Source organism: Salmo salar, chromosome 18 (genome assembly GCF_965601325.2).
Source record: "Salmo salar chromosome 18, fSalSal1, whole genome shotgun sequence".
Classification (NCBI taxonomy): domain Eukaryota; kingdom Metazoa; phylum Chordata; class Actinopteri; order Salmoniformes; family Salmonidae; genus Salmo; species Salmo salar.
The window spans coordinates 62,094,283-62,378,660 of record NC_138308.1 but is presented as its reverse complement, the minus strand read 5'-3'; the positions used below and the strand labels follow the sequence as shown (position 1 = coordinate 62,378,660).

General features: G+C 43.4%; 5 protein-coding genes across 7 annotated transcripts in view; 2 read left to right on the top strand and 3 right to left on the bottom strand.

Moving 5' to 3' along the window:
• Positions 1–30,691, bottom strand: part of LOC106577471 (uncharacterized) — a gene marked incomplete at its 3' end in the record, with an annotated part of 369,416 nt that extends 338,725 nt beyond the window's left edge. The window contains exons 1-7 of the mRNA XM_082964554.1: positions 30,515–30,691; positions 26,759–26,939; positions 18,833–19,009; positions 18,580–18,753; positions 3,159–3,286; positions 1,373–1,507; positions 791–1,009 (exon numbers count right to left, since the gene is read on the bottom strand). Of these exons, the coding sequence (XP_082820680.1) occupies positions 791–1,009; positions 1,373–1,507; positions 3,159–3,286; positions 18,580–18,753; positions 18,833–19,009; positions 26,759–26,939; positions 30,515–30,691 (1,191 nt within the window). The remainder of the gene's footprint in view (positions 1–790; positions 1,010–1,372; positions 1,508–3,158; positions 3,287–18,579; positions 18,754–18,832; positions 19,010–26,758; positions 26,940–30,514) is intronic.
• A 27,005-nt stretch (positions 30,692–57,696) lies between these two features.
• chac2 (ChaC, cation transport regulator homolog 2 (E. coli)) lies at positions 57,697–70,668 on the bottom strand. The gene is made up of 3 exons (XM_045701249.2): positions 70,151–70,668; positions 69,899–69,934; positions 57,697–63,069 (listed from the first exon to the last, which is right to left on the bottom strand). The coding sequence occupies exons 1-3, from the start codon at positions 70,283–70,285 to the stop codon at positions 62,590–62,592; spliced, it is 651 nt and encodes a 216-aa protein (XP_045557205.1). The 5' UTR covers positions 70,286–70,668; the 3' UTR covers positions 57,697–62,589.
• A 6,596-nt stretch (positions 70,669–77,264) lies between these two features.
• On the top strand, positions 77,265–82,805 carry ube2d1b (ubiquitin-conjugating enzyme E2D 1b). The gene is made up of 7 exons (XM_014186507.3): positions 77,265–77,470; positions 78,064–78,127; positions 79,553–79,584; positions 79,729–79,806; positions 79,911–80,016; positions 80,799–80,892; positions 81,987–82,805. The coding sequence occupies exons 1-7, from the start codon at positions 77,447–77,449 to the stop codon at positions 82,030–82,032; spliced, it is 444 nt and encodes a 147-aa protein (XP_014041982.1). The 5' UTR covers positions 77,265–77,446; the 3' UTR covers positions 82,033–82,805.
• Positions 82,806–85,467: 2,662 nt separating this feature from the next.
• tfam (transcription factor A, mitochondrial) lies at positions 85,468–201,909 on the top strand. 3 transcript variants are annotated; one of them, XM_045701246.2, is made up of 8 exons: positions 85,468–85,750; positions 91,255–91,382; positions 91,474–91,544; positions 92,095–92,244; positions 92,429–92,524; positions 92,989–93,045; positions 114,015–114,274; positions 201,607–201,909. In XM_045701246.2, exons 1-7 carry the CDS (start codon positions 85,671–85,673, stop codon positions 114,234–114,236), a joined length of 804 nt encoding a protein of 267 aa, XP_045557202.1. In that variant the 5' UTR covers positions 85,468–85,670; the 3' UTR covers positions 114,237–114,274; positions 201,607–201,909. The 3 variants fall into 3 exon arrangements, with proteins under 3 accessions (XP_045557202.1, XP_045557203.1, XP_045557204.1); XM_045701247.2 differs by lacking the exon at positions 201,607–201,909 and having other exon boundaries at positions 114,015–114,867; XM_045701248.2 differs by lacking the exon at positions 201,607–201,909 and having other exon boundaries at positions 85,497–85,575; positions 114,015–114,867.
• On the bottom strand, positions 114,310–204,339 carry LOC106577402 (DNA-directed RNA polymerase III subunit RPC4). Its single transcript, XM_014155369.3, is given in 8 exon segments — positions 114,310–115,163; positions 119,246–119,395; positions 119,868–120,226; positions 126,391–126,493; positions 201,345–201,466; positions 201,583–201,740; positions 201,838–201,884; positions 204,169–204,339. Coding segments are annotated over 8 exon segments (1,272 nt in total). The 3' UTR covers positions 114,310–115,001.
• Between the last annotated feature and the right edge of the window lie 80,039 nt (positions 204,340–284,378).

Here is a 284,378-nt window from a genome sequence, read left to right as displayed (position 1 = left end):
GAGACAGCTAACTGTGGATCAGGGATAGCTAGGAGACAGCTAACCACAGTCCAGGGATAGCTAGGAGACAGCTAACCATGGTCCAGGGATAGCTAGGAGACAGCTAACCATGGTCCAGGGATAGCTAGGAGACAGCTAACCACAGCCCAGGGATAGCTAGGAGACAGCTAACCGTGGTCCAGGGATAGCTAGGAGACAGCTAACCATGGTTCAGAGATAGCTAGGAGACAGCTAACCACGGTCCAGGGATAGCTAGGCCAGCCCAATAATAATAATAATAATAATAATAATAATAATAATAATAATAATAATAATAGTAATAATAATAATAATAATAATAGTAATAATAATAATAATTATTATAATAATAATAATAATAATTCATACATACAAAAGCCAATCCCAATCTCTCACACCTGTGACCAATTACTGACTGTCACTCTCAGCACCTGGCCTAGTGTATGCTGCTCCCTAGTGGTGGGACGTGGAAGTGTTCTGTCTAACTGTTCGCACATCCGCCATCCCTGTCCACAACGGCCCAGTAAACTCCAAGCCTACTGGATGGTAATAGTGCTCACCGTTGCCCCTAGTGGCAGGTTTTAAAGGCATCTCCCGACAGATGTCCTATTTCGAAGTGAATCTTAAGCGTATACAGTTGTGTGTGTTATGTGTGTGCCTGGGTGTGTGTGTGTGTTAGTGTGTACCTGTAGACAGTGGTAGGTTGTGTTGTGTGTGTGTGTGTGTGTGTGTGTGTGTGTGTGTGTGTGTGTGTGTGTGTGTTAGTGTGTACCTGTAGACAGTGGTAGGTTGTGTTGTGGTGGCAGGGAAGGATATGATTGGGCCAGCCATCTAGGTCAGAATCTTCAGTACACAGGAAGCCGTCCCCAGCGAAGCCAACGCCACACACACACCGATACACAGTCTCCGACGCCACGCCCAGGTACACACACTCTGCATGCTGACTGCAACGGTGTGTATTATCTCTACAGGGGTTGTGGGGCTCACAGACCTAAACACACACACACACTTATAATTACAACACACACACTTACAGTCAAAACACACCCATAGCCCACACCACACACACACACACACACACACACACACACACACACACACACACACACACACACACACACACACACACACACACACACACACACACACACACACACACACACACACACATACACATACACATACACACACACACACACACACTTATAATTACAACACACACTTACAGTCAAAACACACCCACACCACACACACACACACACACACACACACACACACACACACACACACACACACACACACACACACACACACACGCCACACACCACACACACACACACACACACACACTGGCCTGTTTGGTGTTGTTGGCGTCTTCCAGTCCGAGACCGTAGGGTTGGTTGCCGTGGTATCGGGGGGGGCAGGGGAGACAGTGGAACCCTGGGTCTGTATTCACACACTCGGTCACACACACACCCTGCGAAACACACTACAGGAGAGACAGGTTACACACACCCTGAAACACACACTGCAGGAGAGAGAGGTTACACACACACCCTGCAACACACACTGCAGGAGAGAGAGGTTACACACACCCTGCAACACACACTACAGGAGAGAGAGGTTACACACACACCCTGCAACACACACTGCAGGAGAGAGGTTACACACACACCCTGCAACACACACTGCAGGAGAGAGAGGTTACACACACCCTGCAACAAACACTGTAGGAGAGAGGTTACACACACACCCTGCAACACACACTGTAGGAGAGAGGTTACACACACACCCTGCAACACACACTGCAGGAGAGAGCTTACACACACCCTGCAACACACACTGCAGGAGAGAGGTTACACACACCCTGCAACACACACTGCAGGAGAGAGAGGTTACACACACCCTGCAACAAACACTGTAGGAGAGAGGTTACACACACACCCTGCAACACAAACTGCAGGAGAGAGCTTACACACACCCTGCAACACACACTGCAGGAGAGAGGTTACACACACCCTGCAACACACACTGCAGGAGAGAGAGGTTACACACACCCTGCAACATACACTGTAGGAGAGAGATTACACACTTACCCTGCAACACACACTGCAGGAGAGAGAGGTTACACACACACCCTGCAACACACACTGCAGGAGAGAGAGGTTACACACACACCCTGCAACACACACTGCAGGAGAGAGGTTACACACACACCCTGCAACACACACTGCAGGAGAGAGGTTACACACACACCCTGCAACACACACTGCAGGAGAAAGGTTACACACACACCCTGCAACACACACTGCAGGAGAGAGAGGTTACACACACACCCTGCAACACACACTACAGGAGAGAGAGGTTACACACACACCCTGCAACACACACTGCAGGAGAGAGAGGTTACACACACACCCTGCAACACACACTGCAGGAGAGAGGTTACACACACACCCTGCAACACACACTACAGGAGAGAGAGGTTACACACACACCCTGCAACACACACTGCAGGAGAGAGGTTACACACACACCCTGCAACACACACTACAGGAGAGAGAGGTTACACACACACCCTGCAACACACACTGCAGGAGAGAGAGGTTACACACACACCCTGCAACACACACTGCAGGAGAGAGGTTACACACACACACCCTGCAACACACACTACAGGAGAGAGAGGTTACACACACACCCTGCAACACACACTGCAGGAGAGAGAGGTTACACACACCCTGCAACACACACTGCAGGAGAGAGGTTACACACACACCCTGCAACACACACTGCAGGAGAGAGGTTACAGACACACCCTGCAACACACACTGCAGGAGAGAGGTTACACACATACACCCTGCAACACACACTGCAGGAGAGAAGTTACACACACACCCTGCAACACACACTGCAGGAGAGAGAGGTTACACACACACCCTGCAACACACACTGCAGGAGAGAGAGGTTACACACACCCTGCAACACACATTACTCACACAGAGATAGAGGTTGTGTGTGTGTGTGTGTGTGTGTGTGTGTGTGTGTGTGTGTGTGTGTGTGTGTGTGTGTGTGTGTGTGTGTGTGTGTGTGTGTGTGTGTGTGTGTGTGTGTGTGTGTGTGTGTGTGTGTGTGTTTACTTCATCCTGGTCTTCACAGACAGAGCCATTTCCATGGTAACCCAGTGGACAGGGCCCACATTCCCATGAGCCATCAGTCCCAGAGTGGCAGGAGACCCCAGGGAAGCAGGGCCCAGAAAGACAGCTGTCTACACAGAGAGAGAGAGGAAGGCCATAGAGTTTGATTGGTAGAATTGACTATAAAATGTTAAAACAGACATACGAGCACTCCAGTGGTAGAGGACGCAAACAATGACAGAAATATAATTCAGTTCCATAATAACCACCTCTGGACAGGTACATCACCCTTGTCTTATTCAGCCCTACTATATTCAACAATCAATCCCTAATATTTACAGGGCAATATCTTCTACACAATAGAAAACCCAGTAGGCAGCCAGTAGTCCTTTTCTCCCACATACTGTAGGCATACTGCTCTCTCTTCTCCCACATACTGTAGGCATACTGCTCTCTCTTCTCCCACATACTGTAGGCATACTGCTCTGTCTTCTCCCACATACTGTAGGCATACTGCTCTCTCTTCTTCTACATACTGTAGGCATACTGCTCTCTCTTCTCCCACATACTGTAGGCATACTGCTCTCTCTTCTCCCACATACTGTAGGCATACTGCTCTCTCTTCTCCCACATACTGTAGGCATACTGCTCTCTCTTCTCCCACATACTGTAGGCATACTGCTCTCTCTTCTCCCATATACTGTAGGCATACTGCTCTCTATTCTCCCACATACTGTAGGCATACTGCTCTGTCTTCTCCCACATACTGTAGGCATACTGCTCTCTATTCTCCCACATACTGTAGGCATACTGCCCTCTATTCTCCCACATACTGTAGGCATACTGCTCTCTCTTCTCCCACATACTGTAGGCATACTGCTCTCTCTTCTCCCACATACTGTAGGCATACTGCTCTCTCTTCTCCCACATACTGTAGGCATACTGCTCTCTTTTCAGACATGCTGCTACTTAGAGATTTTTTTCATTGAGAACTTGAAACCGACCATGGAGGTTATGAATTTCTAGTTATTTTTGAAGACTATTCCAAAGAATGTCAGGCGAGTACAAAAAGCTATCTTTTCACATACCACTCTTAAATCTAAAAGGAACAGTGTTGGTTTCATTCCTTGTAGTGGAATAGTTATTGTTATCCCTGACCAAGTTAAAGTTGTTTTAAGGTGCTTGGGGACCATACTGTGGACAATCTGATGAACAAGACAAAACTTGATCTGACAGAGACTCCTCCACTTTGAGGAGGAGAGAGACTGACAGAGACTCCTCCACTTTGAGGAGAAGAGAGACTGACAGAGACTCCTCCACTTTGAGGAGAGAGACTGACAGAGACTCCTCCACTTTGAGCCATCTGTGGCTTTCAAAGTGCGAATGGTCAAGATCAGTATGTGCTGGAAGTCTAAGAATAATACTAACAAATTAGTTTTGAGGTGTCCGCAGTTTGTTTTTAATGATCTTGGGGGCACTATTGTACCAGGAAGAGCATGCATAAAGTGGCAGTGAACAAGAGCCCCTGCCAATGCCACCATTGAGATGTACCTGTATTGTTTGTTTTAGCTCCATGGATAAATTATTACCCTGGATTAGTGATTTAACCTGTTGGGGCTAGGGGGCAGTATTTGCACAGCCGGATAAAAAAACGTACCCGATTTAAACTGGTTACTACTCTTGCCCAGAAACGAGAATATGCATATAATTAGTAGATTTGGATAGAAAACACTCTAAAGTTTCTAAAACTGTTTGAATGGTGTCTGTGAGTATAACAGAACTCATATGGCAGGCCAAAACCTGAGAAGATTCCATACAGGAAGTGGCCCTGTCTGACAATTTGTTCTCCTTCTGTGGCATTTCTAGCGAAAATACAGCATCTCTGCTGTAACGTGACATTTTCTAAGGCTTCCATTGGCTCTCAGAAGGCGCCAGAAAGTGGAATGACGTCTTTCCTGTCTCTGGGCGAAAAACAGCAGGAGATTTTGTGAGTGGTCAGGCTGAGAACAGTGACACTGGAGATGCGTGTTCATGTGAATTCTCCATTTTTTTCTTTCAGCCTTTGAATGAATAAAACGTCGCCCGGTTGGAATATTAGCGCTATTTTACGAGAAAAATTGCATAAAAATGTATTTTAAACACCGTTTGACATGCTTCGAAGTACGGTAATGGAATATTTTTAAATCTTTTGTCACGAAATGCGCTCGCGCGTCACCCTTCAGATACTGACCTGAACGCACAAACAAAATGGTATTTGAATATAACTATGGATTATTTGGAACCAAAACAACATTTGTTGTTGAAGTAGAAGTCCTGGGAGTGCATTCTGATGAAGAACAGCAAAGGTAATCCAATTTTTCTTATAGTAAATCTGAGTTTGGTGAGGGCCAAACTTGGTGGGTGTCAAATTAGCTAGCCGTGATGGCCGGGCTATGTACTCAGAATATTGCAAAATGTGCTTTCACCGAAAAGCTATTTTAAAATCTGACACTGCGATTGCATAAAGGAGTTCTGTATCTATAATTCTTAAAATAATTGTTATGTATTTTGTGAACGTTAATCGTGAGTAATTTAGTAAATTCACCGGAAGTTTGCGGTGGGTATGCTAGTTCTGAACATCACATGCTAATGTAAAATGCTGGTTTTTGATATAAATATGAACTTGATTGAACAAAACACCCATGCATTGTATAACATAATGTCCTAGGAGTGTCATCTGATGAAGATCATCAAAGGTTAGTGCTGCATTTAGCTGTGGTTTTGGTTTTTGTGACATATATGCTTGCTTTGAAAATGGCTGTGGGATTATTTTTGGCAGGGTACTCTCCTGACATAATCTAATGGTTTGCTTTCGCTGTAAAGCCTTTTTGAAATCGGACAATGTGGTTAGATTAACGAGAGTCTTGTCTTTAAAATGGTGTAAAATAGTCATATGTTTGAGAAATTGAAGTTATAGCATTTTTGAGGTATTTGTATTTCGCGCCATATAGATGTACTATTGTGAAGTGGTTGTTCCACTGGATATCATAAGGTGAATGCACCAACTTGTAAGTCGCTCTGGATAAAAGCGTCTGCTAAATGACGTAAATGTAAATGTCAATCTCAAGGCCATCAGACTGTTAAATAGCAATCCCTAGCCGGCCTCCACCTTAGAGGCTAATGCCCTACATACATAGACTTGAAATCACTTTAATAATGGAACCCTAGTCACTTTAATTATGTTTAAATAATGTTTACATACAATCAATCAATCAAATGTATTAATAAAGCCCTTCTTACATCTTACATACAGCTTTACACATGAATTGTTAGATACTACTGCTCTGTTGGAGCTAGGAACACAAGCATTTTGCCGCACCCACAATAACATCTGCTAAATATGTGTATGTGACCAATAACATTTGATTTGATTTGATTTTAGCAGAAAGGCCAAAATCAATGTTTCATCAAATTATTTTTTACAATTGTTTTTTTACTAAAGGAGTCCTAAAATTCCAAATCAAATAGCTAAATTATCCTTGGTATGACCATCTTAAAACAATTCCACATGTTAGCTTAGACAATAGCTAAATTATCATTGGTATGACCATCTTAAGCTTAGACAATAGCTAAATTATCCTTGGTATGACAATCTTAAAACAATTCCATATGTTAGTTTAGACTGTTATGGAATAAATTATCTGTACTGTATCCTAACTGCTTCAAAAACTTCCATAGTTTACTTGGATTGTTCCTGTTCGCAAATATGTTGTCAGTGGAATAATGGTTCTTGGCCCTCTCTTTTCATCCTGTTAACCTCATTCTTGGCCCTCTCTATCATCCTGTTAACCTCATTCTTGGCCCTCTCTATCATCCTGTTAACCTCATTCTTGGCCCTCTCTATCATCGTATTAACCTCATTCTTGGCACTCTCTTTTCATCCTGTTAACCTCATTCTTGGCCCTCTCTATCATCGTATTAACCTCATTCTTGGCCCTCTCTATCATCCTGTTAACCTCATTCTTGGCCCTCTCTTTTCATCCTGTTAACCTCATTCTTGGCCCTCTCTATCATCATATTAACCTCATTCTTGGCCCTCTCTTTTCATCCTGTTAACCTCATTCTTGGCCCTCTCTTTTCATCCTGTTAACCTCCTTCTTGGCCCTCTCTATCATCCTGTTATCCTCATTCTTGGCCCTCTCTATCATCCTGTTAACCTCATTCTTGGCCCTCTCTGTCATCCTGTTAACCTCATTCTTGGTCCTCTCTTTTCATCCTGTTAACCTCATTCTTGGCCCTCTCTGTCATCCTGTTAACCTCATTCTTGGCCCTCTCTGTCATCCTGTTAACCTCATTTTCGGCCCTCTCTTTTCATCCTGTTAACCTCATTCTTGGCCCTCTCTATCATCCTACTAACCTCATTCTTGGCCCTCTCTGTCATCCTGTTAACCTCATTCTTGGCCCTCTCTTTTCATCCTGTTAACCGCATTCTTGGCCCTCTCTGTCATCCTGTTAACCTCATTCTTGGCCCTCTCTTTTCATCCTGTTAACCTCATTCTTGGCCCTCTCTATCATCCTGTTAACCTCATTCTTGGCCCTCTCTATCATCCTGTTAACCTCATTCTTGGCCCTAACTTTTCATCCTGTTAACCTCATTCTTGGCCCTCTCTGTCATCCTGTTAACCTCATTTTCGGCCCTCTCTTTTCATCCTGTTAACCTCATTCTTGGCCCTCTCTATCATCCTGCTAACCTCATTCTTGGCCCTCTCTGTCATCCTGTTAACCTCATTCTTGGCCCTCTCTTTTCATCCTGTTAACCGCATTCTTGGCCCTCTCTGTCATCCTGTTAAACTCATTCTTGGCCCTCTCTTTTCATCCTGTTAACCTCATTCTTGGCCCTCTCAATCATCCTGTTAACCTCATTCTTGGCCCTCTCTATCATCCTGTTAACCTCATTCTTGGCCCTGTCTTTTCATCCTGTTAACCTCATTCTTGGCCCTCTCTATCATCCTGTTAACCTCATTCTTGGCCCTCTCTTTTCATCATATTAACCTCCTTCTTGACCCTCTCTATCATCCTCTTAACCTCATTCTTGGCCCTCTCTATCATCCTGTTAACCTCATTCTTGGCCCTCTCTTTTCATCCTGTTAACCTCATTCTTGGCCCTCTTTATCATCCTGTTAACCTCATTCTTGGCCCTCTCTTTTCATCCTCTTGACCGCATTCTTGGCCCTCTCTTATCATCCTGTTAACCTCATTCTTGGCCCTCTCTATCATCCTGTTAACCTCATTCTTGGCCCTGTCTTTTCATCCTGTTAACCTCTTTCTTGGCCCTCTCTATCATCCTGTTAACCTCATTCTTGGCCCTGACTTTTCATCCTGTTAACCTCATTCTTGGCCCTCTCTGTCATCCTGTTAACCTCATTTTCGGCCCTCTCTTTTCATCCTGTTAACCTCATTCTTGGCCCTCTCTATCATCCTGCTAACCTCATTCTTGGCCCTCTCTGTCATCCTGTTAACCTCATTCTTGGCCCTCTCTTTTCATCCTGTTAACCGCATTCTTGGCCCTCTCTGTCATCCTGTTAAACTCATTCTTGGCCCTCTCTTTTCATCCTGTTAACCTCATTCTTGGCCCTCTCAATCATCCTGTTAACCTCATTCTTGGCCCTCTCTATCATCCTGTTAACCTCATTCTTGGCCCTGTCTTTTCATCCTGTTAACCTCATTCTTGGCCCTCTCTATCATCCTGTTAACCTCATTCTTGGCCCTCTCTTTTCATCATATTAACCTCCTTCTTGACCCTCTCTATCATCCTCTTAACCTCATTCTTGGCCCTCTCTATCATCCTGTTAACCTCATTCTTGGCCCTCTCTTTTCATCCTCTTAACCGCATTCTTGGCCCTCTCTTATCATCCTGTTAACCTCATTCTTGGCCCTCTCTATCATCCTGTTAACCTCATTCTTGGCCCTGTCTTTTCATCCTGTTAACCTCATTCTTGGCCCTCTCTATCATCCTGTTAACCTCATTCTTGGCCCTCTCTTTTCATCATATTAACCTCCTTCTTGACCCTCTCTATCATCCTCTTAACCTCATTCTTGGCCCTCTCTATCATACTGTTAACCTCATTCTTGGCCCTCTCTTTTCATCCTGTTAACCGCATTCTTGGCCCTCTTTATCATCCTGTTACCCTCATTCTTGGCCCTCTCTTTTCATCCTCTTAACCGCATTCTTGGCCATCTCTTTTCATCCTGTTAACCTCATTCTTGGCCCTCCCTATCATCGTATTAACCTCATTCTTGGCCCTCTCTATCATCCTGTTAACCTCATTCTTGGCCCTCTCTTTTCATCCTGTTAACCTTATTCTTGGCCCTCTCTTTTCATCCTGTTAACCTCCTTCTTGGCCCTCTCTATCATCCTGTTATCCTCATTCTTGGCCCTCTCTATCATCCTGTTAACCTCATTCTTGGCCCTCTCTGTCATCCTGTTAACCTCATTCTTGGCCCTCTCTTTTCATCCTGTTAACCTCATTCTTGGCCCTCTCTGTCATCCTGTTAACCTCATTCTTGGCCCTCTCTGTCATCCTGTTAACCTCATTTTCGGCCCTCTCTTTTCATCCTGTTAACCTCATTCTTGGCCCTCTCTATCATCCTACTAACCTCATTCTTGGCCCTCTCTGTCATCCTGTTAACGTCATTCTTGGCCATCTCTTTTCATCCTGTTAACCGCATTCTTGGCCCTCTCTGTCATCCTGTTAACCTCATTCTTGGCCCTCTCTTTTCATCCTGTTAACCTCATTCTTGGCCCTCTCTATCATCCTGTTAACCTCATTCTTGGCCCTCTCTATCATCCTGTTAACCTCATTCTTGGCCCTGACTTTTCATCCTGTTAACCTCATTCTTGGCCCTCTCTGTCATCCTGTTAACCTCATTTTCGGCCCTCTCTTTTCATCCTGTTAACCTCATTCTTGGCCCTCTCTATCATCCTGCTAACCTCATTCTTGGCCCTCTCTGTCATCCTGTTAACCTCATTCTTGGCCCTCTCTTTTCATCCTGTTAACCGCATTCTTGGCCCTCTCTGTCATCCTGTTAAACTCATTCTTGGCCCTCTCTTTTCATCCTGTTAACCTCATTCTTGGCCCTCTCAATCATCCTGTTAACCTCATTCTTGGCCCTCTCTATCATCCTGTTAACCTCATTCTTGGCCCTGTCTTTTCATCCTGTTAACCTCATTCTTGGCCCTCTCTATCATCCTGTTAACCTCATTCTTGGCCCTCTCTTTTCATCATATTAACCTCCTTCTTGACCCTCTCTATCATCCTCTTAACCTCATTCTTGGCCCTCTCTATCATCCTGTTAACCTCATTCTTGGCCCTCTCTTTTCATCCTCTTAACCGCATTCTTGGCCCTCTCTTATCATCCTGTTAACCTCATTCTTGGCCCTCTCTATCATCCTGTTAACCTCATTCTTGGCCCTGTCTTTTCATCCTGTTAACCTCATTCTTGGCCCTCTCTATCATCCTGTTAACCTCATTCTTGGCCCTCTCTTTTCATCATATTAACCTCCTTCTTGACCCTCTCTATCATCCTCTTAACCTCATTCTTGGCCCTCTCTATCATCCTGTTAACCTCATTCTTGGCCCTCTCTTTTCATCCTGTTAACCGCATTCTTGGCCCTCTTTATCATCCTGTTACCCTCATTCTTGGCCCTCTCTTTTCATCCTCTTAACCGCATTCTTGGCCATCTCTTTTCATCCTGTTAACCTCATTCTTGGCCCTCCCTATCATCGTATTAACCTCATTCTTGGCCCTCTCTATCATCCTGTTAACCTCATTCTTGGCCCTCTCTTTTCATCCTGTTAACCTCATTCTTGGCCCTCTCTATCATCCTGTTAACCTCATTCTTGGCCCTCTCTATCACCCTGTTAACCTCATTCTTGGCCCTCTCTTATCATCCTGTTAACCTCATTCTTGGCCCTCTCTATCATCATATTAACCTCATTCTTGGCCCTCTCTTTTCATCCTGTTAACCTCATTCTTGGCCCTCTCTATCATCCTGTTAACCTCATTCTTGGCCCTTTCTGTCATCCTGTTAACCTCATTCTTGGCCCTCTCTATCATCGTATTAACCTCATTCTTGGCCCTCTCTTTTCATCCTGTTAACCGCATTCTTGGCCCTCTCTATCATCCTGTTAACCTCATTCTTGGCCCTCTCTATCATCCTGTTAACCTCATTCTTGGCCCTCTCTGTCATCCTGTTAACCTCATTCTTGGCCCTCTCTTTTCATCCTGTTAACCTCATTCTTGGCCCTTTCTTTTCATGCTGTTAACCTCATTCTTGGCCTTCTCTGTCATCCTGTTAACCTCATTCTTGGCCCTCTCTTTTCACCCTGTTAACCTCATTCTTGGCCCTCTCTATCATCGTATTAACCTCATTCTTGGCCCTCTCTATCATCCTGTTAACCTCATTCTTGGCCCTCTCTATCATCGTATTAACCTCATTCTTGGCCCTCTCTATCATCCTATTAACCTCATTCTTGGCCCTCTCTATCATCCTGTTAACCTCATTCTTGGCCCTCTCTTTTCATCCTGTTAACCTCATTCTTGGCCCTCTCTTTTCATCCTGTTAACCTCATTCTTGGCCCTCTCTTTTCATCCTGTTAACCTCATTCTTGGCCCTCTCTATCATTCTGTTAACCTCATTCTTGGCCCTCTCTACCATCCTGTTAAACTCATTCTTGGCCTTCTCTGTCATCCTGTTAACCTCATTCTTGGCCCTCTCTTTTCACCCTGTTAACCTCATTCTTGGCCCTCTCTATCATCGTATTAACCTCATTCTTGGCCCTCTCTATCATCCTGTTAACCTCATTCTTGGCCCTCTCTATCATCGTATTAACCTCATTCTTGGCCCACTCTATCATCCTATTAACCTCATTCTTGGCCCTCTCTATCATCCTGTTAACCTCATTCTTGGCCCTCTCTTTTCATCCTGTTAACCTCATTCTTGGCCCTCTCTTTTCATCCTGTTAACCTCATTCTTGGCCCTCTCTATCATCCTCTTAACCTCATTCTTGGCCCTCTCTATCATCCTGTTAACCTCATTCTTGGCCCTCACTTTTCATCCTGTTAACCGCATTCTTGGCCCTCTTTATCATCCTGTTAACCTCATTCTTGGCTCTCTCTTTTCATCCTCTTAACCGCATTCTTGGCCCTCTCTTATCATCCTGTTAACCTCATTCTTGGCCCTCTCTATCATCCTGTTAACCTCATTCTTGGCCCTGTCTTTTCATCCTGTTAACCTCATTCTTGGCCCTCTCTATCATCCTGTTAACCTCATTCTTGGCCCTCTCTTTTCATCATATTAACCTCCTTCTTGACCCTCTCTATCATCCTCTTAACCTCATTCTTGGCCCTCTCTATCATCCTGTTAACCTCATTCTTGGCCCTCTCTTTTCATCCTGTTAACCGCATTCTTGGCCCTCTTTATCATCCTGTTACCCTCATTCTTGGCCCTCTCTTTTCATCCTCTTAACCGCATTCTTGGCCTTCTCTTTTCATCCTGTTAACCTCATTCTTGGCCCTCCCTATCATCGTATTAACCTCATTCTTGGCCCTCTCTATCATCCTGTTAACCTCATTCTTGGCCCTCTCTTTTCATCCTGTTAACCTCATTCTTGGCCCTCTCTATCATCCTGTTAACCTCATTCTTTGCCCTCTCTATCATCCTGTTAACCTCATTCTTGGCCCTCTCTTATCATCCTGTTAACCTCATTCTTGGCCCTCTCTATCATCATATTAACCTCATTCTTGGCCCTCTCTTTTCATCCTGTTAACCTCATTCTTGGCCCTCTCTATCATCCTGTTAACCTCATTCTTGGCCCTATCTATCATCCTGTTAACCTCATTCTTGGCCCTCTCTATCATCGTATTAACCTCATTCTTGGCCCTCTCTATCATCCTATTAACCTCATTCTTGGCCCTCTCTATCATCGTATTAACCTCATTCTTGGCCCTCTCTTTTCATCCTGTTAACCTCATTCTTGGCCCTCTCTATCATCCTGTTAACCTCATTCTTGGCCCTCTCTATCATCCTGTTAACCTCATTCTTGGCCCTCTCTGTCATCCTGTTAACCTCATTCTTGGCCCTCTCTTTTCATCCTGTTAACCTCATTCTTGGCCCTTTCTTTTCATGCTGTTAACCTCATTCTTGGCCTTCTCTGTCATCCTGTTAACCTCATTCTTGGCCCTCTCTTTTCACCCTGTTAACCTCATTCTTGGCCCTCTCTATCATCGTATTAACCTCATTCTTGGCCCTCTCTATCATCCTGTTAACCTCATTCTTGGCCCTCTCTATCATCGTATTAACCTCATTCTTGGCCCTCTCTATCATCCTATTAACCTCATTCTTGGCCCTCTCTTTTCATCCTGTTAACCTCATTCTTGGCCCTCTCTTTTCATCCTGTTAACCTCATTCTTGGCCCTCTCTTTTCATCCTGTTAACCTCATTCTTGGCCCTCTCTTTTCATCCTGTTAACCTCATTCTTGGCCCTCTCTATCATTCTGTTAACCTCATTCTTGGCCCTCTCTACCATCCTGTTAACCTCATTCTTGGCCTTCTCTATCATCCTGTTAACCTCATTCTTGGCCCTCTCTTTTCATCCTGTTAACCTCATTCTTGGCCCTCTCTATCATCGTATTAACCTCATTTTTGGCCCTCTCTATCATCCTGTTAACCTCATTCTTGGCCCTCTCTTTTCATCCTGTTAACATCATTCCTTCATTTCTTATAGCTAACCCTAATATTACATGTAACTCCATGTCCGGGTTTGGAGCGAGTAGTTGTGCTGCACTTCGCTCCGCAGGTAATATTACATTTCATTACATTACAACGGTTTGATTTGTTTGATCTGAGCAATTTTTAGCTAGCTACATAGCTGTCTTTGTATCAAAGATAATTGTGTCGTTTAGAGTAATTATCGAGGTTAGCTAGCCAGCTATTTTCGTCCTCCGCGACGCCGTTCTCCAAACTTTGTCAACACTGCTAGCTAGCCAACTTCTACCGACTAGCAGCACTGTAGAAACTAATACATTACAACGGAACGATTTGATTAGTGTAGTGTTAGCTAGCTACATAGTTGTCTTTGCTGTCTTTGTATCTAAGATAATTGTGTAGTTTAGAGTAATCATCGAGGTTAGCTAGCCAGCTATTTTCGTCCGACGCGACGCCTTTCTCCAGATTTAGTCAACACACCTAGTCAACATCAAACCCACTGCTAGCTAGCCAACCTTTACCGACTAGCAGCACTGTAGAAACTAATACATTACAACAGAACGATTTGACTAGGGTAGTGTTAGCTAGCTACATAGTTGTCTTTGTCATAGTTTGATAATTGTGTAGTTTAGAGTAATTATCGAGGTAAGCTAGCCAGCTATTTTCGTCCCCCGCGTCGCCATCTTCCAAACCTAGCCAACTATTACTGACGAGCAGCATTGTAGAAACTAAATACATTACAAAGGAACGTCTTGATTAGTGTTATGTTAGCTAGCTACATAGTTGCCTTTGTATCATGATAAAGGTGTAGTACTGAAACTATCGAGGTTACCTAGCCAGCTACACTTTCAAACAAAGTCAACAACGCAGCCACTGCTAGCTAGCCTACTTCACCAGCCAGCAGTACTGTATCATTTTAGTCTTTTTAGTCAATAAGATTTTTGCAACGTAAGCTTAACTTTCTGAACATTCGAGACGTGTAGTCCACTTGTCATTCCAATCTCCTTTGCATTAGCGTAGCCTCTTCTGTATCTTGTCAACTATGTGTCTGTCTATCCCTGTTCTCTCCCCTCTGCACAGGCCATACAAACGCTTCACACAGCGTGGCCTCTGCCACTCTAACCTGGTGGTCCCAGCACGCACGACCCATGTGGAGTTCCAGGTCTCCGGCAGCCTCTGGAACTGCCGGTCTGCGGCCAACAAGGCAGAGTTCATCTCAGCCTATGCTACCCTCCAGTCCCTCGACTTCTTGGCGCTGACGGAAACATGGATTACCACAGATAACACTGCTACTCCTCCTGCTCTCTCCTCGTCTGCCCACGTGTTCTCGCATACCCCGAGAGCATCTGGCCAGCGGGGTGGTGGCACTGGAATCCTCATCTCTCCCAAGTGGACATTCTCTCTTTCTCCCCTGACCCATCTGTCTATCGCCTCCTTTGAATTCCATGCTGTCACAGTTACCAGCCCTTTCAAGCTTAACATCCTTATCATTTATCGCCCTCCAGGTTCCCTTGGAGAGTTCATCAATGAGCTTGACGCCTTGATAAGTTCCTTTCCTGAGGATGGCTCACCTCTCACAGTTCTGGGTGACTTTAACCTCCCCACGTCTACCTTTGACTCATTCCTCTCTGCCTCCTTCTTTCCATTCCTCTCCTCTTTTGACCTCACCCTCTCACCTTCCCCCCCTACTCACAAGGCAGGCAATACGCTTGACCTCATCTTTACTAGATGCTGTTCTTCCACTAATCTCATTGCAACTCCCCTCCAAGTCGCCGACCACTACCTTGTATCCTTTTCCCTCTCGCTCTCCTCCAACACTTCTCACTCTGCCCCTACTCGGATGGTATTGCGCCGTCGCAACCTTCGCTCTCTCTCTCCCGCTACTCTCTCCTCTTCCATCCTATCATCTCTTCCCTCTGCTCAAACCTTCTCCAACCTATCTCCTGATTCTGCCTCCTCAACCCTCCTCTCCTCCCTTTCTGCATTCTTTGACTCTCTATGTCCCCTATCCTCCAGGCCGGCTCGGTCCTCCCCTCCTGCTCCGTGGCTCGACGACTCATTGCGAGCTCACAGAACAGGGCTCCGGGCAGCCGAGCGGAAATGGAGGAAAACTCGCCTCCCTGCGGACCTGGCATCCTTTCACTCCCTCCTCTCTACATTTTCCTCTTCTGTTTCTGCTGCTAAAGCCACTTTCTACCACTCTAAATTCCAAGCATCTGCCTCTAACCCTAGGAAGCTCTTTGCCACCTTCTCCTCCCTCCTGAATCTTCCTCCCCCTCCCCCCCTCCTCCCTCTATGCGGATGACTTCGTCAACCATTTTGAAAAGAAGGTCGACGACATCCGATCCTCATTTGTTAAGTCAAACGACACCGCTGGTCCTGCTCACACTGCCCTACCCTGTGCTTTGACCTCTTTCTCCCCTCTCTCTCCAGATGAAATCTCGCGTCTTGTGACGGCCGGCCGCCCAACAACCTGCCTGCTTGACCCTATCCCCTCCTCTCTTCTCCAGACCATTTCCGGAGACCTTCTCCCTTACCTCACCTCGCTCATCAACTCATCCTTGACCGCTGGCTACATCCCTTCCGTCTTCAAGAGAGCGAGAGTTGCACCCCTTCTGAAAAAACCTACACTCGATCCCTCCGATGTCAACAACTACAGACCAGTATCCCTTCTTTCTTTTCTCTCCAAAACTCTTGAACGTGCCGTCCTTGGCCAGCTCTCTTGCTATCTCTCTCAGAATGATCTTCTTGATCCAAATCAGTCAGGTTTCAAGACTGGTCATTCAACTGAGACTGCTCTTCTTTGTGTCACGGAGGCTCTCCGCACTGCTAAAGCTAACTCTCTCTCCTCTGCTCTCATCCTTCTAGACCTATCTGCTGCCTTTGATACTGTGAACCATCAGATCCTCCTCTCCACCCTCTCCGAGTTGGGCATCTCCGGCGCGGCCCACGCTTGGATTGCGTCCTACCTGACAGGTCGCTCCTACCAGGTGGCGTGGCTAGAATCTGTCTCCACACCACGTGCTCTCACCACTGTTGTCCCCCAGGGCTCTGTTCTAGGCCCTCTCCTATTCTTGCTATACACCAAGTCACTTGGCTCTGTCATATCCTCACATGGTCTCTCCTATCATTGCTATGCAGATGACACTCAATTAATCTTCTCCTTTCCCCCTTCTGATAACCAGGTGGCTAATCACATCTCTGCATGTCTGGCAGACATATCAGTGTGGATGAAGGATCACCACCTCAAGCTGAACCTCGGCAAGACGGAGCTGCTTTTCCTCCCGGGGAAGGACTGCCCGTTCCATGATCTCGCCATCACGGTTGACAACTCCATTGTGTCCTCCTCCCAGAGTGCTAAGAACCTTGGCGTGACCCTAGACAACACCCTGTTGTTCTCCACTAACATCAAGGCGGTGACCCGATCCTGTAGGTTCATGCTCTACAACATTCGCAGAGTACGACACTGCCTCACACAGGAAGCGGCGCAGGTCCTAATCCAGGCACTTGTCATCTCCCGTCTGGATTACTGCAACTCGCTGTTGGCTGGGCTCCCTGCCTGTGCCATTAAACCCCTACAACTCATCCAGAACGCCGCAGCCCGTCTGGTGTTCAACCTTCCCAAGTTCTCTCACGTCACCCCGCTCCTCCGCTCTCTCCACTGGCTTCCAGTCGAAGCTCGCATCCGCTACAAGACCATGGTGCTTGCCTACGGAGCCGTGAGGGGAACGGCACCTCCGTACCTTCAGGCTCTGATCAGTCCCTACACCCAAACGAGGGCACTGCGCTCATCCACCTCTGGCCTGCTGGCCCCCCTACCTCTGAGGAAGCACAGTTCCCGCTCAGCCCATTCAAAACTGTTCGCTGCTCTGGCACCCCTATGGTGGCACAAGCTCCCTCACGACGCCAGGACAGCGGAGTCAATCACCACCTTCCGGAGACACCTGAAACCCCACCTCTTTAAGGAATACCTAGGATAGGATAAAGTAATCCTTCTAACCCCCCCCCCCCCCCCCCCTAAAAGATTTAGATGCACTATTGTAAAGTGGTTGTTCCACTGGATATCATAAGGTGAATGCACCAATTTGTAAGTCGCTCTGGATAAATGCTAAATGACTTAAATGTAAATGTAAATGATAGCTTATAAAAAACATAATCTGCCCTGGATCTCCAGATAGAATTTATTTCTTCACTTCATTGCTTTTAAAATGTAATCGTTAATCTGTGGTTCAGTTTTTTGCTTAATTCAACAACATCCATCTAGTGCCAGCTTGTCTACAGCCTCTACAGATGGTCTCAGGCATTATCACCTCATTGCATTTCAATACAGGAGACCAGTACAATTATCTCAATGAAGTAACCAAAACATCTGCACTATAGTTCTCCATAGTTTTCTGAACCTTCCTACTACAGAAAACGATGTAATGATCACTGAACCCATAGTTTACAACCCCACATCCTCGATCTATCAGACACCAAAACAAGGTCAGTGATGGTTTGGGTAGAAGGACAGACCCTGGTGGGCTCATTAGTCAGCTGGTGTAAAGCAAACGGATGACAAAATCTGAAATGCTTTAGAAGAAGCCAACCTGTTTGTAGTGCTATATGAATCCCCAGACTACTATAAATAAACCAGGCTGTGTTGTGGGGTTAGAGCTGTGTGTCTATGTATGCTACCTATTGTACAGGGCTGTGTATCGCAGGCTGCGTAGTCGGCCGTCTCTCCCACACACTTCCTGCCTCCATGCCGGGGGGCGGGGTTACAACACTCTCGCTGACGAATCATCAGCCCACTGCCACACGACACACTGCATGGTAACCAGGAAGACCACGGTCCCCAGCCCCCAACAACTACAATCACACAGACAGTGTGTCAGTCGATCCAACATCAACAATAGCAGTCATGTGGTTTGTTTGTTTGTGTTCTCACCTGGACAGGGTGTAGCGTCACAGGGACGTGTCTCTGTGGTGTTGCCACGGCAGCCGCTGCCCCCGCGGTGACAGATGGGGAAGATGCAGAGTCGAACACGCACGACGAGACCTGAACCACACGACACAGAACATGCAGACCACGGAGACCAAAGGCCCCAGCCGCCGTTCCCATGCACTAAACACACACACACACACACACACACACACCACACACACACACACACACACACACACACACACACACACACACACACACACACACACACACACACACACACACACACACACACACACACACACATTTTTATAAAAGGGAAATGATTGCTCAAACACAACACCCAAACCTGAGCGTTCCATTCTGCCACCTCTGGTCTCTGGTCTCTGGGTTAGGGTTAGGTTAGCTAACCCTCTGGGTTAAGGTTAGGGTTAGGTTAGCTAACCCTAACCCTCTGGTCTCTGGGTTAGGGTTAGGGTTAGGTTAGCTAACCCTCTGGTCTCTGGGTTAGGGTTAGGGTTAGGTTAGCTAACCCTAACCCTCTGGTCTCTGGTCTCTGGGTTAAGGTTAGGGTAGCTAACCCTAACCCTCTGGTCTCTGGTCTCTGGGTTAGGTTAGGGTTAGGTTAGCTAACCCTAACCCTCTGGTCTCTGGGTTAGGGTTAGGGTTAGGTTAGCTAACCCTAACCCTCTGGTCTCTGGGTTAGGGTTAGGTTAGCTAACTTTCTGGTCTCTGGTCTCTGGGTTAGGTTAGCTAACCCTCTGGTCTCTGGGTTAGGGTTAGGTTAGCTAACACTCTGGTCTCTGGGTTAGGGTTAGGTTAGCTAACCCTAACCCTCTGGTCTCTGGGTTAGGGTTAGGTTAGCTAACCCTCTGGTCTCTGGTCTCTGGGTTAGGTTAGCTAACCCTAACCCTCTGGTCTCTGGGTTAGGGTTAGGTTAGCTAACCCTCTGGTCTCTGGGTTAGGGTTAGGGTTAGGTTAGCTAACCCTCTGTTCTCTGGGTTAGGGTTAGGGTTAGGTTAGCTAACCCTAAGGGTTAGGTTAGCTAACCCTAACCCTCTGGTCTCTGGGTTAGGGTTAGGTTAGCTAACCCTCTGGTCTGTTGGCCCTCCCACCCATATGAGGGTCAGCTCCCCCCAGCCCAGACACAGATCTTCTCTGTTCTGACACCACAACGGTGGAATGAGCTTCAGCCAAACGTCAGCAGAGTCCCAACCTTCCTAACATGTCTGAAACAGACATCTTCAAAGAGTATCTTCAATAAATACAACAACGTAGCTAGCCGTAATGTCTATTACAGGAGCCAGATAGATTACAGGAGCTAGATGGATTACAGGAGCTAGATGGATTACAGGAGCTAGATGGATTACAGGAGCTAGTTGGATTACAGGAGCTAGTTGGATTACAGGAGTTAGATGGATTACAGGAGCTAGATGGATTATAGGAGCTAGTTGGATTACAGGAGCTAGATGGATTACAGGAGTTAGATGGATTACACAAGATAGTTGTTTTACAGGAGCTAGTTGTATTACAGGATATAGTTGTAATACAGGAGCTAGATGAATTACAGGAGATAGTTGTATTACAGGAGCTAGTTGTAATACTGGAGCCAGTTGTATTACAGGAGCTAGTTGTATTACAGGAGCTAGTTGTATTACAGGAGCTAGATGTATTACAGGATATAGTTGTATTACAGGAGCTAGTTGTATTACAGGATATAGTTGTATTACAGGATATAGTTGTATTACAGGAGCTAGCTGTATTACAGGAGCTAGTTATATTACAGGAGCTAGTTGTATTACAGGAGATAGTTGTATTACAGAAGATAGTTGTATTACAGGACATAGTTGTATTACAGGAGCCAGTTGTATTACAGGAGCCAGATGTATTACAGGAGCCAGTTGTATTACAGGAGCCAGATGTATTACAGGAGCCAGTTGTATTACAGGAGCTAGTTGTATTACAGGAGCTAGTTGTATTACAGGATAGAGTTGTATTACAGGAGCCAGTTGTATTACAGGAGCTAGTTGTATTACAGGAGCTAGTTGTTATACAGGAGCTAGTTGTATTACAGGAGCTAGTTGTATTACAGGAGCTAGTTGTAATACAGGATATAGTTGTATTACAGGATATAGTTGTATTACAGGCTATAGTTGTATTACAGGAGCTAGTTGTATTACAGGAGCTAGTTGTATTACAGGAGCTAGTTGTATTACAGGATATAGTTGTATTACAGGAGCTAGTTGTATTACAGGAGCTAGTTGTATTACAGAAGATAGTTGTATTACAGGAGCCAGTTGTATTACAGGAGCTTGTTGTATTACAGGATATAGTTGTATTACAGGAGCCAGTTGTATTACAGGAGCTAGTTGTATTACAGGAGCTAGTTGTATTACAGGATATAGTTGTATTACAGGAGCCAGTTGTATTACAGGAGCCAGTTGTATTACAGGAGCTAGTTGTATTACAGGAGCCAGATGAATTACAGGATATAGTTGTATTACAGGAGATAGTTGTATTACAGTATATAGTTGTATTACAGGAGCCAGTTGTATTACAGGATATAGTTGTATTACAGGAGCTAGTTGTATTACAGGTTATAGTTGTATTACAGGATATAGTTGTACTACAGAAGCCAGTTGTATTACAGGAGCCAGTTGTATTACAGGAGCTAGTTGTATTACAGGAGATAGTTGTATTACAGGAGCTAGTTGTATTACAGGATATAGTTGTTAGCTAACCCTAACCCTCTGGTCTCTGGTCTCTGGGTTAAGGTTAGGGTAGCTAACCCTAACCCTCTGGTCTCTGGTCTCTGGGTTAGGTTAGGGTTAGGTTAGCTAACCCTAACCCTCTGGTCTCTGGGTTAGGGTTAGGTTAGCTAACCCTAACCCTCTGGTCTCTGGGTTAGGGTTAGGTTAGCTAACTTTCTGGTCTCTGGTCTCTGGGTTAGGTTAGCTAACCCTCTGGTCTCTGGGTTAGGGTTAGGTTAGCTAACACTCTGGTCTCTGGGTTAGGGTTAGGTTAGCTAACCCTAACCCTCTGGTCTCTGGGTTAGGGTTAGGTTAGCTAACCCTCTGTCTCTGGTCTCTGGGTTAGGTTAGCTAACCCTAACCCTCTGGTTTCTGGGTTAGGGTTAGGTTAGCTAACCCTCTGGTCTCTGGGTTAGGGTTAGGGTTAGGTTAGCTAACCCTCTGTTCTCTGGGTTAGGGTTAGGGTTAGGTTAGCTAACCCTAACCCTCTGGTCTCTGGGTTAGGGTTAGGTTAGCTAACCCTCTGGTCTGTTGGCCCTCCCACCCATATGAGGGTCAGCTCCCCCCAGCCCAGACACAGATCTTCTCTGTTCTGACACCACAACGGTGGAATGAGCTTCAGCCAAACGTCAGCAGAGTCCCAACCTTCCTAACATGTCTGAAACAGACATCTTCAAAGAGTATCTTCAATAAATACAACAACGTAGCTAGCCGTAATGTCTATTACAGGAGCCAGATAGATTACAGGAGCTAGATGGATTACAGGAGCTAGATGGATTACAGGAGCTAGATGGATTACAGGAGCTAGATGGATTACAGGAGCTAGTCGGATTACAGGAGTTAGATGGATTACAGGAGCTAGATGGATTATAGGAGCTAGTTGGATTACAGGAGCTAGATGGATTACAGGAGTTAGATGGATTACACGAGATAGTTGTTTTACAGGAGCTAGTTGTATTACAGGATATAGTTGTAATACAGGAGCTAGATGAATTACAGGAGATAGTTGTATTACAGGAGCTAGTTGTAATACTGGAGCCAGTTGTATTACAGGAGCTAGTTGTATTACAGGAGCTAGTTGTATTACAGGATATAGTTGTATTACAGGAGCTAGTTGTATTACAGGATATAGTTGTATTACAGGATATAGTTGTATTACAGGAGCTAGCTGTATTACAGGAGCTAGTTATATTACAGGAGCAATTTGTATTACAGGAGATAGTTGTATTACAGAAGATAGTTGTATTACAGGACATAGTTGTATTACAGGAGCCAGTTGTATTACAGGAGCCAGATGTATTACAGGAGCCAGTTGTATTACAGGAGCCAGATGTATTACAGGAGCCAGTTGTATTACAGGAGCTAGTTGTATTACAGGAGCTAGTTGTATTACAGGATAGAGTTGTATTACAGGAGCCAGTTGTATTACAGGAGCTAGTTGTATTACAGGAGCTAGTTGTTATACAGGAGCTAGTTGTATTACAGGAGCTAGTTGTATTACAGGAGCTAGTTGTAATACAGGATATAGTTGTATTACAGGATATAGTTGTATTACAGGCTATAGTTGTATTACAGGAGCTAGTTGTATTACAGGAGCTAGTTGTATTACAGGAGCTAGTTGTATTACAGGATATAGTTGTATTACAGGATAAACTTATATTACAGGAGCTAGTTGTATTACAGTAGCTAGTTGTATTACAGGAGCTAGTTGTATTACAGGAGCTAGATATATTACAGGATATAGTTGTATTACAGGAGCTAGTTGTATTACAGGAGCTAGTTGTATTACAGAAGATAGTTGTATTACAGGAGCCAGTTGTATTACAGGAGCTTGTTGTATTACAGGATATAGTTGTATTACAGGAGCCAGTTGTATTACAGGAGCTAGTTGTATTACAGGAGCTAGTTGTATTACAGGATATAGTTGTATTACAGGAGCCAGTTGTATTACAGGAGCCAGTTGTATTACAGGAGCTAGTTGTATTACAGGAGCCAGATGAATTACAGGATATAGTTGTATTACAGGAGATAGTTGTATTACAGTATATAGTTGTATTACAGGAGCCAGTTGTATTACAGGATATAGTTGTATTACAGGAGCTAGTTGTATTACAGGTTATAGTTGTATTACAGGATATAGTTGTACTACAGAAGCCAGTTGTATTACAGGAGCCAGTTGTATTACAGGAGCTAGTTGTATTACAGGAGATAGTTGTATTACAGGAGCTAGTTGTATTACAGGATATAGTTGTTAGCTAACCCTAACCCTCTGGTCTCTGGTCTCTGGGTTAAGGTTAGGGTAGCTAACCCTAACCCTCTGGTCTCTGGTCTCTGGGTTAGGTTAGGGTTAGGTTAGCTAACCCTAACCCTCTGGTCTCTGGGTTAGGGTTAGGGTTAGGTTAGCTAACCCTAACCCTCTGGTCTCTGGGTTAGGGTTAGGTTAGCTAACTTTCTGGTCTCTGGTCTCTGGGTTAGGTTAGCTAACCCTCTGGTCTCTGGGTTAGGGTTAGGTTAGCTAACACTCTGGTCTCTGGGTTAGGGTTAGGTTAGCTAACCCTAACCCTCTGGTCTCTGGGTTAGGGTTAGGTTAGCTAACCCTCTGGTCTCTGGTCTCTGGGTTAGGTTAGCTAACCCTAACCCTCTGGTCTCTGGGTTAGGGTTAGGTTAGCTAACCCTCTGGTCTCTGGGTTAGGGTTAGGGTTAGGTTAGCTAACCCTAACCCTCTGGTCTCTGGGTTAGGGTTAGGTTAGCTAACCCTCTGGTCTGTTGGCCCTCCCACCCATATGAGGGTCAGCTCCCCCCAGCCCAAACACAGATCTTCTCTGTTCTGACACCACAACGGTGGAATGAGCTTCAGCCAAACGTCAGCAGAGTCCCAACCTTCCTAACATGTCTGAAACAGACATCTTCAAAGAGTATCTTCAATAAATACAACAACGTAGCTAGCCGTAATGTCTATTACAGGAGCCAGATAGATTACAGGAGCTAGATGGATTACAGGAGCTAGATGGATTACAGGAGCTAGATGGATTACAGGAGCTAGATGGATTACAGGAGCTAGTTGGATTACAGGAGTTAGATGGATTACAGGAGCTAGATGGATTATAGGAGCTAGTTGGATTACAGGAGCTAGATGGATTACAGGAGTTAGATGGATTACACGAGATAGTTGTTTTACAGGAGCTAGTTGTATTACAGGATATAGTTGTAATACAGGAGCTAGATGAATTACAGGAGATAGTTGTATTACAGGAGCTAGTTGTAATACTGGAGCCAGTTGTATTACAGGAGCTAGTTGTATTACAGGAGCTAGTTGTATTACAGGATATAGTTGTATTACAGGAGCTAGTTGTATTACAGGATATAGTTGTATTACAGGATATAGTTGTATTACAGGAGCTAGCTGTATTACAGGAGCTAGTTATATTACAGGAGCTAGTTGTATTACAGGAGATAGTTGTATTACAGAAGATAGTTGTATTACAGGACATAGTTGTATTACAGGAGCCAGTTGTATTACAGGAGCCAGATGTATTACAGGAGCCAGTTGTATTACAGGAGCCAGATGTATTACAGGAGCCAGTTGTATTACAGGAGCTAGTTGTATTACAGGAGCTAGTTGTATTACAGGATAGAGTTGTATTACAGGAGCCAGTTGTATTACAGGAGCTAGTTGTATTACAGGAGCTAGTTGTTATACAGGAGCTAGTTGTATTACAGGAGCTAGTTGTATTACAGGAGCTAGTTGTAATACAGGAGCTAGTTGTAATACAGGAGCTAGTTGTATTACAGGAGCCAGTTGTATTACAAGAGCTAGTTGTATTACAGGATATAGTTGTATTAGAGGAGATAGTTGTATTACAGGATATAGTTGTATTACAGGAGCTATGTGGATTACAGGAGCTAGTTGTATTACAGGATATAGTTGTATTACAGGATATAGTTGTATTACAGGCTATAGTTGTATTACAGGAGCTAGTTGTATTACAGGAGCTAGTTGTATTACAGGAGCTAGTTGTATTACAGGATATAGTTGTATTACAGGATAAACTTATATTACAGGAGCTAGTTGTATTACAGTAGCTAGTTGTATTACAGGAGCTAGTTGTATTACAGGAGCTAGATATATTACAGGATATAGTTGTATTACAGGAGCTAGTTGTATTACAGGAGCTAGTTGTATTACAGAAGATAGTTGTATTACAGGAGCCAGTTGTATTACAGGAGCTTGTTGTATTACAGGATATAGTTGTATTACAGGAGCCAGTTGTATTACAGGAGCTAGTTGTATTACAGGAGCTAGTTGTATTACAGGATATAGTTGTATTACAGGAGCCAGTTGTATTACAGGAGCCAGTTGTATTACAGGAGCTAGTTGTATTACAGGAGCCAGATGAATTACAGGATATAGTTGTATTACAGGAGATAGTTGTATTACAGTATATAGTTGTATTACAGGAGCCAGTTGTATTACAGGATATAGTTGTATTACAGGAGCTAGTTGTATTACAGGTTATAGTTGTATTACAGGATATAGTTGTACTACAGAAGCCAGTTGTATTACAGGAGCCAGTTGTATTACAGGAGCTAGTTGTATTACAGGAGATAGTTGTATTACAGGAGCTAGTTGTATTACAGGATATAGTTGTAATACAGGAGCTAGTTGTATTACAGGATCTAGCTGTATTACAGGAGCTACTTGTGTTACAGGAGCTAGTTGTATTACAGGAGCTAGTTGTATTACAGGAGCCAGTTGTATTACAGGATATAGTTGTATTACAGGATATAGTTGTATTACAGGAGCTAGTTGTATTACAGGAGCCAGATGTATTACAGGATATAGTTGTATTACAGGAGCTAGTTGTATTACAGGAGCTAGTTGTATTACAGAAGATAGTTGTATTACAGGAGCTAGTTGTATTACAGGAGCTAGTTGTATTACAGGAGATAGTTGTATTACAGGAGCTAGTTGTATTACAGGCGCTAGTTGTATTACAGGATATAGTTGTAATACAGGTGCTAGTTGTATTACAGGAGATAGTTGTATTACAGGAGCTAGTTGCATTACAGGAGCTAGTTGTATTACAGGAGCTAGTTGTATTACAGGAGCTAGTTGTATTACAGGATATAGTTGTATTACAGGATATAGTTGTATTACAGGAGTTATTGGTGATCTCACCTCGGCTTTCACAACTTCCCAGGGTGCACCTGCGGGTTTGGAGGGAGGAGTCAGAACAGGACGTGAAGACATCATCACAAGATCGCCCTCTCCGCTGGAAGCCACTCCCACAGGTGACCGAACATTCCGTCCACTCCGACCATGGGGACCATCTATCTTCACTTCCCAACCCTATACACACACACACACACACACACACACACACACACACACACACACACACACACACACACACACACACACACACACACACACACACACACACACACACACACACACACACACACCAGCACGCACACAAACACTCAAACAAATACACACAACACACACACAAACACACACACACACAAATACACACACACACACACGCACACACACACACATACACACATATGCATACACACACATATGTATACATATGGCACGACTCCAACACCATCATTAAGTTTGCTGATGACACATCACCGACAACGATGAGACGGCCTATAGAGAGGAGGTCAGAGACCTGGCTGGTGCCAGGATATAAACCTCTCCCTCAACGTGATCAAGACAAAGGAGATGATTGTGAACTACAGGAAAAGGAGGACCCAGCACGCCCCCATTCTCATCGACGGGGCTGTAGTGGAGCAGGTTGAGCGCTTCAAGTTCCTTGGTGTCCACATCAACAACAAACTAGAATGGTCCAAACACACCAAGACAGTCGTGAAGACGGCACGACAAAACCTATTCCCCCTCAGGAGACAAAAAATTTGGCATGGGTCCTCAGATCTTCAAAAGGTTCTACAGCTGCACCATCGAGAGCATCCTGACTGGTTCCCTCACTGCCTGGTATGGCAACTGCTCGGCCTCTGACCGCAAGGCACTACAGAGGGTAGTGCGTATGGCCCAGTACATCACTGGGGCTAAACTGCCTGCCATCCAGGACCTCTACACCAGGCGGTGTCAGAGGAAGGCCCTAAAAATTGTCAAAGACTCCAGCCACCCTAGTCATAGACTGTTGTCTCTGCTAACGCACGGGAGTGCCAAGTCTAGGTCCAAGAGGCTTCTAAACAGCTTCTACCCCCAAGCCATAAGACTCCTGAACATCTAATCAAATGGCTTCCCAGATTATTTGCATTGCCCCCCCTCCCCTCTTTTACACCGCTGCTACTCTCTGTTATTATCTATGCACAGTCACTTTAACTCTACCTACATGTACATATTACCTCGACTAACCAGTGCCCCTGCACATTGACTCTGTACCGGGACCCCCTGTATATAGCCTCCACATTGACTCTGTACCGGTACCCCCTGTATATAGTCTCCACATTGACTCTGTACCGGTACCCCCTGTATATAGCCTCCACATTGACTCTGTACTGGTATCCCCTGTATATAGCCTCCACATTGACTCTGTACCGGTACCCCCTGTATATAGCCTCCACATTGACTCTGTACCGGTACCCTCTGTATATAGCCTCCACATTGACTCTGTACTGGTACCCCCTGTATATAGCCTCCACATTGACTCTGTACCGGTACCCCCTGTATATAGCCTCCACATTGACTCTGTACCGGTACCCTCTGTATATAGCCTCCACATTGACTCTGTACCGGTACCCCCTGTATATAGCCTCCGCATTGACTCTGTACCGGTACCCCCTGTATATAGTCTCCACATTGACTCTGTACCGGTACCCCCTGTATATAGCCTCCACATTGTTATTTTACTGCTGCTCTTTAACTATTTGTTACTTTTATTTCTTATTCATATTTTTTAAACTGCATTGTCCGTTAAGGGCTTGTAAGTAAGAATTTCACTGTAAGGTCTACACCTGTTGTATTCAGCATTTCACTGTAAAGTCTACACCTGTTGTATTCAGCATTTCACTGTAAGGTCTACTACACCTGTTGTATTCAGCATTTCACTGTAAGGTCTACTACACCTGTTGTATTCAGCATTTCACTGTGAGGTCTACTACACCTGTTGTATTCAGCATTTCACTGTAAGGTCTACCACACCTGTTGTATTCAGCATTTCACTATGAGGTCTACTACACCTGTTGTATTCAGCATTTCACTGTGAGGTCTACTACACCTGTTGTATTCAGCATTTCACTGTGAGGTCTACTACACCTGTTGTATTCAGCATTTCACTGTGAGGTCTACTACACCTGTAGTATTCAGCATTTCACTGTAAGGTCTACTACACCTGTTGTATTCAGAATTTCACTGTAAGGTCTACTACACCTGTTGTATTCAGCATTTCACTGCAAGGTCTACTACACCTGTTGTATTCAGCATTTCACTGCAAGGTCTACTACACCTGTTGTATTCAGCATTTCACTGCAAGGTCTACACCTGTTGTATTCAGGGCATGTGATGAATAAAATTTCATTTGATTTGATTTATACGTGACAAATATGACTTGTGAAATAATGATGAGAAATAGAGTAGACGAAGTGAATGTGTTTTCTCACCCAGACACACAGGGCAGCATTCCCCTTCAGTGAAGGAAGGACTGGAACATATTACTGGAGGACAGGTGACCTGCCGACACACTGCCTTCCCCTCCTACACACACGCACGCACGCACGCACACACACACACACACACACACACACACACACACACACACACACACACACACACACACACACACACACACACACATAGACATACACATACATACACACATACACAAACACACACACAACCCACACAGACAGACACACACACACACATACACACACACACACAACACACACAAAACACACACACACATAGTAGTAAAGCAAAAGGGCCTAGAGATATCTTGACTCGAGTTTGTGTGTGTGTGTGTGTGTGTGTGTGTGTGTGTGTATGTGTGTGTGTGTGTGTGTGTGTGTGTGTGTGTGTGTGTGTGTGTGTGTGTGTGTGTGTGTGTGTGTGTGTGTGTGTGTGTGTGTGTGTGTGTGTGTGTGTGTGTGTGTGTGTGTTTACCTGGCAGGTACAGGATGTGCAGCTGTCTGAAACCCAGTCCTCTTCCCACTGATACACATGTCCGTCCTGCACACACACTTTCTCCTCTTCATCATCTACTCCTCTTCCTCCTCCTCCTCTTCCTCCTCCCTCTCTGTCCAAATTGCTGCCCAACTCAGAGAGAGCTTCACGCAATGCCTCATTCTCCTCTGTCTGAACACACACACAGATGAAGACGGCAGGAGGCTTGTGGATCTGGTTACGGTTAGCACTGACGCTCTGTGTGTGTGTGTGTGTGTGTGTGTGTGTGTGTGTGTGTGTGTGTGTGTGTGTGTGTGTGTGTGTGTGTGTGTCACACTCCATGAGAACCCAAAATATAAGCTTTTTTTCTCCAGCGTTTGTAAACATTGGAAATGTAAACAAACACTGTACAACCTCAAAACATGGTTAAAACAATAATGTTGATATCATGGAGGGTCAGTCCTTGTATCCACAGCTCTGTCTATTAGTCTGAGAGTGGTTACATTTCTCCAGGCCCATCCCTCAGCTTTTTACCAAAACAGAGGCAGGGCGACCGTTTTGTTATTGTTTCATCTGTGGATTTTCCCTTTAAACAGCTGGATATTATCAAGATATCAGAGTGTCACCAGCAGAAAGGTCAACAACAGGCCGATAGCAAACGCAGCATATTGCAGTCATTTATCACATGTAAACAGCACTTTCAGTAGTGCTCAAATCACATCAAGCCATTCCATCAGTGAGGCATTTATTAATCACCTGGAATCAATGAGCCCAATCAGTTCTCAATGACAACACAATCAATAACAACAGAGTAGGGCTGGCTGTGCTCAGGTGGGTCATGCTCAGGTGGGTCATGCTCAGGTGGGTCATGCTCATGCTCAGGTGGGTCATGCTCATGCTCAGGTGGGTCATGCTCAGGTGGGTCATGCTCAGGTGGGTCATGCTCAGGTGGGTCATGCTCAGGTGGGTCATGCTCAGGTAAAACTATTTGGCTAATCTATACTTCCAGATTTCTAAGTCCTATTCTTGAAGATCAAGGGGTATAACATTTATTGGAATGACTAGAATTCTGATGGCCTTTGGTTTTTAATGTAAAGATATAATTGTATCATATTATTATATGTAGTAGAAAGCGATGGGTTAGAAGAAGCCTACATAACCAACCCATTAAGTAAAATGTAACATCCATAAATGGCCAGCTATGTAAGCTTTAACATTGATTTATCCTGCAATAGATGTGGTTCAGTTGGTAACATACGTTCTTCTAATGCCTCTTAAGGGGAAATTAATCTAAAAGTAACAGAATGTAATCAGATTACTGAGTTTGGGTAAACCAATAGTTACATTACTGATTACAAGTCTGGACAGGTAACCAGTAACTGTAATGGATTACATTTAGGAAGTAACCATGGCAACCCTGTCTGTATGTGTCTGTGTGTCTTACAGCTCTCTGAAGGTCACGCAGCAGACTAGTGGTAACGATGTGGAGGCCATGCAGCTCTGATAACAGATCATTCAGCTCCTCACAGGACCGACGACACATCACCTCAGCACGCTCCAGCCCTACACACACACACACACACACACACACAGACACACACACACACACACACACATAGAATCAGAGCTAACCCAAACCAGATCCACAAGCCTCCTGCTGTCTTTATCTGTGTGTTCAGACAGAGTTTTTTTAACATTGTTTTTGATAAAGGTGTTATGGATATTTAAGGTGTTATGGATAGTAAAGGTGTTATGGATAGTGAAGGTGTTATGGATAGTGAAGATATTATAGTGAAGGTGTTATGGATAGTAAAGGTGTTATGGATAGTAAAGGTATTATAGTGAAGGTATTATAGTGAAGGTGTTATGGATAGTGAAGGTGTTATGGATATTTAAGGTGTTATGATAGTGAAGGTATTATAGTGAAGTTGTTATGGATATTTAAGGTGTTATGGATAGTGAAGGCGTTATGGATAGTGAAGGCGTTATGGATAGTGAAGGTGTTATGGATAGTGAAGATGTCATGGATAGTGAAGGTGTTATGGATATTTAAGGTGTTATGGATAGTGAAGGTGTAATGGATAGTGAAGATGTCATGGATAGTGAAGGTGTTATGGATATTTAAGGTGTTATGGATATTTAAGGTGTTATGGATAGTGAAGGTGTTATGGATAGTGAAGATGTCATGGATAGTGAAGGTGTTATGGATATTTAAGGAGTTATGGATATTTAAGGTGTTATGGATAATGAATGTGTTTAGGATAGTGAAGGTGTTATGGATAGTGAAGGTGTTATGGATAGTAAAGGTGTTATAGTGAAGGTGTTATGGATAGTAAAGGTGTTATAGTGAAGGTGTTATGGATAGTAAAGGTGTTATAGTGAAGGTGTTATGGATAGTAAAGGTGTTATGGATAGTGAAGGTGTTATGGATGGTAAAGGTGTTATGGATAGTGAAGGTGTTATGGATAGTGAAGGTGTTATGGATAGTGAAGGTGTTATAGTGAAGGTGTTATGGGAGTGGGAGAGGCTGGGAAAATGCTACATACGGGACCAGAGCTACGGGACCGGAGCTGCGGGACCTGAGCTACGGGACCGGAGCTGTGGGACCAGAGCTACAGAACCGGAGCTGCGGGACCAGAGCTACGGGACCGGCGCTACGAGACCAAAGCTACGGGACCAGAGCTGCGGGACCAGAGCTACAGGACCAGAGCTACAGGACCAGAGCTACTGGACCGGAGCTACGGGACCGGAGCTATGGGACCGGAGCTACGGACCAGAGCTACGGGACCAGAGCTACTGGACCAGAGATACAGGACCGGAGCTATGCCACAGCACACAGATTGGTGTATAGGGTGCAGAATTACCTGCTGTCAGATCACAGAGAAACACCATCAGCCAGGCAATCAGTGGTGTCATCCCTACACACACACACACACACACACACACACACACACACACACACACACACACACACACACACACACACACACACACACACACACACACACACACACACACAATTATACAGTGCATTTGGAAAGTATTCAGACTCCCTGACTTTTTTGACATTTTGTTAAGTTACAGCTTTATTCTAAATGGATGAAATAAATAAAACGTCCTCATCAATCTATACACACCCTACCCCATATAGACAAAGACTATTCTAATTGGATGAAATAAATAAAACATCCTCATCAATCTATACACACCCTGCCCCATATAGACAAAGATTATTCTAAATGGATTAAATAAATAAAACATCCTCATCAATCTATACACACCCTGCCCCATATAGACAAAGACTATTCTAAATGGATTAAATTAATAAAACATCCTCATCAATCTATACACACCCTGCCCCATATAGACAAAGACTATTCTAAATGGATGAAATAAATAAAACATCCTCATCAATCTATACACACCCTGCCCCATATAGATAACGCAAAAACAGGTATTTAGACATTTTTGAAATTTTTGAAAAAATGTAAAACAGAAATACCTTATTTACATAAGTATTCAAACCCTTTGCTATGAGACTCAAAATGTAGCTCAGGTGCATCCTGTTTCCAATGATCATCCTTGAAATGTTTCCACAACTTGATTGGAGTCCACCTGTGGGAAATTCTACTGATTGGACATGATTTGGAAAGGCACAAACCTGTCTATATAAGGCCCCCCAGTTAACAGTGCAAGATCATGTCGAGGCACAGATCTGGGGAAGGGACCAAAAAATGTACGCAGCACTGAAGGTCCCCAAGATCACAGTGACCTCCATCATTCTTAAATGGAAGAAGTTTGGAACCACCAAACTGGTGGTCACTCTGATAGAGCTCCTAAGAAGTTCCTCTGTGGAGATGGGAGAACCTTCCAGAAGGACAACCATCTCTGCAGCACTCCACCAATCAGGCCTTTATGGTAGAGTGGCCAAACGAAGCCACTCCTCAGTAAAAGGCACATGACAGCCCACTTGGAGTTTGCCAAAAGGAACCTAATGGACTCAGACCATGAGAATCAAGATTCTTTGGTCTGATGAAACCAAGATTGAACTATTTGGCCTGAATGCCAAGCGTCAAATCTGGAGGAAACCTGGCACCATCCCTACGGTGAAGCATGGTGGTGGCAGCATCATGCTGTGGGGATGTTTTCAGCGGCAGGGACTGGGAGACTAGTCAGCATGAAGGGAAAGATGAACAGAGCAAAGTACAGAGAGAACCTTGATGAAAACCTGCTCCAGAGTGCTCAGGACCTCAGACTGGGGTGAAGGATCACCTTCCAACAGGACAATGTCCCTAAGCACACAGCCAAGACAACGCAGAAGTGGCTTCTGGACAAGCTAGCTTCCGTCCTCCTCTGGGTACATTGATTCAATACAAAACCTAGGAGGCTCATGGTTCTCAACCCCTTCCATAGACTTACACAGTGGCTGCGGTCCAAACACTTAAAAGACACACCCTCATCCACTTACCCTTGCCTTATGCCCTTGGGGGAATCCCCGTCGCCATCTTGGAGGGTGGTCCAAATGATTAGCCAAGCAAGGGAAGTTTGCACGTAAGGACCTTAGCCCTCGTTTTTAGTCGGCTTTGCGAGTGTATAATTATGTTCACTCCGGGGCCTGAAACTCCCCATAATTCAATTTGTGACGATTGTACATCCTCTAAGAAAAGTGCCAAAACGTAAAAATAACATCAATGGAGAAGTCAACATACAAGTGGAAGTAAAAACGAATGTAAATAAGTTAGGAATTGTGCTACTAACGCACATGACGGCACAAACACGTTTTTGTTTGGTTATCTTTTGGAAATTGTAGAAATAAAACATTTTCCTTCTTCAGAAGTTCCTGCTAGGCAGGCTAACGTTAGTCAGCTAATTAATTTGCTAGCTATCATACAGTAGGCGTATATTAATAATTATATAGTTAATATAAGTAGACATGTAATCATAATTGACTGTAGCGCATATAAAGCACCCACAAGTTACCGGTGGCTGAAAACACAATCATCGCGGGATGAACGAGTGACGAATTTCCGGCCAATGGTGGTCCATTTAAAAATCATTCCTGCCTCCTTCGCCCCCTCGCCCTGTAAGTGTACACTCATCACACATCATGATACGGCATCAGAAGTGTCCACTTAATTTGAGGGCTGAGTGGACAGGGTGTGTCTTTTAAGTGTTTGGACTGCAAGCAGAAATTATGACAACTTTATGTTGAATATGACATTACTTTAGCTAATATGATGACAATGATGTAGGCTGTGTGTAGCGGTTATGATATCGTTTGACTGGAAAGGTTTTTTCGACTGGTCACATACAGCTGATGTGTTGTGCATTGAAGTCCATAAGCGAAGGGAAAAGGTGAGAGGAGGAGAGCGCATAGGAATAAAACGTGGCTGCTATGAAAGTGAACTGTATTTACGCGTGATCAGGAGTGTATTCATTCTGCCGATTCTGTTGAAAAACGTTTCTTAAACAGAAGCAAACGGAACGAAATGGGGATAAACATACCTGAATTTGTCCAATAGAAACTCTTGTTTGCAACTGTTGGACAAATGATAACACCCTAGATAAGCTAGATGCAGATCTCTTGACCTGTGTGTTCCTATGCTGTAAACCTTTTTTCATGGACCCTCTCTTTCTAAAATGAACCCACAAAATTGTTGCAACCCCTATTACTAGCCTGTTCAACCTCTCTTTTGTGTCGTCTGAGATCCCCAAAGATTGGAAAGCTGCCGCGGTCATCCGCCTCTTCAAAGGGGGAGACAATCTAGACCCAAACTGCTACAGACCTATATCTATCCTACCCTGCATTTCTAAGGTCTTCGAAGGTCAAGATAACAAACAGATCACCGACCATTTCGAATCCCACCGTACCTTCTCCATTATGCAATCTGGTTTCCGAGCTGGTCACGGGTGCACCTCAGCCACACTCAAGGTCCAGAAACTATATCATAATCGCGATCGATAAGAGACAATACTGTGCAGCTGTATTCATCGACCTGGCCAAGGCTTTCGACTCTGTCAATCACCACATTCTTATCGGCAGACTCAACAGCCTTGATTTCTCAATTGACTGCCTCGCCTGGTTCACCAACTACTTCTCAGACAGAGTTCGGTGTGTAAAATCGGAGGGCCTGTTTTCCGGACCTCTGGCAGTCTCTATGGGGGTGCCACAGGGTTAAATTCTCGGGCCGACTCTTTTCTCTGTATACATCAATGATGTCGCTCTCGCTGCTGGTGATTTTCGGATCCACCTCTACTCAGACGACACCATTCTGTATATATCTGGCCCTTCTTTGGACACTGTGTTAACTACCCTCCAGACGCGCTTCAGTGCCATACAACTCTCCTTCCGTGGCCCCCAACTGCTCTTAAACACTAGTAAAACCAAATGCATGCTTTTCAACCGTTCGCTGCCCACACTCGCCCGTCTGACTAGCATCACTACTCTGGATGGTTCTGACCTAGAATATGTGGACAACTAGAAATACCTAGGTGTCTGGCTAGACTGTAAACTTTCCTTCCAGACTCATATTAAACATCTCCAATCCAAAATCAAATCTAGAATCGGCTTTCTATTCGCAACAAAGCCTCCTTCACTCACGTCGCCAAACATACCCTCGTAAAACTGACTATCCTACCGATCCTCGACTTCGGCAATGTCATCTACAAAATAGCTTCCAATACTCTACCCAGCAAACTGGATGCAGTCTATCACAGTGCCATCCGTTTTGTCACCAAAGCCCCATATACCAACCACCACTGCGACCTGTATGCTCTTGTCGGCTGGCCCTCGCTACATATTCGTTGCCAAACCCACTGGCTCCAGGTCATCTATAAGTCTATGCTAAGTAAGGCTCCGCCTTATCTCAGCTCACTGGTCACGATAACAACACCCACCTGTAGCACGCGCTCCAGCAGGTATATCTCACTGGTCATCCCCAAAGCCAACACCTGCTTAGGCCGTTTTTCCTTCCAGTTCTCTGCTGCCAGTGACTGGAATGAATTACAAAAACCGCTGAAGCTGGAGACTTACATTTCCCTCACTAAATTTAAACATCAGCTATCTGAGCAGCTAACCGATCGCTGCAGCTGTACATAGGCCATCTGTAAATAGCCCACCCAATCTACCTACCTCATCCACATATTGATTTTAGTTACTTTTCTGATCTTTTGCACACCAGTATCACTACTTGAACATCATCATCTGCTCATCTATCACTCCAGTGTTAATCTGCTAAATTGCAATTACTTTGCTACTATGGCCTATTTATTGCCGTACCTCCTCACGGCATTTGCACACACTGTCTATAGACTTTCTATTGTTTCTATTGTGTTATTAACTGTACGCTTGTTTATTCCATGCGTAACTCTGTGTTGTTGTTTGTGTCGCACTGCTTTGCTTTATGTTGGCCAGGTCGCAGTTGTAAATGAGAACTTGTTCTCAACTAGCCTACATGGTTAAATAATGGTGAAATAAATACAAAAATAGGCCAGGGTGTAGAAACTTCATAATGGGTATAGGGGACATTTAAGTATCATGTCGTTGCCTAAGCCTATCGCTGTTACATTGAGTTGGATTATGAATGACAGTCACCCAATATGTTGTAACAGAAATAAGCCCATGCTAATGAAAAAAATAATTGTCCTCCCTCATCTTAAACGACACCGACCGCCACTGATCTACAGAGAAGAATGGGAGAAACTCCCCAAATACGTGTGCCAAGCTTGTACCGTCATACCCAAGAAGACTCGAGGCTGTAATCGCTGCCAAGCTTGCAGCGTCATACCCAAGAAGACTCGAGGCTGTAATCGCTGCCAAGCTTGTAGCGTCATACTCGAGTCAGAAGACTCGAGGTTGTAATCGCTGCCAAGCTTGTAGCGTCATACCCAAGAAGACTCGAAGCTGTAATCGCTGCCAAGCTTGTAGCGTCATACCCAAGAAGACTCGAGGCTGTAATCGCTGCCAAGCTTGCAGCGTCATACCCAAGAAGACTCGAGGCTGTAATCGCTGCCAAGCTTGCAGCGTCATACCCAAGAAGACTCGAGGCTGTAATAGTTTCCAAGCTTGTAGCATCATACCCAAGAAGAGTCGAGGCTGTAATCGCTGCCAAGCTTGCAGCGTCATACCCAAGAAGACTCGAGGCTGTAATCGCTGCCAAGCTTGTAGCATCATACCCAAGAAGACTCAAAGCTGTAATCTCTGCCAAGCTTGCAGCGTCATACCCAAGAAGACTCGAGGCTGTAATCGCTGCCAAGCTTGCAGCGTCATACCCAAGAAGACTCGAGGCTGTAATAGCTGCCAAGCTTGTAGCATCATACCCAAGAAGAGTCGAGGCTGTAATCGCTGCCAAGCTTGCAGCGTCATACCCAAGAAGACTCGAGGCTGTAATCGCTGCCAAGCTTGTAGCATCATACCCAAGAAGACTCGAGGCTGTAATCGCTGCCAAAGTTGCTTTAACAAAGTACTAAGTAAAGGGTCTAAATATTTATGTAAATGTGATATTGCATTTTTTTTATTTTATACATTTGCAAAAATGTCTAAAAACCAGTTTTTGCTATGTCATTATGGGGTATTGTGTGTAGATTGATGAGGGGGAAAATGATTTCATACTTTTTAGAATAAGGCAGTAACGTACAAAATATGGAAAAAGTCAAGGGGACTGAATACTTTCCGAATGCACTGTAGACTGATTAATAACATTGGTAATGGTCTCTGTTGCTTATAGAAACAGTGACACGAACAGCAGAGAAATGTTACAAACTAACAAACTAACATTGGACCTACCTGCTCCTCAGTGTCCTGTTTTAACGTCCCAACTCCTCCTCAGTGTCCTGTTTTAACGTCCCAACTCCTCCTCAGTGTCCTGTTTTAACGTCCCAACTCCTCCTCAGTGTCCTGTTTAAACGTCCCAACTCCTCCTCAGGGTCCTGTTTTAACGTCCCAACTCCTCCTCAGTGTCCTGTTTTAACGTCCCAACTCCACCTCAGTGTCCTGTTTAAACGTCCCAACTCCTCCTCAGTGTCCTGTTTAAACGTCCCAACTCCTCCTCAGTGTCCTGTTTTAACGTCCCAACTCCTCCTCAGTGTCCTGTTTTAACATCCCAACTCCTCCTCAACTCCTCCTCAGTGTCCTGTTTTAACGTCCCAACTCCTCCTCAGACTCCTTGTCAGATAGATTCACAGTAACATCCCACGTCAGTTAAGCGTTATAATGCAAGAGAGAGAGAGAGAGAGAGAGAAATGTGTGTGTGTGTGTGTGTGTGTGTGTGTGTGTGTGTGTGTGTGTGTGTGTGTGTGTGTGTGTGTGTGTGTGTGTGTGTGTGTGTGTGTGTGTGTGGGTGTGAGAGACAGGAACAGGGACCATATTTTACCTGTCTGGCGTTAAGCAGAGCTGCATATATCCCAGAGAGAGACCCTACTGGAGATAGGGAACAAGTGTGTGTGTGTGTGTGTGTGTGTGTGTGTGTGTGTGTGTGCAACCCTCCATGCTCAGATGATTATGGAGGAGACTCCTGGGTAAAACTAAATCTCATCTCCCAGAACACACTGGGGCTCCTCTTTCTCTCTCTCACTAGGTTGTAGCAACCTCATGATGGGTAGAGGGAACATTAGAGTATCATGTAGTAACCTAAACCCATCGCTGTTACATTGAACTGGGTGAATATGAAGGACAGTATCCTAAACCCATCACTGTTACATTGAACTGGGTGAATATGAAGGACAGTATCCTAAACCCATCACTGTTACATTGAACTGGGTGAATATGAAGGACAGTATCCTAAACCCATCACTGTTACATTGAACTGGGTGAATATGAATGACAGTATCCTAAACCCATCACTGTTACATTGAACTGGGTGAATATGAATGACAGTATCCTAAACCCATCGCTGTTACATTGAACTGGGTGAATATGAATGACAGTCTCCTAAACCCATCACTGTTACATTGAACTGGGTGAATATGAATGACAGTCTCCTAAACCCATCACTGTTACATTGAACTGGGTGAATATGAAGGACAGTACCCTAGACCCATCACTGTTACATTGAACTGGGTGAATATGAATGACAGTATCCTAAACCCATCACTGTTACATTGAACTGGGTGAATATGAAGGACAGTATCCTAAACCCATCACTGTTACATTGAACTGGGTGAATGTGAATGACAGTCATCCAACACGTTGTAATGGAAATAAGGCCGTGCTCATGAAAACATAAACTGTCCTCCCTCATCTTTATTTTTCATAAATTTGTCTAAAAACCTGTTTTTGCTTTGTCATTATGGGGTAGTGTGTGTAGATTGATGAGGGGAAAAAAATATTTAATACATTTTAGAATAAGGCTGTAACAAACAAAATCTGGAAAAAGTCAAGGGTTCTGAATACTTTTCGAATGCACTGTAAGTAATTGTAGTGAGTACAGTACTCTATATATTTTGTACCAATTCTCTCTCTCTCTCAGTGCAATTCAATGAAAAGGGCATTATTGGCATGGGAAACATATGTTAACCTGTTTAGGATAGGGGGCAGTATTTTCACGGCCGGATAGAAAACGTACCCGATTTAATCTGGTTATTACTCCTGCCCAGAAACTAGAATATGCATATAATTATTTGATTTGGATAGAAAACACCCTAAAGTTTCTCAAAATGTTTGAATGGTGTCTGTGAGTATAACAGAACTCATATGGCAGGCCAAAACCTGAGAAGATTCTATATGGGAAGTGCCCTGTCTGACCATTTCTTGGCCTTCTGTAGGCTCTTTATCGAAAATACAGGATCTCTGCTGTAGCGTGACATTTTCTAAGGCTCCCATAGGCTCTCAGAAGGCGCCAGAATGTGGAATGATAACTCTGCAGTCCCTGGGCGAAAAACAGTAGGGGTTTTGGAAAGTGGTCGTTCTGAGAACAATAACACTGGCGCACGCGTGCATGGGACGACTCCATTTTCTACTTTCAGTGTTTGAACGGATACAACGTCTCCCGGTTGGAATATTATCGCTATTTTACGAGAAAAATCGCATAAAAATTGATTTTAAACAGCGTTTGACATGCTTCGAAGTAGGGTAATGGAATATTTTGACAATTTTTGTCACGATATGCGCTGGCGCGTCACCCTTCGGATAGTGTCTTGAACACAAGAACAAAACGCAGCTATTTGGATATAACTATGGATTATTTGGATCCAAAACAACATTGGGTGTTGAAGTAGAAGTCCTGGGAGTGCATTCTGACGAAGAACAGCAAAGGTAATCCAATTTTTCTTATAGTAAATCTGAGTTTGGTGAGTGCCAAACTTGTTGGGTGTCAAAATAGCTAGCCATGATGGCCGGGCTATCTACTCAGAATATTGCAAAATGTGCTTTCACCGAAAAGTTATTTTAAAATCGGACACCGCGATTGCATAAAAGAGTTCTGTATCTATAATTCTTAAAATAATTGTTATGTTTTTTGTGAACGTTTATCGTGAGTAATTTAGTAAATTCACTGGAAGTTTTCGGTGGGTATGCTAGTTCTGAATGTCACATGCTAATGTGAAAAGCTGGTTTTTGATATGAATATGAACCTGATTGAACAAAACATGCATGTATTGTATAACATAATGTCCTAGGAGTGTCATCTGATGAAGATCATCAAAGGTTAGTGCTGCATTTAGCTGTGGTTTTGGTTTTTGTGACATATATGCTAGCTTGAAAAATGGGTGTGTGATTATTTCTGGCTGGGTACTCTCCTGACATAATCTAATGTTTTGCTTTCGTTGTAAAGCCTTTTTGAAATCGGACAATGTGGTTAGATAAAGGAGAGTCTTGTCTTTAAAATGGTGTAAAATAGTCATATGTTTGAAAAATGAAGTTTTTGCATTTTTGAGGTATTTGTATTTCGCGCCACGCTATACCATTGGATATTGGTGAGGCGTTCCGCTAGCGGAACATCTAGATGTAGGAGGTTTTAACATTGCTAAAGCAAGTGAAATAGATAATAAACAACAGTTAAATGATCAATCAAAAACGTTTCAAAGGAAAAGACATTTCAAATGTGCAAATAGTTAAAGTACAAAAGGGAAAATAAATAAAAATAAATATGGGTTGTATTTACAATGGTGTTTGTTCTTCACTGGTTGACCTTTTCTTGTGGCAACAGGTCACACATCTTGCTGCTGTGATGTCACACTGTGGTATTTCACCCAGTAGATATGGGAGTTTATCAAAACGAATTGGCAGTAATCAGCAGTAATCAGCAGTCATCAGCAGTCATCAGCAGTAATCAGCAGTAATCAGCAGTCACGACCATCATGGGACTTTTATTAATTGTGTTATTCTGCGTTGTTAAAGCATTCAACCCACATAATCGAAAACCGTGATACATTTTTTTCACAATCGAACCAAAACACCCCCCCCTCTCTCACTCCCCCCCCTCTCAATCCCCCTCTCTCTCACCCCCCTCCCTATTTCTCTCCCCCCTCTCATCTCTCCACAGTGTTTGGGGTATAGACATGTTTCCATAACTGAGGCCAGATGGCCCTACTCTGTTCAACGTGTTCGCTCTCTTCCCCCCCCCCTCTCTCCCCCCCCCCTCCAGTGTTTGGGGTATAGACATGTTTCCATAGCTGAGGCCCAACGTGTTCGTTAATTATTACCATCCAGTAACCCAGTTGTATTATTACACCACCGCCATGTTAGTTATAAGTGTGTGTGTGTGTGTGTGTGTGTGTGTGTGTGTGTGTGTGTGTGTGTGTGTGTGTGTGTGTGTGTGTGTGTGTGTGTGTGTGTGTGTGTGCGTGTGTGTGTGTGTGTGTGTGTGCGTGCGTGTATATGTCTGTGTGTGCGTGCGTGTATATGTGTGTGTGTGTATATGTGTGTGTGTGCGTGCGTGTGTGTGGTTCTGTCCTGCTGAGTCACAGATTAATCTCTCCAATCACCTTTCCATCTGCTGGTTCCACTGTGAGCGGTAATGAGTTCTACATATGTTGACGCTTGTGCCAAAACATTCAAACAGTTCGGACACATTTACTCATTCCAAGGTTTTTCTTTATTTTTATTATTTTCTACATTGTAGAATATTAGTGAAGACATCAACACTTTTTTGATTACTACATGATTCAAAATGTGTTATTTCATTGTTTTGATGTCTTCATTATTATTCTACAATGTAGAAAATAGGAAAAATAAAGAAAAACCCTAGAATGAGTATGTACAAACTTTTGACTGGTGCTGTACATTTACAGTATTGCTGTCAAAGGCAGCTAGAGGAAGCACTGTTTAGTCTGTCCTCATATAGCGGTATCATCATGATGACTTGACCAGGGAGTTCTAGTGTTCTAGTTCTAGTGTTGTAGTTCTAGTGTTCTATTTCTGCAGTTGTAGTTCTACTGTTGTAGTTCTACAGTTGTAGTTCTACTGTTGTAGCTCTAGTGTTCTAGGTCCACTGTTCTAGTTCCACTGTTATAGATCTACTGTTCTAGATCTACTGTTCTAATAATTATAATATTTTAGTTCAATAGTTGTAGTTCTAGTGTTGTAGTTCTAGTGTTGTAGTTCTAGTGTTCTAGTGTTGTTGTTCTAGTGTTGTAGTTCTACTGTTGTAGTTCTACAGTTCCAGACTACTGTTCTATATTTACTGTTCTAATTGTAGTTCTAGTGTTGCAGTTCTAGTGTTGTAGTTCTACTGTTGTAGTTCTACAGTTGAAGTTCTACAGTTCCAGATCTACTGTTCTATATTTACTGTTCTAATTGTAGTTCTAGTGTTGCAGTTTTAGTGTTGCAGTTCTAGTGTTGTAGTTCTACTGTTGTAGTTCTACAGTTCAAGTTCTACTGTTCTAGTTCTACTGTTCTAATACTTATACTAATTTAGTTCAATTGCTGTAGTTCTAGTGTTGTAGTCATTTCCGGTCAGAACTTCTAGACTTGTTTACGTGCTGCTGTGCGGTTTGTTGCTAACCTTACTTTGCTACCTGCCAACTTTACGTTTTTTACTTTTTAATTTAAAAAAATTCCCTCGCTCGACTTTATTCATTCAATTTTTTCACTTCGGACGCTTTATCTGGACGTGGTTCATCAGGACCTCCACCAGCCGAAGCTAAGTAGTAACATTAACATGATGCCTTCTAATGGCAGTCGCTGTACTCATAATATCTGGACCCTCTCTTTCTAAAATTAGCCGCCGCCATTGTTGCAACACCTATTACCAGTCTGTTCAACCTCTCTTTCGTATCGTCCGAGATTCCTAAAGATTGGAAAGCTGCCGCGGTCATCCCCCTCTACAAAGGGGGTGACACTAGACCCAAACTGTTAGAGACGTATATCCATCCTGCTCTGCATTTCTAAAGCCAAGTTAACAAACAGATCACTGACCATTTCGAATCCCACCGTACCTTCTCCGCTGTGCAATCCAGTTTCTGAGCTGGTCACGGGTGCACCTCAGCTACGCTCAAGGTACTAAACGATATCATAACCACCATCGATAAAAGACAGTACTGTGCAGCTGTCACGTCCTGGCCAGTAAAAGGGGTTATTTGTTATTGTAGTTTGGTCAGGGCGTGGCAGGGGGTGTTTGTTTTGTGTGTTTCTGGGTTTTTGATTTATGTTCTATATTTTCTATCTCTATGTTTATTCTAGTTTTCTATTTCTATGTTGCGTTTTTCAATGATCTCCAATTAGAGGCACCTGGTTGTCGTTGTTTCTAATTGGAGGCCATATTTAAGTGTGTTCGTTTTCACTTGTGTTTGTGGGCGGTTGTTTCCAGTATAGTCTGTGCACCTTATTGGACTGTTTTCGTCGTTTGTTTTGTTTAAGTGTTTTTTCCTTTAATAAATTTAGAAGATGAGCACTTTACCCGCTGCATTTCGGTCCACTCCTTACGACGCCCGTTTAAGAACCACCCACCAAAAGAGGACCAAGCAGCGGAAGAAGGAGCAGCAGGATAAATATTTGGAGTCGTTGACACGGGAGGAAATATTAGATGGAAAGGGACCCTGGAGGCAGGCTGGGGAGTACCGGCAACCGAAGGAGGAACTGGAGGCAGCAAAGGAAGAACGACGGCGGTATGAGGCATTATATCCACCATTTTTGGGGAGGTGAGGAGGCACCCCCCCCAAAAAAATTAGGGGGGCACACGGGGAGTTGGGCAGACTCAGGATGGAGACCTGAGCCAACTCCCCGTGCTTATTATGGGGAGCAAGCAAGAGCCTTGTTATGCGGAGATACGCACTGTGTCGCCCTTACGCGTACACAGTCCGGTGTGGTCGATACCAGCCCCCCGCAAGTGCCGTGCTAGAGTGGGCATCCAGCCAGGAAGGAGTATGCCTGCTCAGCACATCTGGCCACCAGTGTGTCTCCTAGACCCAGGCTACCCTGCGCCTGCTCTACGCACGGCAGCCATCATTACTCAGCACAGCCCAGTTCGCCCTTTGCCAGCACTCTGCCCGTGCCGGGCTACAGTAACAACTCAGCCAGGACGGGTTGTGCAGGCCGTGCGCTCCAGACCTCCAGTGCGTCTCCAAGACCCAGTGTATCCTGTTCCTGCTCCTCGCACTAGCCCTGTGGTGCGTGTTACTGTTCTGGCACCTCCAATGCTAGCCCCACGCATCAGGCCTCTAGTGCGCCTGTCCAGTCCAGTACGTCCTGTTCCTGCTCCTCGCACTAGCCCTGAGGTGCGTGTAAATAGTCTGGCGCCTCCTAAGCCAGCCCCACGCATCAGGCCTTCAGTGCGCAGTCCCAGTCCAGAGCAGCCGGCGACAGTTCCAGAGACGGCCCACAGTCCGGAGCCTGCAGAGACGGCCCACAGTCCGGAGCCTGCAGAGACGGCCCACAGTCCGGAGCCTGCAGAGACGGCCCACAGTCCGGAGCCTGCAGAGACGGCCCACAGTCCGAGATCTCCGGCGACGCACCTCAGCTTGAGGTCTCCCGCGACGCACCTCAGCCCAAGGTCTCCGGCGACGCACCTCAGCCCGAGGTCTCCGGCGACGCACCTCAGCCCGAGGTCTCCGTCGACGCACCTCAGCCCGAGCTCTCCGGCGACGCACCTCAGCCCGAGGTCTCCGGCGACACACCTCAGCCCAGAGCCTTCAGCAGTGGTCTACAGCCCTGAGCCTTCAGCGGGGGTGGGCAGGTTAGAATGGGGACTAAGCCCGGAGCCAGAGCCACCTCCATAGTTGAAGGATTGGGGGGGTGTGTCACCCTCCCTTCCCTCCCTTTAAATTTGGGGTTATTTTTTGTGGGGTTTTTTGTTTTGAGGTGCATTCGGGGTCTGCACCTTTGGGGGGGGTACTGTCACGTCCTGACCAGTAAAATGGGTTATTTGTTATTGTAGTTTGGTCAGGGCGTGGCAGGGGGTGTTTGTTTTGTGTTTCGGGTTTTTGATTTATGTTCTCAATTTTCTATTTCTATGTTTATTCTAGTTTTTCAATGACCTCCAATTAGAGGCAGCTGGTTGTCGTTGTCTCTAATTGGAGTCCATATTTAAGTGTGTTCGTTTTCACTTGTGTTTGTGGGTGGTTGTTTCCAGTATAGTCTGTGCACATTATTGGACTGTTTTCGTCATTTGTTTTGTTTAAGTGTTTTTTCCTTTAATAAATATAGAAGATGAGCACTTTACCCACTGCATTTTGGTTACAGCAGCTGTCTTCATCGACCTGGCCAAGGCTCTCGACTCTGTCAATCACCGCATTCTTATCGGCAGTCTCAACAGCCTTGGTTTCTCAAATGACTGCCTCGCCTGGTTCACCAACTACTTCTCAGACAGAGTTCAGTGTGTAAAATCGGAGGGCCTGTTGTCCGGACCTCTGACAGTCTCTATGGGGGTACCACAGGGTTCAATTCTCAGGCCGACTCTTTTCTCTGTATACATCAATGATGTTGCTCTTGCTGCTGGTGATTCTCTGATCCACCTCAATGCCATACAACTCTCCTTCCGTGGCCTCCAACTGCTCTTAAATGCAAATAAAACTAAATGCATGCTCTTCAACCGATCGCTGCCCACACCCGCCCGCCTGACTAGCATCACTACTCTGGACGGTTCTAACTTAGAATATGTGGACAACTACAAATACCTAGGTGTCTGGCTAGACTGTAAACTTTCCTTCCAGACTCATATTAAACATTTCCAATCCAAAATTAAATCTAGAATCGTCTTCCTATTTCACATCAAAGCCTCCTTCACTCACGCTTCCAAACATAGTCAGTTTTACGAGGGTATCCTATCGATCCTCGACTTCGGCGATGTCATTTACAAAATTGCCTCCAACACCCTACTCAGAAAACTGGATGCAGTCTATCACAGTGCCATCCGTTTCGTCACCAAAGCCCCATATATCACCCACCACTGCGACCTGTATGCTCTCGTCGGCTGGCCCTCGCTACATATTTGTCGCCAGACCCACTGGCTCCAGGTCATCTATAAGTCTTTGCTAGGTAAAGCTCCACCTTATCTCAGCTCACTGGTCACCATAACAACACCCACCCGTAGCACTCGCTCCAGCAGGTATATCTCACTGGTCATCCCCAAAGCCCCCCTTTGGCCGCCTTTCCTTCCAGTTATCTGCTGTCAATGACTGGAACGAATTCCAAAAATCGCTGAAGTTGTAGACTTATATCTCCCTCACTAACTTTAAGTATCAGCTATCTGAGCAGCTTACCGATCGCTGCTGCTGTACACAGCCCATCTGTAAATTGCCCATCCAACTACCTCACCTTATATTGTTTTTATTAACTTTTTTGCTCCTTTGCACACTAGTATTTCAACTTGCACATCATCATCTGCACATCTATCACTCCAGTGTTAATTTGCTAAATTGTAATTACTTCGCAACTATGGCCTAATTATTGCCTTACCTCCTTACGCCATTTGCACACACTGAATATAGACTTTTTCTATTGTGTTATTGACTGAACGTTTGTTTATTCCATGTGTAACTCTGTGTTGTTGTTTGTGTCGCACTGCTTTGCTTTATCTTGGCCAGGTCGTAGGTGTAAATGAGAACTTGTTCTCAACTGGCCTACCTGGTTAAATAAAGGTGAAATAAAACATTAATAAAAATATACAGGAGATTCGTCCTGCGCTGCAAGCCCAGCTTCAGACGCAATCGTAAGGCAAGGGTAATTTAAGTGTTGGCTTCTGGAAGGAAATGCTGTAGGAATGCTCAACCGGTGTCGCTCATTCAGCCGCCAGAAACTTTCAACCGGTTCTCCCCATTAAGCAGTGAGTGGGAGTCAAAGCCTTGTCTGGTCACTACTCCTCCCGTTACGGGGTCTGAGACGCCGAAGCCTCCCACCATTAGCTCTGACAAATTGAAAACCCTAGTCATTGGCGACTCCATTACCCGCAGTATTAGACTTAAAACGAATCATCCAGCGATCATACACTGTTTACCAGGGGGCAGGGCTACCGACGTTAAGTCTAATCTGAAGATGGTGCTGGCTAAAGCTAAAACTGGCGAGTGTAGAGAGTATAGGGATATTGCTATCCACGTCGGCACCAACGATGTTAGGATGAAACAGTCAGAGGTCACCAAGCGCAACATAGCTTCAGCGTGTAAAAAAGCTGATAATGTGTTGGCATCGAGTAATTGTCTCTGGCCCCCTCCCAGTTAGGGGGAGTGATGAGCTCTACAGCGGAGTCTCACAACTCAATCGCTGGTTGAAAACTGTTTTCTGCCCCTCCAAAAAGGTAGAATTTGTAGATAATTGGCCCTCTTTCTGGGACTCACCCACAAACAGGACCAAGCCTGGCCTGTTGAGGAGTGACGGACTCCATCCTAGCTGGAGGGGTGCTCTCATCTTATCTACGAACATAGACAGGGCTCTAACTCCCCTAGCTCCACAGGCCAGACAGCAGACTGTTAGCAAAACTAAACATGGTGGTGTTCGCCTTAGCAATCTCACTGGAATAAAGACCTCCTCCATTCCTGTCATTATTGAAAGAGAGTGTGATACCTCACATCTCAAAATAGGGCTACTTAATGTTAGATCCCTCACTTCCAAGGCAGTTATAGTCAATTAACTAATCACTGATCATAATCTTGATGTGATTGGCCTGACTGAAACATGGCTTAAGCCTGATAAATTTACTGTGTTAAATGAGTCCTAACCTCCTGGTTACACTAGTGACCATATCCCCCGCACATCCCGCAAAGGCAGAGGTGTTGCTAACATTTATGATTGCAAATGTCAATTTACAAAAAAAACGCAGTTTTCGTCTTTTGAGCTTCTAGTCATGAAATCTATTCAGCCTACTCAATCACTTTTATTAGCTACTGTTTACAGGCCTCCTGGGCCATATACAGCGTTCCTCACTGAGTTCTCTGAATTCCTATCGGACCTTGTAGTCATGGCAGATAATATTCTAATTTTTGGTGACTTTAATATTCACATGGAAAAGTCTACAGTCCCACTCCAAAAGGCTTTCGGAGCCATCATTGACTCAGTGGGTTTTGTCCAACATGTCTCCGGACCTACTCACTGCCAGTCATACTCTGGACTTAGTTTTGTCCTATGGAATAAATGTTGTGGATCTTAATGTTTTTCCTCATAATCCTGGACTATCGGACCACCATTTTGTTACATTTGCAATCGCAACAAATAATCTGCTCAGACCCCAACCAAGGATCATCAAAAGCTGTGCTATAAATTCTCAGACAACCCAAAGATTCCTAGATGCCCTTTCAGAATCCCTCCAACTACCCAAGGACGTCAGAGTACAAAAATCAGTTAACCACCTAACTGAGGAAATCAATTTAACCTTGCATAATACCTTATATGCAGTCACAACCCTAAAAACAAAAAACATTTGTCATAAGACACTAGCTCCATGGTATACAGAAAATACCCGAGCCCTGAAGCAAACTTCCAGAAAATTAGAACGGAAATGGCGCCACACCAAACTGGAAGTCATCCGACTAGCTTGGAAAGACAGTACCGTGCAATATCGAAGAGCCCTCACTGCTGCTCGATCATCCTATTTTTCCAACTTAATTGAAGAAAATAAGAACAATCCAACATTTATTTTTGATACTGTCGCAAAGCTAACTAAAAAGCAGCATTCCCCAAGAGTGGATGGCTTTCACTTCAGCAGTGATAAATTCATGTGCTTCTTTTGAGGAAAAGATCATGATCATTAGAAAGCAAATTACGGACTCCTCTTTAATAAATCTGCGTATTCCTCCAAAGCTTAGTTGTCCTGAGTCTGCACAACTCTGCCAGGACCTAGGATCAACGGAGACACTCAAGGTTTTTAGTACTATATCTCTTGACACATTGATGAAAATAATCATGGCCTCTAAACCTTCAAGTTGCGTACTGGACCCAATTCCAACTAAACTACTGAAAGAGCTGCTTCCTGGGCTTGGCCCTCCAATGTTGAACATAATAAACGGCTCCCTATCCACCGGATGTGTACCAAACTCACTAAAAGTGGCAGTAATAAAGCCTCTCTTAACCCAGAAAATATGAAAAAACTATTGGCCTAAATGGAATCTCCCATTCCTCTCAAAATGTTTTGAAAAAGCTGTTGCACAGCAACTCACTGCCTTCCTGAAGATAAACAATGTATACGAAACGCTTCAGTCTGGTTTTAGACCCCATCATATCACTGAGACTGCACTTGTGAAGGTGGTAAATGACCTTTAAATGGCGTCAGACCGAGGCTCTGCATCTGTCCTCGTGCTCCTAGACCTCATGCTGCTTTTGATACCAATCGATCACCACATTCTTTTGGAGAGATTGGAAACCCAAACTGGTCTACACGGACAAGTTCTGGCATGGTTTAGATCTTATCTGTCGATGGTTTGTCCTCTGACAAATCAACTGTAAATTTCGGTGTTCCTCAAGGCTCCGTTTTAGGACCACTATTGTTTTCACTATATATTTAACCTCTTGGTGATGCCATTCGGGAACATGTTAACTTTCACTGCTATGCGGATGACACACAGCTGTACATTTCGATGAAACATGGTGAAGCCCCAAAATTGCCCTCCCTAGAAGCCTGTGTTTCAGACATAAGGAAGTGGATGGTGGCAAATGTTCTACTTTTAAACTCAGACAAAACAGAGATGCTTGTTCTAGGTCCCAAGAAAAAAAGAGATCTTCTGTTGAATCTGACAATTAATCTTGATGGTTGTACAGTCATCTCAAATAAAACTGTGAAGGACCTCGGCATTACTCTGGACACTGATCTCTCTTTTGAAGAACATATCAAGACTGTTTCAAGGACAGCTTTTTTCCATCTACGTAACATTGCAAAAATCTGAACCTTTCTGTCCAAAAATGATGCAGAAAAATGGATCCATGCTTTTTCCACTTCTAGGTTAGACTACTGCAATGCTCTACGTTCCGGCTACCCAGATAAAGCACTAAATAAACTTCAGTTAGTGCTAAATACGGCTGCTAGAATCCTGACTAGAACCAAAAAATGTGATCATATTACTCCAGTGCTAGCCTCTCTACACTGGCTTCCGGTTAAGGCAAGGGCTGATTTCAAGGTTTTACTGCTAACCTACAAAGCATTACATGGGCTTGCTCCTACCTATCTTTCTGATTTGGTACTGCTGTACATACCTACACAAACGCTACGGTCACAAGACGCAGGCCTCCTTATTGTCCCTAGAATTTCTAAGCAAACAGCTGGAGGCAGGGCTTTATCCTATAGAGCTCCATTATAATGGAATGGTCTGCCTACCCATGTGAGAGATGCAGACTCGATCTCAACCTTTAAGCCTTTACTGAAGACACATCTCTTCAGTAGGTCCTATGATTGAGTGTAGTCTGGCCCAGGAGTGTGAAGGTGAACGGAAAGGCACGGGAGCAACGAACCGCCCTTGCTGTCTCTGCCTGGCCGATTCCCCTCTCTCCACTGGGATTCTCTGCCTCTAACCCTATTACAGGGGCTGAGTCACTGGCTTATTGATGTTCTTCCATGCTGTCCCTAGGAGGGGTGCATCACTTGAGTGGGTTGAGTCACAGACGTGATCTTCCTGTCCGGTTTTGCACCCCCTCGGGCTCGTGCGGTGGAGGAGATCTTTGTGGGCTATACTCGGCCTTGTCTCAGGGTAGTAAGTTGGTGGTCTGTTGATATCCCTCTAGTGGTGTGGGGGCTGTACTCAGCCTTGTCTCTGGGTAGTAAGTTGGTGGTCTGTTGATATCCCTCTAGTGGTGTGGGGGCTGTACTCACTCAGCCTTGTAGCAGGGTAGTAGGTTGGTGGTCTGTTGATATCCCTCTAGTGGTGTGGGGGATGTGCTTTGGCATAGTGTGTGGGTTTATATCCTGCCTGGTTGGCCCTGTCCAGGGGTATTGTCGGACGGGGTCACAGTGTCCCCCGATCCCCCCTTCTCAGCCTCCAGTATCTATGCTGCAATAGTCCATGTGCTGGGGGACTAGGGTCAGTCTGTTATATCTGGTGTGATTCTCCTGTCTTATCTGGTGTCGTGTGAATTTAAGTATGCTCCCTCTAATTCTCTCTCTTTCCCTCTACAGTGCCTTCGGAAAGTATTCAGACCCCTTGACTTTTTCCACATTTTGTTACTTTACAGCCTTATTGTAAAATGTATTAAATTGTATTTTTTTCCCTCATCAAGCTACACACAATACCCCATATTGACAAAGCAAAAACAGGTTTTTAGAAAAGTTTGCAAAAAACCCCGAAATATTACATTTACATAAGAATTCAGACCCTTTACTTAGTACTTTGTTAAAGCACCTTTGGCAGTGATTACAGCCTCGAGTCTTCTTGGGTATGACGCTACAAGCTTGGCACACCTGTATTTGGGGAGTTTCTCCCATTCCTCTCTGCAGATCCTCTCAAGTTCTGGCACGTTGGATGAGGTCCTGAGTGCTTTGGAGCAGGTTTCATCAACGATCTCTCTGTACTTTGATCCGTTCATCTTTCATTTGATCCCAACTAGTCTCCAAGTCCCTACCACTGAAAAACATCCCCACAGCATGATGTTGCCACCACCATGCTTCACCATAGGGATGGTGCCAGGTTTCCTCCGCTTCGCATTCAGGCCAAAGAGTTCAATCTTTGGCCTGAGAATCTTGCTTCTCATGGTCTGAAATTCTTCAGGTGGCTTTTGGCAAACTCCAAGCGGGCTGTCATGTGCCTTTTACTGAGGAGTGGCTTCCGTCTGACCACTCTACCATGAAGGCCTAATTGGTGGAGTGTTGCAGAGATGGTTGTCCTTCTTGAAGGTTCTCCCATCTCCACTGAGGAACTCTGTCAGAGTGACCATCGGGTTCTTGGTCACCTCCCTGACCAAGGCCCTTTCCCGACTGCTCAGTTTGGCCAGGCGGCCGGCTCTAGGAAGAGTCTTGGTGGTTCCAAACTTATTCCATTAAGAATGATGGAGGCCACTGTGTTCTTGGGGACGTTCAATGCTGCAGACATTTTTTAGTACCCTTCCCCAGATCTGTGCCTCGACATAATCTTGTCTCGGAGCTCTACGGACAATTCCTTCAACCTCATGGCTTGGTTTTTGTTCTGACATGCACTGTCAACTGTGGGACCTTATATAGACAGGTGTGTTCCTTTACAATCATGTCAAATCAATTGAATTAACCACAGGTGGACTCCAATCAAGTTGTAGAAACATCAATGGTGATCAATGGAAACAGGATGCACCTGAGCAAAATTGAGTGTCAGAGCAAAGGGTCTGAATACTTTAATACATTTATCCAAGAATTATGGGGAATTGTGTGTAGATTGATTGACATTTTTTTATTTAATACATTTTAGAATAAGGCCGTAACTTAACAAAATGTGGATAAAGTCAAGGGGTCTGAATACTTTTTGAATACACTGTGTGTGTATATATATATATATATATATATATATATATATATATATATATATATATATATATATATATATATATACACACACATACAGTTGAAGTTGTAAGTTTACATACACCTTAGCCAAATACATTTAAACTCAGTTTCACAATTCCTGACATTTAATCCTAGTAAAAAATCAGTTTTAGGTCAGTTAGGATCACCACTTTATTTTAAGAATGTGAAATGTCAGAATAATAGTAGAGAGAAGGATTTATTTCAGCATGTATTTCTTTCATCACATTCCCGGTGGGTCAGAAATTTACATACACTCAATTAGTATTTGGTAGCGTTGCCTTTAAATTGTTTAACTTGGGTGAAACGTTTCGGGTAGCCTTCCACAAGCTTCTCACAATAAGTTGGGTGAATTTTGGCCCATTCCTCCTGACAGAGCTGGTGTAACTGAGTCAGGTTTGTAGGCCTCCTTGCTCGCACACGCTTTTTCAGTTCTGCCCACAAATTCTCTATAGGATTGAGGTCAGGGCTTTGTTATGGCCACACCAATACCTTGACTTTGTTGTCCTTAAGCCATTTTGCCACAACTTTGGAAGTATGCTTGGAGTCATTGTCCATTTGGAAGACCCATTTGCGACCAAGCTTTAACTTCCTGACTGATGCCTTGAGATGTTGCTTCAATATATCCACATAATTTTCCTCCTCATGATGCCATCTATTTTGTTAAGTGCACCAGTCCCTCCTGCAGCAAAGCAAACCCACAACATGATGCTGCCACCCCCATGCTTCACAGCTGGGATAGAGTTATTCGGCTTGCAAGCCTCCCCCTTTTTCCTCCAAACATAACGATGGACATTATGGCCAAACAGTTCTATTTTTGTTTCATCAGACCAGAGGACATTTCTCCAAAAAGTACGATCTTTGTCCCCATGTGCAGTTGCAAACCGTAGTCTGGCTTTTTTATAGCGGTTTTGGAGCAGTGGCTTCTTCCTTGCTGAGCGGACTTTCAGTTTATGTCGATATAGGACTAGTTTTACTGTGGAAATAGATAATTTTGTAAGTGTTCCCTCCATCTTCACAAGGTCCTTTGCTGTTGTTCTGGGATTGATTTGCACTTTTCGCACCAAAGTACATTGATCTCTAGGAGACAGAACGCGTCTCCTTTCTGAGCGGTATGATGGCTGCGTGGTCCCATGGTGTTTATACTTGCGTACTATTGTTTGTACAGATGAACATGGTCCCTTCAGGCGTTTGGAAATTGCTCCCAAGGATGAACCAGACTTGTGGAGTTCTACAAATTGTTTTCTGAGGTCTTGGCTGATTTCTTTTGATTTTCCCATGATGTCAAGCAGAGGGACTGAGTTTAAAGGTAGGCCTTGAAATACATAAACAGGTACACCTCCAATTGACTCAAATGATGTCAATTAGCCTATCAGAAGCTTCTAAAGCCATGACATCATTTTCTGGAATTTTCCAAGCTGTTTAAAGGCACAGTCAACTTAGTGTATGTAAACTTCTGACCCACTGGAATTGTGATACATAAGTGAAATAATCTGTCTGTAAACAATTGTTGGAAAAGTTACTTGTGTCATGCACAAAGTAGATGTCCTTACCGACTTGCCAAAACTATAGTTTGTTAACAAGAAATTTGTGGAGTGGTTGAAAAACGAGTTTTAATGACTACAACCTAAGTGTATGTAAACTTTGACTTCAACTGTACATACTACCTCAATTTGCCCGACTAAACGGTGCCTGTATATAGCCTCTCTACTGTATATAGCCTCTCTACTGTATATAGCCTCTACACTGTTTATAGCCTCTACACTGTTTATAGCCTCTCTACTGTATATAGCCTCTCAAGCCTTGCTACTGTATATAGCCTCTACTGTATATAGCCTCTCCTGCATATAGCCTCTCTACTGTATATAGCCTCTCTACTGTATATAACCTCTACTGTATATAGCCTCGCTACTGTATATAGCCTCGCTAATGTTATAGCCTCTCTACTGTATATCGCCTCTACTGTATATAGCCTCGCTACTGTATATAGCCTGGCTACTGTATATAGCCTCCCTATTGTATATAGCCTGGCTACTTTATATAGCCTCTCTACTGTATATAGCCTCACTACTGTATATAGCCTCGCTACTGTATATAGCCTCGCTACTGTATATAGCCTCTCTACTGTATATAGTCTCACTACTGTATATAGCCTCTCTACTGTATATAGCCTCGCTACTGTATATAGCCTCGCTACTGTTATTTTTCACTGTCTTTTTACTGTTGTTTTTATTTAATTTATTATCTATTGTTCACCTAATACCCATTTTGTTTCTTAAATCGACTGTAGGCCGTCATTGTAAATAAGAAAAAAAAAATTTAAATGCGCGCGTCCCTCTCAAACATACCATTTTTTAAATTCCTCATCAATCCACAGAGATTTAACCGTTTTTATTGTATGACCTCTTATACACTATATTAGGCCCAGCCTTTGGAACTTTGGTTTTCCTAGATATGGCTACTATATTATGATTGCAATCTAATATAGCTTATTTGCTGAGATATAAATGTAAAATCGAACAATTAGCCATGTAACAAGGTAATAGGTATGATGCATCAGCTTGTATAATCACAACTAAATTTCATATGAAGGATTTGGGATAAAAACATTTATTGTCCGCTTGAAGTTTCAGGCTTTGTAAAATGTAGTGTACACTGGGATCAAGCTAAGCTAACTGCAAGCTAGTTAACTACAGCCACACTAAATGTACGGGTTGCAACGATTTCCAAATAGACTTACCACAGTGTTACATCCTACATGTAAGGCTGTGTTCTACCTTGCACCATTGCTGGGCTAACATTACAGTACATTTTCTGATTTAGTAGCCATGTGGTCAGTTTTCTAACAACAATGACCAGAAACTGCCATGTGGTGAATCATAAGTGGTTCGGCTTGTTCGTGACTTCATGTCTTGTTTTGAGGTGTTTTGGTTGATGTCACGTGACTAAAATTGGCTAGCTAGTGCAAGCTAACCAACAACTGTTACTATGGATGAGAGACAAGTGCTCATTGTGCCTTATTTTATGTTTTCAAAAAAACATTGGAGACTAAATATAGTTGCCATGTTATCAACAATCTAAGCACATCCCAGTCCGTACTGCCCAAAGTTACGCAGGTGTCCACATCCCAGTCCGTACTTCCCAAAGTTACGCATGCGTCCACATCCCAGTCCGTCCTGCCCAAAGTTACGCATGCGTCCACATCCCAGTCCGTCTTGCCCAAAGTTATACATGCGTCCACATCCCAGTCCGTACTGCCCAAAGTTACGCATGCGTCCACATCCCAGTCCGTACTGCCCAAAGTTACGCATGCGTCCACATCCCAGTCCGTACTGCCCAAAGTTACGCATGCGTCCACATCCCAGTCCGTACTGCCCAAAGTTATGCAAGCGTCCACATCCCAGTCCGTACTGCCCAAAGATACGCATGCGTCCACATCCCAGTCTGTACTGCCCAAAGTTACGCATGCGTCCACATCCCAGTCCGTCCTGCCCAAAGTTACGCATGCGTCCACATCCCAGTCCGTCCTGCCCAAAGTTACGCATGCGTCCACATCCCAGTCCGTCTTGCCCAAAGTTATACATGCGTCCACATCCCAGTCCGTACTGCCCAAAGTTACGCATGCGTCCACATCCCAGTCCGTACTGCCCAAAGTTACGCATGCGTCCACATCCCAGTCCGTACTGCCCAAAGTTACGCATGCGTCCACATCCCAGTCCGTACTGCCCAAAGTTATGCAAGCGTCCACATCCCAGTCCGTACTGCCCAAAGATACGCATGCGTCCACATCCCAGTCTGTACTGCCCAAAGTTACGCATGCGTCCACATCCCAGTCCGTCCTGCCCAAAGTTACGCATGCGTCCACATCCCAGTCCGTACTGCCCAAAGTTACGCATGCGTCCACATCCCAGTCCGTCCTGCCCAAAGTTACGCATGCGTCCACATCCCAGTCCGTCCTGCCCAAAGTTACGCATGCGTCCACATCCCAGTCCGTACTGCCCAGTTACGCATGCGTCCACATCCCAGTCCGTACTGCCCAAAGTTACGCATGTGTCAGTTTTGTAGCTAAACAACCAACCCGTCTATATGACTGAAGAGTGAGACAGACAGCTGTTTAAATGACATCACTGGAGACTGAGACAGGTTTAAATGACATCACTGGAGAGTGAGACAGGTTTAAATGACATCACTGGAGAGTGAGACAGGTTTAAAATGTCATCACTGGAGAGTGAGACATGTTTAAATGACATCACTGGAGAGTGAGACAGGTTTAAATGACATCATTGGAGAGTGAGACAGGTTTAAAATGACATCACTGGAGAGTGAGACAGGTTTAAAATGACATCACTGGAGAGTGAGACAGGTTTAAATGACATCACTGGAGAGTGATAGGACTAATGCCGCGTTCAAAACTACTGGGAATTCGTAACAATACGAGGTCAAACCATAACGTCAGTGATCTTCAGGTCGGAAAGTCGGAGCTCTAGAAAGAGGCCCGAGTTGGATGACCGTTCAAATCGATTTCTCCCCAGTCAGATCTGGTTTATCGAATTCCCAGTTGTTTTGAACGCAGCAAAAGTAACATTGACCTGGCAGGGTTGGTACATATTCTACTAACCCTGACCCAGCTTTGAAAAACCCTAACCCTCGCCCATTTCTGAACAGTCCTAACCCTAACCCTGACCCAGCTCTGAACGGTCCCAACCCTAACCCAGCTCTGAACGGTCTTAACCCTAACCCTGACCCAGCTCTGAACGGTCCCAACCCTAACCCTAACCCAGCTCTGAACGGTCCCGACCCTAACCCAGCTCTGAATGGTCCTAACCCTAACCCAGCTCTGAACGGTCCCGACACTAACCCTAACCCAGCTCTGAACGGTCCCAACCATAACCCAGCTCTGAACGGTCCCAACCCTAACCCTGACCCAGCTCTGAACGGTCTCAACCCTAACCCTAACCCAGCTCTGAACGGTCCCAACCCTGACCCAGCTCTGAACGGTCCCGACCCTGACCATGAACCCAGCTCTGAACGGTCCCGACCCTAACCCTGACCCAGCTCTGAACGGTCCCGACCCTAACCCTGACCCAGCTCTGAACGGTCCCAACCCTAACCCAGCTCTGAACGGTCCCAACCCTAACCCTAAGCCAGCTCTGAATGTTCTTAATCCTAACCCAGCTCTGAACGGTCCCAACCCTAACCCTAAGCCAGCTCTGAACGGTCCTAACCCTAACCCAGCTCTGAACGGTCCCAACCCTAACCCAGCTCTGAACGGTCCCAACCCTAACCCAGCTCTGAACGGTCCCAACCCTAACCCAGTTTTGAACGGTCCCAACCCTAACCCTGACCCAGCTCTGAACGGTCCCAACCCTAACCCTAACCCAGCTCTGAACGGTCCCGACCCTAACCCAGCTCTGAATGGTCCTAACCCTAACCCAGCTCTGAACGGTCCCGACCCTAACCCTAACCAGAGCTCTGAACGGTTCTAACCCTAACCCAGCTCTGAACGGTCCCAACCCTAACCCAGCTCTGAATGGTCCCAACCCTAACCCAGCTCTGAACGGTCCCAACCCTGACCCAGCTCTGAACGGTCCCAACCCTAACCCTGACCCAGCTCTGAACGGTCCCAACCCTTACCCTAACCCAGCTCTGAACGGTCCCAACCCTAACCCAGCTCTGAACGGTCCCAACCCTGACCATGAACCCAGCTCTGAACGGTCCCAACCCTAACCCAGCTCTGAACGGTCCCAACCCTGACCCAGCTCTGAACGGTACCAACCCTGACCCAGCTCTGAACGGTCCCAACCCTGACCATGAACCCAGCTCTGAACGGTCCCAACCCTAACCCAGCTCTGAACGGTCCCAACCCTAACCCTGACCCAGCTCTGAACGGTCCCAACCCTAACCCAGCTCTGAACAGTCCCAACCCTGACCCAGCTCTGAACGGTCCCAACCCTAACCCTAACCCAGCTCTGAACGGTCCCAACCCTAACCCAGCTCTGAACGGTCTTAACCCTAACCCTGACCCAGCTCTGAACGGTCCCAACCCTAACCCTAACCCAGCTCTGAACGGTCCCGACCCTAACCCAGCTCTGAATGGTCCTAACCCTAACCCAGCTCTGAACGGTCCCGACACTAACCCTAACCCAGCTCTGAACGGTCCCAACCATAACCCAGCTCTGAACGGTCCCAACCCTAACCCTGACCCAGCTCTGAACGGTCTCAACCCTAACCCTAACCCAGCTCTGAACGGTCCCAACCCTGACCCAGCTCTGAACGGTCCCGACCCTGACCATGAACCCAGCTCTGAACGGTCCCGACCCTAACCCTGACCCAGCTCTGAACGGTCCCGACCCTAACCCTGACCCAGCTCTGAACGGTCCCAACCCTAACCCAGCTCTGAACGGTCCCAACCCTAACCCTAAGCCAGCTCTGAATGGTCTTAATCCTAACCCAGCTCTGAACGGTCCCAACCCTAACCCTAAGCCAGCTCTGAACGGTCCTAACCCTAACCCAGCTCTGAACGGTCCCAACCCTAACCCAGCTCTGAACGGTCCCAACCCTAACCCAGCTCTGAACGGTCCCAACCCTAACCCAGTTTTGAACGGTCCCAACCCTAACCCTGACCCAGCTCTGAACGGTCCCAACCCTAACCCTAACCCAGCTCTGAACGGTCCCGACCCTAACCCAGCTCTGAATGGTCCTAACCCTAACCCAGCTCTGAACGGTCCCGACCCTAACCCTAACCAGAGCTCTGAACGGTTCTAACCCTAACCCAGCTCTGAACGGTCCCAACCCTAACCCAGCTCTGAATGGTCCCAACCCTAACCCAGCTCTGAACGGTCCCAACCCTGACCCAGCTCTGAACGGTCCCAACCCTAACCCTGACCCAGCTCTGAACGGTCCCAACCCTTACCCTAACCCAGCTCTGAACGGTCCCAACCCTAACCCAGCTCTGAACGGTCCCAACCCTGACCATGAACCCAGCTCTGAACGGTCCCAACCCTAACCCAGCTCTGAACGGTCCCAACCCTGACCCAGCTCTGAACGGTACCAACCCTGACCCAGCTCTGAACGGTCCCAACCCTGACCATGAACCCAGCTCTGAACGGTCCCAACCCTAACCCAGCTCTGAACGGTCCCAACCCTAACCCTGACCCAGCTCTGAACGGTCCCAACCCTAACCCAGCTCTGAACAGTCCCAACCCTGACCCAGCTCTGAACGGTCCCAACCCTAACCCTAACCCAGCTCTGAACGGTCCCAACCCTAACCCAGCTCTGAACGGTCCCGACCCTGACCATGAACCCAGCTCTGAACGGTCCCGACCCTGACCATGAACCCATCTCTGAACGGTCCCGACCCTAACCCTGACCCAGCTCTGAACGGTCCCGACCCTAACCCTAACCCAGCTCTGAATGGTCTTAACCCTAACCCAGCTCTGAACGGTCCCAACCCTAACCCAGCTCTGAACGGTCCTAACCCTGACCCTGACCCAGCTCTGAACGGTCCCAACCCTAACCCAACTCTGAACGGTCCCAACCCTAACCCAGCTCTGAACGGTCCCAACCCTGACCCTGACCCAGCTCTGAACGGTCCCAACCCTAACCCAGCTCTGAACGGTCCCAACCCTAAACCTGACCCAGCTCTGAACGGTCCCAACCCTGACCCAGCTCTGAACGGTCCCAACCCTGACCCAGCTCTGAACAGTCCTAACCCTTACCCAGCTCTGAACGGTCCCAACCCTGACCCAGCTCTGAACGGTCCCAACCCTAACCATGAACCCAGCTCTGAACGGTCCCAACCCTAACCCAGCTCTGAACGGTCCCAACCCTAACCCTAACCCAGCTCTGAACGGTCCCGACCCTAACCCTAACCAGAGCTCTGAACGGTTCTAACCCTAACCCAGCTCTGAACGGTCCCAACCCTAACCCAGCTCTGAATGGTCCCAACCCTAACCCAGCTCTGAACGGTCCCAACCCTAACCCAGCTCTGAACGGTCCCAACCCTAACCCTGACCCAGCTCTGAACGGTCCCAACCCTTACCCTAACCCAGCTCTGAACGGTCCCAACCCTAACCCAGCTCTGAACGGTCCCAACCCTGACCATGAACCCAGCTCTGAACGGTCCCAACCCTAACCCAGCTCTGAACGGTCCCAACCCTGACCCAGCTCTGAACGGTACCAACCCTGACCCAGCTCTGAACGGTCCCAACCCTGACCATGAACCCAGCTCTGAACGGTCCCAACCCTAACCCTGACCCAGCTCTGAACGGTCCCAACCCTAACCCAGCTCTGAACAGTCCCAACCCTGACCCAGCTCTGAACGGTCCCAACCCTAACCCTAACCCAGCTCTGAACGGTCCCAACCCTAACCCAGCTCTGAACGGTCCCGACCCTGACCATGAACCCAGCTCTGAACGGTCCCGACCCTAACCCTAACCCAGCTCTGAATGGTCTTAACCCTAACCCAGCTCTGAACGGTCCCAACCCTAACCCAGCTCTGAACGGTCCTAACCCTGACCCTGACCCAGCTCTGAACGGTCCCAACCCTAACCCAGCTCTGAACGGTCCCAACCCTAACCCAGCTCTGAACGGTCCCAACCCTGACCCTGACCCAGCTCTGAACGGTCCCAACCCTAACCCAGCTCTGAACGGTCCCAACCCTAAACCTGACCCAGCTCTGAACGGTCCCAACCCTGACCCAGCTCTGAACGGTCCCAACCCTGACCCAGCTCTGAACAGTCCTAACCCTTACCCAGCTCTGAACGGTCCCAACCCTGACCCAGCTCTGAACGGTCCCAACCCTAACCATGAACCCAGCTCTGAACGGTCCCAACCCTAACCCAGCTCTGAACGGTCCCAACCCTAACCCTAACCCAGCTCTGAACGGTCCCAACCCTAACCCTGACCCAGCTCTGAACGGTCCCAACCCTAACCCTTACCCAGCTCTGAACGGTCCCAACCCTAACCCTGACCCAGCTCTGAACGGTCCCAACCCTAACCCTGACCCAGCTCTGAACGGTCCCAACCCTAACCCTAACCCAGCTCTGAATGGTCCTGGAGACAATCACATGACTGACAATCAACAGCATCCCTGCGATGGTTTACTGACACACATTTAGTAAGTGTGTGTGTTAGTCTCTCTCTAACCAGGTCTTCGAGAGAGAAGAGGTGTGTGTCTGAGTCTTCAGGGAGGAGGGTCCTCAGCGCCTCAGCCAATGAAAACAGGTATTCAGTGTTCCGTCCGCTCGGTCCGACTGCATCTACAATCTGATTGGCTATCAGCTCCAGGGGGGCGGGACCCAGGTAGTCAGGGTTGTCATTAGAACCGATGTAGAGCAGAGCCTGGCTGGGTGCAGGGGGAGTGTCAGCGTGTCGTGTGGGGGTCACGGAGGGTCGGGGGTGAAAGTTCACTGCGATGACGCGATAACCGCCCTTCTCCCGGTGGTCAAGGTAACACTTCACTTCCTGCTCTCGGCCAGATGGCAGCTTATATGCCACGCCCCAGACACAACCCTGAGAGAGAGGAGAGAGAGAGAGAAGCCAAGTTATACCAGCCACGACCTTTACCAATAAAACTACCAGAGACCAATCACTGCCAATAGCAGGAGACACAGGGAGACATTCAGTGACGATTGGCGGCGAAGAGCTCGGAAAGTCCCAAATTTATCGAAATTATCAGCGGCGCAACTGTGCGATAACTAAATCAGAGGGAGGGTCTTGCTAGCTAGCTTTGACACTGCACTGGATAGGCTAGCAGCCAATGAGACGCTGTGCTGAATAGGCTAGCAGCCAATGAGACGCTGCGCTGAATAGGCTAGCAGCCAATGTGACGCTGCGCTGGATAGGCTAGCAGCCAATGAGACGCTGCGCTGGATAGGCTAGCAGCCAATGAGACGCTGCGCTGGATAGGCTAGCAGCCAATGAGACGCTGCGTTGAATAGGCTAGCCGCCAATGAGACGCTGTGCTGAATAGGCTAGCAGCCAATGAGACGCTGTACTGAATAGGCTAGCAGCCAATGAGACGCTGCGCTGGATAGGCTAGCAGCCAATGAGACGCTGTGCATGCTGTTTGGAAGCTACACTGACAAAGGGAGAACTGGCCAGCGGAGAGAAGGACAGAAGACAAATCTGAGGACATCTATATTAGAGGTCTGAGGGCCAGCATCTGGAATCAAAAATAATTGTATTAGTCACATGCGCCGAATACAACAGGTGTAGACCTCACAGTGAAATGCCGAATACAACAGGTGTAGACCTCACAGTGAAATCCTTCTTACAAGCCCTTAACTAACAATGCAGTTTAAAAAATACGAATAAGAAACAAAAGGGAACAAGTAATTAAAGAGCAGCAGTAAAATAACAATAGCGAGGCTATATACAGGGGGTACCAGTACAGAGTCAATGTGCGGGGGCACCAGTTAGTCGAGGTAAAATGGACAGTTGAAGTCGGAAGTTTACATACACCTTAGCCAAATACATTTAAACTCAGTTTTTCACAATTCCTGACATTTAATCGTAGTAAAAATGATTCCCTGTCTTAGGTCAGTTACATTTACATTTACATTTAAGTCATTTAGCAGACGCTCTTATCCAGAGCGACTTACAAATTGGTGCATTCACCTTATAATATCCAGTGGAACAACCACTTTACAATAGTGCGTCTAAATCTTTTAAGGGGGGGTTAGAAGGATTACTTTATCCTATCCCAGGTATTCCTTAAAGAGGTGGGGTTTCAGGTGTCTCCGGAAGGTGGTGATTGACTCCGCTGTCCTGGCGTCGTGAGGGAGCTTGTTCCACCATTGGGGTGCCAGAGCAGCGAACAGTTTTGACTGGGCTGAGCGGGAACTGTGCTTCCTCAGAGGTAGGGAGGCGAGCAGGCCAGAGGTGGATGAACGCAGTGCCCTTGTTTGGGTGTAGGGCCTGATCAGAGCCTGAAGGTACGGAGGTGCCGTTCCCCTCACAGCTCCGTAGGCAAGCACCATGGTCTTGTAGCGGATGCGAGCTTCGACTGGAAGCCAGTGGAGAGAGCGGAGGAGCGGGGTGACGTGAGAGAACTTGGGAAGGTTGAACACCAGACGGGCTGCGGCGTTCTGGATGAGTTGTAGGGGTTTAATGGCACAGGCAGGGAGCCCAGCCAACAACGAGTTGCAGTAATCCAGACGGGAGATGACAAGTGCCTGGATTAGGACCTGCGCCGCTTCCTGTGTGAGGCAGGGTCGTACTCTGCGAATGTTGTAGAGCATGAACCTACAGGATCGGGTCACCGCCTTGATGTTAGTGGAGAACGACAGGGTGTTGTCCAGGGTCACGCCGAGGCTCTTAGCACTCTGGGAGGAGGACACAAGGGAGTTGTCAACCGTGATGGCGAGATCATGGAACGGGCAGTCCTTCCCCGGGAGGAAGAGCAGCTCCGTCTTGCCGAGGTTCAGCTTGAGGTGGTGATCCGTCATCCACACTGATATGTCTGCCAGACATGCAGAGATGCGATTCGCCACCTGGTTGTCAGAAGGGGGAAAGGAGAAGATTAATTGTGTGTCATCTGCATAGCAATGATATGAGAGACCATGTGAGGATATGACAGAGCCAAGTGACTTGGTGTATAGCGAGAATAGGAGTGGGCCTAGAACAGAGCCCTGGGGGACACCAGTGGTGAGAGCACGTGGTGCGGAGACAGATTCTCGCCACGCCACCTGGTAGGAGCGACCTGTCAGGTAGGACGCAATCCAAGCGTGTGCCGTGCCGGAGATGCCCAGCTCAGAGAGGGTGGAGAGGAGGATCTGATGGTTCACGGTATCAAAGGCAGCAGATAGGTCTAGAAGGATGAGAGCTGAGGAGAGAGAGTTAGCTTTAGCAGTGCGGAGAGCCTCCGTGACACAGAGAAGAGCAGTCTCAGTTGAATGCCCAGTCTTGAAACCTGACTGATTAGGATCAAGAAGGTCATTCTGAGAGAGATAGCAAGAGAGCTGGCCAAGGACGGCACGTTCAAGAGTTTTGGAGAGAAAGGAGAGAAGGGATACTGGTCTGTAGTTGTTGACATCGGAGGGATCGAGTGTAGGTTTTTTCAGAAGGGGTGCAACTCTCGCTCTCTTGAAGACGGAAGGGACGTAGCCAGCGGTCAAGGATGAGTTGATGAGCGAGGTGAGGTAGGGGAGAAGGTCTCCGGAAATGGTCTGGAGAAGAGAGGAGGGGATAGGGTCAAGTGGGCAGGTTGTTGGGCGGCCGGCCGTCACAAGACGCGAGATTTCATCTGGAGAGAGAGGGGAGAAAGAGGTCAAAGCACAGGGTAGGGCAGTGTGAGCAGGACCAGCGGTGTCGTTTGACTTAGCAAACGAGGATCGGATGTCGTCAAGGTAGCAAAGGTAGCAAAGAGGTAGCAAAGAGCTTCCTAGTGTTAGAGGCAGATGCTTGGAGTTTAGAGTGGTAGAAAGTGGCTTTAGCAGCAGAGACAGAAGAGGAAAATGTAGAGAGGAGGGAGTGAAAGGATGCCAGGTCCGCAGGGAGGCGAGTTTTCCTCCATTTCCGCTCGGCTGCCCGGAGCCCTGTTCTGTGAGCTCGCAGTGAGTCGTCGAGCCACGGAGCAGGAGGGGAGGACCGAGCCGGCCTGGAGGATAGGGGACAGAGGAAATCAAAGGATGCAGAAAGGGAGGAGAGGAGGGTTGAGGAGGCAGAATCAGGAGATAGGTTGGAGAAGGTTTGAGCAGAGGGAAGAGATGATAGGATGGAAGAGGAGAGAGTAGCGGGAGAGAGAGAGCGAAGGTTGGGACGGCGCAATACCATCCGAGTAGGGGCAGAGTGAGAAGTGTTGGATGAGAGCGAGAGGGAAAAGGATACAAGGTAGTGGTCGGAGACTTGGAGGGGAGTTGCAATGAGATTAGTGGAAGAACAGCATCTAGTAAAGATGAGGTCAAGCGTATTGCCTGCCTTGTGAGTAGGGGGGGAAGGTGAGAGGGTGAGGTCGAAAGAGGAGAGGAGTAGAAAGAAGGAGGCAGAGAGGAATGAGTCAAAGGTAGACGTGGGGAGGTTAAAGTCACCCAGAACTGTGAGAGGTGAGCCATCCTCAGGAAAGGAACTTATCAAGGCGTCAAGCTCATTGATGAACTCTCCAAGGGAACCTGGAGGGCGATAAATGATAAGGATGTTAAGCTTGAAAGGGCTGGTAACTGTGACAGCATGGAATTCAAATGAGGAGATAGACAGATGGGTCAGGGGAGAAAGAGAGAATGTCCACTTGGGAGAGATGAGGATTCCAGTGCCACCACCCCGCTGGCTCGATGCTCTAGGGGTATGCGAGAACACGTAGTCAGACGAGGAGAGAGCAGTAGGAGTAGCAGTGTTATCTGTGGTAATCCATGTTTCCGTCAGCGCCAGGAAGTCTAGGGACTGGAGGGTAGCATAGGCTGAGATGAACTCAGCCTTGTTGGCCGCAGACCGGCAGTTCCAGAGGCTGCCGGAGACCTGGAACTCCACGTGGGTCGTGCGCGCTGGGACCACCAGGATAGAGTGGCAGCGGCCACGCGGTGTGGAGCGTTTGTATGGCCTGTGCAGAGGGGAGAGAACAGGGATAGACAGACACATAGTAGACAAGCTACAGAAGAGGCTATGCTAATGCAAAGGAGATTGGAATGACAAGTGGACTACACGTCTCGAATGTTCAGAAAGTTAAGCTTACGTTGCAAAAATCTTATTGACTAAAATGATACAGTACTGCTGGCTGGTGGAGTAGGCTAGCTAGCAGTGGCTGCGTTGTTGACTTTGAACGTGTAGCTGGCTAGGTAACCTCGATAGTTTCAGTACTACACCTTGTCATGATACAAAGCAACTTTGTAGCTAGCCAGTTAGGATCACCACTTTATTTTAAGAATATGAAATGTCAGAATAATAGTAGAGAGAATGATTTATTTCAGCTTCTATTTCTTTCATCACATTCCCAGTGGGTCAGAAGTTTACATACACTCAATTAGTATTTGGTAGCATTGCCTTTAAATTGTTTAACTTGGGTCAAACATTTCAGGTAGCCTTTCACAAGCTTCCCACAATAAGTTGGATGAATTTTGGCCCATTCCTCCTGACAGAGCTGGTGTAACTGAGTCAGGTTTATAGGCCTCCTTGCTCGCACACGCTTTTTCAGTGGCCACCATTTTTCAGTGATGTCCACTCCAATACCTTGACTTTGTTGTCCTTAAGCCATTTTGCCACAACTTTGGAAGCATGCTTCTTCCTGACAGATGTCTTGAGATGTTGCTTCAATATATCCACATAATTTTCCTCCTCATGATTCCATCTATTTTGTGCAGTGCACCAGTCCCTCCTGCAGTAAAGCACCCCCACAACATGATGCTGCCACCCCCGTGCTTCACGGTTGGGATGGTGTTCTTCGGCATGCAAGACTCCCCCTTTTTCCTCCAAACATAACGATGGTCATTATGGCCAAACAGTTCTATTTCATCAGACCAGAGGACGTTTCTCCAAAAAGTACAATCTTTGTCCCCATGTGCAGTTGCAAACCGTAGTCTGGCTTTTTTATGGCGGTTTTGGAGCAGTGGCTTCTTCCTTGCTGAGCGGACTTTCAGTTTATGTCGATATAGGACTAGTTTTACTGTGGATATAGATACTTTTGTACCTGTTTCCTCCAGCATCTTCACAAGGTCCTTTGCTGTTGTTCTGGGATTGATTTGCACTTTTCGCACCAAAGTACGTTCATCTCTAGGAGACAGAACGTGTCTCCTTCCTGAGCGGTATGACGGCTGCATGGTCCCATGGTGTTTATACTTGCGTACTATTGTTTGTACAGATGAACGTGGTACCTTCAGGCATTTGGAAATTGCTCCCAAGGATGAACCAGACTTGTGGAGGTCTACCATTTATTTTTCTGAGGTCTTGGCTGATTTCTTTTGATTTTCCCATAATGTCAAGCAAAGAGGCACTGAGTTTGAAGGTAGGCCTTGAAATACATCCACAGGTACACCTCCGATTGACTCAAATGATGTCAATTAGCCTATCAGAATCTTCTAAAGCCATGACATCATTTTCTGGAATTTTCCAAGCTGTTTAAAGCCACAGTCAACTTAGTGTATGTAAACTTCTGACCCACTGGAATTGTGATACAGTGAAGTATAAGTGAAATAATCTGTAAACAATTGTTGGAAAAATTACTTGTGTCATGCACAAAGTAGATGTCCTAACCGACTTGCCAAAACTATAGTTTGTTAACAAGAAATTTGTGGAGTGGTTGAAAAACGAGTTTTAATGACTCCAACCTAAGTGTATGTAAACTTTCCAAAATCAACTGTACATGTAGGTTATTAAAGTGACTATACATTGATAATAACAGAGAGTAGCAGCGGCGTAAGAGGAGGTGGGGGGGCAATCCAAATAGTCTGGGTAGCCATTTGATTAGATGTTCAGGAGTCATATGGCTTGGGGGTAGAAGCTGTTTAGATCCTTGGACCTAGACTGTAACAGCGTTGCTTCTATCCCTCTTACCTACCACTCCACAAAAGACGCGGTCCTTGCAGAGCAAGTGAAACAATTACTTCATAATGCTGACAAGGAGGGGATGGCTGCCGTTTTACAGGCTCCTAACCAACTGTGCCATTTTGTTTATTTTTTTCCGCATTGTTTGTAACTCATTTTGACAACACCTTTTCCCTCTCAGAGGGGACTGAAAAGATTTGGCATGGGTCCCCAGAACCTCACGGCCCAGTACATCCCTGGGGCCAAGCTTCCTGACATCCGGGACCTATATACCAGGCGGTGTCAGAGGAAGGCCCTAAAAATGGTCAAAGACTTGTCACCCAAGCCATAGACTGTTCTCTATGCTACCGCACGGCAAGCGGTACCAGAGCGCCAAGTCTAGGTCCAAATGGCTCCTTAACAGCTTCTACCCCCAAGCCATCAGACTGCTACACAATTAATCAAATGGCTACCCAGACTATTTACATTGTCCCCCCCCTTCCCTTTGTTTTTACACTGCTGCTACTCGCTGTTTATTATGTATGCATAGTCACTTTACAAATTACCTCGACTAACCTGTACCCCCGCACATTGACTCGGTACCGGTGCCCCCTGTATATAGCCTCGTTATTGTTATGTCATTTTCTCGTGTTACTTTTCGATTTAATTTTTGTACTTTACTTTATTTAGTAAATATTTTCTTAACTTTATTTCTTGAACTGCATTGTTGGTTAATAAAGGCTTGTAAGTAAGCATTTCACTGTAAGGTTGTATTCGGCACATGGGGCGGCTGGTAGCCTAGTGGTTAGAGCGTTGGACTAGTTGCCATTTCACACCTGGTACATTACCACACAAACACACAGGTGTAAGTAACTAGGTGGCAGCTCACCTCTGGGTCCTCCACCAGAGTCACGACTCGGCCAGGCTGAAAAGAGAGGACATGGAGGAGCAGATTGAGCTTTAATAAATACAACATTTTAAAAAGATCAACAACACTGAGCCTTCAGTCACCATATTACAGTTCTGATGCTGTAGAGCAGTTATGTAGCTAGCTGGATATCACCACTAGTCAACATAGACTATTACTGAATAATAAACTCACACTACCTTCACTTGTCACCAATAGAGACTGATACGTCACCTTGCCTGGCACTCCCCTGTGGTCCGTGCTGCCTTGCCAGAAGCGCCGGCTGAAGCCTATAATGTAGCCCATCCGCTTCTCCTCATAGGGAAAATCCACCTTCCAGATCAGAGAGCCATAACCGAACACCCACATAGCTACTGTACCTGTCTGGCTAACTGGCACACCTCACGTAGCGTGTACTGTCAAACGTTTACTTTTTAGCACTATACACCACCATCTTCGCTGTTTGTCACAGCTGTTACAGTACTGCATTCACAACGGAGCTCAATGTCGTGACCAGCTACTACTGTACTGCATTCACAACGGAACTCAATGTCGTGACCAGCTACTACTGTACTGCATTCACAACGGAGCTCAATGTCGTGACCAGCTACTACTGTACTGCATTCACAACGGAGCTCAATGTCGTGACCAGCTACTACTGTACTGCATTCACAACGGAGCTCAATGTCGTGACCTGCTACTTCTGTCTCAAGCAACCAGAAATTCGACACGTGATAGTCAGACACAACTTGCTCGCCCAGACTTTGCTTGCCAGGCATTAGTAATCAACCATCACCAAATTCAATCTGCACTCAAAATCAAGTCAAAGTTGAATCGTCACGTTTACAGGATACAGCAGGGGTGTAATCATGATGCCGATTCTGTTGCAAAACGTTTCTGTTTCTGTGACATGGGCAGCGCCAATGAGAAAGGTTACATGCATATAATAATCCGATTATTGTGGATAGTCGGATTAATATAATAGTTGATCTAAACGTTTACATGCGTTGCCTAATAATCATGTTTACATGGACACATCTGAAATCAGGCTACATAATGGTACAATGATAAATGCAGAAAATCGCCAATCAAAATACATTTTCTACCACAGCGACAACGTTATTCCTGGGAAGTATATTTGATTCTCAGTTCGGACATGTAACGTTTGTTTATCATAACTATTTCTAAGACGCAAACTTTCAGTTGTTCCGAACTCACTTCACTCGCGCTAGAGCACCTTACTCTGTTTATCTCAATCACCTGTTTTTCTGAGCAATCTTTCAAATTATTAGGACATGTAAACACCTTACTCTGTTTATCTCAATCACCTGTTTTTCTGAGCTATCTTTCAAATTATTAGGACATGTAAACGCCTTACTCTGCTTATCTCAATCACCTGTTTTTCTGAGCAATCTTTCAAATTATTAGCACATGTAAACACCTTAAATACACTGACGAAACGCCAATTAAGGTGTTTACATGTCCTAATAATTTGAAAGATTGCTCAGAAAACCATGTGTTTTAACCAGTGTATACTTCGATTTTGTCCTTATGCCGATTAAGATAAACAGAGTAAGGTGTTTACATGACTATTGCATAATCTGCCTACAGCCATAATCAGTTTAATATTAAATTATTCCTGCGCATGTAAACAAACTCATTGAGGCTATCTCCATTTTGAAGTAGTCCATGTTCTTCTTCATGACAGGCTGATCCCTCCTGATGACCCGGTTGGACATGACTCCAGAAGGGTCACCAGAAGGGTTCAGCCAATGAAGCCGGAAGTCCCACCAGTTAACTACATTAAAATGGTGAAAGCCCTCAATGGCGACGCCCATGCTAGTATGGCCCTTTCCCCACTGAAGAGGCCTTTATCATTCTCTATGGTCCGTTGCAGTTTTGGTTCCATTTTCTCTGTTTGCTTCGGTTTGGTAAACGGTTTCCGTAATGAAAACACCCAGGGTGGAAATGGGGCAGTGAAAGGCTTACTTGCAAGCTCTCCTCAACAGTGCAGTCCCCAATACAAATATCAATAATACAAAATATGACAAGTATTACAAAGTTGTATAGCCTACATAGTAATAAAACTGGTTGTGGTAGAATATATACAAATCAAGTGTTATTTGTCACATGCGCCGAATACAACAGGGGTAGACCTTACAGTGAAATGCTTACTTACAAGCCCTTAACCAACAATGCAGTTAAGAAAAATACCTTAAAAATTAAAGTAACAAAGAATTAAATAGCAGCAGTAACTTAAGAATAGCGAGGCTATATACAGGGGGTACTGGTACAGAGTCAATGTGGAGGCTATATACAGGGGGTACCGGTACAGAGTCAATGTGGAGGCTATATACAGGGGGTACCGGTACAGAGTCAATGTGGAGGCTATATACAGGGGGTACCGGTACAGAGTCAATGTGGAGGCTGTCATGTCTTCCCTGTAGCTCAGTTGGTAGAGCATGGTGTTTGCAACACCAGGGTTGTGGGTTTGATTCCCACGGGGGGCCAGCACAGAAAAAAAAAAAAAAAAATGTATGAAATTGTATGAAATGTATGCATTCACTACTGTTAGTCGCTCTGGATTAGAGCGTCTGCTAAATGATGTAAATGTTAAGTGATATGACATGCTAACCTATAAAATCCTTTCTCTGTAATTAATATTACCTGATTAAGCTAATCATGTAAATGTAATTAACTAGAAAGTCGGGGCACCACGGAAGAATGTTTATAGAGCCGTTATCTTCCGAATAAACTCTTAAAATACTTAGTCATATTTTACATCGATAGCAGTCAATATTAACCCTTATCTTATTTTCAGTCTCATAATGAAAGTTGTAAATTCTTGGCTATCTTCACGAACCCTGGCTAACAAGTTGAATCAGCAATACAAAATTGGGTTTAATTATTTATTTACTAAATACCTAAACTAATCACACAGAATTACAAATACACCGAATACAAATGATGTCATACATGATGGCTGGTTACACAAAGGAAAGGGGGTTGGGCTTGAATGAAAGAGCGGGAAGACTTAGGAACAAAGAAACAGCAGCTATGCTATCGTAAATACATTATCTTATGCATTCTAAATTACCGCCCATTTAGAAAAGGAAAATGCAATAAATATTTACTCTGAGCTGCGCTTCGGTAGATTGATCGTAGATGCTGGCCGGGTTGGCCAACAGATCTTCCTGTCCTCGGAAGAATGTCTCTGGTGGTAAATTGGATACGTGGTGGTATCTTTGTCTGTCTGTTAGACTGGATCCGTTGTCCGTCCTTTCCTAGCCCCCGTCTACAGCGGCCGCTGCTAACTCAACGGCTAGGAAGTATCACTTCTGTAGTGAATAAGCTCAAAGTTCATACCATTCGCCACCAAAGCTCACGCCGAGGTTGGCTTAGTTCTGTACTTGACGTGTGTCCTTCTAATGTAGAGGCTGCAGACCTCACGTACTGGAACAATGGTTATCTTTTCGTCAAAGGCTTATATAGTGGAGAGGGGGAAGGATGTGTTTCATCGTTTATAACCCCTGTCTCTTCACAGGGGTGGGCCACTGATCAAGCAGGGCACTTTCCTTATGAAAACCCAATTAAAATTACATTTAATCTCCTAACAAACAATTTCAATATCAAACATTTCAATTGCATAACAATTCCATGTTACTCTGATAACTAGAGGGTGTATACTTTCTCAGGTACAGTTTATGTCATCCTGTCATCAGTCATAATGTCTCAGATGACAACCGAACTGACATCCATACTCATTACGTTCCCAAGCATATTTCCAACTGGTTTTATTACCAAAATATGGTTCCTTTTCCCCATTTGTTTGATGTTCCCAGACTCTCTATATTTAACACAGGCTATTCAAGTCCTTCAGTAGGGTCAGAAAGAGAGGGGAAGGGAGAAAGGTATTTATGGGGGGGTCATAAACCTTACCCACAGGCCAACGTCATGACAAGGCTATATACAGGGGGTACCGGTACAGAGTCAATGTGGAGGCTATATACAGGGGGTACCGGTACAGAGACAATGTGGAGGCTATATACAGGGGGTACCGGTACAGAGTCAATGTGGAGGCTATATACAGGGGGTACCGGTACAGAGTCAATGTGGAGGCCATATACAGGGGATACTGGTACAGAGTCAATGTGGAGGCTATATACAGGGGGTACCGGTACAGAGTCAATGTGGAGGCTATATACAGGATATACCGGTACAGAGTCAATGTGGAGGCTATATACAGGGGGTACCGGTACAGAGTCAATGTGGAGGCTATATACAGGGGGTACTGGTACAGAGTCAATGTGGAGGCTATATACAGGGGGTACCGGTACAGAGTCAATGTGGAGGCTATATACAGGGGGTACCGGTACAGAGTCAATGTGGAGGCTATATACAGGGGATACTGGTACAGAGTCAATGTGGAGGCTATATACAGGGGGTACCGGTACAGAGTCAATGTGGAGGCTATATACAGGGGATACCGGTACAGAGTCAATGTGGAGGCTATATACAGGGGGTACCAGTACAGAGTCAATGTGGAGGCTATATACAGGGGATACCAGTACAGAGTCAATGTGGAGGCTATATACAGGGGGTACCGGTACAGAGTCAATGTGGAGGCTATATACAGGGGGTACCGGTACCGAGTCAATGTGGAGGCTATATACAGGGGATACCAGCCTATGTATGACTCTCAATCAGCAACAACAATCTACACCTGTTCCTGATTGAGAGCCATACACAGCCGAAACAAAGAAAACCACCAACATAGAAAAAGAAACCTAGAACGCCCACCCATGTCACACCCTGGCCTAACCAATAATAGAGAACAAAAAACCCTCTCTATGGCCAGGGCGTTACAAGTTGAAGTCGGAAGTTTACATACACCGAAGCCAAATACATTTAAACTCAGTTTTTCACAACTCCTGACATTTAATCCTAGTAAAAATGCCCTGTCTCAGGTCAGTGGCTTCTCTCTTGCTGAGCGGCCTTTCAGGTTATGTCGATATATGTCTTGTTTTACTGTGGATATAGATACTTTTGTGCGGGCTATAAAACAAGACATATATCGACATAACCTGAAAGGCTGCTCAGCAAGGAAGAAGCCACTGCTCCAAAACCGCCATAAAAAAAGCCAGACTACGGTTTGCAACTGCACATGGGGACAAAGATTGTACTTTTTGGAGAAATGTCCTCTGCTCTGATGAAACAAAAATAGAACTGATTCCTCCAGCATCTTCACAAGGTCCTTTGCTGTTATTCTGGGATTGATTTGCACTTTTCGCACCAAAGTACGTACATCTCTAGGAGACAGAACGCGTCTCCTTCCTGAGCGGTATGACGGCTGCGTGGTCCCATGGTGTTTATACTTGCGTACTATTGTTTGTACAGATGAACATGGTACCTTCAGGGTTTTGGAAATTGCTTCCAATGATGAACCAGACTTGTGAAGGCCTACAATTGTTTTTCTGAAGTCTTGGCTGATTTCTTTTGATTTTCCCAATACATCCACAGGTACACCTCTAATTGACTCAAATTATGTCAATTAGCCTATCAGAAGCTTCTAAAGCCATGACATCATTTTCTGGAATTTTCCAAGCTATTTAAAGGCACAGTCAAGTTAGTGTATGTAAACTTCTGACCCACTGGAATTGTGATACAGTGAATTATAAGTGAAATAATCTGTCTGTAAACGATTGTTGGAAAAATGACTTGTGTCATGCACAAAGTAGATGTCCTAACCGACTTGCCAAAACTATACTTTGTTAACAAGAAATTTGTGAAGTGGTTGAAAAACGAGTTTTAATGACTCCAACCTAAGTGTATGTAAACTTCCAACTTCAACTGTATGTACATGTAGGTAGAGTTATTAAAGTGACTATGCATAAATAATTACAGAGAGTATCATCAGCATAAAAGAGGGGGTGGGGCAATGCAAAAAGTCTGGGTAGCCATTTGATTAGATGTTCAGGAGTCTTATGGCTTGGGGGTAGAAGCTGTTTAGAAGCCTCTTGGACCTAGACTTGGCACTCCGGTACCGCTTGCCGTGCGGTAGCAGAGAGAACAGTTCATTACTAGGGTGGCTGGAGTCTTTGACATTTTTAGGGCCTTCCTCTGACACCGCCTAGTATATAGGTCCCGGATGTCAGGAAGGTTGGTCCCAGGGATGTACTGGGCCGTACGCACTACCCTCTGTACCAGGCAGTGATGCAACCAGTCAGGATGCTCTCGATGGTGCAGCTGTAGAACCTTTTGAGGATCTGAGGACCCATGCCAAATCTTTTCAGTCTCCTGAGGGGGAATTGGTTTTGTCGTGCCCTCTTCACGACTGTCTATGTGTGCTTGGACCATGTTAGTTGGTGATGTGGACACCAATGAACTTGAAGCTCTCAACACAATAGGATATAGAGTATAAAATTATGAAATGTGTTTTGTCAAGTAGGTTTATTCTTATTTAAAAGTAATAAACACACACGCACTCAGTTGAGCAAACTATTTAAAAAATACAATAATCATTGAATTGATAGTGGGAAATAAATATATTATTTCAATAATCCAATCATTGTTGAAAGGTAGAAATGCATGATTCGAAAAAATTACTCCTTTATGTTCCAATAGCTTGTTCTTGTGAGCGCGTCTGAAGGCTGCTCCAAAACTTCAGTCGTGAGCGGGACAGCTCTTTCGAGAAAATGCATTTTTTTTCATTTAGGTTCGTTCAAACATGTCAAACGTTGTATAACATAAATCTTTAGGGCCTTTTTCAACCAGAGCTCCAATAAGATTCAAGGGGGATGATTGCATTGTCTTTCAAAACGTTTCGAAAGGGGAGGGTAGCCAGGGGCGCCAGCGTCATAATGGTGATGGCCCTCCTCATGTGACCAATTTCAACAGCGTCTCATTCATTCAGTTTTCACAGTAGGAGACTCAAACCACTTTGTAAAGACTGGGGACATCTAGTGGAAGCAATAGGAAGTGCTCAGTGAACCATTGCTCACTGTGTGAATTACAGGCAAAGTGGTGAAGTTGAGTCCACAATTCAGAATTCCACATCCTGTTAAGATCGGTCTCGGGGTTTTGACTGCCATATGAGTTCTGTTATACTCACAGACACCATTCAAACAGTTTTAGAAACTTTAGGGTGTTTTCTATCCACAAGTATTAATTATATGCATATCCTAGCTTCTGAGTTTGAGTAGGAGGCCGTTTAAAATGGGCACGATTTTTTTTCAAAAATCGCTGTAGCGCCCCCTATCCTAGGCGACCGTCAAGAGGTTAATGCTATTGGGAGCTGTGGAAAAAAACTATATTTTCCAAAGAGGAACTACAATCCCCAAACCCCCTTGTTCAAAGCCGACCGAAAACAGAAAGCGGAAACAACAGAGAACCACAAACACACACCCTTGTCTTGGCGATCTACTCAGGGAAATAAAATACCTTTACCTTTTAAGCAATACTATTAAAGTAGACATCTAAGAAAATACCAAGTCGACAAGTACTTAGTGGCATTTGACTAAGTTGGTCACCATGGCGCTGAAAAGAATACAGAAGGTAAGATGGTTAGTTAGCGTTGTGGCTAGCGGTGCCAGGCTAGCTAGCTAACTAACGTTAGCATCAGTCATCTATCGGAAGTTATTGTTTGTTAATGTTACGCTAACTAGATAATTGGTTCATTTCAAAACTAATCCTAACCACGTAGCTAGCTATCGAGCTGGACTGCACACATACGAGGAGACTAGTTAACAATTAATTAACACGGCCCACCATCTTAATGTTTAGCATGACATGGTATCGTGGTATGGCACCACGTCTGAACTAGATTGTAATTTTCTTTGTCAGCCATTCAACCCCTCTCCAGGACACAGTTATTCATGCTAAATACACTTATTTAGGTGCAGCACCTGTTCATAATGATAACTAGCTAGTCTAATTTGACTTGAGGTTGTAGCTAAGGCAGGGCATTATGAAGTAGGCCCATCATTATTACAGTCAAATGTATCTACGAATAAAGCTATGACCAAGGACATGTTAAGAAACCCAGCTTTTTCGTGGATGTAAAATGTGTCTGACCTAGTCCTCAAAGACAACTTTCAGTTTCATGTGTAACCCTTAGCACTACTTGTCTGACTTGTTTTGGCCCCTAGGAGCTTCATGACCTGCAGAGGGACCCGCCAGCACAGTGCTCTGCTGGACCCGTGGGAGAGGACTGTAAGTTTAGGACTCTGAGGGTAATGTAGTCTATATCCGCTGAAGGGGAGAGGGACTAGGGCTGGTTGTATAGGCCCTACCTAGAGGGACTAGGGCTGGTTGTATAGGCCCTACCTAGAGGGACTAGGGCTGGTTGTATAGGCCCTACCTAGAGGGACTAGGGCTGGTTGTATAGGCCCTACCTAGAGGGACGAGGGCTGGTTGTATAGGCCCTACCCGGAGGGACGAGGGCTGGTTGTATAGGCCCTACCCGGAGGGACGAGGGCTGGTTGTATAGGCCCTACCCGGAGGGACGAGGGCTGGTTGTATAGGCCCTACCCGGAGGGACGAGGGCTGGTTGTATAGGCCCTACCCGGAGGGACGAGGGCTGGTTGTATAGGCCCTACCCGGAGGGACGAGGGCTGGTTGTATAGGCCCTACCCGGAGGGACGAGGGCTGGTTGTATAGGCCCTACCCGGAGGGACAAGGGCTGGTTGTATAGGCCCTACCCGGAGGGACGAGGGCTGGTTGTATAGGCCCTACCCGGAGGGACGAGGGCTGGTTGTATAGGCCCTACCCGGAGGGACGAGGGCTGGTTGTATAGGCCCTACCCGGAGGGACGAGGGCTGGTTGTATAGGCCCTACCTAGAGGGACTAGGGCTGGTTGTATAGGCCCTACCTAGAGGGACTAGGGCTGGTTGTATAGGCCCTACCTGGAGGGACGAGGGCTGGTTGTATAGGCCCTACCCGGAGGGACGAGGGCTGGTTGTATAGGCCCTACCCGGAGGGACGAGGGCTGGTTGTATAGGCCCTACCCGGAGGGACGAGGGCTGGTTGTATAGGCCCTACCCGGAGGGACGAGGGCTGGTTGTATAGGCCCTACCCGGAGGGACGAGGGCTGGTTGTATAGGCCCTACCCGGAGGGACGAGGGCTGGTTGTATAGGCCCTACCCGGAGGGACGAGGGCTGGTTGTATAGGCCCTACCCGGAGGGACGAGGGCTGGTTGTATAGGCCCTACCCGGAGGGACGAGGGCTGGTTGTATAGGCCCTACCCGGAGGGACGAGGGCTGGTTGTATAGGCCCTACCCGGAGGGACGAGGGCTGGTTGTATAGGCCCTACCCGGAGGGACGAGGGCTGGTTGTATAGGCCCTACCCGGAGGGACGAGGGCTGGTTGTATAGGCCCTACCCGGAGGGACGAGGGCTGGTTGTATAGGCCCTACCCGGAGGGACGAGGGCTGGTTGTATAGGCCCTACCCGGAGGGACGAGGGCTGGTTGTATAGGCCCTACCCGGAGGGACGAGGGCTGGTTGTATAGGCCCTACCCGGAGGGACTAGGGCTGGTTGTATAGGCCCTACCCGGAGGGACTAGGGCTGGTTGTATAGGCCTTACCTGGTGAAGTGATGCTCTATAGGCCTAATACATGTTCTCTTTCTATATTCCAGTGTTCCATTGGCAAGCAACAATAATGGGGCCAGTGAGTATGACTTCAAAAGGATGTGTGTGGTTTAATGATTGCAACATGGGTCATCTGAACAATAAGTATGAATGGGTATTGAAATAATTTTATTGTACATTTTTATAATTTATAACAATGTATATCTGTTCCTGTTATTCCTAGGGTGATAGTCCATACCAAAGTGGGGTCTTCTTTCTCACAATCCACTTCCCCACCGACTATCCCTTCAAGCCACCAAAGGTAAGAATTGATTTGTTATGGAAGTCATTACATCGTTAAACTGTTGCTAAAGAACGGTCCTTCGTGGATAAACTGAACATAAACACATGTCCATCTTTCTACAGGTAGCGTTCACAACGAAGATTTATCATCCGAACATCAACAGTAACGGCAGCATTTGCTTGGACATCTTGCGATCCCAGTGGTCTCCAGCATTGACTGTATCAAAAGGTGAGAGAACTGGGTTGGTACTTTACTACACATGCTGCCACAATGTAGCTGGCTAACTGGGTTTGGTACTTTACTACACGTGCTGCCACAATGTAGCTGGCTAACTGGGTTTGGTACTTTACTACACATGCTGCCACAATGTAGCTGGCTAACTGGGTTGGTACTTTACTACACATGCTGCCACAGTGTAGCTGGCTAACTGGGTTGGTACTTTACTACACATTCTGCCACAATGTAGCTGGCTAACTGGTAGAAATGACACACCTGGTTCCATTACATTTACATTTAAGTCATTTTAGCAGATGCTCTTATCCAGAGCAACTTACAGTAGTGAATGCATACATTTCACACATATATTTGTTTTTGTTTTTTTGTGCTGGCCCCCTGTGGGAATCGAACCCACAACCCTGGTGTTGCAAACACCATGCTCTACAAACTGAGCTACAGGGAAGGCTGTAGCTCAGCCCTAGTCCCTTCCATGTTAAAACATTGTTCTATCCATTTCCTTCCAACACTTGTAGAATGTTCTATTACAACCCTCCTATAACTTTAACCTGATCATTAAATCACAATATTACAACCCTCCTATAACTTTAACCTGATCGTTAAAATCACAATATTACAACCCTCCTATAACTTTAACCTGATCGTTAAAATCACAATATTACAACCCTCCTATAACGTTAACCTGGTAGTTAAATCTGAATGAACAATCTCACTGAATGTGAAATGTCGATGACCATTTAAGATGAACTTCATCTGTTGCTTCATCTGTTTCCCAGTTCTGTTGTCCATATGTTCGTTGCTCTGTGACCCGAACCCAGACGACCCCCTAGTTCCAGACATAGCACAGATCTACAAACTAGACAAAGAGAAGTGAGTATATTGTTACTGTGTGAAGGGCCTATTTCTCCAATGAGCTATTGGAACCAAATGCTTTGAATATCAAATTCAAATCAAATGTATTTATATAGCCCTTCTTACATCAGCTGATATCTCAAAGTGCTCTACAGAAACCCAGCCTAAAACCCCAAACAGCAAGTAATGCAGGTGTAGAAGCACAGTGGCTAGGAAAAACTCCCTAGAAAGGCAGGAACCTAGTAAGACACCTAGAGAGGAACCAGGCTATGAGGGGTGGCCAGTCCTCTTCTGGCTGTGCCGGGTGGAGATTACAACAGAACATGGCCAAAATGTTCATAAATGACCAGCATGGTCAAATAATAATAATAATAATAATAATAATAATAATAATAATAATCACAGTAGTTGTCGAGGGTGCAACTCGTCAGCACCTTTTCATAGCCGATCATTCAGAGTATCTCTACCGCTCCTGCTGTCTCTAGAGAGTTGAAAACAGCAGGTCTGGGACAGGTAGCACGTCCGGTGGACAGGTCAGGGTTCCACAGCCGCAGGCAGAACAGTTAAAACTGGAGCAGCAGCACGGCCAGGTGGACTGGGGACAGCAAGGAGTCATCATGCCAGGTAGTCCTGAGGCATGGTCCTAGGGCTCAGGTCCTCCGAGAGAGAGAGAAAAAGAGAGAATTAGAGAGAGCATACTTAAATTCACACAGGACACCTGATAAGACAGGAGAAATACTCCAGATATAACAGACTGACCCTAGCCCCCCGACACATAAACTACTGCAGCATACATACTGGAGGCTGAGACAGGAGGGGTCAGGAGACACTGTGGCCCCATCCGATGATACCCCCGGACAGGGCAAAACAAGCAGGATATAACCCCACCCACTTTGCCAAAGCATAGCCCTCACACCACTAGAGGGATAACTTCAACCACCAACTTACCATCCTGAGACAAGGCCAAGTATAGCCCACAAAGAGGACTTATTTAGATGGTTGCAGTATATTTGAACATTCTATAGCAAATCAACAGAGATGACACTTAAACTTTGTTTCATGTTATTTCTGTCTTTGTTATTGTGAGATAACCGTATTTATTTTGTTTCCAGATACAACAGACTAGCAAGAGATTGGACCCAGAAGTATGCAATGTAAAGGCCCTCCTGAAGATTTTTTTTTAAAGTCACAAAACACTGTACATTCTGGTAATAGAAAGTAAACTTAGGTGATATGGAACACATTGTACTGTCAACATTTATCATGTGAACCCATGAACTATAGATGATTTTGTGTTTACAGGGGGTATACACTGCACATATGTACATTAAGGGTGATATAGGGTGACAGATATGGGGAACAACAACTGTACATTGTTGTTATCCCTACTTCCTGGTTTTGGGAACATTTGTTTCTCGTCTCATGAATGGAAGAGGAAGTCATTAGAATACTGTAGCCCACGGTTACATTCAGAATACTGTAGCCTGCTGTTCCAGTCATCAGAATACTGTAGCCTGCTGTTCCAGTCATCGGAATACTGTGGCCTGCTGTTCCAGTCATCGGAATACTGTGGCCTGCTGTTCCAGTCATCGGAATACTGTGGCCTGCTGTTCCAGTCATCAGAATACTGTGGCCTGCTGTTCCAGTCATCAGAATACTGTGGCCTGCTGTTCCAGTCATCAGAATACTGTAGCCTGCTGTTCCAGTACAACATACTCATGGCTCTGTTGACTGTCACCCATAAAGAGGGAAATTGAGGAATTGTATCAAACTTCTGGAACTACTTTAGTTGTTTTAGCATTAAGTCAGTAGTTGTATCATTAAAACATTGAAATACATACTCTGCAAATAACAGTGATTTAGGGTCTTCAATTATGGCTATGGCTAATGCTGTTTAGCACTTTTGTATAATTAAAGAATGGTACACTTTTTATTAATGTTCATGTGTTCTAATTCACTGCAGTTGAAAGCATGGAAAATTGTCCTGAGGTAAGCATGAGTTAGTTTTATTATGGGTTAAATATTCCACTGGTTTAAAGGCTCAACATGTTCAGTGGAGTGAATGATGCTCACAGTGAGTTGAGTTGTAAATGCTGACTGCTTAAAGACACTCCCAGGGAAACGAGTGCAGGCCGCTGGATGGAGATTCAGATGGTTACTCTTCTGATCCAACAAAGTGTGATGGGGACATGCCCCTGTTATTTGGTATGGCCAAGGGGCATCAGGCTGTCTTACAGAAAGTGTAATGGGGGCATGCCTGCCCCTGTTATTTGGTATGGCCAAGGGGCATCAGGCTGTCTTACAGAAAGTGTGATGGGGTCATGCCTGCCCCTGTTATTTGGTATGGCCAAGGGGCATCAGGCTGTCTTACAGAAAGTGTAATGGGGACATGCCCCTGTTATTTGGTATGGCCAAGGGGCATCAGGCTGTCTTACAGAAAGTGTAATGGGGGCATGCCTGCCCCTGTTATTTGGTATGGCCAAGGGGCTTCGGGCTGTCTTACAGAAAGTGTAATGGGGACATGCCTGCCCCTGTTATTTGGTATGGCCAAGGGGCATCAGGCTGTCTTACACCAATAGCTGATTGTTTACACCTCCATTGATTAAAGACAGTACTGTGCAGCCGTCTTCATCGACCTGGCCAAGGCTTTTGACTCTTGTCAATCACCGTATTCTTATCGGCAGACTCAACAGCCTTGGTTTCTCTAATGACTGCCTCGCCTGGTTCACTAACTACTTCTCAGAGTTCAGTGTGTCAAATCGGAGGGCCTGTTGTCCGGACCTTTGGCAGTCTATGTGGGTGCCATAGGGTTCAATTCTCGGGCCGACTCTTTTCTCTGTATACATCAATGATGTCGCTCTTGCTGCGGGTGATTGTTTGATCAACCTCTACGCAGACGACACCATTTTGTATACTTCCGGCCCTTCTTTGGACACTGTTAACAAACCTCCAGACGAGCTTCAACGCCATACAACACTCCTTCCGTGACCTCCAACTGCTCTTAAATGCAAGTAAAACGAAATGCATGCTCTTCAACCGATCGCTGCTCGCACCCGCCCTCACATCCAGCATCACTACTCTGGATGGTTCTGACTTAGAATTTGATTTATTTCACCTTTATTTAACCAGGTAGGCTAGTTGAGAACATGTTCTCATTTACAACTGCGACCTACAACTGCGAATATGTGGACAACTACAAATACCTAGGTGTCTGGCTAGACTGTAAACTCTCCTTCCAGACTCACATTCAGCATCTCCAATCCAAAATTAAATCTAGAATCGGCTTCCTATTTCGCAACAAAGCATCCTTCACTCATGCTGCCAAACATACCCTCGTAAAACTGACCATCCTACCGATCCTTGACTTCGGCGATGTCATTTACAAAATAGCCTCCGACACTCTACTCAGCAAACTGGATGCAGTCTATCACAGTGCCACCCGTTTTGTCACCAAAGCCCCATATACCACCCACCACTGCGACCTGTATGCTCTAGTCGGCTGGCCCTCGCTACATATTTGTCGCCAGACCCACTGGCTCCAGGTCATCTATAAGTCTTTGCTAGGTAAAGCTCCGCCTTATCTCAGCTCACTGGTCGCCATAGCAACACCCACCCGTAGCACGCGCTCCAGCAGGTATATCTCGCTGGTCATCCCCAAAGCCAACACTTCCTTTGGCTGCCTTTCCTTCCAGTTCTCTGCTGTCAATGACTGGAACGAATTGCAAAAATCACTGAAGTTGGAGACATATCTTTAAGCGTCAGCTGTCAGAGCAGCTTACGATCACTGCAGCTGTACACAGCCCATCTTTAAATAGCCTAACCAACTACCTACCTCATCCCCATATTTGTTTTTGTTTTTCTGCTCTTTTGCACACCAGTATTTCTACTTGCACATCCTCATCTGCACATATATCACTCCAGTGTAAATTGCTAAATTGTAATTACTTCGCCACTATTGACCTATTTATTGCCTTACCTCCTTACTTCATTTCCACACACTGTATACAGATTTGTGTTATTGACTGTAAGTTTGTTTATGTGTAACTCTGTGTTGTTGTTTTTGTCGCACTGCTTTGCTTTATCTTGGCCAGGTCACAGTTGTAAATGAGAACTTGTTCTCAACTGGCCTACCTGGTTAAATAAAGGTTAAATAAAATAAAATAGAAAAATTGTTTGTACAACTAATGCAATGAAACCCATGAGTCAAGAACGCAGCAAGGGCCTTCCCTGTAGGGCCTTCCCTGTAGCTCAGTTGGTAGAGCATGGTGTTTGCAACACCAGGGTTGTGGGTTCGATTCCCACGGGGGGCCAGCACAGAAAAAAAAAATGTATGAAATGTATGCATTCACTACTGTAATTCCCTCTGGATAAGAGCGTCTGCTAAATGACTAAAATGTAAAAGAAAAAAATTCATCATTTTTATAAATGAAAGCCACGGGTCAAGAACGCAAAAAAATATAATTTATATAAATGTGTCATGTGTCAAGAACACGGCAATTTATTGGAGTAATTCTAAAGTCACTTGATTATTTATTGGTCACATGTTTTTATTCAATTGGTTGACGCTCCCATTTGTGGTGAATGTGCTGCGGTGAATGTTAAACTACGTCAACACCGCCATGACCTTATCCCACAATGCAGCGGGATGGTGAAGGAGCGTTATCCGTGCATGGCGGGGGCAAACGGACAGGACTGAATTCGGTAGCTAATAACTAATAATCACCGAGGAGGTTGTGAGTCAGTCAGTCCCGTTGTTGTCTCTGTCAGCTCTGACCGTCTAGTGTTTTCAACCAGAAATGGCGCCTTTCGGTCTGTTGTTTTCTGGCCTTTTGAAAAAGTCATTCAGTCTTTTCTCCGACGCTTCCTGTCTGACAAGGTAACATAAGGAGCAACACTTCCCGTTGTCTAGATAGATAGTTTTAGCTATGTTAGGTAGGTAGTTAGTAAGACTGTTTGGACATCCATAAAGCCAGTTCTGCAAAGGAATTGCTGCATGTCCAGCTATCACAGCAGTATTAGTCTAATTAGAGCCGAGCTAGCTAGCTAGTTAGGGTTAGCTAACGTTAGCTTGACTGGCACTGACTGGTGGCCAAGGACATGTTTTATTTAGTAAAATGTTTTTAACCTTTATTAAAAATGGGTAAGTCAGTTAAGAACACGTGTATTATTTACAATGACGGCAAAAGGCATCCTGTTTGGACGGGGGCTGGGATTTAAAATAAAAAATCTAGGACAAAACACAACATAACAAGAGATACCACAACACTACATAAAGAGAGACCTAAGACAACAACATGGTAGTAGAACAAAACATGGTACAAACATTACTGGGCTCAGACAACAGCACAAAGGGCAAGAAGGTAGAGACAACAACACATCACACAAAGCAGCCACAACTGTCAGTAAGAGTGTCCATGACTGAGTGTTTGAATGAAGAGATGGAGATAAAACTGTCCAGTTTGAGTGTTTGTTGCAGCTCTTTCCAGTCGGTAGTTGCAGAGAACTGAAAAGAGGAGCGACCCAGGGATGTGTGTGCTTTGGGGACCTTTAACAGAATGTGACTGGCAGAACTGGTGTTGTATGTGGAGGATGAGGGCTGCAATAGATATCTCAGATAGGGGGAGTGAACGGGTGCTGTATGTGGAGGATGAGGGCTGCAGTAGATATCTCAGATGGGGTGAGTGAACGGGTCTTGTATGGGGAGGATGAGGGCTGCAGTAGGTATCTCAGATCGGAGGGAGTGAACGGGTGTTGTATGGGGAGGATGAGGGCTGCAGTAGATATCTCAGATAAGGGGGAGTGAACGGGTGCTGTATGTGGAGGATGAGGGCTGCAGTAGATATCTCAGATAGGGGGGAGTGAACGGGTGTTGTATGTGGAGGATGAGGTCTGCAGTAGGTGTCTGTGTGTGACTGACCACATTGCTTAGATTTGGGTAAACTAGCCATCTAGGAACGATAAAACATGTTGACCTTCTGAATGTAGTGTTGGATTATTGTAGAGATTAGTCATATAAAAGAACTACCAGCTGGTCAATAGCTTCTACCCCCCCAGACCATCAGGCTGTTGAATAGCCACCACTCGTCATGCCACAGTTGTTAGTATCTATATAGTATTATTCAGTTTTATAAGTATAATTTTGTGTTGTTTTGCTTTGTCCTGCATCGTTGGATTTTGGTGCTCAAGAATTTCACTCTACCCTGTAATTATGTCTACAACTCTGTACATGTGACTATTAAACTCTCAAATCTAACTATGTATTGATGTGGTTGATTATCTATCTAGATATAGCCTATATTGGTCATATTAACATATTCAAATTGCATAGGACGAGCTTTATGGTGATATGAGGTGGATGAATGATGTGTGTACGGTTAGGGCTACCCCATTGATAGTTGTGTGTACGGTTAGGGCTACCCCATTCATAGTGGTGTGTTGGAGGGTTAGGGCTACCCCATTCATAGTGGTGTGTTGGAGGGTTAGGGCTACCCCATTCATAGTGGTGTGTTGGAGGGTTAGGGCTACCCCATTCATAGTGGTGTGTTGGAGGGTTAGGGCTACCCCATTCATAGTGGTGTGTTGGAGGGTTAGGGCTACCCCGTTCATAGTGGTGTGTTGAAGGGTTAGGGCTACCCCATTCATAGTGGTGTGTTGGAGGGTTAGGGCTACCCCATTCATAGTGGTGTGTTGGAGGGTTAGGGCTACTCCATTCATAGTGGAGGGTTAGGGATACCCTGTTCATAGTGGTGTGTTGAAGGGTTAGGGCTACCCTGTTCATAGTGGTGTGTTGGAGGGTTCGGGCTACCACATTCATAGTGGTGTGTTGGAGGGTAAGTTAGGGCTACCCCATTCATAGTGGTGTGTTGAAGGGTTAGGGCTACCCTGTTCATAGTGGTGTGTTGGAGGGTTAGGGCTACCCCATTCATAGTGCTGTGTTGAAGGGTTAGGGCTACCCTGTTCATAGTGGAGGGTTAGGTCTACCCTGTTAATAGTGGTGTGTTGAAGGGTTAGGGCTACCCTGTTCATAGTGGTGTGTTGAATGGTTAGGGCTACCCTGTTCATAGTGGTGTGTTGAAGGGTAAGTTAGGGCTACCCTGTTAATAGTGATGTGTTGGAGGGTAAGTTAGGGCTACCCTGTTAATAGTGATGTGTTGGAGGGTTAGGGCTACTCCATTCATAGTGGAGGGTTAGGGATACCCTGTTCATAGTGGTGTGTTGAAGGGTTAGGGCTACCCTGTTCATAGTGGTGTGTTGGAGGGTTCGGGCTACCACATTCATAGTGGTGTGTTGGAGGGTAAGTTAGGGCTACCCCATTCATAGTGGTGTGTTGAAGGGTTAGGGCTACCCTGTTCATAGTGCTGTGTTGAAGGGTTAGAGCTACCCCATTCATAGTGGTGTGTTGAAGGGTTAGGGCTACCCCATTCATAGTGGTGTGTTGAAGGGTTAGGGCTACCCCATTCATAGTGGTGTGTTGAAGGGTTAGGGCTACCCTGTTCATAGTGGTGTGTTGGAGGGTAAGTTAGGGCTACCCCATTCATAGTGGTGTGTTGGAGGGTAAGTTAGGGCTACCCCATTCATAGTGGTGTGTTGAAGGGTTAGGGCTACCCTGTTAATAGTGGTGTGTTGGAGGGTTAGGGCTACCCCATTCATAGTGGTGTGTTGAAGGGTAAGTTAGGGCTACCCTTTTAATAGTGATGTGTTGGAGGGCTAGGGCTACCCTGTTCATAGTGGAGGGTTAGGGCTACCCCATTCATAGTGGTGTGTTGGAGGGTTAGGGCTACCCCATTTATAGTGGTGTGTTGAAGGGTAAGTTAGGGCTACCCTGTTCATAGTGGTGTGTTGAAGGGTAAGTTAGGGCTACCCTGTTAATAGTGGTGTGTTGAATGGTAAGTTAGGGCTACCCTGTTCATAGTGGTGTGTTGAAGGGTTAGGGCTACCCCATTCATAGTGGTGTGTTGAAGGGTTAGGGCTACCCTGTTCATACTGGTCTGTTGGAGGGTAAGTTAGGGCTACCTCCTTCATAGTGGTGTGTTGAAGGGTAAGTTAGGGCTACCCTGTTCATAGTGGTGTTGAAGGGTAAGTTAGGGCTAGCCCATTAATAGTGGTATGTTGGAGGGGTAGGGCTACCCCATTCATAGTGGTGTGTTGAAGGGTAGGTTAGGGCTACCCTGTTCATAGTGGTGTGTTGAAGAGTTAGGGCTACCCCATTCATAGTGGAGGGTTAGGGCTACCCCGTTCATAGTGGAGGGTTAGGGCTACCCTGTTCATGGTGGTGTGTTGAAGGGTTAGGGCTACCCCATTAATAGTGGTGTGTTGGAGGGTTAGGGCTACCCTGTTCATAGTGGTGTGTTGAAGGGTTAGGGCTACCCTGTTCATAGTGGTGTGTTGAAGGGTTAGGGCTACCCCGTTCATAGTGGTGTGTTGAAGGGTTATGGCTACCCTGTTCATAGTGGTGTGTTGAAGGGTTAGGGCTACCCCGTTCATAGTGGTGTGTTGGAGGGTTAGGGCTACCCCATTCATGGTGGTGTGTTGGACGGTTAGGGCTACCCCATTCATAGTGGTGTGTTGAAGGGAAAATGTGGTGTGTTGTAGGGATAATGTATTGTGTTGTAGGGATAATGTATTGTGTTGTAGGGATATTGTATTGTGTTGTAGGGATATTGTATTGTGTTGTAGGGATATTGTGTTGTAGGGATATTGTGTTGCAGGGATAATGTATTGTGTTGCAGGGATAATGTATTGTGTTGCAGGGATAATGTATTGTGTTGTAGGGATAATGTATTGTGTTGTAGGGATAATGTGTTGTAGGGATAATGTATTGCGGCGTGCAGTGGGGATAATGTATTGCGGCGTGCAGTGGGGATAATGTATTGCGGCGTGCAGTGGGGATAATGTAGTGTGTCGTGCAGTGGGGATAATGTAGTGTGTCGTGCAGTGGGGATAATGTAGTGTGGCGTGTTGTAGGGCTAATGTATTGTGGCGTGTTGTAGGGCTAATGTATTGTGGTGTGTTGTAGGGCTAATGTATTGTGGTGTGTTGTAGGGCTAATGTATTGTGGTGTGTTGTAGGGATAATGTATTGTGGTGTGTTGTAGGGATAATGTATTGTGGTGTGCTGTAGGGATAATGTGTTGTGGTGTGTTTTAGGGATAATGTGTTGTGGTGTGTTTTAGGGATAATGTGTTGTGGTGTGTTTTAGGGATAATGTGTTGTGGTGTGTTGTAGGGCTAATGTGTTGTGGTGTGTTGTAGGGCTAATGTATTGTGGTGTGTTGTAGGGCTAATGTATTGTGGTGTGTTGTAGGGCCAATGTATTGTGGTGTGTTGTAGGGCCAATGTATTGTGGTGTGTTGTAGGGCCAATGTATTGTGGTGTGTTGTAGGGATAATGTGTTGTGTTGTAGGGATAATGTATTGCGGTGTGTTGTATGGGCTAATGTATTGTGGTGTGTTGTAGGGATAATGTCTTGTGGTGTGGTAGCTCTTTTCTCTACTATCAAATGAGGAGAGACAAACTTATCACACAAGTCAGAGTTATACTTAAACTAAATCTTTAATAATGAGAGCTTTGCAAAAGCAATGACTTGTCAATGATTCACCATTTTCTAATGATCCATTGAGAGTGGCGAGACAGAAGAACAAAGGTATTTTATAGCCAAGATACCCCCCTTTCAACCTACATGATGAACAACAGATGGATAGAATGGGTCACCAGGTGAAGATCTGGATGACAAGATACCTGTAATACATAGCGGACAGCATCTGCTGTGTCAACAGTTTTCATTGAATAGACCAGTGTCTGGCCCTCTGACTCCAAACTGCAACCATCTCTCCCTGGTACCATATAGAACAGAAACATTAAATCATGCTCTGGAATGTTCTTTAGGTTTTATCACCCAAAGACATCGTAAATCTCCTGTCAGTGTTATCTCCCAGAGGCCCTCCTCAGTAGAACACACACACAATAGTTAACAAAATACTCTATTCTGTTGCATAACACAACCATGATGCGATAAAAGCATTATAACATAATCTTAACATTTTTCCATGACAAGGGATAATGTGGTGTGTAGTAGGGATAATGTATTGTGGTGTGTTGTAGGGATAATGTATTGTGGTGTGTAGTAGGGATAATGTGGTGTGTTGTAGGGATAATGTATTGTGGTGTGTAGTAGGGATAATGTATTGTGGTGTGTTGTAGGGATAATGTATTGTGGTGTGTAGTAGGGATAATGTATTGTGGCGTGTTGTAGGGATAATGTATTGTGGCGCGTAGTAGGGATAATGTATTGTGGCGCGTAGTAGGGATAATGTATTGTGGCGCGTAGTAGGGATAATGTATTGTGGTGTGTAGTAGGGATAATGTATTGTGGTGTGTTGTAGGCTCGTCAATGTGATCCCAGCTGTAAAGAGTTTCACAACCAGTGCCGGCGCTCCCCCTAAGAGGCCCCTGAACGGATACATGAGATTTGTGAAACAGCAACAACCTCTCGTTGTCAGGGAGTATCCAGGTGACTGGTGTTAGAATGTATTGTATCTCTACAGTTTCACTCATTCCTTTATCTTCACACATCACTGAGTTCATGTTGATGTGAGTTTCAGACGTCAAAGCTGTCGATGTGATAAGGAAGATTGCACACCAGTGGAGAACTCTGACAGCAGACCAGAAACAAGTAGGTTGTGTCTTGATTCAGTAGGGACACCTTGGCCCCCCCCAGACCCTGACACCTTGGACAGCAAGGCCCCCCCCCCAGACCCTGACACCTTGGACAGCAAGGCCCCCCCCCCACACCCTGACACCTTGGACAGCAAGGCTCCCATACCCTGACATATTGGACAGCAAGGCCCCCCCCCCAGACCCTGACACCTTGGACAGCAAGGCCCCCCCCCCCAGACCCTGACACCTTGGACAGCAAGGCCCCCCCCCCCCCCCAGACCCCGACACCTTGGACAGCAAGGCCCCAGATATCTTCTGTCTCCTTGGGTGACAGAGAATACATTTGACCCTTCTGTGGTCCATGTTTGCACCTTCCATCAGAGAAGACTACACAGACTGTCATGCGTCTACTTCCTACCAACATGGATCTACTTGGCGGTGTATTTAAATAACTGAAAATAGGCTGTTTGACTTATAGTCCACCTGAAAAGACATATCAATGTTGTTGTAATGTGGACAGACTTGTGTGGTTAATTAGCTAAATACACGTTGACTTTCCCCCACAGCCTTTTCAACAGGCGTCAGTGGATGCCAGGGAACAGTTTAAGGTGGACATGCAGAGGTACCAGTCCCAGCTCACACCTGCACAGGCTGCTGCTCTGAAACAGGAGAGGAGACGGAGGCTGGCCAAGAGGAAAGCCATCAGGAGGAAGAGGGTGAGTGTAGCTCATTGATCTTCATAGTGATGTGCTGTGGACACTATTTGGCATGACAGGCCCCTCCTAGTGAAAGTAATGGCATACTACTAAGGCCTTGTGTTAGTAGTGGTGTGTTCTGATGTTGTGCCACTGAAATGATCCTGGTGACTCATCTGACTTGACCACCGTCTTCCACTTTTAGGAGTTGAACAGTCTGGGCAAACCCAAACGTCCCCGGTCGTCCTTTAACATCTTTATGGCAGAACACTTTGAGGAGTCCAAAGGGACGACCACACAGGTTAGTACTGAGGAGTCCAGGGGGACGACCACGCGGGTTAGTACTGAGGAGTCCAGGGGGACGACCACGCGGGTTAGTACTGAGGAGTCCAGGGGGACGACCACGCGGGTTAGTACTGAGGAGTCCAGGGGGACGACCACGCGGGTTAGTACTGAGGAGTCCAGGGGGACGACCACGCGGGTTAGTACTGAGGAGTCCAGGGGGACGACCACGCGGGTTAGTACTGAGGAGTCCAGGGGGACGACCACGCGGGTTAGTACTGAGGAGTCCAGGGGGACGACCACGCAGGTTAGTATTGAGGACAACATGTTTAAAAAGTGAAAGGGTCGGAATACTTTCCGAAGGCGCTGGATAACACTTACCTGTTATAATGCTGCTATAACACTGTTACCTGTTATAATGCTGCTATAACACTGTTACCTGTTATAATGCTGCTATAACACTGTCACCTTTTTTCCCCTCAGGGCAAGATGAAGATGCTGCGGGAGGACTGGACCAAACTGTCAACCTCACAGCAACAAGTAGGTGGAATGAAGTGTTTGATATATAGTGCATTCGTAACGTTTTCATCAAGGATCTCTCTGTACTTTCCTCCGTTCATCTTTGCCTCGATCCTGACTGCTGCCACCACCATGCTTCACCGTAGTGATGGTGCCAGGTTTCCTCCAGATGTGACGCTTGGCATTTAGGCAAAATAGTTCAATCATGGTTTCATCAGACTGGAGAATCTTGTTTCTCATGGTCTGAGAGTCCTTTAGGTGCCTTTTGGCAAACTCCAAGCGGGCTGTCATGTGCCTTTTACTGAGGAGTGGCTTCCGTCTGGCCACTCTACCATAAAAGCCTGATTGGTGGAGTGCTGCAGAGATGGTTGTCCTTCTGGAAGGTTCTCCCATCTCCAGAGAGGAACTCTAGAGCTCTGTCAGAGAGACCATCATCTGACCAAGGCCATTCTCCCCCGATTGCTCAGTTTAGATGTAGTTATATACATATGGTGGTGGTGGTGGTGGTTTTAGATGTAGTTATATACATATGGTGGTGGTGGTGGTCGTATAGATGTAGTTATATACATATGGTGGTGGTGGTGGTGGTATAGATGTAGTTATATACATATGGTGGTGGTGGTGGTGGTATAGATGTAGTTATATACATATGGTGGTGGTGGTGGTGGTATAGATTTAGTTATATACATGTGGTGGTGGTGGTGGTATAGATGTAGTTATATACATGTGGTGGTGGTGGTGGTGGTATAGACGTAGTTATATACATGTGGTGGTATAGATGTAGTTATATATATATATGGTGGTGGTGGTGGTGGTATAGATGTAGTTATATACATATGGTGGTGGTGGTGGTATAGATGTAGTTATATACATATGGTGGCGGTGGTGGTATAGATGTAGTTATATACATGGTGGTGGTGGTGGTGGTGGTGGTGGTATAGATGTAGTTATATACATATGGTGGTGGTGGTATAGATGTAGTTATATACATATGGTGGTGGTGGTATAGATGTAGTTATATACATGGTGGTGGTATAGAAGTAGTTATATACATATGGTGGTGGTGGTATAGATGTAGTTATATACATATGGTGGTGGTGGTGGTGGTGGTGGTGGTATAGATGTAGTTATATACATATGGTGTTGTTGGTGGTGGTATAGATTTAGTTATATACATATGGTGGTGGTGGTGGTGGTATAGATGTAGTTATATACATATGGTGGTGGTGGTGGTATAGATGTAGTTATATACATATGGTGTTGTTGGTGGTGGTATAGATTTAGTTATATACATATGGTGGTGGTGGTGGTGGTATAGATGTAGTTATATACATATGGTGGTGGTGGTGGTATAGATGTAGTTATATACATATGGTGGTGGTGGTGGTGGTGGTATAGATGTAGTTATATACATAGGTGGTGGTGGTGGTATAGATGTTGTTATATACATATGGTGGTGGTGGTGGTATAGATGTAGTTATATACAATGGTGGTGGTGGTGGTATAGAAGTAGTTATATACATATGGTGGTGGTGGTGGTATAGATGTAGTTATATACATATGGTGGTGGTGGTGGTGGTATAGATGTAGTTATATACATATGGTGGCGGTGGTGGTATAGATGTAGTTATATACATATGGTGGCGGTGGTGGTATAGATGTTGTTATATACGTGGTGGTGGTGGTGGTGGTGGTATAGATGTACTTATATACATGTGGTGGCGGGTGGTGGTATAGATGTAGTTATATACGTGGTGGTGGTGGTGGTGGTGGTATAGATGTACTTATATACATGTGGTGGTGGTGGTGGTGGTATAGATATATCAATATGGTGGTGGTGGTGGTGGTATAGATGTAGTTATATACATATGGTGGTGGTGGTGGTATAGATGTAGTTATATACATGGTGGTGGTGGTGGTATAGATGTAGTTATATACGTGGTGGTGGTATAGATGTAGTTATATACCTATGGTGGTGGTGGTATAGATGTAGTTATATACTATGGTGGTGGTGGTGGTATAGATGTAGTTATATATATATGGTGGTGGTGGTGGTGGTATAGATGTAGTTATATACATATGGTGGTGGTGATGGTGGTGGTATAGATGTAGTTATATACATATGGTGGCGGTGGTGGTATAGATGTAGTTATATACATGGTGGTGGTGGTGGTATAGATGTAGTTATATACATATGGTGGTGGTATAGATGTAGTTATATACATATGGTGGTGGTGGTGGTATAGATGTAGTTATATACGTATGGTGGTGGTGGTGGTGGTGGTGGTATAGATGTAGTTATATACATATGTTGGTGGTGGTATAGACGTAGTTATATACATATGTTGGTGGTGGTATAGATGTAGTTATATTCATATGGTGGTGGTGGTGGTATAGATGTAGTTATATATATATGGTGGTGGTGGTGGTGGTATAGATGTAGTTATATATATATGGTGGTGGTGGTGGTGGTATAGATGTAGTTATATACATATGGTGGTGGTGGTGGTGGTGGTGCTATAGATGTAGTTATATACATATGGTGGTGGTGGTGGTGGTGGTATAGATGTAGTTATATACATATGGTGGCGGTGGTGGTATAGATGTAGTTATATACATGGTGGTGGTGGTATAGATGTAGTTATATACATATGGTGGTGGTGGTATAGATGTAGTTATATACATATGGTGGTGGTGGTATAGATGTAGTTATATACATATGGTGGTGGTGGTATAGATGTAGTTATATAAATATATATGGTGGTGGTGGTATAGATGTAGTTATATACATATGGTGGTGGTGGTGGTGGTATAGATGTAGTTATATACATATGGTGGCGGTGGTGGTATAGATGTAGTTATATACGTGGTGGTGGTGGTGGTGGTGGTGGTATAGATGTAGTTATATATATATGGTGGTGGTGGTGGTATAGTTGTAGTTATATACATATGGTGGTGGTGGTATAGATGTAGTTATATACATATGGTGGTGGTGGTGGTATAGTTGTAGTTATATACATATGGTGGTGGTGGTGGTATAGATGTAGTTATATACATATGGTGGTGGTGGTATAGATATTGTTATATACATATGGTGGTGGTGGTGGTATAGATGTAGTTATATACATGGTGGTGGTGGTGGTATAGAAGTAGTTATATACATATGGTGGTGGTGGTGGTATAGATGTAGTTATATACATATGGTGGTGGTGGTATAGATGTAGTTATATACATATGGTGGTGGTGGTGGTGGTGGCATAGATGTAGTTATATACATATGGTGGCGGTGGTGGTATAGATGTTGTTATATACGTGGTGGTGGTGGTGGTGGTGGTATAGATGTAGTTATATACATATGGTGGTGGTGGTGGTGGTGGTATAGATATATCAATATGGTGGTGGTGGTGGTGGTATAGATGTAGTTATATACATATGGTGGTGGTGGTGGTATAGATGTAGTTATATATATATGGTGGTGGTGGTGGTGGTATAGATGTAGTTATATACATATGGTGGTGGTGATGGTGGTGGTATAGATGTAGTTATATACATATGGTGGCGGTGGTGGTATAGATGTAGTTATATACATGGTGGTGGTGGTGGTATAGATGTAGTTATATACATATGGTGGTGGTATAGATGTAGTTATATACATATGGTGGTGGTGGTGGTATAGATGTAGTTATATACGTATGGTGGTGGTGGTGGTGGTGGTGGTATAGATGTAGTTATATACATATGTTGGTGGTGGTATAGACGTAGTTATATACATATGGTGGTGCTAGTGGTATAGATGTAGTTATATTCATATGGTGGTGGTGGTGGTATAGATGTAGTTATATACATATGGTGGTGGTGGTATAGATGTAGTTATATACATATGGTGGTGGTGGTATAGATGTAGTTATATAAATATATATGGTGGTGGTGGTATAGATGTAGTTATATACATATGGTGGTGGTGGTGGTGGTATAGATGTAGTTATATACATATGGTGGCGGTGGTGGTATAGATGTAGTTATATACGTGGTGGTGGTGGTGGTGGTGGTATAGATGTAGTTATATATATATGGTGGTGGTGGTGGTATAGTTGTAGTTATATACATATGGTGGTGGTGGTATAGATGTAGTTATATACATATGGTGGTGGTGGTGGTATAGTTGTAGTTATATACATATGGTGGTGGTGGTGGTATAGATGTAGTTATATACATATGGTGGTGGTGGTATAGATATTGTTATATACATATGGTGGTGGTGGTATAGATGTAGTTATATACATGGTGGTGGTGGTGGTATAGAAGTAGTTATATACATATGGTGGTGGTGGTGGTATAGATGTAGTTATATACATATGGTGGTGGTGGTGGTATAGATGTAGTTATATACATGTGGTGGTGGTGGTGGTGGTATAGATGTAGTTATATACATATGGTGGCGGTGGTGGTATAGATGTTGTTATATACGTGGTGGTGTTGGTGGTGGTGGTATAGATGTAGTTATATACATATGGTGGTGGTGGTGGTGGTGGTATAGATATATCAATATGGTGGTGGTGGTGGTGGTATAGATGTAGTTATATACATATGGTGGTGGTGGTGGTATAGATGTAGTTATATATATATGGTGGTGGTGTTGGTGGTATAGATGTAGTTATATACATATGGTGGTGGTGATGGTGGTGGTATAGATGTAGTTATATACATATGGTGGCGGTGGTGGTATAGATGTAGTTATATACATGGTGGTGGTGGTGGTATAGATGTAGTTATATACATATGGTGGTGGTATAGATGTAGTTATATACATATGGTGGTGGTGGTGGTATAGATGTAGTTATATACGTATGGTGGTGGTGGTGGTGGTATAGATGTAGTTATATACATATGTTGGTGGTGGTATAGACGTAGTTATATACATATGGTGGTGCTAGTGGTATAGATGTAGTTATATTCATATGGTGGTGGTGGTGGTATAGATGTAGTTATATATATATGGTGGTGGTGGTGGTGGTATAGATGTAGTTATATACATATGGTGGTGGTGGTGGTGGTGCTATAGATGTAGTTATATACATATGGTGGTGGTGGTGGTGGTATAGATGTAGTTATATACATATGGTGGCGGTGGTGGTATAGATGTAGTTATATACATGGTGGTGGTGGTATAGATGTAGTTATATACATATGGTGGTGGTGGTATAGATGTAGTTATATACATATGGTGGTGGTGGTATAGATGTAGTTATATACATATGGTGGTGGTGGTATAGATGTAGTTATATAAATATATATGGTGGTGGTGGTATAGATGTAGTTATATACATATGGTGGTGGTGGTATAGATGTAGTTATATACGTGGTGGCGGTGGTGGTATAGATGTAGTTATATATATATGGTGGTGGTGGTGGTATAGTTGTAGTTATATACATATGGTGGTGGTGGTATAGATGTAGTTATATACATATGGTGGTGGTGGTGGTATAGTTGTAGTTATATACATATGGTGGTGGTGGTGGTGGTATAGATGTAGTTATATACATGTGGTGGTGGTGGTGGTATAGATGTAGTTATATACATATGGTGGTGGTGGTGGTATAGATATTGTTATATACATATGGTGGTGGTGGTATAGATGTAGTTATATACATGGTGGTGGTGGTGGTATATAAGTAGTTATATACATATGTTGGTGGTGGTATAGATGTAGTTTTATACATATGGTGGTGGTGGTATAGATGTAGTTATATACATATGGTGGTGGTGGTATAGATGTAGTTATATATATATGGTGGTGGTGGTGGTGGTATAATGTAGTTATATACATATGGTGGTGGTGGTGGTGGTATAGATGTAGTTATATACATATGGTGGTGGTGGTGGTGGTATAGATGTAGTTATATACATATGGTGGCGGTGGTGGTATAGATGTAGTTATATACATGGTGGTGGTATAGATGTAGTTATATACATGGTGGTGGTATAGATGTAGTTATATACATATGGTGGTGGTGGTATAGATGTAGTTATATACATATGGTGGTGGTGGTGGTGGTATAGATGTAGTTATATACATATGGTGGTGGTGGTATAGATGTTATATACATATGGTGGTGGTGGTATAGATGTAGTTATATACATGGTGGTGGTGGTGGTATAGATGTAGTTATATATATATATATGGTGGTGGTGGTGGTATAGATGTAGTTATATACATATGGTGGTGGTGGTATAGATGTAGTTATATACATATGGTGGTGCTGGTGGTATAGATGTAGTTATATACATGTGGTGGTGGTATAGATGTAGTTATATACATATGGTGGCGGTGGTGGTATAGATGTAGTTATATACATGGTGGTGGTGGTATAGATGTAGTTATATACATATGGTGGCGGTGGTGGTATAGATTTAGTTATATACGTGGTGGTGGTGGTGGTGGTATAGATGTAGTTATATACATATGGGGGTGGTGGTGGTATAGATGTAGTTATATACATATGGTGGTATAGATGTAGTTATATATATATATGGTGGTGGTGATGGTGGTATAGATGTAGTTATATACATATGGTGGTGGTATAGATGTAGTTATATACATATGGTGGTGGTGGTGGTATAGATGTAGTTATATATAGATGGTGGTGGTGGTATAGATGTAGTTATATACATATGGTGGTGGTGGTATAGATGTAGTTATATACATGGTGGTGGTGGTGGTATAGAAGTAGTTATATACATGTGGTGGTATAGATGTAGTTATATACATATGGTGGTGGTATAGATGTAGTTATATACATATGGTGGTGGTGGTATAGATGTAGTTATATACATATGGTGGTGGGGGTGGTGGTATAGATTTAGTTATATACATATGGTGGTGTTGGTTGTATAGATGTAGTTATATACATATGGTGGAGGTGGTGGTGGTATAGATGTAGTTATATACCTATGGTGGTTGTGGTGGTATAGATGTAGTTATATACATGGTGGTGTTGGTGGTATAGATGTAGTTATATACATATGGTGGTGGTGGTATAGATGTAGTTATATTCATATGGTGGTGGTGGTATAGATGTAGTTATATACATATGTTGGTGGTGGTGGTATAGATGTAGTTGTATACATATGTTGGTGGTGGTGGTATAGATGTAGTTGTATACATATGGTGATGGTGGTGGTATAGATGTATTTATATACATATGGTGGTGGTGGTATAGATGTAGTAATATACATATGGTGGTGGTGGTGGTATAGATGTAGTTATATATATATGGTGGTGGTGGTATAGATGTAGTTATATACATATGGTGGTGGTGGTGGTATAGATGTAGTTATATACATATGGTGGTGGTGGTATAGATGTTGTTATATACATATGGTGGTGGTGGTATAGATGTAGTTATATACATGGTGGTGGTGGTGGTATAGAAGTAGTTATATACATATGGTGGTGGTGGTATAGATGTAGTTATATACATATGGTGGTGGTGGTATAGATGTAGTTATATACGTATGGTGGTGGTTTTGGTGGTGGTATAGATGTAGTTATATACATATGGTGGCGGTGGTAGTATAGATGTTGTTATATACGTGGTGGTGGTGGTGGTGGTATAGATATATCAATATGGTGGTGGTATAGATGTAGTTATATACATGTGGTGGTGGTGGTGGTATAGATGTAGTTATATTTATATATGGTGGTGTTGGTGGTGGTATAGATGTAGTTATATACATATGGTGGTGGTGGTGGTGGTATAGATGTAGTTATATACATATGGTGGTGGTGGTGGTATAGATGTAGTTATATACATATGGTGGTGGTGGTGGTATAGATGTAGTTATATATATATGGTGGTGGTGGTATAGATGTAGTTATATACATGTGGTGGTGGTGGTATAGATGTAGTTATATACATATGGTGGTGGTGGTGGTATAGATGTAGTTATATATAGATGGTGGTGGTGGTATAGATGTAGTTATATACAGATGGTGGTGGTGGTATAGATGTAGTTATATACATGGTGGTGGTGGTGGTGGTATAGAAGTAGTTATATACATGTGGTGGTGGTGGTATAGATGTAGTTATATACATATGGTGGTGGTATAGATGTAGTTATATACATATGGTGGTGGTGGTATAGATGTAGTTATATACATATGGTTGTGGGGGTGGTGGTATAGATTTAGTTATATACATATGGTGGTGTTGGTTGTATAGATGTAGTTATATACATATGGTGGTGGTGGTGGTATAGATGTAGTTATATACCTATGGTGGTTGTGGTGGTATAGATGTAGTTATATACATGGTGGTGTTGGTGGTATAGATGTAGTTATATACATATGGTGGTGGTGGAATAGATGTAGTTATATACATATGATGGTGGTGTTGGTGGTGGTGGTGGTATAGATGTAGTTATATACATATGGTGGTGGTGGTATAGATGTAGTTATATTCATATGGTGGTGGTGGTATAGATGTAGTTATATATATATGGTGGTGGTGGTGGTGGTATAGATGTAGTTATATACATATGGTGGTGGTGATGGTGGTGGTATAGATGTAGTTATATACATATGGTGGCGGTGGTGGTATAGATGTAGTTATATACATGGTGGTGGTGGTGGTATAGATGTAGTTATATACATATGGTGGTGGTATAGATGTAGTTATATACATATGGTGGTGGTGGTGGTATAGATGTAGTTATATACGTATGGTGGTGGTGGTGGTGGTGGTGGTATAGATGTAGTTATATACATATGTTGGTGGTGGTATAGACGTAGTTATATACATATGGTGGTGCTAGTGGTATAGATGTAGTTATATTCATATGGTGGTGGTGGTGGTATAGATGTAGTTATATACATATGGTGGTGGTGGTATAGATGTAGTTATATACATATGGTGGTGGTGGTATAGATGTAGTTATATAAATATATATGGTGGTGGTGGTATAGATGTAGTTATATACATATGGTGGTGGTGGTGGTGGTATAGATGTAGTTATATACATATGGTGGCGGTGGTGGTATAGATGTAGTTATATACGTGGTGGTGGTGGTGGTGGTGGTATAGATGTAGTTATATATATATGGTGGTGGTGGTGGTATAGTTGTAGTTATATACATATGGTGGTGGTGGTATAGATGTAGTTATATACATATGGTGGTGGTGGTGGTATAGTTGTAGTTATATACATATGGTGGTGGTGGTGGTATAGATGTAGTTATATACATATGGTGGTGGTGGTATAGATATTGTTATATACATATGGTGGTGGTGGTATAGATGTAGTTATATACATGGTGGTGGTGGTGGTATAGAAGTAGTTATATACATATGGTGGTGGTGGTGGTATAGATGTAGTTATATACATATGGTGGTGGTGGTGGTATAGATGTAGTTATATACATGTGGTGGTGGTGGTGGTGGTATAGATGTAGTTATATACATATGGTGGCGGTGGTGGTATAGATGTTGTTATATACGTGGTGGTGTTGGTGGTGGTGGTATAGATGTAGTTATATACATATGGTGGTGGTGGTGGTGGTGGTATAGATATATCAATATGGTGGTGGTGGTGGTGGTATAGATGTAGTTATATACATATGGTGGTGGTGGTGGTATAGATGTAGTTATATATATATGGTGGTGGTGTTGGTGGTATAGATGTAGTTATATACATATGGTGGTGGTGATGGTGGTGGTATAGATGTAGTTATATACATATGGTGGCGGTGGTGGTATAGATGTAGTTATATACATGGTGGTGGTGGTGGTATAGATGTAGTTATATACATATGGTGGTGGTGGTGGTATAGATGTAGTTATATACGTATGGTGGTGGTGGTGGTGGTATAGATGTAGTTATATACATATGTTGGTGGTGGTATAGACGTAGTTATATACATATGGTGGTGCTAGTGGTATAGATGTAGTTATATTCATATGGTGGTGGTGGTGGTATAGATGTAGTTATATATATATGGTGGTGGTGGTGGTGGTATAGATGTAGTTATATACATATGGTGGTGGTGGTGGTGGTGCTATAGATGTAGTTATATACATATGGTGGTGGTGGTGGTGGTATAGATGTAGTTATATACATATGGTGGCGGTGGTGGTATAGATGTAGTTATATACATGGTGGTGGTGGTATAGATGTAGTTATATACATATGGTGGTGGTGGTATAGATGTAGTTATATACATATGGTGGTGGTGGTATAGATGTAGTTATATACATATGGTGGTGGTGGTATAGATGTAGTTATATAAATATATATGGTGGTGGTGGTATAGATGTAGTTATATACATATGGTGGTGGTGGTATAGATGTAGTTATATACGTGGTGGCGGTGGTGGTATAGATGTAGTTATATATATATGGTGGTGGTGGTGGTATAGTTGTAGTTATATACATATGGTGGTGGTGGTATAGATGTAGTTATATACATATGGTGGTGGTGGTGGTATAGTTGTAGTTATATACATATGGTGGTGGTGGTGGTGGTATAGATGTAGTTATATACATGTGGTGGTGGTGGTGGTATAGATGTAGTTATATACATATGGTGGTGGTGGTGGTATAGATATTGTTATATACATATGGTGGTGGTGGTATAGATGTAGTTATATACATGGTGGTGGTGGTGGTATATAAGTAGTTATATACATATGTTGGTGGTGGTATAGATGTAGTTTTATACATATGGTGGTGGTGGTATAGATGTAGTTATATACATATGGTGGTGGTGGTATAGATGTAGTTATATATATATGGTGGTGGTGGTGGTGGTATAATGTAGTTATATACATATGGTGGTGGTGGTGGTGGTATAGATGTAGTTATATACATATGGTGGTGGTGGTGGTGGTATAGATGTAGTTATATACATATGGTGGCGGTGGTGGTATAGATGTAGTTATATACATGGTGGTGGTATAGATGTAGTTATATACATGGTGGTGGTATAGATGTAGTTATATACATATGGTGGTGGTGGTATAGATGTAGTTATATACATATGGTGGTGGTGGTGGTGGTATAGATGTAGTTATATACATATGGTGGTGGTGGTATAGATGTTATATACATATGGTGGTGGTGGTATAGATGTAGTTATATACATGGTGGTGGTGGTGGTATAGATGTAGTTATATATATATATATGGTGGTGGTGGTGGTATAGATGTAGTTATATACATATGGTGGTGGTGGTATAGATGTAGTTATATACATATGGTGGTGCTGGTGGTATAGATGTAGTTATATACATGTGGTGGTGGTATAGATGTAGTTATATACATATGGTGGCGGTGGTGGTATAGATGTAGTTATATACATGGTGGTGGTGGTATAGATGTAGTTATATACATATGGTGGCGGTGGTGGTATAGATTTAGTTATATACGTGGTGGTGGTGGTGGTGGTATAGATGTAGTTATATACATATGGGGGTGGTGGTGGTATAGATGTAGTTATATACATATGGTGGTATAGATGTAGTTATATATATATATGGTGGTGGTGATGGTGGTATAGATGTAGTTATATACATATGGTGGTGGTATAGATGTAGTTATATACATATGGTGGTGGTGGTGGTATAGATGTAGTTATATATAGATGGTGGTGGTGGTATAGATGTAGTTATATACATATGGTGGTGGTGGTATAGATGTAGTTATATACATGGTGGTGGTGGTGGTATAGAAGTAGTTATATACATGTGGTGGTATAGATGTAGTTATATACATATGGTGGTGGTATAGATGTAGTTATATACATATGGTGGTGGTGGTATAGATGTAGTTATATACATATGGTGGTGGGGGTGGTGGTATAGATTTAGTTATATACATATGGTGGTGTTGGTTGTATAGATGTAGTTATATACATATGGTGGAGGTGGTGGTGGTATAGATGTAGTTATATACCTATGGTGGTTGTGGTGGTATAGATGTAGTTATATACATGGTGGTGTTGGTGGTATAGATGTAGTTATATACATATGGTGGTGGTGGTATAGATGTAGTTATATTCATATGGTGGTGGTGGTATAGATGTAGTTATATACATATGTTGGTGGTGGTGGTATAGATGTAGTTGTATACATATGTTGGTGGTGGTGGTATAGATGTAGTTGTATACATATGGTGATGGTGGTGGTATAGATGTATTTATATACATATGGTGGTGGTGGTATAGATGTAGTAATATACATATGGTGGTGGTGGTGGTATAGATGTAGTTATATATATATGGTGGTGGTGGTATAGATGTAGTTATATACATATGGTGGTGGTGGTGGTGGTATAGATGTAGTTATATACATATGGTGGTGGTGGTATAGATGTTGTTATATACATATGGTGGTGGTGGTATAGATGTAGTTATATACATGGTGGTGGTGGTGGTATAGAAGTAGTTATATACATATGGTGGTGGTGGTATAGATGTAGTTATATACATATGGTGGTGGTGGTATAGATGTAGTTATATACGTATGGTGGTGGTTTTGGTGGTGGTATAGATGTAGTTATATACATATGGTGGCGGTGGTAGTATAGATGTTGTTATATACGTGGTGGTGGTGGTGGTGGTATAGATATATCAATATGGTGGTGGTATAGATGTAGTTATATACATGTGGTGGTGGTGGTGGTATAGATGTAGTTATATTTATATATGGTGGTGTTGGTGGTGGTATAGATGTAGTTATATACATATGGTGGTGGTGGTGGTGGTATAGATGTAGTTATATACATATGGTGGTGGTGGTGGTATAGATGTAGTTATATACATATGGTGGTGGTGGTGGTATAGATGTAGTTATATATATATGGTGGTGGTGGTATAGATGTAGTTATATACATGTGGTGGTGGTGGTATAGATGTAGTTATATACATATGGTGGTGGTGGTGGTATAGATGTAGTTATATATAGATGGTGGTGGTGGTATAGATGTAGTTATATACAGATGGTGGTGGTGGTATAGATGTAGTTATATACATGGTGGTGGTGGTGGTGGTATAGAAGTAGTTATATACATGTGGTGGTGGTGGTATAGATGTAGTTATATACATATGGTGGTGGTATAGATGTAGTTATATACATATGGTGGTGGTGGTATAGATGTAGTTATATACATATGGTTGTGGGGGTGGTGGTATAGATTTAGTTATATACATATGGTGGTGTTGGTTGTATAGATGTAGTTATATACATATGGTGGTGGTGGTGGTATAGATGTAGTTATATACCTATGGTGGTTGTGGTGGTATAGATGTAGTTATATACATGGTGGTGTTGGTGGTATAGATGTAGTTATATACATATGGTGGTGGTGGAATAGATGTAGTTATATACATATGATGGTGGTGTTGGTGGTGGTGGTGGTATAGATGTAGTTATATACATATGGTGGTGGTGGTATAGATGTAGTTATATTCATATGGTGGTGGTGGTATAGATGTAGTTATATATATATGGTGGTGGTGGTGGTGGTATAGATGTAGTTATATACATATGGTGGTGGTGATGGTGGTGGTATAGATGTAGTTATATACATATGGTGGCGGTGGTGGTATAGATGTAGTTATATACATGGTGGTGGTGGTGGTATAGATGTAGTTATATACATATGGTGGTGGTATAGATGTAGTTATATACATATGGTGGTGGTGGTGGTATAGATGTAGTTATATACGTATGGTGGTGGTGGTGGTGGTGGTGGTATAGATGTAGTTATATACATATGTTGGTGGTGGTATAGACGTAGTTATATACATATGGTGGTGCTAGTGGTATAGATGTAGTTATATTCATATGGTGGTGGTGGTGGTATAGATGTAGTTATATACATATGGTGGTGGTGGTATAGATGTAGTTATATACATATGGTGGTGGTGGTATAGATGTAGTTATATAAATATATATGGTGGTGGTGGTATAGATGTAGTTATATACATATGGTGGTGGTGGTGGTGGTATAGATGTAGTTATATACATATGGTGGCGGTGGTGGTATAGATGTAGTTATATACGTGGTGGTGGTGGTGGTGGTGGTATAGATGTAGTTATATATATATGGTGGTGGTGGTGGTATAGTTGTAGTTATATACATATGGTGGTGGTGGTATAGATGTAGTTATATACATATGGTGGTGGTGGTGGTATAGTTGTAGTTATATACATATGGTGGTGGTGGTGGTATAGATGTAGTTATATACATATGGTGGTGGTGGTATAGATATTGTTATATACATATGGTGGTGGTGGTATAGATGTAGTTATATACATGGTGGTGGTGGTGGTATAGAAGTAGTTATATACATATGGTGGTGGTGGTGGTATAGATGTAGTTATATACATATGGTGGTGGTGGTGGTATAGATGTAGTTATATACATGTGGTGGTGGTGGTGGTGGTATAGATGTAGTTATATACATATGGTGGCGGTGGTGGTATAGATGTTGTTATATACGTGGTGGTGTTGGTGGTGGTGGTATAGATGTAGTTATATACATATGGTGGTGGTGGTGGTGGTGGTATAGATATATCAATATGGTGGTGGTGGTGGTGGTATAGATGTAGTTATATACATATGGTGGTGGTGGTGGTATAGATGTAGTTATATATATATGGTGGTGGTGTTGGTGGTATAGATGTAGTTATATACATATGGTGGTGGTGATGGTGGTGGTATAGATGTAGTTATATACATATGGTGGCGGTGGTGGTATAGATGTAGTTATATACATGGTGGTGGTGGTGGTATAGATGTAGTTATATACATATGGTGGTGGTATAGATGTAGTTATATACATATGGTGGTGGTGGTGGTATAGATGTAGTTATATACGTATGGTGGTGGTGGTGGTGGTATAGATGTAGTTATATACATATGTTGGTGGTGGTATAGACGTAGTTATATACATATGGTGGTGCTAGTGGTATAGATGTAGTTATATTCATATGGTGGTGGTGGTGGTATAGATGTAGTTATATATATATGGTGGTGGTGGTGGTGGTATAGATGTAGTTATATACATATGGTGGTGGTGGTGGTGGTGCTATAGATGTAGTTATATACATATGGTGGTGGTGGTGGTGGTATAGATGTAGTTATATACATATGGTGGCGGTGGTGGTATAGATGTAGTTATATACATGGTGGTGGTGGTATAGATGTAGTTATATACATATGGTGGTGGTGGTATAGATGTAGTTATATACATATGGTGGTGGTGGTATAGATGTAGTTATATACATATGGTGGTGGTGGTATAGATGTAGTTATATAAATATATATGGTGGTGGTGGTATAGATGTAGTTATATACATATGGTGGTGGTGGTATAGATGTAGTTATATACGTGGTGGCGGTGGTGGTATAGATGTAGTTATATATATATGGTGGTGGTGGTGGTATAGTTGTAGTTATATACATATGGTGGTGGTGGTATAGATGTAGTTATATACATATGGTGGTGGTGGTGGTATAGTTGTAGTTATATACATATGGTGGTGGTGGTGGTGGTATAGATGTAGTTATATACATGTGGTGGTGGTGGTGGTATAGATGTAGTTATATACATATGGTGGTGGTGGTGGTATAGATATTGTTATATACATATGGTGGTGGTGGTATAGATGTAGTTATATACATGGTGGTGGTGGTGGTATATAAGTAGTTATATACATATGTTGGTGGTGGTATAGATGTAGTTTTATACATATGGTGGTGGTGGTATAGATGTAGTTATATACATATGGTGGTGGTGGTATAGATGTAGTTATATATATATGGTGGTGGTGGTGGTGGTATAATGTAGTTATATACATATGGTGGTGGTGGTGGTGGTATAGATGTAGTTATATACATATGGTGGTGGTGGTGGTGGTATAGATGTAGTTATATACATATGGTGGCGGTGGTGGTATAGATGTAGTTATATACATGGTGGTGGTATAGATGTAGTTATATACATGGTGGTGGTATAGATGTAGTTATATACATATGGTGGTGGTGGTATAGATGTAGTTATATACATATGGTGGTGGTGGTGGTGGTATAGATGTAGTTATATACATATGGTGGTGGTGGTATAGATGTTATATACATATGGTGGTGGTGGTATAGATGTAGTTATATACATGGTGGTGGTGGTGGTATAGATGTAGTTATATATATATATATGGTGGTGGTGGTGGTATAGATGTAGTTATATACATATGGTGGTGGTGGTATAGATGTAGTTATATACATATGGTGGTGCTGGTGGTATAGATGTAGTTATATACATGTGGTGGTGGTATAGATGTAGTTATATACATATGGTGGCGGTGGTGGTATAGATGTAGTTATATACATGGTGGTGGTGGTATAGATGTAGTTATATACATATGGTGGCGGTGGTGGTATAGATTTAGTTATATACGTGGTGGTGGTGGTGGTGGTATAGATGTAGTTATATACATATGGGGGTGGTGGTGGTATAGATGTAGTTATATACATATGGTGGTATAGATGTAGTTATATATATATATGGTGGTGGTGATGGTGGTATAGATGTAGTTATATACATATGGTGGTGGTATAGATGTAGTTATATACATATGGTGGTGGTGGTGGTATAGATGTAGTTATATATAGATGGTGGTGGTGGTATAGATGTAGTTATATACATATGGTGGTGGTGGTATAGATGTAGTTATATACATGGTGGTGGTGGTGGTATAGAAGTAGTTATATACATGTGGTGGTATAGATGTAGTTATATACATATGGTGGTGGTATAGATGTAGTTATATACATATGGTGGTGGTGGTATAGATGTAGTTATATACATATGGTGGTGGGGGTGGTGGTATAGATTTAGTTATATACATATGGTGGTGTTGGTTGTATAGATGTAGTTATATACATATGGTGGAGGTGGTGGTGGTATAGATGTAGTTATATACCTATGGTGGTTGTGGTGGTATAGATGTAGTTATATACATGGTGGTGTTGGTGGTATAGATGTAGTTATATACATATGGTGGTGGTGGTATAGATGTAGTTATATTCATATGGTGGTGGTGGTATAGATGTAGTTATATACATATGTTGGTGGTGGTGGTATAGATGTAGTTGTATACATATGTTGGTGGTGGTGGTATAGATGTAGTTGTATACATATGGTGATGGTGGTGGTATAGATGTATTTATATACATATGGTGGTGGTGGTATAGATGTAGTAATATACATATGGTGGTGGTGGTGGTATAGATGTAGTTATATATATATGGTGGTGGTGGTATAGATGTAGTTATATACATATGGTGGTGGTGGTGGTGGTATAGATGTAGTTATATACATATGGTGGTGGTGGTATAGATGTTGTTATATACATATGGTGGTGGTGGTATAGATGTAGTTATATACATGGTGGTGGTGGTGGTATAGAAGTAGTTATATACATATGGTGGTGGTGGTATAGATGTAGTTATATACATATGGTGGTGGTGGTATAGATGTAGTTATATACGTATGGTGGTGGTTTTGGTGGTGGTATAGATGTAGTTATATACATATGGTGGCGGTGGTAGTATAGATGTTGTTATATACGTGGTGGTGGTGGTGGTGGTATAGATATATCAATATGGTGGTGGTATAGATGTAGTTATATACATGTGGTGGTGGTGGTGGTATAGATGTAGTTATATTTATATATGGTGGTGTTGGTGGTGGTATAGATGTAGTTATATACATATGGTGGTGGTGGTGGTGGTATAGATGTAGTTATATACATATGGTGGTGGTGGTGGTATAGATGTAGTTATATACATATGGTGGTGGTGGTGGTATAGATGTAGTTATATATATATGGTGGTGGTGGTATAGATGTAGTTATATACATGTGGTGGTGGTGGTATAGATGTAGTTATATACATATGGTGGTGGTGGTGGTATAGATGTAGTTATATATAGATGGTGGTGGTGGTATAGATGTAGTTATATACAGATGGTGGTGGTGGTATAGATGTAGTTATATACATGGTGGTGGTGGTGGTGGTATAGAAGTAGTTATATACATGTGGTGGTGGTGGTATAGATGTAGTTATATACATATGGTGGTGGTATAGATGTAGTTATATACATATGGTGGTGGTGGTATAGATGTAGTTATATACATATGGTTGTGGGGGTGGTGGTATAGATTTAGTTATATACATATGGTGGTGTTGGTTGTATAGATGTAGTTATATACATATGGTGGTGGTGGTGGTATAGATGTAGTTATATACCTATGGTGGTTGTGGTGGTATAGATGTAGTTATATACATGGTGGTGTTGGTGGTATAGATGTAGTTATATACATATGGTGGTGGTGGAATAGATGTAGTTATATACATATGATGGTGGTGTTGGTGGTGGTGGTGGTATAGATGTAGTTATATACATATGGTGGTGGTGGTATAGATGTAGTTATATTCATATGGTGATGGTGGTATAGATGTAGTTATACATATGGTGGTGGTGGTGGTATAGATGTAGTTATATACATATGTTGGTGGTGGTGGTGGTATAGATGTAGTTGTATACATATGGTGATGGTGGTGGTATAGATGTAGTTGTATACATATGGTGGTGGTGGTATAGATGTAGTTATATATAGATGGTGGTGGTGGTATAGATGTAGTTATATACATATGGTGGTGGTGGTATAGATGTAGTTATATACATGGTGGTGGTGGTGGTATAGATGTAGTTATGTATAGATGGTGGTGGTGGTGGTATAGATGTAGTTATATACATATGGTGGTGGTGGTATAGATGTAGTTATATACATGGTGGTGGTGGTGGTATAGATGTAGTTATATACATGGTGGTGGTGGTGGTATAGATGTAGTTATATACATGGTGGTGGTGGTGGTATAGAAGTAGTTATATACATATGGTGGTGGTGGTGGTGGTATAGATGTAGTTATATACATATGGTGGTGGGGGTGGTGGTATAGATTTAGTTATATACATATGGTGGTGTTGGTTGTATAGATGTAGTTATATACATATGGTGGTGGTATAGATGTAGTTATATACCTATGGTGGTTGTTGTGGTATAGATGTAGTTATATACATATGGTGGTGGTGGTATAGATGTAGTTATATTCATATGGTGATGGTGGTATAGATGTAGTTATACATATGGTGGTGGTGGTGGTGGTATAGATGTAGTTATATACATGTGGTGGTGGTGGTATAGATGTAGTTAAATACATATGTTGGTGGTGGTGGTGGTATAGATGTAGTTGAATACATATGGTGGTATAGATGTAGTTGTATACATATGGTGGTGGTGGTGGTATAGATGTAGTTATATACATATGGTGGTGGTGGTATTGATGTAGTTATATACATATGGTGGTGGTGGTGGTGGTATAGATGTAGTTATATACATATGGTGGCGGTGGTGGTATAGATGTAGTTATATACATGGTGGTGGTATAGATGTAGTTATATACATATGGTGGTGGTGGTATAGATGTAGTTATATACATATGGTGGTGGTGGTATAGATGTTATATACATATGGTGATGGTGGTATAGATGTAGTTATATACATGGTGGTGGTGGTGGTATAGAAGTAGTTATATACATACGTGACTAACTGACTGATGTTTCAGGTCTACGTGACTAACTGACTCTGTTTCAGGTCTACGTGACTAACTGACTCTGATGTTTCAGGTCTACGTGACTAACTGACTCTGATGTTTCAGGTCTACGTGACTAACTGACTCTGATGTTTCAGGTCTACGTGACTAACTGACTCTGATGTTTCAGGTCTACGTGACTAACTGACTCTGATGTTTCAGGTCTACGTGACTAACTGACTCTGATGTTTCAGGTCTACGTGACTGACTCTGATGTTTCAGGTCTACGTGACTAACTGACTGATGTTTCAGGTCTACGTGACTAACTGACTCTGTTTCAGGTCTACGTGACTAACTGACTGATGTTTCAGGTCTACGTGACTAACTGACTGATGTCTCAGGTCTACGTGACTAACTGACTCTGATGTCTCAGGTCTACGTGACTAACTGACTCTGATGTCTCAGGTCTACGTGACTAACTGACTCTGATGTTTCAGGTCTACGTGACTAACTGACTCTGTTTCAGGTCTATGTGACTGACTCTGTTTCAGGTCTACGTGACTAACTGACTTCTGTTTCAGGTCTACGTGACTAACTGACTCTGATGTTTCAGGTCTACGTGACTAACTGACTCTGATGTTTCAGGTCTACGTGACTGACTGATGTCTCAGGTCTACGTGACTAACTGACTCTGATGTTTCAGGTCTACGTGACTAACTGACTGATGTTTCAAGTCTACGTGACTAACTGACTGATGTCTCAAGTCTACGTGACTAACTGACTGATGTCTCAGGTCTACGTGACTAACTGACTGATGTCTCAGGTCTACGTGACTAGCTGACTGATGTTTCAGGTCTACGTGACTAACTGACTGATGTTTCAGGTCTACGTGACTAACTGACTGATGTTTCAGGTCTACGTGACTAACTGACTGATGTTTCAGGTCTACGTGACTAACTGACTCTGTTTCAGGTCTACGTGACTAACTGACTCTGTTTCAGGTCTACAAGACTAACTGACTCTGTTTCAGGTCTACGTGACTAACTGACTCTGTTTCAGGTCTACGTGACTAACTGACTGATGTTTCAGGTCTACGTGACTAACTGACTCTGATGTTTCAGGTCTACGTGAATAACTGACTTTCTGTGCTCTGCAGGTCTACGTGACTGACTCTGTTTCAGGTCTACGTGACTAACCGACTGTGCTCTGCAGGTCTATGTGACTGACTGTGTGCTCTGCAGGTCTACGTGACTGACTGATGTTTCAGGTCTACATGACTAACTGACTCTGATGTTTCAGGTCTACATGACTAACTGACTCTCTGTGCTCTGCAGGTCTACGTGCAGCTGGCGGAGGATGATAAGGTGCGCTATAAGAATGAGATGAAGTCCTGGGAGGAACACATGATGGATATCGGACGGGAGGACCTGATCAGACGGAAAGAGACCCACAAGGACAAAACGGCTACTAAAGGAGGCAAACAGAAATCCAAAATGAAAGTGGTGAAGACTAAATCTGTAGGAGCTACGACAGCGAGGAGCGGGAAAAAGGCCTGAGTTGTTCTGGAGAGGAGGGGTGCCGTTATAAAGGCAAGGTACCGTCCCAAAATTGTTTTATTTTGTTTATCAGTTGTCCATAGTCATATCAATGCTCCTAGAGCCTCAAACTGTGAAAGAACCTTCATCCGTCTGGGAAAGATCATGAGACATTCTCAACTGACCGTCAGAATGAGAATTCACTGTTAACTATCATAAAGCAGTGCTTTTTCTAGTAGGAAAATATGAATTATGTCGAAGTTAAGTTCCTGTAAACAGGGCCACGTTCTGTATCTACTGTCTCTATACATTACGTACTGTACAGGCTAGTCTATACTAGATATAGTCTTTGTTAAGATAATTGCCGGCTGAGTGTTGACATACCAGTTACTTTGTTTGTAGACTATTCGTTTTTACCTGCGTAAAAAGTTGGCTCATGTTTTGTATCTAATCTTTATTAAATAAACATTTACGTACATTTAAAATAAAAAAAAGAACACTTCATATTATACACAATGTTTATACAGTGAAAACAAATTGGGAGGAAATCGACAAGGTACATAAACACTGTATGATGAAAGTAAACTATGTACAATATCTACACATTAATGCTCCCATCGTATAATAAAACTGAACAATATCTACACATTAATGCTGAACAAGGTGAACTGTATATAAGTCAGAGATGTGCTGAGTGATTCGGTGATGGCTCCTGTAGCAGAGCCTGGAAGTCTGGAGAGCAGACCAGCTTGGGTTAGGGTTAGAGTTAGGGGTTAGGGTTAAGGGTTAGGGGTTAGGTTTTAGAGTTAGGAAGTCTGGAGAGTGGTCCGGTGATGGCTCCTGTAGCAGAGCCTGGAAGTCTGGAGAGCAGACCAGCTTGTGTTTGACGTTCCCCAGGATACTCATGTCTCCAGTCGGGCCCTCAGACAGACGCACAGACACCAGTTGCTGTGGGAGAAATAACAGATGATTTAGCCCCTTATTGTCTGACCCTAAGACATTGTCTGCACATCCTGGATCACAGTGAATCAGGACTACGTGGTTCTTTAGGACTACCGTAAATTCCGGACTATAAGCCGCAACTTTTTTCCCAGGCTTTGAACCTCGCGGCTTAAACAATGACGTGGCTAATATATGGATTTTTCCCGCTTTCAATTTTTTTTCTCTCCAAAAAAACACATTCTGTGACGTGCTCAGTTTTTTGGCGGCATGAAGCTTTCATTTAGACCAATTAAATTGCCGAACGGGTTAAGGTAAACAACTTTTTTGTTTACTGTTTAGATTAAATCGAGCGCTCTCAAACTTCCCATCATTCTGATTACGGTAGTCATTTTGTCACCCTCATCATGGCAAAGACACGGAGAAATGCATATGATGCAGCTTTCAAGTTGAAGGCGATTGATCTGGCTGTTGGAAAAGGAAATAGAGCTGCTGCACGGGAGCTTGGTCTTAATGAGTCGATGATAAGACGTTGGAAACAGCAGTGTGAGGAATTGACTCAGTGCAAAAAGACAACTAAAGCTTACTGCTAATTTTTTATTTTTTGTTACAAGCCGTGTTTCGTTAAAGCCTATTTTTGTTACAAGCCGTGTTTCGTTAAAGCCTGTGTAAAGTTAATTTGTTTCAATGTAACGGTAGACACCTGCGGCTTATAGACGTGCGGCTTATTTATGTTCAAAAAAATAAATACATAATAATTCAGTGGGTGCGGCTTATATTCGGGTGCGCTTAATAGTCCGGAAATTACGGTAAACACATCCTGGACTACAGGACTACGTGGTTCTTTAGGACTAAACACATCCTGGATCACAGTGATACAGGACTACATGGTTCTTTAGGACTAAACACATCCTGGATCACAGTGAATCAGGACTATGTGGTTGTTTAGGACTAAACACATCCTGGACTACAGGACTACGTGGTTCTTTAGGACTAAACACATCCTGGATCACAGTGATACAGGACTACATGGTTCTTTAGGACTAAACACATCCTGGATCACAGTGAATCAGGACTACGTGGTTCTTTAGGACTAAACACATCCTGGATCACAGTGAATCAGGACTAAACACATCCTGGATCACAGTGAATCAGGACTGTGGTTCTTTAGGACTAAACACATCCTGGATCACAGTGCTACAGGACTATGTGGTTCTTTAGGACTAAACACATCCTGGACTACAGGACTATGTGGTTCTTTAGGACTAAACACATCCTGGACTACATGGTTCTTTAGGACTAAAAACATCCTGGATCACAGTGAATCAGGACTACATGGTTCTTTAGGACTAAACACATCCTGGATCACAGGACTATGTGGTTCTTTAGGACTAAACACATCCTGGACTACATGGTTCTTTAGGACTAAAAACATCCTGGATCACAGTGAATCAGGACTACATTGTTCTTTAGGACTAAACACATCCTGGATCACAGTGATGCAGGACTACGTGGTTCTTTAGGACTAAACGCATCCTGGATCACAGTGAATCAGGACTATGTGGTTCTTTAGGACTAAACACATCCTGGACTACAGGACTACATGGTTCTTTAGGACTAAACACATCCTGGATCACAGTGAATCAGGACTATGTGGTTCTTTAGGACTAAACACATCCTGGACTACAGGACTACATGGTTCTTTAGGACTAAACACATCCTGGATCACAGTGCTACAGGACTATGTGGTTCTTTAGGACTAAACACATCCTGGACTACAGGACTACGTGGTTCTTTAGGACTGAACACATCCTGGACTATATGGTTCTTTAGGACTAAACACATCCTGGATCACAGTGAATCAGGACTATATGGTTCTTTAGGACTAAACACATCCTGGATCACAGTGAATCAGGACTACGTTGTTCTTTAGTACTAAACACATCCTGGATCACAGTGAATCAAGACAACTAAAGCTTACTGCTAATTTTTTATTTTTTGTTACAAGCCGTGTTTCGTTAAAGCCTATTTTTGTTACAAGCCGTGTTTCGTTAAAGCCTATTTATTTTTGTTACAAGCCGTGTTTCGTTAAAGCCTGTGTAAAGTTAATTTGTTTCAATGTACCGGTAGGCACCTGCGGCTTATAGACGTGCGGCTTATTTATGTTCAAAAAAATAAATACATAATAATTCAGTGGGTGCGGCTTATATTCGGGTGCGCTTAATAGTCCGGAAATTACGGTAAACACATCCTGGACTACAGGACTACGTGGTTCTTTAGGACTAAACACATCCTGGATCACAGTGATACAGGACTACATGGTTCTTTAGGACTAAACACATCCTGGATCACAGTGAATCAGGACTATGTGGTTGTTTAGGACTAAACACATCCTGGACTACAGGACTACGTGGTTCTTTAGGACTAAACACATCCTGGATCACAGTGATACAGGACTACATGGTTCTTTAGGACTAAACACATCCTGGATCACAGTGAATCAGGACTACGTGGTTCTTTAGGACTAAACACATCCTGGATCACAGTGAATCAGGACTAAACACATCCTGGATCACAGTGAATCAGGACTGTGGTTCTTTAGGACTAAACACATCCTGGATCACAGTGCTACAGGACTATGTGGTTCTTTAGGACTAAACACATCCTGGACTACAGGACTATGTGGTTCTTTAGGACTAAACACATCCTGGACTACATGGTTCTTTAGGACTAAAAACATCCTGGATCACAGTGAATCAGGACTACATGGTTCTTTAGGACTAAACACATCCTGGATCACAGGACTATGTGGTTCTTTAGGACTAAACACATCCTGGACTACATGGTTCTTTAGGACTAAAAACATCCTGGATCACAGTGAATCAGGACTACATTGTTCTTTAGGACTAAACACATCCTGGATCACAGTGATGCAGGACTACGTGGTTCTTTAGGACTAAACACATCCTGGACTACATGGTTCTTTAGGACTAAACGCATCCTGGATCACAGTGAATCAGGACTATGTGGTTCTTTAGGACTAAACACATCCTGGACTACAGGACTACATGGTTCTTTAGGACTAAACACATCCTGGATCACAGTGCTACAGGACTATGTGGTTCTTTAGGACTAAACACATCCTGGACTACAGGACTACGTGGTTCTTTAGGACTGAACACATCCTGGACTATATGGTTCTTTAGGACTAAACACATCCTGGATCACAGTGAATCAGGACTACGTTGTTCTTTAGTACTAAACACATCCTGGATCACAGTGAATCAGGACTACGTTGTTCTTTAGGACTAAACACATCCTGGATCACAGTGAATCAGGACTAAACACATCCTGGATCACAGTGAATCAGGACTATGTGGTTCTTTAGGACTAAACACATCCTGGACTACAGCACTACATGGTTCTTTGGGACTAAACACATCCTGGATCACAGTGCTACAGGACTATGTGGTTCTTTAGGACTAAACACATCCTGGACTACAGGACTACGTGGTTCTTTAGGACTAAACACATCCTGAACTATATGGTTCTTTAGGACTAAACACATCCTGGATCACAGTGAATCAGGACTAAACACATCCTGGATCACAGTGAATCAGGACTATGTTGTTCTTTAGGACTAAACACATCCTGGACTACATGGTTCTTTAGGACTAAACACATCCTGGATCACAGTGAATCAGGACTATGTGGTTCTTTAGGACTAAACAGGAGAACTAGACTGTTAGGTACCTGTTCTAAAGGGGAAGGCCGTTCCCTCTGGGACGTCCATGGTGATGTTTCTCAACACCATCTAACCCTGTAATATGTCTATTATAATAACGGACCTGTTCTAAAGGGGAAGGCCGTTCCCTCTGAGACGTCCATGGTGATGTTTCTCAACACCATCTAACCCTGTAATATGTCTGTTATATTAACGGACCTGTTCTAAACGGGAAGGCCGTTCCCTCTGGGCCGTCCATGGTGATGTTTCTCAACACCATCTAACCCTGTAATATGTCTATTATATTAACGGACCTGTTCTAAAGGGGAAGGCCGTTCATAGTGATGTGTCTATTATATTAACGGACCTGTAGGAAAGAGAAGGCAGCTCCCTCTGATACGTCCATAGTGATGTCTCCCAGCACCAGCTGCACCTTGCCAGACTTCCTGATCTGTAGTTTACCCAGAAACCCCTCTGTGAACTCTGACAGGACAGGAACATCTTGACCAGCAGGGTCCTGAGGAAGAACATGGCCTTTAGGGTTAGGAGAACTCTGACTGGATGGGAACGCTGTCTCTAGCAGGGTCCTGTGGAAGAACATGGCCTTTAGGGTTAGGAGAACTCTGACCGGATGGGAACGCTGTCTCTAGCAGGGTCCTGTGGAAGAACATGGCCTTTAGGGTTAGGAGAACTCTGACCGGATGGGAACGCTGTCTCTAGCAGGGTCCTGAGGAAGAACATGGCCTTTAGGGTCAGGGGTTAGGAGAACTCTGACTGGATGGGAACGCTGTCTCTAGCAGGGTCCTGAGGAAGAACATGGCCTTTAGGGTCAGGGGTTAGGAGAACTCTGACTGGATGGGAACGCTGTCTCTAGCAGGGTCCTGAGGAAGAAGATGGAATACAACAAATATAGACCTTAGCGTGAAATGCTTCTCTGTTAGAATGAAGTGGACGGTAGAAAATAAGGATAGAATGTGGTCATTACTCACTGGTGCTTTATTGTGAGAGGAGCGCTTGCCGTCGGACTTGAAGTCTTTTTTAGCATTTTTTTCTGGGGCTGTGATTGGCTGGCCGGTGGCTGTGGTTGGCTGGCCAGGGACGGAGGCTGTGGTTGGCTGGCCAGGGATAGTATCAGGTAGCTGGATGAACAGAAACTCTTCTGTCTCTGAAACCGTCAGCTGGTGGAACAGCTCTGCTACAGAGGGCTGGTCTGGGCTCAGGACACCCTGGCCTGGTCTATACTGAGGGATCTGGTCTGGGCTCAGGACCCCCTGGCCTGGTCCGTACTGAGGTCCTGCTCCATGCTGAAGGGCCAGGTGTGGGTTAGTAGTAGCAGGAGCTCTGAATGCTGTAGGGCAACAAACACAGGACCATCAGCTACCTGGGAACCCGTTTGGATTGACAAGACTGAAACGCATGTATCATGTGTTTATGTATTGAGTCTGTGCACCTCCATATATCCTCCATGTATGTGCATGTCTAACTGTCTACATCCAGGGCCTTCAGGAAACACCCCTTTGACTTATTCCTAATTTTGTTGTTACAGCCTGAATTTAAAATGGATTACATTGAGATTGTGTCACTAGCCTACACTCAATACCCCATAATGTCAAAAATTGAATTATGTTTGTAGAAATTAACAAATTAAAAATGAAAAGCTGAAATGTCAAGAGTGAATAAGTTTTCAAGCCTGAATGAGTTCAGGAGTAAAATGTGCTGAACAATGGACTACCCCGTTGTCTCTGCCGATGTGCTGTTTGTTGTTATTTTCTCTCTTTTACTGTTAACAGTTTAATCAAACTCTGGCTTTAACAAGTTTACCAACGTCCTAGTTTTGTCCTCCCTCTACTTTCTTCCAAAAGCGTCCGGGTTGGAAACGTTTAATCTGGCATGGATCTGCAGGACCTCCAACAGACGGAAAAGCTGAGTAACGCGATGCCTTCTCACTGCAGTCGCTGTCCTCGGAATATACAGGAGGATCGCTGGGTTGTGAACCCTGCTTCAGATGCGATAGTTAGGCCGAGGGCAATTAAAGGGTAGGAAAGGAGGATGGTGTCTGTACCACCAGGAAATACAGGTAGTTAATGTTAATGTTAATCCCCCTGCACAGTCAGGCAACAACATGGATTCTGGAAAGAAATGCTGTCCACATGCTCAACCGGTCGCTCATTCAGCCGGTTAGAAACATTTCAACCAGTTTTCCCCACTAAGCAACGAGTCAGTCAGAGCCTGAGCCTTCCCAGGTGTCTCCTCCACCGTTACGGGGTCTGAGCCGCCGGAGTCTCCCCACCATTAGCTCTGACAAATTGACCTAGTCATTGGTGACTCCATTACCCCGTTGGCGACTCATTACCCGCAGTATTAGACTTAAAACGAATCATCCAGCGATCATACACTGTTTACCAGGGGGCAGGGCTACCGACGTTAAGGCTAATCTGAAGATGGTGCTGGCTAAAGCTAAAACCGGCGAGTGTAGAGAGAATAGGGACATTGTTATCCACGTCGGCACCAACGATGTTAGGATGAACGGCAGAGAGTCTCTGGCCCCCTCCCAGTTAGGGGGAGTGATGAGCTCTACGGCAGAGAGTCTCTGGCCCCCTCCCAGTTAGGGGGAGTGATGAGCTCTACGGCAGAGAGTCTCTGGCCCCCTCCCAGTTATGGGGAGTGATGAGCTCTACAGCAGAGTCTCTGGCCCCCTCCCAGTTAGGGGGAGTGATGAGCTCTACAGCAGAGAGTCTCTGGCCCCCTCCCAGTTAGGGGGAGTGATGAGCTCTACAGCGGATCTCTGGCCCCCTCCCAGTTAGGGGGAGTGATGAGCTCTACAGCAGAGAGTCTCTGGCCCCCTCCCAGTTAGGGGGAGTGATGAGCTCTACAGCAGTCACACAACTCAATCACTTGTTAAACTGTTTCCTGTTTCCTCCCAAAAGGTAGAATTTGTAGATAATTGGCCCTCTTTCTGGCTCACCCACAAACAGGACCAAGCCTGACCTGTTGAGGAGTGATGGACTCCATCCTAGCTGGAGGGGTGCTCTCATCTTATCTATGAACATAGACAGGGCTCTAACTCCACAATGAGAGAGGGTGCAGGCCAGGCAGCAGGCCAGGGTGCAGGCCAGGCAGCAGGGTGCAGGCCAGGCAGCAGGGTGCAGGCCAGGCAGCAGGGTGCAGGCCAGCTTAGTAGAGTCTGCCACTAGCAGATTCAGTAGCCATTGTGTCGTCACTCTCAACGGATCATTAGAAAATGGTGAATCGTTGAAAGTCGTTGCTATTGGAAAGCTCTCATTATTAAAGATGTAGTTTAAGTATAACTCTGACTGCTGTGAAAGGTTCGTCTCTCCTAATTTGATAATACAGAAATAAACCACCACAGGCACTAAATACAGCTGCTAGAATCTTGACTCGAACTGTCAAATTAGATCATTATTCCAGTGCTAGCCTCTACACTGGCTTCCTGTTAAGGATAAGGCTGAATTTCAAGGTTTTACTGTTAACCCACAAAGCAATACATAGACTTGCTCCTACCCATCTCTCTGATTTGGTCCTGCTGTACCTACACGTACGCTACGGTCACAAGACGCAGGCCTCCTAATTGTCCCTAGAATTTCTAAGCAAACAGCTGGAGGCAGGGCTTTCTCCTATAGAGCTCAATTTTTATGGAATGGTCTGCCTATCCATGTGAGAGATGCAGACTCGGTCTCAACCTTTAAGTCTTTACTGAAGACTCATCTCTTCAGTAGGTCCTATGATTGAGTGTAGTCTGGCCCAGGGGTGCGAAGGTGAACGGCAAGGCACTGGAACGACGAACCACCCTTGCTATCTCTGCCTGGCTGTCTCCCCTCTCTCCACTGGGATTCTCTGCCTCTGACCCTATTACGGGGACTGAGTCACTGGCTTGCTAGTGCTCTCCCATGTTGTCCCTAGGAGGGCAGCATCGCATCTTGCAAGGCTTTTTTCACTAAACTTGAGTGGGTTGAGTCACTGACATGATCTTCCTCTCCGGTCTTGGGTGACAGCTTTGTGGGCTCCACCTTGTCTCAGGGTAGTACGTTGGTGGTCTGTTGATGTCCCTCTGATGTTGGGGGGGGCTGTGTTTTGGCAAAGTGGGTGGGGTTATATCCTGCCTGGTTGCCCCCCTCAGTCCCCAGTGTCGGGGGGCTAGTGTCAGTCTGTCCTATCCTGTCTTCTCTGGTGTCCTGTGTGATCTTAAGTATGCTCCCTCTACTTCCGCCATCTCTCTCTGCCCCAGGACCATGCCTGACAACTCCTGGCTGTCCCCACTCCCCCAGGCCGTGCTGCTGATCCAGTTTCCGCTGTTCTGCCTGCGGCTATGGAACCCTGACCTGTTCACGGACGTGCTACCTTTTCCCAGACCTGCGGTTTCCTGTCTCTCTCTACCGTACCTGCAGTCTCGACTAGAGGTCCACCGATTGGGATTTTTCAACAACGATGCCGATTATTGGAGGACCAGAAAAAGCCGCTACCAATTAATCGGTCGATTTTTATTTATTGATATATATATATATGTATATGTAATAATGACAATTACAACAATACTGAATGAACAATGAACACAATACATCAATAAGATCTATTTAGTCTCAAATAAATAATGAAACATGTTCAATTTGGTTTAAATAATGCAAAAACAAAGTGTTGGAGAAGAAAGTAAAAGTGCAATAAGTGCCATGTAAAAAAGCTAATGTTTAAGTTCCTTGCTCAGAACATATGAAAGCTGGTGGTTCCTTTTAACATGAGTCTCCAAAATTCCCAGCTAAGAAGTTTTAGGTTGTTGTTATTATAGGACTATTTCTCTCTATACCATTTGTATACCTTTGACTATTGGATGTTCTAGTAGGTACTTTAGTATTGCCAGCCTAATCTCGGGAGTTGATAGGCTTGAAGTCATAAACAGAGCAATGAGAGCTGCTGGCAAACGAACTAAAGTGCTGTTTGAATGAATGCTTACGAGCCTGCTGCTGCCTACCACCGCTCAGTCAGCCTGCTCTATCAAATCATAGACTTAATTATAATATAATAACACATTAGAAATACGAGCCTTAGGTCATTTAATATGGTCAAATCCGTCAACAAAACATTTATTATTTCAGTGAAATACGGAACCGTTCCGTATTTATCTAACGGGTGGCATCCATAAGTCTAAATATTCCTGTTACATTGCACAACCTTCAATGTTATGTCATAATTACGTAAAATTCTGGCAAATTAGTTTCCAACGAGCCAGGCGGCCCAAACTGTTGCATATACCCTGACTGCGTGCAATGAACGCAAGAGAAGTGACACAATTTCCCTACTTTAATATTGCCTGCTAACCTGGATTTCTTTTAGCTAAATATGCAGGTTTAAAAATATATACTTCTGTGTATTGATTTTAAGAAAGGCATTGATGGTTAGGTACAGTCGTGCAACGATTGTGCTTTTTTTGCAAATGCGCTTTTGTTAAATCATCCCCCGTTTGGCGAAGTCGGCTGTCTTTGTTAGGAAGAAATAGTCTTCACACAGTTCGCAACGAGCCAGGCGACCCAAACTGCTGCATATACCCTGACTCTGTTGCACAGAACGCAAGAGAAGTGACACAATTTCCCTAGTTAAAAGAAATTCAAGTTAGCAGGCAATATTAACTAAATATGCAGGTTTAAAAATATATACTTGTGTATTGATTTTAAGAAAGGCGTTGATGTTTATGGTTAGGTACACATTGGTGCAACGACAGTGTTTTTTTTTTTATGTGAATGCGCTTGTTACCCATTTTGCGAAGTAGGCTGTGATTCAATGATAAATTAACAGGCACCGCATCGATTATATGCAATGCAGGACAAGCTACATAAACTCGTAATATCATAAACCATGTGTAGTTAACTAGTGATTTATGTTAAGATTGATTGTTTTTTATAATATACGTTTAATGCTAGCTAGCACCTTACCTTGGCTCCTTGCTGCACTCGCATAACAGGTAGTCAGCCTGCCACGCAGTCTCCTCGTGGAGTGCAATGATCGGTGTCCAAAAATGGCGATTACCGATTGTTATGAAAACTTGAAATCGGCCCTAATTAATCGGTCAACCTCTGAATGCTCCGCTATGAAAAGTCAACTGACATTTACTCCTGAGGTGCTGACCTGTTGCACCCTCTACAACCACGGGGATTATTATCATTTACCTGAGGTGCTGACCTGTTGCACCCTCTACAACCACGGGGATTATTATAATTTACCTGAGGTGCTGACCTGTTGCTCCCTCTACAACCACTGTGATTATTATCATTTACTCCTGAGGTGCTGACCTGTTGCTCCCTCTACAACCACTGGGATTATTATCATTTACTCCTGATGTGCTGACCTGTTGCTCCCTCTACAACCACTGATTTGACCCTGCTGGTCATCTATGATCATCTTGAAGAACAATCTAGCCTTAATGGAGGCTGTCACCAACATTCAGTGGAAAATACAATTTACACATTCTTCTCTACAAAGTCTACACTGCACAGGCACTCTGGCCGCTAGAGAACTAAACAGATTTCGGAGGCTGTCACCAACATTCAGTGGAAAATACAATTTACACATTCTTCTCTACAAAGTCTACACTGCACAGGCACTCTGGCCGCTAGAGAACACTGCTGTGCTGGTAATATGACTTTCCCAATTTACACCTTTTATCTCTACCTGCACAGCCAGAATAGGATCGCGTTTCTTCCTAGGCTCCTGCCTTTCTAGGGAGTTTTTCCTAGCCACCGTGCTTCTACATCTGCATTGCTTGCTGTTTGGGGTTTTAGACTGGGTTTCTGTACAGCACTTTGAGACATCTGCTGATGCAAAAAGGGCTTTATAAATAAAGTTGATTGGACTCAGTGTAATAGTCGAATATTGTTTAACATGATTTTTGAATGACTACCTCATCTCTGTACCCCACACATACAATAATATGGAAGGTCCCTCAGTCGAGCAGGGAATTTCAACCACAATGACCAATGAGGTTTTCCAATGCCTCAAAGGGTACCTATTGGTAGATGGGTAAAAATGTAAAAAAACAGACATTGAATATCTGAGCATGGTGAAGTTATTAATTACACTTTGGATGGTGTATCAATACACCCAGTCACTACACAGATACAGGCGTCCTTTCTAACTTAGTTGCTGGGGATGAAGGAAACCACTTGGATTTCACCATGAGGCCAATGGTAACTTTTTAAAACAGTTAGAGTTTAATGGCTGATAGTCGACCTGACGATGGATCAACAACATGTAGTTACTCCACAATGTGAAAATATTGTACAATCCAGGTGTGCAAAGCTCTTAGAATCACCTTTGGCAGTGGGTGAGTGTCTAATATGTATTGACTCAAGGGTGTGAATACTTATGTAAATTTGATATTTCTATTTAATTTGATACATTTTGAAATCTAAAAATGATTTTAATCCATTTTGAATAAAGGCTGTAACACAATGTGGAATAAGTCGAGGGGTATGAATACTTTTTGAAGGCACTGTATATACTTACATGGAGTTGTTGCCTCTGTTATCAGGAAGTTTCTGGATTGATACAGTGGCAGTTGAATCGGCTTGTTCTTGGCATCATTTTTCAAACCAGGATCATCTAAAAACTACATGGGGGGGGGGGGGGAAAGTGTGCGGTTTAAATAAATATATGTATTTCAACCAGGGGTTGGAACTGGTTCGTGGAAATAATGAAATGTTTCTATGAACAGAACCAGAACCGTGAATGAAAGTGATCTATACTGTTCCGGAACAGAACTGTTACGTTAAACACATGGGAACCAGTTAATAACGTTATCCCTCTGTCAATCAGAAACTTCTTCCAGCGTCTGCCTGCCAGCTAAAAATCGTTGCCATTGTGTGTGCGTGTAGGCTACCTGCCCCTCGCCCTCCAAAGCATTGCTGTAACCTACTGACGTTACAAGCATGATTCAGAAGATGCGGGGAGAGATTTTTAATTAGCGAAGAATGGATTCACTTTTTCAATGCTAGTTAGGGATATTATAGTTATCACATTGGGTTTATTAACTACAGAAAGGTAAGATGTGATTTGCATTCTGGTGCCGCTCTGCACACACAAGCTTGTTAACTAGCTAGCTTCTCTGGTCCAATGTTAAACCAACTCTGAAGATCAAAGACATTCAAAGTTCCTCCAGAAGCCGCTCCTCTGTAGGTATAATTCTGTGGCCCTAATTCAAAATTTCAGTTGCATCTCACGCCCGACTAGTCTTTCTATCACACATGTAAACAACTCACTGAGCTATAGCGTTCCAGCTCCATAACAAGTTGCTCTACCTGCACTGCAGGATTGGTGAAGTTGGTTTAAACAAGCTGCTCTACCTGCACTGCAGGATTGGTGAAGTTGGTTTAAACAAGCTGCTCTACAGCACCGCAGGATTGGTGAAGTTGGTTTAAACAAGCTGCTCTACTGCACTGCATGATTGGTGAAGTTGGTTTAAAAAGGAACGATATAAACCGGTACTTTTCTTTGGTTCGGAACTTTTATTTTGCTGGTCAGAACACAATGGGACTAGTCATTAAGGCTGTGTTACTTTAGGTTGACTAGTCAATAAGGCTGTGTTACTTTAGGTTGACTAGTCATTAAGGCTGTGTGTTTTACTTTAGGTTGACTAGTCATTAAGGCTGTGTGTTTTACTTTAGGTTGACTAGTCATTAAGGCTGTGTTACTATAGGTTGACTAGTTATTAAGGCTGTGTTACTATAGGTTGACTAGTCATTAAGGCTGTGTGTTTTACTTTAGGTTGACTAGTCATTAAGGCTGTGCTACTATAGGTTGACTAGTCATTAAGGCTATTTTACTTTAGGTTGACTAGTCATTAAGGCTGTGTTACTTTAGGTTGACTAGTCATTAAGGATGTGTTACTTTAGGTTGACTAGTCATTAAGGCTGTTACTTTAGGTTGACTAGTCATTAAGGCTGTGTTACTTTAGGTTGACTAGTCATTAAGGCTGTGTTACTTTAGGTTGACTAGTCATTAAGGCTGTGTTACTATAGGTTGACTAGTCATTAAGGCTGTGTGTTTTACTTTAGTTTGACTAGTCATTAAGGCTGTGTTATTATAGGTTGACTAGTCATTAAGGCTGTGTGTTTTACTTTAGGTTGACTAGTCATTAAGGCTGTTTTACTTTAGGTTGACTAGTCATTAAGGCTGTGTTACTTTAGGTTGACTAGTCATTAAGGATGTGTTACTTTAGGTTGACTAGTCATTAAGGATGTGTTACTTTAGGTTGACTAGTCATTAAGGCTGTGTTACTTTAGGTTGACTAGTCATTAAGGCTGTGTTACTATAGGTTGACTAGTCATTAAGGCTGTGTGTTTTACTTTAGGTTGACTAGTCATTAAGGCTGTGTTACTATAGGTTGACTAGTCATTAAGGCTGTGTGTGTTACTTTAGGTTGACTAGTCATTAAGGCTGTGTTACTATAGGTTGACTAGTCATTAAGGCTGTGTGTGTTACTTTAGGTTGACTAGTCATTAAGGCTGTGTTACTTTAGGTTGACTAGTCATTAAGGCTGTGTGTGTTACTTTAGGTTGACTAGTCATTAAGGCTGTGTGTGTTACTTTAGGTTGAATGGTCATTAAGGCTGTGTGTGTTACTTTAGGTTGACTGGTCATTAAGGCTGTGTGTGTTACTTTAGGTTGACTGGTCATTAAGGCTGTGTTACTATAGGTTGACTAGTCATTAAGGCTGTGTTACTATAGGTTGACTAGTCATTAAGGCTGTGTGTGTTACTTTAGGTTGACTAGTCATTAAGGCTGTGTGTTTTACTTTAGGTTGACAAGTCATTAAGGCTGTGTGTGTTACTTTAGGTTGACTAGTCATTAAGGCTGTGTTACTTTAGGCTGACTAGTCATTAAGGCTGTGTTACTATAGGTTGTCTAGTCATTAAGGCTGTGTGTGTTACTTTAGGTTGACTAGTCATTGAGGCTGTGTTACTTTAGGTTGACTCGTCATTAAGGCTGTGTTACTTTAGGTTGACTCGTCATTAAGGCTGTGTTACTTTAGGTTGACTCGTCATTAAGGCTGTGTTACTTTACGTTGACAAGTCATTAAGGCTGTGTTACTTTAGGTTGACTGGTCATTAAGGCTGTGTTACTTTAGGTTGACTGGTCATTAAGGCTGTGTTACTTTAGGTTGACTGGTCATTAAGGCTGTGTTACTATAGGTTGAGTAGTCATTAAGGCTGTTACTTTAGGTTGACTAGTCATTAAGGCTGTGTTACTACAGGTTGACTAGTCATTAAGGCTGTGTTACTTTAGGTTGACTAGTCATTAAGGCTGTGTTACTATAGGTTGACTGGTCATTAAGGCTGTGTTACTTTAGGTTGACTGTAATTAAGGCTGTGTTACTATAGGTTGACTAGTAATTAAGGCTGTGTTACTATAGGTTGACTAGTCATTAAGGCTGTTACTATAGGTTGACTAGTCATTAAGGCTGTTTGTTACTTTAGGTTGACTAGTCATTAAGGCTGTTTGTTACTTTAGGTTGACTAGTCATTAAGGCTGTGTTACTTTAGGTTGACTAGTCATTAAGGCTGTGTGTGTTACTTTAGGTTGACTAGTCATTAAGGCTGTGTGTTTTACTTTAGGTTGACTAGTCATTAAGGCTGTGTGTGTTACTTTAGGTTGACTAGTCATTAAGGCTGTGTTACTTTAGGTTGACTAGTCATTAAGGCTGTGTTACTACAGGTTGACTAGTCATTAAGGCTGTGTTACTTTAGTTTGACTCGTCATTAAGGCTGTGTTACTTTAGGTTGACTGGTCATTAAGGCTGTGTTACTTTAGGTTGACTGGTCATTAAGGTTGTGTTACTTTAGGTTGACTGGTCATTAAGGCTGTGTGTGTTACTATAGGTTGACTGGTCATTAAGGCTGTGTGTGTTACTATAGGTTGACTGGTCATTAAGGCTGTGTTACTATAGGTTGACTAGTCATTAAGGCTGTTTGTTACTTTAGGTTGACTAGTCATTAAGGCTGTTTGTTACTTTAGGTTGACTAGTCATTAAGGCTGTGTGTGTTACTTTAGGTTGACTAGTCATTAAGGCTGTGTGTGTTACTATAGGTTGACTAGTCATTAAGGCTGTGTGTTTTACTTTAGGTTGACTAGTCATTAAGGCTGTGTGTTTTACTTTAGGTTGACTAGTCATTAAGGCTGTGTGTTTTACTTTAGGTTGACTAGTCATTAAGGCTGTGTGTTTTACTTTAGGTTGACTAGTAATTAAGGCTGTTACTTTAGGTTGACTAGTCATTAAGACTGTGTTACTATAGGCTGACTAGTCATTAAGGCTGTGTTACTTTAGGTTGACTAGTCATTAAGGCTGTGTTACTACAGGTTGACTAGTCATTAAGGCTGTGTTACTACAGGTTGACTAGTCATTAAGGCTGTGTTACTTTAGGTTGACTAGTCATTAAGGCTGTGTTACTATAGGTTGACTGGTCATTAAGGCTGTGTTACTTTAGGTTGACTGTAATTAAGGCTGTGTTACTATAGGTTGACTAGTAATTAAGGCTGTGTTACTATAGGTTGACTAGTCATTAAGGCTGTTACTATAGGTTGACTAGTCATTAAGGCTGTTTGTTACTTTAGGTTGACTAGTCATTAAGGCTGTTTGTTACTTTAGTTTGACTAGTCATTAAGGCTGTGTTACTTTAGGTTGACTAGTCATTAAGGCTGTGTGTGTTACTTTAGGTTGACTAGTCATTAAGGCTGTGTGTTTTACTTTAGGTTGACTAGTCATTAAGGCTGTGTGTGTTACTTTAGGTTGACTAGTCATTAAGGCTGTGTTACTTTAGGTTGACATGTCATTAAGGCTGTGTTATTTTAGGTTGACTAGTCATTAAGGCTGTGTTACTATAGGTTGACTAGTCATTAAGGCTGTGTTACTATAGGTTGACTAGTCATTGAGGCTGTGTTACTTTAGGTTGACTAGTCATTAAGGCTGTGTTACTTTAGTTTGACTCGTCATTAAGGCTGTGTTACTTTAGGTTGACTAGTCATTAAGGCTGTGTTACTATAGGTTGACTGGTCATTAAGGCTGTGTTACTTTAGGTTGACTGGTCATTAAGGCTGTGTTACTTTAGGTTGACTGGTCATTAAGGCTGTGTGTGTTACTATAGGTTGACTGGTCATTAAGGCTGTGTTACTATAGGTTGACTAGTCATTAAGGCTGTTACTTTAGGTTGACTAGTCATTAAGGCTGTTTGTTACTTTAGGTTGACTAGTCATTAAGGCTGTTTGTTACTTTAGGTTGACTAGTCATTAAGGCTGTGTTACTTTAGGTTGACTAGTCACTAAGGCTGTGTGTGTTACTTTAGATTGACTAGTCACTAAGGCTGTGTGTTTTACCTTTAGGTTGACTAGTCATTAAGGCTGTGTTACTATAGGTTGTCTAGTCATTAAGGCTGTGTTACTTTAGGTTGACTAGTCATTAAGGCTGTGTTACTTTAGGTTGACTAGTCATTAAGGCTGTGTTACTTTAGGTTGACTAGTAAATAAGGCTGTGTTACTTTAGGTTGACTAGTCATTAAGGCTGTGTTACTTTAGGTTGACTAGTCATTAAGGCTGTGTGTGTTACTTTAGGTTGACTAGTCATTAAGGCTGTGTGTGTTACTTTAGGTTGAATGGTCATTAAGGCTGTGTGTGTTACTTTAGGTTGACTGGTCATTAAGGCTGTGTGTGTTACTTTAGGTTGACTGTAATTAAGGCTGTGTTACTATAGGTTGACTAGTAATTAAGGCTGTGTTACTATAGGTTGACTAGTCATTAAGGCTGTTACTTTAGGTTGACTAGTCATTCAGGCTGTTTGTTACTTTAGGTTGACTAGTCATTAAGGCTGTGTGTGTTACTTTAGGTTGACTAGTCATTAAGGCTGTGTGTGTTACTTTAGGTTGACTAGTCATTAAGGCTGTGTGTTTTACTTTAGGTTGACTAGTCATTAAGGCTGTGTGTGTTACTTTAGGTTGACTAGTCATTAAGGCTGTGTGTGTTACTTTAGGTTGACATGTCATTAAGGCTGTGTTATTTTAGGTTGACTAGTCATTAAGGCTGTGTTACTATAGGTTGACTAGTCATTAAGGCTGTGTTACTATAGGTTGACTAGTCATTAAGGCTGTGTGTGTTACTATAGGTTGACTAGTCATTAAGGCTGTGTTACTTTAGGTTGAATAGTCATTAAGGTTGTGTGTTGTACTTTATGTTGACTAGTCATTAAGGCTGTGTTACTATAGGTTGACTAGTCATTAAGGCTGTGTGTTGTACTATTGGTTGACTAGTCATTAAGGCTGTTTTACTATAGGTTGACTAGTCATTAAGGTTGTTTTACTATAGGATGACTAGGCATTAAGGCTGTGTTACTATAGGTTGACTAGTCATTAAGGCTGTGTGTGTTACTTTAGGTTGACTAGTCATTAAGGCTTTTTTGTTTTACTTTAGGTTGACTAGTCATTAAGGCTGTGTTACTATAGGTTGTCTAGTCATTAAGGCTGTGTTACTTTAGGTTGACTAGTCATTAAGGCTGTGTTACTTTAGGTTGACTAGTCATTAAGGCTGTGTTACTTTAGGTTGACTAGTCATTAAGGCTGTGTTACTTTAGGTTGACTAGTCATTAAGGCTGTGTTACTTTAGGTTGACTAGTCATTAAGGCTGTGTGTGTTACTTTAGGTTGACTAGTCATTAAGGCTGTGTGTGTTACTTTAGGTTGAATGGTCATTAAGGCTGTGTGTGTTACTTTAGGTTGACTGGTCATTAAGGCTGTGTGTGTTACTTTAGGTTGACTGGTCATTAAGGCTGTGTTACTATAGGTTGACTAGTCATTAAGGCTGTGTTACTATAGGTTGACTAGTCATTAAGGCTGTGTGTGTTACTTTAGGTTGACTAGTCATTAAGGCTGTGTGTTTTACTTTAGGTTGACAAGTCATTAAGGCTGTGTGTGTTACTTTAGGTTGACTAGTCATTAAGGCTGTGTTACTTTAGGCTGACTAGTCATTAAGGCTGTGTTACTATAGGTTGTCTAGTCATTAAGGCTGTGTGTGTTACTCTAGGTTGACTAGTCATTGAGGCTGTGTTACTTTAGGTTGACTAGTCATTAAGGCTGTGTTACTTTAGGTTGACTCGTCATTAAGGCTGTGTTACTTTAGGTTGACTCGTCATTAAGGCTGTGTTACTTTACGTTGACAAGTCATTAAGGCTGTGTTACTTTAGGTTGACTGGTCATTAAGGCTGTGTTACTTTAGGTTGACTGGTCATTAAGGCTGTGTTACTTTAGGTTGACTGGTCATTAAGGCTGTGTTACTATAGGTTGAGTAGTCATTAAGGCTGTTACTTTAGGTTGACTAGTCATTAAGGCTGTGTTACTACAGGTTGACTAGTCATTAAGGCTGTGTTACTTTAGGTTGACTAGTCATTAAGGCTGTGTTACTATAGGTTGACTGGTCATTAAGGCTGTGTTACTTTAGGTTGACTGTAATTAAGGCTGTGTTACTATAGGTTGACTAGTCATTAAGGCTGTTACTATAGGTTGACTAGTCATTAAGGCTGTTTGTTACTTTAGGTTGACTAGTCATTAAGGCTGTTTGTTACTTTAGGTTGACTAGTCATTAAGGCTGTGTTACTTTAGGTTGACTAGTCATTAAGGCTATGTGTTTTACTTTAGGTTGACTAGTCATTAAGGCTGTGTGTGTTACTTTAGGTTGACTAGTCATTAAGGCTGTGTTACTTTAGGTTGACATGTCATTAAGGCTGTGTTATTTTAGGTTGACTAGTCATTAAGGCTGTGTTACTATAGGTTGACTAGTCATTAAGGCTGTGTTACTATAGGTTGACTAGTCATTGAGGCTGTGTTACTTTAGGTTGACTAGTCATTAAGGCTGTGTTACTTTAGTTTGACTCGTCATTAAGGCTGTGTTACTTTAGGTTGACTAGTCATTAAGGCTGTGTTACTATAGGTTGACTGGTCATTAAGGCTGTGTTACTTTAGGTTGACTGGTCATTAAGGCTGTGTTACTTTAGGTTGACTGGTCATTAAGGCTGTGTGTGTTACTATAGGTTGACTGGTCATTAAGGCTGTGTTACTATAAGTTGACTAGTCATTAAGGCTGTTACTTTAGCTTGACTAGTCATTAAGGCTGTTTGTTACTTTAGGTTGACTAGTCATTAAGGCTGTTTGTTACTTTAGGTTGACTAGTCATTAAGGCTGTGTTACTTTAGGTTGACTAGTCACTAAGGCTGTGTGTGTTACTTTAGGTTGACTAGTCATTAAGGCTGTTTGTTACTTTAGGTTGACTAGTCATTAAGGCTGTGTTACTTTAGGTTGACTAGTCACTAAGGCTGTGTGTGTTACTTTAGGTTGACTGTAATTAAGGCTGTGTTACTATAGGTTGACTAGTAATTAAGGCTGTGTTACTATAGGTTGACTAGTCATTAAGGCTGTTACTTTAGGTTGACTAGTCATTCAGGCTGTTTGTTACTTTAGGTTGACTAGTCATTAAGGCTGTGTGTGTTACTTTAGGTTGACTAGTCATTAAGGCTGTGTGTGTTACTTTAGGTTGACTAGTCATTAAGGCTGTGTGTTTTACTTTAGGTTGACTAGTCATTAAGGCTGTGTGTGTTACTTTAGGTTGACTAGTCATTAAGGCTGTGTTACTTTAGGTTGACATGTCATTAAGGCTGTGTTATTTTAGGTTGACTAGTCATTAAGGCTGTGTTACTATAGGTTGACTAGTCATTAAGGCTGTGTTACTATAGGTTGACTAGTCATTAAGGCTGTGTGTGTTACTATAGGTTGACTAGTCATTAAGGCTGTGTTACTTTAGGTTGAATAGTCATTAAGGCTGTGTGTTGTACTTTATGTTGACTAGTCATTAAGGCTGTGTTACTATAGGTTGACTAGTCATTAAGGCTGTGTGTTGTACTATTGGTTGACTAGTCATTAAGGCTGTTTTACTATAGGTTGACTAGTCATTAAGGTTGTTTTACTATAGGATGACTAGGCATTAAGGCTGTGTTACTATAGGTTGACTAGTCATTAAGGCTGTGTGTGTTACTTTAGGTTGACTAGTCATTAAGGCTGTGTGTTTTACTTTAGGTTGACTAGTCATTAAGGCTGTGTTACTATAGGTTGTCTAGTCATTAAGGCTGTGTTACTTTAGGTTGACTAGTCATTAAGGCTGTATTACTTTAGGTTGACTAGTCATTAAGGCTGTGTTACTTTAGGTTGACTAGTCATTAAGGCTGTGTTACTTTAGGTTGACTAGTCATTAAGGCTGTGTTACTTTAGGTTGACTAGTCATTAAGGCTGTGTGTGTTACTTTAGGTTGACTAGTCATTAAGGCTGTGTGTGTTACTTTAGGTTGAATGGTCATTAAGGCTGTGTGTGTTACTTTAGGTTGACTGGTCATTAAGGCTGTGTGTGTTACTTTAGGTTGACTGGTCATTAAGGCTGTGTTACTATAGGTTGACTAGTCATTAAGGCTGTGTTACTATAGGTTGACTAGTCATTAAGGCTGTGTGTGTTACTTTAGGTTGACTAGTCATTAAGGCTGTGTGTTTTACTTTAGGTTGACAAGTCATTAAGGCTGTGTGTGTTACTTTAGGTTGACTAGTCATTAAGGCTGTGTTACTTTAGGCTGACTAGTCATTAAGGCTGTGTTACTATAGGTTGTCTAGTCATTAAGGCTGTGTGTGTTACTTTAGGTTGACTAGTCATTGAGGCTGTGTTACTTTAGGTTGACTAGTCATTAAGGCTGTGTTACTTTAGGTTGACTCGTCATTAAGGCTGTGTTACTTTAGGTTGACTCGTCATTAAGGCTGTGTTACTTTACGTTGACAAGTCATTAAGGCTGTGTTACTTTAGGTTGACTGGTCATTAAGGCTGTGTTACTTTAGGTTGACTGGTCATTAAGGCTGTGTTACTTTAGGTTGACTGGTCATTAAGGCTGTGTTACTATAGGTTGAGTAGTCATTAAGGCTGTTACTTTAGGTTGACTAGTCATTAAGGCTGTGTTACTTTAGGTTGACTAGTCATTAAGGCTGTGTTACTTTAGGTTGACTAGTCATTAAGGCTGTGTGTTGTACTTTATGTTGACTAGTCATTAAGGCTGTGTTACTACAGGTTGACTAGTCATTAAGGCTGTGTTACTTTAGGTTGACTAGTCATTAAGGCTGTGTTACTACAGGTTGACTAGTCATTAAGGCTGTGTTACTTTAGTTTGACTCGTCATTAAGGCTGTGTTACTTTAGGTTGACTGGTCATTAAGGCTGTGTTACTTTAGGTTGACTGGTCATTAAGGCTGTGTTACTTTAGGTTGACTGGTCATTAAGGCTGTGTTACTTTAGGTTGACTAGTCATTAAGGCTGTTTGTTACTTTAGGTTGACTAGTCATTAAGGCTGTTTGTTACTTTAGGTTGACTAGTCATTAAGGCTGTTTGTTACTTTAGGTTGACTAGTCATTAAGGCTGTGTTACTTTAGGTTGACTAGTCATTAAGGCTGTGTGTGTTACTTTAGGTTGACTAGTCATTAAGGCTGTTTGTTACTTTAGGTTGACTAGTCATTAATGCTGTTTGTTACTTTAGGTTGACTAGTCATTAAGGCTGTGTTACTTTAGGTTGACTAGTCACTAAGGCTGTGTGTGTTACTTTAGGTTGACTAGTCATTAAGGCTGTTTGTTACTTTAGGTTGACTAGTCATTAAGGCTGTGTTACTTTAGGTTGACTAGTCATTAAGGCTGTGTTACTACAGGTTGACTAGTCATTAAGGCTGTGTTACTACAGGTTGACTAGTCATTAAGGCTGTGTTACTATAGGTTGACTGGTCATTAAGGCTGTGTTACTTTAGGTTGACTGTAATTAAGGCTGTGTTACTATAGGTTGACTAGTAATTAAGGCTGTGTTACTATAGGTTGACTAGTCATTAAGGCTGTTACTTTAGGTTGACTAGTCATTAAGGCTGTTTGTTACTTTAGGTTGACTAGTCATTAAGGCTGTTTGTTACTTTAGTTTGACTAGTCATTAAGGCTGTGTTACTTTAGGTTGACTAGTCATTAAGGCTGTGTGTGTTACTTTAGGTTGACTAGTCATTAAGGCTGTGTGTTTTACTTTAGGTTGACTAGTCATTAAGGCTGTGTGTGTTACTTTAGGTTCACTAGTCATTAAGGCTGTGTTACTTTAGGTTGACATGTCATTAAGGCTGTGTTATTTTAGGTTGACTAGTCATTTAGGCTGTGTTACTATAGGTTGACTAGTCATTAAGGCTGTGTTACTATAGGTTGACTAGTCATTAAGGCTGTGTGTGTTACTTTAGGTTGACTAGTCATTAAGGCTGTGTTACTTTAGGTTGAATAGTCATTAAGGCTGTGTGTTGTACTTTATGTTGACTAGTCATTAAGGCTGTGTTACTATAGGTTGACTAGTCATTAAGGCTGTGTGTTGTACTATTGGTTGACTAGTCATTAAGGCTGTTTTACTATAGGTTGACTAGGCATTAAGGCTGTGTTACTATAGGTTGACTAGTCATTAAGGCTGTGTGTGTTACTTTAGGTTGACTAGTCATTAAGGCTGTATTACTTTAGGTTGACTAGTCATTAAGGCTGTGTTACTTTAGGTTGACTAGTCATTAAGGCTGTGTTACTTTAGGTTGACTAGTCATTAAGGCTGTGTTACTTTAGGTTGACTAGTCATTAAGGCTGTGTGTGTTACTTTAGGTTGACTAGTCATTAAGGCTGTGTGTGTTACTTTAGGTTGAATGGTCATTAAGGCTGTGTGTGTTACTTTAGGTTGACTGGTCATTAAGGCTGTGTGTGTTACTTTAGGTTGACTGGTCATTAAGGCTGTGTTACTATAGGTTGACTAGTCATTAAGGCTGTGTTACTATAGGTTGACTAGTCATTAAGGCTGTGTGTGTTACTTTAGGTTGACTAGTCATTAAGGCTGTGTGTTTTACTTTAGGTTGACAAGTCATTAAGGCTGTGTGTGTTACTTTAGGTTGACTAGTCATTAAGGCTGTGTTACTTTAGGCTGACTAGTCATTAAGGCTGTGTTACTATAGGTTGTCTAGTCATTAAGGCTGTGTGTGTTACTTTAGGTTGACTAGTCATTGAGGCTGTGTTACTTTAGGTTGACTAGTCATTAAGGCTGTGTTACTTTAGGTTGACTCGTCATTAAGGCTGTGTTACTTTAGGTTGACTCGTCATTAAGGCTGTGTTACTTTACGTTGACAAGTCATTAAGGCTGTGTTACTTTAGGTTGACTGGTCATTAAGGCTGTGTTACTTTAGGTTGACTGGTCATTAAGGCTGTGTTACTTTAGGTTGACTGGTCATTAAGGCTGTGTTACTATAGGTTGAGTAGTCATTAAGGCTGTGTTACTTTAGGTTGACTAGTCATTAAGGCTGTGTTACTTTAGGTTGACTAGTCATTAAGGCTGTTTGTTACTTTAGGTTGACTAGTCATTAAGGCTGTGTTACTTTAGGTTGACTAGTCATTAAGGCTGTGTGTTGTACTTTATGTTGACTAGTCATTAAGGCTGTGTGTTGTACTTTATGTTGACTAGTCATTAAGGCTGTGTTACTACAGGTTGACTAGTCATTAAGGCTGTGTTACTTTAGGTTGACTAGTCATTAAGGCTGTGTTACTACAGGTTGACTAGTCATTAAGGCTGTGTTACTTTAGTTTGACTCGTCATTAAGGCTGTGTTACTTTAGGTTGACTGGTCATTAAGGCTGTGTTACTTTAGGTTGACTGGTCATTAAGGCTGTGTTACTTTAGGTTGACTGGTCATTAAGGCTGTGTTACTATAGGTTGACTGGTCATTAAGGCTGTTACTTTAGGTTGACTAGTCATTAAGGCTGTTTGTTACTTTAGGTTGACTAGTCATTAAGGCTGTTTGTTACTTTAGGTTGACTAGTCATTAAGGCTGTGTTACTTTAGGTTGACTAGTCACTAAGGCTGTGTGTGTTACTTTAGGTTGACTAGTCATTAAGGCTGTTTGTTACTTTAGGTTGACTAGTCATTAATGCTGTTTGTTACTTTAGGTTGACTAGTCATTAAGGCTGTGTTACTTTAGGTTGACTAGTCACTAAGGCTGTGTGTGTTACTTTAGGTTGACTAGTCATTAAGGCTGTTTGTTACTTTAGGTTGACTAGTCATTAAGGCTGTGTTACTTTAGGTTGACTAGTCATTAAGGCTGTGTTACTACAGGTTGACTAGTCATTAAGGCTGTGTTACTACAGGTTGACTAGTCATTAAGGCTGTGTTACTATAGGTTGACTGGTCATTAAGGCTGTGTTACTTGAGGTTGACTGTAATTAAGGCTGTGTTACTATAGGTTGACTAGTAATTAAGGCTGTGTTACTATAGGTTGACTAGTCATTAAGGCTGTTACTTTAGGTTGACTAGTCATTAAGGCTGTTTGTTACTTTAGGTTGACTAGTCATTAAGGCTGTTTGTTACTTTAGTTTGACTAGTCATTAAGGCTGTGTTACTTTAGGTTGACTAGTCATTAAGGCTGTGTGTGTTACTTTAGGTTGACTAGTCATTAAGGCTGTGTGTTTTACTTTAGGTTGACTAGTCATTAAGGCTGTGTGTGTTACTTTAGGTTCACTAGTCATTAAGGCTGTGTTACTTTAGGTTGACATGTCATTAAGGCTGTGTTATTTTAGGTTGACTAGTCATTTAGGCTGTGTTACTATAGGTTGACTAGTCATTAAGGCTGTGTTACTATAGGTTGACTAGTCATTAAGGCTGTGTGTGTTACTTTAGGTTGACTAGTCATTAAGGCTGTGTTACTTTAGGTTGAATAGTCATTAAGGCTGTGTGTTGTACTTTATGTTGACTAGTCATTAAGGCTGTGTTACTATAGGTTGACTAGTCATTAAGGCTGTGTGTTGTACTATTGGTTGACTAGTCATTAAGGCTGTTTTACTATAGGTTGACTAGTCATTAAGGTTGTTTTACTATAGGATGACTAGGCATTAAGGCTGTGTTACTATAGGTTGACTAGTCATTAAGGCTGTGTGTGTTACTTTAGGTTGACTAGTCATTAAGGCTGTATTACTTTAGGTTGACTAGTCATTAAGGCTGTGTTACTTTAGGTTGACTAGTCATTAAGGCTGTGTTACTTTAGGTTGACTAGTCATTAAGGCTGTGTGTGTTACTTTAGGTTGACTAGTCATTAAGGCTGTGTGTGTTACTTTAGGTTGAATGGTCATTAAGGCTGTGTGTGTTACTTTAGGTTGACTGGTCATTAAGGCTGTGTGTGTTACTTTAGGTTGACTGGTCATTAAGGCTGTGTTACTATAGGTTGACTAGTCATTAAGGCTGTGTTACTATAGGTTGACTAGTCATTAAGGCTGTGTGTGTTACTTTAGGTTGACTAGTCATTAAGGCTGTGTGTTTTACTTTAGGTTGACAAGTCATTAAGGCTGTGTGTGTTACTTTAGGTTGACTAGTCATTAAGGCTGTGTTACTTTAGGCTGACTAGTCATTAAGGCTGTGTTACTATAGGTTGTCTAGTCATTAAGGCTGTGTGTGTTACTTTAGGTTGACTAGTCATTGAGGCTGTGTTACTTTAGGTTGACTAGTCATTAAGGCTGTGTTACTTTAGGTTGACTCGTCATTAAGGCTGTGTTACTTTAGGTTGACTCGTCATTAAGGCTGTGTTACTTTACGTTGACAAGTCATTAAGGCTGTGTTACTTTAGGTTGACTGGTCATTAAGGCTGTGTTACTTTAGGTTGACTGGTCATTAAGGCTGTGTTACTTTAGGTTGACTGGTCATTAAGGCTGTGTTACTATAGGTTGAGTAGTCATTAAGGCTGTTACTTTAGGTTGACTAGTCATTAAGGCTGTGTTACTTTAGGTTGACTAGTCATTAAGGCTGTGTTACTTTAGGTTGACTAGTCATTAAGGCTGTTTGTTACTTTAGGTTGACTAGTCACTAAGGCTGTGTTACTTTATGTTGACTAGTCATTAAGGCTGTGTGTTGTACTTTATGTTGACTAGTCATTAAGGCTGTGTTACTACAGGTTGACTAGTCATTAAGGCTGTGTTACTTTAGGTTGACTAGTCATTAAGGCTGTGTTACTACAGGTTGACTAGTCATTAAGGCTGTGTTACTTTAGTTTGACTCGTCATTAAGGCTGTGTTACTTTAGGTTGACTGGTCATTAAGGCTGTGTTACTTTAGGTTGACTGGTCATTAAGGCTGTGTTACTTTAGGTTGACTGGTCATTAAGGCTGTGTTACTATAGGTTGACTGGTCATTAAGGCTGTTACTTTAGGTTGACTAGTCATTAAGGCTGTTTGTTACTTTAGGTTGACTAGTCATTAAGGCTGTTTGTTACTTTAGGTTGACTAGTCATTAAGGCTGTGTTACTTTAGGTTGACTAGTCACTAAGGCTGTGTGTGTTACTTTAGGTTGACTAGTCATTAAGGCTGTTTGTTACTTTAGGTTGACTAGTCATTAATGCTGTTTGTTACTTTAGGTTGACTAGTCATTAAGGCTGTGTTACTTTAGGTTGACTAGTCACTAAGGCTGTGTGTGTTACTTTAGGTTGACTAGTCATTAAGGCTGTTTGTTACTTTAGGTTGACTAGTCATTAAGGCTGTGTTACTTTAGGTTGACTAGTCATTAAGGCTGTGTTACTACAGGTTGACTAGTCATTAAGGCTGTGTTACTATAGGTTGACTGGTCATTAAGGCTGTGTTACTTGAGGTTGACTGTAATTAAGGCTGTGTTACTATAGGTTGACTAGTAATTAAGGCTGTGTTACTATAGGTTGACTAGTCATTAAGGCTGTTACTTTAGGTTGACTAGTCATTAAGGCTGTTTGTTACTTTAGGTTGACTAGTCATTAAGGCTGTTTGTTACTTTAGTTTGACTAGTCATTAAGGCTGTGTTACTTTAGGTTGACTAGTCATTAAGGCTGTGTGTGTTACTTTAGGTTGACTAGTCATTAAGGCTGTGTGTTTTACTTTAGGTTGACTAGTCATTAAGGCTGTGTGTGTTACTTTAGGTTCACTAGTCATTAAGGCTGTGTTACTTTAGGTTGACATGTCATTAAGGCTGTGTTATTTTAGGTTGACTAGTCATTTAGGCTGTGTTACTATAGGTTGACTAGTCATTAAGGCTGTGTTACTATAGGTTGACTAGTCATTAAGGCTGTGTGTGTTACTTTAGGTTGACTAGTCATTAAGGCTGTGTTACTTTAGGTTGAATAGTCATTAAGGCTGTGTGTTGTACTTTATGTTGACTAGTCATTAAGGCTGTGTTACTATAGGTTGACTAGTCATTAAGGCTGTGTGTTGTACTATTGGTTGACTAGTCATTAAGGCTGTTTTACTATAGGTTGACTAGTCATTAAGGTTGTTTTACTATAGGATGACTAGGCATTAAGGCTGTGTTACTATAGGTTGACTAGTCATTAAGGCTGTGTGTGTTACTTTAGGTTGACTAGTCATTAAGGCTGTATTACTTTAGGTTGACTAGTCATTAAGGCTGTGTTACTTTAGGTTGACTAGTCATTAAGGCTGTGTTACTTTAGGTTGACTAGTCATTAAGGCTGTGTGTGTTACTTTAGGTTGACTAGTCATTAAGGCTGTGTGTGTTACTTTAGGTTGAATGGTCATTAAGGCTGTGTGTGTTACTTTAGGTTGACTGGTCATTAAGGCTGTGTGTGTTACTTTAGGTTGACTGGTCATTAAGGCTGTGTTACTATAGGTTGACTAGTCATTAAGGCTGTGTTACTATAGGTTGACTAGTCATTAAGGCTGTGTGTGTTACTTTAGGTTGACTAGTCATTAAGGCTGTGTGTTTTACTTTAGGTTGACAAGTCATTAAGGCTGTGTGTGTTACTTTAGGTTGACTAGTCATTAAGGCTGTGTTACTTTAGGCTGACTAGTCATTAAGGCTGTGTTACTATAGGTTGTCTAGTCATTAAGGCTGTGTGTGTTACTTTAGGTTGACTAGTCATTGAGGCTGTGTTACTTTAGGTTGACTAGTCATTAAGGCTGTGTTACTTTAGGTTGACTCGTCATTAAGGCTGTGTTACTTTAGGTTGACTCGTCATTAAGGCTGTGTTACTTTACGTTGACAAGTCATTAAGGCTGTGTTACTTTAGGTTGACTGGTCATTAAGGCTGTGTTACTTTAGGTTGACTGGTCATTAAGGCTGTGTTACTTTAGGTTGACTGGTCATTAAGGCTGTGTTACTATAGGTTGAGTAGTCATTAAGGCTGTTACTTTAGGTTGACTAGTCATTAAGGCTGTGTTACTTTAGGTTGACTAGTCATTAAGGCTGTGTTACTTTAGGTTGACTAGTCATTAAGGCTGTTTGTTACTTTAGGTTGACTAGTCACTAAGGCTGTGTTACTTTATGTTGACTAGTCATTAAGGCTGTGTGTTGTACTTTATGTTGACTAGTCATTAAGGCTGTGTTACTACAGGTTGACTAGTCATTAAGGCTGTGTTACTTTAGGTTGACTAGTCATTAAGGCTGTGTTACTACAGGTTGACTAGTCATTAAGGCTGTGTTACTTTAGTTTGACTCGTCATTAAGGCTGTGTTACTTTAGGTTGACTGGTCATTAAGGCTGTGTTACTTTAGGTTGACTGGTCATTAAGGCTGTGTTACTTTAGGTTGACTGGTCATTAAGGCTGTGTTACTATAGGTTGACTGGTCATTAAGGCTGTTACTTTAGGTTGACTAGTCATTAAGGCTGTTTGTTACTTTAGGTTGACTAGTCATTAAGGCTGTTTGTTACTTTAGGTTGACTAGTCATTAAGGCTGTGTTACTTTAGGTTGACTAGTCACTAAGGCTGTGTGTGTTACTTTAGGTTGACTAGTCATTAAGGCTGTTTGTTACTTTAGGTTGACTAGTCATTAATGCTGTTTGTTACTTTAGGTTGACTAGTCATTAAGGCTGTGTTACTTTAGGTTGACTAGTCACTAAGGCTGTGTGTGTTACTTTAGGTTGACTAGTCATTAAGGCTGTTTGTTACTTTAGGTTGACTAGTCATTAAGGCTGTGTTACTTTAGGTTGACTAGTCATTAAGGCTGTGTTACTACAGGTTGACTAGTCATTAAGGCTGTGTTACTACAGGTTGACTAGTCATTAAGGCTGTGTTACTATAGGTTGACTGGTCATTAAGGCTGTGTTACTTTAGGTTGACTGTAATTAAGGCTGTGTTACTATAGGTTGACTAGTAATTAAGGCTGTGTTACTATAGGTTGACTAGTCATTAAGGCTGTTACTTTAGGTTGACTAGTCATTAAGGCTGTTTGTTACTTTAGGTTGACTAGTCATTAAGGCTGTTTGTTACTTTAGTTTGACTAGTCATTAAGGCTGTGTTACTTTAGGTTGACTAGTCATTAAGGCTGTGTGTGTTACTTTAGGTTGACTAGTCATTAAGGCTGTGTGTTTTACTTTAGGTTGACTAGTCATTAAGGCTGTGTGTGTTACTTTAGGTTCACTAGTCATTAAGGCTGTGTTACTTTAGGTTGACATGTCATTAAGGCTGTGTTATTTTAGGTTGACTAGTCATTTAGGCTGTGTTACTATAGGTTGACTAGTCATTAAGGCTGTGTTACTATAGGTTGACTAGTCATTAAGGCTGTGTGTGTTACTTTAGGTTGACTAGTCATTAATGCTGTGTTACTATAGGTTGACTAGTCATTAAGGCTGTGTTACTTTAGGTTGACTAGTCATTAAGGCTGTGTTACTTTAGGTTGAATAGTCATTAAGGCTGTGTGTTGTACTTTATGTTGACTAGTCATTAAGGCTGTGTTACTATAGGTTGACTAGTCATTAAGGCTGTGTGTTGTACTATTGGTTGACTAGTCATTAAGGCTGTTTTACTATAGGTTGACTAGTCATTAAGGTTGTTTTACTATAGGATGACTAGTCATTAAGGCTGTGTTACTATAGGTTGACTAGTCATTAAGGCTGTGTGTGTTACTTTAGGTTGACTAGTCATTAAGGCTGTGTTACTTTAGGTTGACTAGTCATTAAGGCTGTGTTACTTTAGGTTGACTAGTCATTAAGGCTGTGTTACTTTAGGTTGACTAGTCATTAAGGCTGTGTTACTTTAGGTTGACTAGTCATTAAGGCTGTGTGTGTTACTTTAGGTTGACTAGTCATTAAGGCTGTGTGTGTTACTTTAGGTTGAATGGTCATTAAGGCTGTGTGTGTTACTTTAGGTTGACTGGTCATTAAGGCTGTGTGTGTTACTTTAGGTTGACTGGTCATTAAGGCTGTGTTACTATAGGTTGACTAGTCATTAAGTCTGTGTTACTATAGGTTGACTCGTCATTAAGGCTGTGTTACTATAGGTTGACTAGTCATTAAGGTTGTTTTACTATAAATGACTAGTCATTAAGGCTGTGTTACTATAGGTTGACTAGTCATTAAGGCTGTGTGTGTTACTTTAGGTTGACTAGTCATTAAGGCTGTGTGTTTTTTTCTTTAGGTTGACTAGTCATTAAGGCTGTGTGTGTTACTTTAGGTTGACTAGTCATTAAGGCTGTGTTACTTTAGGCTGACTAGTCATTAAGGCTGTGTTACTATAGGTTGTCTAGTCATTAAGGCTGTGTGTGTTACTTTAGGTTGACTAGTCATTGAGGCTGTGTTACTTTAGGTTGACTAGTCATTAAGGCTGTGTTACTTTAGGTTGACTCGTCATTAAGGCTGTGTTACTTTACGTTGACAAGTCATTAAGGCTGTGTTACTTTAGGTTGACTGGTCATTAAGGCTGTGTTACTTTAGGTTGACTGGTCATTAAGGCTGTGTTACTTTAGGTTGACTGGTCATTAAGGCTGTGTTACTTTAGGTTGACTGGTCATTAAGGCTGTGTTACTTTAGGTTGACTGGTCATTAAGGCTGTGTTACTATAGGTTGAGTAGTCATTAAGGCTGTGTTACTTTAGGTTGACTAGTCATTAAGGCTGTTTGTTACTTTAGGTTGACTAGTCATTAAGGCTGTGTTACTTTATGTTGACTAGTCATTAAGGCTGTGTGTTGTACTTTATGTTGACTAGTCATTAAGGCTGTGTTACTACAGGTTGACTAGTCATTAAGGCTGTGTTACTTTAGGTTGAATAGTCATTAAGGCTGTGTTACTATAGGTTGACTAGTCATTAAGGCTGTGTTACTTTAGGTTGACTAGTCATTAAGGCTGTGTGTTACTATAGGTTGACTAGTCATTAAGGCTGTGTTACTATAGGTTGACTAGTCATTAAGGCTGTGTTACTTTAGGCTGACTAGTCATTAAGGCTGTGTTACTATAGGTTGACTAGTCATTAAGGTTGTGTGTGTTACTTTAGGTTGACTAGTCATTAAGGCTGTGTTACTTTAGGCTGACTAGTCATTAAGGCTGTGTTACTATAGGTTGACTAGTCATTAAGGTTGTGTGTGTGTTACTTTAGGTTGACTAGTCATTGAGGCTGTGTTACTTTAGGTTGACTAGTCATTAAGGCTGTGTTACTTTAGTTTGACTCGTCATTAAGGCTGTGTTACTTTAGGTTGACTAGTCATTAAGGCTGTGTTACTATAGGTTGACTGGTCATTAAGGCTGTGTTACTTTAGGTTGACTGGTCATTAAGGCTGTGTTACTTTAGGTTGACTGGTCATTAAGGCTGTGTGTGTTACTATAGGTTGACTGGTCATTAAGGCTGTGTTACTATAGGTTGACTAGTCATTGAGGCTGTGTTACTTTAGGTTGACTAGTCATTAAGGCTGTGTTACTTTAGTTTGACTCGTCATTAAGGCTGTGTTACTTTAGGTTGACTAGTCATTAAGGCTGTGTTACTATAGGTTGACTAGTCATTAAGGCTGTGTGTTGTACTTTATGTTGACTAGTCATTAAGGCTGTGTTACTACAGGTTGACTAGTCATTAAGGCTGTGTTACTTTAGGTTGACTAGTCATTAAGGCTGTGTTACTACAGGTTGACTAGTCATTAAGGCTGTGTTACTTTAGGTTGACTAGTCATTAAGGCTGTGTGTTACTATAGGTTGACTAGTCATTAAGGCTGTGTTACTATAGGTTGACTAGTCATTAAGGCTGTGTTACTTTAGGCTGACTAGTCATTAAGGCTGTGTTACTATAGGTTGACTAGTCATTAAGGTTGTGTGTGTTACTTTAGGTTGACTAGTCATTAAGGCTGTGTTACTTTAGGCTGACTAGTCATTAAGGCTGTGTTACTATAGGTTGACTAGTCATTAAGGTTGTGTGTGTGTTACTTTAGGTTGACTAGTCATTAAGGCTGTGTTACTTTAGTTTGACTCGTCATTAAGGCTGTGTTACTTTAGGTTGACTAGTCATTAAGGCTGTGTTACTATAGGTTGACTGGTCATTAAGGCTGTGTTACTTTAGGTTGACTGGTCATTAAGGCTGTGTTACTTTAGGTTGACTGGTCATTAAGGCTGTGTGTGTTACTATAGGTTGACTGGTCATTAAGGCTGTGTTACTATAGGTTGACTAGTCATTAAGGCTGTTACTTTAGGTTGACTAGTCATTAAGGCTGTTTGTTACTTTAGGTTGACTAGTCATTAAGGCTGTGTTACTTTAGTTTGACTCGTCATTAAGGCTGTGTTACTTTAGGTTGACTAGTCATTAAGGCTGTGTCACTATAGGTTGACTGGTCATTAAGGCTGTGTTACTTTAGGTTGACTGGTCATTAAGGCTGTGTTACTTTAGGTTGACTGGTCATTAAGGCTGTGTGTGTTACTATAGGTTGACTGGTCATTAAGGCTGTGTTACTATAGGTTGACTAGTCATTAAGGCTGTTACTTTAGGTTGACTAGTCATTAAGGCTGTTTGTTACTTTAGGTTGACTAGTCATTAAGGCTGTGTTACTTTAGGTTGACTAGTCACTAAGGCTGTGTGTGTTACTTTAGGTTGACTAGTCATTAAGGCTGTTTGTTACTTTAGGTTGACTAGTCATTAAGGCTGTGTTACTTTAGGTTGACTAGTCATTAAGGCTGTGTTACTACAGGTTGACTAGTCATTAAGGCTGTGTTACTACAGGTTGACTAGTCATTAAGGCTGTGTTACTTTAGGTTGACTAGTCATTAAGGCTGTGTTACTACAGGTTGACTAGTAATTAAGGCTGTGTTACTTTAGGTTGACTAGTCATTAAGGCTGTGTGTTACTATAGGTTGACTAGTCATTAAGGCTGTGTTACTATAGGTTGACTAGTCATTAAGGCTGTGTTACTTTAGGCTGACTAGTCATTAAGGCTGTGTTACTATAGGTTGACTAGTCATTAAGGTTGTGTGTGTTACTTTAGGTTGACTAGTCATTAAGGCTGTGTTACTTTAGGCTGACTAGTCATTAAGGCTGTGTTACTATAGGTTGACTAGTCATTAAGGTTGTGTGTGTGTTACTTTAGGTTGACTAGTCATTGAGGCTGTGTTACTTTAGGTTGACTAGTCATTAAGGCTGTGTTACTTTAGTTTGACTCGTCATTAAGGCTGTGTTACTTTAGGTTGACTAGTCATTAAGGCTGTGTTACTATAGGTTGACTGGTCATTAAGGCTGTGTTACTTTAGGTTGACCGGTCATTAAGGCTGTGTTACTTTAGGTTGACTGGTCATTAAGGCTGTGTGTGTTACTATAGGTTGACTGGTCATTAAGGCTGTGTTACTACAGGTTGACTAGTCATTAAGGCTGTGTTACTTTAGGTTGAATAGTCATTAAGGCTGTGTTACTATAGGTTGACTAGTCATTAAGGCTGTGTTACTTTAGGTTGACTAGTCATTAAGGCTGTGTGTTACTATAGGTTGACTAGTCATTAAGGCTGTGTTACTATAGGTTGACTAGTCATTAAGGCTGTGTTACTTTAGGCTGACTAGTCATTAAGGCTGTGTTACTATAGGTTGACTAGTCATTAAGGTTGTGTGTGTTACTTTAGGTTGACTAGTCATTAAGGCTGTGTTACTTTAGGCTGACTAGTCATTAAGGCTGTGTTACTATAGGTTGACTAGTCATTAAGGTTGTGTGTGTGTTACTTTAGGTTGACTAGTCATTGAGGCTGTGTTACTTTAGGTTGACTAGTCATTAAGGCTGTGTTACTTTAGTTTGACTCGTCATTAAGGCTGTGTTACTTTAGGTTGACTAGTCATTAAGGCTGTGTTACTATAGGTTGACTGGTCATTAAGGCTGTGTTACTTTAGGTTGACTGGTCATTAAGGCTGTGTTACTTTAGGTTGACTGGTCATTAAGGCTGTGTGTGTTACTATAGGTTGACTGGTCATTAAGGCTGTGTTACTATAGGTTGACTAGTCATTGAGGCTGTGTTACTTTAGGTTGACTAGTCATTAAGGCTGTGTTACTTTAGTTTGACTCGTCATTAAGGCTGTGTTACTTTAGGTTGACTAGTCATTAAGGCTGTGTTACTATAGGTTGACTAGTCATTAAGGCTGTGTGTTGTACTTTATGTTGACTAGTCATTAAGGCTGTGTTACTACAGGTTGACTAGTCATTAAGGCTGTGTTACTTTAGGTTGACTAGTCATTAAGGCTGTGTTACTACAGGTTGACTAGTCATTAAGGCTGTGTTACTTTAGGTTGACTAGTCATTAAGGCTGTGTTACTATAGGTTGACTAGTCATTAAGGTTGTGTGTGTTACTTTAGGTTGACTAGTCATTAAGGCTGTGTTACTTTAGGCTGACTAGTCATTAAGGCTGTGTTACTATAGGTTGACTAGTCATTAAGGTTGTGTGTGTGTTACTTTAGGTTGACTAGTCATTAAGGCTGTGTTACTTTAGTTTGACTCGTCATTAAGGCTGTGTTACTTTAGGTTGACTAGTCATTAAGGCTGTGTTACTATAGGTTGACTGGTCATTAAGGCTGTGTTACTTTAGGTTGACTGGTCATTAAGGCTGTGTTACTTTAGGTTGACTGGTCATTAAGGCTGTGTGTGTTACTTTAGGTTGACTAGTCATTAAGGCTGTTTGTTACTTTAGGTTGACTAGTCATTAAGGCTGTGTTACTTTAGGTTGACTAGTCATTAAGGCTGTGTTACTACAGGTTGACTAGTCATTAAGGCTGTGTGTTGTACTTTATGTTGACTAGTCATTAAGGCTGTGTTACTACAGGTTGACTAGTCATTAAGGCTGTGTTACTTTAGGTTGACTAGTCATTAAGGCTGTGTTACTACAGGTTGACTAGTCATTAAGGCTGTGTTACTTTAGGTTGACTAGTCATTAAGGCTGTGTGTTACTATAGGTTGACTAGTCATTAAGGCTGTGTTACTATAGGTTGACTAGTCATTAAGGCTGTGTTACTTTAGGCTGACTAGTCATTAAGGCTGTGTTACTATAGGTTGACTAGTCATTAAGGTTGTGTGTGTTACTTTAGGTTGACTAGTCATTAAGGCTGTGTTACTTTAGGCTGACTAGTCATTAAGGCTGTGTTACTATAGGTTGACTAGTCATTAAGGTTGTGTGTGTGTTACTTTAGGTTGACTAGTCATTAAGGCTGTGTTACTTTAGTTTGACTCGTCATTAAGGCTGTGTTACTTTAGGTTGACTAGTCATTAAGGCTGTGTTACTATAGGTTGACTGGTCATTAAGGCTGTGTTACTTTAGGTTGACTGGTCATTAAGGCTGTGTTACTTTAGGTTGACTGGTCATTAAGGCTGTGTGTGTTACTATAGGTTGACTGGTCATTAAGGCTGTGTTACTATAGGTTGACTAGTCATTAAGGCTGTTACTTTAGGTTGACTAGTCATTAAGGCTGTTTGTTACTTTAGGTTGACTAGTCATTAAGGCTGTGTTACTTTAGTTTGACTCGTCATTAAGGCTGTGTTACTTTAGGTTGACTAGTCATTAAGGCTGTGTCACTATAGGTTGACTGGTCATTAAGGCTGTGTTACTTTAGGTTGACTGGTCATTAAGGCTGTGTTACTTTAGGTTGACTGGTCATTAAGGCTGTGTGTGTTACTATAGGTTGACTGGTCATTAAGGCTGTGTTACTATAGGTTGACTAGTCATTAAGGCTGTTACTTTAGGTTGACTAGTCATTAAGGCTGTTTGTTACTTTAGGTTGACTAGTCATTAAGGCTGTGTTACTTTAGGTTGACTAGTCACTAAGGCTGTGTGTGTTACTTTAGGTTGACTAGTCATTAAGGCTGTTTGTTACTTTAGGTTGACTAGTCATTAAGGCTGTGTTACTTTAGGTTGACTAGTCATTAAGGCTGTGTTACTACAGGTTGACTAGTCATTAAGGCTGTGTTACTACAGGTTGACTAGTCATTAAGGCTGTGTTACTTTAGGTTGACTAGTCATTAAGGCTGTGTTACTACAGGTTGACTAGTAATTAAGGCTGTGTTACTTTAGGTTGACTAGTCATTAAGGCTGTGTGTTACTATAGGTTGACTAGTCATTAAGGCTGTGTTACTATAGGTTGACTAGTCATTAAGGCTGTGTTACTTTAGGCTGACTAGTCATTAAGGCTGTGTTACTATAGGTTGACTAGTCATTAAGGTTGTGTGTGTTACTTTAGGTTGACTAGTCATTAAGGCTGTGTTACTTTAGGCTGACTAGTCATTAAGGCTGTGTTACTATAGGTTGACTAGTCATTAAGGTTGTGTGTGTGTTACTTTAGGTTGACTAGTCATTGAGGCTGTGTTACTTTAGGTTGACTAGTCATTAAGGCTGTGTTACTTTAGTTTGACTCGTCATTAAGGCTGTGTTACTTTAGGTTGACTAGTCATTAAGGCTGTGTTACTATAGGTTGACTGGTCATTAAGGCTGTGTTACTTTAGGTTGACCGGTCATTAAGGCTGTGTTACTTTAGGTTGACTGGTCATTAAGGCTGTGTGTGTTACTATAGGTTGACTGGTCATTAAGGCTGTGTTACTATAGGTTGACTAGTCATTAAGGCTGTTACTTTAGGTTGACTAGTCATTAAGGCTGTTTGTTACTTTAGGTTGACTAGTCATTAAGGCTGTTTGTTACTTTAGGTTGACTAGTCATTAAGGCTGTGTTACTTTAGGTTGACTAGTCACTAAGGCTGTGTGTGTTACTTTAGGTTGACTAGTCATTAAGGCTGTTTGTTACTTTAGGTTGACTAGTCATTAAGGCTGTGTTACTTTAGGTTGACTAGTCATTAAGGCTGTGTTACTACAGGTTGACTAGTCATTAAGGCTGTGTTACTTTATGTTGACTAGTCATTAAGGCTGTGTGTTGTACTTTATGTTGACTAGTCATTAAGGCTGTGTTACTACAGGTTGACTAGTCATTAAGGCTGTGTTACTTTAGGTTGACTAGTCATTAAGGCTGTGTTACTACAGGTTGACTAGTCATTAAGGCTGTCTTACTTTAGGTTGACTAGTCATTAAGGCTGTGTGTTACTATAGGTTGACTAGTCATTAAGGCTGTGTTACTATAGGTTGACTAGTCATTAAGGCTGTGTTACTTTAGGCTGACTAGTCATTAAGGCTGTGTTACTATAGGTTGACTAGTCATTAAGGTTGTGTGTGTTACTTTAGGTTCACTAGTCATTAAGGCTGTGTTACTATAGGTTGACTAGTCATTAAGGTTGTGTGTGTGTTACTTTAGGTTGACTAGTCATTGAGGCTGTGTTACTTTAGGTTGACTCGTCATTAAGGCTGTGTTACTTTAGGTTGACTAGTCATTAAGGCTGTGTTACTATAGGTTGACTGGTCATTAAGGCTGTGTTACTACAGGTTGACTAGTCATTAAGGCTGTGTTACTTTTTGTTGACTAGTCATTAAGGCTGTGTGTTGTACTTTATGTTGACTAGTCATTAAGGCTGTGTTACTACAGGTTGACTAGTCATTAAGGCTGTGTTACTACAGGTTGACTAGTCATTAAGGCTGTGTTACTTTAGGTTGACTAGTCATTAAGGCTGTGTTACTACAGGTTGACTAGTAATTAAGGCTGTGTTACTTTAGGTTGACTAGTCATTAAGGCTGTGTGTTACTATAGGTTGACTAGTCATTAAGGCTGTGTTACTATAGGTTGACTAGTCATTAAGGCTGTGTTACTATAGGTTGACTAGTCATTAAGGCTGTGTTACTTTAGGCTGACTAGTCATTAAGGCTGTGTTACTATAGGTTGACTAGTCATTAAGGTTGTGTGTGTTACTTTAGGTTGACTAGTCATTAAGGCTGTGTTACTTTAGGCTGACTAGTCATTAAGGCTGTGTTACTATAGGTTGACTAGTCATTAAGGTTGTGTGTGTGTTACTTTAGGTTGACTAGTCATTGAGGCTGTGTTACTTTAGGTTGACTAGTCATTAAGGCTGTGTTACTTTAGTTTGACTCGTCATTAAGGCTTTGTTACTATAGGTTGACTGGTCATTAAGGCTGTGTTACTTTAGGTTGACCGGTCATTAAGGCTGTGTTACTTTAGGTTGACTGGTCATTAAGGCTGTGTGTGTTACTATAGGTTGACTGGTCATTAAGGCTGTGTTACTATAGGTTGACTAGTCATTAAGGCTGTTACTTTAGGTTGACTAGTCATTAAGGCTGTTTGTTACTTTAGGTTGACTAGTCATTAAGGCTGTTTGTTACTTTAGGTTGACTAGTCATTAAGGCTGTTACTTTAGGTTGACTAGTCATTAAGGCTGTTTGTTACTTTAGGTTGACTAGTCATTAAGGCTGTGTTACTTTAGGTTGACTAGTCATTAAGGCTGTGTTACTACAGGTTGACTAGTCATTAAGGCTGTGTTACTTTATGTTGACTAGTCATTAAGGCTGTGTGTTGTACTTTATGTTGACTAGTCATTAAGGCTGTGTTACTACAGGTTGACTAGTCATTAAGGCTGTGTTACTTTAGGTTGACTAGTCATTAAGGCTGTGTTACTACAGGTTGACTAGTCATTAAGGCTGTGTTACTTTAGGTTGACTAGTCATTAAGGCTGTGTGTTACTATAGGTTGACTAGTCATTAAGGCTGTGTTACTATAGGTTGACTAGTCATTAAGGCTGTGTTACTTTAGGCTGACTAGTCATTAAGGCTGTGTTACTATAGGTTGACTAGTCATTAAGGTTGTGTGTGTGTTACTTTAGGTTGACTAGTCATTGAGGCTGTGTTACTTTAGGTTGACTAGTCATTAAGGCTGTGTTACTTTAGTTTGACTCGTCATTAAGGCTGTGTTACTTTAGGTTGACTAGTCATTAAGGCTTTGTTACTATAGGTTGACTGGTCATTAAGGCTGTGTTACTATAGGTTGACTAGTCATTAAGGCTGTTACTTTAGGTTGACTAGTCATTAAGGCTGTTTGTTACTTTAGGTTGACTAGTCATTAAGGCTGTTTGTTACTTTAGGTTGACTAGTCATTAAGGCTGTTACTTTAGGTTGACTAGTCATTAAGGCTGTTTGTTACTTTAGGTTGACTAGTCATTAAGGCTGTGTTACTTTAGGTTGACTAGTCATTAAGGCTGTGTTACTACAGGTTGACTGGTCATTAAGGCTGTGTTACTTTAGGTTGACTGGTCATTAAGGCTGTGTTACTTTAGGTTGACTGGTCATTAAGGCTGTGTGTGTTACTATAGGTTGACTGGTCATTAAGGCTGTGTTACTATAGGTTGACTAGTCATTGAGGCTGTGTTACTTTAGGTTGACTAGTCATTAAGGCTGTGTTACTTTAGTTTGACTCGTCATTAAGGCTGTGTTACTTTAGGTTGACTAGTCATTAAGGCTGTGTTACTATAGGTTGACTAGTCATTAAGGCTGTGTGTTGTACTTTATGTTGACTAGTCATTAAGGCTGTGTTACTACAGGTTGACTAGTCATTAAGGCTGTGTTACTTTAGGTTGACTAGTCATTAAGGCTGTGTTACTACAGGTTGACTAGTCATTAAGGCTGTGTTACTTTAGGTTGACTAGTCATTAAGGCTGTGTGTTACTATAGGTTGACTAGTCATTAAGGCTGTGTTACTATAGGTTGACTAGTCATTAAGGCTGTGTTACTTTAGGCTGACTAGTCATTAAGGCTGTGTTACTATAGGTTGACTAGTCATTAAGGCTGTGTGTTACTATAGGTTGACTAGTCATTAAGGCTGTGTTACTTTAGGTTGACTAGTCATTAAGGCTGTGTTACTACAGGTTGACTAGTCATTAAGGCTGTGTTACTTTATGTTGACTAGTCATTAAGGCTGTGTGTTGTACTTTATGTTGACTAGTCATTAAGGCTGTGTTACTACAGGTTGACTAGTCATTAAGGCTGTGTTACTTTAGGTTGACTAGTCATTAAGGCTGTGTTACTACAGGTTGACTAGTCATTAAGGCTGTGTTACTTTAGGTTGACTAGTCATTAAGGCTGTGTGTTACTATAGGTTGACTAGTCATTAAGGCTGTGTTACTATAGGTTGACTAGTCATTAAGGCTGTGTTACTTTAGGCTGACTAGTCATTAAGGCTGTGTTACTATAGGTTGACTAGTCATTAAGGTTGTGTGTGTTACTTTAGGTTCACTAGTCATTAAGGCTGTGTTACTTTAGGCTGACTAGTCATTAAGGCTGTGTTACTATAGGTTGACTAGTCATTAAGGTTGTGTGTGTGTTACTTTAGGTTGACTAGTCATTGAGGCTGTGTTACTTTAGGTTGACTCGTCATTAAGGCTGTGTTACTTTAGGTTGACTAGTCATTAAGGCTGTGTTACTATAGGTTGACTGGTCATTAAGGCTGTGTTACTACAGGTTGACTAGTCATTAAGGCTGTGTTACTTTTTGTTGACTAGTCATTAAGGCTGTGTGTTGTACTTTATGTTGACTAGTCATTAAGGCTGTGTTACTACAGGTTGACTAGTCATTAAGGCTGTGTTACTACAGGTTGACTAGTCATTAAGGCTGTGTTACTTTAGGTTGACTAGTCATTAAGGCTGTGTTACTACAGGTTGACTAGTAATTAAGGCTGTGTTACTTTAGGTTGACTAGTCATTAAGGCTGTGTGTTACTATAGGTTGACTAGTCATTAAGGCTGTGTTACTATAGGTTGACTAGTCATTAAGGCTGTGTTACTATAGGTTGACTAGTCATTAAGGCTGTGTTACTTTAGGCTGACTAGTCATTAAGGCTGTGTTACTATAGGTTGACTAGTCATTAAGGTTGTGTGTGTTACTTTAGGTTGACTAGTCATTAAGGCTGTGTTACTTTAGGCTGACTAGTCATTAAGGCTGTGTTACTATAGGTTGACTAGTCATTAAGGTTGTGTGTGTGTTACTTTAGGTTGACTAGTCATTGAGGCTGTGTTACTTTAGGTTGACTAGTCATTAAGGCTGTGTTACTTTAGTTTGACTCGTCATTAAGGCTGTGTTACTTTAGGTTGACTAGTCATTAAGGCTTTGTTACTATAGGTTGACTGGTCATTAAGGCTGTGTTACTTTAGGTTGACCGGTCATTAAGGCTGTGTTACTTTAGGTTGACTGGTCATTAAGGCTGTGTGTGTTACTATAGGTTGACTGGTCATTAAGGCTGTGTTACTATAGGTTGACTAGTCATTAAGGCTGTTACTTTAGGTTGACTAGTCATTAAGGCTGTTTGTTACTTTAGGTTGACTAGTCATTAAGGCTGTTTGTTACTTTAGGTTGACTAGTCATTAAGGCTGTTACTTTAGGTTGACTAGTCATTAAGGCTGTTTGTTACTTTAGGTTGACTAGTCATTGAGGCTGTGTTACTTTAGGTTGACTCGTCATTAAGGCTGTGTTACTTTAGGTTGACTAGTCATTAAGGCTGTGTTACTATAGGTTGACTGGTCATTAAGGCTGTGTTACTTTAGGTTGACTGGTCATTAAGGCTGTGTTACTTTAGGTTGACTGGTCATTAAGGCTGTGTGTGTTACTATAGGTTGACTGGTCATTAAGGCTGTGTTACTATAGGTTGACTGGTCATTAAGGCTGTGTTACTATAGGTTGACTAGTCATTAAGGCTGTGTTACTTTAGGCTGACTAGTCATTAAGGCTGTGTTACTATAGGTTGACTAGTCATTAAGGTTGTGTGTGTTACTTTAGGTTGACTAGTCATTAAGGCTGTGTTACTTTAGGCTGACTAGTCATTAAGGCTGTGTTACTACAGGTTGACTAGTCATTAAGGCTGTGTTACTTTAGGTTGACTGGTCATTAAGGCTGTGTTACTATAGGTTGAGTAGTCATTAAGGCTGTGTTACTTTAGGTTGACTAGTCATTAAGGCTGTTTGTTACTTTAGGTTGACTAGTCATTAAGGCTGTGTTACTTTATGTTGACTAGTCATTAAGGCTGTGTGTTGTACTTTATGTTGACTAGTCATTAAGGCTGTGTTACTACAGGTTGACTAGTCATTAAGGCTGTGTTACTTTAGGTTGAATAGTCATTAAGGCTGTGTTACTATAGGTTGACTAGTCATTAAGGCTGTGTTACTTTAGGTTGACTAGTCATTAAGGCTGTGTGTTACTATAGGTTGACTAGTCATTAAGGCTGTGTTACTATAGGTTGACTAGTCATTAAGGCTGTGTTACTTTAGGCTGACTAGTCATTAAGGCTGTGTTACTATAGGTTGACTAGTCATTAAGGTTGTGTGTGTTACTTTAGGTTGACTAGTCATTAAGGCTGTGTTACTTTAGGCTGACTAGTCATTAAGGCTGTGTTACTATAGGTTGACTAGTCATTAAGGTTGTGTGTGTGTTACTTTAGGTTGACTAGTCATTGAGGCTGTGTTACTTTAGGTTGACTAGTCATTAAGGCTGTGTTACTTTAGTTTGACTCGTCATTAAGGCTGTGTTACTTTAGGTTGACTAGTCATAAAGGCTGTGTTACTATAGGTTGACTGGTCATTAAGGCTGTGTTACTTTAGGTTGACTGGTCATTAAGGCTGTGTTACTTTAGGTTGACTGGTCATTAAGGCTGTGTGTGTTACTATAGGTTGACTGGTCATTAAGGCTGTGTTACTATAGGTTGACTAGTCATTGAGGCTGTGTTACTTTAGGTTGACTAGTCATTAAGGCTGTGTTACTTTAGTTTGACTCGTCATTAAGGCTGTGTTACTTTAGGTTGACTAGTCATTAAGGCTGTGTTACTATAGGTTGACTAGTCATTAAGGCTGTGTGTTGTACTTTATGTTGACTAGTCATTAAGGCTGTGTTACTACAGGTTGACTAGTCATTAAGGCTGTGTTACTTTAGGTTGACTAGTCATTAAGGCTGTGTTACTACAGGTTGACTAGTCATTAAGGCTGTGTTACTTTAGGTTGACTAGTCATTAAGGCTGTGTGTTACTATAGGTTGACTAGTCATTAAGGCTGTGTTACTATAGGTTGACTAGTCATTAAGGCTGTGTTACTTTAGGCTGACTAGTCATTAAGGCTGTGTTACTATAGGTTGACTAGTCATTAAGGCTGTGTGTTACTATAGGTTGACTAGTCATTAAGGCTGTGTTACTTTAGGTTGACTAGTCATTAAGGCTGTGTTACTACAGGTTGACTAGTCATTAAGGCTGTGTTACTTTATGTTGACTAGTCATTAAGGCTGTGTGTTGTACTTTATGTTGACTAGTCATTAAGGCTGTGTTACTACAGGTTGACTAGTCATTAAGGCTGTGTTACTTTAGGTTGACTAGTCATTAAGGCTGTGTTACTACAGGTTGACTAGTCATTAAGGCTGTGTTACTTTAGGTTGACTAGTCATTAAGGCTGTGTGTTACTATAGGTTGACTAGTCATTAAGGCTGTGTTACTATAGGTTGACTAGTCATTAAGGCTGTGTTACTTTAGGCTGACTAGTCATTAAGGCTGTGTTACTATAGGTTGACTAGTCATTAAGGTTGTGTGTGTTACTTTAGGTTCACTAGTCATTAAGGCTGTGTTACTTTAGGCTGACTAGTCATTAAGGCTGTGTTACTATAGGTTGACTAGTCATTAAGGTTGTGTGTGTGTTACTTTAGGTTGACTAGTCATTGAGGCTGTGTTACTTTAGGTTGACTAGTCATTAAGGCTGTGTTACTTTAGTTTGACTCGTCATTAAGGCTGTGTTACTTTAGGTTGACTAGTCATTAAGGCTTTGTTACTATAGGTTGACTGGTCATTAAGGCTGTGTTACTTTAGGTTGACCGGTCATTAAGGCTGTGTTACTTTAGGTTGACTGGTCATTAAGGCTGTGTGTGTTACTATAGGTTGACTGGTCATTAAGGCTGTGTTACTATAGGTTGACTAGTCATTAAGGCTGTTACTTTAGGTTGACTAGTCATTAAGGCTGTTTGTTACTTTAGGTTGACTAGTCATTAAGGCTGTTTGTTACTTTAGGTTGACTAGTCATTAAGGCTGTTACTTTAGGTTGACTAGTCATTAAGGCTGTTTGTTACTTTAGGTTGACTAGTCATTAAGGCTGTGTTACTTTAGGTTGACTAGTCATTAAGGCTGTGTTACTACAGGTTGACTAGTCATTAAGGCTGTGTTACTTTATGTTGACTAGTCATTAAGGCTGTGTGTTGTACTTTATGTTGACTAGTCATTAAGGCTGTGTTACTACAGGTTGACTAGTCATTAAGGCTGTGTTACTTTAGGTTGACTAGTCATTAAGGCTGTGTTACTACAGGTTGACTAGTCATTAAGGCTGTGTTACTTTAGGTTGACTAGTCATTAAGGCTGTGTGTTACTATAGGTTGACTAGTCATTAAGGCTGTGTTACTATAGGTTGACTAGTCATTAAGGCTGTGTTACTTTAGGCTGACTAGTCATTAAGGCTGTGTTACTATAGGTTGACTAGTCATTAAGGTTGTGTGTGTGTTACTTTAGGTTGACTAGTCATTGAGGCTGTGTTACTTTAGGTTGACTAGTCATTAAGGCTGTGTTACTTTAGGTTGACTAGTCATTAAGGCTTTGTTACTATAGGTTGACTGGTCATTAAGGCTGTGTTACTTTAGGTTGACCGGTCATTAAGGCTGTGTTACTTTAGGTTGACTGGTCATTAAGGCTGTGTGTGTTACTATAGGTTGACTGGTCATTAAGGCTGTGTTACTATAGGTTGACTAGTCATTAAGGCTGTTACTTTAGGTTGACTAGTCATTAAGGCTGTTTGTTACTTTAGGTTGACTAGTCATTAAGGCTGTTTGTTACTTTAGGTTGACTAGTCATTAAGGCTGTTACTTTAGGTTGACTAGTCATTAAGGCTGTTTGTTACTTTAGGTTGACTAGTCATTAAGGCTGTGTTACTTTAGGTTGACTAGTCATTAAGGCTGTGTTACTACAGGTTGACTAGTCATTAAGGCTGTGTTACTTTATGTTGACTAGTCATTAAGGCTGTGTGTTGTACTTTATGTTGACTAGTCATTAAGGCTGTGTTACTACAGGTTGACTAGTCATTAAGGCTGTGTTACTTTAGGTTGACTAGTCATTAAGGCTGTGTTACTACAGGTTGACTAGTCATTAAGGCTGTGTTACTTTAGGTTGACTAGTCATTAAGGCTGTGTTACTATAGGTTGACTAGTCATTAAGGCTGTGTTACTTTAGGCTGACTAGTCATTAAGGCTGTGTTACTATAGGTTGACTAGTCATTAAGGTTGTGTGTGTTACTTTAGGTTCACTAGTCATTAAGGCTGTGTTACTTTAGGCTGACTAGTCATTAAGGCTGTGTTACTATAGGTTGACTAGTCATTAAGGTTGTGTGTGTGTTACTTTAGGTTGACTAGTCATTGAGGCTGTGTTACTTTAGGTTGACTAGTCATTAAGGCTGTGTTACTATAGGTTGACTGGTCATTAAGGCTGTGTTACTTTAGGTTAACTGGTCATTAAGGCTGTGTTACTTTAGGTTGACTGGTCATTAAGGCTGTGTGTGTTACTATAGGTTGACTGGTCATTAAGGCTGTGTTACTATAGGTTGACTGGTCATTAAGGCTGTGTTACTATAGGTTGACTAGTCATTAAGGCTGTGTTACTTTAGGCTGACTAGTCATTAAGGCTGTGTTACTATAGGTTGACTAGTCATTAAGGTTGTGTGTGTTACTTTAGGTTGACTAGTCATTAAGGCTGTGTTACTTTAGGCTGACTAGTCATTAAGGCTGTGTTACTACAGGTTGACTAGTCATTAAGGCTGTGTTACTTTAGGTTGACTGGTCATTAAGGCTGTGTTACTATAGGTTGAGTAGTCATTAAGGCTGTGTTACTTTAGGTTGACTAGTCATTAAGGCTGTTTGTTACTTTAGGTTGACTAGTCATTAAGGCTGTGTTACTTTATGTTGACTAGTCATTAAGGCTGTGTGTTGTACTTTATGTTGACTAGTCATTAAGGCTGTGTTACTACAGGTTGACTAGTCATTAAGGCTGTGTTACTTTAGGTTGAATAGTCATTAAGGCTGTGTTACTATAGGTTGACTAGTCATTAAGGCTGTGTTACTTTAGGTTGACTAGTCATTAAGGCTGTGTGTTACTATAGGTTGACTAGTCATTAAGGCTGTGTTACTATAGGTTGACTAGTCATTAAGGCTGTGTTACTTTAGGCTGACTAGTCATTAAGGCTGTGTTACTATAGGTTGACTAGTCATTAAGGTTGTGTGTGTTACTTTAGGTTGACTAGTCATTAAGGCTGTGTTACTTTAGGCTGACTAGTCATTAAGGCTGTGTTACTATAGGTTGACTAGTCATTAAGGTTGTGTGTGTGTTACTTTAGGTTGACTAGTCATTGAGGCTGTGTTACTTTAGGTTGACTAGTCATTAAGGCTGTGTTACTTTAGGTTGACTCGTCATTAAGGCTGTGTTACTTTAGGTTGACTAGTCATTAAGGCTGTGTTACTATAGGTTGACTGGTCATTAAGGCTGTGTTACTTTAGGTTGACTGGTCATTAAGGCTGTGTTACTTTAGGTTGACTGGTCATTAAGGCTGTGTGTGTTACTATAGGTTGACTGGTCATTAAGGCTGTGTTACTATAGGTTGACTAGTCATTGAGGCTGTGTTACTTTAGGTTGACTAGTCATTAAGGCTGTGTTACTTTAGTTTGACTCGTCATTAAGGCTGTGTTACTTTAGGTTGACTAGTCATTAAGGCTGTGTTACTATAGGTTGACTAGTCATTAAGGCTGTGTGTTGTACTTTATGTTGACTAGTCATTAAGGCTGTGTTACTACAGGTTGACTAGTCATTAAGGCTGTGTTACTTTAGGTTGACTAGTCATTAAGGCTGTGTTACTACAGGTTGACTAGTCATTAAGGCTGTGTTACTTTAGGTTGACTAGTCATTAAGGCTGTGTGTTACTATAGGTTGACTAGTCATTAAGGCTGTGTTACTATAGGTTGACTAGTCATTAAGGCTGTGTTACTTTAGGCTGACTAGTCATTAAGGCTGTGTTACTATAGGTTGACTAGTCATTAAGGTTGTGTGTGTTACTTTAGGTTGACTAGTCATTAAGGCTGTGTTACTTTAGGCTGACTAGTCATTAAGGCTGTGTTACTATAGGTTGACTAGTCATTAAGGTTGTGTGTGTGTTACTTTAGGTTGACTAGTCATTAAGGCTGTGTTACTTTAGTTTGACTCGTCATTAAGGCTGTGTTACTTTAGGTTGACTAGTCATTAAGGCTGTGTTACTATAGGTTGACTGGTCATTAAGGCTGTGTTACTTTAGGTTGACTGGTCATTAAGGCTGTGTTACTTTAGGTTGACTGGTCATTAAGGCTGTGTGTGTTACTATAGGTTGACTGGTCATTAAGGCTGTGTTACTATAGGTTGACTAGTCATTAAGGCTGTTACTTTAGGTTGACTAGTCATTAAGGCTGTTTGTTACTTTAGGTTGACTAGTCATTAAGGCTGTGTTACTTTAGTTTGACTCGTCATTAAGGCTGTGTTACTTTAGGTTGACTAGTCATTAAGGCTGTGTCACTATAGGTTGACTGGTCATTAAGGCTGTGTTACTTTAGGTTGACTGGTCATTAAGGCTGTGTTACTTTAGGTTGACTGGTCATTAAGGCTGTGTGTGTTACTATAGGTTGACTGGTCATTAAGGCTGTGTTACTATAGGTTGACTAGTCATTAAGGCTGTTACTTTAGGTTGACTAGTCATTAAGGCTGTTTGTTACTTTAGGTTGACTAGTCATTAAGGCTGTGTTACTTTAGGTTGACTAGTCACTAAGGCTGTGTGTGTTACTTTAGGTTGACTAGTCATTAAGGCTGTTTGTTACTTTAGGTTGACTAGTCATTAAGGCTGTGTTACTTTAGGTTGACTAGTCATTAAGGCTGTGTTACTACAGGTTGACTAGTCATTAAGGCTGTGTTACTACAGGTTGACTAGTCATTAAGGCTGTGTTACTTTAGGTTGACTAGTCATTAAGGCTGTGTTACTACAGGTTGACTAGTAATTAAGGCTGTGTTACTTTAGGTTGACTAGTCATTAAGGCTGTGTGTTACTATAGGTTGACTAGTCATTAAGGCTGTGTTACTATAGGTTGACTAGTCATTAAGGCTGTGTTACTTTAGGCTGACTAGTCATTAAGGCTGTGTTACTATAGGTTGACTAGTCATTAAGGTTGTGTGTGTTACTTTAGGTTGACTAGTCATTAAGGCTGTGTTACTACAGGTTGACTAGTCATTAAGGCTGTGTTACTTTAGGTTGACTAGTCATTAAGGCTGTGTTACTACAGGTTGACTAGTCATTAAGGCTGTGTTACTTTAGGTTGACTAGTCATTAAGGCTGTGTGTTACTATAGGTTGACTAGTCATTAAGGCTGTGTTACTATAGGTTGACTAGTCATTAAGGCTGTGTTACTTTAGGCTGACTAGTCATTAAGGCTGTGTTACTATAGGTTGACTAGTCATTAAGGTTGTGTGTGTTACTTTAGGTTGACTAGTCATTAAGGCTGTGTTACTTTAGGCTGACTAGTCATTAAGGCTGTGTTACTATAGGTTGACTAGTCATTAAGGTTGTGTGTGTGTTACTTTAGGTTGACTAGTCATTAAGGCTGTGTTACTTTAGTTTGACTCGTCATTAAGGCTGTGTTACTTTAGGTTGACTAGTCATTAAGGCTGTGTTACTATAGGTTGACTGGTCATTAAGGCTGTGTTACTTTAGGTTGACTGGTCATTAAGGCTGTGTTACTTTAGGTTGACTGGTCATTAAGGCTGTGTGTGTTACTATAGGTTGACTGGTCATTAAGGCTGTGTTACTATAGGTTGACTAGTCATTAAGGCTGTTACTTTAGGTTGACTAGTCATTAAGGCTGTTTGTTACTTTAGGTTGACTAGTCATTAAGGCTGTGTTACTTTAGTTTGACTCGTCATTAAGGCTGTGTTACTTTAGGTTGACTAGTCATTAAGGCTGTGTCACTATAGGTTGACTGGTCATTAAGGCTGTGTTACTTTAGGTTGACTGGTCATTAAGGCTGTGTTACTTTAGGTTGACTGGTCATTAAGGCTGTGTGTGTTACTATAGGTTGACTGGTCATTAAGGCTGTGTTACTATAGGTTGACTAGTCATTAAGGCTGTTACTTTAGGTTGACTAGTCATTAAGGCTGTTTGTTACTTTAGGTTGACTAGTCATTAAGGCTGTGTTACTTTAGGTTGACTAGTCACTAAGGCTGTGTGTGTTACTTTAGGTTGACTAGTCATTAAGGCTGTTTGTTACTTTAGGTTGACTAGTCATTAAGGCTGTGTTACTTTAGGTTGACTAGTCATTAAGGCTGTGTTACTACAGGTTGACTAGTCATTAAGGCTGTGTTACTACAGGTTGACTAGTCATTAAGGCTGTGTTACTTTAGGTTGACTAGTCATTAAGGCTGTGTTACTACAGGTTGACTAGTAATTAAGGCTGTGTTACTTTAGGTTGACTAGTCATTAAGGCTGTGTGTTACTATAGGTTGACTAGTCATTAAGGCTGTGTTACTATAGGTTGACTAGTCATTAAGGCTGTGTTACTTTAGGCTGACTAGTCATTAAGGCTGTGTTACTATAGGTTGACTAGTCATTAAGGTTGTGTGTGTTACTTTAGGTTGACTAGTCATTAAGGCTGTGTTACTTTAGGCTGACTAGTCATTAAGGCTGTGTTACTATAGGTTGACTAGTCATTAAGGTTGTGTGTGTGTTACTTTAGGTTGACTAGTCATTGAGGCTGTGTTACTTTAGGTTGACTAGTCATTAAGGCTGTGTTACTTTAGTTTGACTCGTCATTAAGGCTGTGTTACTTTAGGTTGACTAGTCATTAAGGCTGTGTTACTATAGGTTGACTGGTCATTAAGGCTGTGTTACTTTAGGTTGACCGGTCATTAAGGCTGTGTTACTTTAGGTTGACTGGTCATTAAGGCTGTGTGTGTTACTATAGGTTGACTGGTCATTAAGGCTGTGTTACTACAGGTTGACTAGTCATTAAGGCTGTGTTACTTTAGGTTGAATAGTCATTAAGGCTGTGTTACTATAGGTTGACTAGTCATTAAGGCTGTGTTACTTTAGGTTGACTAGTCATTAAGGCTGTGTGTTACTATAGGTTGACTAGTCATTAAGGCTGTGTTACTATAGGTTGACTAGTCATTAAGGCTGTGTTACTTTAGGCTGACTAGTCATTAAGGCTGTGTTACTATAGGTTGACTAGTCATTAAGGTTGTGTGTGTTACTTTAGGTTGACTAGTCATTAAGGCTGTGTTACTTTAGGCTGACTAGTCATTAAGGCTGTGTTACTATAGGTTGACTAGTCATTAAGGTTGTGTGTGTGTTACTTTAGGTTGACTAGTCATTGAGGCTGTGTTACTTTAGGTTGACTAGTCATTAAGGCTGTGTTACTTTAGTTTGACTCGTCATTAAGGCTGTGTTACTTTAGGTTGACTAGTCATTAAGGCTGTGTTACTATAGGTTGACTGGTCATTAAGGCTGTGTTACTTTAGGTTGACTGGTCATTAAGGCTGTGTTACTTTAGGTTGACTGGTCATTAAGGCTGTGTGTGTTACTATAGGTTGACTGGTCATTAAGGCTGTGTTACTATAGGTTGACTAGTCATTGAGGCTGTGTTACTTTAGGTTGACTAGTCATTAAGGCTGTGTTACTTTAGTTTGACTCGTCATTAAGGCTGTGTTACTTTAGGTTGACTAGTCATTAAGGCTGTGTTACTATAGGTTGACTAGTCATTAAGGCTGTGTGTTGTACTTTATGTTGACTAGTCATTAAGGCTGTGTTACTACAGGTTGACTAGTCATTAAGGCTGTGTTACTTTAGGTTGACTAGTCATTAAGGCTGTGTTACTACAGGTTGACTAGTCATTAAGGCTGTGTTACTTTAGGTTGACTAGTCATTAAGGCTGTGTGTTACTATAGGTTGACTAGTCATTAAGGCTGTGTTACTATAGGTTGACTAGTCATTAAGGCTGTGTTACTTTAGGCTGACTAGTCATTAAGGCTGTGTTACTATAGGTTGACTAGTCATTAAGGTTGTGTGTGTTACTTTAGGTTGACTAGTCATTAAGGCTGTGTTACTTTAGGCTGACTAGTCATTAAGGCTGTGTTACTATAGGTTGACTAGTCATTAAGGTTGTGTGTGTGTTACTTTAGGTTGACTAGTCATTAAGGCTGTGTTACTTTAGTTTGACTCGTCATTAAGGCTGTGTTACTTTAGGTTGACTAGTCATTAAGGCTGTGTTACTATAGGTTGACTGGTCATTAAGGCTGTGTTACTTTAGGTTGACTGGTCATTAAGGCTGTGTTACTTTAGGTTGACTGGTCATTAAGGCTGTGTGTGTTACTATAGGTTGACTGGTCATTAAGGCTGTGTTACTATAGGTTGACTAGTCATTAAGGCTGTTACTTTAGGTTGACTAGTCATTAAGGCTGTTTGTTACTTTAGGTTGACTAGTCATTAAGGCTGTGTTACTTTAGTTTGACTCGTCATTAAGGCTGTGTTACTTTAGGTTGACTAGTCATTAAGGCTGTGTCACTATAGGTTGACTGGTCATTAAGGCTGTGTTACTTTAGGTTGACTGGTCATTAAGGCTGTGTTACTTTAGGTTGACTGGTCATTAAGGCTGTGTGTGTTACTATAGGTTGACTGGTCATTAAGGCTGTGTTACTATAGGTTGACTAGTCATTAAGACTGTTACTTTAGGTTGACTAGTCATTAAGGCTGTTTGTTACTTTAGGTTGACTAGTCATTAAGGCTGTGTTACTTTAGGTTGACTAGTCACTAAGGCTGTGTGTGTTACTTTAGGTTGACTAGTCATTAAGGCTGTTTGTTACTTTAGGTTGACTAGTCATTAAGGCTGTGTTACTTTAGGTTGACTAGTCATTAAGGCTGTGTTACTACAGGTTGACTAGTCATTAAGGCTGTGTTACTACAGGTTGACTAGTCATTAAGGCTGTGTTACTTTAGGTTGACTAGTCATTAAGGCTGTGTTACTACAGGTTGACTAGTAATTAAGGCTGTGTTACTTTAGGTTGACTAGTCATTAAGGCTGTGTGTTACTATAGGTTGACTAGTCATTAAGGCTGTGTTACTATAGGTTGACTAGTCATTAAGGCTGTGTTACTTTAGGCTGACTAGTCATTAAGGCTGTGTTACTATAGGTTGACTAGTCATTAAGGTTGTGTGTGTTACTTTAGGTTGACTAGTCATTAAGGCTGTGTTACTTTAGGCTGACTAGTCATTAAGGCTGTGTTACTATAGGTTGACTAGTCATTAAGGTTGTGTGTGTGTTACTTTAGGTTGACTAGTCATTGAGGCTGTGTTACTTTAGGTTGACTAGTCATTAAGGCTGTGTTACTTTAGTTTGACTCGTCATTAAGGCTGTGTTACTTTAGGTTGACTAGTCATTAAGGCTGTGTTACTATAGGTTGACTGGTCATTAAGGCTGTGTTACTTTAGGTTGACCGGTCATTAAGGCTGTGTTACTTTAGGTTGACTGGTCATTAAGGCTGTGTGTGTTACTATAGGTTGACTGGTCATTAAGGCTGTGTTACTATAGGTTGACTAGTCATTAAGGCTGTTACTTTAGGTTGACTAGTCATTAAGGCTGTTTGTTACTTTAGGTTGACTAGTCATTAAGGCTGTTTGTTACTTTAGGTTGACTAGTCATTAAGGCTGTGTTACTTTAGGTTGACTAGTCACTAAGGCTGTGTGTGTTACTTTAGGTTGACTAGTCATTAAGGCTGTTTGTTACTTTAGGTTGACTAGTCATTAAGGCTGTGTTACTTTAGGTTGACTAGTCATTAAGGCTGTGTTACTACAGGTTGACTAGTCATTAAGGCTGTGTTACTTTATGTTGACTAGTCATTAAGGCTGTGTGTTGTACTTTATGTTGACTAGTCATTAAGGCTGTGTTACTACAGGTTGACTAGTCATTAAGGCTGTGTTACTTTAGGTTGACTAGTCATTAAGGCTGTGTTACTACAGGTTGACTAGTCATTAAGGCTGTGTTACTTTAGGTTGACTAGTCATTAAGGCTGTGTGTTACTATAGGTTGACTAGTCATTAAGGCTGTGTTACTATAGGTTGACTAGTCATTAAGGCTGTGTTACTTTAGGCTGACTAGTCATTAAGGCTGTGTTACTATAGGTTGACTAGTCATTAAGGTTGTGTGTGTTACTTTAGGTTCACTAGTCATTAAGGCTGTGTTACTTTAGGCTGACTAGTCATTAAGGCTGTGTTACTATAGGTTGACTAGTCATTAAGGTTGTGTGTGTGTTACTTTAGGTAACTTGCAGACTTGTTTACGCTGCTGTGCGTTTTTGTTGCCGATCTTACTTTGATACCTGACGGTTTTTTACTTTTTCATTACCGTATATTTTTACTTTTTCCCTCACTCAACTTTTTTCCTCACTCAACTTTTTTCATTCATCCCCGGAGGTTTTATCTGGACATGGTTCGTCAGGACTTCAAACAGCCGAAGCTAAGTAACATTAACATGATGCCTTCTAATTGCAGTCGTTGTACTTATAATATACAGGAGAACGATCGCCTTACGGCAAGGATAGCTGTGCTGCAAGCCCAGCTTCAGACGCGATCGTTAGGCAAGGGTAATTTCAGTGTAGGAAAGGATGAAACAGCGTCTGTGCCACCAGTAAGTACAGATAGTAACGTTAGTATAAACCCCCTCGCACGGTCCCCGCAGCCGGACATCTTTCTCATGGCTTCTGGAGGGAAACGCTGTAGGAATGCTCAACCGGTGTCGCCTATTCAGCCGACAGAAACTTTCAACCGGTTCTCCCCATTAAGCGAGTCGGGGTCGGAGGCCGAGACTTCTCTGGTCTCTACTCCTCCCGTTGTGGGGTCTGAGACGCCGACGGCTCCCACCATTAGCTCTGACAAATTGAAAACCCTAGTCATTGGCGACTCCATTACCCGCAGTATTAGACTTAAAACTAATCATCCAGCGATCATACACTGTTTACCAGGGGGCAGGGCTACCGACGTTAAGGCTAATCTAAAGACGGTGCTGGCTAAAGCTAAAACTGGCGAGTGTAGAGAGTATAGAGATATTGTTATCCACGTCGGCACCAACGATGTTAGGATGAAACAGTCAGAGGTCACCAAGCGCAACATAGCTTCAGCGTGTAAATCAGCTAGAAAGATGTGTCGGCATCGATTAATTGTCTCTGGCCCCCTCCCAGTTAGGGGGAGTGATGAGCTCTACAGCAGAGTCTCACAACTCAATCGCTGGTTGAAAACTGTTTTCTGCCCCTCCCAAAAGATAGAATTTGTAGATAATTGGCCCTCTTTCTGGGACTCACCCACAAACAGGACCAAGCCTGGCCTGTTGAGGAGTGACGGACTCCATCCTAGCTGGAGGGGTGCTCTCATCTTATCTACGAACATAGACAGGGCTCTAACTCCTCTAGCTCCACAATGAAATAGGGTGCAGGCCAGGCAGCAGGCTGTTAGCCAGCCTGCCAGCTTAGTGGAGTCTGCCACTAGCACAGTCAGTGTAGTCAGCTCAGCTTCCCCCATTGAGACCGTGTCTGTGCCTCGATCTAGGTTGGGCAAAATTAAAAATGGCGGTGTTCGCTTTAGCAATCTCACTAGTATAAAGACCTCCTCCATTCCTGCCATTATTGAAAGAGATTGTGATACCTCACATCTCAAAATTGGGTTACTTAATGTTAGATCCCTCACTTCCAAGGCAGTTATAGTCAATGAACTAATCACTGATAATAATCTTGATGTGATTGGCCTGACTGAAACATGGCTTAAGCCTGATGAATTTACTGTGTTAAATGAGGCCTCACCCCCAGGTTACATTAGTGACCATACCCCCCGTGCATCCGGCAAAGGCGGAGGTGTTGCTAACATTTACGATAGCAAATTTCAATTTACAAAAAAAAAAACAACAATGACGTTTTCGTCTTTTGAGCTTCTAGTCATGAAATCTATGCAGCCTACTCACTCACTTTTTATAGCTACTGTTTATAGGCCTCCTGGGCCATATGCAGTGTTCCTCACTGAGTTCCCTGAATTCCTATCGGATCTTGTAGTCATAGCAGATAATATTCTAATTTTTGGTGACTTTAACATTCACATGGAAAAGTCCACAGACCCACTCCAAAAGGCTTTCGGAGCCATCATCGACTCAGTGGGTTTTGTCCAACATGTCTCTGGACCTACTCACTGCCACAGTCATACTCTGGACCTAGTTTTGTCCCATGGAATAAATGTTGTGGATCTAAATGTTTTTCCTCATAATCCTGGACTATCGGACCACCATTTTATTACGTTTGCAATTGCAACAAATAATCTGCTCAGACCCCAACCAAGGAGCATTAAAAGTCGTGCTATAAATTCTCAGACAACCCAAAGATTCCTTGATGCCCTTCCAGACTGCCTCTGCCTACCCAAGGACGTCAGAGGACAAAAATCAGTTAACCACCTAACCGAGGAACTCAATTTAACCTTGCGCAATACCCTAGATGCAGTTGCACCCCTAAAAACTAAAAACATCTGTCATAAGAAACTAGCTCCCTGGTATACAGAAAATACACGAGCTCTGAAGCAAGCTTCCAGAAAATTGGAACGGAAATGGCGCCACACCAAACTGGAAGTCTTCCGACTAGCTTGGAAAGACAGTACCGTGCAGTATCGAAGAGCCCTTACTGCTGCTCGATCATCCTATTTTTCCAACTTAATTGAGGAAAATAAGAACAATCCGAAATTTCTTTTTGATACTGTCGCAAAGCTAACTAAAAAGCAGCCTTCGCAAATGGAGGATGGCTTTCACTTCAGCAGTAATAAATTTATGAACTTCTTTGAGGAAAAGATCATGATCATTAGAAAGCAAATTACAGACTCCTCTTTAAATCTGGGTATTCCTCCAAAGCTCCATTGTCCTGAGTCTGCACAACTCTGCCAGGACCTAGGATCAAGGGAGATACTAAAGTGTTTTAGTACTATATCTCTTGACGCAATGATGAAAATAATCATGGCCTCCAAACCCTCAAGCTGCATACTGGACCCTATTCCAACTAAACTACTGAAAGAGCTGCTTCCTGTGCTTGGCCCTCCTATGTTGAACATAATAAACGGCTCTCTATCCACCGGATGTGTACCAAGCTCACTAAAAGTGGCAGTAATAAAGCCTCTCTTGAAAAAGCCGAATCTTGATCCAGAAATTATAAAAAACTATCGGCCTATATCGAATCTTCCATTCCTCTCCAAAATTTTAGAAAAAGCTGTTGCACAGCAACTGACTGCCTTCCTGAAGACAAACAATGTATACGAAACGCTTCAGTCTGGTTTTAGACCCCATCATAGCACTGAGACTGCACTTGTGAAGGTGGTAAATGACCTTTTAATGACGTCAGACCGAGGCTCTGCATCTGTCCTCGTGCTCCTAGATCTTAGTGCCGCTTTTGATACCATCGATCACCACATTCTTTTGGAGAGATTGGAAACCCAAATTGGTCTACATGGACAAGTTCTGGCCTGGTTTAGATCTTATCTGTCGGAAAGATATCAGTTTGTCTCTGTGAATGGTTTGTCCTCTGACAAATCAATTGTAAATTTCGGTGTTCCTCAAGGTTCCGTTTTAGGACCACTATTGTTTTCACTATATATTTTACCTCTTGGGGATGTCATTCGAAAACATAATGTTAAATTTCACTGCTATGCAGACGACACACAGCTGTACATTTCAATGAAACATGGTGAAGCCCCAAAATTGCCCTCGCTAGAAGCCTGTGTTTCAGACATAAAGAAGTGGATGGCTGCAAACTTTCTACTTTTAAACTCGGACAAAACAGAGATGCTTGTTCTAGGTCCCAAGAAACAAAGAGATCTTCTGTTGAATCTGACAATTAATCTGGATGGTTGTACAGTCGTCTCAAATAAAACTGTGAAGGACCTCGGCGTTACTCTGGACCCTGATCTCTCTTTTGAAGAACATATCAAGACTGTTTCAAGGACAGCTTTTTTCCATCTACGTAACATTGCAAAAATCAGAAATTTTCTGTCCAAAAATGACGCAGAAAAATTAATCCATGCTTTTGTTACTTCTAGGCTGGACTACTGCAATGCTCTACTTTCCGGCTACCCGGATAAAGCACTAAATAAACTTCAGTTAGTGCTAAATACGGCTGCTAGAATCCTGACTAGAACCAAAAAATTTGATCATATTACTCCAGTGTTAGCCTCCCTACACTGGCTTCCTGTTAAGGCAAGGGCTGATTTCAAGGTTTTACTGCTAACCTACAAAGCATTACATGGGCTTGCTCCTACCTATCTTTCCGATTTGGTCCTGCCGTACATACCTACACGTACGCTACGGTCACAAGACGCAGGCCTCCTAATTGTCCCTAGAATTTCTAAGCAAACGGCTGGAGGTAGGGCTTTCTCCTATAGAGCTCCATTTTTATGGAATGGTCTGCCTACCAATGTGAGAGACGCAGACTCAGTCTCAACCTTTAAGTCTTTACTGAAGACTTATCTCTTCAGTAGGTCCTATGATTAAGTATAGTCTGGCCCAGGAGTGTGAAGGTGAACGGAAAGGCTGGAGCAACGAACCGCCCTTGCTGTCTCTGCCTTGCCGGTTCCCCTCTTTCCACTGGGATTCTCTGCCTCTAACCCTTTTACAGAGGCTGAGTCACTGGCCTACTGGTGTTCTTCCATGCCGTCCATGGGAGGGGTGCGTCACTTGAGTGGGTTGAGTCACTGACGTGGTCTTCCTGTCTGGGTTGGCGCCCCCCCCCCCCCCCCCCCCTTGGGTTGTGCCATGGCGGAGATCGTTGTGGGCTATACTCGGCCTTGTCTTAGGACGGTAAGTTGGTGGTTGGAGACATCCCTCTAGTGGTGTGGGGGCTGTGCTTTGGCAAAGTGGGTGGGGTTATATCCTGCCTGTTTGGCCCTGTCCGGGGGTATCATCGGATGGGGCCACAGTGTCTTCTGATCCCTCCTGTCTCAGCCTCCAGTATTTATGCTGCAGTAGTTTATGTGTCGGGGGGCTAGGGTCAGTCTGTTACATCTGGAGTATTTCTCTTGTCTTATCCGGTGTCCTGTGTGTATTTAAATATGCTCTCTCTAATTCTCTCTTTCTCTCTTTCTGTCTTTCTCTCGGAGGACCTGAGCCCTAGGACCATGCCTCAGGACTACCTGGTATGATGACTCCTTGCTGTCCCCAGTCCACCTGGCCGTGCTGCTGCTCCAGTTTCAACTGTTCTGCCTGCGGCTATGGAACCCTGACCTGTTCACCGGACGTGCTTGTTGCACCCTCGACAACTACTATGATTATTATTATTTGACCATGCTGGTCATTTATGAACATTTTAACATTTTAACATTTTGACCATGTTCTGTTTTAATATCCACCCTGCACAGCCAGAAGAGGACTGGCCACCCCTCATAGCCTGGTTCCTCTCTAGGTTTCTTCCTAGGTTTTTGGCCTTTCTAGGGAGTTTTTCCTAGGGAGTTTTTCCTAGCCACCGTGCTTCTTTCACATGCTTTGCTTGCTGTTTGGGGTTTTAGGCTGGGTTTCTGTACAGCACTTTGAGAATATCAGCTGATGTACGAAGGGCTATATAAAAATAAATTTGATTTGAAATTTGACTAGTCATTGAGGCTGTGTTACTTTAGGTTGACTCGTCATTAAGGCTGTGTTACTTTAGGTTGACTAGTCATTAAGGCTGTGTTACTATAGGTTGACTGGTCATTAAGGCTGTGTTACTACAGGTTGACTAGTCATTAAGGCTGTGTTACTTTTTGTTGACTAGTCATTAAGGCTGTGTGTTGTACTTTATGTTGACTAGTCATTAAGGCTGTGTTACTACAGGTTGACTAGTCATTAAGGCTGTGTTACTACAGGTTGACTAGTCATTAAGGCTGTGTTACTTTAGGTTGACTAGTCATTAAGGCTGTGTTACTACAGGTTGACTAGTAATTAAGGCTGTGTTACTTTAGGTTGACTAGTCATTAAGGCTGTGTGTTACTATAGGTTGACTAGTCATTAAGGCTGTGTTACTATAGGTTGACTAGTCATTAAGGCTGTGTTACTATAGGTTGACTAGTCATTAAGGCTGTGTTACTTTAGGCTGACTAGTCATTAAGGCTGTGTTACTATAGGTTGACTAGTCATTAAGGTTGTGTGTGTTACTTTAGGTTGACTAGTCATTAAGGCTGTGTTACTTTAGGCTGACTAGTCATTAAGGCTGTGTTACTATAGGTTGACTAGTCATTAAGGTTGTGTGTGTGTTACTTTAGGTTGACTAGTCATTGAGGCTGTGTTACTTTAGGTTGACTAGTCATTAAGGCTGTGTTACTTTAGTTTGACTCGTCATTAAGGCTGTGTTACTTTAGGTTGACTAGTCATTAAGGCTTTGTTACTATAGGTTGACTGGTCATTAAGGCTGTGTTACTTTAGGTTGACCGGTCATTAAGGCTGTGTTACTTTAGGTTGACTGGTCATTAAGGCTGTGTGTGTTACTATAGGTTGACTGGTCATTAAGGCTGTGTTACTATAGGTTGACTAGTCATTAAGGCTGTTACTTTAGGTTGACTAGTCATTAAGGCTGTTTGTTACTTTAGGTTGACTAGTCATTAAGGCTGTTTGTTACTTTAGGTTGACTAGTCATTAAGGCTGTTACTTTAGGTTGACTAGTCATTAAGGCTGTTTGTTACTTTAGGTTGACTAGTCATTAAGGCTGTGTTACTTTAGGTTGACTAGTCATTAAGGCTGTGTTACTACAGGTTGACTAGTCATTAAGGCTGTGTTACTTTATGTTGACTAGTCATTAAGGCTGTGTGTTGTACTTTATGTTGACTAGTCATTAAGGCTGTGTTACTACAGGTTGACTAGTCATTAAGGCTGTGTTACTTTAGGTTGACTAGTCATTAAGGCTGTGTTACTACAGGTTGACTAGTCATTAAGGCTGTGTTACTTTAGGTTCACTAGTCATTAAGGCTGTGTGTTACTATAGGTTGACTAGTCATTAAGGCTGTGTTACTATAGGTTGACTAGTCATTAAGGCTGTGTTACTTTAGGCTGACTAGTCATTAAGGCTGTGTTACTATAGGTTGACTAGTCATTAAGGTTGTGTGTGTGTTACTTTAGGTTGACTAGTCATTGAGGCTGTGTTACTTTAGGTTGACTAGTCATTAAGGCTGTGTTACTTTAGTTTGACTCGTCATTAAGGCTGTGTTACTTTAGGTTGACTAGTCATTAAGGCTTTGTTACTATAGGTTGACTGGTCATTAAGGCTGTGTTACTTTAGGTTGACCGGTCATTAAGGCTGTGTTACTTTAGGTTGACTGGTCATTAAGGCTGTGTGTGTTACTATAGGTTGACTGGTCATTAAGGCTGTGTTACTATAGGTTGACTAGTCATTAAGGCTGTTACTTTAGGTTGACTAGTCATTAAGGCTGTTTGTTACTTTAGGTTGACTAGTCATTAAGGCTGTTTGTTACTTTAGGTTGACTAGTCATTAAGGCTGTTACTTTAGGTTGACTAGTCATTAAGGCTGTTTGTTACTTTAGGTTGACTAGTCATTAAGGCTGTGTTACTTTAGGTTGACTAGTCATTAAGGCTGTGTTACTACAGGTTGACTAGTCATTAAGGCTGTGTTACTTTATGTTGACTAGTCATTAAGGCTGTGTGTTGTACTTTATGTTGACTAGTCATTAAGGCTGTGTTACTACAGGTTGACTAGTCATTAAGGCTGTGTTACTTTAGGTTGACTAGTCATTAAGGCTGTGTTACTACAGGTTGACTAGTCATTAAGGCTGTGTTACTTTAGGTTGACTAGTCATTAAGGCTGTGTGTTACTATAGGTTGACTAGTCATTAAGGCTGTGTTACTATAGGTTGACTAGTCATTAAGGCTGTGTTACTTTAGGCTGACTAGTCATTAAGGCTGTGTTACTATAGGTTGACTAGTCATTAAGGTTGTGTGTGTTACTTTAGGTTCACTAGTCATTAAGGCTGTGTTACTTTAGGCTGACTAGTCATTAAGGCTGTGTTACTATAGGTTGACTAGTCATTAAGGTTGTGTGTGTGTTACTTTAGGTTGACTAGTCATTGAGGCTGTGTTACTTTAGGTTGACTCGTCATTAAGGCTGTGTTACTTTAGGTTGACTAGTCATTAAGGCTGTGTTACTATAGGTTGACTGGTCATTAAGGCTGTGTTACTTTAGGTTGACTGGTCATTAAGGCTGTGTTACTTTAGGTTGACTGGTCATTAAGGCTGTGTGTGTTACTATAGGTTGACTGGTCATTAAGGCTGTGTTACTATAGGTTGACTGGTCATTAAGGCTGTGTTACTATAGGTTGACTAGTCATTAAGGCTGTGTTACTTTAGGCTGACTAGTCATTAAGGCTGTGTTACTATAGGTTGACTAGTCATTAAGGTTGTGTGTGTTACTTTAGGTTGACTAGTCATTAAGGCTGTGTTACTTTAGGCTGACTAGTCATTAAGGCTGTGTTACTACAGGTTGACTAGTCATTAAGGCTGTGTTACTTTAGGTTGACTAGTCATTAAGGCTGTGTGTTACTATAGGTTGACTAGTCATTAAGGCTGTGTTACTATAGGTTGACTAGTCATTAAGGCTGTGTTACTTTAGGCTGACTAGTCATTAAGGCTGTGTTACTATAGGTTGACTAGTCATTAAGGTTGTGTGTGTTACTTTAGGTTGACTAGTCATTAAGGCTGTGTTACTTTAGGTTGACTAGTCATTAAGGCTGTGTTACTTTAGTTTGACTCGTCATTAAGGCTGTGTTACTTTAGGTTGACTAGTCATTAAGGCTGTGTTACTATAGGTTGACTGGTCATTAAGGCTGTGTTACTTTAGGTTGACTGGTCATTAAGGCTGTGTTACTTTAGGTTGACTGGTCATTAAGGCTGTGTGTGTTACTATAGGTTGACTGGTCATTAAGGCTATGTTACTATAGGTTGACTAGTCATTAAGGCTGTTACTTTAGGTTGACTAGTCATTAAGGCTGTTTGTTACTTTAGGTTGACTAGTCATTAAGGCTGTTTTACTATAGGTTGACTAGTCATTAAGGCTGTGTTACTTTAGGCTGACTAGTCATTAAGGCTGTGTTACTATAGGTTGACTAGTCATTAAGGTTGTGTGTGTTACTTTAGGTTGACTAGTCATTAAGGTTGTGTGTGTTACTTTAGGTTGACTAGTCATTAAGGCTGTGTTACTTTAGGCTGACTAGTCATTAAGGCTGTGTTACTATAGGTTGACTAGTCATTAAGGTTATGTGTGTGTTACTTTAGGTTGACTAGTCATTGAGGCTGTGTTACTTTAGGTTGACTAGTCATTAAGGCTGTGTTACTTTAGTTTGACTCGTCATTAAGGCTGTGTTACTATAGGTTGACTGGTCATTAAGGCTGTGTTACTTTAGGTTGACTGGTCATTAAGGCTGTGTTACTTTAGGTTGACTGGTCATTAAGGCTGTGTGTGTTACTATAGGTTGACTGGTCATTAAGGCTGTGTTACTATAGGTTGACTAGTCATTAAGGCTGTTACTTTAGGTTGACTAGCCATTAAGGCTGTTTGTTACTTTAGGTTGACTAGTCATTAAGGCTGTTTGTTACTTTAGGTTGACTATTCATTAAGGCTGTGTTACTTTAGGTTGACTAGTCATTAAGGCTGTGTTACTACAGGTTGACTAGTCATTAAGGCTGTGTTACTTTAGGTTGACTAGTCATTAAGGCTGTGTTACTTTATGTTGACTAGTCATTAAGGCTGTGTGTTGTACTTTATGTTGACTAGTCATTAAGGCTGTGTTACTACAGGTTGACTAGTCATTAAGGCTGTGTTACTTTAGGTTGACTAGTCATTAAGGCTGTGTTACTACAGGTTGACTAGTCATTAAGGCTGTGTTACTTTAGTTTGACTAGTCATTAAGGCTGTGTGTTACTATAGGTTGACTAGTCATTAAGGCTGTGTTACTATAGGTTGACTAGTCATTAAGGCTGTTACTTTAGGTTGACTAGTCATTAAGGCTGTTTGTTACTTTAGGTTGACTAGTCATTAAGGCTGTTTGTTACTTTAGGTTCACTAGTCATTAAGGCTGTGTTACTTTAGGCTGACTAGTCATTAAGGCTGTGTTACTATAGGTTGACTAGTCATTAAGGTTGTGTGTGTGTTACTTTAGGTTTACTAGTCATTGAGGCTGTGTTACTTTAGGTTGACTAGTCATTAAGGCTGTGTTACTTTAGTTTGACTCGTCATTAAGGCTGTGTTACTTTAGGTTGACTAGTTATTAAGGCTGTGTTACTATAGGTTGACTGGTCATTAAGGCTGTGTTACTTTAGGTTGACTGGTCATTAAGGCTGTGTTACTTTAGGTTGACTGGTCATTAAGGCTGTGTGTGTTACTATAGGTTGACTGGTCATTAAGGCTGTGTTACTATAGGTTGACTAGTCATTAAGGCTGTTACTTTAGGTTGACTAGTCATTAAGGCTGTTTGTTACTTTAGGTTGACTAGTCATTAAGGCTTTTTGTTACTTTAGGTTGACTAGTCATTAAGGCTGTGTTACTTTAGGTTGACTAGTCACTAAGGCTGTGTGTGTTACTTTAGGTTGACTAGTCATTAAGGCTGTTTGTTACTTTAGGTTGACTAGTCATTAAGGCTGTTTGTTACTTTAGGTTGACTAGTCATTAAGGCTGTGTTACTACAGGTTGACTAGTCATTAAGGCTGTGTTACTACAGGTTGACTAGTCATTAAGGCTGTGTTACTTTAGGTTGACTAGTCATTAAGGCTGTGTTACTATAGGTTGACTGGTCATTAAGGCTGTGTTACTTTAGGTTGACTGTAATTAAGGCTGTGTTACTATAGGTTGACTAGTAATTAAGGCTGTGTTACTATAGGTTGACTAGTCATTAAGGCTGTTACTTTAGGTTGACTAGTCATTAAGGCTGTTTGTTACTTTAGGTTGACTAGTCATTAAGGCTGTTTGTTACTTTAGTTTGACTAGTCATTAAGGCTGTGTTACTTTAGGTTGACTAGTCATTAAGGCTGTGTGTGTTACTTTAGGTTGACTAGTCATTAAGGCTGTGTGTTTTACTTTAGGTTGACTAGTCATTAAGGCTGTGTTACTATAGGTTAACTAGTCATTAAGGCTGTGTGTTGTACTATTGGTTGACTAGTCATTAAGACTGTTATACTATAGGCTGACTAGTCATTAAGGTTGTTTTACTATAGGATGACTAGTCATTAAGGCTGTGTTACTATAGGTTGACTAGTCATTAAGGCTGTGTGTGTTACTTTAGGTTGACTAGTCATTAAGGCTGTGTGTGTTACTTTAGGTTGACTAGTCATTAAGGCTGTGTTACTATAGGTTGACTAGTCATTAAGGCTGTGTTACTTTAGGTTGACTAGTCATTAAGGCTGTGTTACTTTAGGTTGACTAGTCATTAAGGCTGTGTGTGTTACTTTAGGTTGACTAGTCATTAAGGCTGTGTGTGTTACTTTAGGTTGAATGGTCATTAAGGCTGTGTGTGTTACTTTAGGTTGACTGGTCATTAAGGCTGTGTTACTTTAGGTTGACTGGTCATTAAGGCTGTGTTACTATAGGTTGACTAGTCATTAAGGCTGTGTTACTATAGGTTGACTAGTCATTAAGGCTGTGTTACTATAGGTTGACTAGTCATTAAGGTTGTTTTACTATATGATGACTAGTCATTAAGGCTGTGTTACTATAGGTTGACTAGTCATTAAGGCTGTGTGTGTTACTTTAGGTTGACTAGTCATTAAGGCTGTGTGTTTTACTTTAGGTTGACTAGTCATTAAGGCTGTGTGTGTTACTTTAGGTTGACTAGTCATTAAGGCTGTGTTACTTTAGGCTGACTAGTCATTAAGGCTGTGTTACTATAGGTTGTCTAGTCATTAAGGCTGTGTGTGTTACTTTAGGTTGACTAGTCATTGAGGCTGTGTTACTTTAGGTTGACTAGTCATTAAGGCTGTGTTACTTTAGGTTGACTAGTCATTAAGGCTGTGTTACTACAGGTTGACTAGTCATTAAGGCTGTGTTACTTTAGTTTGACTAGTCATTAAGGCTGTGTGTTACTATAGGTTGACTAGTCATTAAGGCTGTTACTTTAGGTTGACTAGTCATTAAGGCTGTTTGTTACTTTAGGTTGACTAGTCATTAAGGCTGTTTGTTACTTTAGGTTGACTAGTCATTAAGGCTGTTTGTTACTTTAGGTTGACTAGTCATTAAGGCTGTGTTACTTTAGGTTGACTAGTCACTAAGGCTGTGTGTGTTACTTTAGGTTGACTAGTCATTAAGGCTGTTTGTTACTTTAGGTTGACTAGTCATTAAGGCTGTGTTACTTTAGGTTGACTAGTCATTAAGGCTGTGTTACTACAGGTTGACTAGTCATTAAGGCTGTGTGTTGTACTTTATGTTGACTAGTCATTAAGGCTGTGTGTTGTACTTTATGTTGACTAGTCATTAAGGCTGTGTGTTGTACTTTATGTTGACTAGTCATTAAGGCTGTGTGTTGTACTTTATGTTGACTAGTCATTAAGGCTGTGTTACTACAGGTTGACTAGTCATTAAGGCTGTGTTACTTTAGGTTGACTAGTCATTAAGGCTGTGTTACTACAGGTTGACTAGTCATTAAGGCTGTGTTACTACAGGTTGACTAGTCATTAAGGCTGTGTGTTACTATAGGTTGACTAGTCATTAAGGCTGTGTTACTATAGGTTGACTAGTCATTAAGGCTGTGTTACTTTAGGCTGACTAGTCATTAAGGCTGTGTTTTACTTTAGGTTGACTAGTCATTAAGGCTGTGTGTGTTACTTTAGGTTGAATGGTCATTAAGGCTGTGTGTGTTACTTTAGGTTGACTGGTCATTAAGGCTGTGTTACTTTAGGTTGACTGGTCATTAAGGCTGTGTTACTATAGGTTGACTAGTCATTAAGGCTGTGTTACTATAGGTTGACTAGTCATTAAGGCTGTGTTACTTTAGGCTGACTAGTCATTAAGGCTGTGTTACTTTAGGCTGACTAGTCATTAAGGCTGTGTTACTATAGGTTGTCTAGTCATTGAGGCTGTGTGTGTTACTTTAGGTTGACTAGTCATTAAGGCTGTGTTACTTTAGGTTGACTGGTCATTAAGGCTGTGTTACTTTAGGTTGACTGGTCATTAAGGCTGTGTTACTTTAGGTTGACTAGTCATTAAGGCTGTTACTTTAGGTTGACTAGTCATTAAGGCTGTTTGTTACTTTAGGTTGACTAGTCATTAAGGCTGTGTTACTTTAGGTTGACTAGTCATTAAGGCTGTGTTACTTTAGGTTGACTAGTCATTAAGGCTGTGTTACTTTAGGTTGACTAGTCATTAAGGCTGTGTTACTTTATGTTGACTAGTCATTAAGGCTGTGTGTTGTACTTTATGTTGACTAGTCATTAAGGCTGTGTGTTGTACTTTATGTTGACTAGTCATTAAGGCTGTGTTACTACAGGTTGACTAGTCATTAAGGCTGTGTTACTACAGGTTGACTAGTCATTAAGGCTGTGTTACTTTAGGTTGACTAGTCATTAAGGCTGTGTGTTACTATAGGTTGACTAGTCATTAAGGCTGTGTTACTATAGGTTGACTAGTCATTAAGGCTGTGTTACTTTAGGCTGACTAGTCATTAAGGCTGTGTTACTATAGGTTGACTAGTCATTAAGGCTGTGTGTGTTACTTTAGGTTGACTAGTCATTAAGGCTGTGTTACTTTAGGTTGACTAGTCATTAAGGCTGTGTGTTTTACTTTAGGTTGACTAGTCATTAAGGCTGTGTTACTATAGGTAGACTAGTCATTAAGGCTGTTTTACTTTAGGTTGACTAGTCGTTAAGGCTGTGTGTTTTACTTTAGGTTGACTGGTCATTAAGGCTGTGTTACTTTAGGTTGACTGGTCATTAAGGCTGTGTTACTTTAGGTTGACTGGTCATTAAGGCTGTGTTACTTTAGGTTGACTAGTCATTAAGGCTGTGTTACTATAGGTTGACTAGTCATTAAGGCTGTGTTACTATAGGTTGACTAGTCATTAAGGCTGTGTTACTATAGGTTGACTAGTCATTAAGGCTGTGTGTTGTACTTTATGTTGACTAGTCATTAAGGCTGTGTGTTGTACTTTATGTTGACTAGTCATTAAGGCTGTGTTACTATAGGTTGACTAGTCATTAAGGCTGTGTTACTTTAGGTTGACTAGTCATTAAGGCTGTGTTACTATAGGTTGACTAGTCATTAAGGCTGTGTTACTTTAGGTTGACTAGTCATTAAGGCTGTGTTACTATAGGTTGACTGGTCATTAAGGCTGTGTTACTTTAGGTTGACTGGTAATTAAGGCTGTGTTACTATAGGTTGACTGGTTATTAAGGCTGTGGTACTTTAGGTTGACTGGTCATTAAGGCTGTGTGTGTTACTATAGGTTGACTGGTCATTAAGGCTGTGTTACTATAGGTTGACTAGTCATTAAGGCTGTTACTTTAGGTTGACTAGTCATTAAGGCTGTTTGTTACTTTAGGTTGACTAGTCATTAAGGCTGTTTGTTACTTTAGGTTGACTAGTCATTAAGGCTGTGTTACTTTAGGTTGACTAGTCATTAAGGCTGTGTGTGTTACTTTAGGTTGACTAGTCATTAAGGCTGTGTGTTTTACTTTAGGATGACTAGTCATTATGGCTGTGTGTGTTACTTTAGGTTGACTAGTCATTAAGGCTGTGTGTGTTACTTTAGGTTGACTAGTCATTAAGGCTGTGTGTGTTACTTTAGGTTGACTAGTCATTAAGGCTGTGTTACTTTAGGTTGACTAGTCATTAAGGCTGTGTGTGTTACTTTAGGTTGACTAGTCATTAAGGCTGTGTTACTTTAGGTTGACTAGTCATTAAGGCTGTGTGTGTTACTTTAGGTTGACTAGTCATTAAGGCTGTGTTACTTTAGGTTGACTAGTCATTAAGGCTGTGTGTTGTACTTTATGTTGACTAGTCATTAAGGCTGTGTTACTATAGGTTGACTAGTCATTAAGGCTGTGTGTTGTACTTTATGTTGACTAGTCATTAAGGCTGTGTTACTATAGGTTGACTAGTCATTAAGGCTGTGTTACTTTAGGTTGACTGGTAATTAAGGCTGTGTTACTATAGGTTTACTGGTTATTAAGGCTGTGGTACTTTAGGTTGACTAGTCATTAAGGCTGTGTTACTTTAGGTTGACTAGTCATTAAGGCTGTGTGTGTTACTTTAGGTTGACTAGTCATTAAGGCTGTTTGTTTTACTTTAGGTTGACTAGTCATTAAGGCTGTGTGTGTTACTTTAAGTTGACTAGTCATTAAGGCTGTGTGTGTTACTTTAGGTTGACTAGTCATTAAGGCTGTGTTACTTTAGGTTGACTAGTCATTAAGGCTGTGTGTGTTACTTTAGGTTGACTAGTCATTAAGGCTATGTGTGTTACTTTAGGTTGACTAGTCATTAAGGCTGTGTTACTTTAGGTTGACTAGTCATTAAGGCTGTGTGTGTTACTTTAGGTTGACTAGTCATTAAGGCTGTGTTACTTTAGGTTGACTGGTCATTAAGGCTGTGTTACTTTAGGTTGACTGGTCATTAAGGCTGTGTTACTTTAGGTTGACTGGTCATTAAGGCTGTGTTACTATAGGTTGACTAGTCATTAAGGCTGTTACTTTAGGTTGACTAGTCATTAAGGCTGTTTGTTACTTTAGGTTGACTAGTCATTAAGGCTGTGTGTTTTACTTTAGGTTGACTAGTCATTAAGGCTGTGTGTGTTACTTTAGGTTGACTAGTCATTAAGGCTGTGTTACTTTAGGCTGACTAGTCATTAAGGCTGTGTTACTATAGGTTGTCTAGTCATTAAGGCTGTGTGTGTTACTTTAGGTTGACTAGTCATTGAGGCTGTGTTACTTTAGGTTGACTAGTCATTAAGGCTGTGTTACTTTAGGTTGACTAGTCATTAAGGCTGTGTTACTACAGGTTGACTAGTCATTAAGGCTGTGTTACTTTAGTTTGACTAGTCAGTAAGGCTGTGTGTTACTATAGGTTGACTAGTCATTAAGGCTGTGTTACTATAGGTTGACTAGTCATTAAGGCTGTTACTTTAGGTTGACTAGTCATTAAGGCTGTTTGTTACTTTAGGTTGACTAGTCATTAAGGCTGTTTGTTACTTTAGGTTGACTAGTCATTAAGGCTGTGTTACTTTAGGTTGACTAGTCACTAAGGCTGTGTGTGTTACTTTAGGTTGACTAGTCATTAAGGCTGTTTGTTACTTTAGGTTGACTAGTCATTAAGGCTGTGTTACTTTAGGTTGACTAGTCATTAAGGCTGTGTTACTACAGGTTGACTAGTCATTAAGGCTGTGTTACTTTATGTTGACTAGTCATTAAGGCTGTGTGTTGTACTTTATGTTGACTAGTCATTAAGGCTGTGTTACTTTATGTTGACTAGTCATTAAGGCTGTGTGTTGTACTTTATGTTGACTAGTCATTAAGGCTGTGTTACTACAGGTTGACTAGTCATTAAGGCTGTGTTACTTTAGGTTGACTAGTCATTAAGGCTGTGTTACTACAGGTTGACTAGTCATTAAGGCTGTGTTACTACAGGTTGACTAGTCATTAAGGCTGTGTGTTACTATAGGTTGACTAGTCATTAAGGCTGTGTTACTATAGGTTGACTAGTCATTAATGCTGTGTTACTTTAGGCTGACTAGTCATTAAGGCTGTGTTACTATAGGTTGACTAGTCATTAAGGCTGTGTGTTTTACTTTAGGTTGACTAGTCATTAAGGCTGTGTGTGTTACTTTAGGTTGAATGGTCATTAAGGCTGTGTGTGTTACTTTAGGTTGACTGGTCATTAAGGCTGTGTTACTTTAGGTTGACTGGTCATTAAGGCTGTGTTACTATAGGTTGACTAGTCATTAAGGCTGTGTTACTATAGGTTGACTAGTCATTAAGGCTGTGTTACTATAGTTTGACTAGTCATTAAGGCTGTGTGTGTTACTTTAGGTTGACTAGTCATTAAGGCTGTGTGTTTTACTTTAGGTTGACTAGTCATTAAGGCTGTGTTACTTTAGGCTGACTAGTCATTAAGGCTGTGTTACTTTAGGCTGACTAGTCATTAAGGCTGTGTTACTATAGGTTGTCTAGTCATTGAGGCTGTGTGTGTTACTTTAGGTTGACTAGTCATTAAGGCTGTGTTACTTTAGGTTGACTGGTCATTAAGGCTGTGTTACTTTAGGTTGACTGGTCATTAAGGCTGTGTTACTTTAGGTTGACTGGTCATTAAGGCTGTGTTACTATAGGTTGACTAGTCATTAAGGCTGTTACTTTAGGTTGACTAGTCATTAAGGCTGTTTGTTACTTTAGGTTGACTAGTCATTAAGGCTGTGTTACTTTAGGTTGACTAGTCATTAAGGCTGTGTTACTTTAGGTTGACTAGTCATTAAGGCTGTGTTACTTTAGGTTGACTAGTCATTAAGGCTGTGTTACTTTATGTTGACTAGTCATTAAGGCTGTGTGTTGTACTTTATGTTGACTAGTCATTAAGGCTGTGTTACTACAGGTTGACTAGTCATTAAGGCTGTGTTACTTTAGGTTGACTAGTCATTAAGGCTGTGTTACTACAGGTTGACTAGTCATTAAGGCTGTGTTACTTTAGGTTGACTAGTCATTAAGGCTGTGTGTTACTATAGGTTGACTAGTCATTAAGGCTGTGTTACTATAGGTTGACTAGTCATTAAGGCTGTGTTACTTTAGGCTGACTAGTCATTAAGGCTGTGTTACTATAGGTTGACTAGTCATTAAGGCTGTGTGTGTTACTTTAGGTTGACTAGTCATTAAGGCTGTGTTACTTTAGGTTGACTAGTCATTAAGGCTGTGTGTTTTACTTTAGGTTGACTAGTCATTAAGGCTGTGTTACTATAGGTAGACTAGTCATTAAGGCTGTTTTACTTTAGGTTGACTAGTCGTTAAGGCTGTGTGTTTTACTTTAGGTTGACTGGTCATTAAGGCTGTGTTACTTTAGCTTGACTGGTCATTAAGGCTGTGTTACTTTAGGTTGACTGGTCATTAAGGCTGTGTTACTTTAGGTTGACTAGTCATTAAGGCTGTGTTACTATAGGTTGACTAGTCATTAAGGCTGTGTTACTATAGGTTGACTAGTCATTAAGGCTGTGTTACTATAGGTTGACTAGTCATTAAGGCTGTGTGTTGTACTTTATGTTGACTAGTCATTAAGGCTGTGTGTTGTACTTTATGTTGACTAGTCATTAAGGCTGTGTTACTATAGGTTGACTAGTCATTAAGGCTGTGTTACTTTAGGTTGACTAGTCATTAAGGCTGTGTTACTATAGGTTGACTAGTCATTAAGGCTGTGTTACTTTAGGTTGACTAGTCATTAAGGCTGTGTTACTATAGGTTGACTGGTCATTAAGGCTGTGTTACTTTAGGTTGACTGGTAATTAAGGCTGTGTTACTATAGGTTGACTGGTTATTAAGGCTGTGGTACTTTAGGTTGACTGGTCATTAAGGCTGTGTGTGTTACTATAGGTTGACTGGTCATTAAGGCTGTGTTACTATAGGTTGACTAGTCATTAAGGCTGTTACTTTAGGTTGACTAGTCATTAAGGCTGTTTGTTACTTTAGGTTGACTAGTCATTAAGGCTGTTTGTTACTTTAGGTTGACTAGTCATTAAGGCTGTGTTACTTTAGGTTGACTAGTCATTAAGGCTGTGTGTGTTACTTTAGGTTGACTAGTCATTAAGGCTGTGTGTTTTACTTTAGGATGACTAGTCATTATGGCTGTGTGTGTTACTTTAGGTTGACTAGTCATTAAGGCTGTGTGTGTTACTTTAGGTTGACTAGTCATTAAGGCTGTGTGTGTTACTTTAGGTTGACTAGTCATTAAGGCTGTGTTACTTTAGGTTGACTAGTCATTAAGGCTGTGTGTGTTACTTTAGGTTGACTAGTCATTAAGGCTGTGTTACTTTAGGTTGACTAGTCATTAAGGCTGTGTGTGTTACTTTAGGTTGACTAGTCATTAAGGCTGTGTTACTTTAGGTTGACTAGTCATTAAGGCTGTGTGTTGTACTTTATGTTGACTAGTCATTAAGGCTGTGTTACTATAGGTTGACTAGTCATTAAGGCTGTGTGTTGTACTTTATGTTGACTAGTCATTAAGGCTGTGTTACTATAGGTTGACTAGTCATTAAGGCTGTGTTACTTTAGGTTGACTGGTAATTAAGGCTGTGTTACTATAGGTTTACTGGTTATTAAGGCTGTGGTACTTTAGGTTGACTAGTCATTAAGGCTGTGTTACTTTAGGTTGACTAGTCATTAAGGCTGTGTGTGTTACTTTAGGTTGACTAGTCATTAAGGCTGTTTGTTTTACTTTAGGTTGACTAGTCATTAAGGCTGTGTGTGTTACTTTAATTTGACTAGTCATTAAGGCTGTGTGTGTTACTTTAGGTTGACTAGTCATTAAGGCTGTGTTACTTTAGGTTGACTAGTCATTAAGGCTGTGTGTGTTACTTTAGGTTGACTAGTCATTAAGGCTATGTGTGTTACTTTAGGTTGACTAGTCATTAAGGCTGTGTTACTTTAGGTTGACTAGTCATTAAGGCTGTGTGTGTTACTTTAGGTTGACTAGTCATTAAGGCTGTGTTACTTTAGGTTGACTAGACATTAAGTCTGTGTGTTGTACTTTATGTTGACTAGTCATTAAGGCTTTGTTACTATAGGTTGACTAGTCATGAAGGCTGTGTTACTTTAGGTTGAGTAGTCATTAAGGCTGTGTGTGTTACTTTAGGTTGACTAGTCATTAAGGCTGTGTGTGTTACTTTAGGTTGACTAGTCATTGAGCCCTAGGACCATGCCTCAGGAGTACCTGGTATGATGACTCCTTGCTGTCCCCAGTCCACCTGGCCGTGCTGCTGCTCCAGTTTCAACTGTTCTGCCTGCGGCTATGGAACCCTGACCTGTTCACCGGACGTGCTTGTTGCACCCTCGACAACTACTATGATTATTATTATTTGACCATGCTGGTCATTTATGAACATTTTAACATTTTAACATCTTGACCATGTTCTGTTATAATATCCACCCTGCACAGCCAGAAGAGGACTGGCCACCACTCATAGCCTGGTTCCTCTCTGGGTTTCTTCCAAGGTTATTGGCCTTTCTAGGGAGTTTTTCCTAGGGAGTTTTTCCTAGCCACCGTGCTTCTTTCACATGCTTTGCTTGCTGTTTGGGGTTTTAGGCTGGGTTTCTGTACAGCACTTTGAGAATATCAGCTGATGTACGAAGGGCTATATAAAAATAAATTTGATTTGATATCCAAATGCGCTACTGTTTTTCAGCCATGGCCTGCAAAGTCATCATTCAATGTTCTGGCGCCTTCTGAGAGCCTATGGGAGCATTAGAAAATGTCACGTTACAGCAGAGATCCCCTGTTTTGGATAGAGATGATCAAGAAGGCCAAGAAATGGTCAGAGAGGGCGCTTCCTGTTTGGAATCTTCTCAGGTTTTGGCCTGCCAAATGAGTTCTGTTATACTCACAGACACCATTCAAACAGTTTTAGAAACTTTGGAGTGTTTTCTATCCAAAGCTAATAATTATATGCATATTCTAGTTTCTGGGCAGGAGTAATAATCAGATTAAATCGGGTACGTTTTTTATCCGGCCGTGAAAATACTGCCCCCTATCCATAAAAAGTTAAGGCTGTGTTACTTTAGGTTGACTAGTCATTAAGGCTGTGTTACTTTAGGTTGACTAGTCATTAAGGCTGTGTTACTTTAGGTTGACTAGTCATTAAGGCTGTGTTACTATAGGTTGACTAGTCATTAAGCTTGTTTTACTATAGGATGACTAGTCATTAAGGCTGTGTTACTATAGGTTGACTAGTCATTAAGGCTGTGTGTGTTACTTTAGGTTGACTAGTCATTAAGGCTGTGTTACTTTAGGTTGACTAGTCATTAAGGTTGTGTGTTTTACTTTAGGTTGACTAGTCATTAAGGCTGTGTTACTATAGGTAGACTAGTCATTAAGGCTGTTTTACTTTAGGTTGACTAGTCGTTAAGGCTGTGTGTGTTACTTTAGGTTGACTAGTCATTAAGGCTGTGTGTTGTACTATAGGTTGAGTAGTCATTAAGGCTGTGTGTTTTACTTTAGGTTGACTAGTCATTAAGGCTAAGTTACTATAGGTTGACTAGTCATTAAGGCTGTGTGTTGTACTATAGGTTGACTAGTCATTAAGGCTGTGTGTTGTACTATGGGTTGACTAGTCATTAAGGCTGTGTGTTTTACTTTAGGTTGACTAGTCATTAAGGCTGTGTTACTATAGGTTGACTAGTCATTAAGGCTGTGTTACTTTAGGTTGACTAGTCATTAAGGCTGTGTTACTTTAGGTTGACTAGTCATTAAGGCTGTGTGTGTTACTTTAGGTTGACTGGTCATTAAGGCTGTGTTACTTTAGGTTGAATAGTCATTAAGGCTGTGTTACTTTAGGTTGACTAGTCATTAAGGCTGTGTTACTTTAGGTTGACTAGTCATTAAGGCTGTGTTACTATAGGTTGACTAGTCATTAAGCTTGTTTTACTATAGGATGACTAGTCATTAAGGCTGTGTGTTGTACTTTATGTTGACTAGTCATTAAGGCTGTGTTACTATAGGTTGACTAGTCATTAAGGCTGTGTTACTTTAGGTTGACTGGTAATTAAGGCTGTGTTACTATAGGTTTACTGGTTATTAAGGCTGTGGTACTTTAGGTTGACTAGTCATTAAGGCTGTGTTACTTTAGGTTGACTAGTCATTAAGGCTGTGTGTGTTACTTTAGGTTGACTAGTCATTAAGGCTGTTTGTTTTACTTTAGGTTGACTAGTCATTAAGGCTGTGTGTGTTACTTTAATTTGACTAGTCATTAAGGCTGTGTGTGTTACTTTAGGTTGACTAGTCATTAAGGCTGTGTTACTTTAGGTTGACTAGTCATTAAGGCTGTGTGTGTTACTTTAGGTTGACTAGTCATTAAGGCTATGTGTGTTACTTTAGGTTGACTAGTCATTAAGGCTGTGTTACTTTAGGTTGACTAGTCATTAAGGCTGTGTGTGTTACTTTAGGTTGACTAGTCATTAAGGCTGTGTTACTTTAGGTTGACTAGACATTAAGTCTGTGTGTTGTACTTTATGTTGACTAGTCATTAAGGCTTTGTTACTATAGGTTGACTAGTCATGAAGGCTGTGTTACTTTAGGTTGAGTAGTCATTAAGGCTGTGTGTGTTACTTTAGGTTGACTAGTCATTAAGGCTGTGTGTGTTACTTTAGGTTGACTAGTCATTGAGCCCTAGGACCATGCCTCAGGAGTACCTGGTATGATGACTCCTTGCTGTCCCCAGTCCACCTGGCCGTGCTGCTGCTCCAGTTTCAACTGTTCTGCCTGCGGCTATGGAACCCTGACCTGTTCACCGGACGTGCTTGTTGCACCCTCGACAACTACTATGATTATTATTATTTGACCATGCTGGTCATTTATGAACATTTTAACATTTTAACATCTTGACCATGTTCTGTTATAATATCCACCCTGCACAGCCAGAAGAGGACTGGCCACCACTCATAGCCTGGTTCCTCTCTGGGTTTCTTCCAAGGTTATTGGCCTTTCTAGGGAGTTTTTCCTAGGGAGTTTTTCCTAGCCACCGTGCTTCTTTCACATGCTTTGCTTGCTGTTTGGGGTTTTAGGCTGGGTTTCTGTACAGCACTTTGAGAATATCAGCTGATGTACGAAGGGCTATATAAAAATAAATTTGATTTGATATCCAAATGCGCTACTGTTTTTCAGCCATGGCCTGCAAAGTCATCATTCAATGTTCTGGCGCCTTCTGAGAGCCTATGGGAGCATTAGAAAATGTCACGTTACAGCAGAGATCCCCTGTTTTGGATAGAGATGATCAAGAAGGCCAAGAAATGGTCAGAGAGGGCGCTTCCTGTTTGGAATCTTCTCAGGTTTTGGCCTGCCAAATGAGTTCTGTTATACTCACAGACACCATTCAAACAGTTTTAGAAACTTTGGAGTGTTTTCTATCCAAAGCTAATAATTATATGCATATTCTAGTTTCTGGGCAGGAGTAATAATCAGATTAAATCGGGTACGTTTTTTATCCGGCCGTGAAAATACTGCCCCCTATCCATAAAAAGTTAAGGCTGTGTTACTTTAGGTTGACTAGTCATTAAGGCTGTGTTACTTTAGGTTGACTAGTCATTAAGGCTGTGTTACTTTAGGTTGACTAGTCATTAAGGCTGTGTTACTATAGGTTGACTAGTCATTAAGCTTGTTTTACTATAGGATGACTAGTCATTAAGGCTGTGTTACTATAGGTTGACTAGTCATTAAGGCTGTGTGTGTTACTTTAGGTTGACTAGTCATTAAGGCTGTGTTACTTTAGGTTGACTAGTCATTAAGGTTGTGTGTTTTACTTTAGGTTGACTAGTCATTAAGGCTGTGTTACTATAGGTTGACTAGTCATTAAGGCTGTGTGTTACTATAGGTTGACTAGTCATTAAGGCTGTGTTACTATAGGTTGACTAGTCATTAAGGCTGTGTTACTTTAGGCTGACTAGTCATTAAGGCTGTGTTACTATAGGTTGACTAGTCATTAAGGCTGTGTGTGTTACTTTAGGTTGACTAGTCATTAAGGCTGTGTTACTTTAGGTTGACTAGTCATTAAGGCTGTGTGTTTTACTTTAGGTTGACTAGTCATTAAGGCTGTGTTACTATAGGTAGACTAGTCATTAAGGCTGTTTTACTTTAGGTTGACTAGTCGTTAAGGCTGTGTGTTTTACTTTAGGTTGACTGGTCATTAAGGCTGTGTTACTTTAGCTTGACTGGTCATTAAGGCTGTGTTACTTTAGGTTGACTGGTCATTAAGGCTGTGTTACTTTAGGTTGACTAGTCATTAAGGCTGTGTTACTATAGGTTGACTAGTCATTAAGGCTGTGTTACTATAGGTTGACTAGTCATTAAGGCTGTGTTACTATAGGTTGACTAGTCATTAAGGCTGTGTGTTGTACTTTATGTTGACTAGTCATTAAGGCTGTGTGTTGTACTTTATGTTGACTAGTCATTAAGGCTGTGTTACTATAGGTTGACTAGTCATTAAGGCTGTGTTACTTTAGGTTGACTAGTCATTAAGGCTGTGTTACTATAGGTTGACTAGTCATTAAGGCTGTGTTACTTTAGGTTGACTAGTCATTAAGGCTGTGTTACTATAGGTTGACTGGTCATTAAGGCTGTGTTACTTTAGGTTGACTGGTAATTAAGGCTGTGTTACTATAGGTTGACTGGTTATTAAGGCTGTGGTACTTTAGGTTGACTGGTCATTAAGGCTGTGTGTGTTACTATAGGTTGACTGGTCATTAAGGCTGTGTTACTATAGGTTGACTAGTCATTAAGGCTGTTACTTTAGGTTGACTAGTCATTAAGGCTGTTTGTTACTTTAGGTTGACTAGTCATTAAGGCTGTTTGTTACTTTAGGTTGACTAGTCATTAAGGCTGTGTTACTTTAGGTTGACTAGTCATTAAGGCTGTGTGTGTTACTTTAGGTTGACTAGTCATTAAGGCTGTGTGTTTTACTTTAGGATGACTAGTCATTATGGCTGTGTGTGTTACTTTAGGTTGACTAGTCATTAAGGCTGTGTGTGTTACTTTAGGTTGACTAGTCATTAAGGCTGTGTGTGTTACTTTAGGTTGACTAGTCATTAAGGCTGTGTTACTTTAGGTTGACTAGTCATTAAGGCTGTGTGTGTTACTTTAGGTTGACTAGTCATTAAGGCTGTGTTACTTTAGGTTGACTAGTCATTAAGGCTGTGTGTGTTACTTTAGGTTGACTAGTCATTAAGGCTGTGTTACTTTAGGTTGACTAGTCATTAAGGCTGTGTGTTGTACTTTATGTTGACTAGTCATTAAGGCTGTGTTACTATAGGTTGACTAGTCATTAAGGCTGTGTGTTGTACTTTATGTTGACTAGTCATTAAGGCTGTGTTACTATAGGTTGACTAGTCATTAAGGCTGTGTTACTTTAGGTTGACTGGTAATTAAGGCTGTGTTACTATAGGTTTACTGGTTATTAAGGCTGTGGTACTTTAGGTTGACTAGTCATTAAGGCTGTGTTACTTTAGGTTGACTAGTCATTAAGGCTGTGTGTGTTACTTTAGGTTGACTAGTCATTAAGGCTGTTTGTTTTACTTTAGGTTGACTAGTCATTAAGGCTGTGTGTGTTACTTTCATTTGACTAGTCATTAAGGCTGTGTGTGTTACTTTAGGTTGACTAGTCATTAAGGCTGTGTTACTTTAGGTTGACTAGTCATTAAGGCTGTGTGTGTTACTTTAGGTTGACTAGTCATTAAGGCTATGTGTGTTACTTTAGGTTGACTAGTCATTAAGGCTGTGTTACTTTAGGTTGACTAGTCATTAAGGCTGTGTGTGTTACTTTAGGTTGACTAGTCATTAAGGCTGTGTTACTTTAGGTTGACTAGACATTAAGTCTGTGTGTTGTACTTTATGTTGACTAGTCATTAAGGCTTTGTTACTATAGGTTGACTAGTCATGAAGGCTGTGTTACTTTAGGTTGAGTAGTCATTAAGGCTGTGTGTGTTACTTTAGGTTGACTAGTCATTAAGGCTGTGTGTGTTACTTTAGGTTGACTAGTCATTGAGCCCTAGGACCATGCCTCAGGAGTACCTGGTATGATGACTCCTTGCTGTCCCCAGTCCACCTGGCCGTGCTGCTGCTCCAGTTTCAACTGTTCTGCCTGCGGCTATGGAACCCTGACCTGTTCACCGGACGTGCTTGTTGCACCCTCGACAACTACTATGATTATTATTATTTGACCATGCTGGTCATTTATGAACATTTTAACATTTTAACATCTTGACCATGTTCTGTTATAATATCCACCCTGCACAGCCAGAAGAGGACTGGCCACCACTCATAGCCTGGTTCCTCTCTGGGTTTCTTCCAAGGTTATTGGCCTTTCTAGGGAGTTTTTCCTAGGGAGTTTTTCCTAGCCACCGTGCTTCTTTCACATGCTTTGCTTGCTGTTTGGGGTTTTAGGCTGGGTTTCTGTACAGCACTTTGAGAATATCAGCTGATGTACGAAGGGCTATATAAAAATAAATTTGATTTGATATCCAAATGCGCTACTGTTTTTCAGCCATGGCCTGCAAAGTCATCATTCAATGTTCTGGCGCCTTCTGAGAGCCTATGGGAGCATTAGAAAATGTCACGTTACAGCAGAGATCCCCTGTTTTGGATAGAGATGATCAAGAAGGCCAAGAAATGGTCAGAGAGGGCGCTTCCTGTTTGGAATCTTCTCAGGTTTTGGCCTGCCAAATGAGTTCTGTTATACTCACAGACACCATTCAAACAGTTTTAGAAACTTTGGAGTGTTTTCTATCCAAAGCTAATAATTATATGCATATTCTAGTTTCTGGGCAGGAGTAATAATCAGATTAAATCGGGTACGTTTTTTATCCGGCCGTGAAAATACTGCCCCCTATCCATAAAAAGTTAAGGCTGTGTTACTTTAGGTTGACTAGTCATTAAGGCTGTGTTACTTTAGGTTGACTAGTCATTAAGGCTGTGTTACTTTAGGTTGACTAGTCATTAAGGCTGTGTTACTATAGGTTGACTAGTCATTAAGCTTGTTTTACTATAGGATGACTAGTCATTAAGGCTGTGTTACTATAGGTTGACTAGTCATTAAGGCTGTGTGTGTTACTTTAGGTTGACTAGTCATTAAGGCTGTGTTACTTTAGGTTGACTAGTCATTAAGGCTGTGTTACTATAGGTAGACTAGTCATTAAGGCTGTTTTACTTTAGGTTGACTAGTCGTTAAGGCTGTGTGTGTTACTTTAGGTTGACTAGTCATTAAGGCTGTGTGTTGTACTATAGGTTGAGTAGTCATTAAGGCTGTGTGTTTTACTTTAGGTTGACTAGTCATTAAGGCTAAGTTACTATAGGTTGACTAGTCATTAAGGCTGTGTGTTGTACTATAGGTTGACTAGTCATTAAGGCTGTGTGTTGTACTATGGGTTGACTAGTCATTAAGGCTGTGTGTTTTACTTTAGGTTGACTAGTCATTAAGGCTGTGTTACTATAGGTTGACTAGTCATTAAGGCTGTGTTACTTTAGGTTGACTAGTCATTAAGGCTGTGTTACTTTAGGTTGACTAGTCATTAAGGCTGTGTGTGTTACTTTAGGTTGACTGGTCATTAAGGCTGTGTTACTTTAGGTTGAATAGTCATTAAGGCTGTGTTACTTTAGGTTGACTAGTCATTAAGGCTGTGTTACTTTAGGTTGACTAGTCATTAAGGCTGTGTTACTATAGGTTGACTAGTCATTAAGCTTGTTTTACTATAGGATGACTAGTCATTAAGGCTGTGTGTTGTACTTTATGTTGACTAGTCATTAAGGCTGTGTTACTATAGGTTGACTAGTCATTAAGGCTGTGTTACTTTAGGTTGACTGGTAATTAAGGCTGTTTTACTATAGGTTTACTGGTTATTAAGGCTGTGGTACTTTAGGTTGACTAGTCATTAAGGCTGTGTTACTTTAGGTTGACTAGTCATTAAGGCTGTGTGTGTTACTTTAGGTTGACTAGTCATTAAGGCTGTTTGTTTTACTTTAGGTTGACTAGTCATTAAGGCTGTGTGTGTTACTTTAATTTGACTAGTCATTAAGGCTGTGTGTGTTACTTTAGGTTGACTAGTCATTAAGGCTGTGTTACTTTAGGTTGACTAGTCATTAAGGCTGTGTGTGTTACTTTAGGTTGACTAGTCATTAAGGCTATGTGTGTTACTTTAGGTTGACTAGTCATTAAGGCTGTGTTACTTTAGGTTGACTAGTCATTAAGGCTGTGTGTGTTACTTTAGGTTGACTAGTCATTAAGGCTGTGTTACTTTAGGTTGACTAGACATTAAGTCTGTGTGTTGTACTTTATGTTGACTAGTCATTAAGGCTTTGTTACTATAGGTTGACTAGTCATGAAGGCTGTGTTACTTTAGGTTGAGTAGTCATTAAGGCTGTGTGTGTTACTTTAGGTTGACTAGTCATTAAGGCTGTGTGTGTTACTTTAGGTTGACTAGTCATTGAGCCCTAGGACCATGCCTCAGGAGTACCTGGTATGATGACTCCTTGCTGTCCCCAGTCCACCTGGCCGTGCTGCTGCTCCAGTTTCAACTGTTCTGCCTGCGGCTATGGAACCCTGACCTGTTCACCGGACGTGCTTGTTGCACCCTCGACAACTACTATGATTATTATTATTTGACCATGCTGGTCATTTATGAACATTTTAACATTTTAACATCTTGACCATGTTCTGTTATAATATCCACCCTGCACAGCCAGAAGAGGACTGGCCACCACTCATAGCCTGGTTCCTCTCTGGGTTTCTTCCAAGGTTATTGGCCTTTCTAGGGAGTTTTTCCTAGGGAGTTTTTCCTAGCCACCGTGCTTCTTTCACATGCTTTGCTTGCTGTTTGGGGTTTTAGGCTGGGTTTCTGTACAGCACTTTGAGAATATCAGCTGATGTACGAAGGGCTATATAAAAATAAATTTGATTTGATATCCAAATGCGCTACTGTTTTTCAGCCATGGCCTGCAAAGTCATCATTCAATGTTCTGGCGCCTTCTGAGAGCCTATGGGAGCATTAGAAAATGTCACGTTACAGCAGAGATCCCCTGTTTTGGATAGAGATGATCAAGAAGGCCAAGAAATGGTCAGAGAGGGCGCTTCCTGTTTGGAATCTTCTCAGGTTTTGGCCTGCCAAATGAGTTCTGTTATACTCACAGACACCATTCAAACAGTTTTAGAAACTTTGGAGTGTTTTCTATCCAAAGCTAATAATTATATGCATATTCTAGTTTCTGGGCAGGAGTAATAATCAGATTAAATCGGGTACGTTTTTTATCCGGCCGTGAAAATACTGCCCCCTATCCATAAAAAGTTAAGGCTGTTACTTTAGGTTGACTAGTCATTAAGGCTGTGTTACTTTAGGTTGACTAGTCATTAAGGCTGTGTTACTTTAGGTTGACTAGTCATTAAGGCTGTGTTACTATAGGTTGACTAGTCATTAAGCTTGTTTTACTATAGGATGACTAGTCATTAAGGCTGTGTTACTATAGGTTGACTAGTCATTAAGGCTGTGTGTGTTACTTTAGGTTGACTAGTCATTAAGGCTGTGTTACTTTAGGTTGACTAGTCATTAAGGTTGTGTGTTTTACTTTAGGTTGACTAGTCATTAAGGCTGTGTTACTATAGGTAGACTAGTCATTAAGGCTGTTTTACTTTAGGTTGACTAGTCGTTAAGGCTGTGTGTGTTACTTTAGGTTGACTAGTCATTAAGGCTGTGTGTTGTACTTTAGGTTGACTAGTCATTAAGGCTGTGTTACTTTAGGTTGACTAGTCATTAAGGCTGTGTTACTATAGGTTGACTAGTCATTAAGCTTGTTTTACTATAGGATGACTAGTCATTAAGGCTGTGTTACTATAGGTTGACTAGTCATTAAGGCTGTGTGTGTTACTTTAGGTTGACTAGTCATTAAGGTTGTGTGTTTTACTTTAGGTTGACTAGTCATTAAGGCTGTGTTACTATAGGTAGACTAGTCATTAAGGCTGTTTTACTTTAGGTTGACTAGTCGTTAAGGCTGTGTGTGTTACTTTAGGTTGACTAGTCATTAAGGCTGTGTGTTGTACTATAGGTTGAGTAGTCATTAAGGCTGTGTGTTTTACTTTAGGTTGACTAGTCATTAAGGCTAAGTTACTATAGGTTGACTAGTCATTAAGGCTGTGTTACTTTAGGTTGACTAGTCATTAAGGCTGTGTGTGTTACTTTAGGTTGACTGGTCATTAAGGCTGTGTTACTTTAGGTTGACTAGTCATTAAGGCTGTGTTACTATAGGTTGACTAGTCATTAAGGCTGTGTTACTATAGGTTGACTAGTCATTAAGGCTGTGTTACTATAGGTTGACTAGTCATTAAGGCTGTGTTACTATAGGTTGACTAGTCATTAAGCTTGTTTTACTATAGGATGACTAGTCATTAAGGCTGTGTTACTATAGGTTGACTAGTCATTAAGGCTGTGTGTGTTACTTTAGGTTGACTAGTCATTAAGGCTGTGTGTGTTACTTTAGGTTGACTAGTCATTAAGGCTGTGTGTGTTACTTTAGGTTGACTAGTCATTAAGGCTGTGTGTTTTACTTTAGGTTGACTAGTCATTAAGGCTGTGTGTTTTACTTTAGGTTGACTAGTCATTAAGGCTGTTTTACTTTAGGTTGACTAGTCATTAAGGCTGTTTTACTTTAGGTTGACTAGTCATTAAGGCTGTATTACTATAGGTTGACTAGTCATTAAGGCTGTGTTACTATAGGTTGACTAGTCATTAAGCTTGTTTTGCTATAGGTTGACTAGTCATTAAGGCTGTGTTACTATAGGTTGACTCGTCATTAAGGCTGGGTTACTTTAGGTTGACTCGTCATTAAGGCTGTGTTACTATAGGTTGACTGGTCATTAAGGCTGTTTGTTACTTTAGGTTGACTAGTCATTAAGGCTGTTTGTTACTTTAGGTTGAATAGTCATTAAGGCTGTTTGTTACTTTAGGTTGACTTGTCATTAAGGCTGTGTTACTTTAGGTTGACTAGTCATTAAGGCTGTGTGTGTTACTTTAGGTTGACTAGTCATTAAGGCTGTGTGTTTTACTTTAGGATGACTAGTCATTAAGGCTGTGTGTGTTACTTTAGGTTGACTAGTCATTAAGGCTGTGTGTGTTACTTTAGGTTGACTAGTCATTAAGGCTGTGTGTGTTACTTTAGGTTGACTAGTCATTAAGGCTGTGTTACTTTAGGTTGACTAGTCATTAAGGCTGTGTGTGTTACTTTAGGTTGACTAGTCATTAAGGCTGTGTGTGTTACTTTAGGTTGACTAGTCATTAAGGCTGTGTTACTTTAGGTTGACTAGTCATTAAGGCTGTGTGTTGGACTTTATGTTGACTAGTCATTAAGGCTGTGTTACTATATGTTGACTAGTCATTAAGGCTGTGTGTTGTACTTTATGTTGACTAGTCATTAAGGCTGTGTTACTATAGGTTGACTAGTCATTAAGGCTGTGTTACTTTAGGTTGACTAGTCATTAAGGCTGTGTTACTTTAGGTTGACTAGTCATTAAGGCTGTGTTACTATAGGTTGACTAGTCATTAAGGCTGTGTTACTTTAGGTTGACTAGTCATTAAGGCTGTGTGTTGTACTTTATGTTGACTAGTCATTAAGGCTGTGTTACTATAGGTTGACTAGTCATTAAGGCTGTGTTACTATAGGTTGACTAGTCATTAAGGCTGTGTTACTTTAGGTTGACTAGTCATTAAGGCTGTGTTACTATAGGTTGACTGGTCATTAAGGCTGTGTTACTATAGGTTGACTGGTTATTAAGGCTGTGGTACTTTAGGTTGACTGGTCATTAAGGCTGTGTGTGTTACTATAGGTTGACTAGTCATTAAGGCTGTGTGTGTTACTATAGGTTGACTAGTCATTAAGGCTGTTTGTTACTTTAGGTTGACTAGTCATTAAGGCTGTGTTACTTTAGGTTGACTAGTCATTAAGGCTGTGTGTGTTACTTTAGGTTGACTAGTCATTAAGGCTGTTTGTTTTACTTTAGGTTGACTAGTCATTAAGGCTGTGTGTGTTACTTTAGGTTGACTAGTCATTAAGGCTGTGTGTGTTACTCTAGGTTGACTAGTCATTAAGGCTGTGTGTGTTACTTTAGGTTGACTAGTCATTAAGGCTGTGTTACTTTAGGTTGACTAGTCATTAAGGCTGTGTGTGTTACTTTAGGTTGACTAGTCATTAAGGCTGTGTGTGTTACTTTAGGTTGACTAGTCATTAAGGCTGTGTTACTTTAGGTTGACTAGTCATTAAGGCTGTGTGTTGTACTTTATGTTGACTAGTCCTTAAAGCTGTGTTACTATAGGTTGACTAGTCATGAAGGCTGTGTTACTTTAGGTTGACTAGTCATTAAGGCTGTGTGTGTTACTTTAGGTTGACTAGTCATTAAGGCTGTGTGTGTTACTTTAGGTTGACTAGTCATTGAGCCCTAGGACCATGCCTCAGGACTACCTGGTATGATGACTCCTTGCTGTCCCCAGTCCACCTGGCCGTGCTGCTGCTCCAGTTTCAACTGTTCTGCCTGCGGCTATGGAACCCTGACCTGTTCACCGGACGTGCTTGTTGCACCCTCGACAACTACTATGATTATTATTATTTGACCATGCTGGTCATTTATGAACATTTTAACATTTTAACATCTTGACCATGTTCTGTTATAATATCCACCCTGCACAGCCAGAAGAGGACTGGCCACCCCTCATAGCCTGGTTCCTCTCTAGGTTTCTTCCTAGGTTTTTGGCCTTTCTAGGGAGTTTTTCCTAGGGAGTTTTTCCTAGCCACCGTGCTTCTTTCACATGCTTTGCTTGCTGTTTGGGGTTTTAGGCTGGGTTTCTGTACAGCACTTTGAGAATATCAGCTGATGTACGAAGGGCTATATAAAAATAAATTTGATTTGATTTGATATCCAAATGCGCTACTGTTTTTCAGCCATGGCCTGCAAAGTCATCATTCAATGTTCTGGCGCCTTCTGAGAGCCTATGGGAGCATTAGAAAATGTCACGTTACAGCAGAGATCCCCTGTTTTGGATAGAGATGATCAAGAAGGCCAAGAAATGGTCAGAGAGGGCGCTTCCTGTTTGGAATCTTCTCAGGTTTTGGCCTGCCAAATGAGTTCTGTTATACTCACAGACACCATTCAAACAGTTTTAGAAACTTTGGAGTGTTTTCTATCCAAAGCTAATAATTATATGCATATTCTAGTTTCTGGGCAGGAGTAATAATCAGATTAAATCGGGTACGTTTTTTATCCGGCCGTGAAAATACTGCCCCCTATCCATAAAAGGTTAAGGCTGTGTTACTTTAGGTTGACTAGTCATTAAGGCTGTGTTACTTTAGGTTGACTAGTCATTAAGGCTGTGTTACTATAGGTTGACTAGTCATTAAGGCTGTGTGTTTTACATTAGGTTGACTAGTCATTAAGGCTCTGTTTTACTTACATCATCCCGTTGAAGCTTGTGTAACATATCATTGTTTTCCTCTGAAGCACGTCTCTCCTTCTTAAAACACTAAGCTACAGGAGAGGAGCTGCCGTCTCTAAGGTCGGTCCCTCTCCACCCCCCTGCACAGAACAGAGGACAGGACACACTGGAATCAAGTGTTTCTAATGATCATAATAATAACCTATTTCTTTAACACACAGTCAAGAGATCTTCTGGCAGAGAAGGTCCAATTCACCTGGTTTCTTTACTGTGTCTGCAGGACCCTGTTCAAAGATGGAGTGGGACTGAATGGTTTGAGGGGGGCGCTCTCTTCTCTCCGCTCTTCTCTCCCTGTGCCTGTCCTCCCTCACTCTTCTGTCCTTCGTTGGTGCAACATGGGCCTCTTCCTTTAACCTGGGGGAAGGTGATCAACATTAACATGTATTCTTCTAAACTGGATCCTTGGTAGTCTAATGGAATGTGTCTTCAAGCAATACCAGTCCACACTCACTCATCTTTACTCTTCCTCAGAGAATGGACATTGGGTACGAAGGTTTTCTGTAATAAAAATATAAATGATTAATTTCTACTATTTTTGTCACATTTGAATATCATGACTGTTTTGTTTAATGCTTGTGACAGGACACTGGACAGCTGTATATTTGCCTTTGTTCATCACCCACTGTGTTTCCGTTTACACTGTAGACTGGTTATTTAGTAGTACTTACAACAGAGTGGTGAGGACGATGAGTCTACCGTGAGCGGAAGAGACTTCACCATTCATTTTCTGGATTCAGATTCAGTCAGACATCGTTTTAAGCTTTTACGATGGACATTTACAGCTGATTTTGGCATAGTATATCGATTCGCTCTCCTTAAATATTTCTCATCTGATATTCCTTTGTCTCTGAATTGTTTAATCAAACTTTTCCCCGACAGCTCCTGATATCAGGGTATAAAAACTACAATCTGTTCTGAATTAGCCTAGTGCGCATGTCCGCCCAGCTATATCCGGTCTCTAGCTTGTTTCCCTGGCTAAACTAGCCGTGTTAGTTTTCGTCACTGTCAAACTTCATAAATACTGCACCTTCAACTTCAAAACTCATTTGCTAGTTATATAATTATGTAACTAAGAAATTCGCTGGAAAGAAACTTAAATGATGTATTGTTTTAAACAGTCACGACTGGTTTGAGTTATTTGTCAGATAACGGTGGAGAAGGACGATATCGTTGCTACTTGACCCGGATCCACCGACGTCATTGGCGTAGCTGGACGCTGACTGGTCTGGGAACTGACATCCTGCAGCCTCTCCCCGCATGGCTCAATGGGATATGTAGTGCAATAACTCGAATCGTCTGCACTCCTAAACAACGTATATTTTTTATATGTTGGAAAAGGGTAAAGTCTACAAAACGTAGTCCACTCTGTTCGTAAACATATTCATTCTTGTTTTCGAACAGAAAATTGTATTGAGATCAAATGTTTCATTGATGACAAAATTATCAGAATGTCAGCCAAAAGCCATCTCGTTCCATCTTTTCCCACCGCCGGCCACTGGGCTTCCTCTCACATTTGGTAGTGAGTGGAAACGCCAAGCGGATGCTTCACATTTATACATCAGGTGAAATATCTGTCTCATTGTTCTATCTATGGGATTAGCATGGGCAGCACCACTGAGGGCTTCCGCCATTTTAATGTAGTCAACTGGGTGGAACTTCAACTTCATTGGCTGATCCCTCCTGCTGATCCTATTGGAGTCATGTCCAACTGGGTCATCAGGAGGGTTCAGCCAATCGTGAAGAAGAACATCTACCTTCTTGCCGTTTGTGCTGTTGTCTGTGACCAATGTTTGTACCATTTTTTGTGTGCTGCTACCATGTTGTGTTGCTACCATGTTGTGCAGCTACCATGTTGTGTTATGTGTTTCTGCCTTGCTATGTTGTCGTCTTACGTCCCTCTTTATGTAGTGTTGTGTTGTCTCTCTTGTCGCGATGTGTGTTTTTTGTCCTATATTTATTTTTTATTTTCAATCCCAGCCCCCGTCCCAACAGGAGGCCTTTTTGGTAGGCCGTCATTGTAAATAAGAATTTGTTCTTAACTGACTTGCCTAGTTAAATACATTTATATTTTAGTGGCCCCCCACTTTATGGTGGAGATAATATATGTATGTTTTAAAGTACATTTCCTGGAATTCTACACATTTTGCCATGGGGTGAAGATAATGTTGCAGTTTTAAAGTACGTTTTCTGCAGTTCTACACATTTTTGCATGGGGCAGAGAGACAATTATTCAATTTTATAACACATTTCATACACTTCTACTCATTTTGCCATGGGTCAGAGCAATTTTTTGTTGTTGCAGTTTTACAGCTGATTTCCTGCAATTCTGCATGTGCCCTGCGTGCCTGGTCGGTATACCTGGGGCGGCAGGTAGCCTAGTGGTTAGGGCGTTGGACTAGTAACCGAAAGGTTGCAAGATTGAATCCCTGAGCTGACAAGGTAAAAATATGTCGTTCTGCCCCTGAACAAGGCTGTCATTGAAAATAAGAATTTGTTCTTCACTGACTTGCCTAGTTAAATAAAGATAAAATTAAATTAAAACATGTGACTACGATTAGTTAGTCTAGCCAGCCAATTTATCAATCCATTTTTTTTCTTCTGACGTGGCTAATTGAGTAGGGGGGGCCTCTTAGCAGCCTGGGGCCCTAAGCGACTGCTTATTTAGCTTATACCTGGAGCAGGGCCCTGGTGGCACAGATACAAAGATGAGTCCTTTATCTATCTCTATGGGTTGAGTGCGTAGCCTGTGATATACCGTATGAGCGTTCCCATTGGGTATCACCTTTTTGAACCCGCCCAGAGTCAGGTCCCGGGACCGCAGGGACGTCAGTCTGCCTGGAGGAGGGGGAGAGTTCAGCACGGTCCGACGAGGTAACCCACTGCCAGCTACATTTAGTCTGGTGATACCGGAGTAGCCAGCCATAAAGTCCGTGTTGCTGTTTGGATCAGTCATTCTGCTGATCACTGGCTGGAACGGACGGCTTTGTGGCAATACAGTATTAAGGGGATGTTGACGGTTGAAGGCTAAACTAAACCTACACCCTTTATTCGATGGGGCAGCCTACAAATGAAATGGCAGCATAACTCCGATTTGGAATAAACAATATTTGAACCGAATTCCTATTTCTTCTTCATCACGCTGTCCAATAGCCTAATAAACAGGCGTATGATAAGTTGAATGAATAATAGGCCTTCTTACTGTGAAGTCAGAGAATGCAGGTATCCCCTCCGTAAACACGGATATCGGTGTTCACACAACCCTCTGTTATTGTACTGTAAGCCCCCAGAAGCCACCGCGTCCATCTTGTCCGTAATGTCTGGCCACATCTGACCAAAAACAACGACTGAACAGCAGCCTATATACGATCCAAATCCAACAGTCTGTCCTGGAAAGCATATTGTAGGTGTTGCGTCCAAGGCCTTGGTAAAAAGCATTTGGCTACATCCTTGATACAAAGTAACTTAGTACCTGATCACAGTAAACACAACCTACATCCCGTCTCTGTAGCCCAGTTCGTACTAATATAGGACACTTCACAATAGACGGTTCCCCGAGTTAATCACATCAGCACCGTTTATTCTGCTTTGTTATGTCTTCACATGATTCCGTTATCTGAACACAAGGTGGCAGTGTTTATTCGGACTGAAGTATATCTGTATTGTTTTTTTGTTTGTTTGTTTATTTATTTAACCTTTATTTAACCAGGTCGGCCAGTTGAGAACAAGTTCTCATTTACAACTGCGACCTGGTCAAGATAAAGCAAAGCAGTGCGACACAAACAACACAGAGTTACACATGGAATAAACAAACATACAGTAGAACAAAAGAAAACAAAAAGTCTATATACAGTGAGTGCAAATGAGGTAAGTTAAGGCAATAAATAGGCCATGGTGGCGAAGTAATTACAATATAGCAATTAAACACTGGAATGGTAGATGTGCATATCTATTGTAACCTGATAAAATAGTATTCCCAATTGTAGAATAGAACCCCTATTGTATTTGTTCCAATTCATTATTGTTATGTTTCCTTTTCTGCCGTTTTGGTGAGAATAATAATTCCCGTGAGATGATAAGGCCCAGGACTGTGCAACGTGATAAAGGCCACACCCTCTCATGCAACACTATGCCAATTGGCCACATGGTGGCGCTATAACAATCTATTGAATATGCTAACTTTGGAAGGTCAGCCCCCGCACCCCGTGTGACTTGGAGTCATGAAATTTGGTCCATAGGTCCCTCTCCTCACAAGGAACAAATGTCCCTCAAGAGCCCATAAAGTCCGCCATGATGGATTTTCCACCATTTAGAATTTTGTGAAAATCACTTGAAACTCTACTCCTCTCGCACCGATTGACGGATCTGCACGAAACTTGACATGTGGCATGTATGGACCAAGGTTAATCAACACAATAATTTCCATACTAGTAACAAAAACATGGCCTCTATTTCCCAATTAACATTCATGTGGGCGTGGTCTCACACATAAATGCATACAAATCAGACAAGGATATTCGTATTGTGACAAAAATTGGTTCACTGTCATAACTCAGCATTTGTAAGCACATTTAGATTGACCACACGGTGGAGCTATAACAGGCAGGGATGTCAGTCCAGCTAACTTGTAAAGTATGGTTCAGTTCGGCACATGGTGGTGCTGTTTATCAGGAAACAATGTCACGCAAGTTCATTGGCTTGTAGCGCCATGTTGTTTGATGTAGTCTTGGAAAATACTGTGTTTAAAGATGTCCGTGGATAGCTGCTACATACCAAATTGGGTGTTGATCGGTCCAGCGGTTTTGGTGTAGTAGACTTTTAAAGTAATTAAGAAAAGGTCCATAATGGGCATTTTGTATGATCTGTTTTGATGTTGAGTTCTGATATTTGGCAAGCACGGTATAAAGTACATATTTGCTCATCCAACTGGAATGGGTCCAATTTGTCCTGATGGCAGCACTATGGAACCAACAATGCACCAACAGATGTGAGGCTTATTTACAAAGTCATTTTAGGCCTCACCCCCCCTTATCTGAGACACCTACTGCAGCCCTCATCCTCCACATACAACACCCGTTCACTCCCCCCTATCTGAGAGATCTACTGCAGCCCTCATCCTCCACATACAACACCCGTTCACTCCCCCCTATCAGAGATGCCTACTGCAGCCCTCATCCTCCACATACAACACCCGTTCACTCCCCCCTATCTGAGATATCTACTGCAGCCCTCATCCTCCACATACAACACCCGTTCACTCCCCCCTATCTGAGATATCTACTGCAGCCCTCATCCTCCCCATACAACACCCGTTCACTCCCCCCTATCTGAGATACCTACTGCAGCCCTCATCCTCCACATACAACACCCATTCTGCCAGTCACATTCTGTTAAAGGTCCCCAAAGCGAACACATCCCTGGGTCGCTCCTCTTTTCAGTTCGCTGCAGCTAGCGACTGGAAAGAGCTGCAACAAACACTCAAACTGGACAGTTTTATCTCCATCTCTTCATTCAAAGACTCAATCATGGACTCTCTTACTGACAGTTGTGGCTGCTTTGTGTGATGTATTGTTGTCTCTACCTTCTTGCCCTTTGTGCTGTTGTCTGTGCCCAATAATGTTTGTACTATGTTGTGCTGCTGCCATGTTGTGTTGCTACCATGTTGTTGTCATGTTGTGCTTCTGCCATGTTGTGTTGCTACCATGTTGTTGTCATGTTGTGCTGCTGCCATGTTGTTGCTACCATGTTGTTGTCATGTTGTGTTGCTACCATGTTGTTGTCATGTTGTGTTGCTGCCATGTTGTGTTGCTACCATGTTGTTGTCATGTTGTGCTGCTGCCATGTTGTGTTGCTACCATGTTGTTGTCATGTTGTGTTGCTACCATGCTGTGTTGTCATGTGTTGCTGCCATGCTATGTTATCGTCTTCGGTCTCTCTTTATGTAGTGTTGTGTTGTCTCTCTTGTTGTCAGGTTTAGACATTTTAGCAAATTGATTAAAAATAAAATACTGAAATATCACATTTACATAAGTATTCAGACCCTTTACTCAGTACTTTGTTGAACCACCTTTGGTCTTCTTGGGTATGACTCTACAAGCTTGGCACACCTGTATTTGGGGAGTTTCTCCCATTCTTCTCTGCAGATCCTCTCAAGCTCTGTCAGTTTGGTGGGGAGCGTTGCTGCACAGCTACTTTAAGGTCTCTCCAGAGATGTTAGATCGGGTCCAAGTCCGGGCCCTGGACATTAAGATACTTGTCAAGTACATCAAGAGACTTGTCCCGAAGCCACTCCTCCGTTGTCTTGGCTGTGTGCTTAGGGTGTTTGTCCTGTTGGAAGGTGAACCTTCGCCCCAGTCTGAGGTCCTGTGCGCTCTGGAGCAGGTTTTTATCAAGGATCTCTCTGTACTTTGCTCCGTTCATCTTTCCCTCCATGCAATCTAGTCTCCCAGTCCCTGCCACTGAAAAACATGACTTTTTAATGTTGCATAATTTTGGGGGTATTATATCAGACCCGACCCAGATCTGAGACAAAAGTCCAAATTTAGGACCAGGTTTTTAGACATTTTGGCAAATTGATAAAAAAAAAAATGAAATACCACATTTACATACGTATTCCAAATCAAACTTTATTTGTTACATGCGCCGAATACAAGTGTAGACGTTACTGTGAAATGCTTACTTACAAGCCCTTAACCAACAGTGCAGTTCAAGAAGAGTTAAGACATTTTTTTACCAAATAAACTCAAGTAAAAAATAATATAAATGTAACACAACATAACAATGTGGAGGCTATATACAGGGTGTTACGGTAGAGAGTCAATGTGGAGGCTATATACAGGGGGTACCAGTACAGAGTCAATGTGGAGGCTATATACAGGGTGTTACGGTAGAGAGTCAATGTGGAGGCTATATACAGGGTGTTACGGTAGAGAGTCAATGTGGAGGCTATATACAGGGGGTACCGGTACAGAGTCAATGTGGAGGCTATATACAAGGGGTACCATTACAGAGTCAATGTGGAGGCTATATACAGGGTATTACGGTACAGAGTCAATGTGGAGGCTATATACAGGGGGGTACTGATACAGAGTCAATGTGGAGGCTATATACAGGGGTACTGGTACAGAGTCAATGTGGAGGCTATATACAGGGGGTACCGGTACAGAGTCAATGTGGAGGCTATATACAGGGGGTACCGGTACAGAGTCAATGTGGAGGCTATATACAGGGGGTACCGGTACAGAGTCAATGTGGAGGCTATATAGAGGGGGTACCGGTACAGAGTCAATGTGGAGGCTATATACAGGGGGTACCGGTACAGAGTCAATGTGGAGGCTATATACAGGGGGTACTGGTACAGAGTCAATGTGGAGGCTATATACAGGGGGTACTGGTACAGAGTCAATGTGGAGGCTATATACAGGGGGTACTGGTACAGAGTCAATGTGGAGGCTATATACAGGGGGTACCGGTACAGAGTCAATGTGGAGACTATATACAGGGGGTACCGGTACAGAGTCAGTGTGTGGGGGTACAGGTTAGTTGAGGTAATTCGTACATGTAGGTAGGGGTGAAGTGATTATGCATAGATAATAAACACAGAGTAGCAGCAGTGTACAAAACAAAAGGAGGGGGGGTTGTCAGTGTAAATAGTCCGGTGGCCATTTGATTAATTGTTCAGCTGTTTTATGGCTTGGGGGTAGAAGCTGTTAAGGAGCCTTTTGGTCCTAGACTTGGTGCTTCGGTACCACTTGCCGTGCGGTAGCAGAGAAAACAGTCAATGACTTGGGTGACTGGAGTCTCTGACAATTTTATGGGCTTTCCTCTGACACCGCCTATTATATAGGTCCTGGATGGCAGGAAGCTTGTCCCCAGTGATCTACTGGGCCGTAGGCTCTACCCTCTGTATTGCCTTACGGTCAGAGGCCGAGCAGCTGCCATACCAGTCGGTGATGCAACCCGTCAGGATGCTCTCGACGGTGCAGCTGTAGAACTTTTTGAGGATCTGAGGACCCATGCCAAATCTTTTCAGTCTCCTCTGAGGGGGAAAAGGTGTTGTCGTGCCCTCTTCACGACTGTCTTGGTGTGTTTGGACCATGATAGTGTGTTGGTGACGTGGACACCAAGGAACTTGAAGCTCTCGACCCGCTCCACTACAGCCCCGTTGATGTTAATGGAGGCCTGTTCATCCCGCCTTTTCCTGTAGTCCACTATCAGCTCCTTTGTCTTGCTCACATTGAGGGGAAGGTTGTTGTCCTGGCACCACACTGCCAGTTCTCTGACCTCCTTCCTATAGGCTGTCTCATCATTGTTGGTGATCAGGCCTACCACTGTTGTGTCGTCAGCAAAGTTGATGGTGTTGGAGTCGTGCCTGGCCATGCAGTCGTGGGTGAACAGGGAGTACAGGAGGGGACTGAGCACGCACCCCTGAGGGGCCCCAGTGTTTAGGATCAGCGTGACAGATGTGTTGTTGCCTACCCTTATCACCTCGGGGCGGCCTGTCAGGATGTCCAGGATCCAGTTGCAGAGGGAGGTGTTTAGTCCCAGGTTCCTTAGCTTAGTGATGAGCTTCGTGGGCGCCATGGTGTTGAACGCTGAGCTGTAGTCAATGAACAGCATTCTCACATAGGTGTTCCTTCTGTCCAGGTGGGAAAGGGCAGTGTGGAATGCGGTTGAGATTGCATCATCTGTGGATCTGTTGGGACGGTATGCGAATTGGAGTGGGTCTAGGGAATCCGGGAGGATGCTGTTGTGAGCCATGACCAGCCTTTCAATGCACTTCATGGCTACCGACGTGAGTGCTATGGGGCGGTAGTCATTTAGGCAGGTTACCTTCGCTTCCTTGGGCACAGGGACTATAGTGGTCTGCTTGAAACATGTAGGTATTATAGACTCGGTCAGGGAGAGGTTGAAAATGTCAGTGAAGACACTTGCCAACTGATCTGCGCATGCCTTGAGTACACATTCTGGTAATCCGTCTGGCCCCCTGGCTTTGTGAATGTTGACCTGTGTAAAAGTCTTGCTCACATTGGCTAGCGAGAGCGTTATCACACAGTCATCCAGAACAGCTGGTGCTCTTGTGCACGCATCAGTGTTGCTTGCCCCGAAGCGAGCATAAAATCATTTAGCTCGTCTGGTAGGCTCACGTCACTGGGCAGCTAGCATCTGGGTTTCCCTTTGTATTCCGTAATAGTTTTCAAGCCCTGCCACATCCGACGAGCGTCCGAGCCAGTGTAGTGGGATTCAATCTTAATCCTGTATTGACATTTTGATTATTTGATGATTCGTCTGAGGGCATAGCAGGATTTCTTTTAAGTGTCCGGATTAGTGTCCTGCTCCTTGAAAGCGGCAGCTCTAGCCTTTAGCTCGGATGTGGATGTTGCCTGTAATCCATGGCTTCTGGTTGGGATATGTACGTATGGTCACTGTGGGCACTATTCAGACCCTTTACTCAGTACTTTGTTGAAGCACCTTTGGCTGCAATTACAGCCTCGAGTCTTCTTGGGTATGATGCTACAAGCTTGGCACACCTGTATTTGGGGAGTTTCTCCCATTCTTCTCTGCAGATCCACTCAAGCTCTGTCAGGTTGGATGGGGAGCGTGGCTGCACAGCTATTTTCAGGTCCCTCCAGAGATGTTAGATCGGGCTCAAGTCCGGGCTTTGGCTGGCCCACTCAAGGACATTCAGAGACTTGTCCCGAAGCCACTCCTGCATTGTCTTGGCTGTGTGCTTAGGGTGGTTGTCCTGTTGGAAGATGACTCTTCGCCCCAGTCTGAGGTCCTGAGCACTCTGGAACAGGTTTTCATCAAGGATCTCTCTGTACTTTGCTCTGTTCATCTTTCCCTTGATCCTGACTAGTCTCCCAGTCCCTGCCACTGAAAAACATCCCCACAGCATGATGCTTTAACCACCATGCTTCACCGTAGGGATGGTGGCAGGTTTCCTCCAGACGTGATGCTTGGCATTCAGGCCAAAGAGTTAAATCTTGGTTTCATCAGACCAGAGCATCTTGTTTTTCATGGTCTGAGAGTCCTTTAGGTGCCTTTTGGGAAACTCCAAGCGTGCTCTCCTGTGCCTTTTACTGAGGCTTCCGTCTGGCCACTCTATCACAAATGCCTGATTTGGTAGGGTGCTGCAGAGATGGTTGTCCTTCTGGAAGGTTCTCCCATCTCCACAGAGGAACTGTGGAGCTCTGTCAGAGTGACCATCGGGTTCTTGCTAACCTCCCTGACCAATGCCCTTCTCCCCCGATTGCACAGTTTGCCTGGGTGGCCAGCTCTAGGAAGAGTCTTGGTGGTTCCAAACTTCTTCCATTTAAGAATGATGGAGGCCACTGTGTTTTTGGCAACCTTCAATGCTGCAGACATTTGTTGGTACCCTTCCCCAGATCTGTGCCTTGACACAATCCTGTCTCAGAGCTCTACAGACAATTCCTTCGACCTCATGGTTTGGTTTTTGCTCTAACATGCACTGTCAACTGTGGGACCTTTATAAAGATAGGTGTGTACCTTACCAAATCATGTCCAATCAATTGAATTTACAACATGTGGACTCCAATAAAGTTGTAGAAAAATCTCAAGGATGATCAATGGAAACAGAATGCACCTCAGGGTCAGGGCAGGCGGAATGGTCAGGCAGGCATAGTGTCAGGGCAGGCAAGAGGTCAGAACCAGGGGAGGACTTGAAAAACAGAGACTAGGAAAAAAACGGATCTCGGAAAAACACACTGGTAAGCTTGACAAGACAAGATGAACTGGCAACAGACAAACTGAGAACACAAGAATAAATACACTGGGAATAATGGGGAAGATGGGTCATAACCCTTCCAGTCAACCATGTACTGGAAACCCCTGCCCCATGGTCGAACACTCAGGAGACGTCTCACAGTGTACGCTGGGTGGCCATCGATGACGCGGGTGGAGGGGTGGGCCTGGAAACAGATGACAAAGAGCTGTGAGACAAGGGCTTAATCCTGGACACATAAAAAGTAGTGTGTGTACGGAGTAACTGTAGACAAACTGCAGTGGGATTAAGGACTCTAGAGATGTGGAAAGGACCAATAAAATGGGGGGAAGGTTTGCGGGACTCCACCCGCAGGGGTAGGTCCCGTGTAGACAGCCATACCCTCTGCCCAAGACTATAGTGTGGATCTGGAGTCCGGTGGCGGTCCGCTTGTCGACGGTACCTGGAGGTGGTCTTGAGAAGAGCCGACCGAGCTCTTTTCCAGGTACGCCGACAGTGGCGTATGAACATCTGGGCTGATGGTATGTTGACTTCTACTTCTTGCTCTGGGAAGAGTGGGGGCTGATACCCCATGTAGCACTCGAAAGAGGGGAGCCCTGCTGCCAAGCAGGGACGAGTGTTCCTAGCATACTCCACCCAGACCAGTTGCTGGCTCCAGGTGGTGGTGTTGGTTAGAGACGAGACACCGAAGTGTCATTTCCATGAATTGATTGGCTCGCTCCGACTGGCCGTTGGACTGGGGATGAAACCCGGAGGACAGGCTGGCCGACAACCCAATAAGACTGCAGAATGCCTTCCAGAATCGGGACGAGAACTGAGGACCACGATCAGAGACAATGTCAACCGGGAGTCCATGGATTCGGAAGACGTGCTGCACCATGAGCTGGGCCGCCTCTTTGTCTGATGGTAAGTTGGGGAGAGGGATGAAATGGGCGGCTTTAGAGAACCTGTCCACCACCGTAATGTTGCCATCTGACGGAGGGAGCCTAGTGACAAAATCCAGGGAAATATGGGACCAGGGGCGATGAGGAACAGGGAGTGGCTGAAGGAGGCCAGACGGAGCTTGTCTTATTTTGAACACACACCGTGCATGCGGCGATGAAGACCGAGATGTCAGGAACCATAGAAGCGTTGTCGGAGGAAGGCCAGGCTTCGACGGGCGCCAGGATGACCGGTAAGCCTGGAGGAGTGAGCCCATTCCAGGACCTGAGACCGGGCCGAATCGGGGCGAACATCCGGTGAGCCGGGCCCCCCAAATGGTCCGGCTGGGAACATTGTGCCTTACAGGCCTGCCTAGAGTTATGGCGCTTGAATGTGCGGAGGTATTCTAAATTCTTATGGTCAGTCCATACCAAAAATGGATGTTCCGCCCCTTCCAGCCAGTGCCTCCACTCCTCCAGCGCCATCTTAACTGTCAGAAGTTCCCGGTTCCCAACGTCATAGTTCCTTACCGCAGAGTTGACGATGGGACAGGAAGGCACAGGGATGAAGCTTTTGGTCCTGGAGAGAACGCTGGGACAGGACGGCACCCACTCCCACGTCAGAAGCGTCAACCTCAACCACAAACTGACTGGCCGGATCCGGATGGATGAGGATGGGGGCTGTGGTGAACCGCTGCTTAAGGTCCACAAATGTCATGTCAACAGCTGGAGAGCATGTGAACGGTACCTTGGGAGAGCTGAGTGCAGAGACAGGAGCCGCTAGGGTGCTGTAGCCCCGAATGAAACGGCGGTAGAAATTAGCAAACCCCAGAAACCGTTATAACTACACCCTGGACGTGGGTTGGGGCCAATCCACCACCACCCTCACCTTTTCAGAGTCCATCTGGACATTCCCTTCAGCGGTGACGTATCCCAGAAAGGAGATAGTAGAGTGGTGAAAATCGAACTTCTCTGCCTTCACAAACAACTGATTCTCCAAGAGCCGCTGAAGGACTTATCGGACATGGAGAACGTGTTCTTGGGCAGACCGGGAGAAAACAAGGATGTCGTCGAGGTATACAATCCCAAAACAATTTGACATCTCCCGGAACACATCGTTGACTAGGGTCTGGAAAACAGCAGGAGCGTTGGTGAGCCCAAACAGCATGACCAGGTACTCATAATGTCCACTGGCAGTGTTGAAGACCGTCTTCCACTCGTCTCCCTGGCACATCCGACCAAGGTGGTAAGCATTCTGAAGGTCCAGCTTGGAAAAGATGGTAGCCCCCTGGATAGGTTCGAAAGCAGTGGAGAGGAGTGGCGGGGGTAACGATTCTCAACCGTGACGTCATTGAGGCCCCGGTAGTCGATACATGGACGCAGAGCCTTGTCCTTCTCCACAAAAAGAACCCTGCACCCACAGGGGAGGCAGAAGAGTGAATGCTCGCGGCAGCCAGAAAGTCCTCAATCTACTTCTCCTTGGTCTCTAGACCAGACCGGGAATAAAGCCGGCCTCGAGGCAGTGTGGTGCCTGGGAGGAGGTCAAAAGCGCAGTCGTAAGGACGATGCGGAGGAAGAGAGGTAGCACGGGCCTGCTGAAAACCTTCAGGTCATGGTACTCTACAGGAGTGGCAGAGAAATCCGAGGCTGTATTTACACCTGGAGGAGGAGGTCCCGGGGGAGGCTGTGCCATCGTAAGGCAAAACGGCTCCAACCCAGGAGTGAATTCGTGGTCCAGTCAATAACGGGGTTGTGCTTCTGGAGCCATGAGAATCCCAAAAGCACCGGGATGTGGGGAGATTCGATGAGGAGAAGCTGTATTGACTCACTGTGATTGCCTGATACCCGCTTTGCTCAAAACAAACCCCCGACTCAGACGTTGCAAGAGGCTTTTGCCCGCGGCACACCATATGGCAAAGAATCACGAAGATGGAAGGAGATAACAGCTGCCATTACAACTTACATCTGCAAAGACATGGCCCCAATTTACACGGTCGAGAAACGGGGGTTTCGTGAGTTGGTGCTGACACTCGACCCAAGGTACCAAATACAAATTGATATGTGACACGTATTAATGCCAAACTAACATGCAAAACAGGCAAGCCCCCAAAAATATATATATTTTATATTTATTTAAGTGTTTTCTGTTTACCTTTTTAGATTTTATACATTCATATTTTATATTTTGTAACATGCATAATTGAACATTTGCACAAAGGTTCTAAACCTTTTACTTGTTGAGTATAATTCAAAATTTAATAACAAATAGGCCTTTACATATGGTCATTTTATATAAACTATTCATTGAATTTACAGAAAATGTGCTATATAGTGATATGTATCGTTATCGGGATATGAGATTTTGGCCTTAACGCCCAGCCCTATTCCCGGAGAATCTTATCTTTCCATAGAGTGGTCAAACCGTTCGGACACTACCAATGTTTTTGTGAGAAGACCAGTTTTCGGGATGTCTCATGGTCTGACAAACACTGCTTTAGCTCTGCCACCTTCCACGGCAGATGCGGAAGTGTGGCACTGGAGGATGTGGTGGATTGAGATGCATCTAATGCAAAAAAATGATCTGCCAGGGCGGCAAGTAGCTAGTGGTTAGAGCGTTGGACTAGTAACCGAAAGATTGCAAGATCAAATCCCCGAGCTGACAAGGTAAAAATCTGTCGTTCTGCCCCTCAACAAGGCAGTTAACCCACTGTTCCTAGGCCATCATTGAAATTAAGAATTTGTTCTTAACTGACCTGACCTGCCTGGTAAAATAAAATCTGACACATTTTGATGGGGATTTTATTATGTTACTTAGTACATATGAGTCAATAAACTCTTAAGGATTCAATTGTACCAATTTGTTTTTCTTGGCCGCCCATGCTATTATTCTCTGTTCCCAACGCACTAGACGACCAATTCTTGCCTCATTGCCTGCGTCTGTTATGGGTCCGCAGTCAAACGACCACCCCTCATCACTGTCAAACGCTCCCTAAAACACTTCTGCGAGCAGGCCTGTCATACATGAAGGGAACTCTCGTGCGCCAGCTGTGTGGTTAGTGAGAAAGTGCATATTGCAAATGTACGCTCCCTTACTAGACGTCCGACTACGTCCGATAAATCCGCGGACGGCGTCGGGCCGCTCACAGGGGCCGGATCTTCCAGGAAGTCATCGAACGGAGTCTCTCGGACCTTCCGTTTCCATTTAATAAAATGTTCAAAATTTTGGTCATTTCTTTGCAGTCCCAGATTATTCCACGGGAGGGTGAACGGAATCATATTGCAAACGTAACATATATCACCAATCACGACACAGCTTTTTCTCCTAAACGGAAAAGAATTCGAAGACGAAACTCGGTCTGTGTGGGTTTGGCATAATGGGCAGTTGGCCCCGAACAGGATGGAGTCGAGGCCTCGACGCTTTTCGAGTTAAGGCTATTTTTCTGGGATTGAAAGTCAAACAGGAAAATAGAGTGCTGATTTGACCGCTTCACATCAAACTACATGAGCCTACGGTGTCAGGAGAAAAGGAACCATGCATTTACCAATGTTCATTTCAGAGAAATTGTACAATGACACATTGGTGATATTCAACAATAGGAGGGTTTTTTTTTCAAAAAAGTTACATATCCAGTTGCAGCGTGTTCAGATGAGTCCGTTAAGGCGGGTTTCGGAGCTCTGCGAGATTTCTGTGATTTTCTGTGATTTTCTGAAACAACACACACTTGTTCAACCCTCTGTAAATAAGTCAGTTCTTAACATAAAGACCTAAAACTCAATATTCTATAAGAGCCTAACGTTCAGATTCCTGTGTCAACCAGAAGTGCCTTAAAATGGTGTCATAGGGGCTGTTTTGAAGGGTTAAAAAGGTCATAATCTTCCCACAACTTCATATGTGTGACTAGGCAACCCTCATGAACTGTAATTCAGTCATATATCCCATCAGATGTCAAAGAAAAGCTCTCTCTCACACACACACAGCAAGGACGGAGTGACACAGTGCGGTGCTTAAAGACACAAAGAGCCTGCAATGGCATTACCATTATCTCTAGGCTGTGCCTAGTTCAATGAGACGCCCCGCTTGACCGTAGCTCGCTCGGTCTGAGCGCAGTGACCGTGAGAAAACTAGGCCCAAAATGATGCCTGCACCAATATGTCAAGTGCTTTTGGGTGACAGTGAGAGAACCGTTAGGGTTAGAAGCACAATTCAACCTCAGAAGCGTTCCTGAGGTCCTCCCGATCTGTGCAAGCCTAACCTTGACCCGGTGGCATTAACCCTTCACAGTAAAAAGGTGTTTAGATCAAAAAGTGTGCAATGACTTCTCTCCCCATAGGAATACATTGACAATTCTCCTAAATTCAACCTGAAGTCTATGTGGGTTATGAATGCCTTATGAACCTGTCTTCTATAACAATCCATCAGGCTACTGTGAGGTCTACCTGTGTCGATTCTAAGGTTCCTGGAGCAACCGGAAGTTGTTAAAAACACCCAAGAGCTATTGTCATATGGCCAACCTGCAGATAGTGAAAATCACGCAACTCAACCATGTGTCATTCAGTCAATTCTTAAGGTAGAGGCTTCATATTCAGGATTCTGTTTATGTCTACCCCAAAGGCAACGTGTGTTGAGCAAGAGCTTCCTGTGACAACCGGAAGTAGTTAAAAACAGCCTAGAGCTATTGTCATTTAACCTGCACATAGTGAAAATCACGCAACTCAACCATCTGTCATTCAGTCAATTCTTAAGGTAGAGACTTCATATTCAGGATTCTGTATATGCCTACCCCAAAGACAACGTGTGTCTATTCTTTTTGCAAAAAAGACTATAACACACACACACAATTTGGCCATAGGGACATAGTGTGGGGCTTAGAGGCTTATACCGCCTTCAATAGTTATTTTCGTTCAAACGATTCAAGAACTGTCAGACCTAGAGCTCCGAAATTTTAGAAACCTGTTCTAGAGCTCAAGTCGATAGTGCACGGTGATTTATGTGGCTCTAGAAGGTTCTCAGACCGAGAAACCGACTCGTGCATTTGCAATATGTTCAATTCATTTTGAATATCACGGACATGGCGACATGTACAAATGTCCCAGAGTCGCAAGACTAGGTGCATTGAAACCGCCTCGGCCCATAGAGACGGACCCCAATGTCTCTGTCCGATAGCTAATTCAGGGACCCCGTAGTAACGCCCTGAAAAAGTGGATTTTCAGCACCAATTAAGGCCATTGCTCGGGCACCGAATGACCTATCGAGCCGAAACTTGGGATTCAGGGTCGCCTCACATAGGCCAACACATATTGTCAGAGCTGGACCCGCAGCTATAATGTAACTATGTGTTTTATGTTTTTTTATGGTTAAAATTGAAAGCACTGTGAATTATGGGCCTTCTCTGACATATGTGATGGCTTCTATACGAGTTGGAAAAAGTGGATTTGGTGTCAGATGAAATCAGTTTTGTGTCAGAATGACATCTAATTGACTGATGGACGCTGACTGCTGGGTGACGAGCGATGGAGAGCAACCACAGTCACTGCACGGCCATCCCGAGTTCATCGGGCCAGTCAATTATGCATTTCTGCAGTATTTTTGAGCATGCCTAAATTCGTGATGCTAAATGCCCATTGAATCATATTGCAAACGTAACGCGCAATATTGCAAATGTAACGTGCATTTGCAATATGATTCAACAGCAAAAAATATCACCAAAGTTGACATGATGAAATCAACACAACGAGCGATGGAGAGGAACCACAGTCACTGCACAGCCATCCCCACTTCATCTGGACAGTGAATTATGCATTTCTGCAGTATTTTTGAGCATGCCTAAATTCGTGATGCTAAATGCCCATTGAATCATATTGCAAACGTAACGCGCTATATTGCAAATGTAACGCGCATTTGCAATATGATTCAACAGCAAAAAATATCACCAAAGTTGACATGATGAAATCAACACAACGAGCGATGGAGAGGAACCACAGTCACTGCACGGCCTTCCCGAGATCATCGGGCCAGTCAATTATGCATTCTGAGCATGTCAAATTCGTTAAAAATGTTTAAAGCAACAGAGTCCCACTTCTCCCTCATCATACATGACAAGTAGACTGTCTGCATTGATTCATGGCTTAACATAGGGCTATATATCATTTGGGCAGTATAAATGCCATTTGGACTATGGTTCACTGACTTTTGGGTTTGGAAACCGACTTCCTATGATTGTACATGGCAAACGGACAAACATCCTGATTTGGCACATTCAATACTTTCATACACGTATAATTGACAAAAAAAGAATTGGACATTTCATTTGCACATTTATAATGGCATTTGGCAAAAAAAAGTAAAAAAATATGTAACTTTTGACTTCCTATGAAATCATATTCCAAATGCACAAATCATATGCCTTATGCACAAGCAAATATGTCACTTTTAACTTCCTATGAAATCATATTCCAAATGCACAAAACATATGCCTTATGCACAAGCAAAAACAACCCAAAAAATATGTCAAATGTATGTCCATACAGCTCTTATACATGTGTAATTGACATAAAAATAAAAAAAAATCGAAAAACGGTCCAGAAACCACTCTTTAAGGGGTTGAAAAGTTTTCAAAAAATGTCATTTTTTCAAAATTTGACTCTTGGGTCTTGAATTGTGTTACATTTGCAATATGAAAATTCACAGCGGAGAGCTCTAGCCATCTATTGGATATTTGCTGTGATTTGGCACATTCAATACTTTCATAATTGACAAAAAAAGCATTGGACATGTCATTTTGCAAAAACAATGAAAAAAAAAAAGTAACTTTTTTCCTATGAAATCATATTCAAAATGCACAAAACATATGCCTTGTGCACAAGCAAAAGCAACCCAAAAAACGACGTCAATAAAAAACGTCATAAGCATGTTCATACAGCTCTTATACATGTGTAATTGACATAACAATCGAAAAAAATTCGAAAAACGGTCCAGAAACCACTTTTTTAAGGGTTGATAAGTTTTCCAAAAAATATTCATATTATCAAAATCTGACCCTTGGGTGTCATTTGCTGTATGAAAATCCACGGTGGAGTGCGCTCACCATCTAAAGGAAATTTGGGGTGTTACAATTGGCAATTGCCATCGGAAAATTGCCATATGATTTGCACGGAGATGGACCGCTTTCGGTGGTATTTACAATCGTGTGTGTGATTCGTGCTATGCCAATATGTTCCCATGTTATTTTGTCCAAATCAGGGGGGTTTTCCCTTACTAATCGACCTGGCCCGGGTATCCTGGAAGGATATTGACCTCATCCCGTCAGTAGAGGATGCCTGGTTGTTCTTTAAAAGTGCTTTCCTCACCATCTTAAATAAGCATTCCCCTTTACATTTTTTTTTAACTAAGAACAGATATAGCCCTTGGTTCCCCCCAGACTTGACTGCCCTTGACCAGCACAAAAACACCCTGTGGCGGACTGCATTAGCATCGAATAGTCCCCGCGATATGCAACTTTTCAGGGAAGTCAGGAACAAATACATACAGTCAGTTAGGAAAGCAAAGGCTAGCTTTTTCAAACAGAAATGTGCATTCTGCAGCACTAATCCCCCCCTTCTCCTGCACCCAAATCCAGACAGCTGATGTTCTGAAAGCTGCAAAATCTGGATCCCTACAAATCAGCTGGGCTAGACAATCTGGACCCTCTCTTCCTAAAATTATCCACCGCCATTGTTGCAACCCCTATTACTAGTCTGTACAACCTTTCTTTCGTATCGTCTGAGTTTCCTAAAGATTGTAAAGTGGCCGCGGTCATCCCCCTCTTCAAAGGGGGAGTCACTCTAGACCCAAACTGTTACAGACCTATATCCATCCTGCCCTGCCTTTCTAAAGTCTTCGAAAGCCAAGTGAACAAACAGATCACCGACCATTTCAAATCAAATGTATTTATATAGCCCATCTTACATCAGCTGATATATCAAAGTGCTGTACAGAAACCCAGCCTAAAACCCCAAACAGCAAGCAATGCAGGTGTAGAAGCACGGTGGCTAGGAAAAACTCCCTAGAAAGGCCGAAACCTAGAGAGGAACCAGGCTATGAGGGGTGGCCAGTCCGCTTCTGGCTATGCCGGGTGGAGATTATAACAGAACATGGCCAAGATGTTCAAATGTTCATAAATGACCAGCATGGTCAAATAATAGGAATCACAGTGAACAGGTCAGGGTTCCATAGCCGCAGGCAGAACAGTTGAAACTGGAGCAGCAGCACGGCCAGGTGGACTGGGGACAACAAGGAGTCATCATGCCAGGTAGTCCTGAGGCATGGTCCTAGGGCTCAGGTCCTCCAAGAGACAGAGAGAGAGAGAGAAAGAAATAAAGAAAGAAAGAATTAGAGAGAGCATACTTAAATTCACACAGGACACCGGATAAGACAGGAGAAATACTCCAGATATAACAGATTGACCCTAGCCCCCCGACACATAAACTACTGCAGCATAAATACTGGAGGCTGAGACAGGAGGGGTCAGGAGACACTGTGGCCCCATCCGATGATACCCCCGGACAGGGCCATTTCGAATCCCTACAGTACCTTCTCCGCTATGCAATCTGGTTTCCGAGCTGGTCATGGGTGCACCTCAGCCACGCTCAAGGTCCTAAACGATATCATAACCGCCATCGATAAAAGACAGTACTGTGCAGCCGTCTTCATTGACATGGCCAAGGCTTTTGACTGTCAATCACCGTATTCTTATCGGCAGACTCAAAGGCCTTGGTTTCTCTAATGACTGCCTCGCCTGGTTCACTAACTACTTCTCAGAGTTCAGGGTGTCAAATCGGTGGGCCTGTTGTCCGGACCTCTGGCAGGCTCTATGGGGTGCCAAAGGTTTAAATTCTCGGGCTGACTCTTTTCTCTGTATATATCAATGATGTCGCTCTTGCTGCGGGTGATTCTTTGATCCACCTCTACGCAGACGACCCCATTCTGTATACATCTGGCCCTTCTTTGGACACTGTGCTATCAAACCTCCAAACAAGCTTCCGTGCCATACAACACTCCTTCCGTGGCCTCCAACTGCTCTTAAATGCTAGTAAAACGAAATGCATGCTCTTCAACCGATTGCTGCCCGCACCTGCCCTCCCGACTAGCATCACTACTCTGGACGGCTCTGACTTAGAATATGTGGACAACTATAAATACCTAGGTGTCTGGCTAGACTGTAAACTCTCCTTCCAGACTCACATTAAGCATCTCCAATCCAAAGTTAAATCTAGAATCGGCTTCCTATTTCGCAACGAAGCCTCCTTCACTCATGTTGCCAAACATACCCTCGAAAAACTGACTAACCCACCGATCCTCGACTTCGGCGATGCCATTTACAAAATAGCCTCCAACACTCCACCCAGCAAACTGGATGCAGTCTATCACAGTGCCATCCGTTTTGTCACCAAAGCCCCATATACCACCCACCACTGCGACCTGTATGCTCTCTTTGGCTGGTCCTCGCTACATATTCGTCGCAAAACCCACTGGCTCCAGGTCATCTATAAGTCTTTGCTAGGTAAAGCCCCGCCTTATCTCAGCTCACTGGTCACCATAGCAACACCCACTCGTAGCACACGCTCCAGCAGGTATATTTCACTTGACATCCCCAAAGCCAACACCTCCTTTGGTCCCCTTTCCTTCCAGTTCTCTGCTGCCAATGACTAACGAATTGCAAAAATCACTAACGTTGGAGACATATCTTTAACCTCTCTGGGCTAGGCGGGACGAATTCATCCCACCTACGCAACAGCCAATTGAATCCCGTGGCGCAATTTTCAAATACCTTAGAAATGCTATTACTTCAATTTCTCAAACATATGACTATTTTACAGCATTTTAAAGACAAGACTCTCGTTAATCTAACCACACTGTCCGATTTCAAAAAGGCTTTACAACGAAAGCAAAACATTAGATTATGTCAGCAGAGTACCCAGCCAGAAATAATCAGACGCCCATTTTTCAAGCTAGCATATAATGTCACAAAAAACCCAGAAGACAGCTAAATGCAGCACTAACCTTTGATGATCTTCATCAGATGACACACCTAGGACATTATGTTATACAATACATGCATGTTTTGTTCAATCAAGTTCATATTTATATCAAAAACCAGCTTTTTACATTAGCATGTGACGTTCAGAACTAGCATACCCCCCACAAACTTCCGGGGAATTTACTAACAATTTACTAAATTACTCACGATAAATGTTCACAAAAAACATAACAATTATTTTAAGAATTATAGATACAGAACTCTTTTGTGCAATCGAGGTGTCCGATTTTAAAATAGCTTTTCGGTGAAAGCACATTTTGCAATATTCTCAGTAGATAGCCCAGCCACCACGTTCGTGCGTTCCAGACACTATCCGAAATGGTAAATCAGGGTCACGAGCATGGCGCAATTCGTGACAAAAAAATTCTAAATATTCCATTACCGTACTTCGAAGCATGTCAACCGCTGTTTAAAATCCATTTTTATGCCATTTTTCTCGTAAAAAAGCGATAATATTCCGACCGGGAATCTCCGTTTAGGTAAACAGAGGTAAGAAAACAAAGCATTCGGTCGACGCGGGCACGAGCCTGAGTCTCACAGTACTGTAACCAGCCACTACCAAAACGCGCTACTTTTTTTCAGCCAGAGCCTGCAAAGCCACGATTCAGCTTTTTGCCGCCTTCTGAGAGCCCATGTGAGCCGTAGGAAGTGTCACGTAACAGCAGAGATCCTTTGTAATGGATAGAGATAATCAAGAAGGGGAAGAAATTGTCAGACAGGCCACTTCCTGCATGGAATCTTCTCAGGTTTTGGCCTGCCATATGAGTTCTGTTATACTCACAGACACCATTCAAACAGTTTTAGAAACTTTAGGGTGTTTTCTATCCAAAGCCAATAATTATATGCATATTCTATTTACTGGGCAGGAGTAGTAACCAGATGAAATCGGGTACGTTTTTTATCCAGCCGTGTCAATACTGCCCCCTAGCCCTAACAGGTTAAGCGTCAGCTGTCAGAGCAGCTTACCGATCGCTGCAGCTGTACACAGCCCATCTTTAAATAGCCCAACTACCTACCTCATCCCCATATTTATTCAGCTCTTTTGCACACCAGTATTTCTACTTGCACATCCTCATCTGCACATATATCACTCCAGTGTAAATTGCTAAATTGTAATTACTTCGCCACTATTGGCATATTCATTTCCTTACCTCCTTACTTCATTTGCACATACTGTATACAGATATTTTTCTATTGTTTCTATTGTGTTATTGACTGTACGTTTGTTTATCCCATGTGTAACTCTGTGTTGTTTGTGTCACACTGCTTTGCTTTATCTTGGCCAGGTCGCAGTTGTAAATGAGAACTTGTTCTCAACTGGCCTACCTGGTTAAATAAAGGTGAAATAAAAAGTCAATAGTTCAATAATAATTCATTCGATTTTTTCATTGTGTTTATGATGGCAGATTAATGTATTTTCAGGGTTTTTTTATATCGTTTTTCTTTCAAGATGAGCGATGAGAAGAGAATCGTCCAACACATTGGCTGTCTCACTACACCCCCATATGCCATGCCTTGAAATATGCACAGACGGATTAAAAGTCAGTTTACATTGTAATACGTTTGTCTTCATAGCATTCCCAGAAAGCATGGATTATTGAGTCATTGTTAGTTTTACTCTTCAGACATGACTCTGCCATTGTGTTGTAGAATGTATGAATTTTGTCTCTTGTATCATACATTCTATACATTAGTTAATACTGGATTAAACATACATTCTATACATTAGTTAATACTGGATTAAACATACATTCTATACATTAGTTAATACTGGATTAAGCATACATTCTATACATTAGTTAATACTGGATTAAGCATACATTCTATATGTTAGTTAATACTGGATTAAACATATATTTTTGTTAACTAATTCCATGCTCCAACTTTCCCTCCATCTTGTGCCAACATCAGTTATTTTTTAGTCTTGGTTCCATATATTTATTTATGAGAGATTGTCAGCTGGATATGCTCTGCAAGGTTTTGTATATCTTATCTATCACGCTAAAATAAGGTTCCCTCAAGGTTGCTCTGATGTCCAAAATATTTCAAATTTAAATTTGTATTTGAAACTATCTACACTGGTCAGTCCAAAATTACTTTTTAATTCTATCATGGAAATAAATGCATTTCCTGTTACCAATTCATTTACAATTTCTATGACTTTAGTTTTCCATGTGGACCAATTTCTGGGTGAATTCTGAAAAGCTATCCAAGGATTGTGTTTTTAGGTAGTGATATTGGTTCTTGTGGAATGCGTTTAATTTTGTTCCATATTATTATAGTGTTCTATATTATTGTAGTGTTCTATATTATTGTAGTGTTCTATATTGTTATAGTGTTCTATATTGTTGTAGTGTTCTATATTATTATAGTGTTCTATATTATTATAGTGTTCTATATTGTTGTAGTGTTCTATATTATTATAGTGTTCTATATTATTATAGTGTTCTATATTGTTCTAGTGCTCTATATTGTTGTAGTGTTCTATATTATTATAGTGTTCTATATTGTTATGATGTTCTATAGTGTTCTATATTATTATAGTGTTCTATATTATTATAATGTTCTATATTGTTCTGGTGTTCTATATTGTTCTAGTGTTCTATATTATTATTATAGTGTTCTATATTGTTCTAGTGTTCTATATTGTTCTAGTCTTCTATATTGTTCTAGTGTTCTATATTATTATAGTGTTCTATATTATTATAGTGTTCTATATTGTTATAGTGTTCAATATTGTTATAGTGTTCTATAGTGTTATAGTGTTCTATAGTGTTCTATATTATTATAGTGTTCTATATTGTTATAGTGTTCTATATTATTATAGTGTTCTATATTGTTCTAGTGTTCTATATTGTTCTAGTGTTCTATATTGTTCTAGTGTTCTGTATTGTTATAGTGTTCTGTGTTGTTATAGTGTTCTGTATTGTTATAGTGTTCTGTATTGTTATAGTGTTCTGTATTGTTATAGTGTTCTATATTGTTATAGTGTTCTATATTGTTATAGTGTTCTATATTGTTGTAGTGTTCTATATTGTTGTAGTGTTCTGTATTGTTATAGTGTTCTATATTGTTGTAGTGTTCTATATTGTTGTAGTGTTCTGTATTGTTGTAGTGTTCTGTATTGTTCTAGTGTTCTATATTGTTATAGTGTTCTATATTGTTATAGTGTTCTATATTGTTGTAGTGTTCTATATTATTATTGTGTTCTATAGTGTTCTATATTGTTGTAGTGTTCTGTATTGTTCTATTGTTCCATATTGTTGTAGTGTTCTATATTATTATAGTGTTCTATATTATTATAGTGTTCTATATTGTTATAGTGTTCTATATTGTTGTAGTGTTCTATATTATTATAGTGTTCTATATTATTATAGTGTTCTATATTGTTGTAGTGTTCTATATTATTATAGTGTTCTATATTATTATAGTGTTCTATATTGTTCTAGTGCTCTATATTGTTGTAGTGTTCTATATTATTATAGTGTTCTATATTGTTATGATGTTCTATAGTGTTCTATATTATTATAGTGTTCTATATTATTATAATGTTCTATATTGTTCTGGTGTTCTATATTGTTCTAGTGTTCTATATTATTATTATAGTGTTCTAGTGTTCTATATTGTTCTAGTCTTCTATATTGTTCTAGTGTTCTATATTATTATAGTGTTCTATATTATTATAGTGTTCTATATTGTTATAGTGTTCTATATTGTTATAGTGTTCTATAGTGTTATAGTGTTCTATAGTGTTATAGTGTTCTATATTGTTATAGTGTTCTATATTATTATAGTGTTCTATATTGTTCTAGTGTTCTATATTGTTATAGTGTTCTATATTGTTCTAGTGTTCTGTATTGTTATAGTGTTCTGTATTGTTATAGTGTTCTGTATTGTTATAGTGTTCTGTATTGTTATAGTGTTCTGTATTGTTATAGTGTTCTATATTGTTATAGTGTTCTATATTGTTATAGTGTTCTATATTGTTGTAGTGTTCTATATTGTTGTAGTGTTCTGTATTGTTATAGTGTTCTATATTGTTGTAGTGTTCTATATTGTTATAGTGTTCTATATTGTTGTAGTGTTCTGTATTGTTGTAGTGTTCTGTATTGTTCTAGTGTTCTATATTGTTATAGTGTTCTATATTGTTGTAGTGTTCTATATTATTATTGTGTTCTATAGTGTTCTATATTGTTGTAGTGTTCTGTATTGTTCTATTGTTCCATATTGTTATAGTGTTCTATATTGTTATAGTGTTCTATATTTTTGTAGTGTTCTATATTATTATAGTGTTCTTAACCATGAAGTTGTTCATGTTCTCAGCTTTATCATTTGAAAATAGACACCTAAAAAGATTCTGAGGATGAGCATCTTCAATATGTTCCCATTGTTCCTCTTTAGGATATTTAACTATATGTTTCAAGTAAAAGCTTTGGGTAGTGAGTTGATACAATTCCAAGTCTGGAAGGTTAAAACCTCCCTCAAACGTTCCTTTTTATTCTATTTCATTTGCCCATAATGACCGTGAAATGCTTACTTTACAAGCCCTTAACCAACAGTGCAGTTCAAGAAGAGGTAAGAAAATATTTACCAAATAAACTAAATAAAAAATAAATAACACAATAACATAACAATAAGGAGGCTATATACATGGGGTACCGGTACCGATGCAGTGTGCACGGGTACAGGTTAGTTGAGGTAATTTGTACATGTAGGTAGAGTTATTAAAGTGACTATGATCCCTCCTGTCTTCTGATCCCTCCTGTCTCAGCCTCCAGTATTTATGCTGCAGTAGTTTGTGTCGGGGGGCTAGGGTCAGTCTGTTACATCTGGAGTATTTCTCTTGTCTTATCCGGTGTCCTGTGTGTATTTAAATATGCTCTCTCTAATTCTCTCTTTCTCTCTTTCTGTCTTTCTCTCGGAGGACCTGAGCCCTAGGACCATGCCTCAGGACTACCTGGTATGATGACTCCTTACTGTCCCCAGTCCACCTGGCCGTGCTGCTGCTCCAGTTTCAACTGTTCTGCCTGCGGCTATGGAACCCTGACCTGTTCACCGGACGTGCTTGTTGCACCCTCGACAACTACTATGATTATTATTATTTGACCATGCTGGTCATTTATGAACATTTTAACATCTTGACCATGTTCTGTTATAATATCCACCCTGCACAGCCAGAAGAGGACTGGCCACCCCTCATAGCCTGGTTCCTCTCTAGGTTTCTTCCTAGGTTTTTGGCCTTTTTAGGGAGTTTTTCCTAGGGAGTTTTTCCTAGCCACCGTGCTTCTTTCACATGCTTTGCTTGCTGTTTGGGGTTTTAGGCTGGGTTTCTGTACAGCACTTTGAGAATATCAGCTGATGTACGAAGGGCTATATAAAAATAAATTTGATTTTGATTTGACTATGCATAGATAATAACAGAGAGTAGCAGAGGCATAAAGGGGGGGGGGGGGGGGGGGGGGGGGGGGCTGTTTAGGAGCCTTGACCCATGTCAAAACTTTTCAGTCTCCTGAGGGGAATAGGTTTTGTTTTGCTCTCTTCACGACTGTCTTGGTGTGCTTGGACCATGTTAGTTTGTTGGTGACACAATCATCTCTTTAGTCTTGGTTACGTTGAGGGATAGGTTGTTATTCTGGCACCACACGGCCAGGTCTCTGATCTCCTCCCTATAGGCTGTCTCGTCGTTGTCTGTGATCAGGCCTATCACTGTTGTGTCATCGGCAAACGTAATGATGGTGTTGGAGTCGTGCCTGGCCATGCAGTCGTGGGTGAACAGGGAGTACAGGAGGGGACTGAGCATGCACCCCTGGGGAGCTCCAGCGTTGAGGATCAGCTACCTACTCTCACCATCTGGGGGCGGCCCGTCAGGAAGTCCAGGTTCCAGTTGCAGAGGGAGGTGTTTAGTCCCAGGGTCCTTAGCTTAGTGATGAGCTTTGGTGTTGAATGCTGAGCTGTAGTCAATGAATAGCATTCTCACGTAGGTGTTCCTTTTGTCCAGGTGGGAAAGGGCAGTGTGGAGTGCAATAGAGATTGCATCATCTGTGGATCTGTTTGGGCGGTATGCAAATTGGACTGGGTCTAGGGTTTCTGGGATAATGGTGTTGATGTGAGCCATGACCAGCCTTTCAAAGCACTTCATGCTACAGACGTGAGTGCTACGGGGCGGTCATCATTTAGGCAGGTTACCCTGTTAGGGCTAGGGGGCAGCATTGACACGGCTGGATAAAAAACATACCCGATTTAATCTGGTTACCACTCCTACTCAGTAACTAGAATATGCATATACTTATTACATATGGATAGAAAACACCCTAAATTTTCTAAAACTGTTTGAATGGTGTCTGTGAGTATAACAGAACTCAAATGGCAGGTCAAAACCTGAGAGATTCCTTTACAGGAAGTGGCCTGTCTGACCATTTCTGGAACTTCTTTGCCATCTCTATCATTTACTAAGGATCTCTGCTCTAACGTGACACTTCCCACGTCGTCCATAGGCTCTCATAGCCCGGGAAAAAAGAGAATGTCGTCATTCCAGCCCCAGGCTGAAACACATTATCGCCTTTCTCAAGTGGCCCATCAAGAGACACTAGCTTATGCGCGTGACCCCGACCGCCCCCGCCTTTGGGATTTTTTCCTCTGTTTGCCGAAAAGGAGATTCCCTGTCGGAATTTTATCGCTTTTCTACGAGAAAAATGACGTAAAAATTGATTTTAAACAGCGGTTGACATGCTTCGACGTACGGCAATGGAATACTTAGAATTTTATTGTCAGGAATTGCGCCAAGCGCGCGACACTTCTTTACTATTTCGGATAGTGTCTGGAACGCACGAACAAAACGCCGCTATTCGGATATAACGATGGATTATTTTGGACCAAACCAACATTTGTTATTGAAGTAGACGTCCTGGGTGTGCATTCTGACGAAGACAACAAAAGGTAATGACATTTTTATAATAGTAAATATGATTATGGTGAGTGCTAAACTTGCCGGGTGTCTAAATAGCGAGCCCGTGATGCCTGGGCTATATACTTAGAATATTGCAAAATGTGCTTTCACCAAAAAGCTATTTTAAAATCGGACATATCGAGTGCATAGAGGAGGTCTGTATCTATAATTCTTAAAATAATTGTTATGCTTTTTGTGAACGTTTATCGTGAGTAATTTAGTAAAATGTTAGCGAATTCCCCGTAAGTTTGCGGGGGGTATGCTAGTTCTGAACGTCACATGCTAATGTAAAAAGCTGGTTTTTGATATAAATATGAACTTGATTGAACAAAACATGCATGTATTGTATAACATAATGTCCTAGGGTTGTCATCTGATGAAGATCATCAAAGGTGAGTGCTGCATTTAGCTGTCTTCTGGGTTTTGGTGACATTATATGCTGGCTTGAAAAATGGGTGTCTGATTATTTCTGGCTTGGTACTCTGCTGACATAATCTAATGTTTTGCTTTCGTTGTAAAGCCTTTTTGAAATCGGACAGTGTGGTTAGATTAACGAGAGTCTTATCTTTAAATGGCTGTAAAATAGTCATATGTTTGAGAAATTGAAGTAATAGGATTTTGAAGATTTTGAAAATCGCGCCACAGGCTGGCAGTGGATGTTACGTAGGTGGGACGAATTCGTCCCGCCGGTCCCATAGAGGTTACCTTAGTGTTCTTGGGCACAGAAACTGTGGTGGTCTGCTTAAAACATGTTATTATTACAGACTCAGACAGGGAGAGGTTGAACATGTCAGTGAAGACACTTGCCAGTTGGTCAGTGCATGCTCAGAGTACACGTCCTGGTAATCCGTCTGACCCTGCGGCCTTGTGAATGTTGACCTGTTTAACCTGTTGGATCTAGCGGGCAGCATTTGCACGTCTGGATAAAAAAAATGTACCCGATTTAATCTGGTTACTAATCCTACCCAGTAACTAGAATATGCATATACTTATTATATATGGATAGAAAACACTCTAAAGTTTCCAAAACTGTTTGAATGGTGTCTGTGAGTATAACAGAACTCATTTGGCAGGCAAAACCCTGAGACATTTTCTGACAGGAAGTGGATACCTGATGTGTTGTATTGACTTTAAACCTATCCCATTGAAAAACACAGGGGTTTAGGAATATTTTGGCACTTCCTATTGCTTCCACTAGATGTCACCAGCCTTTACAAAGTGTTTTGAGTCTTCTGGAGGGAGATCTGACCGAACAAGAGCCATGGAACGATGATGTCCCATTAGACACCTGGCGCGCGAGTTCATGTTGGGTACCCTCGTTCCAATACGTTATAAAAGAGTATGCATTCGTCCACCTTGAATATTATTCATGTTCTGGTTAAAAAAGGCCCTAATGATTTATGCTATACAACGTTTGACATGTTTGAACGAACGGAAATATATTTTTTCCCCTCGTTCATGACGAGAAGTCCGGCTGGCTTACATCATGTGCTAACGAGACGGAGATTTTTGGACATAAATGATGAGCTTTTTTGAACAAAACTACATTCGTTATGGACCTGTGATACCTGGAAGTGACATCTGATGAAGAGAATCAAAGGTAATGGATTATTTACATAGTATTTTCGATTTTAGATCTCCCCAACATGACGTCTAGTCTGTATCGCAACGCGTATTTTTCTGGGCGCAGTGCTCAGATTATTGCAAAGTGTGATTTCCCAGTAAGGTTATTTTTAAATCTGGCAAGTTGATTGCGTTCAAGAGATGTAAATCTATAATTCTTTAAATGACAATATAATATTTTACCAATGTTTTCTAATTTTAATTATTTAATTTGTGACGCTGACTTGACTGCCGGTTATTGGAGGGAAACGATTTCCTCAACATCAATGCCATAGTAAAACGCTGTTTTTGGATATAAATATGAACTTGATAGAACTAAAAATGCATGCATTGTCTAACATAATGTCCTAGGAGTGTCATCTGATGGAGATTGTAAAAGGTTAGTGCATCATTTTAGCTGGTTTTATGGTTTTGGTGACCCTGTCTTTGACTTGACAAAACATTACACACAACTCTTGTAAATGTACTGTCCTAACATACTCTAAATTTATGCTTTCGCCGTAAAACCTTTTTGAAATCGTAAAACGTGGTTAGATTAAGGAGATGTTTATCTTTCAAATGGTGTAAAATATTTATTTGGATTCAAATTTGCCGCTCTTGAAATGCACCTGCTGTTGATGGAGTGCACCACGGGTGGCACGCTAGCGTCCCACCTAGCCCCAAGAGGTTAAAGGTCTTATTCATGTTGGCTACGGAAAGCGTGATCACACAATCGTCCGGAACAAATCAAATCAAATCAAATGTGTCACATGCGCTGAATACAACAGGTGTAGACCTTACAGTGAAATGTTGAATACAACAGGTGTAGTAGACCTTACAGTGAAATGCTGAATACAACAGGTGTAGACCTCACAGTGAAATGCTTACTTACAAGCCCTTTACCAACAATACAGTTTAAAAAAAATACCCCCAAAAAGTATGAGATAGGAATAACAAATAATTAAAGAGCAGCAGTAAATAACAATAGCGTGGCTATATACAGGGGGTATATAGTCTAGGTAGCCATTAGTCTGGGTAGCCATTTTGATTAGCTGTTCAGGAGTCTTATGGCTTGGGGGTAGAAGCTGTTTAGAAGCCTCTTTGACCTAGATTTGGTGCTCCGGTACCGCTTGCAGTGCGATAGCAGAGAGAACAGTCTATGACTAGGGTGGCTTGGAGTCTTTGACAATTTTTAGGGCCTTCCTCTGACACCGCCTGGTATAGAGGTCCTGGATGGGAGGAAGCTTAGCCCTGGTGATGTACTGGGCCGTACGCACTACCCTCTGTAGTGCCTTGCGGTTGGATGCCGAGCTGTTTCCATGCCAGGCAGTGATGCATCCCATCAGGATGCTGGTTCTCTCATGCATGATTCAGTGTTATTTGCCTCGAAGCGAGCATAGAAGTAGTTTAGCTCGTCTGGTATGCTCGTGTCACTGGGCAGCTCTTGGCTGTGTTTCCCTTTGAAGTCTGTAATGGTTTGCAAGCCCTACCACATCCGACGAGCGTTGGAGCCGGTGTAGTACAATTCGATCTTAGTCCTGTATTGACGCTTTGCCTGTTTGATGGTTCGTTAGAGGGCATAGCGGGATTTCTTATAAGCTTTCTTATTAGAGTCCCGTTCCTTGATAACGGCAGCTCTAGCCTTTAGCTCAGTGCGATTGTTGCTTGTAATCCATGGCTTCTGATTGGGGTGTGTACGTACAGTCACTGTGGGGACGATGTCATCGATGCACTTATTGATAAAGCCAATGACTGATGTGGTGTACTCCTCAATGCCATCGGAAGAATCCCGGAACATATTCCACTGTGCTAGCAAAACATTCCTGTAGCTTAGCATCTGCTTCATCTGACCACTCTTTTATTGACTGAGTCACTGGTGCTTCCTGCTTGAATTTCTGCTTGGAAGCAGGAATCAGGAGGATAGAATTATGGTCAGATTTGCCAAATGGAGGATGAGGGAGAGCTTTGTACGCGTCTCTGTTTGGAGTAAAGGTGGTCTAGAGTTTTTTTTCCCCTCTGGTTGCACATTTAACATGCTGATAGGAATTTGGTAAAACAGATTTAAGTTCCCTGCATTAAAGTCCCCGGCCTCTGGATAAGCGTTTTCCTATTTGCTTATGGCGGAATACAGCTCATTGAGTCCGGTCTTAGTGCCAGCATTGGTCTGTTGTGGTATGTAGACAGCTACGAAAAATACAGATGAAAACTCTCTAGGTAGATAGTGTGGTCTACAGCTTATCATGAGATACTCTACCAAAACCTCAAGACTTCCTTAGATATCGTGCACCAGCTGTTGTTTACATATATGCATTGTCCTCCACCCCTTGTCTTACCAGACGCCGCTGTTCTAGCCTGCCGATAGAGTGTATAACCAGCCAGCTGTATGTTGATAATGTCGTCGTTCAGCCGCGAATCCGTGAAGCATAAGATATTACAGTTTTTAATGTCCCGTTGGTAGTTTAACCTCTATGGGCTAGGTGGGACGCTAGCGTGCCACCCGTGGTGCACTCCATCAACAGCAGGTGCATTTCAAGAGCGGCAAATTTGAATCCAAATAAATGTCAAAATTCAAATTTTTCAAAAATACAACTATTTTACACCATTTGAAAGATAAACATCTCCTTAATCTAACCACGTTTTACGATTTCAAAAAGGTTTTACGGCGAAAGCATAAATTTAGAGTATGTTAGGACAGTACATTTACAAGAGTTGTGTGTAATGTTTTGTCAAGTCAAAGACAGGGTCACCAAAACCATAAAACCAGCTAAAATGATGCACTAACCTTTTACAATCTCCATCAGATGACACTCCTAGGACATTATGTTAGACAATGCATGCATTTTTAGTTCTATCAAGTTCATATTTATATCCAAAAACAGCGTTTTACTATGGCATTGATGTTGAGGAAATCGTTTCCCTCCAATAACCGGCAGTCAAGTCAGCGTCACAAATTAAATAATTAAAATTAGAAAACATTGGTAAAATATTATATTGTCATTTAAAGAATTATAGATTTACATCTCTTGAACGCAGTCAACTTGCCAGATTTAAAAATAACCTTACTGGGAAATCACACTTTGCAATAATCTGAGCACTGCGCCCAGAAAAATACGCGTTGCGATACAGACTAGACGTCATGTTGGGGAGATCTAAAATCGAAAATACTATGTAAATAATCCATTACCTTTGATTCTCTTCATCAGATGTCACTTCCAGGTATCACAGGTCCATAACGAATGTAGTTTTGTTCAAAAAAGCTCATCATTTATGTCCAAAAATCTCCGTCTTGTTAGCACATGATCTAAGCCAGCCGGACTTCTCGTCATGAACGAGGGGGAAAAATATATTTACGTTCGTTCAAACATGTCAAACGTTGTATAGCATAAATCATTAGGGCCTTTTTTAACCAGAACATGAATAATATTCAAGGTGGACGAATGCATACTCTTTTATAACGTATTGGAACGAGGGTACCCAACATGAACTCGCGCGCCAGGTGTCTAATGGGACATCATCGTTCCATGGCTCTTGTTCGGTCAGATCTCCCTCCAGAAGACTCAAAACACTTTGTAAAGGCTGGTGACATCTAGTGGAAGCAATAGGAAGTGCCAAAATATTCCTCAGCCCCTGTGTTTTTCAATGGGATAGGTTTAAAGTCAATACAACACATCAGGTATCCACTTCCTGTCAGAAAATGTCTCAGGGTTTTGCCTGCCAAATTAGTTCTGTTATACTCACAGACACCATTCAAACAGTTTTAGAAACTTTAGAGTGTTTTCTATCCATATATAATAAGTATATGCATATTCTAGTTACTGGGTAGGATTAGTAACCAGATTAAATCGGGTACATTTTTTTATCCAGACGTGCAAATGCTGCCCCCTAGCCCTAACAGGTTAATCTTCCTCGTAGGTCGTCGATTTTATTTTCCAATGATTGCACGTTAGCTAGTAGAACGGATGGCAAGGGGGGTTTATTGGATCGCCTACGAATCCTCAGAAGGCAGCCCGACCTCAGAAGGCAGCCCGCCCTCCGTCCTCTTTTTCTCCCTCGTCTCTTCACACAAATGACTGGGATTTGGACCTGTTCCCGGGAAAGCAGTATGTCGTTCACGTCGGGCTTGTCGGACTCGTTAAAGGAAAAAAAAAGCTTCTTCCAGTTCGTGGTGAGTAATCACTGTTCTGATGTCCATGTAAGGGCTGTCTGAAGAGAGAGTGGACCAAAACGCAGTGGAGTTAGTGTTCATCATATTTAATTAGAAAATGGAACACTATACAAATACAAAATAAGAAACTGACAGCCAACAGTCCTGTCAGGTGAAACACTGAACAGAAACAATTACCCACAAAACCCCAACGGAAAAACATGCACTTATGTGTGACTCCCAATCAACCACAACGAACTTCAGCTGTGCCTGATTGGGAGCCACACACGGCCCAAAACAAAGAAATACAAAAACATAGAAAAAGAACATAGAACGCCCACCCAATGTAACACCCTGGCCTAACCAAAATAAAGAACAAAAACCCCTCTCTATGGCCAGGGCGTTACAGTACCCACCCCCCCCCCCCCCCCAAGGTGCGGACTCCGGCCGCAAAACCTGACACTGAAGGGGAGGGTCTGGGTGGGCCTTCTTATGGCGGCGGCTCAGGTGCGGGCCGTGGCCTCTGCCCCACCCTTGGTGTCGCCCTCTTAGGTGTCGCACCTGGCCGCGCCGAAGGTCTGGTGGGCGACCCTGACTTCGCCCGGCTGGCGGGCGACCCTTGTTGCGCCCGGGTGGCGGATGACCCAGGCTGCGCCCGGCCGGCGGGCGGTGATGGCTGCGCCCGGCTGGCGGCGATGGCAGATCCGGACAAGCGGGCCACTCTGGCAGATCCGGACAGGCGGTCCACTCTGGCAGATCCGGACAGGCGGTCCACTCTGGCAGATCCGGACAGGCGGGCCACTCTGGCTGATCCGGACAGACGGGCCACTCTGGCTGATCCGGACAGACGGGCGGCTCTGGCGGCTCCTGACTGGTGGGCGGCTCTGGCGGCTCCTGACTGGCGGGCGGCTCTGGCGACTCCTGACTGGCGGGCGGCTCTGGCGACTCCTGACTGGCGGGCGGCTCTGGCGACTCCTGACTGGCGGGCGGCTCTGGCGACTCCTGACTGGCGGGCGGCTCTGGCGGCTCCTGACTGGCGGGCGGCTCTGGCGGCTCCTGACTGGCGGGCGGCTCTGGCGGCTCCTGACTGGCGGGCGGCTCTGGCGGCTCCTGACTGGCGGGCGGCTCTGGCGGCTCCTGACTGGCGGGCGGCTCTGGCGGCTCCTGACTGGCGGGCGGCTCTGGAGGCACCAGACTGGCGAGGCTGGGCTAACGCACTAGATGCCTGATGCGTGGGGCTGGTACAGGATGTGCCAGTCTGGGCACACGCACCTTAGGGCTAGTGCGGGGAGCGGGAACAGGCCGAGTCAGACTGGGCTGACACACCTCAGGGCTAGTGCGGGGAGCTGGCCTGGGGCTCCATCCTCGCCCCGCCAAACTGCCCTTGTGCCCCCCCAAAAAAATTCTTCAGGCTGCCTCTCGGGTACCCTTACCAGCCGTGTTCCCCGGTCCTCGCCAGATATCCTCCGCTGCTTGGTCCTGGTATGGTGGGCTGTCTGAAGAGAGAGTGGACCAAAACGCAGCGGAGTTAGTGTTCATCATATTTAATTAGAAAATGGAACACTATACAACTACAAAATAAGAAACTGACAGCCAACAGTCCTGTCAGGTGAAACACTGAACAGAAACAATTACCCACAAAACCCCAACGGAAAAACATGCACTTATGTGTGACTCCCAATCAACCACAACGAACTTCAGCTGTGCCTGATTGGGAGCCACACACGGCCCAAAACAAAGAAATACAAAAACATAGAAAAAGAACATAGAACGCCCACCCAATGTAACACCCTGGCCTAACCAAAATAAAGAACAAAAAAACCTCTCTATGGCCAGGGCGTTACAGTCCAGAAGTTATTTTCGGTCATAAGCGACAGTAGCAGCAACATTATGTACAAAATAAGTTAAAAAAATTGTTACAAACAACGCACATAAAACATCTGCCATCTTCTCTGGCGCCGTCTTTAGTAGTAGTAGTGGTAGTCAAGGTGTTTCATCAGGAAATTGAGTCTATCATGGTTCATGTGGGATTCAATGACATTATGAAGGGCAGCTCAGAACAGCTGAAGATGGATTTTAAAGAACTGATTGGGTCTCTACTTGACACCAACAAACACCCCATAATATGAGTCCCTCTGCCCTCCCTAAATCATGACATTGAATGGTTCAGCAGACTTTTAGCTCTCCATAACTGGCCACGATACTATTGCAGCTCTGTGGGTGGAACATTTATTGACAATTTTGATACCTTCTGGAAACAAAGCTCGTATTATAAGGAGGATGGGATCCACACAAATCATTTGGGTTCCTGGATCCTTTCACAGCATTATAAGGCTGCGTTGACACAATGACTTATCAATGACCCAAGCCCAGCTCAGCTAATCCCTACCATTGTGTCGCTGAGTTGTCATAATGCTTCAGCAAATGTACATTACATTATCCCAGGGGTGCTGGAAGACACAATGTAAGTAACCTAATTTATGTCCCTCTAACTGCCCTGAATGGCTCTGCTGATCCTACAACTATTGTATGAAGTAATCATGTGCCTTTGACCAGACTTACACTGTTAGCACTGAGGCGGTTTGCCTTAGCAGGAAATCCACCATGTGCAGCTCACCCTGCACTAACGTAATTAACCTGAGCATGTCTACCTCCTGCTAAGCTTCCCGGGAAAGCAATAAGAACAACCAAGCATCCCAGAAAAGTGTTGAAAATTGCCCACATTAACATATGTAGCTTCATTTTTTTTCTTTTTTTTATATAACTTTTATTCAGCTAGGCAAGTCAGTTAAGAACTAATTATTATTTACAATGACGGCCTACTCCGGCCAAACCCGGACAACACAGGGTCAACTGTCCTCTGCTCTATGGGACTCCCAATCACGGCCGGATGTGAGGCAGCCAGTTAAGAAACAAGGTTCATGAAATCAATAATTTGCTAGTAACAGATGACATTCATATTCTGACTATCTCTGAAACTCACTTAGATAATACCGTTGATGATACAGTGGCAGCAATACATGGTTATAAGATCTACAGAAATGCCAAAGGTGGAGGTGTGGCCACTTATATTCAGAACCACATTCCTGTAAAGATTAGAGAGGATCTCATGTTAAATACTGTTGAAGTAATATGGCTACAGGTTCATCTGCCTCACCTAATGCCCATTCTGGTGGGAAGCTGCTATAGACCACCAAGTGCTAACAGTCAGTATCTGGATAACATGTGTGAAATGCTTGATAATGTATTTTTAATTTTTTTATTTAATTTTATTTCACCTTTATTTAACCAGGTAGGCCAGTTGAGAACAAGTTCTCATTTACAACTGGACCTGGCCAAGATAAAGCAAAGCAGTGTGACACAAACAACACAGAGTTACACATGGGATAAACAAACGTACAGTCAATAACACAATAGAAAAAGTCTATATACAGTATGTACAAATGTAGTAAGATTAGGGAGGTAAGGCAATAAATAGGCCATAGTGGCGAAATAATTACAATTTAGCAATTAAACACTGGAGTGATAGATGGGCAGATGATGAATGTGCAAGTAGAGATACTGGGGTGCAAAGGAGCAAAAAAAAAAAATAACAATATGGGGATGAGGTAGTTGGGTGGGCTATTTACAGATGGGCTGTGTACAGATGCAATGATCGGTAAGCTTCTCTGACAGCTGATGCTTATAGTTAGTGAGGGAGATATAAGACTCCAGCTTCAGTGATTTTTGCAATTTGTTCCAGTCATTGGCAGCAGAGAACTGGAAGGAAAGGCGGCCAAAGGAACAGTTGGCTTTGGGGATGACCAGTGAGATATACCTGCTGGAGCGCGTGCTACGGGTGGGTGTTGCTATGGTGACCAGTGAGCTGAGATAAGGTGGGGCTTTACCTAGCAAAGACTTATAGATGACCTGGAGCCAGTGGGTTTGGCGATGAATGTGAAGCGAGGGCCAGCCAACGAGAGCGTACAGGTCGCAGTGGTGGGTAGTATATGGGGCTTTGGTGACAAAACGGGTGGTACTGTGATAGACTGCATCCAGTTTGCTGAGTGGAGTGTTGAAGGCTATTTTGTAAATGACATCGCCGAAGTCAAGGATTGGTAGGATAGTCAGTTTTACGAGGGTAAGTTTGGCAGCATTTGATATTAACTAGAGGCTAGGTCTCCTTTCCTTTATGACTGATATTAACTACAATGTAAGTCTCCTTTCCTTTAGGGCTGATATTAACTACAGGTTAAGTCTCCTTTCCTTTAGGGCTGATATTCACTACAGGTTGAGTCTCCTTTCCTTTAGGGCTGATATTAACTACAGGTTAAGTCTCCTTTCCTTTAGGGCTGATATTAACTACAGGTTAAGTCTCCTTTCCTTTAGGGCTGATATTAACTACAGGTTAAGTCTCCTTTCCTTTCGGGCTGATATTAACTACAGGTTAAGTCTCCTTTCCTTTAGGGCTGATATTAACTACAGGTTAAGTCTCCTTTCCTTTAGGGCTGATATTAACTACAGGTTAAGTCTCCTTTCCTTTAGGGCTGATATTAACTACAGGTTAAGTCTCCTTTCCTTTAGGGCTGATATTAACTACAGGTTAAGTCTCCTTTCCTTTAGGGCTGATATTAACTACAGGTTAAGTCTCCTTTCCTTTATGGCTATAACCCATACCATTATTTTACTATTGTTACATCTGCCACACCCTCTACTTCTCATCCTGTGTCTCCCTAACCTGCCGCCACTCCCCCAGGGCTCTCTCCCTCTCTCCCTCTCCCTCTCTCTCTCTCTGTGTTGGTGTATGTGATTGTGTGAGAGGAGACAGGTGTGCTGGAGGCAGAGCAGATCCCCACCAGCTGCAACCTGCAAGCATGTTGATCTCCTCTTCCTCTCTAATGCCTTTATTGATTTATTTACTATTTGTTAACTCATTGTTGACTGTGTTGTCTACTTCCTGTGTTGACAGGAAACAACTCTCAGGAAAGCAGTATCGCGGAAAAGGAGGATCTTCCTGTTCCTCAGAACGTCAAGATCACCAATATCACCTCTGACTCCTTCAAGATCAACTGGGACACGGACTGTAGAGCAAAGGACCACATCACTAACTACTTCCTAGACCTCAACAAGAAGGAGCACAACAACTCCAACAAGTTCAAACACAAGGTGCATCACTACAGTCAGTACATCAATACAGTCCATCAATACAGGTTAGATACAGTCCATCTTATAGTTCAAACACAAGGTGCATCAATACAGTCAGTACATCAATACAATACAGTCCATCAATACAGTCCATCAATACAGTACAGTCCATCATATAGTTCAAACACAAGGTACATCAATACAGTCAGTACATCAATACAGTCCATCAATACAGTCAGTACATCAATACAGTCCATCTTATAGTTCAAACACAAGGTACATCAACACAATACAGTCCATCAATACAGGTTAGATACAGTACATTGTTCAGACATCCTTCAGGGCTGTACGGTAATATACAGTTGAAGTCGGAAGTTTACATACACCTTAGCCAAATACATTTAAACTCAGTTTTTCACAATTTCTGACATTTAATCCTAGTAAAAATTCCCTGTCTTAGGTCAGTTAGGATCACCACTTTATTTTAAGAATGTGAAATGTCAGAATAATAGTAGAGAGAATGATTTATTTCAGCTTTTATTTCTTTCATCACATTCCCAGTGGGTCAGAAGTTTACATACACTCAATTAGTATTTGGTAGCATTGCCTTTAAATTGTTTAACTTGGGTGAAACGTTTCGGGTAGCCTTCCACAAGCTTCCCACAATAAATTGGGTGAATTTTGGCCCATTCCTCCTGACAGAGGTCAGGTTTGTAGGCCTCCTTTGCTCGCACATGCTTTTTCAGTTCTGCCCACAAATTTTCTATAGGATTGAGGTCAGGGCTTTGTGATGGCCACTCCAATACCTTGACTTTGTTGTCCTTAAGCCATTTTGTCACAACTTTGGAAGTATGCTTGGGATCATTGTCCATTTGGAAGACCCATTTGTCACCAAGCTTTAACTTCCTGACTGATGTCTTGAGATGTTGCTTCAATATATCCACATGATTTTCGTCCCTCATGATGCCATCTATTTTGTGAAGTGCACCAGTCCCTCCTGCAGCAAAGTACCCCCACAAACATGATGCTGCCACCTCCGTGCTTCACGGTTGGGATGGTGTTCTTCGGCTTGCAAGCCTCCCCCTTTTTCCTCCAAACATAACGATGGTCATTATGGCCAAACAGTTCTATTTTTGTTTCATCAGACCAGAGGGCATTTCTCCAAGAAGTACGATCTTTGTCCCCATGTGCAGTTGCAAACCGTAGACTGGCTTTTTTATGGTGGTTTTGGAGCAGTGGCTTCTTTCTTGCTGAGCAGCCTTTCCGTTTATGTCGTTATAGGACTCGTTTTACTGTGGATAGAGATACTTTTGTACCTGTTTCCTCCAGCATCTTCACAAGGTCCTTTGCTGTTGTTCTGGGATTGATTTGCACTTTTCGCACCAAAGTACGTTCATCTCTAGGAGACAGAACGTGTCTCCTTCCTGAGCGGTATGACGGCTGCATGGTCCCATGGTGTTTATACTTGCGTACTATTGTTTGTACAGATGAACGTGGTACCTTCAGGCATTTGGAAATTGCTCCCAAGGATGAACCAGACTTGTGGAGGTCTACCATTTATTTTTCTGAGGTCTTGGCTGATTTCTTTTGATTTTCCCATAATGTCAAGTAGAGGCACTGAGTTTAAAGTTAGGCCTTGAAATACATCCACAGGTACACCTCCAATTGACTCAAATGATGTCAATTAGCCTATCAGAAGCTTCTAAAGCCATGACATCATTTTCTGGAATTTTCCAAGCTGTTTAAAGCCACAGGCAACTTAGTGTATGTAAACTTCTGACCCACTGGAATTGTGATACAGTGAATTATAAGTAAAATAATCTGTCTGTAAACAATTGTTGGAAAAATAACTTGTGTCATGCACCAAGTAGATGTCCTAACTGACTTGCCAAAACTATAGTTTGTTAGCAAGAAATTTGTGGAGTGATTGAAAAAGGAGTTTTAATGACTCCAACCTAAGTGTATGTAAACTTCAACTGTATGTGTATGTTACACTATCCCTAATAGATCTCTGACCTTCGGGTTCTGCTCTCAGTGATTTGATGGTGCAGATCAGCTGTTAATCCCTTAAGCCTCCAGTAACGTTTCTGAGCCTGGCTAAAGGGTAGAGGCTAGAGAACTAGTGGATAATAGCTGAGGCTGTAGAGGCTACAGGCTAGAGGCTAGTGGGTAATAGCTGAGTGTGTAGAGGCTAGTGGGTAGTGGGTAGTGGGTAATAGCTGAGGCTGTAGAGGCTAGAGGCTAGAGGCTAGTGGGTAATAGCTGAGAATGTAGAGGCTAGTGGCTAGAGGGTAATAGCTGAGCCTGAAGAGGCTACAGGCTAGAGGCTAGTGGGTAATAGCTGAGTGTGTAGAGGCTAGTGGGTAGTGGGTAATAGCTGAGCCTGTAGAGGCTAGTGGCTAGAGGGTATTAGCTGAGGCTGTAGAGGCTAGTGGATAGTGGGTAATATCTGAGCGTGTAGAGGCTAGTGAGTAGTGGGTAATAGCTGAGCCTGTAGAGGCTAGTGGGTAGTGCGTAATAGCTGAGTCTGTAAAGACTAGTGGATAGTGGGTAATAGCTGAGCCTGTAGAGGCTAGAGGCTAGTGGGTAATAGCTGAGCCTGTAGAGGCTGGTGGATAGTGGGTAATAGCTGAGGCTGTAGAGGCTAGTGGGTAGTGGGTAATAGCTGAGGATGTAGAGGATGTAGAGGCTAGAGGCTAGTGGATAGTGGGTAATAGCTGAGCCTGTAGAGGCTGTAGAGGCTAGTGGATAGTGGGTAATTGCTGAGCTGTAGAGGCTGGTGGATAGTGGGTAATAGCTGAGTCTGTAGGCTAGAGGCTAGTGGATAGTGGGTATTAGCTGAGGCTGTAGAGGCTAGAGGATAGTGGGTAATAGCTGAGGCTGTAGAGGCTAGGGGATAGTGGGTAATAGCTGAGCCTGTAGTGGATAGTGGATAGTGGATAGTGGGTAATAGCTGAGCCTGTAGAGGCTGGTGGATAGTGGGTAGTGGGTAATAGCTGAGTCTGTAGGCTAGTGGATAGTGGGTAATAGCTGAGTCTGTAGGCTAGTGGGTAGTGGGTAATAGCTGAGTCTGTAGGCTAGTGGATAGTGGGTAATAGCTGAGGCTGTAGAGGCTAGTGGATAGTGGGAAATATGTAAGACTGTAGAGGCCAGTGGGTAATAGCTGAGTCTGTAGAGGCTAGTGGATAGTGGGTAATAGCTGAGGCTGTAGAGGCTAGTGGATAGTGGGTAATAGCTGAGCCTGTAGAGGCTAGTGGATAGTGGGTAGTGGGTAATAGCTGAGGCTGTAGAGGCTAGACGATAGTGGGTAGTGGGTAATAGCTGAGTCTATATTGGCTAGAGGCTAGTGGATAGTGGGTAATAGCTGAGGCTGTAGTGGATAGTGGGTAATAGCTGAGCCTGTAGAGGCTAGTGGATAGTGGATAATAGCTGAGGCTGTAGAGGCTAGTGGATAGTGGGTAGTGGGTAATAGCTGAGTCTGTAGAGGCAGGGGATAGTGGGAAATATGTAAGACTGTAGAGTCCAGTGGGTAGTGGGTAATAGCTGAGACTGTAGTGGATAGTGGGTAATAGCTGAGCCTTTAGAGTCTAGTGGATAGTGGGTAATAGCTGAGCCTGTAGAGGCTAGTGGGTAGTGGATAGTGGGTAATAGCTGAGACTGTAGAGCCTGGTGGGTAGTGGGTAATAGCTGAGGCTGTAGAGGCTAGTGGATAGTGGGTAATTGTAGAGGCTAGTGGATAGTGGGTAATAGCTGAGGCTGTAGAGGCTAGTGGATAGTGGGTAATAGCTGAGCCTGTAGAGGCTAGTGGATAGTGGGTAGTGTGTAATAGCTGAGCCTGTAGAGGACCAGTGGATAGTGGGTAATAGCTGAGGCTGTAGAGGCTAGTGGGTAGTGGGTAAAAGCTGAGACTGTAGTGGATAGTGGGTAATAGCTGAGACTGTAGTGGATAGTGGGTAATAGCTGAGACTGTAGTGGATAGTGGGTAATAGCTGAGACTGTAGTGGATAGTGGGTAATAGCTGAGACTGTAGTGGATAGTGGGTAATATCTGAGCCTGTAGAGGCTAGTGGGTAATAGCTGAGGCTGTAGAGGCTAGTGGATAGTGGGTAATAGCTGAGCCTGTAGAGGCTAGTGGATAGTGGGTAATAGCTGAGACTTTAGAGACCAGTGGATAGTGGGTAATAACTGAGCCTGTAGAGGCTAGTCGGTAGTGGGTAATAGCTGAGCCTGTAGAGGCTGGTGGGTAGTGTGGAATAGCTGAGGCTGTAGAGGCTAGTGGATATTGGGTAGTGGATAATGGCTGAGCCTGTAGAGGCTAGTGGATAGTGGGTAATAGCTGAGGCTGTAGAGGCTCGTGGATAGTGGGTAATAGCTGAGCCTGTAGAGGCTGGTGGATAGTGGGTAATAGCTGAGGCTGTAGAGGCTAGTGGGTAGTGGGTAATAGCTGAGAAGGTAGAGGTGTAGAGGCTAGTGGATAGTGGGTAATAGCTGAGCCTGTAGAGGCTAGAGGCTAGTGGATAGTGGGTAATAGCTGAGGCTGTAGAGGCTAGTGGATAGTGGGAAATATGTAAGACTGTAGAGACCAGTGGGTAGTGGGTAATAACTCAGTCTGTAGAGGCTAGTGGATAGTGGGTAATAGCTGAGGCTGTAGAGGCTAGTGGATAGTGGGTAATAGCTGAGCCTGTAGAGAATAGCGGATAGTGGGTAGTGGGTAATAGCTGAGGCTGTAGAGGCTAGACGATAGTTGGTAGTGGGTAATAGCTGAGTCTATATTGGCTAGAGGCTAGTGGATAGTGGGTAATAGCTGAGAGTGTAGAGGCTAGTGGATAGTGGGTAATAGCTGAGCCTGTAGAGGCTAGTGGATGGTGGGTAATAGCTGAGAGTGTAGAGGCTAGTGAGTAGTGGGTAATAGCTGAGCCTGTAGAGGCTAGTGGGTAGTGGGTAATAGCTGAGACACTAGAGGCTAGAGGCTAGTGGGTAATAGCTGTGCCTGTAGATGCTGGTGGATAGTGGGTTATAGCTGAGGCTGTAGAGGCTAGTGGGTAGTGGGTAATAGCTGAGGCTGTAGAGGATGTAGAGGCTAGAGGCTAGTGGATAGTGGGTAATAGCTGAGCCTGTAGAGGCTGTAGAGGCTAGTGGATAGTGGGTAATAGCTGAGGCTTTAGAGGCTAGAGGCTAGTGGGTAGTGAGTAATAGCTGAGGCTGTAGAGGCTAGTAGGTAGTTGGTAATAGCTGAGTCTGTAGGCTAGAGGATAGTGGATAGTGGGTAATTGCTGAGCTGTAGAGGCTGGTGGATAGTGGGTAATAGCTGAGTCTGTAGGCTAGAGGCTAGTAGATAGTGGGTATTAGCTGAGGCTGTAGAGGCTAGAGGATAGTGGGTAATAGCTGAGACTGTAGAGGCTAGGGGATAGTGGGTAATAGCTGAGCCTGTAGTGGATAGTGGGTAATAGCTGAGGCTGTAGAGACTGGTGGATAGTGGGTAGTGGGTAATTGCTGAGTCTGTAGGCTAGTGGGTAGTGGGTAATAGCTGAGTCTGTAGGCTAGTGGGTAGTGGGTAATATCTGAGTCTGTAGGCTAGTGGGTAGTGGGTAATATCTGAGTCTGTAGGCTAGTGGGTAGTGGATAGTGGGTAATAGCTGAGAATGTAGAAGCTAGAGGATAGTGGGTAACAGCTGAGGCTGTAGAGGCTAGAGGATAGTGGGTAATAGCTGTGGCTGTAGAGGCTAGAGGATAGTGGGTAATAGCTGAGGGTGTAGAGGCTAGTGGATAGTGGGTAATAGCTGAGGCTATAGAGGCTAGTGGATAGTGGGAAATATGTAAGTCTGTAGAGACCAGTGGGTAGTGGGTAATAGCTGAGTCTGTAGAGGCTAGTGGATATTGGGTAATAGCTGAGGCTTTAGAGGCTAGTGGATAGTGGGTAATAGCTGAGCCTGTAGAGGCTAGTGGATAGTGGGTAGTGGGTAATAGCTGAGGCTGTAGAGGCTAGACGATAGTGGGTAGTGGGTAATAGCTGAGTCTATATTGGCTAGAGGCTAGTGGATAGTGGGTAATAGCTGAGTCTATATTGGCTAGAGGCTAGTGGATAGTGGGTAATAGCTGAGGCTGTAGAGGCTAGTGGATAGTGGATAATAGCTGAGGCTGTAGAGGCTAGTGGATAGTGGGTAATAGCTGAGCCTTTAGAGGCCAGTGGATAGTGGGTAATAGCTGAGACTGTAGAGGATAGTGGGTAGTGGGTAATAGCTGAGGCTGTAGAGGCTAGTGGATAGTGGGTAATAGCTGAGTCTGTAGAGGCTAGTGGGTAGTGGGTAATAGCTGAAACTTTAGAGGGCAGTGGGTAGTGGGTAATAGCTGAGCCTGTAGAGGCTAGTGGATAGTGGGTAATAGCTGAGTCTGTAGAGGCAGGGGATAGTGGGAAATATTTATGACTGTAGAGTCCAGTGGGTAGTGGGTAATAGCTGAGACTGTAGTGGATAGTGGGTAGTGGATAGTGGGTAATAGCTGAGCCTGTAGAGGCTAGTGGGTAGTGGATAGTGGGTAATAGCTGAGGAAGTAGAGGATGTAGAGGCTAGAGGCTAGTGGATAGTGGGTAATAGCTGAGCCTGTAGAGGCTGTAGAGGCTAGTGGATAGTGGGTAATAGCTGAGACTGTAGAGGCTAGAGGCTAGTGGGTAGTGAGTAATAGCTGAGGCTGTAGAGACCAGTGGATAGTGGGTAATAGCTGAGTCTGTAGAGGCTAGAGGATAGTGGGTAATAGCTGAGGCTGTAGAGGCTAGTGGATAGGGGGTAATAGCTGAGGCTGTAGTGGCTAGTGGATAGTGGGTAATAGCTGAGCCTGTAGAGGCTAGTGGATAGTGGGTAGTGGGTAATAGCTGAGCCTGTAGAGACCAGTGGATAGTGGGTAATAGCTGAGGCTGTAGAGGCTAGTGGGTAGTGGGTAATAGCTGAGACTGTAGTGGATAGTGGGTAATAGCTGAGAGTGTAGTGGGTAATAGCTGAGACTGTAGTGGGTGATAGCTGAGACTGTAGTGGATAGTGGCTAATATCTGAGCCTGTAGAGGCTAGTGGGTAATAGCTGAGGCTGTAGAGGCTAGTGGATAGTGGGTAATAGCTGAGGCTGTAGAGTCTAGTGGATAGTGGGTAATAGCTGAGACTGTAGAGGCTAGTGGATAGGGGGTAATAGCTGAGGCTGTAGTGGCTAGTGGGTAGTGGATAGTGGGTAATAGCTGAGACTGTAGAGCCTGGTGGGTAGTGGGTAATAGCTGAGACTGTAGAGGCTAGTGGATAGTGGGTAATTGTAGAGGCTAGTGGATAGTGGGTAATAGCTGAGACTGTAGAGGCTAGAGGATAGTGGGTAATAGCTGAGTCTGTAGAGGCTAGTGGATAGGGGGTAATAGCTGAGGCTGTAGTGGCTAGTGGATAGTGGGTAATAGCTGAGACTTTAGAGGCCAGTGGATAGTGGGTAATAGCTGAGCCTGTAGAGGCTAGTCGGTAGTGGGTAATAGCTGAGACTGTAGAGAACCAGTGGATAGTGGGTAATAGCTGAGCCTGTAGAGGCTGGTGGGTAGTGTGGAATAGCTGAGGCTGAAGAGGCTAGTGGATATTGGGTAGTGGATAATGGCTGAGCCTGTAGAGGCTAGTGGATAGTGGGTAATAGCTGAGCCTGTAGAGGCTGTAGAGGCTAGAGGCTAGTGGATAGTGGGTAATAGCTGAGCCTGTAGAGGCTAGTGGGTAGTGTGGAATAGCTGAGGCTGAAGAGGCTAGTGGATATTGGGTAGTGGGTAATAGCTGAGCCTGTAGAGGATGTAGAGGCTAGTGGATAGTGGGTAATAGCTGAGCCTGTAGAGACCAGTGGATAGTGGGTAATAGCTGAGCCTGTAGAGGCTGGTGGGTAGTGTGGAATAGCTGAGGCTGTAGAGGCTGTAGAGGCTAGAGGCTAGTGGATAGTGGGTAATAGCTGAGGCTGTAGAGGCTAGTAGGTAGTGGGTAATAGCTGAGACTGTAGGCTAGAGGCTAGTGGATAGTGGGTAATTGCTGAGCTGTAGAGGCTGGTGGATAGTGGGTAATAGCTGAGTCTGTAGGCTAGAGGCTAGTGGGTAGTGGGTATTAGCTGAGTCTGTAGAGGCTAGAGGATAGTGGGTAATAGCTGAGCCTGTAGAGGCTAGGGGATAGTGGGTAATAGCTGAGCCTGTAGTGGATAGTGGATAGTGGGTAATAGCTGAGGCTGTAGAGATTGGTGGGTAGTGGGTAGTGGGTAATAGCTGAGTCTGTAGGCTAGTGGGTAGTGGGTAATAGCTGAGTCTGTAGGCTAGTGGGTAGTGGGTAATAGCTGAGTCTGTAGGCTAGTGGGTAATAGCTGAGCCTGTAGATGCTAGAGGATAGTGGGTAACAGCTGAGGCTGTAGAGGCTAGAGGATAGTGGGTAATAGCTGAGTCTGTAGAGGCTAGTGGATAGTGGATAGTGGGTAATAGCTGAGACTGTAGAGGCTAGTGGATAGTGGGAAATATGTAAGACTGTAGAGACCAGTGTGTAGTGGGTAATAGCTGAGTCTGTAGAGGGTAGTGGATAGTGGGTAATAGCTGAGGCTGTAGAAGCTAGTGGATAGTGGGTAATAGCTGAGCCTGTAGAGGCTAGTGGGTAGTGGGTAATAGCTGAGGCTGTAGAGGCTAGACGATAGTGGGTAGTGGGTAATAGCTGAGTCTATATTGGCTAGAGGCTAGTGGATAGTGGGTAATAGCTGAGGCTGTAGAGGCTAGTGGATATCCACAGGTACACCTCCAATTGACTCAAATGATGTCAATTAGCCTATCAGAAGCTTCTAAAGCCATGACATCATTTTCTGGAATTTTCCAAGCTGTTTAAAGCCACAGGCAACTTAGTGTATGTAAACTTCTGACCCACTGGAATTGTGATACAGTGAATTATAAGTAAAATAATCTGTCTGTAAACAATTGTTGGAAAAATAACTTGTGTCATGCACCAAGTAGATGTCCTAACTGACTTGCCAAAACTATAGTTTGTTAGCAAGAAATTTGTGGAGTGATTGAAAAAGGAGTTTTAATGACTCCAACCTAAGTGTATGTAAACTTCAACTGTATGTGTATGTTACACTATCCCTAATAGATCTCTGACCTTCGGGTTCTGCTCTCAGTGATTTGATGGTGCAGATCAGCTGTTAATCCCTTAAGCCTCCAGTAACGTTTCTGAGCCTGGCTAAAGGGTAGAGGCTAGAGAACTAGTGGATAATAGCTGAGGCTGTAGAGGCTACAGGCTAGAGGCTAGTGGGTAATAGCTGAGTGTGTAGAGGCTAGTGGGTAGTGGGTAGTGGGTAATAGCTGAGGCTGTAGAGGCTAGAGGCTAGAGGCTAGTGGGTAATAGCTGAGAATGTAGAGGCTAGTGGCTAGAGGGTAATAGCTGAGCCTGAAGAGGCTACAGGCTAGAGGCTAGTGGGTAATAGCTGAGTGTGTAGAGGCTAGTGGGTAGTGGGTAATAGCTGAGCCTGTAGAGGCTAGTGGCTAGAGGGTATTAGCTGAGGCTGTAGAGGCTAGTGGATAGTGGGTAATATCTGAGCGTGTAGAGGCTAGTGAGTAGTGGGTAATAGCTGAGCCTGTAGAGGCTAGTGGGTAGTGCGTAATAGCTGAGTCTGTAAAGACTAGTGGATAGTGGGTAATAGCTGAGCCTGTAGAGGCTAGAGGCTAGTGGGTAATAGCTGAGCCTGTAGAGGCTGGTGGATAGTGGGTAATAGCTGAGGCTGTAGAGGCTAGTGGGTAGTGGGTAATAGCTGAGGATGTAGAGGATGTAGAGGCTAGAGGCTAGTGGATAGTGGGTAATAGCTGAGCCTGTAGAGGCTGTAGAGGCTAGTGGATAGTGGGTAATTGCTGAGCTGTAGAGGCTGGTGGATAGTGGGTAATAGCTGAGTCTGTAGGCTAGAGGCTAGTGGATAGTGGGTATTAGCTGAGGCTGTAGAGGCTAGAGGATAGTGGGTAATAGCTGAGGCTGTAGAGGCTAGGGGATAGTGGGTAATAGCTGAGCCTGTAGTGGATAGTGGATAGTGGATAGTGGGTAATAGCTGAGCCTGTAGAGGCTGGTGGATAGTGGGTAGTGGGTAATAGCTGAGTCTGTAGGCTAGTGGATAGTGGGTAATAGCTGAGTCTGTAGGCTAGTGGGTAGTGGGTAATAGCTGAGTCTGTAGGCTAGTGGATAGTGGGTAATAGCTGAGGCTGTAGAGGCTAGTGGATAGTGGGAAATATGTAAGACTGTAGAGGCCAGTGGGTAATAGCTGAGTCTGTAGAGGCTAGTGGATAGTGGGTAATAGCTGAGGCTGTAGAGGCTAGTGGATAGTGGGTAATAGCTGAGCCTGTAGAGGCTAGTGGATAGTGGGTAGTGGGTAATAGCTGAGGCTGTAGAGGCTAGACGATAGTGGGTAGTGGGTAATAGCTGAGTCTATATTGGCTAGAGGCTAGTGGATAGTGGGTAATAGCTGAGGCTGTAGTGGATAGTGGGTAATAGCTGAGCCTGTAGAGGCTAGTGGATAGTGGATAATAGCTGAGGCTGTAGAGGCTAGTGGATAGTGGGTAGTGGGTAATAGCTGAGTCTGTAGAGGCAGGGGATAGTGGGAAATATGTAAGACTGTAGAGTCCAGTGGGTAGTGGGTAATAGCTGAGACTGTAGTGGATAGTGGGTAATAGCTGAGCCTTTAGAGTCTAGTGGATAGTGGGTAATAGCTGAGCCTGTAGAGGCTAGTGGGTAGTGGATAGTGGGTAATAGCTGAGACTGTAGAGCCTGGTGGGTAGTGGGTAATAGCTGAGGCTGTAGAGGCTAGTGGATAGTGGGTAATTGTAGAGGCTAGTGGATAGTGGGTAATAGCTGAGGCTGTAGAGGCTAGTGGATAGTGGGTAATAGCTGAGCCTGTAGAGGCTAGTGGATAGTGGGTAGTGTGTAATAGCTGAGCCTGTAGAGGACCAGTGGATAGTGGGTAATAGCTGAGGCTGTAGAGGCTAGTGGGTAGTGGGTAAAAGCTGAGACTGTAGTGGATAGTGGGTAATAGCTGAGACTGTAGTGGATAGTGGGTAATAGCTGAGACTGTAGTGGATAGTGGGTAATAGCTGAGACTGTAGTGGATAGTGGGTAATAGCTGAGACTGTAGTGGATAGTGGGTAATATCTGAGCCTGTAGAGGCTAGTGGGTAATAGCTGAGGCTGTAGAGGCTAGTGGATAGTGGGTAATAGCTGAGCCTGTAGAGGCTAGTGGATAGTGGGTAATAGCTGAGACTTTAGAGACCAGTGGATAGTGGGTAATAACTGAGCCTGTAGAGGCTAGTCGGTAGTGGGTAATAGCTGAGCCTGTAGAGGCTGGTGGGTAGTGTGGAATAGCTGAGGCTGTAGAGGCTAGTGGATATTGGGTAGTGGATAATGGCTGAGCCTGTAGAGGCTAGTGGATAGTGGGTAATAGCTGAGGCTGTAGAGGCTCGTGGATAGTGGGTAATAGCTGAGCCTGTAGAGGCTGGTGGATAGTGGGTAATAGCTGAGGCTGTAGAGGCTAGTGGGTAGTGGGTAATAGCTGAGAAGGTAGAGGTGTAGAGGCTAGTGGATAGTGGGTAATAGCTGAGCCTGTAGAGGCTAGAGGCTAGTGGATAGTGGGTAATAGCTGAGGCTGTAGAGGCTAGTGGATAGTGGGAAATATGTAAGACTGTAGAGACCAGTGGGTAGTGGGTAATAACTCAGTCTGTAGAGGCTAGTGGATAGTGGGTAATAGCTGAGGCTGTAGAGGCTAGTGGATAGTGGGTAATAGCTGAGCCTGTAGAGAATAGCGGATAGTGGGTAGTGGGTAATAGCTGAGGCTGTAGAGGCTAGACGATAGTTGGTAGTGGGTAATAGCTGAGTCTATATTGGCTAGAGGCTAGTGGATAGTGGGTAATAGCTGAGAGTGTAGAGGCTAGTGGATAGTGGGTAATAGCTGAGCCTGTAGAGGCTAGTGGATGGTGGGTAATAGCTGAGAGTGTAGAGGCTAGTGAGTAGTGGGTAATAGCTGAGCCTGTAGAGGCTAGTGGGTAGTGGGTAATAGCTGAGACACTAGAGGCTAGAGGCTAGTGGGTAATAGCTGTGCCTGTAGATGCTGGTGGATAGTGGGTTATAGCTGAGGCTGTAGAGGCTAGTGGGTAGTGGGTAATAGCTGAGGCTGTAGAGGATGTAGAGGCTAGAGGCTAGTGGATAGTGGGTAATAGCTGAGCCTGTAGAGGCTGTAGAGGCTAGTGGATAGTGGGTAATAGCTGAGGCTTTAGAGGCTAGAGGCTAGTGGGTAGTGAGTAATAGCTGAGGCTGTAGAGGCTAGTAGGTAGTTGGTAATAGCTGAGTCTGTAGGCTAGAGGATAGTGGATAGTGGGTAATTGCTGAGCTGTAGAGGCTGGTGGATAGTGGGTAATAGCTGAGTCTGTAGGCTAGAGGCTAGTAGATAGTGGGTATTAGCTGAGGCTGTAGAGGCTAGAGGATAGTGGGTAATAGCTGAGACTGTAGAGGCTAGGGGATAGTGGGTAATAGCTGAGCCTGTAGTGGATAGTGGGTAATAGCTGAGGCTGTAGAGACTGGTGGATAGTGGGTAGTGGGTAATTGCTGAGTCTGTAGGCTAGTGGGTAGTGGGTAATAGCTGAGTCTGTAGGCTAGTGGGTAGTGGGTAATATCTGAGTCTGTAGGCTAGTGGGTAGTGGGTAATATCTGAGTCTGTAGGCTAGTGGGTAGTGGATAGTGGGTAATAGCTGAGAATGTAGAAGCTAGAGGATAGTGGGTAACAGCTGAGGCTGTAGAGGCTAGAGGATAGTGGGTAATAGCTGTGGCTGTAGAGGCTAGAGGATAGTGGGTAATAGCTGAGGGTGTAGAGGCTAGTGGATAGTGGGTAATAGCTGAGGCTATAGAGGCTAGTGGATAGTGGGAAATATGTAAGTCTGTAGAGACCAGTGGGTAGTGGGTAATAGCTGAGTCTGTAGAGGCTAGTGGATATTGGGTAATAGCTGAGGCTTTAGAGGCTAGTGGATAGTGGGTAATAGCTGAGCCTGTAGAGGCTAGTGGATAGTGGGTAGTGGGTAATAGCTGAGGCTGTAGAGGCTAGACGATAGTGGGTAGTGGGTAATAGCTGAGTCTATATTGGCTAGAGGCTAGTGGATAGTGGGTAATAGCTGAGTCTATATTGGCTAGAGGCTAGTGGATAGTGGGTAATAGCTGAGGCTGTAGAGGCTAGTGGATAGTGGATAATAGCTGAGGCTGTAGAGGCTAGTGGATAGTGGGTAATAGCTGAGCCTTTAGAGGCCAGTGGATAGTGGGTAATAGCTGAGACTGTAGAGGATAGTGGGTAGTGGGTAATAGCTGAGGCTGTAGAGGCTAGTGGATAGTGGGTAATAGCTGAGTCTGTAGAGGCTAGTGGGTAGTGGGTAATAGCTGAAACTTTAGAGGGCAGTGGGTAGTGGGTAATAGCTGAGCCTGTAGAGGCTAGTGGATAGTGGGTAATAGCTGAGTCTGTAGAGGCAGGGGATAGTGGGAAATATTTATGACTGTAGAGTCCAGTGGGTAGTGGGTAATAGCTGAGACTGTAGTGGATAGTGGGTAGTGGATAGTGGGTAATAGCTGAGCCTGTAGAGGCTAGTGGGTAGTGGATAGTGGGTAATAGCTGAGGAAGTAGAGGATGTAGAGGCTAGAGGCTAGTGGATAGTGGGTAATAGCTGAGCCTGTAGAGGCTGTAGAGGCTAGTGGATAGTGGGTAATAGCTGAGACTGTAGAGGCTAGAGGCTAGTGGGTAGTGAGTAATAGCTGAGGCTGTAGAGACCAGTGGATAGTGGGTAATAGCTGAGTCTGTAGAGGCTAGAGGATAGTGGGTAATAGCTGAGGCTGTAGAGGCTAGTGGATAGGGGGTAATAGCTGAGGCTGTAGTGGCTAGTGGATAGTGGGTAATAGCTGAGCCTGTAGAGGCTAGTGGATAGTGGGTAGTGGGTAATAGCTGAGCCTGTAGAGACCAGTGGATAGTGGGTAATAGCTGAGGCTGTAGAGGCTAGTGGGTAGTGGGTAATAGCTGAGACTGTAGTGGATAGTGGGTAATAGCTGAGAGTGTAGTGGGTAATAGCTGAGACTGTAGTGGGTGATAGCTGAGACTGTAGTGGATAGTGGCTAATATCTGAGCCTGTAGAGGCTAGTGGGTAATAGCTGAGGCTGTAGAGGCTAGTGGATAGTGGGTAATAGCTGAGGCTGTAGAGTCTAGTGGATAGTGGGTAATAGCTGAGACTGTAGAGGCTAGTGGATAGGGGGTAATAGCTGAGGCTGTAGTGGCTAGTGGGTAGTGGATAGTGGGTAATAGCTGAGACTGTAGAGCCTGGTGGGTAGTGGGTAATAGCTGAGACTGTAGAGGCTAGTGGATAGTGGGTAATTGTAGAGGCTAGTGGATAGTGGGTAATAGCTGAGACTGTAGAGGCTAGAGGATAGTGGGTAATAGCTGAGTCTGTAGAGGCTAGTGGATAGGGGGTAATAGCTGAGGCTGTAGTGGCTAGTGGATAGTGGGTAATAGCTGAGACTTTAGAGGCCAGTGGATAGTGGGTAATAGCTGAGCCTGTAGAGGCTAGTCGGTAGTGGGTAATAGCTGAGACTGTAGAGAACCAGTGGATAGTGGGTAATAGCTGAGCCTGTAGAGGCTGGTGGGTAGTGTGGAATAGCTGAGGCTGAAGAGGCTAGTGGATATTGGGTAGTGGATAATGGCTGAGCCTGTAGAGGCTAGTGGATAGTGGGTAATAGCTGAGCCTGTAGAGGCTGTAGAGGCTAGAGGCTAGTGGATAGTGGGTAATAGCTGAGCCTGTAGAGGCTAGTGGGTAGTGTGGAATAGCTGAGGCTGAAGAGGCTAGTGGATATTGGGTAGTGGGTAATAGCTGAGCCTGTAGAGGATGTAGAGGCTAGTGGATAGTGGGTAATAGCTGAGCCTGTAGAGACCAGTGGATAGTGGGTAATAGCTGAGCCTGTAGAGGCTGGTGGGTAGTGTGGAATAGCTGAGGCTGTAGAGGCTGTAGAGGCTAGAGGCTAGTGGATAGTGGGTAATAGCTGAGGCTGTAGAGGCTAGTAGGTAGTGGGTAATAGCTGAGACTGTAGGCTAGAGGCTAGTGGATAGTGGGTAATTGCTGAGCTGTAGAGGCTGGTGGATAGTGGGTAATAGCTGAGTCTGTAGGCTAGAGGCTAGTGGGTAGTGGGTATTAGCTGAGTCTGTAGAGGCTAGAGGATAGTGGGTAATAGCTGAGCCTGTAGAGGCTAGGGGATAGTGGGTAATAGCTGAGCCTGTAGTGGATAGTGGATAGTGGGTAATAGCTGAGGCTGTAGAGATTGGTGGGTAGTGGGTAGTGGGTAATAGCTGAGTCTGTAGGCTAGTGGGTAGTGGGTAATAGCTGAGTCTGTAGGCTAGTGGGTAGTGGGTAATAGCTGAGTCTGTAGGCTAGTGGGTAATAGCTGAGCCTGTAGATGCTAGAGGATAGTGGGTAACAGCTGAGGCTGTAGAGGCTAGAGGATAGTGGGTAATAGCTGAGTCTGTAGAGGCTAGTGGATAGTGGATAGTGGGTAATAGCTGAGACTGTAGAGGCTAGTGGATAGTGGGAAATATGTAAGACTGTAGAGACCAGTGTGTAGTGGGTAATAGCTGAGTCTGTAGAGGGTAGTGGATAGTGGGTAATAGCTGAGGCTGTAGAAGCTAGTGGATAGTGGGTAATAGCTGAGCCTGTAGAGGCTAGTGGGTAGTGGGTAATAGCTGAGGCTGTAGAGGCTAGACGATAGTGGGTAGTGGGTAATAGCTGAGTCTATATTGGCTAGAGGCTAGTGGATAGTGGGTAATAGCTGAGGCTGTAGAGGCTAGTGGATAGTGGGTAATAGCTGAGCCTGTAGAGGCTAGTGGATAGTGGGTCATAGCTGAGAGTGTAGAGGCTAGTGAGTAGTGGGTAATAGCTGAGCCTGTAGAGGCTAGTGGGTAGTGGGTAATAGCTGAGGCTGTAGAGGCTAGAGGCTAGTGGGTAATAGCTGTGCCTGTAGAGGCTGGTGGATAGTGGGTTATAGCTGAGGCTGTAGAGGCTAGTGGGTAGTGGGTAATAGCTGAGGCAGTAGAGGATGTAGAGGCTAGAGGCTAGTGGATAGTGGGTAATAGCTGAGCCTGTAGAGGCTGTAGAGGCTAGTGGATAGTGGGTAATAGCTGAGACTGTAGAGGCTAGAGGCTAGTGGGTAGTGAGTAATAGCTGAGGCTGTAGAGACCAGTGGATAGTGGGTAATAGCTGAGGCTGTAGAGGCTAGTGGGTAGTGGGTAATAGCTGAGCCTGTATTGGATAGTGGGTAATAGCTGAGACTGTAGTGGATAGTGGGTAATAGCTGAGCCTGTAGTGGATAGTGGGTAATAGCTGAGACTGTAGTGGATAGTGGGTAATATCTGAGCCTGTAGAGGCTAGTGGATAGTTGGTAATAGCTGAGACTGTAGAGGCTGTAGAGGCTAGTGGATAGGGGGTAATAGCTGAGACTGTAGAGACCAGTGGATAGTGGGTAATAGCTGAGCCTGTAGAGGCTAGTCGGTAGTGGGTAATAGCTGAGACTGTAGAGACCAGTGGATAGTGGGTAATAGCTGAGCCTGTAGAGGCTGGTGGGTAGTGTGGAATAGCTGAGGCTGAAGAGGCTAGTGGATATTGGGTAGTGGATAATGGCTGAGCCTGTAGAGGCTAGTGGATAGTGGGTAATAGCTGAGGCTGTAGAGGCTAGTGGATAGTGGGTTATAGCTGAGCCTGTAGAGGCTGGTGGATAGTGGGTAATAGCTGAGGCTGTAGAGGCTAGTGGGTAGTGGGCAATAGCTGAGCCTGTAGAGGATGTAGAGGCTAGTGTATAGTGGGTAATAGCTGAGCCTGTAGAGGCTGTAGAGGCTAGTGGATAGTGGGTAATAGCTGAGGCTGTAGAGGCTAGTGGGTAGTGAGTAATAGCTGAGGCTGTAGAGGCTAGTAGGTAGTGGGTAATAGCTGAGACTGTAGGCTAGTGGCTAGTGGATAGTGGGTAATTGCTGAGCTGTAGAGGCTGGTGGATAGTGGGTAATAGCTGAGTCTGTAGGCTAGAGGCTAGTGGATAGTGGGTATTAGCTGAGTCTGTAGAGGCTAGAGGATAGTGGGTAATAGCTGAGCCTGTAGGGGCTAGGGGATAGTGGGTAATAGCTGAGCCTGTAGTGGATAGTGGATAGTGGGTAATAGCTGAGGCTGTAGAGATTAGTGGGTAGTGGGTAATAGCTGAGTCTGTAGGCTAGTGGGTAGTGGGTAATAGCTGAGTCTATAGGCTAGTGGGTAGTGGGTAATAGCTGAGTCTGTAGGCTAGTGGGTAATAGCTGAGCCTGTAGATGCTAGAGGATAGTGGGTAACAGCTGAAGCTGTAAAGGCTAGAGTATAGTGGGTAATAGCTGAGACTGTAGAGGCTAGTGGATAGTGGATAGTGGGTAATAGCTGAGGCTGTAGAGGCTAGTGGATAGTGGGAAATATGTAAGACTGTAGAGACCAGTGTGTAGTGGGTAATAGCTGAGTCTGTAGAGGCTAGTGGATAGTGGGTAATAGCTGAGGCTGTAGAGGGTAGTGGATAGTGGGTAATAGCTGAGCCTGTAGAGGCTAGTGGATAGTGGGTAATAGCTGAGAGTGTAGAGGCTAGTGAGTAGTGGGTAATAGCTGAGCCTGTAGAGGCTAGTGGGTAGTGGGTAATAGCTGAGGCTGTAGAGGCTGAGACGATAGTGGGTAGTGGGTAATAGCTGAGTCTATATTGGCTGAGAGGCTAGTGGATAGTGGGTAATAGCTGAGGCTGTAGAGGCTAGTGGATAGTGGGTAATAGCTGAGCCTGTAGAGGCTAGTGGATAGTGGGTAATAGCTGAGAGTGTAGAGGCTAGTGAGTAGTGGGTAATAGCTGAGCCTGTAGAGGCTAGTGGGTAGTGGGTAATAGCTGAGGCTGTAGAGGATGTAGAGGCTAGTGTATAGTGGGTAATAGCTGAGCCTGTAGAGGCTGTAGAGGCTAGTGGATAGTGGGTAATAGCTGAGGCTGTAGAGGCTAGAGGCTAGTGGGTAGTGAGTAATAGCTGAGGCTGTAGAGGCTAGTAGGTAGTTGGTAATAGCTGAGTCTGTAGGCTAGAGGCTAGTGGATAGTGGGTATTAGCTGAGTCTGTAGAGGCTAGAGGATAGTGGGTAATAGCTGAGACTGTAGGGGATAGTGGGTAATAGCTGAGCCTGTAGTGGATAGTGGGTAATAGCTGAGGCTGTAGAGACTGGTGGATAGTGGGTAGTGGGTAATAGCTGAGTCTGTAGGCTAGTGGGTAGTGGGTAATATCTGAGTCTGTAGGCTAGTGGGTAGTGGATAGTGGGTAATAGCTGAGAATGTAGAAGCTAGAGGATAGTGGGTAACAGCTGAGGCTGTAGAGGATAGTGGGTAATAGCTGAGGCTGTAGAGGCTAGAGGATAGTGGGTAATAGCTGAGGCTGTAGAGGCTAGTGGATAGTGGGTAATAGCTGAGGCTATAGAGGCTAGTGGATAGTGGGAAATATGTAAGTCTGTAGAGACCAATGGGTAGTGGGTAATAGCTGAGTCTGTAGAGGCTAGTGGATAGTGGGTAATAGCTGAGGCTTTAGAGGCTAGTGGATAGTGGGTAATAGCTGAGCCTGTAGAGGCTAGTGGATAGTGGGTAGTGGGTAATAGCTGAGGCTGTAGAGGCTAGACGATAGTGGGTAGTGGGTAATAGCTGAGTCTATATTGGCTAGAGGCTAGTGGATAGTGGGTAATAGCTGAAGCGGTAGAGGCTAGTGGATAGTGGGTAATAGCTGAGACTTTAGAGGCCAGTGGATAGTGGGTAATAGCTGAGACTGTAGAGGATAGTGGGTAGTGGGTAATAGCTGAGTCAAGAGGCTAGTGGATACAGGGTAATAGCTGAGGCTGTAGAGGCTAGTGGATAGTGGGTAATAGCTGAGCCTGTAGAGGCTAGTGGATAGTGGGTAATAGCTGAGTCTGTAGAGGCTAGTGGATAGTGGGTAGTGGGTAATAGCTGAGTCTGTAGAGGCGGGGGATATTTGGAAATATTTAAGACTGTAGAGTCCAGTGGGTAGTGGGTAATAGCTGAGACTGTAGTGGATAGTGGGTAATAGCTGAGCCTGTAGAGGCTAGTGGGTAGTGGATAGTGGGTAATAGCTGAGCCTGTAGAGCCTGGTGGGTAGTGGGTAATAGCTGAGGCTGTAGAGGCTAGTGGATAGTGGGTAATTGTAGAGGCTAGTGGATAGTGGGTAATAGCTGAGGCTGTAGAGGCTAGAGGATAGTGGGTAATAGCTGAGGCTGTAGAGGCTAGTGGATAGGGGGTAATAGCTGAGGCTGTAGTGGCTAGTGGATAGTGGGTAATAGCTGAGCCTGTAGAGGCTAGTGGATAGTGGGTAGTGGGTAATAGCTGAGCCTGTAGAGACCAGTGGATAGTGGGTAATAGCTGAGGCTGTAGAGGCTAGTGGGTAGTGGGTAATAGCTGAGACTGTAGTGGATAGTGGGTAATAGCTGAGACTGTAGTGGATAGTGGGTAATAGCTGAGACTGTAGTGGATAGTGGGTAATAGCTGAGTCTGTAGTGGATAGTGGGTAATATCTGAGCCTGTAGAGGCTAGTGGGTAATAGCTGAGGCTTTAGAGGCCAGTGGATAGTGGGTAATAGCTGAGCCTGTAGAGGCTAGTCGGTAGTGGGTAATAGCTGAGACTGTAGAGACCAGTGCATAGTGGGTAATAGCTGAGCCTGTAGAGGCTGGTGGGTATTGTGGAATAGCTGAGGCTGAAGAGCCTAGTGGATATTGGGTAGTGGATAATGGCTGAGCCTGTAGAGGCTAGTGGATAGTGGGTAATAGCTGAGGCTGTAGAGGCTAGTGGATAGTGGGTAATAGCAGAGCCTGTAGAGGCTGGTGGATAGTGGGTAATAGCTGAGGCTGTAGAGGCTAGTGGGTAGTGGGTAATAGCTGAGATTGTAGAGGATGTAGAGGCTAGTGGATAGTGGGTAATAGCTGAGCCTGTAGAGGCTGTAGAGGCTAGTGGATAGTGGGTAATATCTGAGGCTGTAGAGGCTAGAGGCTAGTGGGTAGTGAGTAATAGCTGAGGCTGTAGAGGCTAGTAGGTAGTGGGTAATAGCTGAGACTCTAGGCTAGAGGCTAGTGGATAATGGGTAATTGCTGAGCTGTAGAGGCTGGTGGATAGTGGGTAATAGCTGAGTCTGTAGGCTAGAGGCTAGTGGATAGTGGGTATTAGCTGAGTCTGTAGAGGCTAGAGGATAGTGGGTAATAGCTGAGCCTGTAGAGGCTAGGGGATAGTGGGTAATAGCTGAGCCTGTAGTGGATAGTGGATAGTGGGTAATAGCTGAGGCTGTAGAGATTGGTGGGTAGTGGGTAGTGGGTAATAGCTGAGTCTGTAGGCTAGTGGGTAGTGGGTAATAGCTGAGTCTGTAGGCTAGTGGGTAGTGGGTAATAGCTGAGTCTGTAGGCTAGTGGGTAATAGCTGAGCCTGTAGATGCTAGAGGATAGTGGGTAACAGCTGAGGCTGTAGAGGCTAGGGGATAGTGGGTAATAGCTGAGTCTGTGGAGGCTAGTGGATAGTGGATAATAGCTGAGACTGTAGAGGCTAGTGGATAGTGGGAAATATGTAAGACTGTAGAGACCAGTGGGTAGTGGGTAATAGCTGAGTCTGTAGAGCCTAGTGGATAGTGGGTAATAGCTGAGGCTGTAGAGGCTAGTGGATAGTGGGTAATAGCTGAGCCTGTAGAGGCTAGTGGATAGTGGGTAGTGGGTAATAGCTGAGGCTGTAGAGGCTAGACGATAGTGGGTAGTGGGTAATAGCTGAGTCTATATTGGCTAGAGGCTAGTGGATAGTGGGTAATAGCTGAGGCTGTAGAGGCTAGTGGATAGTGGGTAATAGCTGAGACAGTAGAGGCTAGTGGATAGCTGAGAGTGTAGAGGCTAGTGAGTAGTGGGTAATAGCTGAGCCTGTAGAGGCTAGTGGGTAGTGGGTAATAGCTGAGCCTGTAGAGGCTAGAGGCTAGTGGGTAATAGCTGTGCCTGTAGAGGCTGGTGCATAGTGGGTTATAGCTGAGGCTGTAGAGGCTAGTGGGTAGTGGGTAATAGCTGAGGCTGTAGAGGATGTAGAGGCTAGTGGATAGTGGATAATAGCTGAGGCTGTAGAGGCTGTAGAGGCTAGTGGATAGTGGGTAATAGCTGAGGCTGTAGAGGCTAGTAGGTAGTGGGTAATAGCTGAGTCTGTAGGCTAGAGGATAGTGGATAGTGGGTAATTGCTGAGCTGTAGAGGCTGGTGGATAGTGGGTAATAGCTGAGTCTGTAGGCTAGAGGCTAGTGGATAGTGGGTATTAGCTGAGTCTGTAGAAGCTAGAGGATAGTGGTTAATAGCTGAGACTGTAGAGGCTAGGGGATAGTGGGTAATAGCTGAGCCTGTAGTGGATAGTGGATAGTGGGTAATAGCTGAGGCTGTAGAGATTGGTGGGTAGTGGGTAGTGGGTAATAGCTGAGTCTGTAGGCTAGTGGGTAGTGGGTAATAGCTGAGTCTGTAGGCTAGTGGGTAATACCTGAGCCTGTAGATTCTAGAGGATAGTGGGTAACAGCTGAGGCTGTAGAGGCTAGAGGATAGTGGGTAATAGCTGAGACTGTAGTGGATAGTGGATAGTGGGTAATAGCTGAGACTGTAGAGGCTAGTGGATAGTGGGAAATATGTAAGACTGTAGAGACCAGTGTGTAGTGGGTAATAGCTGAGTCTGTAGAGGGTAGTGGATAGTGGGTAATAGCTGAGGCTGTAGAGGCTAATGGATAGTGGGTAATAGCTGAGCCTGTAGAGGCTAGTGGGTAGTGGGTAATAGCTGAGGCTGTAGAGGCTAGACGATAGTGGGTAGTGGGTAATAGCTGAGTCTATATTGGCTAGAGGCTAGTGGATAGTGGGTAATAGCTGAGGCTGTAGAGGCTAGTGGATAGTGGGTAATAGCTGAGCCTGTAGAGGCTAGTGGATAGTGGGTAATAGCTGAGAGTGTAGAGGCTAGTGAGTAGTGGGTAATAGCTGAGCCTGTAGAGGCTAGTGGGTAGGGGGTAATAGCTGAGGCTGTAGAGGCTAGAGGCTAGTGGGTAATAGCTGTGCCTGTAGAGGCTGGTGGATAGTGGGTTATAGCTGAGGCTGTAGAGGCTAGTGGGTAGTGGGTAATAGCTGAGGCAGTAGAGGATGTAGAGGCTAGAGGCTAGTGGATAGTGGGTAATAGCTGAGCCTGTAGAGGCTGTAGAGGCTAGTGGATAGTGGGTAATAGCTGAGGCTGTAGAGGCTAGAGGCTAGTGGGTAGTGAGTAATAGCTGAGGCTGTAGAGACCAGTGGATAGTGGGTAATAGCTGAGGCTGTAGAGGCTAGTGGGTAGTGGGTAATAGCTGAGTCTGTAGTGGATAGTGGGTAATAGCTGAGACTGTAGTGGATAGTGGGTAATAGCTGAGACTGTAGTGGATAGTGGGTAATATCTGAGCCTGTAGAGGCTAGTGGGTAATAGCTGAGACTGTAGAGGCTAGTGGATAGTGGGTAATAGCTGAGGCTTTAGAGACCAGTGGATAGTGGGTAATAGCTGAGCCTGTAGAGGCTAGTCGGTAGTGGGTAATAGCTGAGACTGTAGGGACCAGTGGATAGTGGGTAATAGCTGAGCCTGTAGAGGCTGGTGGGTAGTGTGGAATAGCTGAGGCTGAAGAGGCTAGTGGATATTGGGTAGTGGATAATGGCTGAACCTGTAGAGGCTAGTGGATAGTGGGTAATAGCTGAGGCTGTAGAGGCTAGTGGATAGTGGGTAATAGCTGAGCCTGTAGAGGCTGGTGGATAGTGGGTAATAGCTGAGGCTGTAGAGGCTAGTGGGTAGTGGGCAATAGCTGAGCCTGTAGAGGATGTAGAGGCTAGTGTATAGTGGGTAATAGCTGAGCCTGTAGAGGCTGTAGAGGCTAGTGGATAGTGGGTAATAGCTGAGGCTGTCGAAGCTAGTGGGTAGTGAGTAATAGCTGAGGCTGTAGAGGCTAATAGGTAGTGGTTAATAGCTGAGACTGTAGGCTAGAGGCTAGTGGATAGTGGGTAATTGCTGAGCTGTAGAGGCTGGTGGATAGTGGGTAATAGCTGAGTCTGTAGGCTAGAGGCTAGTGGATCGTGGGTATTAGCTGAGTCTGTAGAGGCTAGAGGATAGTGGGTAATAGCTGAGCCTGTAGAGGCTAGGGGATAGTGGGTAATAGCTGAGCCTGTAGTGGATAGTGGATAGTGGGTAATAGCTGAGGCTGTATAGATTGGTGGTTAGTGGGTAGTGGGTAATAGCTGAGTCTGTAGGCTAGTGGGTAGTGGGTAATAGCTGAGTCTGTAGGCTAGTGGGTAGTGGGTAATAGCTGAGTCTGTAGGCTAGTGGGTAATAGCTGAGCCTGTAGATGCTAGAGGATAGTGGGTAACAGCTGAAGCTGTAAAGGCTAGAGGATAGTGGGTAATAGCTGAGACTGTAGAGGCTAGTGGATAGTGGATAGTGGGTAATAGCTGAGACTGTAGAGGCTAGTGGATAGTGGGAAATATGTAAGACTGTAGAGACCAGTGTGTAGTGGGTAATAGCTGAGTCTGTAGAGGCTAGTGGATAATAGCTGAGGCTGTAGAGGGTAGTGGATAGTGGGTAATAGCTGAGCCTGTAGAGGCTAGTGGGTAGTGGGTAATAGCTGAGGCTGTAGAGGCTAGACGATAGTGGGTAGTGGGTAATAGCTGAGTCTATATTGGCTAGAGGCTAGTAGATAGTGGGTAATAGCTGAGGCTGTAGAGGCTAGTGGATAGTGGGTAATAGCTGAGCCTGTAGAGGCTAGTGGATAGTGGGTAATAGCTGAGAGTGTAGAGGCTAGTGAGTAGTGGGTAATAGCTGAGCCTGTAGAGGCTAGTGGGTAGTGGGTAATAGCTGAGACTGTAGGCTAGAGGCTAGTGGATAGTGGGTAATTGCTGAGCTGTAGAGGCTGGTGGATAGTGGGTAATAGCTGAGTCTGTAGGCTAGAGGCTAGTGGATCGTGGGTATTAGCTGAGTCTGTAGAGGCTAGAGGATAGTGGGTAATAGCTGAGCCTGTAGAGGCTAGGGGATAGTGGGTAATAGCTGAGCCTGTAGTGGATAGTGGATAGTGGGTAATAGCTGAGGCTGTATAGATTGGTGGTTAGTGGGTAGTGGGTAATAGCTGAGTCTGTAGGCTAGTGGGTAGTGGGTAATAGCTGAGTCTGTAGGCTAGTGGGTAGTGGGTAATAGCTGAGTCTGTAGGCTAGTGGGTAATAGCTGAGCCTGTAGATGCTAGAGGATAGTGGGTAACAGCTGAAGCTGTAAAGGCTAGAGGATAGTGGGTAATAGCTGAGACTGTAGAGGCTAGTGGATAGTGGATAGTGGGTAATAGCTGAGACTTTAGAGGCTAGTGGATAGTGGGAAATATGTAAGACTGTAGAGACCAGTGTGTAGTGGGTAATAGCTGAGTCTGTAGAGGCTAGTGGATAGTGGGTAATAGCTGAGCCTGTAGAGGCTAGTGGATAGTGGGTAATAGCTGAGGCTGTAGAGGCTAGACGATAGTGGGTAGTGGGTAATAGCTGAGTCTATATTGGCTAGAGGCTAGTGGATAGGGGGTAATAGCTGAGGCTGTAGAGCCTAGTGGATAGTGGGTAATAGCTGAGGCTGTAGAGGCTAGTGGATATTGGGTAGTGGATAATGGCTGAGCCTGTAGAGGCTAGTGGATAGTGGGTAATAGCTGAGGCTGTAGAGGCTCGTGGATAGTGGGTAATAGCTGAGCCTGTAGAGGATGTAGAGGCTAGTGGATAGTGGGTAATAGCTGAGCCTGTAGAGGCTGTAGAGGCTAGAGGCTAGTGGATAGTGGGTAATAGCTGAGCCTGTAGAGCCCAGTGGATAGTGGGTAATAGCTGAGCCTGTAGAGGCTGGTGGGTAGTGTGGAATAGCTGAGGCTGAAGAGGTTAGTGGATATTGGGTAGTGGGTAATAGCTGAGCCTGTAGAGGATGTAGAGGCTAGTGGATAGTTGGTAATAGCTGAGCCTGTAGAGGCTGTAGAGGCTAGAGGCTAGTGGATAGTGGGTAATAGCTGAGGTTGTAGAGGCTAGAGGCTAGTGGATAGTGGGTAATTGCTGAGCTGTAGAGGCTGGTGGATAGTGGGTAATAGCTGAGTCTGTAGGCTAGAGGCTAGTGGATAGTGGGTATTAGCTGAGTCTGTAGAGGCTAGAGGATAGTGGGTAATAGCTGAGCCTGTAGAGGCTAGGGGATAGTGGGTAATAGCTGAGCCTGTAGTGGATAGTGGATAGTGGGTAATAGCTGAGGCTGTAGAGATTGGTGGGTAGTGGGTAGTGGGTAATAGCTGAGTCTGTAGGCTAGTGGGTAGTGGGTAATAGCTGAGTCTGTAGGCTAGTGGGTAATACCTGAGCCTGTAGATTCTAGAGGATAGTGGGTAACAGCTGAGGCTGTAGAGGCTAGAGGATAGTGGGTAATAGCTGAGACTGTAGAGGCTAGTGGATAGTGGATAGTGGGTAATAGCTGAGACTGTAGAGGCTAGTGGATAGTGGGAAATATGTAAGACTGTAGAGACCAGTGTGTAGTGGGTAATAGCTGAGTCTGTAGAGGGTAGTGGATAGTGGGTAATAGCTGAGGCTGTAGAGGCTAATGGATAGTGGGTAATAGCTGAGGCTGTAGAGGCTAATGGATAGTGGGTAATAGCTGAGCCTGTAGAGGCTAGTGGGTAGTGGGTAATAGCTGAGGCTGTAGAGGCTAGACGATAGTGGGTAGTGGGTAATAGCTGAGTCTATATTGGCTAGAGGCTAGTGGATAGTGGGTAATAGCTGAGGCTGTAGAGGCTAGTGGATAGTGGGTAATAGCTGAGCCTGTAGAGGCTAGTGGATAGTGGGTAATAGCTGAGAGTGTAGAGGCTAGTGAGTAGTGGGTAATAGCTGAGCCTGTAGAGGCTAGTGGGTAGGGGGTAATAGCTGAGGCTGTAGAGGCTAGAGGCTAGTGGGTAATAGCTGTGCCTGTAGAGGCTGGTGGATAGTGGGTTATAGCTGAGGCTGTAGAGGCTAGTGGGTAGTGGGTAATAGCTGAGGCAGTAGAGGATGTAGAGGCTAGAGGCTAGTGGATAGTGGGTAATAGCTGAGCCTGTAGAGGCTGTAGAGGCTAGTGGATAGTGGGTAATAGCTGAGGCTGTAGAGGCTAGAGGCTAGTGGGTAGTGAGTAATAGCTGAGGCTGTAGAGACCAGTGGATAGTGGGTAATAGCTGAGGCTGTAAAAGGCTAGTGGGTAGTGGGTAATAGCTGAGTCTGTAGTGGATAGTGGGTAATAGCTGAGACTGTAGTGGATAGTGGGTAATAGCTGAGACTGTAGTGGATAGTGGGTAATATCTGAGCCTGTAGAGGCTAGTGGGTAATAGCTGAGACTGTAGAGGCTAGTGGATAGTGGGTAATAGCTGAGACTTTAGAGACCAGTGGATAGTGGGTAATAGCTGAGCCTGTAGAGGCTAGTCGGTAGTGGGTAATAGCTGAGACTGTAGGGACCAGTGGATAGTGGGTAATAGCTGAGCCTGTAGAGGCTGGTGGGTAGTGTGGAATAGCTGAGGCTGAAGAGGCTAGTGGATATTGGGTAGTGGATAATGGCTGAGCCTGTAGAGGCTAGTGGATAGTGGGTAATAGTTGAGGCTGTAGAGGCTAGTGGATAGTGGGTAATAGCTGAGCCTGTAGAGGCTGGTGGATAGTGGGTAATAGCTGAGGCTGTAGAGGCTAGTGGGTAGTGGGCAATAGCTGAGCCTGTAGAGGATGTAGAGGCTAGTGTATAGTGGGTAATAGCTGAGCCTGTAGAGGCTGTAGAGGCTAGTGGATAGTGGGTAATAGCTGAGGCTGTAGAGGCTAGTGGGTAGTGAGTAATAGCTGAGGCTGTAGAGGCTAATAGGTAGTGGTTAATAGCTGAGACTGTAGGCTAGAGGCTAGTGGATAGTGGGTAATTGCTGAGCTGTAGAGGCTGGTGGATAGTGGGTAATAGCTGAGTCTGTAGAGGCTAGTGGGTAGTGGGTAATAGCTGAGAAGGTAGAGGATGTAGAGGTTAGTGGATAGTGGGTAATAGCTGAGCCTGTAGAGGCTGTAGAGGCTAGAGGCTAGTGGATAGTGGGTAATAGCTGAAGCTGTAGAGGCTAGAGGCTAGTGGGTAGCGAGTAATAGCTGAGGCTGTAGAGGCTAGTAGGTAGTGGGTAATAGCTGAGACTGTAGGCTAGAGGCTAGTGGATAGTGGGTAATTGCTGAGCTGTAAAGGCTGGTGGATAGTGGGTAATAGCTGAGTCTGTAGGCTAGAGGCTAGTGGATAGTGGGTCTTAGCTGAGTCTGTAGAGGCTAGAGGATAGTGGGTAATAGTTGAGCCTGTAGAGGCTAGTGGATAGTGGATAATAGCTGAGGCTGTAGAGGCTAGTGGATAGTGGGTAATAGCTGAGACTTTAGAGGCCAATGGATAGTGGGTAATAGCTGAGACTGTAGAGGATAGTGGGTAGTGGGTAATAGCTGAGTCAAGAGGCTAGTGGATACAGGGTAATAGCTGAGGCTGTAGAGCCTAGTGGATAGTGGATAATAGCTGAGGCTGTAGAGGCTAGTGGATAGTGGGTAATAGCTGAGCCTGTAGAGGCTAGTGGATAGTGGGTAATAGCTGAGTCTGTAGAGGCTAGTGGATAGTGGGTAGTGGGTAATAGCTGAGCCTGTAGAGACCAGTGGATAGTGGGTAATAGCTGAGGCTGTAGAGGCTAGTGGGTAGTGGGTAATAGCTGAGACTGTAGTGGATAGTGGGTAATAGCTGAGACTGTAGTGGATAGTGGGTAATAGCTGAGACTGTAGTGGATAGTGGGTAATAGCTGAGTCTATAGTGGATAGTGGGTAATATCTGAGCCTGTAGAGGCTAGTGGGTAATAGCTGAGACTTTAGAGACCAGTGGATAGTGGGTAATAGCTGAGCCTGTAGAGGCTGGTCGGTAGTGGGTAATAGCTGAGACTGTAGAGACCAGTGGATAGTGGGTAATAGCTGAGGCTGTAGAGGATGGTGTATAGTGGGTAGTGAGTAATAGCTGAGGCTGTAGAGGCTAGAGGCTAGTGGGTAGTGAGTAATAGCTGAGGCTGTAGAGGCTAGTAGGTAGTGGGTAATAGCTGAGACTGTAGGCTAGAGGCTAGTGGATAATGGGTAATTGCTGAGCTGTAGAGGCTGGTGGATAGTGGGTAATAGCTGAGTGTGTAGGCTAGAGGCTAGTGGATAGTGGGTATTAGCTGAGTCTGTAGAGGCTAGAGGATAGTGGGTAATAGTTGAGCCTGTAGAGGCTAGGGGATAGTGGGTAATAGCTGAGCCTGTAGTGGATAGTGGATAGTGGGTAATAGCTGAGGCTGTAGGCTAGTGGGTAGTGGGTAATAGCTGAGTCTGTAGGCTAGTGGGTAGTGGGTAATAGCTGAGTCTGTAGGCTAGTGGGTAATAGCTGAGCCTGTAGATGCTAGAGGATAGTGGGTAACAGCTGAGGCTGTAGAGGCTAGAGGATAGTGGGTAATAGCTGAGACTGTGGAGGCTAGTGGATAAGGGATAGTGGGTAATAGCTGAGACTGTAGAGGCTAGTGGATTGTGGGTAATAGCTGAGCCTGTAGAGGCTAGTGGATAGTGGGTAGTGGGTAATAGCTGAGGCTGTAGAGGCTAGACGATAGTGGGTAGTGGGTAATAGCTGAGTCTATATTGGCTAGAGGCTAGTGGATAGTGGGTAATAGCTGAGGCTGTAGAGGCTAGTGGATAGTGGGTAATAGCTGAGCCTGTAGAGGCTAGTGGATAGTGGGTAGTGGGTAATAGCTGAGGCTGTAGAGGCTAGTGGATAGTGGGTAATAGCTGAGCCTGTAGAGGCTAGTGGATAGTGGGTAGTGGGTAATAGCTGAGGCTGTAGAGGCTAGACGATAGTGGGTAGTGGGTAATAGCTGAGTCTATATTGGCTAGAGGCTATTGGATAGTGGGTAATAGCTGAGGCTGTAGAGGCTAGTGGATAGTGGGTAATAGCTGAGACGTGGGCTAGGGAGGGGGCTGAGGTGAGGGCTAGTGGGTGGGAATAGCTGAGCCTGTAGAGGCTAGTGGGTAGTGGGTAATAGCTGAGCCTGTAGAGGCTAGAGGCTAGTGGGTAATAGCTGTGCCTGTAGAGGCTGGTGCATAGTGGGTTAGGGTTAGGGTTAGGGTGGGTAGTGGGTAATAGCTGAGGCTGTAGAGGATGTAGAGGCTAGTGGATCGTGGGTAATAGCTGAGCCTGTAGAGGCTGTAGAGGCTAGTGGATAGTGGGTAATAGCTGAGGCTGTAGAGGCTAGTAGGTAGTGGGTAATAGCTGAGTCTGTAGGCTAGAGGATAGTGGATAGTGGGTAATTGCTGTGCTGTAGAGAATGGTGGATAGTGGGTAATAGCTGAGTCTGTAGGCTAGAGGCTAGTGGATAGTGGGTATTAGCTGAGTCTGTAGAGGCTAGAGGATAGTGGGTAATAGCTGAGACTGTAGAGGCTAGGGGATAGTGGGTAATAGCTGAGCCTGTAGTGGATAGTGGATAGTGGGTAATAGCTGAGGCTGTAGAGTCTGGTGGATAGTCGGTAGTGGGTAATAGCTGAGTCTGTAGGCTAGTGGGTAGTGGGTAATAGCTGAGTCTGTAGGCTAGTGGGTAGTGGCTAATATCTGAGTCTGTAGGCTAGTGGGTAGTGGATAGTGGGTAATAGCTGAGAATGTAGAAGCTAGAGGATAGTGGGTAACAGCTGAGGCTGTAGAGGCTAGAGGATAGTGGGTAATAGCTGAGGCTGTAGAGGCTAGAGGATAGTGGGTAATAGCTGAGTCTGTAGAGGCTAGTGGATAGTGGGTAATAGCTGAGGCTATAGAGGCTAGTGGATAGTGGGAAATATGTAAGACTGTAGAGACCAGTGGGTAGTGGGTAATAGCTGAGTCTGTAGAGGCTAGTGGATAGTGGGTAATAGCTGAGCCTGTAGAGGCTAGTGGATAGTGGGTAATAGCTGAGGCTGTAGAGGCTAGACGATAGTGGGTAGTGGGTAATAGCTGAGTCTATATTGGCTAGAGGCTAGTGGATAGGGGGTAATAGCTGAGGCTTTAGAGCCTAGTGGATAGTGGGTAATAGCTGAGGCTGTAGAGGCTAGTGGATAGTGGGTAATAGCTGAGTCTGTAGAGGCTAGTGGGTAGTGGGTAATAGCTGAGGCTAGTGGATAGTGGGTAATTGCTGAGTCTGTAGAGGCTAGTGGATAGTGGGTAGTGGGTAGTGGGTAATAGCTGAAGCTGTAGAGGCTAGAGGCTAGTGGGTAGCGAGTAATAGCTGAGGCTGTAGAGGCTAGTAGGTAGTGGGTAATAGCTGAGACTGTAGGCTAGAGGCTAGTGGATAGTGGGTAATTGCTGAGCTGTAAAGGCTGGTGGATAGTGGGTAATAGCTGAGTCTGTAGGCTAGAGGCTAGTGGATAGTGGGTCTTAGCTGAGTCTGTAGAGGCTAGAGGATAGTGGGTAATAGTTGAGCCTGTAGAGGCTAGTGGATAGTGGATAATAGCTGAGGCTGTAGAGGCTAGTGGATAGTGGGTAATAGCTGAGACTTTAGAGGCCAATGGATAGTGGGTAATAGCTGAGACTGTAGAGGATAGTGGGTAGTGGGTAATAGCTGAGTCAAGAGGCTAGTGGATACAGGGTAATAGCTGAGGCTGTAGAGCCTAGTGGATAGTGGATAATAGCTGAGGCTGTAGAGGCTAGTGGATAGTGGGTAATAGCTGAGCCTGTAGAGGCTAGTGGATAGTGGGTAATAGCTGAGTCTGTAGAGGCTAGTGGATAGTGGGTAGTGGGTAATAGCTGAGCCTGTAGAGACCAGTGGATAGTGGGTAATAGCTGAGGCTGTAGAGGCTAGTGGGTAGTGGGTAATAGCTGAGACTGTAGTGGATAGTGGGTAATAGCTGAGACTGTAGTGGATAGTGGGTAATAGCTGAGACTGTAGTGGATAGTGGGTAATAGCTGAGTCTATAGTGGATAGTGGGTAATATCTGAGCCTGTAGAGGCTAGTGGGTAATAGCTGAGACTTTAGAGACCAGTGGATAGTGGGTAATAGCTGAGCCTGTAGAGGCTGGTCGGTAGTGGGTAATAGCTGAGACTGTAGAGACCAGTGGATAGTGGGTAATAGCTGAGGCTGTAGAGGATGGTGTATAGTGGGTAGTGAGTAATAGCTGAGGCTGTAGAGGCTAGAGGCTAGTGGGTAGTGAGTAATAGCTGAGGCTGTAGAGGCTAGTAGGTAGTGGGTAATAGCTGAGACTGTAGGCTAGAGGCTAGTGGATAATGGGTAATTGCTGAGCTGTAGAGGCTGGTGGATAGTGGGTAATAGCTGAGTGTGTAGGCTAGAGGCTAGTGGATAGTGGGTATTAGCTGAGTCTGTAGAGGCTAGAGGATAGTGGGTAATAGTTGAGCCTGTAGAGGCTAGGGGATAGTGGGTAATAGCTGAGCCTGTAGTGGATAGTGGATAGTGGGTAATAGCTGAGGCTGTAGGCTAGTGGGTAGTGGGTAATAGCTGAGTCTGTAGGCTAGTGGGTAGTGGGTAATAGCTGAGTCTGTAGGCTAGTGGGTAATAGCTGAGCCTGTAGATGCTAGAGGATAGTGGGTAACAGCTGAGGCTGTAGAGGCTAGAGGATAGTGGGTAATAGCTGAGACTGTGGAGGCTAGTGGATAGTGGATAGTGGGTAATAGCTGAGACTGTAGAGGCTAGTGGATAGTGGGTAATAGCTGAGCCTGTAGAGGCTAGTGGATAGTGGGTAGTGGGTAATAGCTGAGGCTGTAGAGGCTAGACGATAGTGGGTAGTGGGTAATAGCTGAGTCTATATTGGCTAGAGGCTAGTGGATAGTGGGTAATAGCTGAGGCTGTAGAGGCTAGTGGATAGTGGGTAATAGCTGAGCCTGTAGAGGCTAGTGGATAGTGGGTAGTGGGTAATAGCTGAGGCTGTAGAGGCTAGTGGATAGTGGGTAATAGCTGAGCCTGTAGAGGCTAGTGGATAGTGGGTAGTGGGTAATAGCTGAGGCTGTAGAGGCTAGACGATAGTGGGTAGTGGGTAATAGCTGAGTCTATATTGGCTAGAGGCTAGTGGATAGTGGGTAATAGCTGAGGCTGTAGAGGCTAGTGGATAGTGGGTAATAGCTGAGACAGTAGAGGCTAGTGGATAGTGGGTAATAGCTGAGAGTGTAGAGGCTAGTGAGTAGTGGGTAATAGCTGAGCCTGTAGAGGCTAGTGGGTAGTGGGTAATAGCTGAGCCTGTAGAGGCTAGAGGCTAGTGGGTAATAGCTGTGCCTGTAGAGGCTGGTGCATAGTGGGTTAGGGTTAGGGTTAGGGTTAGGGTGGGTAGTGGGTAATAGCTGAGGCTGTAGAGGATGTAGAGGCTAGTGGATCGTGGGTAATAGCTGAGCCTGTAGAGGCTGTAGAGGCTAGTGGATAGTGGGTAATAGCTGAGGCTGTAGAGGCTAGTAGGTAGTGGGTAATAGCTGAGTCTGTAGGCTAGAGGATAGTGGATAGTGGGTAATTGCTGTGCTGTAGAGAATGGTGGATAGTGGGTAATAGCTGAGTCTGTAGGCTAGAGGCTAGTGGATAGTGGGTATTAGCTGAGTCTGTAGAGGCTAGAGGATAGTGGGTAATAGCTGAGACTGTAGAGGCTAGGGGATAGTGGGTAATAGCTGAGCCTGTAGTGGATAGTGGATAGTGGGTAATAGCTGAGGCTGTAGATTCTGGTGGATAGTCGGTAGTGGGTAATAGCTGAGTCTGTAGGCTAGTGGGTAGTGGGTAATAGCTGAGTCTGTAGGCTAGTGGGTAGTGGCTAATATCTGAGTCTGTAGGCTAGTGGGTAGTGGATAGTGGGTAATAGCTGAGAATGTAGAAGCTAGAGGATAGTGGGTAACAGCTGAGGCTGTAGAGGCTAGAGGATAGTGGGTAATAGCTGAGGCTGTAGAGGCTAGAGGATAGTGGGTAATAGCTGAGTCTGTAGAGGCTAGTGGATAGTGGGTAATAGCTGAGGCTATAGAGGCTAGTGGATAGTGGGAAATATGTAAGACTGTAGAGACCAGTGGGTAGTGGGTAATAGCTGAGTCTGTAGAGGCTAGTGGATAGTGGGTAATAGCTGAGCCTGTAGAGGCTAGTGGATAGTGGGTAATAGCTGAGGCTGTAGAGGCTAGACGATAGTGGGTAGTGGGTAATAGCTGAGTCTATATTGGCTAGAGGCTAGTGGATAGGGGGTAATAGCTGAGGCTTTAGAGCCTAGTGGATAGTGGGTAATAGCTGAGGCTGTAGAGGCTAGTGGATAGTGGGTAATAGCTGAGTCTGTAGAGGCTAGTGGGTAGTGGGTAATAGCTGAAACTTTAGAGGCCAGTGGGTAGTGGGTAATAGCTGAGGCTAGTGGATAGTGGGTAATTGCTGAGTCTGTAGAGGCTAGTGGATAGTGGGTAGTGGGTAATAGCTGAGTCTGTAGAGGCAGGGGATAGTGGGAAATATTTAAGACTGTAGAGTCCAGTGGGTAGTGGGTAATAGCTGAGACTGTAGTGGATAGTGGGTAATAGCTGAGCCTGTAGAGGCTAGTGGGTAGTGGATAGTGGGTAATAGCTGAGACTGTAGAGCCTGGTGGGTAGTGGGTAATAGCTGAGTCTGTAGAGGCTAGTGGATAGTGGGTAATTGTAGAGGCTAGTGGATAGTGGGTAATAGCTGAGAATGTAGAGGCTAGAGGATAGTGGGTAATAGCTGAGGCTGTAGAGGCTAGTGGATAGGGGGTAATAGCTGAGGCTGTAGTGGCTAGTGGATAGTGGGTAATAGCTGAGCCTGTAGAGGCTAGTGGATAGTGGGTAGTGGGTAATAGCTGAGCCTGTAGAGCCCAGTGGATAGTGGGTAATAGGTGAGGCTGTAGAGGCTAGTGGGTAGTGGGTAATAGCTGAGACTGTAGTGGATAGTGGGTAATAGCTGAGCCTGTAGTGGATAGTGGGTAATAGCTGAGACTGTAGTGGATAGTGGGTAATATCTGAGCCTGTAGAGGCTAGTGGGTAATAGCTGAGGCTGTAGAGGCTAGTGGATAGTGGGTAATAGCTGAGCCTGTAGAGGCTAGTGGGTAATAGCTGAGGCTGTAGAGGCTAGTCGGTAGTGGGTAATAGCTGAGACTGTAGAGACCAGTGGATAGTGGATAGTGGGTAATAGCTGAGCCTGTAGAGGCTGGTGGGTAGTGTGGAATAGCTGAGGCTGTAGAGGCTAGTGGATATTGGGTAGTGGATAATAGCTGAGACTGTAGAGGCTAGTGGATAGTGGGTAATAGCTGAGACTTTAGAGACCAGTGGATAGTGGGTAATAGCTGAGCCTGTAGAGGCTAGTCGGTAGTGGGTAATAGCTGAGCCTGTAGAGGTTGGTGGGTAGTGTGGAATAGCTGAGGCTGTAGAGGATAGTGGATATTGGGTAGTGGATAATAGCTGAGACGGTAGAGGCTAGTGGATAGTGGGTAATAGCTGAGACTTTAGAGACCAGTGGATAGTGGGTAATAGCTGAGCCTGTAGAGGCTAGTCGGTAGTGGGTAATAGCTGAGCCTGTAGAGGCTGGTGGGTAGTGTGGAATAGCTGAGGATGTAGAGGCTAGTGGATATTGGGTAGTGGATAATGGCTGAGCCTGTAGAGGCTAGTGGATAGTGGGTAATAGCTGAGGCTGTAGAGGCTCATGGATAGTGGGTAATAGCTGAGCCTGTAGAGGCTGGTGGATAGTGGGTAATAGCTGAGGCTGTAGAGGCTAGTGGGTAGTGGGTAATAGCTGAGAAGGTAGAGGATGTAGAGGTTAGTGGATAGTGGGTAATAGCTGAGCCTGTAGAGGCTGTAGAGGCTAGTGGATAGTGGGTAATAGCTGAAGCTGTAGAGGCTAGAGGCTAGTGGGTAGCGAGTAATAGCTGAGGCTGTAGAGGCTAGTAGGTAGTGGGTAATAGCTGAGACTGTAGGCTAGAGGCTAGTGGATAGTGGGTAATTGCTGAGCTGTAGAGGCTGGTGGATAGTGGGTAATAGCTGAGTCTGTAGGCTAGAGGCTAGTGGATAGTGGGTCTTAGCTGAGTCTGTAGAGGCTAGAGGATAGTGGGTAATAGTTGAGCCTGTAGAGGCTAGTGGATAGTGGATAATAGCTGAGGCTGTAGAGGCTAGTGGATAGTGGGTAATAGCTGAGACTTTAGAGGCTAATGGATAGTGGGTAATAGCTGAGACTGTAGAGGATAGTGGGTAGTGGGTAATAGCTGAGCCTGTAGAGGCTAGTGGATAGTGGGTAATAGCTGAGTCTGTAGAGGCTAGTGGATAGTGGGTAGTGGGTAATAGCTGAGCCTGTAGAGTCCAGTGGATAGTGGGTAATAGCTGAGGCTGTAGAGGCTAGTGGGTAGTGGGTAATAGCTGAGACTGTAGTGGATAGTGGGTAATAGCTGAGAGTGTAGTGGATAATGGGTAATAGCTGAGACTGTAGTGGATAGTGGGTAATAGCTGAGTCTATAGTGGATAGTGGGTAATATCTGAGCCTGTAGAGGCTAGTGGGTAATAGCTGAGACTTTAGAGACCAGTGGATAGTGGGTAATAGCTGAGCCTGTAGAGGCTGGTCGGTAGTGGGTAATAGCTGAGACTGTAGAGACCAGTGGATAGTGGGTAATAGCTGAGGCTGTAGAGGCTGGTGGATAGTGGGTAATAGCTGAGGCTGTAGAGGCTAGAGGCTAGTGGGTAGTGAGTAATAGCTGAGGCTGGGGCTAGAGGCTAGTGGGTAGTGAGTAATAGCTGAGGCTGTAGAGGCTAGTAGGTAGTGGGTAATAGCTGAGACTGTAGGCTAGAGGCTAGTGGATAATGGGTAATTGCTGAGCTGTAGAGGCTGGTGGATAGTGGGTAATAGCTGAGTCTGTAGGCTAGAGGCTAGTGGATAGTGGGTATTAGCTGAGTCTGTAGAGGCTAGAGGATAGTGGGTAATAGCTGAGCCTGTAGAGGCTAGGGGATAGTGGGTAATAGCTGAGCCTGTAGTGGATAGTGGATAGTGGGTAATAGCTGAGGCTGTAGGCTAGTGGGTAGTGGGTAATAGCTGAGTCTGTAGGCTAGTGGGTAGTGGGTAATAGCTGAGTCTGTAGGCTAGTGGGTAATAGCTGAGCCTGTAGATGCTAGAGGATAGTGGGTAACAGCTGAGGCTGTAGAGGCTAGAGGATAGTGGGTAATAGCTGAGACTGTGGAGGCTAGTGGATAGTGGATAGTGGGTAATAGCTGAGACTGTAGAGGCTAGTGGATAGTGGGAAATATGTAAGACTGTAGAGACCAGTGGGTAGTGGGTAATAGCTGAGTCTGTAGAGACTAGTGGATAGTGGGTAATAGCTGAGGCTGTAGAGGCTAGTGGATAGTGGGTAATAGCTGAGCCTGTAGAGGCTAGTGGATAGTGGGTAGTGGGTAATAGCTGAGGCTGTAGAGGCTAGACGATAGTGGGTAGTGGGTAATAGCTGAGTCTATATTGGCTAGAGGCTAGTGGATAGTGGGTAATAGCTGAGGCTGTAGAGGCTAGTGGATAGTGGGTAATAGCTGAGACAGTAGAGGCTAGTGGATAGTGGGTAATAGCTGAGAGTGTAGAGGCTAGTGAGTAGTGGGTAATAGCTGAGCCTGTAGAGGCTAGTGGGTAGTGGGTAATAGCTGAGCCTGTAGAGGCTAGAGGCTAGTGGGTAATAGCTGTGCCTGTAGAGGCTGGTGCATAGTGGGTTATAGCTGAGGCTGTAGAGGCTAGTGGGTAGTGGGTAATAGCTGAGGCTGTAGAGGATGTAGAGGCTAGTGGATCGTGGGTAATAGCTGAGCCTGTAGAGGCTGTAGAGGCTAGTGGATAGTGGGTAATAGCTGAGGCTGTAGAGGCTAGTAGGTAGTGGGTAATAGCTGAGTCTGTAGGCTAGAGGATAGTGGATAGTGGGTAATTGCTGTGCTGTAGAGAATGGTGGATAGTGGGTAATAGCTGAGTCTGTAGGCTAGAGGCTAGTGGATAGTGGGTAATAGCTGAGTCTGTAGAGGCTAGTGGATAGTGGGTAATAGCTGAGGCTATAGAGGCTAGTGGATAGTGGGAAATATGTAAGGCTGTAGAGACCAGTGGGTAGTGGGTAATAGCTGAGTCTGTAGAGGCTAGTGGATAGTGGGTAATAGCTGAGCCTGTAGAGGCTAGTGGATAGTGGGTAATAGCTGAGGCTGTAGAGGCTAGACGATAGTGGGTAGTGGGTAATAGCTGAGTCTATATTGGCTAGAGGCTAGTGGATAGGGGGTAATAGCTGAGGCTGTAGAGCCTAGTGGATAGTGGGTAATAGCTGAGGCTGTAGAGGCTAGTGGATAGTGGTTAATAGCTGAGTCTGTAGAGGCTAGTGGGTAGTGGGTAATAGCTGAAACTTTAGAGGCCAGTGGGTAGTGGGTAATAGCTGAGGCTAGTGGATAGTGGGTAATTGCTGAGTCTGTAGAGGCTAGTGGATAGTGGGTAGTGGGTAATAGCTGAGTCTGTAGAGGCAGGGGATAGTGGGAAATATTTAAGACTGTAGAGTCCAGTGGGTAGTGGGTAATAGCTGAGACTGTAGTGGATAGTGGGTAATAGCTGAGCCTGTAGAGGCTAGTGGGTAGTGGATAGTGGGTAATAGCTGAGACTGTAGAGCCTGGTGGGTAGTGGGTAATAGCTGAGTCTGTAGAGGCTAGTGGATAGTGGGTAATTGTAGAGGCTAGTGGATAGTGGGTAATAGCTGAGAATGTAGAGGCTAGAGGATATTGGGTAATAGCTGAGGCTGTAGAGGCTAGTGGATAGGGGGTAATAGCTGAGGCTGTAGTGGCTAGTGGATAGTGGGTAATAGCTGAGCCTGTAGAGGCTAGTGGATAGTGGGTAGTGGGTAATAGCTGAGCCTGTAGAGCCCAGTGGATAGTGGGTAATAGGTGAGGCTGTAGAGGCTAGTGGGTAGTGGGTAATAGCTGAGACTGTAGTGGATAGTGGGTAATAGCTGAGCCTGTAGTGGATAGTGGGTAATAGCTGAGACTGTAATGGATAGTGGGTAATATCTGAGCCTGTAGAGGCTAGTGGGTAATAGCTGAGGCTGTAGAGGCTAGTGGATAGTGGGTAATAGCTGAGCCTGTAGAGGCTAGTGGGTAATAGCTGAGGCTGTAGAGGCTAGTCGGTAGTGGGTAATAGCTGAGACTGTAGAGACCAGTGGATAGTGGATAGTGGGTAATAGCTGAGCCTGTAGAGGCTGGTGGGTAGTGTGGAATAGCTGAGGCTGTAGAGGCTAGTGGATATTGGGTAGTGGATAATGGCTGAGCCTGTAGAGGCTAGTGGATAGTGGGTAATAGCTGAGGCTGTAGAGTCTAGTGGATAGTGGGTAATAGCTGAGCCTGTAGAGGCTGGTGGATAGTGGGTAATAGCTGAGGCTGTAGAGGATAGTGGGTAGTGGGTAATAGCTGAGACTGTAGAGGATGTAGAGGCTAGAGGCTAGTGGATAGTGGGTAATAGCTGAGCCTGTAGAGGCTAGAGGCTAGTGGATAGTGGGTAATAGCTGAGGCTGTAGAGGGTAGAGGCTAGTGGGTAGTGAGTAATAGCTGAGGCTGTAGAGATTGGTGGATAGTGGGTAGTGGGTAATAGCTGAGTCTGTAGGCTAGTGGGTAGTGGGTAATAGCTGAGTCTGTAGGCTAGTGGTTAGTGGGTAATAGCTGAGAAGGTAGAGGATGTAGAGGCTAGTGGATAGTTGGTAATAGCTGAGCCTGTAGAGGCTGTAGAGGCTAGAGGCTAGTGGATAGTGGGTAATAGCTGAGGCTGTAGAGGCTAGAGGCTAGTGGGTAGCGAGTAATAGCTGAGGCTGTAGAGGCTAGTAGGTAGTGGGTAATAGCTGAGACTTTAGGCTAGAGGCTAGTGGATAGTGGGTAATTGCTGAGCTGTAGAGGCTGGTGGATAGTGGGTAATAGCTGAGTCTGTAGGCTAGAGGCTAGTGGATAGTGGGTCTTAGCTGAGTCTGTAGAGGCTAGAGGATAGTGGGTAATAGTTGAGCCTGTAGAGGCTAGGGGATAGTGGGTAATAGCTGAGACTGTAGAGCATAGTGGTAGTGGGAAATATGTAAGAATGTAGAGACCAGTGGGTAGTGGGTAATAGCTCAGTCTGTAGAGGCTAGTGGATAGTGGGTAATAGCTGAGGCTGTAGAGGCTAGTGGATAGTGGGTAATAGCTGAGCCTGTAGAGAATAGTGGATAGTGGGTAGTGGGTGATAGCTGAGGCTGTAGAGGCTAGACGATAGTGGGTAGTGGGTAATAGCTGAGTCTATATTGGCTAGAGGCTAGTGGATAGTGGGTAAAACCTGAGGCTGTAGAGGCTAGTGGATAGTGGGTAATAGCTGAGCCTGTAGAGGCTAGTGGATAGTCGGTAATAGCTGAGAGTGTAGAGGCTAGTGAGTAGTGGGTAATAGCTGAGCCTGTAGAGGCTAGTGGGTAGTGGGTAATAGCTGAGACAGTAGAGGCTAGAGGCTAGTGGGTAATAGCTGTGCCTGTAGATGCTGGTGGATAGTGGGTTATAGCTGAGGATGTAGAGGCTAGTGGGTAGTGGGTAATAGCTGAGGCTGTAGAGGATGTAGAGGCTAGAGACTAGTGGATAGTGGGTAATAGCTGAGCCTGTAGAGGCTGTAGAGGCTAGTGGATAGTGGGTAATAGCTGAGGCTGTAGAGGCTAGTGGCTAGTGGGTAGTGAGTAATAGCTGAGGCTGTAGAGGCTAGTAGGTAGTTGGTAATAGCTGAGTCTGTAGGCTAGAGGATAGTGGATAGTGGGTAATTACTGAGCTGTAGAGGCTGGTGGATGGTGGGTAATAGCTGAGTCTGTAGGCTAGAGGCTAGTGGATAGTGGGTATTAGCTGAGCTGTAGAGGCTAGAGGATAGTGGGTAATAGCTGAGAAGGTAGAGGATGTAGAGGCTAGTGGATAGTGGGTAATAGCTGAGCCTGTAGAGGCTGTAGAGGCTAGAGGCTAGTGGATAGTGGGTAATAGCTGAGGCTGTAGAGGCTAGAGGGTAGCGAGTAATAGCTGAGGCTGTAGAGGCTAGTAGGTAGTGGGTAATAGCTGAGTCTGTAGGCTAGAGGCTAGTGGATAGTGGGTCTTAGCTGAGTCTGTAGAGGCTAGAGGATAGTGGGTAATAGTTGAGCCTGTAGAGGCTTGGGGATAGTGGGTAATAGCTGAGCCTGTAGTGGATAGTGGATAGTGGGTAATAGCTGAGGCTGTAGAGATTGGTGGATAGTGGGTAGTTGGTAATAGCTGAGTCTGTAGGCTAGTGGGTAGTGGGTAATAGCTGAGTCTGTAGGCTAGTGGGTAGTGGGTAATAGCTGAGTCTGTAGGCTAGTGGGTAATAGCTGAGACTGTAGATGCTAGAGGATAGTGGGTAAAAGCTGAGGCTGTAGAGGCTAGAGGATAGTGGGTAATAGCTGAGACTGTAGTGGATAGTGGGTAATAGCTGAGGCTGTAGAGGCTAGTGGGTAGTGGGTAATAGCTGAGACTGTAGTGGATAGTGGGTAATAGCTGAGACTGTAGTGGATAGTGGGTAATAGCTGAGGCTGTAGTGGATAGTGGGTAATAGCTGAGACTGTAGTGGATAGTGGGTAATAGCTGAGTCTATAGTGGATAGTGGGTAATATCTGAGCCTGTAGAGGCTAGTGGGTAATAGCTGAGACTTTAGAGACCAGTGGATAGTGGGTAATAGCTGAGCCTGTAGAGGCTGGTCGGTAGTGGGTAATAGCTGAGACTGTAGAGACCAGTGGATAGTGGGTAGTGAGTAATAGCTGAGGCTGTAGAGGCTAGAGGCTAGTGGGTAGTGAGTAATAGCTGAGGCTGTAGAGGCTAGTAGGTAGTGGGTAATAGCTGAGCCTGTAGTGGATAGTGGATAGTGGGTAATAGCTGAGGCTGTAGATTCTGGTGGATAGTCGGTAGTGGGTAATAGCTGAGTCTGTAGGCTAGTGGGTAGTGGGTAATAGCTGAGTCTGTAGGCTAGTGGGTAGTGGCTAATATCTGAGTCTGTAGGCTAGTGGGTAGTGGATAGTGGGTAATAGCTGAGAATGTAGAAGCTAGAGGATAGTGGGTAACAGCTGAGGCTGTAGAGGCTAGAGGATAGTGGGTAATAGCTGAGGCTGTAGAGGCTAGAGGATAGTGGGTAATAGCTGAGTCTGTAGAGGCTAGTGGATAGTGGGTAATAGCTGAGGCTATAGAGGCTAGTGGATAGTGGGAAATATGTAAGACTGTAGAGACCAGTGGGTAGTGGGTAATAGCTGAGTCTGTAGAGGCTAGTGGATAGTGGGTAATAGCTGAGCCTGTAGAGGCTAGTGGATAGTGGGTAATAGCTGAGGCTGTAGAGGCTAGACGATAGTGGGTAGTGGGTAATAGCTGAGTCTATATTGGCTAGAGGCTAGTGGATAGGGGGTAATAGCTGAGGCTTTAGAGCCTAGTGGATAGTGGGTAATAGCTGAGGCTGTAGAGGCTAGTGGATAGTGGGTAATAGCTGAGTCTGTAGAGGCTAGTGGGTAGTGGGTAATAGCTGAAACTTTAGAGGCCAGTGGGTAGTGGGTAATAGCTGAGGCTAGTGGATAGTGGGTAATTGCTGAGTCTGTAGAGGCTAGTGGATAGTGGGTAGTGGGTAATAGCTGAGTCTGTAGAGGCAGGGGATAGTGGGAAATATTTAAGACTGTAGAGTCCAGTGGGTAGTGGGTAATAGCTGAGACTGTAGTGGATAGTGGGTAATAGCTGAGCCTGTAGAGGCTAGTGGGTAGTGGATAGTGGGTAATAGCTGAGACTGTAGAGCCTGGTGGGTAGTGGGTAATAGCTGAGTCTGTAGAGGCTAGTGGATAGTGGGTAATTGTAGAGGCTAGTGGATAGTGGGTAATAGCTGAGAATGTAGAGGCTAGAGGATAGTGGGTAATAGCTGAGGCTGTAGAGGCTAGTGGATAGGGGGTAATAGCTGAGGCTGTAGTGGCTAGTGGATAGTGGGTAATAGCTGAGCCTGTAGAGGCTAGTGGATAGTGGGTAGTGGGTAATAGCTGAGCCTGTAGAGCCCAGTGGATAGTGGGTAATAGGTGAGGCTGTAGAGGCTAGTGGGTAGTGGGTAATAGCTGAGACTGTAGTGGATAGTGGGTAATAGCTGAGCCTGTAGTGGATAGTGGGTAATAGCTGAGACTGTAGTGGATAGTGGGTAATATCTGAGCCTGTAGAGGCTAGTGGGTAATAGCTGAGGCTGTAGAGGCTAGTGGATAGTGGGTAATAGCTGAGCCTGTAGAGGCTAGTGGGTAATAGCTGAGGCTGTAGAGGCTAGTCGGTAGTGGGTAATAGCTGAGACTGTAGAGACCAGTGGATAGTGGATAGTGGGTAATAGCTGAGCCTGTAGAGGCTGGTGGGTAGTGTGGAATAGCTGAGGCTGTAGAGGCTAGTGGATATTGGGTAGTGGATAATAGCTGAGACTGTAGAGGCTAGTGGATAGTGGGTAATAGCTGAGACTTTAGAGACCAGTGGATAGTGGGTAATAGCTGAGCCTGTAGAGGCTAGTCGGTAGTGGGTAATAGCTGAGCCTGTAGAGGCTGGTGGGTAGTGTGGAATAGCTGAGGCTGTAGAGGATAGTGGATATTGGGTAGTGGATAATAGCTGAGACGGTAGAGGCTAGTGGATAGTGGGTAATAGCTGAGACTTTAGAGACCAGTGGATAGTGGGTAATAGCTGAGCCTGTAGAGGCTAGTCGGTAGTGGGTAATAGCTGAGCCTGTAGAGGCTGGTGGGTAGTGTGGAATAGCTGAGGATGTAGAGGCTAGTGGATATTGGGTAGTGGATAATGGCTGAGCCTGTAGAGGCTAGTGGATAGTGGGTAATAGCTGAGGCTGTAGAGGCTCATGGATAGTGGGTAATAGCTGAGCCTGTAGAGGCTGGTGGATAGTGGGTAATAGCTGAGGCTGTAGAGGCTAGTGGGTAGTGGGTAATAGCTGAGAAGGTAGAGGATGTAGAGGTTAGTGGATAGTGGGTAATAGCTGAGCCTGTAGAGGCTGTAGAGGCTAGTGGATAGTGGGTAATAGCTGAAGCTGTAGAGGCTAGAGGCTAGTGGGTAGCGAGTAATAGCTGAGGCTGTAGAGGCTAGTAGGTAGTGGGTAATAGCTGAGACTGTAGGCTAGAGGCTAGTGGATAGTGGGTAATTGCTGAGCTGTAGAGGCTGGTGGATAGTGGGTAATAGCTGAGTCTGTAGGCTAGAGGCTAGTGGATAGTGGGTCTTAGCTGAGTCTGTAGAGGCTAGAGGATAGTGGGTAATAGTTGAGCCTGTAGAGGCTAGTGGATAGTGGATAATAGCTGAGGCTGTAGAGGCTAGTGGATAGTGGGTAATAGCTGAGACTTTAGAGGCT

What these genes read in the sequence shown, in the direction of transcription:
- chac2 (XM_045701249.2), bottom strand. Translation starts at nt 70,285, where the DNA reads ATGTGGGTGTTCGGTTATGGCTCTCTGATCTGGAAGGTGGATTTTCCC. An exon ending in ACAGGGGAGTGCCAGGCAAG is followed by an intron (nt 69,935 to 70,150) that starts GTGACGTATCAG and finishes CTCTCTTTTCAG; the next exon opens with CCTGGCCGAGTCGTGACTCT. An exon ending in CTCTGGTGGAGGACCCAGAG is followed by an intron (nt 63,070 to 69,898) that starts GTGAGCTGCCAC and finishes CCTCTCTCTCAG; the next exon opens with GGTTGTGTCTGGGGCGTGGC.
- ube2d1b (XM_014186507.3), top strand. Translation starts at nt 77,447, where the DNA reads ATGGCGCTGAAAAGAATACAGAAG. An exon ending in CGCTGAAAAGAATACAGAAG is followed by an intron (nt 77,471 to 78,063) that starts GTAAGATGGTTA and finishes TTTGGCCCCTAG; the next exon opens with GAGCTTCATGACCTGCAGAG. An exon ending in ATCCCTTCAAGCCACCAAAG is followed by an intron (nt 79,807 to 79,910) that starts GTAAGAATTGAT and finishes ATCTTTCTACAG; the next exon opens with GTAGCGTTCACAACGAAGAT.
- tfam (XM_045701246.2), top strand. Translation starts at nt 85,671, where the DNA reads ATGGCGCCTTTCGGTCTGTTGTTTTCTGGCCTTTTGAAAAAGTCATTC. An exon ending in AAGCCATCAGGAGGAAGAGG is followed by an intron (nt 92,245 to 92,428) that starts GTGAGTGTAGCT and finishes TTCCACTTTTAG; the next exon opens with GAGTTGAACAGTCTGGGCAA. An exon ending in TGTCAACCTCACAGCAACAA is followed by an intron (nt 93,046 to 114,014) that starts GTAGGTGGAATG and finishes TGTGCTCTGCAG; the next exon opens with GTCTACGTGCAGCTGGCGGA.